Source organism: Macaca fascicularis, chromosome 16, assembly GCF_037993035.2.
Source record: "Macaca fascicularis isolate 582-1 chromosome 16, T2T-MFA8v1.1".
In the NCBI taxonomy this organism is placed as follows: Eukaryota; Metazoa; Chordata; class Mammalia; order Primates; family Cercopithecidae; genus Macaca; species Macaca fascicularis.
In genome coordinates, this window is record NC_088390.1 from 56152969 (window position 1) to 56420466 (window position 267498).

General features: G+C 49.7%; 11 protein-coding genes and 8 long non-coding RNA genes across 86 annotated transcripts; 9 read left to right on the plus strand and 10 right to left on the minus strand.

Annotated features, from left to right (window-relative positions):
• Nucleotides 1-3485: 3485 nt before the first annotated feature.
• SPATA20 (spermatogenesis associated 20) lies at nt 3486-12416 on the minus strand. 2 transcript variants are annotated; one of them, XM_005583688.4, is made up of 17 exons: nt 12305-12416; nt 11429-11547; nt 11137-11307; nt 10973-11037; nt 10627-10781; nt 10405-10548; nt 10104-10305; nt 9476-9606; nt 9273-9377; nt 8980-9054; nt 8673-8882; nt 8400-8592; nt 7911-8079; nt 7411-7622; nt 4914-5113; nt 4021-4101; nt 3486-3846 (listed from the first exon to the last, which is right to left on the minus strand). In XM_005583688.4, the coding sequence occupies exons 2-17, from the start codon at nt 11503-11505 to the stop codon at nt 3676-3678; spliced, it is 2361 nt and encodes a 786-aa protein (XP_005583745.1). In that variant the 5' UTR covers nt 11506-11547; nt 12305-12416; the 3' UTR covers nt 3486-3675. The 2 variants fall into 2 exon arrangements, with proteins under 2 accessions (XP_005583745.1, XP_005583746.1); XM_005583689.3 differs by lacking the exon at nt 11429-11547.
• Nucleotides 12417-16879: 4463 nt separating this feature from the next.
• EPN3 (epsin 3) lies at nt 16880-26871 on the minus strand. 9 transcript variants are annotated; one of them, XM_005583684.5, is made up of 10 exons: nt 26762-26871; nt 22582-23282; nt 21500-21618; nt 20737-20817; nt 20384-20512; nt 19380-19467; nt 18639-18908; nt 18363-18473; nt 18002-18232; nt 16880-17860 (listed from the first exon to the last, which is right to left on the minus strand). In XM_005583684.5, the coding sequence occupies exons 2-10, from the start codon at nt 23141-23143 to the stop codon at nt 17529-17531; spliced, it is 1923 nt and encodes a 640-aa protein (XP_005583741.2). In that variant the 5' UTR covers nt 23144-23282; nt 26762-26871; the 3' UTR covers nt 16880-17528. The 9 variants fall into 9 exon arrangements, 6 of the variants coding, with proteins under 6 accessions (XP_005583741.2, XP_073875430.1, XP_045231969.2 ...); XM_074019329.1 differs by having other exon boundaries at nt 26621-26871; XM_045376034.3 differs by lacking the exon at nt 26762-26871 and adding an exon at nt 25063-25550.
• On the plus strand, nt 18962-22417 carry LOC123569489 (uncharacterized). 2 transcript variants are annotated; one of them, XR_006693258.3, is made up of 3 exons: nt 18962-19252; nt 19577-19672; nt 19836-20293. It is a non-coding gene; the product is annotated as an uncharacterized lncRNA (long non-coding RNA). The 2 variants fall into 2 exon arrangements; XR_010581825.2 differs by lacking the exon at nt 19836-20293 and adding an exon at nt 20461-22417 and having other exon boundaries at nt 18964-19252.
• Nucleotides 26872-28087: 1216 nt separating the features above from the next.
• Nucleotides 28088-51738, minus strand: MYCBPAP (MYCBP associated protein). Of its 26 annotated transcripts, none has more exons than XR_012425669.1 (19): nt 51613-51738; nt 43416-43543; nt 42642-42801; nt 42396-42499; nt 41351-41534; nt 40981-41096; nt 40282-40429; nt 38882-38997; nt 38676-38791; nt 38029-38137; nt 36965-37154; nt 36329-36516; nt 35063-35209; nt 33536-33925; nt 32217-32361; nt 31368-31483; nt 30808-30938; nt 30445-30615; nt 28088-28257 (listed from the first exon to the last, which is right to left on the minus strand). XR_012425669.1 is itself a non-coding variant. In XM_074019339.1 (19 exons), the coding sequence occupies exons 1-19, from the start codon at nt 51653-51655 to the stop codon at nt 28156-28158; spliced, it is 2781 nt and encodes a 926-aa protein (XP_073875440.1). In that variant the 5' UTR covers nt 51656-51738; the 3' UTR covers nt 28088-28155. The 26 variants fall into 26 exon arrangements, 19 of the variants coding, with proteins under 19 accessions (XP_073875440.1, XP_073875439.1, XP_073875435.1 ...); XR_012425665.1 differs by having other exon boundaries at nt 30767-30938; nt 32217-32338; nt 51385-51738; XR_012425667.1 differs by having other exon boundaries at nt 51385-51738.
• LOC135967663 (uncharacterized) lies at nt 48350-52266 on the plus strand. The gene is made up of 3 exons (XR_010581828.2): nt 48350-48460; nt 50887-51094; nt 51332-52266. It is a non-coding gene; the product is annotated as an uncharacterized lncRNA (long non-coding RNA).
• A 15449-nt stretch (nt 52267-67715) lies between these two features.
• On the plus strand, nt 67716-68249 carry LOC102137032 (small ribosomal subunit protein uS17-like). Its single transcript, XM_005583681.5, has one exon. It carries the CDS (start codon nt 67725-67727, stop codon nt 68196-68198), a length of 474 nt encoding a protein of 157 aa, XP_005583738.3. The 5' UTR covers nt 67716-67724; the 3' UTR covers nt 68199-68249.
• A 5027-nt stretch (nt 68250-73276) lies between these two features.
• Nucleotides 73277-80366, minus strand: RSAD1 (radical S-adenosyl methionine domain containing 1). Of its 17 annotated transcripts, none has more exons than XR_012425674.1 (10): nt 80202-80366; nt 79463-79596; nt 79141-79345; nt 76763-77128; nt 76499-76562; nt 75755-75902; nt 75485-75539; nt 74603-74803; nt 74353-74502; nt 73277-74072 (listed from the first exon to the last, which is right to left on the minus strand). XR_012425674.1 is itself a non-coding variant. In XM_005583672.4 (10 exons), exons 1-9 carry the CDS (start codon nt 80334-80336, stop codon nt 74385-74387), a joined length of 1329 nt encoding a protein of 442 aa, XP_005583729.2. In that variant the 5' UTR covers nt 80337-80366; the 3' UTR covers nt 73277-74072; nt 74353-74384. The 17 variants fall into 17 exon arrangements, 6 of the variants coding, with proteins under 6 accessions (XP_005583729.2, XP_073875454.1, XP_073875451.1 ...); XR_012425684.1 differs by having other exon boundaries at nt 78581-79345; XM_005583672.4 differs by having other exon boundaries at nt 74700-74803.
• On the plus strand, nt 80238-86089 carry LOC141408799 (uncharacterized). Of its 2 annotated transcripts, XR_012425686.1 has the most exons (3): nt 80238-80687; nt 84107-84615; nt 85392-86089. It is a non-coding gene; the product is annotated as an uncharacterized lncRNA (long non-coding RNA). The 2 variants fall into 2 exon arrangements; XR_012425685.1 differs by lacking the exons at nt 84107-84615; nt 85392-86089 and adding an exon at nt 81243-81549.
• ACSF2 (acyl-CoA synthetase family member 2) lies at nt 84189-132171 on the minus strand. Its single transcript, XM_045376026.3, has 16 exons — nt 132032-132171; nt 97837-98032; nt 97338-97466; nt 97023-97076; nt 96417-96535; nt 96134-96299; nt 95469-95564; nt 95170-95327; nt 94813-94904; nt 94430-94506; nt 87668-87775; nt 86223-86374; nt 84986-85127; nt 84788-84898; nt 84526-84594; nt 84189-84291 (listed from the first exon to the last, which is right to left on the minus strand). Exons 1-16 carry the CDS (start codon nt 132166-132168, stop codon nt 84241-84243), a joined length of 1857 nt encoding a protein of 618 aa, XP_045231961.2. The 5' UTR covers nt 132169-132171; the 3' UTR covers nt 84189-84240.
• CHAD (chondroadherin) lies at nt 89886-94226 on the plus strand. Its single transcript, XM_015438249.4, has 4 exons — nt 89886-90726; nt 92855-93018; nt 93286-93431; nt 93676-94226. Exons 1-3 carry the CDS (start codon nt 89953-89955, stop codon nt 93425-93427), a joined length of 1080 nt encoding a protein of 359 aa, XP_015293735.1. The 5' UTR covers nt 89886-89952; the 3' UTR covers nt 93428-93431; nt 93676-94226.
• Nucleotides 92332-94199, minus strand: LOC141408800 (uncharacterized). Its single transcript, XR_012425687.1, has 3 exons — nt 94126-94199; nt 93333-93392; nt 92332-92647 (listed from the first exon to the last, which is right to left on the minus strand). It is a non-coding gene; the product is annotated as an uncharacterized lncRNA (long non-coding RNA).
• LOC123569488 (uncharacterized) lies at nt 132027-154086 on the plus strand. The gene is made up of 2 exons (XR_006693257.3): nt 132027-132201; nt 152877-154086. It is a non-coding gene; the product is annotated as an uncharacterized lncRNA (long non-coding RNA).
• Nucleotides 154087-155291: 1205 nt separating this feature from the next.
• LRRC59 (leucine rich repeat containing 59) lies at nt 155292-171941 on the plus strand. The gene is made up of 7 exons (XM_045376027.2): nt 155292-155623; nt 157867-157926; nt 159959-160117; nt 160353-160457; nt 165034-165106; nt 167911-168084; nt 169945-171941. The coding sequence occupies exons 1-7, from the start codon at nt 155519-155521 to the stop codon at nt 170190-170192; spliced, it is 924 nt and encodes a 307-aa protein (XP_045231962.1). The 5' UTR covers nt 155292-155518; the 3' UTR covers nt 170193-171941.
• On the minus strand, nt 157904-163694 carry LOC141408803 (uncharacterized). Its single transcript, XR_012425691.1, has 2 exons — nt 161762-163694; nt 157904-161428 (listed from the first exon to the last, which is right to left on the minus strand). It is a non-coding gene; the product is annotated as an uncharacterized lncRNA (long non-coding RNA).
• On the minus strand, nt 171719-179930 carry EME1 (essential meiotic structure-specific endonuclease 1). Of its 7 annotated transcripts, none has more exons than XM_074019348.1 (10): nt 179888-179930; nt 177659-177986; nt 177185-177371; nt 176975-177102; nt 174476-174562; nt 174262-174383; nt 173939-174056; nt 173595-173710; nt 172669-172858; nt 171719-172407 (listed from the first exon to the last, which is right to left on the minus strand). In XM_074019348.1, the coding sequence occupies exons 2-10, from the start codon at nt 177695-177697 to the stop codon at nt 172231-172233; spliced, it is 1164 nt and encodes a 387-aa protein (XP_073875449.1). In that variant the 5' UTR covers nt 177698-177986; nt 179888-179930; the 3' UTR covers nt 171719-172230. The 7 variants fall into 7 exon arrangements, 5 of the variants coding, with proteins under 5 accessions (XP_073875449.1, XP_073875447.1, XP_005583723.3 ...); XM_074019346.1 differs by having other exon boundaries at nt 173939-174125; XM_005583666.5 differs by having other exon boundaries at nt 177185-177986.
• A 50-nt stretch (nt 179931-179980) lies between these two features.
• MRPL27 (mitochondrial ribosomal protein L27) lies at nt 179981-185248 on the plus strand. Of its 4 annotated transcripts, none has more exons than XM_074019354.1 (5): nt 179981-182270; nt 182590-182721; nt 183077-183144; nt 183335-183395; nt 184816-185248. In XM_074019354.1, the coding sequence occupies exons 1-4, from the start codon at nt 182222-182224 to the stop codon at nt 183374-183376; spliced, it is 291 nt and encodes a 96-aa protein (XP_073875455.1). In that variant the 5' UTR covers nt 179981-182221; the 3' UTR covers nt 183377-183395; nt 184816-185248. The 4 variants fall into 4 exon arrangements, with proteins under 4 accessions (XP_073875455.1, XP_073875456.1, XP_005583724.1 ...); XM_074019355.1 differs by having other exon boundaries at nt 179981-180034; XM_005583667.5 differs by lacking the exon at nt 183335-183395.
• Nucleotides 185249-187199: 1951 nt separating this feature from the next.
• Nucleotides 187200-187807, plus strand: LOC141408801 (uncharacterized). Of its 2 annotated transcripts, none has more exons than XR_012425689.1 (2): nt 187200-187337; nt 187680-187807. It is a non-coding gene; the product is annotated as an uncharacterized lncRNA (long non-coding RNA). The 2 variants fall into 2 exon arrangements; XR_012425688.1 differs by having other exon boundaries at nt 187203-187349.
• Nucleotides 187808-191893: 4086 nt separating this feature from the next.
• Nucleotides 191894-207521, minus strand: XYLT2 (xylosyltransferase 2). Of its 6 annotated transcripts, none has more exons than XM_005583670.3 (11): nt 207351-207521; nt 199200-199692; nt 198741-198916; nt 198267-198469; nt 197740-197820; nt 197324-197540; nt 197060-197236; nt 196545-196807; nt 196090-196285; nt 194817-195150; nt 191894-193058 (listed from the first exon to the last, which is right to left on the minus strand). In XM_005583670.3, exons 1-11 carry the CDS (start codon nt 207483-207485, stop codon nt 192736-192738), a joined length of 2598 nt encoding a protein of 865 aa, XP_005583727.3. In that variant the 5' UTR covers nt 207486-207521; the 3' UTR covers nt 191894-192735. The 6 variants fall into 6 exon arrangements, 4 of the variants coding, with proteins under 4 accessions (XP_005583727.3, XP_015293733.3, XP_073875446.1 ...); XM_015438247.3 differs by having other exon boundaries at nt 197324-197573; XR_012425671.1 differs by lacking the exon at nt 196090-196285.
• Nucleotides 205525-207194, minus strand: LOC141408802 (uncharacterized). Its single transcript, XR_012425690.1, has 2 exons — nt 207056-207194; nt 205525-205752 (listed from the first exon to the last, which is right to left on the minus strand). It is a non-coding gene; the product is annotated as an uncharacterized lncRNA (long non-coding RNA).
• Nucleotides 207522-267498: the final 59977 nt, after the last annotated feature.

The window sequence follows — 267498 nt, forward strand, 5'->3', positions numbered from 1 at the left end:
TCCGGAGATTTTGGGGCGCTTACGCCACTGCGGAGAGGGGGAGGGATGGGCGGGATGACCTCCATCAACACCCCTCACGTTGTTGAGGCCATCACCCCTGGGCGTTGTTCACTCTCCTAAGGCTGCACCACCCACGCAGCCCCCGCGCATCTCCCGCTACCGCAGAGAGTTGGGGTCGTCTCAGTTCTCACCCCGGCCGATGGGCGGAGGGGATGGGGGAAGTGGCAGAGTAGCTGCTGCGCCGTCGTCTCCCTGGTTGCCCTTTCGCCGAATCCATGCACCGAGTTGTGCAAATGAGGCCGAGCGGGCTCATTTGCATTTCATGCTAATGAGCAGATCCCCTAAGTGCCTTTTTTTCCTGGCGGGAGTCTCTGCTCTCATTCTGAGTATGCGGCGCTGGAGTCTTGAACTCCATGCCGTCTTCTGGGAGAGGGGGGCTATTTATGGTTGCTCCGCGCGTCTGACACCTTCTTCCCTCCCGCGAGTCCGCAGTCTGCCGGGTCGGCCTGCCCTTCCCGCCAGGATAGAGGCCCTGGGGCTGGCGCGAGAAGTAGGGACACTCATCACCTCTTCTTTGCAGAGGGGAAAATGAGGGCAGAGAGGCTGGCCCAGCCCAATGATCAGGTCCCCTGGTGGTCAGCAGGCCTCACACCCTCATCCATCATCCTGGCCACCCCTGGACTCTGGGCTGAACTCTGTTCTAGAACATGCCCGAAAGGAGGGCAGGCACAAACGCACCATCTGGATAAACTGAGATCCACATGCACTTCCCTAGGTTCAGGACCTAGGGAAGACCGGCCAGGCAAGACAGGATCTGATCCCTGTACTCAGTATGTTGGGGCTGATGGCCAGTCGGAGATGCTTACCCTTATCCTGAGTGCCAGAGAGGAGGCAGAGGCAGGACCCACAGGCAAGGCAAAGAAGACCTGAAACCATCTTTATTTCACTCCAGCCCTCCAAGCCTCAGCTCTGACATCACCTCCTCAGAGTGGCCTTCTTTCCCGCAAGTATTTCAATGCCTCTTAAGTGCCAGGGTGCTTAGGATACAGCACCGAGCCAGACACAAGTCTGGAACTTCACAGCACCTAGCGCAGGCTGGGATTATATGTTTGTGTTTGCAGTAATGAAATGCTTGTCTCCCCATCTAGGCTCTGTGTTCCCAGAGGGGCTAGGTTCATTTTGCTCACCAGGGCCTTATCTAGTGTCAGGCACAAAGTTGTTAGGTGAATGAATGACCTCAGGCAGGGAAAAGTAAACAAAGGGACAAGAAATTCCTTTCTTTGGGCCTCAGTTTCCCAACAAAGACGCTAAGCCTAAGAGCTTTTCTGGGTTTGAGGAAGAACTCCCCATATATACCCTGCTCAGGCAGCCCCTCCAACCCCCTCCAGCCCTGCCTTTACCCCTCCCTCACAGCCCATCTGGCTCCCTGCAGAGCTAAGATAATCTTCCCATCTGTGATACCCTTTGCTCAGGGATGATACAACCATTATCCCATTTAGTCACCTTAACAGCCCTGAGAGCTGAGTGGGTGGCCCCCCACCTTTCAGATAAGGAAGGGGGGTGCTCAGAAAGATGGAGTTACTTAAGTGACTGCCCAAATGGTATGGCCCTGTCTCCAGTGACCCTGGCCCACAGGTGTTCCCCTGGTATAACTGGGTGCACACCCAAGAGGGACTAGGAAAGGGGAAGGGATACTACAGGAACTCTTACAATCCTGCTTCTGAGCGAGATTTATGTGGGACCCTGCCCTCTTTAGAAATTCAAGCACTGCCCTCTTTAGAAATTCAATTCAACTAACCCTTTAAGGAGGTAACTCCTTCTTCCCAACCCATTTACAAAATCCCATCACCGAGTGCACATCTCATCCCAGGAGGGAGAGAGGAGCTGCCGAGCAGAAAGCAGACTGGCTGCAGGGACAGAAGACACCAAGGGCACCCTCCCTCACAGCTGCGCCTGGACCTCCTGCGAGAAGAGGAAGCCTTAGGGGTCCTTATTGTACCCTGAAGACCCCAGAGAGAACCAGAAGTGCTGAGGGGTTGCAGGCCGGTCTCTTACCTTCTCTGGGCCTCGAATATTTATCCATATGAGGCTAAAGGTACCTGCCTCACCAACTCATTCATGAGGGTCAATGGGACGACAGTGGCAAGAGGGCTTGGCACACTGCCCAGACTGTTCCAAAGCCAGGGCTGGGGCTGCCAAAAAGGCCACCTGTGCTTCACCATGCTCCATCCTCCTTCCCTGCCACCTCCCCAGGCCAGGCTCCACTTGTCCAGCTCTCTGACTTCCTGGCAAGGTTGAGTGGGCTCCAGCTAGGAAGGGGCCAGCTGACCTTGTTGGCCGGAGCATTAATCCCCTCCAGATGGGCTGGTGGCTTGCAGTGAGGGCCTGGCTGCCCAGACAGAGCTGACTCTGGTCCCAGTGACTATGTGTGGCTGTGTGTGACCATGTGAAGGGAGCAACTCCATCCAGTCTCCCGGTTCCTTCCTGCTTCACTCCTCCCCACTGCTGACATCCCCCACAAGCAGTGGCCCCATGAAGGCCTTCTTGTCTCTAGTAGCCTCTTTTGGCTCTCTGTGTTGCTTAGCTTGGGGGCTGAGGATGCCTGGCTCAGCCGATTCCCAAAGGCCTCAGAGAGACAGCTCCTCCCCGTGCTTTCCCCACTCCCTGTCAGCCCCATCACTCTGCACCTGCCCTTCCCAAAGCAATTGTCCCAGTCCCCATCCCTCAACCCATGGAAGCTAGATGGGGTTTCTGGAGCCTGGGAAGATGTATGTGTCAAGGACGGGACTCAGGAGCATTTCCCAACATTTAGGGGAAAGAATGAGGTCACAGGAAGACTTTCTCTGCAGCAAGAAGGACTCAGATAGATTTGGGGAAGGACTTCCAACCCAACATGTTCCAAACAAAAGAGAACTCTTTCTTTGGACCAGCTTGTATGAAAGCAGATGGATGGACAACATGACCTCCTACAAGGAGGACTTGCTTCCATCTTTTCGAGGCTGGGGCTAGATGGATACCCCAAAAGAAATGTATTAGTCGTGACAATAGCAGCTCCCACAATGCACCAGGGCATATGCAACGTCACCATTCTGTGAAATATAAAAGCTCATATAAAGCATCTCTGCCCCTTCTCCGGCTCAACACAAGAAGACAATGGGGAGGGGAAGGCAGGTTCCCTTCTTAACCTCTTTCTGAGGGCAAGGATTGGGCTTTCCCCTTCCTGGGCCAGTCCACACCCCCATGCCCACCCGTGGGCATCTTTACTTGGTTTTAGTCCCCTGACCTCAGTTCAGGGACTAAATTCATTCAGGCTACAATGACCATGGAAGGGGCAGGGACAGTCTGCTGACCTCTGGAAGATGAAGGAGAAATGGGAGAAGGCAGAGGAGTCAGGTGGGGGCTCCCAGAGGAAGCAGCCCTGAGCTGCTGGTTCCCAGGCTGGAGCCTGAAGCCCCTCCCTCATAAGCAAAGCTGACGCCCTCAGGTTACCACGGGACACTGTTAAGTTTATTCTAGGGTGAGTGGGTGCCCAAGGGGGGCAGTGAGTATGGCCGAGGTCACCTGGTGGCAGGGTGCTCAGGGATGGCCACAGGTTCTATAGGGCCCTGCAGGGCCTGAGTCTCTAGTCAGTTGGGATGCTTCACCTTCTGCCCCAGACCAAGGGGGTTGGGGCAGTCATGGATGTAGCAGTTTTCGTAATTCACAGGGATCAGTGATGGGCATTGAGCAGGCTTGATTCTCACATACATATGCAGTGGCCTGGTCTTCCAGCCGTCGGAGGGTACTCAGGAAAGGCAGCTGGCGGGACAGGAAGCTCGAGGGGTCCCCATCAGCCAGAATCAGCACCTAGGGCAGCAGCAGAGCAGGGAGAGTCACCTGCTGGGTTGGGGGGCCCATTGGCAAGGCCCACTGGGAAGTTCCCCCTTCCCAACATTCCGAGGGGAAGGAGACGTTGAGGAGCTGAGGATGGGAGGAGGCAGCTCTAGGGAGGTGGGGGGTGGGGCTCACAGGTTCGGGTACCTTGTTAGGAATGTAGACAGAGTGGACACACTGCACCAGAGCCTTGGTATCCTTGGCCTGGCGGTCTCCACAGATCACGATCTGACCAGAATAGAGAGGTCACTCCGGTGTGTCAGGGGAGGGAGTGGCTGAGCTCTAGACCACCAGGGTTTCCCCATCCTCCCTCCGCCCCACCCTATATTCCTAAGGAACAGGGACTCATCTCAGCTGCCAGGATGAGTTAATGCTTGGCAAGTGGGAACACACACACACACACATACACACACACTCACACACGAGAATACCGAAGTGGAAATGTCACACATATACACAATGGTACAGATACAAACACGGGGAGACACACACCCGGAAGACCCAAAGCACACAGGGACCCATCCAGACAGACACAGAATAGTCACACACACACACACACACACACACACACACACACACACACACACAGTGGATGCCTACACAGAGGCAGATACCATACACACGAACAGCAGACACACACGCATGCAGGCAGACACAGAGGCAAACCTGCAGATGGGGCATCCACACGCAGACAGACAAACACACACGACGAACACTCACACCAACATCCCCCTCAAAGGTACGTGCACAGACACACACCTCAGGGTCACACACACCCGGAAGTACACACACACCAATAACACAGGACCGACAGAAGCAATTACGCTGATACCAAGACGTACAGAGAAACACTTCATCAGCCACCATGGACTCATATTAATTTCTGCCTCCCTGTCTGACAGGCACCTCCACAGGCCCGCACACACACAGACCTGAGCTCTGGGGACAGCCCAGGAACCCCACCTCCTGTTCCCATCTGCTATCGCAGCCCCAGCTTCCCTCCTACCCGAAGTCCCAGCCCAGGTGCCCTCACTCCCCACCTGCTTGAGGGTCTGCTGCTGGGCTGAGAGGGCGCGGACCATCTCGGGCAATGCTACTGGGACACGGCGCATGCGCTCGGAGAAGGCAGTCAATAGGCACACACACTTGTCCATCCAGTCCTTGTGACCCGTGAAGCCGTGCAGCCGGAGCAGGTTGTGGGCTGACACGGAATTGGCGCTGGGCTCTGCGCCATCCTGGTCTGCAGCACACGGGGAGGCAGGGGGTGGGGGTAAAGGAGGGTCATTGAGTCCCAGGACCCTGCCCCAGGACTGTATCCAGGGCCACTTGGGGGATGAGACAGAGAAAAGGCCCTGCCTATCCCGCCCCTTCCCCACTCTGGGTGTGGATGCCGCTCCAGCAGTTATCAGTACTTTGCTCTCTTTTATGGCACCCTCCACTCTACCTGTCCTAGCTTCAACTGTTGGTCTCCAGGCTCCCTCCTCGCTGCTGATACCTCTGTCCAGCCATTCAGCTGCTCAAGCTAGAGCAGCACCATCCTGACCCCTTCCTCTCCCTCTCCCTCTGCTTCTAATCCATCTGTGTCTTGCCAGGGCTGCGGCCAGAAGAGATCCAAATCCCACGTCTCCCTATCTCATACTTCCACATGCTCTGAACCTTCACCAATGCCTGCCTGGACTGAACACGACTAATGGCCTCCTAACTGGTCACCTGTTTCCCCTACCCCCACTTCTCTCCACCAGTGATCAGAGTGACCTCCTTAAACCCATACCAGAGCAGGTCACAATCCGCTTAAAACCTCCTTGCCAGCCGGGCATGGTGGCTCACACCTTAGTCCCAGCACCTGGGAAGCTGAGGCGGGAGGATCACCTGAGCCCAGGAGTTTGAGACCAGCCTGGGAAACACAGTAAGACCATATCTCTTTTCTTAGAAAAAAAAAAAAAAAGACGACTTCCGTGCCCTGCTGGCCTCAGCATTCTCCTCGGTGCCCTCCAGGAACACGCGGGCCCTGCCTGTCCTCCAGGATACAGGCTGCCTGCTCCAACCTGTCATGCGCTGCTCCCTGTGCCTGAACTCTCTCAGCTTCTCCGTGGCCACATGGCCTCTCTTTCCCTCCAGGCCTTGGTTAAATGACACCTATCACAGGTGTACTCTAATTGCTCCCTAGGCTGAGTTGGGCCTCCTCTGCGGTTCTCTCCCAAGGCCCTTTTGCTCACTCAGTTAACATTTCTTAAGCACCTACCATGTGCCAGAACCACACTAGATCCTGGGGATACAACAGTGGCAGAAAGTCCTGATCTTTGAGGGGCTAAAATTTGAGGGTCGGGAAAGAAACCTTTAACCACAGACAAGGCACATGGGTGATAGGGAGCAGGTACACATAAAGCATCCTACTTCACGGCACTCACCACAATTTTAACTACACATCTGTGCATGTGTTTTTGCATTATTACTGCATATTCGCTGTCTCCCCTACCACACTGTAAGCTTCATGAGAGCAGGGACCAAGTGAGCCTTGGTCAATATCTGAATCCATGGGTGCCAGTTACTGTGCTAAGCATGTTTACAGAATGGCTAAATTCATCTTTACATCAACCCTGTAAGGTAGTACCAATGTTAGCTCCATTTTACTTATTAAGAAACAGGCCAGGCATGGTGGCTTTCACATGTAATCCCAGCACTTCGGGAGGCCGAGGTGGGCAGATCACATCAGCCCAGTAGTTTGAGACCAGCCTGGGCAACATGGAGAAATCCCATCTCTACCAAAAATTAGCCAGGCATGGTGGTGCATGCCTATAGTCTTAGCTACTCAGGAGGCTGAGGTGGGAGAATTGATTCAGTCCCAGAGGCAGAGGTTGCTGTGAGCCAAGATCATGCCACTGCATTCCAGCCTGGGTGACAGTGAGACCCTGGAAAGAAAGAAAGAAAGAAAGAAAGAAAAGAAAGAAAGAAAGAAAGAAAGAAAGAAAGAAAGAAAGAAAGAAAGAAAGAAAGAAAGAAAGAAAGAAAGAAAGAAAGAAAGAAAGAAAGGAAGGAAGGAAGGAAGGAAGGAAGGAAGGAAGGAAGGAAGGAAGGAAGGAAAAGAAAGAAAGAAAGGAAGAAAGAGAGAGAGAAAGAAAGGGAAGGAAGGAAGGAAGGGGAAAAAAGGAGAGAGACAAAAAGGAAAGAAAGAGAGAAAGAGAGAAAGGAAAGAAAAAGAAAGGAGAGAAAGGAAAGAAAAAGAAAGGAAAGAAAGGAAGGAAACGAAACTGAGGCTGAGTTTAGTGATTCATGCCTGTAATCCCAGCACTTTGGGAGGCCAAGGTGGGAGGATCACTGAGCCCAGGAATTCAAGATCAGCCTGGGCAACATAGCAAGACTCTATCTCTATTTTAAAAAAAGAAAAGGAGACTCAGAAATATTACAGCAGCCAAAAATCACACCATTAATAAGTAGGAGAGACACAAAGCCAGGAGGGCTTCGGCCCACACCAGTTCTTCACGCACGCTGCACTTAACACCTCCCAGGACCCCAGACTAGCCCTGCACCCCTACTGACCGTCCTTCAGACGCAGGGGCAGGCCAGCCCCCAGCTCAGCCTCACTGCAGAAGTAGCCGCCACCCTGGGAGTCCCAAAAGAGCCTGTCCTGTGTGTCCTGCAGCCGCAGAGCCCACTCGAGCCACGCACTCTCCTGTGAGGCCTCATACAGGTCCAGCAGGCCCCGCACCACGAAGGCGTAGTCCTCCAGGAAGCCCCAGCAGGGTGGGTTGCTGGGGGACAGGCATTAGGGGAGGGGCTGGGGAGAGTCCCAGGAGAGAGGGCCTTTCCCAGAGGAGGCCCGTTCACACATTTGTTCACTTAACCCTCCAGATGAACCCTCTTGGGCAGGTGTCATCAACCCACTTCCCAGATGAGTAAATGGGCCCAGGGAGGCTACAAACTCACAGCAAGCACCTGGCAGAGCCAGGACTGGAGTCCACATGGAGTGGAGAAGTAGGGCAGAGGTAAGCTGGGGACGTGTGGGGAGACGAGCCCTCCCAGTCTACCCAGCCCCCAACCTGTGCTCCACAGTCCCCCCAGAGCCGGTGTAGCAGGTCCGCATCAGGCGGCCACTGGCCACATCAAACATGTGCCGCTTCAGGAACTTGGCACCATTGGTGGCATAGTTGATCAGCCTGTCTTGGCCCAGGACAGCCCCGGTCACAGCATAGCCTGACACCATCAAGCCTGGAGCCAGGAGAGACAAGTAGTGGTGAGAAGCTGGCCAGGACCCTCCGGGTAACTCCACCCCATCACCTTGGGCCCCAACACCTCCCTGGAGCCATGGGTGATCCCTGAGATCTTGGGCTCCAAAGCCAGACATGGCGGGGTTCCCAGCCCTTGTGTGTGACCTTGGGAGGGTTACTCAAGTTCCTTAAGCCTCTGTTTGTCAACTGAGAGTAATAACCCTAATAAAGGGAGAGTGAGCAGTTAGCAGGCGCCGAACAGACGGGGCTTTGTGAAGGGGGATCCTACAGACAGGCTGGGTCTCAGATGTGCAGCCCCACCATTCCAGGCAGCCAGCATCTTGCTGTCCAGGTGCGGCTTGGGCCGATGCTTCCGGGCCTGGAAGAGCTTCTCCAGCCCTGTATTGAGCAAGGTCCGCACGGCCTCCACATCCAAGCCAAAGCGGGCAGCGGTCAGCTCCAGCGAGTACCGGACGGTCAGCACATTCTGGCCCTGCAGCTCCCCCTTGGGGTCCTGAGGAGAATGGCCTTTGTCTGCGAGCTCACACGCCTGGCAGGCTCCAGGGCCCGTCAGGTGACCCCAGAAGTCCTCACCTGACTGGGGCTGATGTTACCAGCCTCTGTGAGGCCGTAGTGCTTCATGAGGAGCTGGCCTGAGGTCAGCGGCTCGGTGGCGCCCAGCACAGGCTCCGGGAGGAGCTGCTGAACTTCTTTGACCGTCCACACATAGTAGGCACCCTCTTTGGGCCGCATGCCCCGCTCTGGGGGCGAGTCTGCATCCTCCGCGCTATAGAAGCCTCCGGACTGTGGGGAGGGGAGAGTTGGCTGGCCCTGGTCCACAGGGCAGTGGAGGCGCCAACCCCTCCCATAGCCAGGCCCGCCTGCCACCATGGACACACACCCGGTGGCTCAGGCTCCGAGCCACGTACTGCAGGATGCCTTTGGCCACGTCAGAGTAGAATTCATCACCAGAGATCTAACAAAGGGAAGAAAGGAGACTGAACAGAGGCCACTGGGAGGCCCAGGTGGAAGGGGACAACATTCTCCGAGGCAGGTTGGGGATGGAAGCCTGGGTAGTGGGTACATGGGAGGGAACAGGGGATTCAGATTAAGAGGAGCCGCAGTCACCAGTAAAGCCTTGGGAGGGGCAGCCAGAGTGAGATGCCTGTTCTCTGGGCTGGGGTCAGGGATCACCTGGAAGGCCTGCGAATAGGCCACAGCAAGCTGTGCCTGGTCATACAGCATCTTCTCGAAGTGAGGGACGTGCCACTGGCAGTCTGTGGAGTAGCGGTGAAAACCCTGTACCAAGTGGAATACAAAGCTGGAGGCTAGTCCCAGCCTCTGCCCCACCCCACAGCCCTCTGCTGCGCCTCCAGGGAACACCCAGTGTCTGTTACCTGCCCCACATGGTCCCGGATGCCCCCATTGGCCATCATTTTCAGGGTATGCAAGGCCATCTGCTGGGCCCGAGAGCCATCCTGAGTCAGTCGATGGCTGAGCCAATAGGAGAACAGGAAGCTCAGGATCACTGTGGGGGCACCAAGAACATGGGGGTGAGAGAATGGGAAAGTGGGGACAGAGATCAGGGTGGTCAAGAGGCCTTGGGCCAGGCAGAGGCTGGGAGTTCACTCAACAGGCAGTCTCTAGACAGGCTGTGGGGTCAACAGTCAACCCACAGGACAGAAGGTAATAGCCCGAGCCAGAAGTCAGAATACCATTGACTCACAGAGGACCAGAAAGTTACTTGTCCCCCCAGAGCCCAGAATGTCATTAGCCAAGCCAGGGTCACTGGGTCACTGACCAAGTCAGGGGACAGAAGGTCATCACCTAGGTCAAGGTGAGAGAGTCACTGCTGATACCAGCAGTCGGGTCTTCACCGATAGCTACCGACAGGCTAGGGGCAAGGAAGTCACTGCCAGTCAGGAGGACAGGATGCTATGGGTGAGGCCAGGAGCCAGTAGGTCCCTGACCAGCATAGGAATCAGAAGGCCAAAGCCCGGGCTAAGGCGGGCATGGGGCACTGACCCGGCGTGGGAAACTTGGGGGCCTCAGCGAAGCCACCGTATTCCTCATCGTAGCCCTCGTCCAGCTGCTGGAAGCAGCGATTGTTCATGGTGGCGGCAGAGGGCGGCAGCTGGCGGTCACCCATGCTGATTTCTGATCGGGCCAGTAGGGCAGTGGTGACACGCTGGCTGTTTTCTAGCAGGGTGTTCTTGTTCTGTTTCCACTGCGGGAGGTGGAGGCACACCTGGAGGTCAGCTGGGGAGAGGGGCTCTTCTTTCCTAGTCCCCCACCCTGGTCCCCTAACGCCCCCAGGCACACCCACCTGTTCTCGTATTCTCAGCAACACTGTGCGGAAGCCGACTCGGGTCAAGCCATCCTCAGGAGGGAAATAGGTGCCCCCCACAAAGGGCTGGAGGTTGGGAGTCAGCCACACATTCATGGGCCAGCCCCCGCCACTGCTGGTGGCCTGGCGGAGAGAGGGCGAGGGTGAGGGGAGCTGCCCTGAGCCCATGTGGCGCGCACACTCCCGAGGAGGACTGCTCACCTGCACGAATGTCATGTACACCTTGTCCACGTCGGGCCGCTCCTCACGGTCTACCTTCACGCTCACAAAGTCCTCACTGAGCAGGCGGCCGATCTCCTCATTCTGGAAGGACTCCTCTTCCATCATGTGGCACCAGTGGCAGGTGGAGTACCCGACTGAACAGGGCCATGGGGAGAGGTCAGGGGGCCAGCCACGGGTCAGAGGGAGGCTGGCCAAGTGGCCCTGGCTGGATGGAAGACGTCTTGGCCTCTAGTCTCCTGGAAGACCCGCCAGGCCAAGAAGACCCTCCCCCATCCGCTGCCACTCCCTGCCCACAACCCCATATCAGGGAAGGTGGGAGCATTACCTGAGAGGAAAATCGGCTTGTTTTCTTTCCTGGCCTTGTCGAAGGCTTCCTGTCCCCAGGGGTACCTAGGCCCAGCAGGGTGGGGCATCACTCAGTAGCCCAGGGGGTCTGGGAGGGGTCTAGGACCCCAGTGATTCCAGGCAGGGCCCCGGGAGAGTGCTCACCAGTCCACGGGATTGTAGGCATGTTGTAGGAGGTATGGTGACTTCTCGTGGATCAGGCGGTTGGGGACCCTCTGGGGTGTAGACGAAGGATGGCTTCCCTTCCCTCCAGCAGGCATGGGCACTGAACTACTGACCGTCGCACTTCGGTCCTTGTCCCGGGAGGAGCTACCCCTGGTGAGGACTGGTGCATCAGGCAAGCTGGGGGCCTCCACCCACCTTATCCCAGGCCCCCCAGCACCTGCCCCACTCCACTCAGCACCCCGGTAGGACCGCTGCTCCCAGCCCAACCCACCTTTCTGAACCATGGGGGAGACTGTGGCCTTTGTGCTCCCCCTTATGTTTTTTGGGGGGTGAGGAGAGGTGGCTCATTGGGGGCTCCTTGCCAGGTTAGTCTCCCCCAACCTCCTGGACCTGGTGGTGGGAAGGATGGCTGTGAGGTCAGGGCGGGTCACAATGGGCAGAATGGTTCTTGGGGCTCCATTCTTACCCCTCCCGGGGCCCCTCCCCGGGCCCTTCCTGGAGCAGCTGCTTGGAGGCATCTCTCTGGCAGGCCTGGGTGTGGCCCCACTGGAAGGCAGCCCACTGTTGGTGGCTGCACAGGCCAAGAGCAGTAGGGTCTGGGACTGGACCAGGTGAGGGACAAACAGAGGAAACTAGACATGGGGACTCCCTCACTCAACGCCCACCTGCTGGGATTCCTGTGGGGCCAGGTCCTGGGCCAGACCCCAGGACACCTAAGGAATCAGAGACCTCAGGGAGTTCAGCCTGGAAGTGGGCAGTGCAAGCTGACCTAAATAACGAAAGGTCCATGCGGCAATAAAGGGCTGTGACAGGACACAGGGTACTATTGGAGAAAGGCCCTTGACCCAGCATCCAGCGCTGGGGTACAAGGAAGGCTTCCTGGAAGCGGTGTTAGAACAGTCCCTGGGGAGTTGGCACTGCACTGGAAGGAAGGGGAGGGGAGGGAAGGGAAAGAATGAGGACGGGAGGGGAGGGGAGGGGAGGGGAGGGGAGGAGGACCTTACTGCCAGGGCCAGGTCTCAGAAGCATACTGGAGGTGGGGTGGGGGAAGGGCCAGGCATGCAAGGGTGGTCCAGACAGGCACTGGGGACCGGTGCCCGGGAGACCCTCCACTGAGCCCGCAGGCAAGCGCAGGGAGTGCCCGTACCTGCGGCTCGCGGCGAGGCCTACACCGGCGCGGGGTAGCAGAAGTACGCTGCCCAACCAGGCCCGTGCGCCCAGCATGGCTGCTCCGGACCATGGGCCCGGCCGCTACGGACAGGAAGGGAGGGCAGGAGACTGTGAGGGGCGGGTCGGGCACCCACGGAGCTGCGGGCGGGTCTTCGCTGGGACTTGGGACAGTGTGGCTGGTCTCCGAGCATCACCCTGCGGCCGAGCACAGAATTGCAGATCAGGCACTCCGGCCTTGGGAGAACCCATTCTGTGCATAACATTGGGTTCTGCCCCTGCCTGGGGAGGACAGCCCTTCTCATGCGAACAGGGAGAGTTGTGGGATCCAGGGCTGGGGGATGCTAGGGCCATGGGATGCCAGAGCTTCAGCTCATTTTGTCCAACCCCTGCCCCTTTTACAAATGAGAAATGAGATGCAAGGCGAAGGCGTACCTTGGCCAGGTCCACCAGCTAACAAGCTTTGTTTGTGGCAACCTCCTCATCTCTCGGTCCTACTCAAATCCTACCCACTCCAGGAAGCCTTCCTTAAATAATACTGATGAGCCCATTTTATGTCTCATAGGTTACACATGGCCTCATTGGCTACATTCAGCCAATATCTATTAAGTGTCTGACGTCTGCTGCTCTGTAAGGCACTGGGTATACAATGGTGGGCAGAGAGAAATGAGGCTCCTGCCCTCACATGGCTCACAGTCTGTTGAGAGCGGCAGATGCTAATTCAACAGCCATACCAATGAATCTATAAACACCCATGTGACAAGTCCGTGAGGGTACAACGTAACAAGTGACCTGATCTGGTGGAAGGGGCAAAGGATGAAGGCTTCCCTGAGGAAATCACATTTGTGAAGACATGGAGGATGAGAGGAAGGAACTTAGAGGGCGCTCAGGGGGAGTACTGGGGAAGGAGGCAGAGGTACAGTTTGTGCAAAGGCCCTGTGGCTTGTCAGTGAGTGAGGGGTGAGCAACTGCAGAAGGAGGGAAGACAAGGAGTAGATGAGGGCAGAGGCAAGATCTTGGAGAGACTCGTGAACTGTGAGAAGGGGATTTTTATTTTTTGAGATGGAGTCTTGCTCTGTCACCCAGGCTGGAGTGGAGTGGTGTGATCTCGGCTCACTGCAACTTCTGCATCCTGGGTTCAAGGCTGGTCTTGAACTCCTGACCTCAGGTGATCCATCTGTCTCAGCCTCCCAAAGTGCTGGGATTACAGGCATGAGCCACTGTGCCCAACTCAATTTTTTTTTTTTTTTTTTTAGACGGGATCACGCTCTTGTCACCCAAGCTGGAGTGCAGTGGTTTGATCTTGGCTCTCTCTTGCAGAGAGAGGTCCTTTGCTGACCTCCAGCCCTAGGTTCAAGCGATTCTTGTGCCTCAGCCTCCCAAGTACCTGGGACTACAGGCGCGTGCCACCACGCCCAGCTAATTTTTGTATTTTTAGTAGAGACGGGGTTTTGCCATGTTGCCTAGGCTGGTCTCAAACTCCTGACCTCAAGTGATCCATCTGCCTCAGCCTCCCAAGTGCTGGGATTACAGGTGTGAGCCACTGTGTCTGGCCAGAGAAGGGGATTTTTGATGATAGTAGAAGCAAGCTGTTGAAAGGCTTTAGTCAGGAGGGTGACCTGGTTGGATCTGCATTTTGGAAAGATCCCACCAGCTTCCCAGTGGAGAATGAACTGGAAAGGCGCAAGAGTGAAAGCGGGGGCAGATAGGAGGCTATAGCAGCACCCAGGGGAGATGGGAGAGCAGAGATGCAGAGAAGGGGATGGGCTGGAGGTCGGTCAAGGAGGAAACGTCATCAGGATTGGCAGCGACAAAGAAGGCAGTATCCAGGGTGACTTGGAAGGTGGGACCACTCCCTTAAGAGAGGGCATGGGGTGGGGAGCGGGGACAACTCATGGGGTTCATTGTTGGACCTGCGGGTTTGAGATGTGCACATGGAGACAGTGATGACACTGCTCGGAGCACAGAGGAGAGGCTGTCAGGAGAGAGGATTGGGGGTCTTGACTGTTGAGATCATGCGGGTGTGGAGCTGATTCAGGGAGACCGTGCAGCAGAGCAGAGAAGAGGGCTCAGGTCCAGGCTTGAGTGAGCCTGTGAAAGACACAGATAGAGGTCGGGTGCGGTGGCTCACGCCTGTAATCCCAACACTTTGGGAGGCTGAGGAGGGTGGATCATCTGAGGTTGGGAGTTGGAGACCAACCTGACCAACATGGAGAAACCCCATCTCTCCTAAAAATACAAAATTAGCCGGACATGGTGGCGCATGCCTATAATCCCAGCTACTTGGGAGGCTGAGGCAGGAGAACTGCTTGAACCCGGAGGTGGAGGTTACAGTGAGCCAAGATTTCACTATTGAACTCCAGCCTGGGCAACAAGAGCGAAACTCCATCTCAAAAAAAAAAAAAAAAGAAAGAAAGAAAGAAAGAAAAAGAAAGACACAGACGGGGAGCAGCCAGGGTGCAAAGGAAACCCAGACAGGGCAGCACGCCAGAGACGAAGGACAGAGTGTCTACATGTCAGACTTCTGAGGGGCCAGCCTGGCTAGGACAGAAAAACGTCCACTGGCTTCAGCAACACGGAGGCCATTGGTGTGCTTAGTGGGCGTCGTTCTAGTGAAGTCAGGCTGACAGCAGAAGTCGACCAGTCAGCTGAGGAGGAAGAGGAAAGGGAGGGGAGACAGAGAGAGATGATGCGTGCTTGACATGAGGGGAAAGTTGGGAAGACACTGTCAAGATGGATGGAGCTAATTAAGACACATTTCGATGGGAAGGATTCATCTGAGAGAAAGTGGTGGACGCCATCGAGGATAGAAGAGGTGGTGGTCCTGGGTGGCCCTGAGAATGTGGGGTGTGGCAGGTTGTTGGACAGGTCGGCTAGCCGGAGGGTCCAGCGGGTGCTCGAAATAACATGTTCTGGCTAGAAGGAATGAGGTTAAGCTCAGAGAGCCGGAAGCCTGCCTTGAATGTAGAGTAATTTGGGGTGATGACAAACCTCCAAGTGTGACCACGGTAAGGGTCACTGAGAGGTCAAGGGGCCGTAAGGTCCTTGGATAATGGAGCGACTTGAACTTGAAATTGAGGTAAGAGCTGGATGAGAAGACCATGAGCCAAGACCGAAGCATCCCAAAAATGAGGTGGAGTGGCAGCCCCAGGCAGGGAGGAGACAGAATGACCCATGGCACCACCCTCCTAGCAGGAGGGGTCTTGTAGGGAGGGAGGCAAGAAGCAAGGCTATCAACCTCTTCTTTGTGGGAGACAAAACAGCTCCCCTTGGGAGATCTCAGGGGGATCCAGTTTAGAAGAAGAGAGACTGGGTGGCAGGGCCACAAAGGCTGGGTCAGGGGACAAGAAGGATGGAATCATCCCAGGTTTGGGTGTAGCAGAAGATATTAATAGATGGGTGCTGGACTCTGGGTATTGCCTGGCAAAACCAGGAGTGAAAGGCATGATGGGTTCGTGCCTCATGGTCAGTCTCTGAAGAGGGTGGGCCCTGAGCTGAATGGACATGGGCCTGGGGGCATCCACATAGCAACCTCATCAGGAAGAAACTTCTGATCCCATTTGACAAGTAAGGAAACACAGGCACAGAGACAGGGAGAGGGTAAGTAATTTACTCAAGGTCACAAAGCATAACCACTTATTACTAAGTGATTCTTGTCAGGGTCAAACCTTGGAGCAGAACTTTGAGCCCTGTCAGTTTGACTCCTGAGCAGGTGTTCTTGTCCATCTTGTCTGTAACTGCCATTGTGGGACTCCCTTCCTCTACCCCCACCTTAGGAAGGGGAGTGGCATTGTGTCCCTTCACTCACCGACTTTGGTGGAAGGTCATTTGTCCCTAAAGGGGATGGGGGCTGGCTGCAGGCTGCCTGCAGAGCCAGGCCCCAAGCACTGAGGACACATCAGTGTCCAGTGGTCCAGTGATCAGGGAGCATTGAGAAGAAAAAGAGGCAAGGCTGGTCATAGGGGCCCCTCCTGGATTGAGTACCAGGCCTCACCCCACCCTTGGTTTCCCAGACTCCACATAAACCCCTAGAAGGGGTCTGATTCCCCCTCTGTGGCTGAGACTGAGTTTCTCACCAGCCTTGGTGAAGCAAGGGAGAAGGCAGAGTTAGATTTAAGGTGACTCAGTAAAACAAAGGAGCCTGGGAGCTCCTGCACTTGGCTCCTGCACAGCCGCATCACGTGCCCCTGACTTGTCTACCCTGCTGCCCCCTGGCTTGTCTACCCTGCTGCGCTCAAGCTCCTGGAGGTTGGATCCTTCCCAGGTGAGCCCAGCACTTTGTCCACAGCAGTCAGTCAATATTTGCTGAATTAATTCTGGGGCCCTGCCTGGCAGCTCCTGGCCTTGGAGCCAGACTGTCTGACTCTGAGTTCCAGCCCCGCCCCATATCAGCTTTGTGACTTTGAGCATGCCATTTAACGTGAGCCTCGGTTTCCTTGCCTGAAAAATGGGAGTAGTACCGGCTGCAAGGTGAGAGATCTGTGCAATCGCCCTACAGTGGGCTTTGCGCTTGGTTTCATGCTCTGCTGTCCCTGTTTTGAAATTCTTCACACGATTTTGAACAAGGAGCCCTCACATTTTCATTTTGTATTGAGCCCCACAAATTATGTAGCCAGGGTCCCGAACGGAATTAACAGTATTGTCTACCTCAGAGCGTCGTTGCAAGGATTAAATAAGCTGATCTGCTTAGCACATAAGCAGTACCCAATAAATAGGAACAAAGGCCTATTGTCTCTTGCTGTTAGCTCAGCCCCAGTGCCCATGTGTGATAAATGAATGAAATGACCGAATTGAGTGACAGCCTGGGAGCGTCTGGAAGCGAAGGTGCCTGGGTGACGGGGGATGGAGGTGAGGGTTGAGAGGAGCTGTAAAGGAAGCGGGGGCAGTTTTGCACCCCGCGTTGTGCAGCTGCAGTTTCCTAGACAGCCGGTGATCCACGCTGTGGTCGAGACCCGGCCGCCACACCTCGCAAAAAGTCCACTTGGTGAGAGCTGAGAACTAGGGTTCCAGTCTTTATTATGCGGGCGTTCAGTCTCTAGCTCCCGGGCCGTGGTCCATGTCCAGCTTCCGGAGCCGCCGCGTGATTCCAGCCGCCACTGGTTCAGCGACCCACTAGCACCGGCGCCCCGCCCCAGCCCCGGGTCCGGAGGCGGGGCCGCGGGGCGCCTGGCGCATGCGCAGGCCGGCCCGCGGCGGGGTGTCGCTCAGAGGAAGGGGTTCGTGCCGGTCTGCGGGGGCGGGGGCAGCGGCCCGGCTGAGCTCGGCGTGGGCAGCAGCGGCTGAGGCAGGCGCGCTGGGGGCGGTGCGAAGGCTCCGGCCTGCGGGAAGACGCTAACCGAGGCAGGGAGGGTCAAGCCGGCTGGCACGCTACTGAGCGGGAGGGGCAGAGAGGCGCTGTAGGTCATGGAGCCCAGGGGCGCCCCCACGGGCCCGCCCGCCAGGCCCAGCGCCGGCGACCCCGTGCGCATCTGGTTTAGCGTTGGCCTGCCCGGCTCGCCCGCGCCGAACGGGTTGGTGGGGGACGGAGCGCTGAGACCTGCAGAACGAGAGTGGCTTGGAGCGACCCGGGATTCAGAGCCCTACACCGGGAGGTCTTGGAAGTTGGGAAGGAGAGTGAGCTCCTCCGGCCGAGGCTAGGCTCTGAAAGCAGGAGCCCCTGGATTGAGGGACGTCTTACCTGTCAGAAAGGGGTTCCGGGTCTTTGCAGCCTGGGGTGCCTTGACCAACGAGTCAAGGTTGACCAAGGAAGAGGCGGAGGGGCCCAGGAAGGACTCGGGAGTCCGGCAAGCTCGGGCCTCTTTGCTTGGCTGGGTTAGTGCTTCGCCTAGTATGCCCAGGTCCAGGGCATCTGGCTCCTTCGTGCCATTTTGCTTGGAACTGGGGCTGGGATCTCCAAACAGGTCCAGCTCTGGAATAGAAATGCTAGAGCTCGCTGGTGGGGAGAGGGATTGGCGCCCGATGTGGGAGGAAGAGAACAGAGGCTGCTTGGGGTGGGCCCCTTGTTCCCCAGAGCCTCACCATTCCCTTGCCCCACTCACCCACAGGGCTGCTGGGCTTCCCAGAGGGCAGGGCCTGCTCCATCCCCTCCTTGATCTCTGTGGATTCTGGAGGTTTGGCAAATGAGTCAAAGGCCGAGGCAGCACCTACAGCTGGGGGAAGAGAGGGAGAGGAGATGGATTGGCAAAAAGAGCAGGTGCTGGTCTAACCCCTTTCCAGAGAAGCTACCCTCGTAACACATACAGTATCTGCTGCCCCCTTGGCTCTGCCTGGAAGTCCTCCAGCCCCTCACTCACATGCTCTGGCCCTCTTCTTACCAGGTGTGTCGGAGGTCTCAATGGAGGCTCCCCAAGGGTCAGCCCCAGTGCTGGGGAGTTTGTGGTGGGGAGAATTCAGTGCCCACGGGTCTGTGGTGGGGGGCCCAGCAGGCAGCACTGGGGTCCTGCCCCAGGGCTCAGAGGAGGAGAGCATGGGAGTCAGATCCCAGGGCTGGCTTCGGGACAGGATGGTTCCTGAGGGGATCGGAGACCAGGGGTCTGCAGAAGGCCCCCAGGAGGAGCCGCTGGCCTCTGTGTTCGGCCTAAAACCTGAAATGGGAACAGCATAGACATGATCCCAGGCCCACCCTTATCCCTCGCCCAGGGCGCTTCCCAGTTACCCAGCCCAAATCGGGAGGCAGGGGATCCATGTCACAGATGGACTGTGGCCTCAGGACCACCCAGCAGGCTGGAGCCCGTATTTGGCAAGTGACCCCAGGAACTGGGACCTGCAGGTGTGGGTGACTCAGGCCACCTTCCCAGGCAGGGACATGCTGAGCAAGTGAGTGCAGCAAGAGAACATTTGCTGCGTTTCCTAGGAGCTGGGCCCTTCAGACATTCTCCATAGCCCTCACTATGAAAGCCCGTCCCACAGGCGGCGGAGGCTCAAGGTGGTGAGTGACTTGCCCGGTGACACTCAGATGTTGTGGGGAGGTGGGGAGGTGCTTGGCCCGGCAAGTGGTTGGGAAGGAGGGGGCATTCAGGCCAGCCTGGAAGTCTCTTGCAGCCCTGCATGCCCACCTGGGATGTCCCATGGGTCAGCAGAGCAGTGTGTGGAGGGCGGGGCCAGGGCAGGTACGAAGATGTCAGCCAAGTCCAGGATGGAGGACTGTGGAGGGGAGAGGCAGCCGGGGCTCAGAAGTGGGTGGGGCCTGGAGGGAGGGCAGGCCCTGACCTGTCAGGCTAATGCCAGCTCATTCTCTTTATTCATTCCACAGATACCTATTCATGATCCCTCACCTCGACATAGTGCTTTACAGTTTATAATGTTTCTTCATCCACAGAGTACCTGATTTTCATAACAACCCTGTGAGGTAGGTAGGGCAGGTGATGTGCCCATTTTATGGATGAGCCAGCCAGCGCACAGAGGGTGGAATGGGTTTGCCTGAAGTCACACAGCCGGGGAGAGACAGAGCGGGGATAGAATCCAGGCCAGCAGAAAGGGGCAGATGTTTTTCAACCAGCCTACCTCCCTAGGTCAGTGTCCAAGAGAAATTGGCCACAGTGAACATGGGCGGAAAGGAGACCGCAGCACCCGGGCATGACATGGACAGCTTTGGAGGGCAGCCTTGCACTCAGCAGCTGCTCACTCCCCATGTGGAGAAAATACGTCCATGAGCCCGCGGTGTTTTCAGCACCATGTGCCTGGGCCCACCTTAGTCTTGATCGACAGTATCACATAATCCTAACATGTCAGAGCTGGAACTATCCAATAAGCACACTGTGCAGAAGGGGAAACTGAGGCCATGACAGTGACATGCCCCAAGTCATAGAGTAAGTGGCAGCAAATTCAGAACCCAAATCCAGGGGTCTCTGATCAGGATCCCTGTGCATCCCACTTTGCTGTTAACTCAGTCATCAGCCCATGCAGGGTGGGACTAGGGCTGCTACACCCCCACACCTATTTCATCTAATAAACATGTTAGTGCTTACTATATGCCAAGCACTACTCTGCTCTCTCTTTACAAATACTCAGTCCATGTCTCAGGCCCTGTCCATCCCACGCACCCCAGCCCACTCCCTACCTGGCTGGTTTTTAGTTTCTCTTCCTCCTTTTTCTCTTCTCTCTCGGTCTCTCTGTCCCGCCGATGGTGGACGGCAGGCCCTGCACCATTGGCCATGGGGGAGCCATCACCCCGCCAGGATTTCACCTCCTGCAGAAGGCACAGAAAGGGTCAGGAGCATGAGCGGCGCAGGCTGGAATCCGGGGACCTGTGCACCCGAGGCTGGAGTCGAGAGAGTGCAGGTGGGAGACAGCTGAGAGGTTAGGAGCGGCAGGGCCACCGGGTACAGCAGGAGGAGCCTGTTAGTGCCCTGAAGCACCTCCATCACCAGCAGCAACAGCAGCACCGGCAGCCGGGAGGGCTCAGCCCACTACCTTCTCGTGCTCCTGCCGGCTCAGGCGCAGAGCCAGCTGCAGCTGCAGGTCCTCATCCCTGTGGGAGGCTGGGGGGATAGGCTGCGGAGGAAGAGAGGTGTGAACTTGGCCCTGTACTCCCACCTTGGGAGCAGAAGGGCAGTATAGCCCTGCCTGGGTCATGGGGATGGAGAGACAGATGCCCAGCCTCAGTATGCATGGGCCATTTGCCCCTCAGTCAGCAGGGTGGGCGTGGCCTTCTCCCTGCCTGCATCTGAAATGCAGTTTAAAGATCAGGAAGACTGATCTTTTGCTTCTGAATCCTCTGAGAGTTCTCTAGGCCCTCCTGTGTGAGGCCCAGCTGCTTCCTGCCTGGTCTTCCTGGATCCACAGAGGTAGTGGCAAAGTTGATGATATCGGGGGCCCATCCTTGTCTCCCCACGAGGATAGCTGGTGGGCGGGGGCGGGCAGCATATCCCAGTGTCTCCTAGCAATGTCTGAGCTCACTCACCCCTTCCACCATGAGGTGGTAGCAGGCCCCCCGAGACACATCAGGTGCCCCTAATTGCACACCCGCTACTCTTTCCAGGCCAGGTGGAGAGGACTGGAGGCGGGGAGGCAGTCCCTGCCTGCGACAGACCGACAGAGACTGTGGGTCTTGTGCTGTCCTTGGGCACAGGAGTGGGGCTTCGGGTGACAGAGCCTGAGTCAAGGCTGAGGGGCTCCCAGGCATTCTCCCTCTAGCCCATCCCCTCCCCACCACAGTGGGGTTGCGTGGCCTCACCTTCTCTGCCTCCTCACGGCTCATGGCTAGGGCCAGCTGCAGCTGCAGTTCCTCTTCCCCTGACGTCTGAGGCCGGGCCTGCTCCAGGTCGGAGGTATAGCGGGGTGACGAAGAGGAGGCTGCAACGACCATCATGTCTCTGTGACCACACGATTACCCATTAGCTTCCACACCCCTCTGCCTGCCAGGAAGCTGAGGCTCAAAGAAGAGAACTGAGAGGAGGGGAACAACAGGCCGTGGAGGCCCCCGTGGGCCAGGCAGTGTGCTGGGCACTCTCTGTAAGTTCCCCATCCCACCCTGTCCCGGTGGGACGGCTCCAATCCCTCCTTAGCAGATGCACAGGCAGCACTTAGGGCACCTGACCAGGGTCCTCAAGCAGGACTTGAACCCAGGTGCCCTGACTCCAGCTCTTGGACTTCCAGATGGACCCTGTCCTGCCTGGGGGCAAGGGAAGTGCAAGGATAGGAGGTTCTAGTCCAACGAGGTCACAGCCTCACAGCCCTCAGCAAACTGTCAAAGGCTTTATGGAAGGCGGGCCATTCTGAGTATTCCTCAGATCGGGGAAGCCCCCACAACTCAGGGCAGGACAGTCAGGGACTGTCCGGCAGCTGCCCTCAGGTAGGGGGATGAAGGGGAATGCCATATGTCTGGGCTCGGGGTAGGGGACATTGCTGAGCCTGGTCTCATTTCATTCTCAAATCAAACAGTGGAGGTAGGTGAGCTTATCTCCACTGTACAGATGAGGAAACTGAGGTTCAGAGAACTGGTTGCCCAGGTCACACAGCTTGGAGGAAGCAGAATAAAGAATGCTATCTGTCTCCAAACCCATGCTTCCACCATCATGCCATCCTATCAAGACAGCTAACGAATGATGATGAATCTGTAACAACATTATTATCTGAGCTAACTTGTTGAGCACCTCCTATGTGCCGGGTGTTGTGCCTTGCATGTTACATTCCTTATGTCTGAATCCTCGTAACACCCCTCGGAGGTAGGTATTATGAACCATGGCTTGGATTGCAGAGCCAGGATTGGAAGTCGGGCCACCTCCCCATCCCAGCCACACGCTGGGGCTCACTCACAGTTGTAGGAGGACGGGGAGCCCCGGGAGCGGCCGTAGTCCTCGCCGTAGCGGCGGCTGAAGCCCAGCTGCCCACTGCCAATGCCGATGCCCTCCAGTGCCATGCGCTCCTTGGTCTTGAGGGCATGGGTTCGCTCCTGCCGCAGCCGCTCCTCATCCTTGAGCAGGGCCATCACTTGCTTGACCTTCTCGCGCACGTTGACGCCCTGGTCCTTGCCATCGCGGTCAATGTACTGGAAGTCCTTGAGTGTCTGGATGGTGTAGAGGTTCTCACGGCACTGGTGGGCCACCCGCTCAGAGCCTGTCTTGAGCAGGTAGTCCAGCAATGTCAGAGCCTTGTACACGTGCCGCCAGTTCTTGCCGCTGTCATTGAGCCGCCGCCACAGCATGCCCATGACCTCGGTGAAAGCCACTGTGTTGAAGGTCAGGTCAGCGATCTCGGACATAAGCGAACTGGGGGGGCCCCAGGGGTCATTGCTGGTGGCCTCGCGCACCTTGATTTCCGCCTCGGAATAGTTGTGCACGATGTTCTTCACCTGGCGCCGGAGCGCGGAGGTCGTCATGGCTGGAGACTTGGAGGTGGGTGGCCCTCGCCCCCGCTGGAGATGGAGGGCTGAGGGCCACTGTGGTGAGGTCACGGTCTTGAAGGATGGGCTGCTGTGTTCTCAGCAAAGCAGCTGCGTCCTTGGGTTCCACATGGGGCTGAGGAAGAAAGGGCCAGGAATTCAGGGGCAAAGGCCTACCTTACAGGTCACTCAGCCACTGACCAACTAAATGAGGCCTGGCCAGAGTGTCCCTGCCTCCAGGGATAGCCTTCAGCGGCACATGTTCTTATTTCACTTATAATGCAGCAGGCACTTGGAGCTTTGCATGCTCATCTGTCTTCACAGTCACACCACAAAGATGCTGTTGTCATTGTTTCCATCCACAGATGGGAAAGGTAGGGCTTAGAGTATTAAATGGGCCTGGCACAGTGGGTCATGCCTGTAATTCCAGGACTTCAGGAGGCCAAGGCAAGAGGATCACTTGAGGCCAGGAGCTGGAGGCTGCAGTGAGCCATGATCGTGCCAGTGCACTCCCACCTGGGCAACAGAGTGAGACCCTGTAATATTAAGTGACTTGTCTGAGATCACAGAGCTGCTACATGGGGGACCAAGACGACCCTAGGAAGCCCCACCTAAGAGTGCATGGCCTCATAGGGGAATGCTAACGGGATTCCAGGAAGGCTCGCTTGCCTTGCTTCTGCTGCGCCACCACCTCTGTTTCTGCTGAGATCTAGCTTAAGACCTGTCCTTCCCAGCTCCTCAGCTCACTTTTCTCATATTGTTAATTTTTGTAGTTTGGTGCATTCAACACCTATTTCCTGGAGGCCTTTTCTGAGCCAGGCATCATGCCAGGCACAGAACACACGCCTTGGTCCACCCACGTTCAGTTGTGAGGGTACAGAAAATCACAGTCCAGTGTGGGAGTGCAGAGCCGCCCAGGAAGACCCAAGCCAGGAAAATCAGGGGAGACTTCCTAGAGGAGGTGGTGGCGGAGCTGAGATCCAAGATCCAAGGGAAGAGTAAGGAGGAGTGAACCAGCAAGTCAGGGGAGCTCAGAAGAAATGCTGTGAACTGGGCCAGAAGGCAAGAAAGCAAGGATCATTTGAGGAAGGCTGCCCCTCAGAGATCTGGCCAAAGCCAACACTCCTGCCTGCCACCACCACTGCCACCCCCCACTTACACATGAAAGTGTTGAGGCCAGAGAAGGGATGAGACCTGCGTGCGTCGTATGGCACGTAAGTGGCAGAGCCTGGACTAACATCTAGGTCTCCAGAAGACTAATCCAATCCTTATTGTCAGTGTTACCCAGCTTAGTCATTAATTCATCGGTTTGCTTTACTGTCTCAGTCCCACCTTCTAAGCTAGAATGGAAGCTCTCTGAAAGTAGGAACAGTCTGGGTTCTCCAAAGTCCCAAAGCCCTGGACACATGGTGGACCTCTGCTACCCCAGCAGGGAGAAAAGCCAGGCCAGCCCAATTCGCCCCTAATAGCCGCAGGTCCAAGCTGTCTGCTGAATACAACCCCAGGCCCCAGGTCCTCCCAAGGCCCTTTCAGAAACCAAAAGAGGAATTCCCTGACCACCGCCATTCCTCCCACACTAGCGCTGGTCTGTGCATGCACACACACACTGGCTGGGCCTGCAGAGCCTCCACTTCACCCGTGAACTCTCCCCCACCCACCAAACAACTCTCGGCTCCACCCTCCATCCCAGCCCTTGCCCCAGCTGGTCCCCAGGCTGCCAGAAGCAGGAATCTGAAGGAGACCTTCCCCCACCCGACACCATGTTCCTTCCACCCCAGCCCCGCCAGTGCTGGGCTCAGTTCAAAGCGGCCCCACGCTTTGAAAACACGCCTTGGCAGGTTTTGTTTGGGGCCCAGAGAATAGGATCCCGTGGGAGCAGACGAGGTGGAGAGTGCCTGGCCCACAGCGCAGCCTACCTTTTGTCTCCTGTCTGTCTTCCCTTCCAGCGGGTGGTGGGCCTTCTGTGGGGATGCCACGGCCACAACTTGTTTAACTACTGCCCTCCCCCTTGCTAGTGACTCAGACCTGCCTTCACCTCCCCATCCCGTGGCTGGGGGTGGCAGAGTCAAGATGGGAAATAATGTGCACCGAAGCCTGCCCAGCGCACACCCCTACCGGCTGGCCACTGGAAGTAGCAGAACCAGTCGAGCACTGACTCCACCAGAGCCCTACCTGGACCTGGCTGCCCTGGCCCTCCGGCCCGGCCCAGGTAGGGGCACCAGCCTCTGGAAGGGGACTCTCAGTGTGGGCCCAGCGGCCCTGCCTGGACCTTTCTCACAGGAGGTGGGCATTCTCTGCACACCCCTGCAGGGGCTAGGGGGAAGTGTGGGGTCAGAAACATGGGGAGGCACCTTGATATTCCTTCTCTGGAGTTTGAGGGAACACGGTGAGGCTGCCAGAGCACAGAGAGGGGAGGAGGAAAGGAAGGAACGCGGGAGGGAGCAGCTGGGAGCGCTGCCAGCAGTGTTACAAGCAAAGGGTTTTATCGAACACAATATGCCCAGAAATAAAAGGGAGTGAAACAGAAACCCAGCGGCCGATAAGGCAGTGGCGGTAGCAGCAGCAGCCCTGGGCAGCTGGAGATGGAATTACTGCAGTGACCTTGAGCCGGACCCTGTCAGGTGGAGGGAAGGGCACAGAGAGGGCAGGGCCTGAGAATTCAGAGATGAGGGAGAGGACAGAGGAAGGAGGAGGCTGAGGGGATGGGAGCATGGCCAGCAGGTGGTGGGATGGGCCACGAGGCATGGAGTATCAGCTCTCGCCTACATACAGGGTCCCAAGGAGAACTGTGCAGTAGGGAGGGGCTGCTCTTCTCAGGGCCTGCAGGATGGGGGGATCTGGAGAGCTTCCCAAAAGTCAGGACCGAAAAACGCAGCTCGCTTGTCCCCAGCAAGGGCTTCAGAGAAATGGAAAGAACCCAAATCTGTCCAGTCACACGTGCATGAGTTTGCGCAAAGTCTGTGCATCCACCAGCCCAGCCCACACCCCATTCCCGTCCTCTGCTAAGGTGGGCTCCAGCCCCTGCCTCCAAATCAGGTCCAGCCTGAGCAGTGGGGAATGACAGTGCCCTTCTTGATGCTGTAGGAATGGGGGTGAGCTTGAGCTCTAAGCTTCTGGCCACTGTAACAGCTGCCTCCTGGGAGCACAGGAGATGGGGGAGGGGGGCTACCCTGAGGCTAGAGGTGTGCATGAGGGGCTGAGGAAGAGGAAACAGCAGAGATGTGCAGAAGGAGTCTGTGGGGAATGCCACCAAAGATACTAAGTCCCAGGATGGATGGGGAGGGGGCCCTGAGTCCCTTTCTGGGGGCTGCAGGGAGGGAGGGGTGGCAGGAACGAAGCCTTTAGGTCCTCTACAGCTCAGCCTTCTCCCTCGCACCTGGAAAAGAGACTAAGCCCCAAGCCCACTCTTTGCTCCCCACCAACTCCCACCTTCCATGCCGCCACTGCCAGGGAGGGGGCCAGGGAGGAGCTTACCTCCAGTGCGGGCTCCCTCGGCCCCAGCCCCGGCCCGAGTAGCCTCTGCGGTGACCCTCCAACCTGTGCAGCAGGGGGATGGCACAGCCTCGGGAGCGTCTCCAGAGCCATCCACCATGGACCCTCGTCCCAGAGACCCACCTGCTCCCAGGAGGCGCAGACCCCTCAGAGGGGCAGCGGCAGGGTCCCTGGAATGGGTAGCAGCTCTTCCCGCGTGCGTTTGCCTCCTAGCCAGCGCCAGGCAGCACTCCGAGGAAAGTTGCTCAGCTGGCCCGGCAGGTCTGCCTCAGCAGTAACAGGACACAGGAGGAAGCGCAGGGCAGGTTAACCCCTTCCTGCTGGCCAAGCAGGTGGTGCATTGAGAGGTGGGGGGCCTGCCTGTTGGCTGCCTCCAGGAAGTGCAGATCTGGAGCCAGTGCTGGCAACCCGATCCCCTCTGCTTTGAGTTAACCCTTCCCCTGCCTCTTCAACGGGAAAGGAGGGGGGCTCCAACACCCCCACCACATCACTCCCCTTCCTCCTTTGGGCCAGGAGGACATTAAAGGAGAGGGTAGGGCCATTCCCTGGGGCTGGCTTTTTGGTGGAGCCCCTGACTTCTAGGGGAGGAGGGCATCAGGACTCTAGCACAGCCCCCTCCCTGCGTTTCCCACACGGAGTCAGATCCTGCTCTCCATCCTCCTCCTGCATCTCAACTGGAGGATCCCTGAGGCCTACTTAAGGACGCCCACCCACCCATAAACCAAAGTTGTTCTTCAAACTCTGGGAGCCTGGAGTGCTCTTCACATGGGGAACCCAGTCCCAAATGGTTATGACTGACAGAAGACAATGATGGGCATGAGTCTGAGCTGACAGTACGTTTCTGAGAGCCATTTCTAGCCTGTTTCAGGTTCCCTTGAGCAAGGGAGGTAGCATGAACATCAGCAGCTGTTTTTAAGGCAGAAAGATGGCTCAAGGCCAGATAGTTTGAGATGAGGAGGGGATAAGGAAGACTAGACCCCAAAATAACAAGGTGATGTGGCCTCTAGAGCTGAAGAGGTGTGGTGAGCATGATCTGCAGGGACTGAGTTGGGGCCCTGGGACCCAGCTGAAGGGAGATAACAGGGAGCCAGGTCCCATGGGTCTAGTTCTACTCCTCATCTCACACTTTGTCATACTTGGTGATGACACTTCAGGAAGACCTGGCTCCAGGAAGCATGACCCTAAAAGTTTGGGACAAGGAAGCCAGAGGCAGGGACTACCAGAGGTGACACACTGTGTCCTGTCACCTGACTCCTTGTCTTGCTACCAACCCGCTCTTCTGCTTGGCATCCCTCACATCACCTCCCCAGCTATGTCTGTCTCTCCTCCTGCTGGAGGGCTCTGGCAGCTGGCAGGAGGGGATCTGAGGGCAGACGGGACATGGGAGGACCTGGAACAGGAGATGACCTAGTCAAGATCCATCATGTAAGACACAGAGGCACACAGAAGTAGCAGAAACTTGAAGGTTCTTTATTATTTATTAACCCGTTTTCCAGAAGGTTGCTTGGGCCCGAGAGTCACGTGCAGAGACGCAAAGGCTCCTCGACATTCTTTATGGGGCTGAGCTCATCAGCCAGGACCATCAGGTCGGTCACCAGGGTGTCCAGCAGCCCATGGACCTGGAAGAACGGGACAACATCACAGGCAGGGTTTGCTCTGTGGGAAGCACCTATATATCAACTGTGCTGTGGGAGAATAGCTGGAGAGGGGAAAGAACCCAGTTGTTTGTGAAAGAATTTCACAAGTTCAAAGTTCTTCTGAAATAATTTTTGGTTTTGCCTTTTTTTTTTTTTTTAAGACAGGATCTCTCTGTCACCCGGGCTGAAGTCCAGTGGTGTGATCATGGCTCACTGCAAGCCTTGACTTCTCTGGCTCAGGTGATTCTCCCACCTCAGCCTCCCAAGTAACTGGGACTACAGGCGTGCACCACCACACCTGGCTATTTTTTTTCTATTTTTTTTTTAGAGATGGAGTTTCACCACATTGCCCAGGCTAGTCTTGAACTCCTGGGCTCAAGCAATCCACCTGCTTTTGCAGTTTTATTTTTGAAACCAATCTGGGGAGGTGGCCCTGCGCCGGTACCTTTGACATATGGAGGCACTGGAGCCAGGTTGTTAAAGGGGAACTCCAGGGATCCCATGGAGCAGTGCCCATTTAGCTGTTTGGGGTAGGCCTGGGCTCAGTCCCAGTTCTACTCTGGTCTTCTGGAGGCCAATTTTCCTTCCTGTATAACAGATCCACACACTGAAAGGTCTCTGGGACTGAGCCCTCCAATGGGGTTGGATCATACAAGCCCAGGCAAGTTGATTCTTTTTTTTATTTTTTTCTGAAGAGATGGGGTCTCCCTGTGTTGTCCAGGCTGATGTCGAACTCCTGGGCTCAAGCAATCCACCTGCCTCAGCCTCCCAAAGTGCTAGGATTATAGGTGTGAGCCACTGGTGCCTGGCCAGCAAATTGATTCTCTTTTTCTTTTCTTTTTTTTTTTTTTTTTTTGGAGATAAGAGTCTTGCTCTGTCACCCAGGCTGGAGTAAAATGGCATGATCTCAGCTCACTGCAACCTCCACTTCCCGGGTTCAAGCGATTCTTGTGCCTCAGTCACCCAAGTAGCTGGGACTATAGGTGAGTGTCATGCCTGGCTAATTTTTTGTATTTTTAGTAGAAACGGGATCTCACCATGTTGCCCAGGCTGGTCTCAAACGCCTGAGCTCAGGCAATCTGCCCACCTTGGCCTCCCAAAGTGCTAGGATTACAGGCATGAGCCACTGCACCTGGTCTGCTAGTTGATTCTTAATATCAAAGAGCCATGGAAGGGTTGACCCCCGTGGGTCCTCAGAGCCCTTTAATTACTTTCTAGACCCCATCAACCATCAGATATCTTAGTGATGTCACCAGTGGCAAAGGGAACTTTTGATCAAATGAGATCCAGAGTGTGAACACATACATGATGTAATCCCAGCTCCCCAGGTGTCCACCTTAGAAGAATACAAGGCGTGGCCATTAGACATACTGACATATTGAAAATGGCTTTGTGGACCTCCCTTCCAAAACAACAACAGTAACAAAAAAAACCAAACGGAAAACCTGGGTGAATCTCTAAGGACCTGCTACTTAAGAACGGATTAGGATGAAGTCTCTCTAGTCCTTCAAAAACCTTACAGTTGATGGGAATGCACCCTACATGGTGTTCTCCCAAGGAACACGTCTGCCAGGATGCACCTAACGGGGAGTAAGTGGAAGCAGCATAAAGAGAAGGGCTTCCTTCCTCTCTGTTCCCTAGAGTCTGTTCTCCAAAGGGCAGCCAGAGCCATCTTCTAAAGCCTATCAGACCCTATCGCGTTGCTCTTCAAAACCTTGCATGACTTCTCATTTCCACTCCGAAAAATCCCAAGTCTTCACAGTAGCCTACAAACCATCCCTCACCCCTACGACCTGTTCCCCATCTACCACCCTGTCCCTTCTGGCCCCTCCCTCCTGTGGCAGTTGCTCCCCCTGCCTAAAGCACTCTTCACTGGACGTCCATTTGGCCTCCCTTCCTCTCCCTTCAAGTCTTTGTGGGTTGTTACCTCCTCACTGAGGCCTCTGTGCCTCCATTCCCTGCCTGGTCTATCTTCTCTCACATCGTGCTCATCACCTAACACGCTAGGCACATTTCTTATTCATGAGGCCTGTCTCACACACGAGGATGCCCTTCCTGAAGCAGCTCTGCTTCCACCATGATGGAGTGGGCACTTATTGTTTGCAGACTGAACAGAATGAATGAGGCAGGTGGGAGGCGGGGGAATGGCTGCTGGGTGCTTCCCTTCACCTCGCTGTGCAGCCTCTGGGTGTATTTCTCCATGACCAGGGGGTCTATGGGTTCTTGAGAAGGGAGGTTGATGTCAGGCATAGGGTCTTCCAAGGAAAACCTGTCCCGACTTGTAGATTTTATGACTTTCTTGTCGTCCTTTGCCCTGTGCTTCTTGCTGTTGGGACGGTCCTGCTGGGAGAGGGAGACACACACAGCCTTCAGGAGCACCAGAGGTAGGCCCAGGATGTCCTCAAGAGTAGCTCACTGGGAGAGCCTGGGCACATGCCCACCTCCACAGCCCCCACGTCTGCAGCCCCTCCAATCCCCTCCCCAGCCCCACCTGGCCCAGACCACGCCCCAGCATGACTCCTTCCCGAGTACCCTGGCTCCTTTCTTGTCTTCTTTGTCTTTGATCCCCAGTTGCTTCTTTTCCTGGGCTGCTCCTTTCCGCTCCTCCTTCCCAACTTTCCCCACAGGTACCTTCACTTCCATGATGGCAGGTGATTTTTGATCTAAGGGAGGTGGGTGGAAGAAAATGTGACAGGCCCCCAGCAGCCTAGTGGATGCTGCAGGCATGTGAGGAGGCTTGAGGGGAGGTGGAAAAGCAAAGGACAATAGCCTTGAGCCCTGGTAGGCGCGTGACTTCATGAAACAGGACTGTGGTGTTTCTGTGTTCTGGTCCCGGCTCTGCCATGCTCCCATGAACGACCATGGATAAGTCATTTAACTTTGCTGGGATTACTAAACCAAGGTGGTCACTAAGGTAGCTTCTGGGTGCCACATCCTGGCAGCTGACAGAAGCGGGTAAGGGGCCTCCTCCATGGACTCAGCCTAGCAGAGCTTCCACCATAGGAGTATGACTGGCCCAGGCACTGCTGCCTGTCCATTCAGAGAGATGAGGAGGGCTATGCAGAGGTGTGGTTGGTTGCACAAGATCTGACCTTGCTCTTCAGGCACATTCAAATAGATGGTCTCCTTCTCAGGCAGGCCCAGCAGAGACCTCAGCCACAGGGAATGGCTCACCAGGCTGTCAATCACATCTCGCCATAGCTGCAAACTAGAGGGCAAGATATAGTGGAGAAATGCCATCACTCCTCATTTGTCCTTGAACCTGCAGAGGCTTGGGTCCCTCTCTTCAAAGACCCTGGTGCCAGGAACTGCTGTGGAAATGCCACACGCCTGAGCAGCCAGCATCCTCACTGTTCCCCACCAGGGCAAGTGCTTGGAGGGGGTTCTGGCTTGCCTTGGGTGGCAACCAAGAAAAAACATGGCCCAGGACTAGGGTTAGGAGGTCTGCATGAATTCAGTCCTACTTCAAAGGGCTTGAGGCCAGGGCCAGACTTGGGCCCAGTCCCACTGGAGGGGCTGAACCTTGCATGAGACTTCCAGCGTAAGGCTCTTGGGGCTTGTCCTGAGGGCCTTGAAAAGGACCCCACGCCTATACAAGCAAGTTCCAAACAGGCACCAGGGAGGGTGACAGCAGAGAAGTGAAGCTTTTAATGGAATCTGCCCCCACCCTTCTTTCTGCCCTCTGGCTTCTCCTTTTTTCATTCCTCTGCTCATTGAGAAGGAAAAAGGAAAAAACAGGAAGAAAAAAAAGTGAAGGTGTTTGATCTGCTGTGACTGCTCTCCAGTGAGCAGCAGGCACCGCAGGGTTCCAGAACATGGAATGTTTGCGGCATGCTCTAGCAACCTGAGCTCAAGGGAAACTCAGAGCCCTGGAGTCCCAAGACCCCTGCAGATGCCACAAAGGGAAGGAGATGGGGCGGCTCTCCTGGCAGGGCACCTACCCCATCTGGTGCAGGAGGTTGGACTGCAATGGCCTTGGCTTCTGGCACAGCTCCAGGGCTGCTTTGTTGAGCCTCATCAGCGCATCCTCTCTCTGGTTCTCATCAGGGAGCACCATCACTGCCTGGCAGGGTCATGGGCACCATTCTGCACCAGGACACCAAGGCTCTCTGTGTCCTCTAGTGAAGGGCATGGTGATGTGGGGATGGGTGGCAGGGGACCAGAAACCAGGAGGGGATGCAGCCATGGAGAGCTGTCTGGGTGCCTTTGGTGGGAGCCAGGGACTCCCCTCAGAAATCTGTACCTATGAACCCCTTCTCCAAGATTTGCCAGGGTCAGAGAGTGGGCCCCCCTCCTGGAACACAGAAGCGCGGGCACCCCAGACAAAAACAGGTAACCCGGCTGGGCACGGTGGCTCACACCTGTAATCCCAGCACTTTGGGGGGCTGAAGCGGGTGGATCACCTGAGGTCAGGAGTTCGAGACCAGCCTGACCAACATGGTGAAACCCCGTCTCTACTAAAAATACAAAATTGGCCTGGCATAGTGGCTCACGCCTGTAACACCAGCACTTTGGGGGGCCAAGGTGGGTGGATCATGAGGTCAGGAGTTTGAGACCAGCCTGGCCAACATAGTGAAACCCCGTCTCTACTAAAAATACAAAAATTAGCTGGATGTGGTGGTGCACGCCTGTAGTCCCAGCTGCTCTGGCAGGCTGAGGCAGGAGAGTCACTTGAACCCGGGAGGCAGAGGTTGCAGTGAGCCGAAATTGCACCACTACACTCCAGCCTGGGTAACACAGCAAGACTCCACCAAAAAAAATTTAGCCAGGTGTGGTGGCGCATGCCAGTAATCTCAGCTACTTGGAAGGCTGAGGCAGGAGAATCGCTTGAACCTGGGAGGCGGAGGTTGCAGTGAGTTGAGATCGTGCCACTGCACTCCAGCCTGGGCAACAAGAGCAAAACTTCATCTCAAAGATTAGATAGATAGATAGATAGATAGATAGATAGATTAGATAGATTAGATAGATTAGATAGATTAGATAGATTAGATAGATAGATTAGATAGATAGATAAGATAGATAGATTAGATAGATAGATAGATAGATAGATAGATAGATAGATAGATAGATAGATAAGATAGATTAGATAGATAGATAGATAGATAGATAGATAGATAGATAGATAACCCAAGAGATCACTTTCTCTGGGCTCTCAGATTTTGTTTCTTTGCCCATGGAGCAAGAGGGGCTGCTGGGGCCTCCTTTGTTGGTTCGAGGCAGGAATATTCTCTACCAACACCTTCCAGGGTCTTGGAAGCACCTTTCTGAAATCCTCCAAGCAGAGATTCCACTCCAGCAGGGGAAGGCCATCCGGCTCCCAGGGGCTCTTGGCGCTGTCCACATCTGGGCTTTCCTCCACCAGGATCTCCTCCATGATGCTCTTCTGCTGAGGACTCTTGGTTCCCACTCTGGCCTTCTGGGATCCGGATTCCCTGAGGGCCTCATTCTCAGGCTGGGGCACTTGAGGTTCAGAAATGGTGGGGCTCCTAAAGCGCGGTAAGAGCTCGGCATTCACAGAGGCCTTCTCTGTGGCTATGGGGCTGACGTGCTCCTTGTCCCCTGGCCTGGCCTCCTCAGCGTTGGGGGGCAGAGTCATGTACTGGCGCCACAGTTCATGCAGGCTTTGCACCACTTGGTGCTCGTAATGCAGCTGCAGCAGAAGATGGGAAGGCTTGTGAGGGAGAGGCTGGGGTGCAGGCACCGGAGCCCATGCCAGCTGGACCTGGCTTCTTCCCATTCCCCTGAGAGCACTGATGGAGGAGGCAGGGAGGAAGCCAGCAGGAGGGCTGCAGCCAGAGGGGCCCCCTACTTCCTTTTCAACCTGGGAACCTCCAAGTTGAAGCTATTTTTTTGCATTTGGGCTTCCAAGGAAGCCTGGGTTTGAATGAAGGAGTTGTGAAGCTCTGTTCTCATCAGGAATCCACTTATTAGCAAAATTACCCTGGGCAAATTACTTCATCTTTCTGGGCCTCAGTTTCCTCAATGTAAGTGAGGATGTAAATAGTACCAGGGCCAGGCACAATGGCTCAAGCCTGCAATCCCAGTGCTTTGGGAGGCCAGGGTAGGAGGATCACTTGAACCCAGGAGTTCAAGACTGGCCTGTGTGACAGAGAGAGATCCTATCTCTACCAAAAAAAAAAAAAGAGAGAGAAATTAGCTGAGCATGGTGATGCATGCCTGTAGTCCTAGCTACTCAGGAGGCTGAGGTGGGAGGATCACCTGAGCTGGGGAGTTTGAGGTCACAGTGAGCTATGAGTGGGGACACTGTACTCTGGCCTGGAGTGTGACAGAGTGACATGCTATTTCTAAAAACTAACTAAATAAAAATAAGTAGTACCCATCTCATAGGACTGCTGTGAGGAGAGGTGAGGCATTCATGGAAGATGTGCAGAGCAGAGTTTGACACATAAAAGAGTTTGCTATTACTCTCACCTACGGCAGCAGTCACAACCTTTTTGGCACCAGGGACTGGTTTCATGGAAGACAATTTTTCCACGGATGGCAGGGAGTAGGGGAATGGTTTCAGGATGAAACTGTTCCACCTCAGATCATCAGGCATTAGTTAGATTCTCATAAGGAGTGTGTAACCTTGATCCCTCGCATGTGCAGTTCACAATAAGATTTGCGCTCCTTTGAGAATCTAATGCCACTGCTGATCTGACAGGAGGCAGAGCTCAGGCGGTAATGCTGGCTCACCCACTGCTCACCTGCTGCTGTGCGACCTGGGGGTTGGGGACCCTTGACTCAGGGCACACATGATGGGACAGAGGCTGGTGCTGGGCCTCACCTGAGGATTCCTGTGCCAGAACAAGTCTTCCTTGGTGAGATAGGCATCCACAGGTGATGGTGTGCGCTCCGGGGTCAAGACCCCCATCAGCACCTCCTGCAGCACTTCGTGAACGATGGTGACTGCCTCATGGGCCATCAGTTTGCTCTGCAAATGGGAAGGCGGCAGAGGATGGCAGCCCAGGCTCTCAAAACCCATGCATCCTTCAGGAAGTTGGAGCCCCCAGGACTTTGTGCCTTCCTAGGGTCTGAGTTCCTGGCATTGGCGCTCTCTCTCTCTCTCTCTCTCTTTTCTCTCTCTCTCTCTCTCTCTCTCTCTCTCACACACACACACACGCCTGTTCTAAGACCCGAAAGCCTCTGAATCTCTCCAGACATCCTTGTTCCTTAAAATGGATGAAAAGGATCCAGAGGAGGGCCAGTTCCAGGGAAGGCTGCTGCTGCCTGGGGCCTGGTGGTCACACAGTTAGCATGTCACCAGATTAGGAAGAAGGGGTGGGGCACACAGTGGGGGTGCTTCTGAGGATGGTGGTGAACCTTCATCAGGCTTTAGTCAGTGTCACAGAAACACAGGGGAGGGGCACCTTGTGTGAGACATGAGTGCTACAGTCAGTGAGTAAAGCAAGCATGACATTGTCAAAATGACCTTTGATCACCACTGGCTGAGCTCCAGCTGAAGGAGCCGGCCTTGTGACTGGGGACCACAAAAAACAAAAAAGCGCAGCTTTCTACCAAATCCCAGGATGCATGGCTCAGATGGCCACACTGTGAAACTGATTCGGGGGAACAGATTCCCAGCTCCCACCTCACACTCACTCCAGAGTTGTCAGCTGATTGAGTGGGACGGTGGGCAGACTCACCCTGCTATTTATTAATTATTATCCCTGGTTTTGAAGTCTTGTCGGTTAAACACAACTCCACTGTATAGTACTAGACAGCGATGAACAAAACACAGACCAGTGCATAGGGCCACGCATTATTTGTACTTTACACAGTCTGCCTCTTAGGCTCAGTCTAATTTCTTTCTAACTCAGTGGGGCCATGCATGGCATTGCTGCAAGCTGCTCCTCACCTGCCTAGCCAGTGCACCCATCTTTTACATCACAAGCCCTGGGAAGTGTTCGTGGAGCAAAAGTAGTTACCTGTTTGCTAAAAATTCAGTTCTCCTCTTAGGCTGGGAGAAATACCATCCCTGCAGGCACCGCCAGGAAGAATAGCAGGATACCCTAGCCGATGCCCACAGCGGCCATGGTCCTGGGTCCCTTACCTCCAGTACTTTCCTCTCATCCTCAAAAACATCCTGGGTCAGGGAGACTGCATGGAGATTGACTTGCAGCACAGCACCTCCTAATAGAGTAGGATGGGTTCGAAACTCCCAAAATTCCCTGAAGATCCCAGCAGTCAAAGACTTGAAGAAGAAGGTAAAGGTTTTAGTTTCTCCAGGCAGAATCACACCTGAGAGGGACAGAGACTGAGGTTTTCAACATGCAGGAGCTGGCTGAGCCCCAGACCTGTATGCTGCTACATGCAGTTAACTGAGCCCCAGGCCAGGTGACTGGCCAACCATCCCAGTTTGCCCAGGGCTGAGAGGTTTCCTGGAAAGGGGGATTTTGAGTGCTAAAGTCCCAGGCAAACAGAGACAGCTGGCCACCCTAGCTCCAGGCCTGTGCATCTAGATAACTGAGCCCCTAGAACGTTTCTGCTCCCAGGTGGCTCACGTCCCCGGGTTCTCAAGTTCCGTCAGTCTCTCAACAGACATGAATAGTCAGGCCACACATTTTACGGAAGGAATGAGAGGGACTCAAACTTACAGGAGCTGGGTCATAACTAAATTTTGATGTCTCACGAGGATAAAACCAGCCCCAGACAGGAGCCAGCGTGTAGGGTGGCTTCTCCCAAGTACCTTCCCGGCTGTTAAAGTAAAATCGCTGCATCCTGTTTTTCTTCAGGTCTTGGAAAGTGTCCGGTTGGTGCTGCCGTCGCCAGTCATACCAAATGGCCACGGTGCCATTATTGACCACAGTCAGTTCTGAGGAGGTTTTCTCGCCTTCTAGGGTTTCAAAGGTCAAGTGAACAGCAATCCCGACCTGCCTCTGGAAGGAGAAGGGACAAATGTCTTTGCTGGAGACCCTGGCCTAGAGTGAGCAACTCATCTGGTCTGCCCAGGACTTTTCTGGCTTTAGCACTGCAAGTCTCGTGTCCCAGGCCTCCAGGGCTTGGCCACTGTCACACAGAGTGATATCCTACTCCAATGTGGTTGTCTCTGAGGTTACCCTCAATAGTAAGAAGAGAAGATAATATATATATAAATATAATTATATATATATTTATATATAATTTTTTTTTGAGACAGAGTTTCGCTCTTGTCACCCAGGTTGGAGTGCAATGGTGTGATCTCAGTTCACTACAACACTGCCTCCCAGGTTCAAACAATTCTCCTGCCTCAGCTTTCCAAGTAGCAGGGATTATAGGTGTCCGCCACCACGCCCTGCTATTTTGTATTTTTAGTATAGAGATAGGGTTTCACCATGTTGGCCAGGGCTGGTCTTGAACTCCTGATGTCAGGTGATCCAGCCACGTCAGCCTCCCAAAGTGCTGGGATTACAGGCGTGAACCTCCACGCCTGGTCAGATAAAATATATTTTATACCCAATGAACATTTCTATTCCTTAGCATCTGAAGAATATCTTAGAACCTTCATAGAGCCATACCTACTTGAGAGAGTTTGCTTGTTTACATGCTTGGGGGCTAGGTATAAGCCCCAAGTGGCTTATGACAGTCTGCAGCCTTGTGATTTTATTCTTGCTCAAGTTAGTATTGCTGTCACCATTTTCAGATAAGCTGAATGCACGACCAGATAAAAACGCAAACAGGAGACTGTGCAGGCTGCTGGTAACTGCCACAGACACCTCGGGGCTGCACCCCCGAGGGAGGCCCTCCCAGCAGGTGCGGTGGAGGCAGTTTTACCTTGTTCTGTGGATTACTGCCTCTGATCCAGCAAGCTGGCTTCCCACAGAACAGAAGAGAAGGGCCGAGAATAGGCATGGGGACATCAGAGGAACTTGCCAATGTGCCTCTGTAAGAAAAGCCAATGACTTATTTTCTCTTAGGCTGCCAGTCATGCCATGTGGAACCCACAGAAATGGTCACCAGGAAGCCTAGAAACACAACCAGCTCCACCCTGCAATGGAGTATGATCAACCCCACTCCTGTGCAGCTTCCTCCTGACCCATTGCTCTAGGTGGGAGGTTCTTAGAAACACACAGACTCTTCAAGCCCTCCTGCCAGAGCTATTCATGGTACACAGAAATACATAGACTCTCCATGCCAGAGGCGTTCAAGATGCACAGCAGTGGGAGGGTCTAGAGAGCCCTCACTTGACCAGCAAGGGAATGTCTGGGAAATCCCCATTAGGAGTTAGTTGTTGGAAAGGAGCAGGTGGCAACAGGAAAGCTAGCACAGCTGCTGGAATGGGTTCAAGGAGTGGGTGGCAACCACTGGAGAGAAGCTAGGCTGGAGGCACCCTGATCTCAGGGAGGGAAGCCTGCTCTTTCATACTGGTAGTTGCTGGAGAACTCTTCAGCCTCCCTCCCCCGGGTTCAGGCTGCACTCACAAGTATGCTGTCTCTTCAGAGGAGCTTCCCTGACTTCTTTCAAACACTGTGTAGTCTTCCACAGTAACAGCTGAGAAGGGCTGCCCTTTGCCCACCACCTCCAGGCCATCAATATCCTCCGAGAGACGGAGAAAGGTTAGAAGAGCTGACTGAAGACAGGCACTGCCCCAAGAGGTTTCTGACTGGGGCATGGAGGCCATACTAACCTGCTGGCTGAAATCCAGCTCTGCCATGATTTTCTGCAGCTCCTTGCGTCGGTAGATCAGAAATAGACTCCGATCCCAGGTGTAGCGGTATGAAGCGTCCCTCTGGGCTGGTAATCCTAGCATGAGGTCCAAGGACCCTCAACACAGGCTGCTGCCATGCCCCCTTGCTCACCCACTTCTCAAGGGCTCTGAGAGTGCCTATCCCAACACCATTTCTAGGAAGGATGAAAAATACAGCTTCCCTGCAGCAGCTGGACTCCGCTCTCCTGTCCCGTATCTCCTCAGCAGCCCTACACAAGACTCCTGCAAAATTAGCTTCCAAATAGCCAAATTTTTGGATTATAGTAAAAATGATAATAGCAGCTACCTTTTATTGAGTGCTTAACAATGAGTCAGAACTTAATACATTTCATATCTCATTTAGCCCTGTCACAACTCTGTGCATATTTTACAGATAAGGAAACTACAGGCCAGAGGGGTTCAACCACTCTGGGGTTCACTAACACGACATGGCTGGGACCTGAACCCAGGCAGCCTGGCAAGCTCTAAAGCAGATATGCTCAAGAGAAACAGGATGCAAACCACAAACACAAGCCACATGTGTCACTGAAAGTTTTTTAGATGCCACACTGAAAAAGGAAAAAAAAACAGGTGGGATTCATTTTAGTAATATAGTTTATTTATTTTATTTATTTATTTTTTGAGACAGAGTTTTGCTCTTGTTGCCCAGGCTGGAGTGCAGTGGCATGATCTTGGCTCACTGCAACCTCCACCTCCCAGATTCAAGCAATTCTCCTGCCTCAGCCTCCTAAGTAGCTGGGATTATAGGCACGCACCACCATGCCCAGCTAATTTTTGTATTTTTAGTAGAGATGGGGTTTCACCATGTTGGCCAGGCTGGTTTTGAACTTCTGACCTCAAGTGATCCATCTGCCTCAGCCTCCCAAAGTGCTGGGATTACAGGCGTGAGCCACTGTGCCCAGCCTCATTTTAGTAATATAGTTTATTTAACTCAGTATATAAAAAATATTGTCATTTTGACATGTAATCAATATAAAAATGATTAATAAAATATATTGTTTTCACACTAAAGCCAGTGTCCAGTTGATAGCACTTCTCAGTGCAGGGCAGCCATAGTCCAGGTGCTCACCGGCGGCATGCAGCTCAAGGCTCCACACTGGACGGCAGCTCTATGGCTGCACTCCAGTTTCCTAGCTCTCTCACTGTTTTACTGAAGAAAAGGAAGAGGGAGCCAGACTTCAGGAAGACTCTGGGACTTGCCTAAGGCCACAGAGAAACAGGCCCTGGGCCGCACTGTAGAGCCATGCTGGCCACTGCCACACTACCCTGCCTCTGGGCCAGGCACAAGATGCCAGCTGGCTTACAGCCCTGCGCCTCACCTGTCTCCACCCGGATGGAGTGGGGCTTCCCGATGTGAGTGATGGGCTCCATAAGGCCACGCTGAGTTTTTGTCTTGGTCATGACCAGACCTGTCATCTCATCTCCCAAGTATTCCAGTCGACTCCAGAACCCACTGTTCTCCCAGCTCTGGCAAGGAAGGAAAGGTGAGTCAGATTACCTGGACACCTCAGCCAGATGCTGGTGGAGATGTGAGAAGACAAGCACCACCACAGGCTACAGATGCTCCCTCTGGGGAATTCACTGCTGCCATGATTGCAGAACAGAAGCATCCACTGCCGCGTTTTCTGGACACCCTGTTGTCATCTTTTCCTGCCCCCAGCCAGATGGTGTGGGTTGGTACAGGTACTGCACTGGTCTACCAGAACAAAGAGGGGGGGACTCTTCAGCCTCTCTCCTTAGGGTGTAGGCTCCACTCAGTCTAAGCTCCTAGGAGACAAACACTAAGACTACTCTAATAACTCGCTACCTGTGTGGCCACCACAGGCTGAATAACTTTACTGACTAATCACAGAATTTAGTAAAGGCCTTGAGGGCTTAATGATGCTTTGCAATGGATAGGTTTTTTCTCCCCAGCTGTGCCACCTGAAACCAGCATCCCTGTGTCCAGACACCTGCCCCCCACCCCCCTCCTCCGTGCCACCCCCCGCCCCCCGGGCACTTAGGACAGGTGGCCTCACTTTCCTATCACGCCGCGTTGGAAGTGTGCAGTCAATGAGCTCCCGCTCCTCCTGGATCCGTCTGTAGGTCTCCCCAGTGTGCATGAGCAGCTCACTGATCGGCTTCTTTAGGTGTTCTAGAGAGAGAGGCAAGATTGCAGCCACTCTGCCAAACCAGAACAAACAGGGGCCTTGGCAGTCGGCAGTCTGCATCGGGCAGCCTCCCTCACGGGGCTGATTTCAGGACCCACTGAAGCTTCAGAGTGAGACACTCTTGGGAGTGAACAGCACAAATGTGGTCAGCCCAAGGCCAGGCTCTGGAGGAGTAAACAATCCAGCAGAGCCTTGCACCAGATGGAGGCTGGGCGGGAGCCCTGTCTGCTCTGCTCACCACTGAGGGCTTCCTGCTGCTTCTTCCGCAGGGCTATGTTACGCTGCCAGTTTTTCAGAAAGTTGTGCTGAGGAGGTGGGGCCCAGGGAGGTCTCTTCTCTTCTTTTGGGGCTTTTTGCTTTGACTCTCCTTTAGCAGAGATGAGGGTCATCAGACAGGGTGAGGTAGGTATCAGCTCAGCCAGCTGAAAAGTACAACATAGGCATGTGGAGGGCGGTGAGAAGGCTCTGGGCGGGGCTGAGCACACATTTCCTGAGGCCTAAACCCATGCTGTTATCCCACTGTGCTGAGAATCCCTCCTCTTCAGGACTCCAGGGTAGCCAGTGACAGAAAATAAATCCCAGAACCAGGGGGCCCTGAAAGCAGCTGTCAGTCCACTCTCCCACAGAAAGGGAACTTCTGTTTCAAGATTGGGGTCAACATCTTCTAGTGTTATTGGTCCTCCTCACAACTGACGTTGATTGACACCTTCACCCATGTGTAAATGGAAGCATTCTTACATGGCCCCAGGCCCCTTAGCGCCTGACCGGAGTCAGCCTGGATCCAGGGAAGCAAGGGGAAGAGACAGGAGAAGCACTGCATGATGGGAAGGTTGAAAAGATACAGAATCTTCCCATGGCCCAGGAAGCAGTGGGAAGCCACCTTCCTCCACCACGTGGAGTGAGGAGGGCAGGCCAGTCTCCAGAGAAGGGAAAATCAAGACAGTGCACAGAGCAGAAGGAAATGAGGCATGTGGGCCCTGAGTCCTGATGCCTTTCTGGGTTCAGTCTACTCAGACCCAGGTACTCCCACCTTTGGGTTCCATGAGGCAGTCTCTGGAATCCTTACAGTAAATCCCCAACTTCACTGAAGCCAGCTTCAGCTGCCTTTTGTGCCTTGCAACTGAAGTGTCTAACTATTCTGGGAGAGGGTCTCTTATCAACTCAGACTCGAAACCTAGAGACTAAACTGTCTCTTTAACCCCAGCCCTGCTTGACTCTGTCAGGTGGAAGACCGAAATGACTTCAGTGACTGCTGTCATCCGGGTAGTTCTGTGCAAACAAACCCGGGTGTTCCCTCGAGCAAGTGCAATTCTCTTAAAGTCCTGGAGACTCCCCAAGATGTGGTGGGGCAGGATCTGGTCACTGCCATCGAAGCTGTCACCGGGACCTGTGAGGATAAAAGAAGAAAGGGGAAAGAAGCTGTGGGTGGGCAACTCTCAAGAGGGCAACTTTCTGATGGAGACTGGGTTTCTCTTGAGGTTGACCCATGAGTTGAAAGACAGTAAAGCCAGGGCTGAGACTGGGTGTACCAGAGTAGTCCAGAGGCTTTGTGGCTGCATCGGGATTTGCAGGACGTGCTACAAGGTGGCAGACCTTCCTCCTAGGATCCGTGGGTTTGAGTTTACGGATGATAAATTTCTGGGTAATGACGCGTTTATCTTCCTTTTCAGTAAGGCGAGGAATATGTTGCTAAAAAGAAATAAAACAAAGGAGAATTCCACCTGTGGTGGAAGGAGGAAGAGCACCACCCATCTCCTCCGTTCTAGTTCTAGGTGGAGTTCCTGAAGGCTGACAGATCTGTGTCTTCAGCTCTGCCCATATGTTCTGTTGAGGAAATGCCTGTGTAACAGATATGTGACTTAGTAATATCCTGGAGGGAAAAAAAAGAACATCTTATGCCTCCAGATAGTTCAGGTGAGAGGTGGCTGACTCTCCCAGGTGAAGCATGGGGTTAGGGTTTAGCAGCTTTACCCAGAGCTGTACCTTTGCTCCTTAAACTCATCCTCCCTTCTGTGAAATGGGAATGATGGCACCCACCTCTATGGGAACAAGATACCTCATCATCTCATTTCCCCCGTGGTTCTATAGGAATCTCAGAAATGTTAAAACAGACAACACAGTGAATTCCTTAAGGTGGTAAAGTGAAAAGAATCTGTGTTCAGTGGATTTTTGCATGGAGTTAGACACTCCCCATGAGTAGGGAGATGGTGGGAAGACAGTGGACATGGCTGGTGTTCTAGACCACTCAGGCTGCTGGCAGGGAAACGTTTCTATGATAAGGGAAGCTTAGGCTTCATCCTCACCTCCTTCAAGTCTTCCTTCTTAATGGCCAAAGCAAGAATGTCATCTCCTTGTAGGACATTGCTAACAGGTTCAGGCTCTTCCTGAATTGGGGGTGTGGGTTGTTCAGGTCCCTTTGCCCGTTTCTTTTCTGAAGAGAAGCAGAAAGTTATTAAGTCCTTAAAGAGCTCCTTCTGTATATGTCAATATATACACACAAAAGTATAAATATATACTAGACTCCATGGGGGGGGCAGTGCAGAGCTGACCAGCTGAAGAGATAGCAGAGGCTGCCAAGGTGGCCTGGGCGGCACTTTGCTGGGGCAAGAGGAGTTCCCTTTGGAGGGTCCCCCTACCCACAGCCTCTGGCTCACCACAGTGACTAAGACTTCTGTAGCCAGAATTTAGATCAGAAGATGCTTCATTTGAGGCCAAGTATGATGGCTCATGCCCGTAATCCCAGCACTTTAGGAGGCTGACACAGGAGGATCACTTGAGGCCAGGAGTTCGAGACCAGCCAGCCAACATGGTGAAACCCCGTCCCCACTAAAAATACAAAAATTAGCCAGACCCATGCCTGTAGTCCCAGCTACTCGGGCAGCTGAGGCAGGAGAATCACTTGAGCCCAGGAAGTAGAGGTTGCAGTGAGTTGAGATCGCGCTACTGCACTCCAACCTGGGCAACAGAGCGAGACTCTGTCTCAAAAACAAAACAAAACAAAAAGATGTTCATTTCGGGTGCCATGGTGCAAGCCTGGAATCCCAACACTTTTGAGAAGCCAAGGCAGGCGGATTGCTTGGGCCCAGGAGTTCAAGACTAGCCTGGGCAACATAGTTGAGACTCCATCTGTACAAAAAAGATTATTTTTAATATGCAAAAAGATGTTCCATTTCAGGTTATGCTATTTATAAGCTGGACAGTCTTGGGCACACATCACTTAACCTCTCTAGGCCTCAGGCTTCCCATGTGTACAAAGAGTCAGTTGGACTAAATCAGTGGTTCCCAACTATTAGTCCAATGTCTGCCTCAGAATCTTGGGAAGAGTTTTATGAATACAGCTTCCTGGCTACTGCGTGGAGCCAGGGCCTAGGGAGCTGTAATTTTTTCAACTCCCTAGGTGATTCTGATGCACAGTGGTTTGGGACAACTGAACTAGATGTTTTGCCAGTGTCCTCCAGTGCTGGCACTGATCCATGCTTCTGGGTGAAGGCATTGGGTTTCATAAGACACTGGTTAAAATGCAGAATCTCTGTGGGGGAAGCAGAACATTCACCACTGGCCATTTATTGCACACTATTTCATTAAATAAAGATTGTTGAGCGGGCGCGGTGGCTCAAGCCTGTAATCCCAGCACTTTGGGAGGCCGAGACGGGCAGATCACGAGGTCAGGAGATTGAGACCATCCTGGCTAACACGGTGAAACCCCGTCTCTACTAAAAAATACAAAAAACTAGTCAGGCAAGGTGGCGGGCGCCTGTAGTCCCAGCTACTCGGGAGGCTGAGGCAGGAGAATGGCATAAACTTGGGAGGTGGAGCCTGCAGTGAGCTGAGATCCGGCCACTGCACTCCAGCCTGGACAACAGAGCGAGACTCTGTCTCAAAAAAAAAAAAAAAAAAAAAGATTGTTTAAGCAGCTTCTCCGTGCCAGGCACTGTGCTAGGTTCTGGGGATCTATGTCAGAGCTTGTCTTTAAAGAGCACATGCCCAGTGGGAAACAAGACCGTGAAACAGACTGAACCAGAGTAATTACAGGAACATGGTGGGGAGGAATACCCAGCCCAGAGTCGGCAGGTGTGGGAGGCGGGGGGGGGGTCAGGGAGGGCTTCCTAAGGAAGGGATGTTTAAACAGAGCTGAAGAAAGAAGTTGAGAAAGGAAAGGGCCCTGGGGAACAGGCATTCCAAAGAAAATAACATAAAGAGGCATAGAGGCAAGATAATGGAGCACATCCCTGGAACTCAAAGCATGTGTTTTTAAATAGCTGGAGTGTGGTGAGGTGGGAGGGAAGAGGCAGAGCCCAGAGAGAGCAGCAGCAGCCATATCGTGCAGAGCTCAGTGAGCCATGTGAAGGCTTACCCCATGGGTAATATAGCATGCCAAGGAATGGATTAAGAGTTGCAAGATCTTGGGAGGCCAAGGCAGGCAGATCGTTTGAGCCCAGCAGTTCAAGACCAGTCTGGACTCTATAAAGAAAATACAAAAATTACCCAGGCATGGTAGTACATGCCCGTAGTCCCAACCACTTGAGAGGCTGAGGGGAAGGACAGCCTGAGCCCAGGAGGTCAAGGCTGCAGTGAGCCAAGATTGTGCCACTGCATTCGAGCCTGGGTGACAGAACAAGACCCTGTCTCTAAGAAAACAAAACAAAAAGTCCTGCAAGACCGAGATGAGCGTATGAATGTATTTAAGAGTCTGTTGTGGCAGCCAGAGCATGACATTGACAACACCTGGGGCAGAAGGGGGTCACAGGTCATTTTCCAACGAGGACACACTCCCTGCCTTCCTTTCACAGAGGTGGCTTAACAGGTTCAAACACATCTCATTTCTCTGGCTGGTCAACCCTGTCATTTTCCCTCTGGTTCAGAATGGTTTGATATAAGGCCCTACATAAAACAATCAAAAGAAAATCTAAGTTCTGCCTTTAGGGAGTTTAAAACAAAATTTAGTTTTATCCACTGCTTCTCACAGCACCGTAATCTTTAAGAGGCAGTATCACTAAAACATCAAGGCAGGTGTTTTGGTTAATAAAATCAAACTTTTTTTAAGGAAATTTCCATAGAGTTGGTGGCCAAAAAAACTTACACCAAAATCATTCCAAACATAGTTCTAAATTCAGCCTGTTGGCCAGGTGCAGTGGCTCACGCTTGTAATCCCAACACTTTGGGAGGCCGAGATGGGAGGACTGCTTGAGGCCAGGAGTTCAAAACCAGCCTGGGCAACACAGGAGAACCTATCCTTAAAAATTTTTTTGTTTTCCTGTTAGAAAAAAATAATAAATTCGGCCTATCATCCACAGTCTGTTTCTGTAATGGGGTCAGCGAAGGTTCGGGAGTATCTGTCTGTTAAATGCATGCCTCTGTGCACACAAACACACATGCGGGGCTGACAGCTGAACCCCGAGTTCCAGTGTCATCTGCCGCCAAGTGTGGAGATGCAGCCTTGGGCTTTGATTTCTACCTCCCCTCTCCCTTCTACACAAACTCACCAAAGTGGGTGGCAGCCTATGAGAACTGAGATCAGTTGAAGGTCTGCTTTTGTAAATATTTTGGTATTACCTGTATTTTCTAGGACATTTGCTTTCTCCATCCATAACCTTGACTGGGTTGACACCTTTCCAAGTGATTAAACATCTCCAGATGTGTGTTTTTTACTGGTGGGTACACAATTACCATGTGTCAACAGAAACTTTCAACACTGCTAAAGATTTTTGGGGGCCAAAGCTCGCATCCCTTCAGTGATAGAGAAGCCAATCTTTCATGTTTGGTTTAGATTGAAATAGTAAAACTCTGGTCTAAGGTTATTCTGAGAAAGTTATCTTTAATGTAGTCCAATAAATGCTCTGTTACTGCATACAGTCAAGGAGTGGTATGTTCTAGTTAATAAAATATTCATTAAAATGATATATACATTTTTTTTTTCTTGAGATGGAGTCTCACTCTGTCCCCCAGGCTGGAGTGCAGTGGCGTGATCTTGGCTCACTGGTGCGATCTCGGCTCACTGCAACCTCCACCTCCCAGGCTCAAGTGATTCTCCTGCCTCAGCCTCCCAAGTAGCTGGGAATACAGGCATGCGCCACCACGCCCAGCTTTTTTTTTTTTTTTTTTTTTTTTTTGAGATGGAGTTTCGCTCTTGTTGCCCAGGCTAGAGTACAATGGCATGATCTCAGCTCACTGCAATTTCCGCCTCCCAGGTTCAAGTGATTCTCCTGCCTCAGCCTCCCAAGTAGCTGGCATTACAGGCATGCACCACCATGCCCGGCTAATTTTTTGTATTTTTAGTAAAGGCTGGGTTTCACCATGTTGACTAGGCTGGTCTTGAACTCCTGACCTCAGGTGATCCACCTGCCTCAACCTCCCAGAGTGCTGGGATTACAGGCATGAGCCACCACGCCCGGCCGCCCAACTATTTTCTGTATGTTTAGTAGAGACAGGGTTTCACCATGTTGGCCAGGCTGGTCTCAAACCCCTGGCCTCAGGTGATCCACCTGCCTCAACCTCCCAGAGTGCTGGGATTACAGGCATGAGCCACCGCGCCCGGCCACCCAACTATTTTCTGTATGTTTAGTAGAGACAGAGTTTCACCATGTTGGCCAGGTTGGTCTCAAACTCCTGACCTCAGGTGATGTGCTCGCCTCAGCCTCCCAAAGTGCTGGGATTACAGGCATGAGCCACTGTGCCCAGGGATATATATATCTTAAATTGCTCCTAGGGACCGTTTACCAAGCCTCTTCTATGTGCTATAAACTACAAAGATAGTATAAAAGGTTAAGATATGGCTCCTTCTCTTGAGGTACTGAGAAATGTAACAGACGTGAATATACACCAATCATAACATAGTAGAGGAGTTCCTACATTTGCAGTACAGGCAATAGGTTTGGTTAGACATCAAAAAAGGAACAGATCCATGTGGATTACACAGTTCAGGGCTCTGAAGAAGGGTTCAGAGGAACAGCTGCAGAGGTGGCTCCACAGGCTGAGGCAGGCCTCAAAGGAGAGACAGGTAGAGGTATAGCAGCAAACCGAGATGCTCCAGGTGAGGTCAAAGTCCAAGCAAACCAGGGAGCAGGGCTGAGCATGGCATGTGAGTGGCACGATAACACAGAAAACTTGCTGGGGAGGTGGTGATGTTGGGGATGAGAGGGAAACCAGAGCATGACAGCTTTGTAAAGCATGGCTCAGGCATCTGATCTTTGGTCCAGGGGAGTGAGTTGATGACAGGCGCATTTCAGAATGATTCATCAGATGCGGAGAGCCAGATGGACCGGAGAGGCAGAGGCAAGCTGGGAAGACCAGGGAAGGAAGAGCCCCAGGGATCATTTTAGGACCTGCAGGAAGACTCCACAGGGCTGAGGTATGTCTGACTACTGAGCCTGTAGAGGCCCAGCACTCTCTGGTTCTTTGGTCTGGAATCCCAAGCTATAGGGCTCCTGGTGAGCTACCCAGCTGACATTTCTCCCTTGATGCTGACAGTGAGGGGTAAAAGGGACCACCCCGCTTGCATGGGGTAATCAGTCAGTCTCTGTTGGAGCTGGACCAGAGGGCTGGAAGCAAGGTGCTCAGGTGGGGATAGGAAGGGAGATGCAGAGGGGGGAACTATAGAGGGAGACGAAACCTGGACTCTTTCTGCTTCTTGTTTTATCTGAGTATTATTCGGTTTTAGTGTTGATTAAAGTCTTTGGGAAATTCTGACCTTAGGGTTGGGCTGGGGGAACCATGGAGGGGCTGTCCCTACTAGGGCGGAGCTTTAATTCGTTGGGGAGGGGAATCTAATACTGCTGGGAGGGTTCTTGGCTTCTTAGCAACAAGACAGCAGGGGTAGGGGGGCACATGGCGGGAAGGCAGGGTACTGGGACTCAAAAAGGCTCTCAGGTCCCAAGAAACAGGTTTAAGTCACTGTTTTTGCTTTCCTTTTTGCTTAAGAATCAGAGACTTTGGAGAAACGTCGCACAAGGTTACAAGATTACATTTGGTCATTAGCTGCCTTATATGGGGGCTGGGGGAGAGTGCTGCACTACAACATTACAGGCTTCCCTGAGATATTTTTAAAAAGATATCTTGCATGCTAACCACTTCATTTTTTTTCCCCTCCTCACTCTGGTGCATGTTCTTAACTCAAGGGTTAATTAACAAACTAAATTTTCTGCTTATTAAAAATAAATATGGAGTAAAAAAATCTTTCCTTGATTTGTTTATAGCAGTTCAAATCTGATAAGATCTCCCAGAAACTATGTGAGCAGGAGGCAGTAGCTAGGAAAGCCCTTGACTGCCCTTGGGAAAGGGGACCAGATATTCCCTCTCTCTCAACTAGTAAAAAGTATGTCATGGGCCAGGCATGGTGGCTCCTGCCTGTAATCCCAGCACTTTGGGAGGCCAAGGTGGGAGGATCGCTTGAGCCCAGGAGTTCAAGACCAGCCTGGGCAACTTGTCTCTACAAAAAAAAAAAAAATTAGTCGGGCATGGTGGTGTGTACCTGTAATACCAGCTACTTGGGAGGCTGAGGCAGGAGGATCGCTTGAGCCCAGAAGTTCAAGGCTATAGTGAGCTATGATTGTACCACTGCACTCCATCCCGGGTGACAGAGTGAGGCCCTGTCTCAAAATACATATATATATATAATGTCATAAAACAGCATTGGACTTTTATTTTTTTAATAATGGGGGTCTCACTGTGTTGCCCAGTCTGGAATGCAGTCAGCTATTCACAGGTGTGATCATGAACTCCTGGCCTGGAACAATCCTCTTGCCACAGCCTCCTGAGCAGCTGAGACTGCAGATGTGCTCCACCATGCCCGGCTCAACGTTGGACTTTTATACATGAAGAAACATAGAGCCATACTGAAAAGCGACTAAGCTCCTGTTAGTTTTCTGAGCGTCCCCTCTCCTCACACTGAGCTTTCACAACTCTGAGGCTGGGTCTCCCCAGGGCCTGCAAGAGCACATCAGGCTTTCTGACCTAGTACATAAAGCCCTTTCATGGTCTGGCCCCTGCCCTACCCACTGTGCAGCCTCTTCTGGTTCCCACATTTACAGTTTCATAAACTCATGCTGCTTCCTAGACCTAGAGAAGCAAACCTCTCCTTTTTTTTTTCCTTGTCTGCCATAGATGTCACCTTCTTCAGAAGATGTCCCCCTACAACCATCCCTGGTCTAGCTCAGGTGCTCTGAGCCCCCTGAAGCCCGATAGGCACCTACATCGCAGCATTTGTATTTCTACCTTTGTCTGGTTACTCCTCCAGGCGTTCATTAGACTGAGTTTCTTGAGGACCAGGGTCACACAGTTAATACCGATATCCTTCTGGTGAGCCACAGTACCACACAAAACTAGCTCTCAGTAAACAAAACTAGGCTGGGCGCAGTGGTCCATGCCTAGAATCCCAGCAGTCTGTGAGGCTGAGACAGGAGGATCGCTTGAGGCCAAGAATTTGACACTAGCTGGGACAACACAGCAAGAGCCCTGTTTCCACACACACACACACACACACAAAGGGCTAAAAATGAAATTTAAAAATAAATAAATGGAAACAGCAAAAAAAGATCAAAAGGGGGTGGGTTGCAAATGAGAACATGTCCGTGGAAGTCGTCCGCTATCAGACGCCCTGTGGCTCTCCCAGGTGCAACCAGAAGGAAGCTGTAGAGGCCAGGAAGCAGTCATATCTAGCGACTCTTTTCAGGCTAAAGGAGCTGGATAAGTGTCATCCAGCTGGAAAGTGCACGTGGTAGGAAAAGGCAGTCAAAAACAGAACTAGCCAAGCAAGGCTTTTCTTCTGGGTTTTTCCAGCAGGAATCCTGAGTGACGCCTGCCCCCCATCAACCCTCCTCTACCGAAGAACCCCATCAAGGTGGCTGGTTTCAGCACTCCATTCTTTCCTCTTCCCAAGGACCCCAATTCCTGGCCCTTCTACCCTTAAACTCTTTCCTGGCTCTTCTGCACCTCATCCAGTCTGGGGATCCTGCCTCCTGCATGCCACCCGAAGATGTGGTTAGAGGTAAAGGTATCCCTGCCTGCGCAAGGCCATCTCCCCAGCCAGTGGTCGCTGAGGCCTCTCTGTCAGTCTCCCACTTCCTATGTCCCCATTCTCAAGGCCCAGTGCGCTGTGGGTTCTTTCTGCCTTGTCCCCCCATCCCTAAGGGTCCTATCCCCAGTACCCTACTTCCCCGTGATCTTTCCTCCATCCCTGGTGCCATCCCCATCCTCCAGGCCCCGTGTCCTGAACTCATTCCAGGGACCGCTTCCCCTGCCGGGTTCTCCTGAGCGCCCAAGGCAGTCAGCGCCAACCTTTGAAGCTCTCTGCGGCCTCTAATAATCTGGCTGGAGTTATTTTGAGGCGGGAATCCTTCTTTAGAGACTTCATGGTGCCGTCCCGGCGGTGAGCGTGACCCTGCACCGCCCGGCCCCGAGACACCGAGGCTGCGCCGCCCCCGCGGCGACCCCGCGCACGCCAGCCAGCCAGCGGCCGCCACTGCGTCCGTAGCAACCGGCGCCCCGCGCGGGGAGGGCACCTACCAATCAACTTGGGCGGAGACTGCTTGGAAACCACCTTCTTCATCGGGCCGCGCACGCGCCCGCCGCCTGCGGCTCCAAGAGCTAAGGACCCCTAGAACGCCCCGCTGGCCCGACCCGTGACGCCACAGGCGGCGCCGACGAGCGCCGTGACGTCACCAGCCGGGCGGGGCGGGGGGCCCGGGCGAGGACCCCCGCGAGTTGCGGGAGCCGAGGGCTGGGTGGGAGCGGGCTGGCTGGTAGGGGTGCGGGACCTGCCTCGCCCCGCCCTGCTGCTAGGCCACGGGAGGCGGGTGGGGCGTCGCAGGTGCCAGCCCGTGCTTCCCACCTTCCTCGACTAAGGCCACGTCCTGTCGAGGGACCTCCCTCTGCCCCCCTCACAGCGGTCCGGGGGTATCGGGCCTTTCAGGACATGCTGAAACCTCTTGCGTGGCGTACCGTGGGTTTTAGGTGTCCGTGGCTGCCCTCCCCCACTCGCACCAACGCGCCTGGTGACCTCCCGGGTCCACGCTCGCTGCAGCCACTTTGGCCTTTCATCACTTCCCCGAACAGCCAAAACTTTTGCCCCGACTTGGGGCATTCTCACAGTCCTTGAAGATGCTACCTCTGATTATTTTAAGTTTATAAACGCACCCGCTTTGTTCCCCTTCTAGAGCCCTGATGCATTCTGGAATTTTTTTTTTTTTTTTTTTTTTTTTTTTTTTTTTTTTGTATGTAGTTGCCTATTGTCAAACTCTCTCAGAATGTATGAGAGCAGGAGCTACCTCAGGCCCCGCCCCCAACCCAAAGTTTAGTGCCAGTAGTCACGCAGTAAATTGTGCCTCAAATAGTGAAGGGGTTCTAGAGCCAGACAGAATTGGGTTCTAATCCCACCTATGCCGGCTTGCTAGCTATGTGTTCTTGAGCCAATGCCTTGACCTAGAAGAGCCAGTTTTCTCTGCTAGGCGCAGTGATTCAGGCCTACAATCCTAGTGCTTTAGAAGGCTGAGGCAGGAGGATTGGTTGAGGCCAGGAGTTCAAAATTGGCCTGAGCAACGTAGGAAGACCCCATTCTAAAAACCTCCGCCTCCCAGGTTCAAGCGATTCTCCTGCCTCAGCCTCCTGAGTAGGTGGGATTACAGGCGTGTGCCACCACACCTGGCTAATTTTTGTATTTTTAGTAGAGGCAGGGGTTTCACCAGTTGGTCAGGCTGGTCTCGAATTCCTGACCTTGTGATCCGCCCTCCTCGGCCTCCCAAAGTCCTGGGATTACAGGCGTGAGCCACCGTGCCCTGCCTAAAAAATTTTTTTTAATTAGCCAACTTTGGTGGCCCACACCTGTAGTCTTAGCTATTCTGGAGGCTGAGGCAGGAAGATTGCTTGAGCCCAGGAGGTCCAGGCTGCAGTGAGCTCTGATTGCACCACTGCACTCCAGCCTGGGCAACAAAGTGAGACCCCCATCTCATCCATCCATCCATCCATATATATATATACATAAAATGGTGGTCATAATGCTGCCCTCACAAGGCCACTGCAAGGGTTAAATGAATATGTATGTATTTATTTTTCTTTGAGAGTATCTCACTCTGTTGCCCAGGTTGGAGTGCAGTGGCACAGTCATAGCTCACTGCAGCTTCAAACTCCTGAGCTCAAATGATCCTGCTGCTTCAGCCTTCCAAGTAGCTGGGACTACAGGCATGTGCCACTGCACCCAGCTAATTTTTGAATTTTTTGTAGAGGCATAGTCTTGCTATGTTGTCCAGGCTGGTCTTGAACTACTGTGCTCAAGCGATCCTCCCACCTTGGCTTCTCAAAGTGTTGGGATTACAAGCGTGAGCCTCCTCACCTGGCCTGAGTGTGCATTTAAACTATGCAACAGGGTGCCCTCCACAAACTGTAGTATCTTCTCAGTCAATTCTCAAAATCATGCTGGGGTTGAAGGGAGGGGGACACATTATAAGCCCATTTTACAGATGGAGAAACTGAGCTCCAGAGAGAAGAGTGTAATGTCACCTGACTAGCGGGAAGCACAAATTGAACCTGGTTTTCAAAAGTCCAAGGCCAGGGCTCTTTGGACCCTGTCTCCTGGGACATTGCTGAGTTTGCAACAGCTGCCCCAGACAGCGGAGGAGCTAGAGAGGAGGCCAGCAGGGCTGGTGAATCCCTGAGCTCCCTGTGTGTTCCCCATTGCTGGGTCCTGCCCCAGGGGCATGGCCCCTTCTTCACACTGCTCTGGACCTTGCTCTCGTTAGGACTGCAGCATCCTCCGTGGACAGCCCCTCTTCTCCTGATCTCCGAGGTCCAGGCTCCGGCTTCCCTCTACCCTCTAGAGAATCCCCAGTTCCGTTTACTTCACAACTGAGCACTTATGATCCAGCAGGCGGGGTGCTGTGCCATGTGGGTCCTCTAGGAAGCAAGCGCTGAGATGAATATAGAAGTGCAAGAGGTTTATTGTGGGGAGAGGGGGTAGTGGAAAGGCCAGTGAAGGAGAGGAAGCAGGAAAGGGCTGGGAGAGCCTCAGATTGTGCTGCAGATCTAACAAAGTCTTGGCCAACCCACCGTGTCCTCTAAGCAAAGTATGTTTGTTAGAAGCTGTAAGCTAACTGCCCTCCTTGTGGGTGAATAGCAAGTTCTTTCTTGAAGGGAGACAGGAATGGCTTACCTCCATGGCTGTCCCAGAAGCTCTGTAAGATATGGAAGAAAATAAGAAACATTTCCTTTTGCCCTTTGGAGCTCAGAGTCCAATCAAACCTAGGAATCTTTTAGACACAAAGTGGGGTCATTTGAAAGTAGATTTCCAACTCTAATGTGTGAGCTCATGGGGTAGTAATTAGCTGCAATTTAGGAACCACAGACTGGATATGAGGGGGGACTTCTTAGAGGAGGTGGGCCACTAAATAAAGAGTTCAATGGGTAGTTCAAGGGGCAGGTACTCCAGGTAAGGACACAGAAGGTACAAAGGCCTGGAGGGGGCTGGGCATGATGGCTTGTGCCTATAACCCAACACTTCTGGAGGCTGAGGCAGGAGGATCACTTGAGCCGAGGAGTTTGAGACCAGCCTGGGCAACATAGTGAGACCCTGTCTCTACAAAAAAAATTCTAAAAATTAGCCAGATGTCATGTCACGCACTTGTGGTCCTAGCTATACAAGAGAGTGAGGTGGATGGATTGCTTGAGCTTGGGAGGTCGAGGCTGCAGTGAGCTGTGATTGCACCACTGCACTCCAGCCTAGGGTGACAGAGCAAGACTCTGTCTTAAAAAAAAAAAAAAAAAAAAAAAGCGCAGTGTGTAAAGCACAAGCTCAGATGACAGCATCACTTCACCAGCATAGCTCCCGCAGTCTCCTCCCAGCTCCACAACTCTGAGCAACTTCCTGGAGCCCAGGGAGGAGGAGGTGGTGGCTAGGTTGACAGAGGACACAGCATAAATTATTGCTTCATGTCTCTGTTTATTTCCACCCATCCAGGTGCTGGGCATGTCGTCAGCTACTCCTAAACAGCCTCCCTAAATAGAAAGCGCATTTCCTCCACAGACTGCATCATCCATTTCCCAGGGACAGCCACCCTCCTAAAGACTGAGGCTGGGGGTCATCCATTCTCCAGCCCCTCACATCTGGACCCCCTCCCGCTTCATCCTACCACTGTGTCTCACTTCCGCATACCCACCTGGCCTGCTCCCCTATTGTTTCCATTGTGCCCCCCCCACCAGGTCTGGCCACCCCCACACATAGCTGGCTCATGCCCCTCACATCTGCCCTCACCCACTCACATCTGGCAGCTGCACCCCTTAAACGATTCATCACATCACTGCCCTCCTTACTACAACCTTGCTCAGCTCACACTCAGAATCTTAAATTCTTCTTAGCCCAAAACACAGGACGCAGCTGGACTCTGCTCCCAGAATGGACTGACTTCAGCTTCAGGGATGACACAGAGACTCTGGGACACTTCTTAGGAAGGACACAAGGGAGGATTTTCAGAGGCTTTGGAGTAAAGTGTGGGTTTGCTTCTCAACTTTGCCCCCACTTGGGCTGTCTGCTTTAGAGTGGGGACAGCCAACTAGGCATGGTGGCTCACACATGCAATCCCAGCACTTTGGAAGGTCAAAGCAGAAGGATCACTTGAGCCCAGAAGTTTGAGACCAGCCTGGGCCACGTAGTGAGACCCCATCTCTACTGAAAATAAAAATTTTTTAAATTAGCCAGGTGTAGTGGTGGTGCGTGTCTGGAGTCCTAGTTACTCAGGAGGCTGAAGCAGGAGGATTGCTTGGAACCCGGGAGATCAAGGCTGCAGTAAGCTATGATCACACCACTGTACTCCAGCCTGAGTGACAGAACGAGACCCTGTTTCAAAAAAACCCGAAGAAACAAAAATAGAGTGATAGAGTAGGGACAGTGCCTGTCTCACATGGTCACGGTCACCTTCTTGTGCCTCATCCTATTCGTCATCCTCAGAACCCCTACACATACACTTCTGTGGGATCTGTCTGCCCTGCTAAAGCACAAGTTCCAGAGGTGCAGGAGCCTTTCTGTCGGATTCATGGCTGTGTCCCCCCATTCCTGGCTGGCACATGTGTGCCATCCTAATGGATGGGTGTGGGGAGCCTGCAGGAGCGTCAGTGGCCCATGGTCACTGCCTTCCATGATCTGTGGGGCAGGGAAAGAGCTGGCTCCTCCCATGCAGCAGCACCCATGGACAGAACCACAAACCACAGCGACATGCTCCTAAGAGGACTGCTATAGGAAGACAGTTCTAAGAATCAGGGCTCCCTCCGAGCATGCAGGAGTTCCTGCGCTGGTCTAGTCAGCCTGGGCGGCTGGGGAGGACACGCCCAAGATGGATGGACAGTGAGTTCTGGGCTCTGTCCCGTGGACCTCCACCAAAAAAACAGTTCTCTGCCTGCACCCCTCCATCCTCGTTCTGGGCAGAAGGCTGCCTTCTGAGGGCAGATTCAGGGCTGAGGGAGCTGGTTCACCTAGGGGACTCCTTCCTAAATTGTGGGGGCAGCTGAGGAATTGTCCTGCTCCACTGGTGAGAATAGTGTTCTAGTGATGCATGGCTGGGAACTGCGGGGGCAGGTGCTGAATCAAAAGCCCTGGGCCTGAGTCTCTTTTTAACTGTGTCACACAGCACGAGGCCTCCGCTCTGAGTTTCATCTTCCTTCCTCACAGAATGGGCTCAGCACAGCCTTCATCTACTTTCCGGGATGGACGCAAGGTGGAAAAAAGAATGTGTGTGAAAACTATACAGATGAAAGGGATTATAGTTAAGGCCTGGGACACTCAAGTCAACTAGATCATTTCTCTTAGTGTGATAGGCAGAATAACGGCTCCACCACAGATGTCCACCTCCTAATCGCCGGAAACTGTAAATATGTTACCTTGCAAGGCAAAAAGGATTTTGCAGATGTGATTAAGGATCTTGAGATTCAGAGATGATCCAGGATTATCCAGTGGGCCCCATGTAATCACAAGGGTCGTTACAAGAGGGTGGCAGAAGGGTCAGCGTCAGAGAGGGAGATGTGCTAATGGAAGCGGAGGTCAGAGTGTGTGGCTCTGAGCCACGACATGCTGCAAGCCTGAAGAAGCTGGAAAAGGCAAGAGGCAGATTCTCTCCTAGAGCCTCCACAAGGAACACAGCTCTGCTGACACCTGGACCATTTCAGACTTCTGACCTCCAGAGGCAGCAAGATAAATTTGTGTTAAGCCACTAAATATGTGGTCATTTATTAGGGCAGAAACAGGAAACTAACATAGACAGGGTCATAGAAACACTTTCAAATCGAATTCTCTAGCTCCTGTTCAAAAGTCTGTCTCAGTCCATGAAAGCTTCTGTTCTTACCAAGTTAGCTCATGGCTCCCAGGCTATCATTAAGTAGGTCACTGCCAGGCTAGGTGCAGTGGCTCACGCCTGTAATCCCAGCACTTTGGGAGGCTGAGGTGGGTGGATCATGAGGTCAGGAGTTCAAGACTAGCCTGGCCAAGATGGTGAAACCCCGTCTCTACTAAAACTACAAAAATTAGCCAGGCACGGTGGCAGGCGCCTGTAACCCCAACTACTTGGGAGGTGAGGCAGGAGAATCACTTGAACCCGGGCGGCAGAGGTTGCAGTGAACCCAGATTGCGCCACTGTACTCACTCTAGCCTGGCCTCAGAGTGAGACTCTGTCTCAAAAAAAAAAAAAAAAAAAGTAGGTCGCTGCATATCTGTCTTGAGTTCCAATAGCAGAGCATGCTACAGTTGACGCACCCAAGTTCAAATCCCAGCTTAATAATTTTCTAGCTGGATGACCTTGGGCTAAGTCACTTCATGACAGAAATGGGAAAGGGCAGCAGGGGGCGTTGTGAGAATTAAATATGATTCCCTTGAAAACTCTCACAGATAAATTTTAATCTCAGATAAAATAAGTTTTTTTAGTATAAGTATGTCCCATATAATATTTGGGATATGTTTACACAAAAAAATATATTCATTGTTTATCTGGTCATTGTTTAATATCATTGTTTTTCATTAAACAATATATCATTAAACAATATATCATTAAACAGTATATAATTGTTTATCCGAAATTCAAATGTAACTGGGTGTCTGTATTTTTATTTGCTAAATCTGACAACTTTAGTCTTGTCCCAGGTCACATAGCTTGTAAGCAATGGAGCTAAGCCTCCATCTCAGGCTTTCAGCCCAAGGTCAATGAGCATCCTGCTGTTTCACAGGCCTGACCATAAGTGGATTATCTGAGCTACATGGCAGTCCTAGACTCAATCCAGTTGAGACTTCAAAAACAAATGCGATTTAAGCCCTGGACACACCTCAAAAATATCAAAGTGATCATGAAAATAAAATTTAAAAACAATACAAAATAAATGTTTATATATATTATATAAGTATATATATAAAGCATGTAAAGTCAAGACTGAGTATGAAATAAATAAGAGAAGAAACTACATGAAAATAAATGCTTTAACGTGTATTAAGTATGGGAATTCAATTTCTTTTCTATTTTTTTTTTTTTTTTTTTTTTGAGATGGAGTCTCGTTCTGTCACCTAGGCTGGAGTACAATGGGGTGATCTTGGCTCATTGTAAGCTCCGCCTCCTGGGTTCAAGCAATTCTCCTGCCTCAGCCTCCCTAGTAGCTGGGACTACAGGCGCGTGCTGCCATGCTCTGCTAATTTTTTTGTATTTTTAGTAGAGACGGGGTTTTACCATGTTAGCCTGGATGGTCTCGATCTCCTGACCTCATGATCCGCTCCCTCGGCCTCCCAAAGTGCTGGGACTACAGGCATGAGCCACCGCGCCAGGCCGTGAATTCAATTTCTAAAGATGATGTTCCTTTTATGTTTTCCTTCTGGTGATCTGGACCAACCCATAAATTCAGTGGAGTTTATAAACTAAATGGTATCTAACTGAAGGCTTATCATGGCCTGCATAGCCTTCTAAGCATTTTATGTGTAGTAGTTCCTTTTTTAATAAAATTGAAATAATTCACATAAAAAATTTTATATAACATAAAATTCACCATTAGAAGGATACAATTCAGTGGTTTTTTTTTTTCAGTATATTCACAAGGTTGTGCAACCATTACCACTGTTCAGTTCCAGAACATTTCCATCACCCCAAAAGAAACCCTGTAGCCATTAGTCACTCCCCATTGTCCCCTACCCACTAATCCCTAGAAGCCACTAATCTACTTTCCATCTCTATGAATTTGCCATTCTGGACATTTCGTATACATTAAATCATACAGTACAGACCTACTTTGTGTCTGGTTTTTTTTTTTAACTTAGCATAATGTTTTCATGTATTCATTTCATTGCTGAATAATATTTCATCGTATGAAGGTACCATATTTTATTTATCCATTCATCAATTGATGGGCATTGGGCTGTTTCCACTTTGTGGCTATTATGAATACTGCTGCTACGAACATTTGTGCATAAGTTTTTGTATGACTACATGTCTTTAATTATCTTGGGCATATACCTAGGAGTGGAGTTGCTGGGTCATATGGTGACGCTAGGTTTAATTTTTTAGGAACTGCAAGACTGTTTTCCACAGCAGCTGCACCATTTTGCATCCCCACCAGCAGTGTATAAGGGTTTTGATTTCTCCACATATTCACCAACACTTGTTATTATTATTATTTCTATTCTAACCATCCTAGTGGGTGTTGGGGGGTAATCTCAGTTTTGATGTCCATTTTGTTAATGGCTAATGATGTTGAGCATCTTTTCATGTGCTTATTAGTCACTTGTGTATTTTATTTAGAGAAACACCTATTCAAATCCTTTGCCTATTTTTATTTATTTTATTTATTTATTTTTTTGAGACAAAGTCTCACTCTGTTGCCCAGGCTGGAGTGCAGTGGCGTGATCTTGGCTCACTGCAACCTCCGCCTCCCAGATTCAAGCAATTCTTGTGCCTTAGCCTCTCGAGTAGCTAGGATTACAGGTGTGCACCACCACGCCTGGCCCATTTTTTTCTTTTTAGTACAGACAGGGTTTCACCATGTTGGCCAGGCTGGTCTCGAACTCCTGGCCTCAAGTGATCTGCCCACCTCGGCCTTCCAAAGTGTTAGGATTACAGGTGTGTGCCACTGGGTCTGACCCTTTGCCCATTTTTAAATTGGGTTGTCTTTTCATTGTTGAGTTGTAGGAGTTCTTTATAAATTGAGAGGATATTAAACTCTTATGAGATATATAATTTGTAAATATTTTCCCCCATTCTGTGGGTTTTCTTTTTACTTTCTTAATAGTGCCCTTTGATGTACAACATTTTAAAAGTTTTGATGAAATCCAATGTATCTATTTTTCTTTGGTGTTTTAGTTATGGGTGCTAACTCCCTGAACATTTACAACCATGTCAGGTAGAGAATATCATTAGCATTCCCATTTTACAGATGAGGAACCTGAAGCAGAGACGGGCTAAGTACTCCACCCAGGATTAAGCAGTGAATGGGCAGAGCTGGAATCTGAATACAGCACGCACACTCCGGGGACCCAGGTGGGAGCCGTTTCAGGGCTCCTGTGCTCAAACTAGGGTGTTTGAGCAGGATCCTTAAATTGTTCTGTGACCTTTGAACTTCACTCAAGCTGAGGATTGCCAGCCTGATGGTTTTCACGCTCATTTTATTATTGTTCGCACGTTAATCTGAAGGGCCCATGCTTGGCGGGGACTGGGAGGAGGGGCACATTTCTTCAGCAACTTCCCCAAAGATCTAAAGCAGCCTTCCTGAGCTGAGCCCCTGCCTGCAGGGAGGGCTCCAGGAGAGACCTAATCTAGAGTGAGGGCAGAGGAAAGGCAACCTCTGGGGTGTCCCGGGTGTCAGGGATCTGGGAGGCAGGTGGGGCGGTCCCTGCCCAGATTAGTCAGCCACTTGAGGAATGGGGCCGCTCCTGCCTGACCTGCTGAGAGAAGGCAGGGAGCACTGGTATAAGGAGCCACATAGTGTGGGTGTCCACTGCCTGGAGGCTGCCAGTGGGCCTCATGGTGCATGGCCTCCCAGCCACCCAGGAGGTGACAAATTCTATGCTGAGCCAGAGGGAAAAATTTCCAGGAGTCAAGTCTACTGAAGTTTGAGCAGCACAGGGAAGTGACAGGTCTCTCTCTGTCTTGTCAGGCACAGGACTTCCTGTTCAAGACCTGTGTTCTCTAGAGCCAGCATGCCCAGCACACTGTGGAGTTAAGAACATGCTACCCCCAAATCCGCTGCTCGGGCTTATTGACTATTTTAAGTTAAAGGCATTTGAAAAATAGCAGGTGCAAGAAGATCATGTGAACCTTCCTTTTTTTTTTTTTTTAAGACAGGGTCTCACTCTGTTACCCGGGCTAGAGTGCAGTGGCACGATCATAGCTCACTGCAATCTTGACCTTCCCAGGCTCAACTGATCCTCCCACTTCAGCCTCCTGAGTAGCTGGGACCACAGCTGCACCATCACACTCAGCTATTTTTAAAAGTTTTTATAGTGATAAATGTCTCACTATGTTGCCCAGGCTGGTCTTGAACCTCTGACTCAAGCAATCCTCCTGCCTCAGCCTCCCAAAGTGCTGGGATTACAGGTGTAAGCCATCATGCCTGGCCCCTTCTGCTTCCTTTTTTTTGAGACCAAGTCTCACTCTGTTCTCCAGGCTGGAGTGCAGTGGCACGATCTCGGCTCACTGTAACCTCTGCCTCCCAGGCTCAAGCGATTCTCCTGTCTCAGCCTCCTGAGTAGCTGGGACTACAGGTGCACACCACCATACCTGGATAATTTTTGTATTTTCTTTTTTTTTTTTTTTTTTTTTAGTTGAGACGGGAATTTCACATCACCATTTTGTTCAGGCTGGTCTTGAACTCATGACCTCAAGTGATCTGCCTGCCTTGGCCTCCCAAAGTGCTGAGATTACAGGTGTGAGCCACCGTGCCCGGCCAAGTGTTCAATTCTAACTGCATCTTTGGGTCTTCATTTCCTTATGAAGTCTCCTGTGCCACATACAAACTGTATTAAATAAATTTGGATGTTTTTCTCCTGTTAATCTGTCTTATGTCAGTTTAATTCTGAGACCCAGCCAAAAAACCCCAAGATGGTAGGGGATAAAATTTTGCCTCCCCTACAGCTGTAAATTACAATGAAAACACTAATAGTGGCCGGGTGTGGTGACTCACACTTGTAATTCTTGCACTTTAGGAGGCCGAGGCAGTCGAGACGGGTGGATCGCTTGAGGTCAAGAGTTCAAGACCAGCCTGGCCAACATGGTGAAACCTCACATCTACCAAAAATACAAAAATTAGCCAGGTGTGGTGGTGAGCACCTGTAGTCCCAGCTACTCGGGAGACAGAGGCAGGAGAATCGCTTGAACCCGGGAGGTGGAGCTAAGATTGTGTCACTGCACTCCAGCTTTGGCAACAGAGCGACTCTGTCTCAAAAAAAAAAAAAGAAAGAAAGAAAGAAAGAAAAAGAAAAAGAAAAAAAAAAGCGCTAATAGTAACATCTACCACATTTGTCAAATGCACATTTTGTGGCAGGAACTGCTCGAGGCTTTTTCCATCCACCCATCATCTCAGACCTTAGGACTGCCTTGCAAGGAAGGCAAGGTCTCAGTCCTGCTGTCAGAGGTGAAGAGGTGGAGATTCATAGGGTGAGAGGCTTAACTAAGGGTAGCCAGCCAGTAAGGAACACTGGCCCCCTCCTAGCCGCATTGCCGTGGCAGCCCCCGAACCCCACTCACACTGCAGGATCCTGATCACCCTTTCACCCCCAGCTCCAGCCCTGAGAAAGCAGGGAGAATGGGCTGCGGTTCAGGTTGGATGTGAAATGGGAGCTCTGACCCAAGAGGACAAGGCAGGGCCAACTGGCTTTGGAGGGGGACACAGTGGCCAAGGGCCACTACCCTCCTCTCACTCACCCACTACACAGAGAGCCCGGTGTAGGAGGCACTCTCAGACACTGGCTGGTGCGGAGATTCTGCAACATGTCTGAATGTCAGGCTCAGGGGAGCGTTTTAAAAAATACAGACTCCTGGATACAGCGATTCGGGTTGTGTAGATCTGAGCTGAGGTGCGAGGTGGAAGGGCAGGAATGTGTATTTTGGAGCCTCTGACGGTTCTGATGCATAGGCAAGTTTAAGAACCTGGGGTTGGTCCAACCTCCTCACCAACAGTCAAGAAAACTAGAACTCAGATGACAGACGAGTTCTTCCTAGTTGTATAGTAGGAAGCGACAGTCAAGATTCAAATTCAAACCCAGGTGGGCCTAGCCACAAACATTAGACTGCCCCTCTTGGAAGGAGAGGGCCAACTTCAACACCAACCATATCTCTGGAGGTGGGACTAACGTCTGAGCCTGGGACTAATAGAAAAAGCCCCAAGGCAAAAGATGGACTTAAATATATAAATGTAGTTGAAATTTCTGGAAAACTCACTTCCAAAAAAATAAAAATCCATGAAAAATAAAAAGGATAGCATATTAGAAGCAGTATTTGCAGTGAATAATACAAAGAGTTATAACACCTATCTGTCATCTATCCCTCTACCTGTTATCTTTTTTTTTTTTTTTTTTTTGAGATGGAGTCTTGCTCTGTCTCCCAGGCTGGAGTGCAACGGCGCTATCTTGGCTGACTGTAACCTCTGACTCCCTGGTTCATGCGATTCTCCTGCCTCAGCCTCCCAAGTAGTATTTTTTTAGTAGAGACGGGGTTTCACCATGTTGGCCAGGATGGTCTCGATCTCCTAACCTCATGATCTGCCTGCCTCAGCCTCCCAAAGTGAGGGGATTACAGGCGTGAGCCACTGCACCAGCCTCTATCTCTTTACCTTGACAGTCTGTTCAACTGGATCAAGATATCTTCAAGGCTTTAATTGGCTAAATAAGCAAAGAGCTTAACTGTGCACATAACACAATAATTAGTAAACAAATATTTAATGGAGAATGTTTAATCTGGTCAGTAAGGCTTTAAAATGTAAATTAAAACAATGTACCATTTAAAACTATATTATTATATATGTACATATTGTCAAAGTCAGAAATGTAGAGATTAATCTCTAAATTTAACATTTTATCTCAGAAGCAACAATTGCAATTTGGGGCATACACACAGACTGGGTGGTCTTTAGTATAGCCAAAGAACAAAGAGATGTTTGGGGGTTTTATGAAAAGGAGAATTGTTTTGAAAGATACTTCATTGGAGCTAGTAAAGTTTTGGGGATGGCAAGCGCTGACTGGTGAGCGAAGGTGGTGGGTAAAACTAGTCTTAGAGTTGCAGCAAGTTGTTTCAGTAGCCATTAGATACTAGTTTCAGGTTACAACAGGCGGTTTCAGCAGCCACGCTTGTGGAAAATTTACTTCTCGGAGCGATGTTATATGTCCCAAGTGCTTTTTCCCCCAACCTATTGACTCTGATTTAGTTGAGTATGGCAAGAATGACCCAATTTGTACAATCGACTTTCACAATATATACATATTTAAATTTGTAGGAAAGGATTGGGAAGGATATACATGGTGGCAGAACTGTCTAATTTTCTCTTAATATCGATTCTTTCCCCCTTAAAAAAAATCAACCAAGCACTTGTATTATGGGGGGAGCTGGGATTGGAGAAGCTGCAAAATGCTCAGTTTAAAAACTACACTGGGCTGGGCGTGGTGGCTCACGCCTGTAATCCCAGCACTTTGGGAGGCCGAGACGGGCAGATCACGAGGTCAGGAGATCGAGACCACCCTGGCTAACACGGTGAAACCCCATCTCTACTAAAAAAAATACAAAAAACTAGCCAGGCGTGGTGGCGGGCTCCTGTAGTCCCAGCTGCTCCGCACGGAGGCTGAGGCAGAAGAATGGCTAAACCCGGGAGGCGGAGCTTGCAGTGAGCTGAGATCCTGCCACTGCACTCCAGCCTGGGTGACACAGCGAGACTCCTTCTCAAAAAACAACAACAACAACAAAAAAAACCTACACTGCACAGCCTCCCTGTGGATAAGGGTGGTCAATTAGAAATAAACTGATATCAGGCTGGGCGCAGTGGCTCACGCCTATAATCCCAGCACTTTAGGAGGCCGAGGTGGGTGGATCACCTGAGGTCGGGAGTTTGAGACCAACCTGGCCAACATGGTGAAACCCCATCTCTACTAAAAACACAGAAATTAGCTGGGCGTGGTGGTGCACGTCTGTATTCCTAGCTACTCGGGAGGCTGAGGCAGGAGAATCACTAGAACTGGGAGGTGGAGGTTGTAGTGAACCAAGATCATGCCACTGCACTCCAGCCTGGGCAACAGAGTGAGACTCCATCTCAAAAAAATTAAAAAAAATTTTTAGAAAAGAAATAAAGCGATATCATATGGTAGGGGGACTTTAGGGAAAGCTCTTTAGAGAGAGGCTGATACATCTGGGAAAAACTATGGTACTGCCCCTCCAGCCTTCTCCTTGTTGCCTAGAAAGCAGGCATGATGGCTGGAGCTCCAGGGACAATATTAGTCCATGTGGAGACCTTAAGGATGAAGCCATAAACTGAAAATGGGTTCTTCATGACTAATGAGCATGGGCCCACCATGCTAGCCCTGAAATGCTATGTGCAGACTTCTTTTATGTGAAGAAAACAAATCCTATCTTGTTTAAGTCTAAGCTATTTTGGTTTTCTGTTATATGCAATTGAACCTAAACTTAACTGATACACACACCAAACCTCTTTGGAAGTGTAAATGGGACTTTCACACTTTAGTTTCTATGCTATGCTCTTGCTTGCATTTATTATTTTAATCTTTTACAATAGACATGTGTTTGTATATTACTTGTATAAACATCTGTTTTGGAGCGCCAGCCCCACCTCTCCCTAGCTCTGTGACCCTGTGCAGTCAATTTCTCTGAGCCTGTTCCCTCATTTGTAAAATGGGCACGATGATAATAGGACTTATCTCATTTGGTTACTGCAGAGCTTAAATTAGCTAATGTACATAAAATTCTTGGTACGGTGCGTGGCTTATAGCTATTGCTGTACTACATTTTGCTACCACCTAGGCACTGGTGGTGGCAGAACCAATTAGAAAAACCCAGGACATGTTGCTGAGTAAAAAAGCAGGTTGCAAAACTGGCATGGGGATGTGATCCCTTTTGTGAAAAATTATTTTTATGTCTACATCTATATGTATATCTATGCAGATTATACATATAGATGGATATGTATATCCAGAGATGCCTGGAGGGATGGTTGGCCAAATGTTAGTAGTGGTAATTTCTGGGTAGTAGAATTTTTGCTTTATTCTATATGGTTGAAAGATAGCATATATTAACTTTTGAGCAGGAAAATAAAAAAAAAAGAAAAAAACCCTTTGGAAAACAATGTTCCAGTTCTCATGCCAAGAATCATTAAAGCCTTCATGCCTTTTGACCTATCTCACTCTTGAGAATTGACCTGAGGAAATAATTCAAATGAAGGAAGAAGCCATATCCACAAAAGCATGCACTACGGCAGTATTTATTATAGGGAAATTGAGCAACCATGTAAGTGACTTACATTAGGGTAATGATGATTAAATTATTCACTCATTGGAACATTGTGCAACAATGAGAATAAGATGATGACCATGTAGCAATGTGGAAAACTGCTTATGACAACAGAATTGAAAGGCACAGAATGCAAAATTAGATCTGGGCCAGGGTCACATCTGGGTAAAAATATGGCATGCATTTGGACTGGGACTGGAAGGGAACAGAGGCAAATAAAAACAATGTAATTTGTTGGGACCACTGATTACGGGTGATCCTTTTTTCTTTTTCATTTAGAATTCTATCCAATATTTCTATTTTGTTATTTGTTTCATAATAATTATTTTAAAATTGGCTTTAAAAATCCCCTCAGGGAGAAGGGGCAACAGGGAGAGAAAGATAAAAGGGAGACCTGGGATTCTCCCAGGAGGCGGTCCTCTGAGTAACAGAAACTCAGAGGTAATGTACGAGACATGGAAATTAGACTGAGTTCCAACTCAGTCTTCTACCTAGGTGGTCCCAGAGGTTGTATCCTCTTTGCTTTCTGACTTGGCAGTGATTAATCAGATGGACCAAACAGTTGCCAAGGCAGTACTGATGATAAAGCTAGGATCAAGAATACTTTTCAGGCTAGGTGCGGTGGTTCACGCCTGTAATCCCAGCACGTTAGGAGGCCAAGGTGGGTGGATCACAAGGTCAAGAGATTGAGACCAGCCTGGTCAACATGGCAAAACCCCATCTCTACTAAAACTACAAAAAAATTAGCCGGGTATGGTGGCATGCACTTGTAGTCCCAGCTACTCAGGAGGCTGAGGCAAGATAATCACTTGAACCTGGGAGATGGAGGTTGCAGTGAGCCAAGATCAAGCTACTGCATTCCAGCCTAGGGGACAGAGCGAGACTCCATCTCAAAAAAAAAAAAAAAAAAAAAAAAAAAAAAGGAATGCTCTCCAAGTTGGAATCATCTGGAAAAACTGATCATGCTTGCTACTGATGAGGCTGTACAGAAAAGAGCGCTAGCAGGCTGGCAAGAGTGTGAACTGGGCAGGCTTCCTGGAGGGGTAGCCTGGCATTGTGTATCCAAACAAAGGATGTGCAAATCCTTAGAGTCAGCAATTCCACTTCTTGGGATTTATCCTAAACCTAAGAAAATGATCAAACCGCCTTTTTCAGGCAGCCGGGAAGATGGCGGACATTCAGACTGAGCGTGCCTACCAAAAGCAGCCTACCATCTTTCAAAACAAGAAGAGGGTCCTGCTGGGAGAAACTGGCAAGAAGCTCCCGTGGTACTACAAGAACATAGGTCTGGGCTTCAAGACACCCAAAGAGGCTATTGAGGGCACCTACATTGACAAGAAATGCCCCTTCACTGGTAATGTCTCCATTGAAGGGCGGATACTCTCTGGTGTGGTGACCAAGATGAAGATGCCGGGGACCATTGTCATCTGCCGAGACTACCTCCACTACATCCGCAAGTACAACCACTTCGAGAAGCGCCACAAGAACATGTCTGTGCACCTGTCCCCCAGCTTCAGGGACATCCAGATTGGTGACATCATAACAGTGGACACGTGCCGGCCGCTGAGCAAGACAGTGCACTTCAATGTGCTCAAGGTCACCAAGGCTGCCGGCACCAAGAAGCAGTTCCAGAAGTTCTGAGGTTGGACATCGGCCTGCTCCCCACAATAAAATAAAGTTATTTTCTCATTCCACCCCCTCAAAAAAAAAAAAAGAAAGAAAATGATCAAACCAGTGCATAAAAATATTTACATAACATGTTCATCACAGAGTTTATATTTATCAAAAATTAAGCAGGGCGCAGTGGCTCACGCCTGTGATCCCAACACTTTGGGAGACTGAGGTGGGAGGATCACTTGAAGCCAGGAGTTCAAGACCAGCCTGGGTGGCTGGGCGCGGTGGCTCACGCCTGTAATCCCAGCGCTTTGGGAAGTTGACACAGGTGGATCACAAGGTCAGGAGTTCAAGACCAGTCTGGCCAAGATAGTGAAAAGCCATATCTACTAAAAATACAAAAAGTATCCGGGCACAGTGGCAGGCACCTGTAATCCCAGCTACTCTGGGAGGCTGAGACAGGAGAATCAGTTGAACCTGGGCAGCAGAGGTTGCAGTGAGGTGAGATTGTGCCACTGCACTCCAGCCTGGGTGATAAGAGTACGACTCTGTCCCCCCCCCCAAAAAAAAGACTAGCCTGGACAACATAGTGAGACTGCACCTCTGTAAAAAATTTAAAAATTAGCTGGGCACGCTGGTGTGCATCTGTAGTACCAGCTACAAAGGGATGGAGAGGTAGGAGGATCACTTGAGCCTGGGAGTTTGATTTTGAATTGTTTGAACGGTGGGGGCAGAGGTTGCAGTGAGCCAAGATTGCGCCACTGCACTCCAGCCTGGGTGCGGGAGCAAGACTCTGTCTCAAAAAAAGAAAAAAAAAAAAAAAAAGGAACTAGAGGCTGAGTGCGGTGGCTCACACCTGTAACCCCAGTAATCCCAGCACTTTGGGAGGCCAAGTGGGGGAGGATTGCTTGAGCTCAGGAGTTCAAAAGCAACCTGGGTCTCATGGCAAAACCCTGTCTTTACAAAAAATTTAAAAATTAGCCGGGTGTGGTGGATCCAGCTACTCAGAAGGCTAAGGTGGGAAGATTGCTTGAGCCCAGGAGGTTGAGGCTGCAGTGAGCCGTGACTGTGCCACTGCACTCCACTCTAGCCTGGGTGACAGAGATGTCAAAAAGAAAGAAAGAGAAAAGAGAAAGAAAGGGAAGGAAGGGGCCGGGCAGGGTGGCTCACGCCTGTAATCCCAGCACTGCGGGAGGCCGAGGCGGGCGGATCACCTGAGGTCAGGAGTTCAAGACTAGCCTGGCCATGGTGAAACCCCATCTCTACTAAAAATACAAAAAATTAGCTGGGCGTGGTGGTGCGCGCCTGTAATCCCAGCCACTCAGGAAGCTGAGGCAGGAGAATCGCTTGAACCCGGGAGGCAGAGGTTGCAGTGAGTGGAGATTGTGCCATTGCACTGCAGCCTGGGCAACAAAAGTGAAACTCCGTCTCAAAAAAAAAAAAAAAAAAAAAAAGAAAGAAAGAAAGAAAGAAAAGGAAGGAAGGAAAGAAGGAAGGAGAAAAGAAATGAAACGAAACTGGGAAAACAACATCTTTTGGCATAACCGTGCATCAGTACACTATGGAGCCACACTGTAATCCCAACACTGAAAAATTGGATCTAGATATAAATTTACCATGGAAAGACACTCAGTACATATTAGATAAGACAAGATAGCTCCAAAGCAAGATGTGTATTGTCCCATTTTTGTAAGATTGTGTATCTAAATACATTCATTTGTGTATCAGAAATTCTGCTAAGATACACACCAGAATCTTAACAATAGCTAATCTTTAAATGGTGGGATTACAAACTGAATCAGGCAGTTTAGTCTCAACTATGGTGCGGCAACAACTGGAAAGTCTACTGGTCTACAATGGCAGGGGCTAATTTCTCCCTACCGTTCGTGTCTATTGTGGCTGGCTGCTCTGACCATCTTCTTCACCCTGGGACCTAGGCTGACTAAACAGTCTCCATGTGAACATTGCAGGTCACTGCAACAGCTGATGGACCACCCACCATTACAACCAGTGCCAGGCACGTTTCGTGGCCCTTCCAGGTTCAACAAGGTAGGGGTATATAATCCTCCCCAGGCCCTCAGGTGAGGCTCAAGCCAAGGAGGGGTAGCAAATATTTTGGACATAATACAATCTACCACACAGTGATTTCATTCTATTATTTAAAGTTCTTTTCTTTGCAGAAGGGGGTGAGAGGAGAGGTGAGTGGTCTCACGGGCATGATGCCAGCTACTAGGGGCTGGAGAGCTGATGTGGGAGGATCACTTAGCCTAGGAGTTTGAGGCTGCAGTGAGTTGCGATCCTAACATTGCACTCCAGCCTGGGGGACGCAGTGAGACCCTCACCCTCCCTATCCCCAAATTTGAGAGGTCTGGACTTTGCCTAATTTAAGAGGCAGACCACCTGACCTTGACCTACAGCAAGGAGAAAACAATGATGGGACAGAAAGTTCTGGATGCTCAGAAGTGTTATGCCAGGCCTTCTACTTACTGCTTATAGGACTTGAGTTGAGTTAGAGAGCCTCCATGAATGTCCCTATCTAAGATGGAAATGAAAAGGGCTGTCCTGTCGACCTCATACTACTCGGCAGCAGGGAGGGGTGGCTCAGGTGGAAGACTTTCAAATGATCAGTGCTCTACCTGCACGCAGAAGGTTTGGTGCTTCAAGCTGTAACCGCATACCCACATGTACTACACGTCCCCAACTTCATCACCAGAGGGGGTTGTTCACCCCTTTTACTCATGTCCATGTAGGGCAGGTGAAAAGATGACAACCCAGGTCCCACTATGGGGGAGGAGAAGCCCCCGATGGATGAGCCATGGAAGGGCTGGGATATGAAATGAAGGCCCCCCTTCCCACTTTGTCATGAGACACTGGAAATAGCCGTGTCTCCCTTTCCTCCTGCCCCCAGTCTCCTGGGATGGAAGGCAAAAAATGATTGTAATCAGGGTTCCCAAAAGGGAATGGTCACTAGGGTCATCTATGAGCATTGAAAAACTAGATTCCAGGGCTTCAACTCCAGGAGCTTCTGATTCATCTGGTGAAGGAAAGCCTAGACTGAGTCACAGAAGGTGATCTGTGCCACCCCCATTTGGCCCTGGCTCCTACCCAGCTCCTCTGCACAGGCCTCATGAGGTGTCCTGGCAGGGAGGGCCCGGACATCTCAGGTGGCACGAGCCCTGGCAGCTGGGAGAAACCTGAGTGGTCCCAGGTTATCTGATGGTGCACCTGCCTCAGCCCCGTGCTGGCTTCTTGAATGTCAAGATCAGGCGAAGTCTCAGGAAGCAGCTCCCTGAGCAGTACAGGTCACCCCACAGGCTGCCCCAGGGCCAGGCTTTCCAGGACAGCAGGGCCAATGGAGGTGGTAAGAAAAGGGTATTCTCCTGTCCTGCTCCTAGTCCCTCTGAACTAAACATGCTCCTGGCTCCCACGACCTGCCTGCACACCTTGACTGACAAGCCTGGAATTAATCTCTTTACACATCTGTCAACATGGCAATGAGTGCCTTGAGGGCCAGGACAGGTCTTGTTCCCCCCTGCATGCCCAGTGCAGTCCCTGGCACACCATTTGTGCTTGCTTAATATTTCATGAATAAAGGAGAGGTAGTAACACTTACCAAGTTACCACAGGGTCAAGGAAGGACTGATATTCACACCCACTGGGCACATGGGAAGCGCACGTGCTTACCTGAGAGGTGGGGAGGCCCCATTCTTAGTCACTCAGCTAGAGGCTGAGCTTAGCATGCCTCATTTGGCAGTGGTACTGGATTACTTCTGGCATCATGGTACCCTATGACATAAGGTATGAAACTTATGGAGCCTCTTCCCAGGAAAATGCCCCTCCCCACTCCCTCTGTCTCACACATATAAGATACAACTTCCAGGTTAAGAGTATCACCCCTTCACCAGGCACAATGACTCACATCTGTATCCCAGCACTTTGGGAGGCCAAGGTGGGAGGATCACTTGAGCTCAGGAGTTTGAGACCAGCCTGGGAAACATAGGGAGACCCTATCTCTACAAAAACTTAACAATTGGCCAGGCATAGTGGTGCACACCTGTAGTCTCAGCTACTTAGGAGGCTGAGGTGGGAGGATCGCTTGAACCCGAAAGGTCACAACTACAGTGAGCTGTGGTCATGGCATTCCAGCTTCAGCGACAGTGAGGCCCTGTCTCAAAAAAAAAAAAAAAAAAAAAAAAAAGTATCGCCCTTTAAAAACTGAAAAGCTCTTTTTTAATGGAGAAAGGCTAAAATTGTCTATGATTGTATGTTGTTAATGAATTTATTTATTTATTTTAAGACGGAGTCTCACTGTCACAGGCTGGAATGCAGTGGCACAATCTCAGCTCACTGCAACCTCCGCCTCCCAGGTTCAAGCGATTCTCCTGCCTCAGCCTCTCAAGTAGCTGGGACTACAGGTGCGTGCCACCATGCCCGGCTAATTTTTGTATTTTTGGGGGACGGGGGGGTAGACAAGGGGTTTTGCCATGTTGGCTAGGCAGGTCTTGAACTCTTGACCTCTTATGATCCACCTGCCTCGGCCTCACAAAGTGCTGGGATTACAGGCGTGAGTCACTGTGCCTGGCCTGATGTCTACAACTTTTAAATTATTCAGAAAAAAAAAATTATACACACATATTTATCTAAAGATGAAGTAAGTGTGGCCAAAAATTAACAATTGATGAATCTATAGGGTGACCACGAAGTCTGGAAACATTTTATTTTTTGGAGACAGTCTTGCTATGTTGCCTAGGCTGGTCTCAAACTCTTGGGCTCAAGTGATTCTCCCCGTCTTGGCCTCCCAAAGTGCTGGGATTATAGGCATGAGCCACCCCGTCTGGCCTACCATATTTTTCAATAGATTGAAGATGTTCTTGATGGCATTATGAATATTTGCCTATTTCCAGACTTTACGGATACATAATAGACAAAGGATATATAGCCTCCATTGAACTATTCTTTCATCTTTTCTGTAGGTCTGAAATCCTTCAAAATAAAATGTAGTGAGTGGGGAAAGGAATCTCAGCCCTAGGGTAAGCTTCTAGTCCCGAAATCAGTATTCCACACTCTAGGAAAGAGCTCAGACAAAGGAGAGGACCACAGTCAAGGCAGGCTCCAGATGTGTTTATTAGGCTATTGAATAGAACCATGTGACCATTTCTGTAGGTAAAAGGACAAAGGAGAATTACAAACACTTTGGGTCTTTCCCGAATTCTCTCCCCTTTCTCTGGGCAACTCCACCCACCTTCACTCTCAAAGGAAAGGCACAGGGGGAAGGAAGTGGGTTAGGGGACTCAGGAGAGTCTGTGTGGCTCCTACCACCCCAAACTTATTCTGGTTTCCCGAAGATAAGAGGCAAGGCTTGCTCTGATCTTTTCCAGTTCTCAGAGTCCAGCAGGCCACTGTGCTGGACACATCCATGGATCCACCAACATACATCAGTCCTTCTGTGTTCTCTCCTGCATAGTAGAGGCTGGAAGCCTAAGAACTATATTCCTCAGAATTTCCTGCCAGCCAGGATTTGCTTTAAAGTCCACTAATGAGAGGCACTTCTAGAAACCATGATTCCTTTTCCAGCAGTAGCAGACAGTAGGCATGAGTTTTGGAGCATCTTCTGAGCATTTTCCTGTACATCATCTGCTTTTGTGCAGCTGGAAGCTAAGACCATCAGCAGGAGTTTTCTGTGCCTCCTGCACGTTGCTGATTTCTGACAGTTGCTACTGGCTTTCTCCAATTTTCACTTCTCTATCCCTTTCAGTGGTTTTATAAATACTTCCTTCCTATAGTAGATCCCTTCCTGCTTATATTAATAATACCTAGAGGGGACATGGTTTTCCTGACTCATCCAGCTGTCGTAGGACCTTACTCCAAAGTAAGGAAGGCTTCTCTTGGGGAGGTAATTTCCTGTAGAAAGATTTCCAAACACTGTCATTATTTAATGCCAAAAAGGTAAACAGAAGCTGATGTGGGTGGTAAGCAATTCCTAGCCATGGAACACATGCTGGCCTGTGAGTCCTGAGATGCTGAATGGGATGCCAGTTCCCCGACCAGAAATATCCTCCCATCTACCTCACTGCTGCCATTCCCCTGGGGATGTCAGGGGGCAATGACCACATAGAGCAGAGACGGCACCTGACAATGGAGAAGAGATGTCTGAAGTACCGACCCAGCTCTCAAAACCCACCTGGAGTTACCCTGGAACACAGGAACATTTGGTCATCCTCCTGGCACAGGGGAGGGGGTTCTCTGCTGCCAGGCCTCTTGGAGCTGAGGCAGGAGGGTCAGCAAGAGAGAGTCCAGCACAGCCAGACCCTCCCAGGAACAGCGAAGACCCCTGGAAAACCAAGAGGCCTGAAGGTGACTACTTCATCTTACCAATTTCAAGCCATCCCCCAGCAGGGCCAAGCCCCCAGCACCCGCAGGCCCCTCCTTACCAGTCAGTCTTTCTCACTTCTCCTGGGTCTGTGGAGAGCTGTAGTCAGGGCTCCCTGAGATGCCTCAGCCCCCTCTGCCTGGCACCCCCCAACACACCTGTGATCCAGCTGCAGTAGGCCCTGCTCCAGCAGCTCCTGCACCTCCTTGTTCGCTCCAAACACATCACACAGGGTCAGCTGGGGCTCAAACTGCTGCCAGTGCTGGGGAAGCCAGAGGGTCAGAGGTGGGGGAGCTGGCCTGGCTACTCTGGGCCACGTAGTTGGGGTGTGGAGAGAGGTAGGGGAGGGTCCAGCCCAGCATGGAGATCTCAGCAGCTGACATGCATGAAACCAGAACCAGGCCAATGGGCCAGCAGGGAGGAGGGCACCTTCACTCCTATTCTACTGAGGCTGGAACCCAGCTTCCAGCCAGGCCAGGCCTTCCTCTATTCCTCCTCTCTTCCCTCCCCTCTCAGCCAGCTCCAGCCAGGGCTTTATGGCTCTGACTTTATCCAGAGAAGCTCTGGGTTTGCTTGATCATTATCTACTGTGCTTCCTATGAGAGGTTTCAGTGCTCCTTAAAAACAAGTGGAAACCTTTTATCTATCTATTGCTTCAAAGAGCTCAGAAAATTGAGGCTGAGAGAGGTGAAAGGATTTGTGTCCAAGGTTGCAGTAAAATGTGGGCTGGAACTTGGGTCTCTGCAGCCCTGGTCTCGGGTTCTTAGCTATGCGCCACTGCTCACTGCTTCTGCTCATCAGGCCTCAGCTGGACCCGGGCCCCACTTCTAGCTGCCAATCTCACAGAAATTGGAGGTGTATGTGTGTCGGGGGGTGGAAGGGAGGGGGCACTGATTCTGCAAGACTTAGGAGGGAGTTGTGTGCAAGAATCCCAACTCCTTACCTGGTGAGTGATCCCCACATCAGTGCGTAAACCCAGGGCCAAAACTTCCTCCAGCCTCAAAGAAAAATCATCAAGGAGTCTTAGAGAGGAGGCCTGTGGGCCTCCCATTCTCCAAATTCCTCACTGGGATGCATTTAGAGGTTAACAGGGACCATACAGTATGTGGCAGGGCAGGGGCCAGGGCAAGGCAGGAAATAAAAGATGTACAAATAGAGGTGGTCCTGGGGTGTGGGGACCCTGGGGGAGAGCCCTGTGCCCTTGGATGCTCACAGCTCCAGCCTGCCCAGGGGGACACGCTTCCGGGTGCCATGGCCGAACATCATCACCTCCTTCATCCAGTTGTCAGGCTCCAGTGTCTGGATGCGAGCCTCCCGGGTGTGGCTTCCAGCCCCCTGGGGCATAAATCGCCCATGGGCCCCTGACAACATCAACAACCATCCCCACATTAATGGCTGTTAATACTATGTGCCTACCAGATTTAAATCATGTGCTCCCTAGAGCAACTGCCTCTAACACACTGGAAATGTAAATTCTTTTTATTTTTTTTTTTGAGATGGTATCTCACTATGCTGCCCAGGCTGGTCTTGGACCCCTGGGGTCAAGTGATCTTCCCACCTCAGCTTCCCAAGTAGCTCGGATTAGAGGCACGAGACACCAGGCCCTTTTCTCTTTTTTCTTTTTAAATCATCTATCCCAAAATGCCAAGACATATAAATTCTTAGGCTCTCCTCCAGCCCTGTCCAGTTGGAAATTCTGGAGGTGGGGCCCAGCAGCCTGGGTTTTAACAAGCCCTCCAAGAGATTCTCACACACACTAAAGGCTGAGAACCGCAGTGCAAGGTGCGACATTAAGCCCCTTATAATTCATGCTCAACAGTTCTATAGGGAGGTATTATTTTTTTGCCACATTTTACATATGAGAAAATAGAGGCTTGGAGAGGTTAATGTGGCCCAAGATCACACAGCCACGACACTCCTCTCCTGAGTCATTCTTTCTGTAGTTCACAGGACTCACCAGGCCCAATGCCAAGGTACTGACCACACTGCCAGTAAGTCCAATTGTGGGTACTGAGCGCCCCCTGCGGGGAGGGAGGAAATAGTGCAGAGTGAAGAGGGTGGGTCTAGTTTCTGCTTAGGTAAGGGGCCCCAGGTTAGAATGTCCCACCATCTCAGGCCTGAGAGCACCCAGTCAGGATCCTTCTCTTTAGAAGGTCACAATGCCCCGGTCACACTGCAGTCTGCTCATCCTCCACCTCCAGCCACCAGCCCCAGAACTTACATTCCGGGCAAAGTTGGACACCTCATACTGGCGGAAGCCAGCCTCCCGAAGGACAGCCCGGCCCCTCTGGTACATCTCAGCTGCGAGCTCCGGGTCAGGGGCTGGAAGGACACCCTGCTGCACCTGGGCGAAGAGTGCGGTGCCCCGCTCCAGGGACAGCTGGTAGAGGGAGAGGTGGTCGTCACAGTGGTGCAGCAGTTCCTGTAGCTGCCCAAGCCACGGCCCCACCTGCTGGGCCGGCAGCCCCAGCATGAGGTCCACAGACACGCGCCCGGGAAAGAGGCGCCGGGCCTCTGCCAGCGTCCGCAGAGCATCGCAGGCCGAGTGCGTCCGTCCCAGCAGCCGGAGCTCAGTGTTATCTAGGGACTGGGAAAAGAGGGTGGGTGTAAGCTCAGAGAGAGAAAAGAACGCTCCACCCCATTGTAGACACAGAAACAGGGAGAACACAGCATGTGGCAGGCAGCTGGAAGGCAGGAGCTGGAAGGCTGGCACCAAGAGCTGCCCTTCACAGAAGGGTTGCTGTGTGCGAAGCACCTTTATGTAGTGTCTAATTTAATCTTTGTAACCTCCTTTGTAACCCTCCAATATTAGTTCTACTTTACAGATGAGAAAACTGTGGTTCAGAGGTGTTAAGCAACTTGCCCAAGGCCATGTAGTTGCAAAGTTCGACCTGGAATTTAGGACCGTCCGACTCCAAAATTAACAGTCTTTATTTACTTTACTTTTCATTTTTAAATAATTCTAGCCTATAGAAAAGTTGAAAGGACATCACAAAAAAAAAAAAAAAACCTTCATCTAGATTCACCATTTGTCCAGATTTCTTTCTAAACATACATACATGTGATTATGCTGAATCATAGTTAAGTTATAAACCAGCACTGTCCAAAAGAACTTTCTGCAATGGTGGAAATGTTCAGTATCTGTATTGTCCAATATGAAAGGTAGTAGCCACATGTGGTTATTTAAATTTAAGCGAATTAAACTTAACTTACCACATTTCAAATGCTCAGTAGTCTGTGGCTAGTGGCCACTATATTGAATAGCAGTTATAGATATTATACTCCCTAACCTCTAAATACTTAGGTGTGTATTTCCTAAAGAACAAGGACACTCTCTTACATAACCGCAATCCAATTACAGAGTTCAGGGAATGCAACATTGACACAACACCATTACATAATACACTGTCATATTCAAATTTGGCTAATGGTCCCAATAACATCTACTGTAGTAATTTCCTCCTTCCTCCCCAGTCAGGGGCCACACATTGTATTCAGCTGTCTCTTTTGTCTCCTTTAGATTCTCAGCCTTTGTCTCTCATGACATTGACATTTTTGAAGAATACAGGCCAGTTGTTTAAAATGCATAATTTAATGAATTTAAATACATCATGTATGATTATTATAATTATTATTTAAATGAATTATTTAAAATGAATAATTTCTAGAGATTGGCTGTATAACATTGCTTATAGTTAACAGTGCTGTACATTTAAAAATCTGTTAAGAGGGTAGATCTCATGCTGTCTGTTTTTACCACAATAATTTTGTAAAAGTCTCTTAATTCAGGGTTTCCTGATGTTTCCTCACAATTAGATTCAAGATATGCACTTTGGGGTAAGAATATCTTAGAAGTGATGTGTTTCTCTCAGTATATCCCATCAGAACAAAGCCCACAACCCAGAAGTCCTATGGAAATATCAGAGCTCAACCTGAGAGGACTAAGGTTTCTCCCTACTTAAAAACCTTCAATGGCTACCTATCATTACTAGGACAAAACCCAGACTCCTTAGTAGACATCAAAGGTTTTGGACTTTACCTTGCAGCCTTGTCTCCAGCCTCTCCAGTCACAAGGAATGACTCACAGCTCCCCCAAAACATGCCAGGCTCTTCCATGTCCTGTGTCGTTTCCCCCACACTCCCTCACCTGGTGAACTCCTCTTCATTCAAACATCATCTCCTCCAGAAAAGTTTCAGTAATTTCATCAGAGTGACCTCCCTTCAGGTTGTACTCCGGAAGCCTTTTATAGAGACTCCCTTTACAGGTGGCATTTACCATGCTGCAATAATCTGGCTACATGTCTGCATCCCCCATGTCTCCAGTCACGTAGCAAATCCTTTTTGACCACCTACAATGTGCCAGGCACTATGGTGGGTGCTTGAAATAGAAAAGCCACACCTGATCCTTTCTCATGAAGTTTGTGCTCTATGACAGCAGCAGACAATTAAGGAGTTACAAAAGTGTCACACTAGGCCCTATTGTGTCCCTGGCACCCAGAATGTGCTCAATCAATGTCTGTCCAATGAATGAATGTGACCAAAGAGGAGATAGCACTGAAGGGCAGGGTGCACTGGGATGGGCTGGGTGCCATGGGTTACCTGGAGGCCTATGGACAACCTGTTGACCCCTGCTGCCCCAAACTCTGCCAGTCTGGAGCCTGGAGTTGAAGTGGGATTAGCCTCCAATGTGACTTCCGAGTCTGCAGGCAGGTGGGCTGTCTGTGCCACAGCTTCCAGGACAGCAGCCACCGTGTGGGGACTGGCTAGACTGGGAGTCCCCCCACCAAAGAACACAGACTCCACCCTGGGGAAAGAGGATGGAGAAATGAGACCTGGGGGAGCCCTCGGGGATGCCTGCACCTATCCCCCACTACTCCTCCAAATAATTCCCAAAACGCTGCCTACAGCCCCCACTACCCACCGTTGCACCCCGCTGAGCCGCAGCAGCGTCTGCGCTTCGGTCACCAGACACTTCTGCATGGCAGCCTCCTCTACGCCGCGAGGGATGTACTTGTTGAAGTTACAGTAACTGCAGCGCTTCTCGCAGTAAGGCCACTGGGGGCAGTGGGTGCAGGTGCACGGTGAGAGCTGCCCTGGCCACTTCCAGGGTTTAGTCGCACACATCCCCAACCCCATCCCCACCCCCATCCCGAGGTCCTTCCACAGTAGCTAGGACATCTAGGCCACACAACTCCCCAAGGCAGTCGCACTGGGGTTATTATATCCACTTCAATGTGAGAAAACTGAGGCTCACTCCTTTGTTACGCTGCCTCTTCCAACCAGCAGACGTCAGGAAGGAACTCAATCCAAGCTCTTTCTGGGATCAAAGAATTTGCATACAATTTTCCTACGGGCCATTTTCCCAGCTACCGAATCAGAACACGGCTCTTAAAAAAATTTGTCTTGCTAAGAGGAAAACTGTTGTGAAATCTGAACCATTTGGTCAGTCACCGAGCTGGTGAGAAGCAGAGACTTCAGGTTTCTGTACCAAGTCATTTCCCTGCCAAGGCACCGGGTCCCATCCCAGACCTCGTACGGGGGCACGGAAACACGGCAGGCGGGTTCATAGAGTGACAAGCCGCCACCTGGGTTTTCGACCGCCACGGTCACGGCCACCAATGCGGCCACACACTGCGGGCTCCGCCCCCGCCCTTACTCACGTGTACGTAAAGCGCCGCGCGCCGGCCCGCAGGCTCAGGACTCGGGGACCCTCCTGCGCCCTCCACGCGGCGGCGCCTCTGGGCCGCTCTGGCTGCTGCCGCCCAGCCGCGGGCCCGGGCTCCGGGGAGCGCCATGGCGCCCAGCGTGGCGCGGGGCACAGACCCGAGTAAGAGACGCGCGCAGGGCTCACTGTGAGTCCGGAGCCGGCGGAAGGAAGAGGGGCTGCGTGACCGCGCGCCGAGAGGGCCCGGGCCCGGGGCTGCGGCGCCACCTGTCGGCGCCCGGGCGCTCACCGCGGCCGCCTGTCGGTTCTTTCCCCAGTCCGCCGAGCGGACTGCCTGCCTTTTGGCACCGTGTGCCCGGACGAGTTCCCGGACCCATCCAGGAGCTCTTAGTTCAGTCAATTCCTTGACATTTGACGTGCCTGGCTCAGAACTGGGCGCTGGGGACATCTAGGTGCGCAAAGCCAGGTTGCCTTCTGACAGGTAAGCCAACCGGCCAGGACAGGCAAGGCTTAATTAATTCCTTGCCTGCTGGACACCAGAGCCGTGCGCCCAGTGCTGTGAGGTCATCTGTTACAAGAGTGTGGGAGTCAGTAGGGGAGAAGAGGCACTTGGGCTGGATCTTGCTTTTAATTTCATTAAAAAATATTTGGGAGAGGGGAGGTCTTGAACTCCTTGGCCTCAAGCGATCCTGCTGCCTCAGTATCCGGAGTAACCAAGGATTGTACTGGCATGAGCCACCACCAGGGCTATGCGCTGGATCTTGGAGGAGCAGAAAATCCCAGGGGCAATTGGCTTGGCCGGGAGAGTAGACTGTTTTGGGTCAGGTCAACCCAAGCATCTGGAGGTGTACGTGCTGGGAGGACAGTCAGATGGTATGTGCAGGAGAGACAGCACAGGGGAACGCCTGGGGAAGCAGGCACCTGAAGAACTGTCCCACAAAGCAGAAACATCATGGGCTTCAGAGGCAGGCGGTGCAGGACAGTTCTCCCAGTGGCCTTGAACTGACCTGGTTCTCCCCTCCTTTCTTGCTTGTAGTTCTCGAGAATAACTGTAGATGCCTGTAATCTCAGCACTTTGGGAGGCCGAGGCGGGCAGATCACTTGAGATCACAAGTTCAAGACCAGCCTACCCAACATGCTGAAACCCCGTCTCTACCAAAAATACAAAAATTATCCAGGCGTGGTGGTGGCCACCTGTAATCCCAGCTACACAGGAGGCTGAGCAGGGAGAATCCCTCGAACCTGGGAGGCAGAGGTTGCAGTGAGCTGAGACAATGCCACTGCACTCCAGCCTGGGTGACGAAGCAAGACTCTGTCTCAATAAATAAATAAATAAAACTGTAGAGTGTGCAGAGAATGCAGCATCCTGAGGGAAGGAAGGTCTGGCCAGCACAGCCATGCCCTGTTCCAGTCCCCCTAGAAAAAGGATGTCCTTCAGCACTTCAGCCCAACATGTCACATGGCCTCAGGGTATAAAACCCAGGGCGGAAGCCGGGCGAGGTGGCTCACTCCTGTAATACCAGCACTTTGGGAGTCCAATGAGGGCAGATCACAATGTCAGGAGATTGAGACCACCCTGGCTAACACAGTGAAACCCCATGTCTACTAAAAATACAAAAAACTAGCCGGGCGTGGTGGTGTGCACCTGTAGTCCCAGCTGCCCGGGAGGCTGAGGCCAGAGAATTGCTTGAACCTGGGAGGCTGAAGTTGCAGTGAGCCCAGATCGTGCCACTGCACTCCAGCCTGGGAGACAGAGTGAGACTCTGTATCAAACAAACAAACAAAAAACAGGGCAGGCTGGTTTCTGGGGTCCCTCACTTCAGTACAAGTCTGGCTGGCTGGGCGTGTTGGCACACACCTGTTATTGCAACACTTTGGGAGGCCGAGGCGGGTGGATCACCTGAGGTCAGAAGTTCAAGACTAGCCTGGCCAACATGGCGAAACTCTTGTCTCTACTAAAAAAAAAATAAAATAAAAAAATAGCTGGACATGGTAGTGCACGCCTGTAATCCCAGCTATTAGGGAGGCTGAGGCAGGAAAATTGCTTGAATCCCGGTGTTCACACCACTGCACTCCAGCCTCGGTAAAAGAGCGAGACTCCATCTCAAAACAAACAAACAAACCAACAAAAAAAAAAGTCGGGCATGCGCAGATGACAGTCCATCCCCCATCTGCCTCAGCAGTTTTCCTGAGCCTTAGGGGTCCAGCTCCAAATAAATCCCAGCCTTCTGTTGTCCCTTACTGCCTACCTATAGGTAATAAACACACTGCATGTCCCTTGTGTTTACCTCACTGGACTCAGCGTTATGTAACTTGTGGGTGTTCACCTCACTGGACTTTGACAAGTTGGTAACCAGTGTGCAGTGAACCTGCTTAACAGACAGCTGGGTTCTGATCCAGCGGTGCGACCTTGAGCAAGATACTGAACCTCCCTGAGTTTCTGTTGGGTCATTTGTGAAGTGGGACCAATGGCTACTTGATAGGATTGTTGGGAAGATTTGGAGACAAAATAATGTGAAAATACCTAGCCTAGAGACTGGTACCGAAAGTACCTTAAACCTATGTTCATTTCTGAAAAAGTTAAGAGGAGGCTGCTGCTGCTTTGGGCAGGCATGCTGGGAGGTAAGGGGGCAGGCACGCTGGGAGGTACGGGGGCAGGCACGCTGGGAGGTAAGGGGGCAGGCACACTGGGAGGTAAGGGGGCAGGCATGCTGGGAGGTAAGGGGACAGGCAGGAGGCAAGTTTCCATTCCTGTGAGCTGGGAACCTATGTGCCTTTTGGAACTCAGCTGTTTTTATTTCTTAGGTCAAGGTACAACCTGCTTTATCTGGCCCTGCCTACTAGGGATGCCCCAGGTTCACCAATCAAAACAAATAAAAAATAAAAATGAGGCTGGTTGGTGAGGAAGGGGGCTGGGGATGGGAGATAATAGTTAAAGAGTATGGGGTTTCTTTCTTAGGTGATGACAATGTTTAAAATTGACTGTGGTGATAGTTATACACATTTGTGAATATACTAAAGACCACTGAATTCTATACTTTAAATGGTGGATTGTCCCAGCACTTTGAGAGACTGAGGTAGGAGGATTGCTTGAGCCCAGGAGTTCTAGACCAGCCTGGGCAAAATAACAAGATCCTGTCTCTACAAAAAGATGTTTAAAAATTAGTTAGACATGGTGGCACATTCCTACAGTCCCAGCTACTCAGGAGGCTGAGGTGGGAGGACTGCTTGAACCAAGGAGTTTGAGGCTGCAGTGAGCTATGATCATGTCACTGCACTCCAGCACGGGTGACAGAATGAGATCCTGTCTCTAAAAAACGGGGGAGGGGTGAGTGAACTGGATAGTATGTGAATTATATCTCAATCAAGCCGTTATATATATATAAAAGAATACTTCTTGCTAGACTAATCTGGCAACAATGTGAAAAAGAATTAAATTAGAGTATATTAAAAATAAAAAATTGGGGCCAGGCACAGTGGCTCATGCCTGTAATCCCAGCACTTTGGGAGGCTGAGGCAGGCAGATTGCTTGAGGTCAGGAGTTTGAGGACCAGCCTGGCCAACATGGTGAAACCTCGCCTCTACTGAAAATACAAAAATTAGTGGGGGTAGTGGTGGGTACCTGTAATCCGAGCTACGTGGGAGGGTGAGGCAGGAGAATCACTTGAATCTGGGAGGCAGAGGTTGCGTGAGCTGAGATTGCACCACTACACTCCTGCCTGGGTGACTCCGTCTCAAAAAACAACAACAAAAATGGGTTGGTATCTCAAAGGGATACCAAGGGTGAGGGTTAAATTAAGTAGATAATCCACATCAAGGTGCTCTGCACTCTCAATGACAAGGAATAGGAGGTCTGAAAGTGCTAGTTTCCCTCAGTGTCTTCCCTTCTCCATCCCATAGGAGCTGCCAAGAGAGCCCACCAGCAAGAGGCCAAAGAAAACAGAAGCTCTTTATGCCAAATCACAAGGACAGACAAGGGGAGTACGGAGGATGGACAGGAGGAGGGCCTGGGCAGACCCTTCCTCCCTCTTTATTCACAGATTTAGATGTCGTTCCATCTGCTCTCGAAGTTTGAATTTCTGGATCTAGAGGAAAGAAAAAGGAGTTAGGGTGACCAACTGTCTTGGTATGCCCAAGAATAAGGGGTTTCTCAGGCTTTTAGTGCCAAAACAGGGAAAGTCCCCAGGCAAACCAGGATTAGGTGACTTGGTCACCCTACTGCCAGCCTCTCCACACCCATTGCTGAAGCAAACAGAGGTGGGGCCCCATGGGACCCCAGAGCCCAGGCTGCCCTCCCCAGTCTCCTTCACCTTACACACCTTTCCTGAAGTGGTGAGGGGGTAGTTTGTGACGAACACGATGTACCTCGGAATCTTGAAGTGAGAGATCTGCAGACCAGAGGGAGGGAGGTAAGGCGTGAGGCTGGGCAAGCTCACAGGGGTATGGGAAGGGGACCGGGGCTGGCTTGGCCGGGAGTCAGCTTCGTCGAGGGCAGAGCAGCCCCCACCCCAGGCCGGTTGGCAGAGGAGTGGGCGAACAAAGAACCGAGCAGCATCAGCTTGGTTGGGCGGAGGCTCCCACCTTCCCTTTGCAGAAAGCTTTCATCTCCTCCGCCGTGGTCTCCTCCCCGTCCTTCAGCCGAATGCAGGCACAAATCTCTTCCCCCATCCGATCGTCCTTCACTCCCACGACCTTCCAGGGCCAGGGAAAAGTATCAGACATCACCTGTTTCATGTGTGTTTCCTGTTTCTGGGGGCTCACCTGAGCCGGGTGCCTCACCTGCACTTCCTGCACCTTCGGGTGCGTGTGAAAGAAGTCCTCGAGCTCTGCGGGGTAGATGTTCTCACCACCCCGGATGATCATATCCTTAGAGCGGCCCACGATCTTGCAGAAGCCCTGTTCGTTCATTGTGGCGATATCTCTGTAAGGAAAGCCCAGGGGCGACCTGTCACCTCTGCCTTGTTCACTCACTTGCTTGCTCACTCATGAAACATTTATTGACCACCTACTGTGTGTCTTCCACTGCTCTAGACTCTGGGAGACATAGCAGGAACAAGACACAGTCTCTGGAATTAATAGTCTAGTAAGGGGAAGGGAGGCAGACAAATACAAACCAATACCTATAACATATTCTCTCTCTTTCTCTTTCTCTCTCTCAACATATCTATACATATGCTTTTCACAGCTGGCTTCTTTCCGGGTCTCAACTCAAATGTCTCCTGACATCTTCTCTGTCCACTCAATCTAAGGGAAGCTCCCCTCCCCACCACAGCCACTCTTTCTCCTATAACCCTATTTTATTTTCTTGGTGTTTTTTGTTTGTTTGTTTGTTTTTGAGATGGAGTCTTGCTCTGTCGTGCAGGCTGGAGTGCAGTGGCACGTTCTCAGTTCACTGCAACCTCCACCTCCCAGGTTAAAGCGATTCTCCTGCATCAGCCTCCTGAGTAGCTGGGACTACAGGCACGCGCCACCATGCCTGGCTAATTTTTGTATTTTTAGTATAGGTGGGGTTTCGCTGTGTTGGCCAGGCTAGTCTCGAATTTCTGACCTGATGTGATCCACCCGCCTCAGCCTCCCAAAGTGCTGGGATTACAGGTGTGAGCCACTGTGCCTAGCCTATTTTCTTGGTGTTATTTATCAATGTCAGGCATCATCTGTCTTCCTCCAAAAAAAGGATCCTTCTCATCTTACTTTCCTCTGGACCTCCAGCGGTGAGAACAGTGCTAGCACATAAGGAATTCTAATAAGAATTTGCTGAGCTAACAAATGAGTATGAGTGACTGAATCTGGACTCAGCTTTTGCAGCTGCTGGTGTAGGATGATGACCCAGTTGATTTCTTCTGTGCTATGTATGATCATCCCCACCATATACATTTTGGAAATTAAGTCTCCAGCATGTGAGGGGTCATCTTGATACCCACATCCTCACGGTGCCAGGTTAATGTTCCCGGCTCAGCCTCAAGACCTCCAGCCTCCCCTCAGCAGCCAGAGCCTCCACCCCGCCCTGCCTTCTCACCCTGTCCGATACCACTTGTCCTGATCCACTGCTTCCCCCGTCTTCTGAGGCTCGCCCCAGTAGCCCAGCATGACGCAGTACCCTCGGATGCACAGCTCCCCGGGCGTGTTCAGCTCTGCCAGCATCCCCGCCTCCATGTTCATGATCCGGGCCTGGGACAGGACAGCCTCAGGTTGGGGCTTCCTGTCCTCTTGCTTCAGCATAGGTGGTCCTCGGAAATGGAGAGAGCTTTGCCTGCTCTCAACCCCCCAACTCAAGCACCTGGAATGAGGCCCCCTGGCTCTGCCTATCCCCATCCAGAGAAGGGAGACAAAGGCTAGAGTCGACCCAAAGCCAGTCAGAGACCTGAGCTGGGCATGAAAGAAGAGCTGAGGCCCAAGCTGGGAGTGCTGAGGAAACAGAGCAGGCAGGCAGCTGCTGCAAAGAAAGAGGTCTGTGGACTGCAGAGCCAGCTGAAGAATTATAAACTGTGGAGAGGAGAAGGGAGTCTCCTCTTACTTCCCATTAAACAGCAAATAAGCCAAAGAGGGTAAGGCATGGCAACACCATGTGAATAGGAGAGGCAGAGTCTGAAAGTCCGGTAGAGCAAAGAGCCATGGCCACTGTGCCAAGGAAAGCTGAACCTCCATGTGCCTCAGTGTCTGCATCTGTGAAACGGGGTAAGTGATGTCTGCCCCTGTTTCCCTTCCAGGTGAGCATCCTAGTGAGAATGGCAGTGCAGCTGTAGGACACACGGGAGGGAGCTCACATCCCTACTCAAACCCTGGGTACAGGGCTGCTCTGGCGGGAGGGCAGGGCATATTCACACCAGGATAGTGGTCAGCACCAGCAGAAGCAGCTACTTATGCACAGGGGCAGCAATCCCCCAGGGGTGGGAGCAGAAGGGTGCAGGGGAAATCAGGAGCCAGCTGACACAGCCCCAGTGTTAGAGCAGGAAAGGAGGCATGGCTGGGGTTTAAGATTGAGATGCACTCTGGGGCAACCTTTGAGGGGCAAAGGGACCCCCCTAAAGGGATAGGCTGCTTGAGAAATGAAGTGTTTATGCCAAGCAAGAAGAGAAACTCTGCTAAAGCGAGAGGCGGGGACCACTGGAGGAAAAGAAGCTATGTAGGAAAACTCTCTGTGCTCTGGCTTCTCTTTGAGGCTACCCTGGCTGCCCTGAAACAGACAGTGGGCTTGGCAAAAACACACCTCAGACAGGAAGGGAGGCTGCGGAGAAGTTCAGCTGGCAGCGGCTCACAGCCACCGTTCCAGCTTTCCCCCTTTCATGCTTAGCCCACAGAGAACGCTCCAGGCCAGGCCTAGCACACCGCTGCTGCTGGGGAGCTCTAGGCATCCTGAGTGAGCCATTTGGCTCTCTCACTAAAAGCAACAGATGTCCCAGCTGGGTGCACCCCAGTTGGGTGATGGGAGGTGGGGCTTCGGAGTCTTGGTCAGGGGCTCACCTCCGTGTGAGGCATAATTCTGCCCACGCTTTCTGCCTTCTGCTCCACAGTGTCCTCAGGGAAGTTCGCGAATGTGACGGGACTGTTCTCTGTGGTTCCATAAGCAACCTAGAGGGTCCAGAAAGGGTGCCTGAAGAGGGCTCAGCGCATGCAGAGGGATCGGGTGAGCTATCTGGGGAAATGGGAAGGAATTCATAAAAGAAAAGGGAAAGTGGAGGGCAGCTGAATGGTGGAAACAGAGACCTCATTGGTAGGGGCCTGGGGTCAGGAGGCAGAGATGCTGGGAGTGAGCAGGCTAGATCTCTGCAGGGCCCCAGATCTGAAGAAAACTTGAGAGCAGGGACACCATTCTCTTCCAGCTGGAGCTCTCTCAGTGCCCCGTTTCCTTGGAGCAGCCACCTGTCTGTGCCTGTGGCTCCGGTATTACCATCACTCCACCCTTCTCTCCCCAATCCCCTGGCTGCCTTAACCCCACCTTCCTGATTTCAGGCCACACCCCCTGCCCCTCGCTTCCAAGCCAAAGGCCCCATATACTTGATGAGAAAGCCAGCCTGCCTTGGCCCAGCTAGGAGTGGCACAAACACAACCCACCCCCCTCCCCATTCTGCAAACCCTGAACAAGTGCCTGGCCTTGGGGCAGGCGTCCCCCAAGCTCTGGAGAGTTTCCCGTGAATTTATTTCCATCAAAATAAAAAACAACGTAAGCAGTGATTTTAAAAACCAGTGGCACCCCCCCCCACCTCCCCCATTTCCAGTGGTTGGAAAGCCTGAGCAACAGAAAAACCAGAAGCCAGCCTTGGAGAAGCCTAAATACCATCAAGGAATAGTCTAGGCCAAGTATGACCCCCCTATCCTAGAGGCAAGGGGCAGAGAGGTTTGGGAAAAGAGCAGTCGCTGGAAATCAGGCCCCAACACGAGGGTACTGGGTAAGGGGAGAGAGGCTAGCTACCCCATGTCCTAGGTCCCTTTTAATTAATGGACACCAGATCTCATCCATCCTCCTCCCTGCACCAAGCTTCCCCCTATCAGCTGCTCTGGCTCTGACACGACTGGGGTTTGGTTCAATGTGGGGTTTGGTTTCTCCCTCCACCCTTCACAGACAATATCCTGTGCCAGGCAGCTTGGAGCTCACCCTAAGGCCGGAGCTGTGACCCTGCCTGTTCACCCTCCCCTTTCCACAGGAATCCGGACATCGTGGCTGGCAAGTGGGTACAGAGAAATCTGGCGGGCTGGGGCGGGACTGCCCACAGAACTTACGGTCTGGCAGCCAGAGCCGTCCAGGGCTGGTCCTTCGACCTGCCCCGCCCCTCCCACACCCGTCCTCACAGTCCTGGGGCCACTGCCCGAATGTGGCCTCTGCCAAGTACACCTCGGCGCCACTCAGCCGCCACCCTGAGACCCCTCGGGGCGGGTCCTGACCACTAGGGTTGGGGATGAGGGATGGGGATATTTCGGGGCGATGAAGGAGGGAGGATAGTGAGACTGTGCTTGTGGCCTGTGGTTTCCAGGTGTGTTTGCCATTCCCGTTGGCCACCCTCCCCGACTTCCCACTTTTTTGCTCAGCCTTCAGCTGTGGAAAAAGGGGATGGGGGCGCAAGCAGGGTTGGGAGAGAGGGGTGGGGGCGCGCCCCAGGGTGGGGAAAGAGCTCGGGTCTCCCCAGGGCCAACTTCGGCGCGTCCGAAGTGGGAGCCCCACGCCAGGGCGGCTCTCACTCTCGGCCGGCGCTGCACAAGCACCCCATTAAAGCGCCGCCAGCTGGCCCACCGCGGGGAGACGCGTCCGGCTGTCCGGTCCCGCTTCCTACCGCCTCGCATCCAGGGCACCCGGCCGAGCGTGTGTGGATGGTGCAGCGTGGAGGCTCAAACTTGAGCAAACAAATAAGTTCAGGGAACGCCTCCCTCTCTACGATGTAAACTCGGGGCTCCAGACATAACCATTCCCCCTTCCCAGAAAAGCCCCGGGAAAGGCGGTAGGCAGAGGAGCAGCACAGGAGAGCAGGGGGCTAGAGCCGGGGCTCGGGGGGCCACGGTCCCACTCCCCTATGCACGGTCGCCGGCTGGGGGAAGGGCCCCGCCCCCTTCCCCGTGGAGGGCGGGGGCGCATCTCTGGGCGCGAGCGAGTTAAGCCCAGTGGCCTCGATGCTCCACGTAGGAGCTGGCTCGGCTGCCGGCTGCGGTCAGGGCCACCGTATAAAGAGGGCGGCAGACCCGAGCGCCCAGGACTCGCCGCTGCCCGCGCCCCGCCGCCGCTGCTGCCCCCAGCCCCGGCCCCAGGAGTCCTGGCCATGGCCAGCCCAATGCTCTTGCTCAGCCTCGGCCTCCTGGCTGGTCTGCTGCCGGCGCTGGCCGCCTGCCCCCAGAACTGCCACTGCCACGGCGACCTGCAGCACGTCATTTGCGACAAGGTGGGGCTGCAGAAGATCCCCAAGGTATCAGAGAAGACAAAGCTGCTCAACCTACAGCGCAACAACTTCCCGGTGCTGGCTGCCAACTCGTTTCGGGCCATGCCGAACCTCGTGTCGCTGCACCTGCAGCACTGCCAGATTCGCGAGGTGGCCGCCGGTGCCTTCCGCGGCCTCAAGCAGCTTATCTACTTGTACCTGTCCCATAACGACATCCGCGTGCTGCGCGCAGGTGCCTTCGACGACCTGACCGAGCTGACCTACCTCTACCTGGACCACAACAAGGTCACCGAGCTGCCCCGGGGGTTGCTCTCCCCGCTGGTCAACCTCTTCATCTTGCAGCTCAACAACAACAAAATCCGTGAGCTGCGCGCAGGCGCCTTCCAGGGAGCCAAGGACCTGCGCTGGCTCTACCTGTCGGAAAACGCGCTGAGCTCCCTGCAGCCCGGGGCCCTGGACGACGTGGAGAACCTCGCCAAATTCCACGTGGACAGGAACCAGCTGTCCAGCTACCCCTCGGCTGCCCTGAGCAAGCTACGGGTGGTGGAGGAGCTGAAGCTGTCCCACAACCCCCTGAAAAGCATCCCGGACAATGCCTTCCAGTCCTTTGGCAGATACCTGGAAACCCTCTGGCTGGACAACACTAACCTGGAGAAGGTGAGCTCCTGGCTGCAGGCTCTGCCCTGGTTCCTTCTTCCCTTCCTGGAGGCCCCAGGAGCCAGAGCCACAGCTGGCACCAACCCCTGTCCCCAGGTTCCCTGTCCCTCTGGCTATCTCCAAGGTGAACAGCTCTGCCACCTCCCTTCCTCACCTTGTCACATCCCTACCCTAATCCCTGTCGGCTGCCAGTCTCGGCCACTGCCCTCCTAGGATTCTTACATATAAAAGGAGTGGGGCTGCCCTGGCCCCACAAATGGCCCCCTAGGGCCATCTCCAGTGCTCCCAAACCCCCCACTGCGGGCAGCAGCCACCTCTTCCTGTTGGGCCTTCCAGCCCCCCTCTGCTGTTTTCCCGTCTCCAGTAAACCTACCACCCCATAAAGGAAGGTTTGTTTATTGAGGAGCCTTCTAGAGGAGCTGGGCAGATCAGGCCCACAAAGAGACCCTGTTCCTGGTGGGGGCTGTGCATGCGTGCTAAGGGGCAGTGGGGGACTGGGGAGTGAGGGGAAGCAAATGCCTGAGGAAGACATTCTCCATGCCCCACAGAGGCCCCGGTGGATGGCCCTGCCCAATTCACACAGACACAATTCATTGCATTCTCAAGTCCATTGCAGCTCAGTAGGCATGGGACCAAGGGCTCCCCCAGGCTGCAAGCATCATGCCCATGGGCTCCGTGAAGGGGCAAAGGCAAGACCACTATTGTCAATCCTTGGCACAAGACCCCAAGTGTCTCTCCATAGGGAAGACTGGCATGCCTCACTGTCTCCAGACTGCTGACTGCCCTTTGCCCTCCCCCGTCACTAGACTCGTCTCCTGTCTGCTTCCTCACTCATTCCTTTCTCCCCTGGGGTGCCCAGAGTCTGGCCAGCTGGGGCTATATTGGATCCGAGCAGAATCCCTTCTCTGGGACTGGAAAAATCACCCTGGTACAGGGCCTTCAGCCAGGAGGTGTGGGTGGGGACCAACAAGGTAGAGGAGAGTCTGGTTACTGGAGACCTTCATACCTTAATGTGGGCCACAGGAGAGGGTGCGGGTGTGGAGATGTGGGCAGAATCTCACTTGGGCAGCAGCCAACCTTTGTTTGGGTGGATGGAGCCTGCTCAAGCCTGCCCTTCTTCAGCCCTGCCTCTCCCCAGCTGAAGTTGGAGTCCCCTGTGGCCCACCAGTGCCAGAGTGGTCTTTCAGTGGGCAGCAGAGCGGCGAATCGGGGTGGTTTGGGGCAGGGGAGGCCAGACAGGAATTGTGGCGCCTGGGCAAAGGTGTGGGCACCAATAGAACATTTCCTCTGGAGCCGTCCAACCTGGCCAAAGGCTCCACCAAGGTGGCTTCACAAATAGCGTCTGGCTGGCAGTGGGGGAGCAGTGAGGACAGAGCTGGGGGAAGTCCTGGGACCCTGGGACTGTGGGGAGCCTGGGCCCACTGCCCACTCCACTAAGCACAGACCAAGTTCACCATGTACCAGTTTGGGTTGCTGGGGCCAAACTCTGGCAGCTCCACAGTCCCAGTGTTTGTGCAGGGATTGTGGTGCCAGGGGAAGAGGAGCTGGGTGTGGTCCTGTGGCTACTGTTTACCCACTGCTGTGACCCAGGGCAAAGGACAGCACTTTTTCCGTTTCTCCATTTGCATATTGAAAATAACACAACCTGGCCGGGTGCGGTGGCTCGCGCCTGTAATCCCAGCACTTTGGGAGGCCGAGGCAGGCAGATCACGAGGTCAGGAGATCGAGACCATCCTGGCTAACACGGTGAAACCACGTCTCTATTGAAAATACAAAAAATTAGCCGGGTGTGGTGGTGGGAGCCTGTAGTCCCAGCTACTCGGGAGGCTGAGGCAGGAGAATGGTGTGAACCCGGGAGGTGGAGGTTGTAGTAAGCCGAGATCGTGCCAGTGCACTCCAGCCTGGGCAACACAGCAAGACTCTGTCTCAAAAAAAAAGAAAAGAAAAGAAAATAACACCACCTGTCTCAAAGAGGGTTGTGTAGATTGGATCATCTGAGACCACTTGGTCACACTGCTTTGAAAACCGGGAAACTCCTCAAAGCGCTATGGCTCAGGTTCAGGGAAGGACGCTGCCCCTCTGGCGCTCGGGTGCTCACTCATTCGCTCATGACCACCTTGCTCCCCAGTTCTCAGATGGTGCCTTCCTGGGTGTAACCACACTGAAACACGCCCATTTGGAGAACAACCGCCTGAACCACCTGCCTTCCAACTTCCCTTTCGACAGCCTGGAGACCCTCACCCTTACCAACAACCCCTGGAAGTGTACCTGCCAGCTCCGGGGTCTTCGGCGGTAAGAACACCCCCGTGTCACTCCCAGAGCCCACCCTCATGTGATAGAGACACATTAGCCCTGCACTAAGACATGTTGGACATGCATCCTAGATCTGCCACCTAATAGGCATGGGACCCTGGGAGCCTCAGTTTCCCTATCTGTAAAATGAAGATGACAGCTTCAGACTATCCTGTGGCCAAGTCAATCCTGGTCCCATAGTTCACTGCCCTTCCCCTCAGCACTCCCACCTTCTTCCCCAGACCCAGCAAGTTTCTGTCTCTCCAGGTGGCTAGAAGCCAAGGCCTCCCGCCCAGATGCCACCTGTGCCTCACCTGCCAAGTTCAAGGGCCAACACATCCGTGACACAGACGCCTTCCGCAGCTGCAAGTTCCCTACCAAGAGGTCCAAGAAAGCTGGCCGCCATTAAACAGGTGGGGGCTGGGTAAACACGTCCCCTATATCCCTCTTTGGTGATTCCAGCAAGTGAGTTGGTATCTTCCAGGGTACCCCCTCCCACTGGAGGGGCAGGCAGACCCTCCATTTTTACAGAGAGAGGAGGGGAGGACTGGGGCCCCTTTCAAAGGGAGGAAAAGCTCCTGCCCAGGACTTCCATCATTTTCTCCAAGCATTATCTGGGTTGCTGGAGTACTGACATCGATCCTTGCCTCCTTGCAGGTTCTGACTCAGCCAGTCCTGGTGACTGGCCACTGCCTTCCACCGGAGAGACTACTGACCTTCCCACTTCCACCCCTACCTTCTCCCCACAGCCTCTGCTGATGCACAGAGCTGCCCACACCTAGACACGTCCTGGCAGGGGGCCTCAGGCACTCCACTACCAACCCAGCTCCACCCAGCAGTGTCCTGGGGAGAAGGAAGGCTGAGCCCCTCCCCAGCCATCATGCCTTCCCCACCCTCCAGCTCCTCTCAGAGAAGCTGTTGCTGAGACCCCCCCCCCAAGTCAATCAGAGCCACAACGGGTTGGTCATCAGGATGGCCACCCTTCCAGGATCATCCTTCCTCTGTTCCTCTTTCCTTGCCACGTGGCAACAATCATCAGATCCTTGCCCCACCCCTTGCTTCCAGAAAGGGTTTTAAAGCCCATGCCCCAACTCTGCCAGCCCCCACCTGCCAGGACATTCTAGCAGGACATCGGTGCTTTGCTGCCATCTTCCCATGCTGCAATTTCTTCCTGAGATTTCTATAAATATAAATGTATGTATGTATGATATTTAGTCCCCTGCCACCTATTTCCTTCACCCACCAGGTGCTGATGAGGTCAGACTATCTTTTATCACATCTGCTTTCTGGAGGGAGGGCTGGCTGCAAGGGTCGCCTTTGAACATCTGGCCTGGGCTCCTCCCCATGTCTGTCAATCTGTTGTCATCCCAGGCCTGGCCTGCCCACAGCCCGGGCCCCGGTCACCACTCACCACCAGGTCCTTCATATTTATCTTGTTGATGATGGCTCGGATCAACTCTGGAGGTGCAGGGGACCCAGCAATGACACCTGAATCACAGAGAGAGGGGCTGACACAGCTCCCCACTTCTCCAGGCCCAGTGGAGTCCTTTCACCTACAGCTCATTCGAGGGAGGAACCTTCCCTTTTCTCCCCTGACCCCAAGCCTTTCCTACACCTGGCAGCTGGCCCTGGGCTGGTGTCCCGGGACACTGGGGATCTCCCTCCCTCCCACCCACATTTTTACAGTGTCCTTCCTGCCCCCTAAGTAAAAGACTGGGAGCTAACTCACCCAGGCCATTCCTGTAGGGGAAGCAGCCCCCTCCCCACGCCTGGCTGCCCTTGGCCCCACCCCACCTCCACGCATGGTCGAGATGTCATAACTGGAGAAGTCTGGCTGGTTCAGAATGTCCACGAACATCGTGGGGGTACCATACAGGAAGGAGCCTCTGTATAGGAGGAGGTCTCGAAATTAGGCTTGGAAGTGGAAGGGAACTCCCTCTTCTCACCCACCCCGCCATGAAACTGCAGCAAAGGGAACAGGCAGGAGACACTCCTGAGGCAGGAACTGGTCCTCTCCTGGGGGTCCTCCACTGTCCCCATCCCTAGTCTCCTGGCTGGCGGGAGGAGGCAGCTCGGAAAGGTGTCAGGGCCCAGGAGTGAGGAACAAGAGGGTTTTATCAGCCTACAAGTAGCCTGTTCACCAGTGCCCACCTCTCTCTGCTGATGGCCTCCAGTGCCTTTTTGCCATTGAAGACGGGAGAGGCCAGGATGAGGGTGGCACCGTACATCAGACACATCATTGTGCCTCCCACAGAACCCAGGCAATGGTACAGGGGGCTGGGCAGGATCATCCGCAACTGCTCTGGTGTCTGGTGATGGAGACAGGAGGCTGGGTCTGTCTTGGAACCAGAAGCCAGTTCCTCTAGCTGGCAAGGGGAGCCCAGCCAGCCCCCCACCCCTGCCTGAGCCACCCCTCCTGCAGCCTTGCCCTGGGCCTAGAGCCGCCTCACCTTCTCATGCAGTTTCAGGCGCTCTCCTAATATGCTGGAGTTGTTGACAATGTTGTAGTGGGAGAGGGTGGCCCCCTTGGGGCTGCCTGTTGTCCCCTGACAAGGCAAGCAGGGCATGGCTTGGCCTCCTTGTCATCTCCTTCCCACCCTGGGCCACTGCCTTGAAGAGCACTGGACCAGGAATCAGGAGACAGGGATTGTTGCCCCAGATCCATCTGTTCAGTATATTTGCAAAAGGTCTACCACAATGCCAGGTATCAGGGTCCAGCAATGCAGAAGATAAGGTCTCCGTTCTCATGCCACCTATATGGCCCAGAGAACTCTGCCACCCATAAGCTGGCTTGGGTAAATTCTCTCTCTGGGTCTCTGATTCCCCATCAGCTAAATGAGGGGCAGCCTCTAGCAGTTCTAACCTGTGTTGGTTCAGTGAATCTGCCACTGCACCGTGAACAAGAGGGCTGGAGTGGAGAGGGCAGGGGGCTGGGGGAGGAAATGTGACAAGGACACCAGGTGCTGATATTTTCCAGAGCAGAGAGGACAGCTGAAGGCCAGTCTCAGTAAAGAATGCCTGCTCTCCTCTGCTGTCTCCCCATCCCTACGGAAGTGTCACAGCGGCAGGGGGCATGTGTCCACCTGGGCTTGGGGCCTGGAGACCTCTGCCTTACCGAGGTGAACTGGATGTTGATGGGGTCATGGCAGGACAGGAACTGCTGGATGTGCTGGAGCTGTTCCAGATGCTGCTGTGTGCTGCCAGCCGCCAGCACTTCATCCAGGAGCAGGGTTCCCGGCAAAGGGGCATCCACTGAGATGACTGTGGTCAGATCTGGGAGCCTGGGGGTGGGGAGGATGGTGAGAGACAGGGGCTGAGGAAGGGGGCAGGGTGAGTAGTAAGTGAAGGGATCAGGGATGCTGAATGACGCACCACCCACTAACCCGGGACACACCCACCTCTGACTTTTCAAGGCCCCTGGCTGGGCATTCTCCACCTCTGGACAGATCTGCTTCAGGATGTTGTAGTATTGCTGGGTCTTGAATTGCTTGGGGAACACAAGGGCCTTGCAGCCCACCTGTGGAAGGGGAGTCCCCCACCTGCAGTCAGCAGGGAGCCTCAGACTAGAGCTCTGGGGGAGTCCTCACTAATCAGTTGCTCTCATACAGAGGCGCCCGTCTCTGACACACACACCTCCAGCACACTCCCAGGCACCACACTGCAAGACAAATGCACACGTGGACCAACCCCAAGACACACGCACCACACCCTGAGACACATATGCATCACATATGAGGATGGACACACACGCGTACATACACCTCTGCCCTGACACACACATGCCCCCGTCCCTGCCCACTCACGCCAGGTTTGTGTTTGACCAACCACCCTCTCCATGGAGTTGGGGCCACCTTCCAACCATCTATGACCTAAGGAAGGACACTCTGCATGTCACCCACCCACGCATGCCCTAGCTCACACCATCACACTCTGTGACAAGCAGAGTCTGTGCAGCCCCCTGTGCCAGGCCCCAGCCGGGCCTCTCCCTGACGAATGAGCTGTACCTTCTTGAGGACATACTCCAGTTCCGTAGCCTGGTAGGCTGGGTTCACAGACACCTGGTGGAAGCGGTGAGGGCATATCAGTATTCTGGGCAGACCCTGTCCCTCCTGCTGCCCTCTACCCCCAGGAGGCATAGAGGCAGCACTCTACACCCCCTGACTCCCGGAGGCCTCCTTGGTGGGCCTCAGGAGAAAGCACAACCTGGTTTGAAACCAATCAGGCACTGGTTTGGTCCTGGGGGCTGAGGGCCTGAGGGACTCCCCTTGAATGATGTTCCCCCACGCACACCCAGCTGTGCCAAGCAAGCCCCTCCTTACCAGAATGATGCCCGCCTGGGCAGTGGCCAACTGTATGAGCACCCACGCATAGGAGTTAGGTCCCCACATGCCCAGCCGGTCACCCTTGCAGAGACCAATGCTCAGGAGGCCAGAAGCAGCTTTGTCCACCTGGTGTAAAAGATGGGGCACAAGGGGTGAGATGGGGCAAGCAGGAAGGGGCCCAAGACGCCCACCCTCAGCCCTTAGCCCGGGAGTTCTCATCACAATCACTGGGGACAAAAGGACAGGCAGATTCCCAGCCTCAGTGGGTCTGCCCTGGAGCCTGCATAGTTAACAAGTGCTCCAGGAGCTGCTGATACAGGAGGTGTTGGACCCCCTGTGCCTCAGTCCTGTCTCCTTCTCCTGCCATCCCTTGGGGTTCTCTGGCAGCCCTAGCACACTGCCCCATAGCCAGGTGCCCACGCTCCTGGTTCTGCTCAGCCAGGGCAGCTTGGGAACTAGCACCTGCCCACTTTGAGGTTTCCAGGTCAGGACCCACCTCCTCCTTGAGTTGGGCAAAGGTCAACCTGATGTTTTCATGGAGGTCGACCAAGGCCTCTCGTTCTGGGACCCTCTGTGCTGTGGCCTCCAGGCACCGGCCCACAGTCTTGCTGAGAAGATGGTTTTTGGTGCACCCTTGAACGTAGCTGAGGCCTCCAACGGGCAGGGGAACCATGCGATCCACCTCTCTGGAACTGTAGGGAGAGGAGCTATGAGTTTCACTGTCCCAGATCAGCCTCCCTGGAACCAAGGGCATGGCACACCCAGTCAAGCCAGGGGGTAGGCTGCTGACAACATGTTAGAAACCACTAGGTTTTCTCCAGATCTTCCCGTAAGCCTAAAATCCCCCAGACCCTTTTCCCAGCCTCAAGCCTAATCCCAAGGCAGCAGGACAGGGACAAGGTTACACCAAGCTGGAGCAAAGGGCCCTCCTTCACCTTCTGGGGAAAGGTGAGATGCCCTAGCGAAGCCCGGGAGAGCCTGCCTGCGCAGACAGATCTTACAAAGCAGGACCATGCCTTCGCCCCCAGGCCCTGCCTCCTGGAGAATAAACAGGTCACTGGGGTCCTTCCTAAGGAACCAGGGAAGCTGTGCCTGGACCCAGGGCTGGAATCCAAGGCCTTAGGATTTTAGGCTCCTTAGTGGACCAGTTTTTCTCCTGAGGGCCTGAAAGCCAAAGACAGAATAGGAAAGGAATAAAGGAGAGGGCAGATGGAGGCCCTAAGAGAGGCAGCTGGGAGGCCCCTGTTATTCCACAGGCCTGTAGGTGTCCAGCGCCAGGTGCTACCAGATCCTGGGCACCTGCAGATGAAGAAGAAAGCCCCTATACGCCAAATGGCACCTAGGCTCCAGCTCCCACTCTCAGATGATGTCACAAGGCAGGCAGTTTCGGTCTCCAGGGAATTAAGAAGCTGGCTGAAAGCAGCCAGTTAAGGAAAAGGGGCCAGATGTCAGACAAGCAAGGGGCACCAAGAGCCTGAGAGTACTGAGAGGATGTCAAGTGGAGGAAGCAGCCAGCTCGGGACCTGGCTCGGGTTCTAGTCTGGGACCGGGACTCTTCACCTCTCACATGTGGCTGCCTATCCATCTCAGGGCACAGGTGGAAACAGGTCTAGGTAGAGGTCTGGGCAGTCACGGGAGTAGTAACCTACTCCCCACTTTTCTCCATCAGCCTTTCAGGAACTACCCATCTCCTCCCAGCCCTGCCAGGTAAGAAACGACCCCCAAGTAAGGGCACGCCAAGCTGGAGGAGAACCTGCACTTCCATTACGCTCCACTGAACTTTCCCCACCTTTTATTAACTGTGGCACCTGAGCCGGGCACGGTTGCTCACACCTGTAAAGTAATGCCAGCACTTTGGGAGGCTGCAGCAGGAGGATCGCCTGAGCCCAGGAGTTCGAGACCAGCCTGGGCAATATAGGGAAACCCTGTCTCTATGAAACATTTTTAACAATTAACCAGGTATGGTGGCGCATGCCTGTAGTCCCAGCTACTCTGGAGGTTGAGGGGGGAGGATCACCCGAGCCTGGGAGGCAGAGGTTGCAGTGAGTCATGGTTGCACCACTGCACTCGAGCCTGGGTGACAGGCAGAGTCCCTGTCTCAAACAACAAACCAACAAAACCCAGTGAGACCTGGCAAGTTATCTGTTTACTCTTTGGCTAGAAAGGGATGAACAGACTGCCTTGCCTATTCCATAGGGGGGCATGAGGTTCAAGTGTGAGCAGGCCTGCAAAAGTGCTCTGGGAATGCTGAAGTGCTCTGTAATCGACAGGCATTTTACCGTCCATTCATGGCATTTATCGACCACGCATTCAACACACATTCAGTGAGCACCCGTACGTGCCAAGTACTATGCTAGGACCAGAGATAGAATAAGCCACAGTCCTTCCTCTAAGAAGCTCCCTGTCTCTGGGGAAATTAGACATATTAGCTCTTTGTGGGTGGGAACAGCCTAGAAAATCAGGAAATGGGAGCCATGAGGCAGACTATGGGGGGAGACCCCCAGCCCATCTGAGGCCCATTCTCTGTCCCCTCAAAGCTGGGTTAAGGTAGCCTCTCTTAGACCTGGGCCCTGGGGCCACCCACACTATGGCCTCCTCAGCCCTACAGAGTAATTAGCCAACATTTATTCCTCCAACAAATATTTAGTAAACACCCACCACAGAGAAGGCCCAATGCTAAAAAATGAACATAACCAAAAACAGTCCCTGTCCTTGCAGAGCTAAGGGTCTGGTCGGAAAGAGAGGAGTGCAGTCAACCTTAGTAATGATGAATGTATGTTTAGAAAGCTGAGATAAGGAAGGGACCATGGTCCGAGGAGCACCTGTAAGAGGGAATCTGGGATCACCTGGAGCTTCAAGGAAAACTCCCTTAAGAAAGTTATGCCTAAGCTGAGAGCTGAAGGGTGAGGAAGTGTTCATCATCAGAGAAGGGAGAGGAGGGCATTTCCGGCAGAGGAGAGCTTGTCTCTGTGGCTGGAGCACAGAAAATGAGAGCGAGTGCTGTGAGAATGGGAGGAGTGACTGGAACTTGAACCCAGCTGAAACCAAAGGGCCCAGAGCAGAGGACATTCGGCCTGGAAGAATGAGGAGAGTCCCATACTCCAGGTTCCGGGGTTGGGGCTTTCTCCACCCATGGGCCCAAATGGACCCACATCATTTATGAAGTGAAGAGGGATGGATGGATGTTGGAACCAGGATCTGTGTTTATGGGCTGATCCCTCCCTTATCCCTCCAGAGACATCAGAAGGAACCTTCTCAACCAGTGTCACTCCCTCCTCCAAGGGACAGTTTTTCAGGATGTGGTCCATGGAGATCTGCTTCGGAATCATCTCAGGATCTCACAAAGAATGCAAATTCCTGGGTCCCTGCAATGCCTACTCATTGCAGAGCTTCTGGGGAGTGGACGGGGGAATCTGAATTTTTAACAGAATCCCATGTGATTCTGAAGTGGGCCTGGATGAGAAGGATTCTATGAACCACACTTTGACAACCACTCTCTTGGCAATCTAAGCCACCCCAACCGTCTTTGACTCATCTATTCAAGCAAGCTTTAGTGAGCACCTACTGTGTGCCAGCCCTGTGCCAGGTGCTAGGGATACAGGGATGGATAAGACACTGCTCCCAGCCCTCTAAATAGTCACAGTGTGGTAGGAAGAGAAAGGTATGTAAACAAATCATTTCAACTCTCGGATTAAGACTATTCAGTAAGGAAGAGAACAAAAGGAAGATAACCTACTCTCTCTCCAGGGATACATGGGACAAGAGTGGGCTTTCTTTCCCCACACTCCCCACATCTCAACTACCAACCTCAGCTCCTCCTGGTTCTCACCCTTGTAATTTCACTCAATTCCACATGTCTATGAAATCTGTGGGTCCTCAGGGTCTACTGAGATCTGCCAAGGCCTAGAGTGGAAAATTGGTCCTCTTCCCATCCCCCTACTGATGAAGGAAGATGCTGCATGTCCCTCCAAACCTCCACATCCTCCTGCAAGAGTGTGGTCCTCAGCATAGGGGGCCCCTGGAGCCTATACCTGGAGTCCACCAGGCCGAGCACATATCCAATGATGGCCTGGAAGGTCTGGAAACCAGAGCACACCTTCTATGGGAACAGAATTTGCTCTGTTCACATTCCCACCTAGGTCTGAGTAACAGCTCAGAAACCGGTACCTAGAGCAGGCCAGTGAGGACACGCAGTCCTGGGAATAGGGTGTGACACCTGGACTTCCCAGGGGTCTTTTTTTTTCTTTTGTTTTTTTTCATTGTTTGTTTGTCTGTTTGTTTTTGAGAAAGGATCTCACTTTGTCATCCTGGCTAGAGTGCAGCGGTGCAACCATGGCTCACTGAAGCCTCGACCTCCCAAACTCAAGCAGTCCTCCCACCTCAGCCTCCCAAGTAGCTGGGACTACAGATGTGTGCCACCACACCCAGCTAATTTTTATTTTTATTTTTATTTTTTGGTAGAGATGGAGTCTTACTATGTTGCCAGGATTGGTCTCGAACTCCTGGGCTCAAGTTTCTCCCACCTTGGCATCCCAAAGTCCTGGAATTACAGGTGTGAGCCACTGCACCCGGCCACCAGGCACTTTTTTTTTTTTTTTGAGACAGAGTTTTGCTCTCGTTGCCAGGCTGGAGTGCAATGGCATGACCTTGGCTCACTAAGACCTCTGCCTCCTGGGTTCAAACGATTCTCCTGCCTCAGCCTCCCGAGTACCTGGGATTACAGGCACACACCACCACGCCTGGCTAATTTTGTATTTTCAGTAGAGACAGGGTTTCTCCATGTTGGTCAGGCTGGTCTTGAACTCCCAACCTCAGGTGATCCACCCGCCTCGGCCTCCCAAAGTGCTGGGATTACTGGCATGAGCCACTGCGCCCGGCCACCAGGTACCTTTATATCACAGGGTGTAGTGTTCAGGATGAGGCTGTTCCCACCTCTCACAGGTCACCTGTCTGCTTGGCCAAAGCAGTGTGATTTACCTCAGCTTCTCTCTCCAGGCTTTCTGTGCCAAGGCTCCAGGTCACTGGCCCTGAGTAGAAACTGAGTAGTACACTGGGGACGAGAGCCTTCTCCTCCATGAAGGACAGGAAGTCAGACTAGGGGTTTGGATCTCCCAAGGGTGAGGCAACCCCTAAGTTAAATGCACAATGATTATTGGGGTTGGGGCGTGTCAGGCAGTTACTAGAGGGGAAACATTTGAAGCTGTTCAGGACTCCTGATGGGGCACTTCACAGCTCATTCTGCAGCTGTTGTGCTAGGAAGACCACGTATATCTTCTATTGATTGACTGCTCATGCCTTGTGAGGGACAATTTCCGGGAGGAACAAATTTCAGGGCAGCAGGGAGCAAAACTGGGTTGCCCTGTAAATGGGCGAGGCAGCCGCTGCCATCCCACTGGAGGGTCTATCACGACAGGGGCTGATGGAAAGGCTGTTTTCTTAGACTCCTCACCTGGGAGGTGAGGACAAGCATCACGGGGAAGGAGGAACACTGCTGATGCTCTGAAGCTCAGGGGACGGGAGGAGAACGCACCAGGCCAGGGAGTCGGGGATCCCAGGTCTCATTGCAGGTGTGCTGCTGGCTGGGTGGGTGACGGGTGTCTCATGTCACAGCTCCTCCGCCCACCCTTGATTTTAGCTACAGGAACTTCCTCAATGTGGGAGTCCCTGGTTCTGCAGGCCAGCCCAGACTGGAAGAGGAGCTCATGCCTCTAGGCACAGCAGTCAACCCCATGGGGCTGGAGCTCCAAGTCTCCCCTTTTCTGGGAGGTATCTGTACCTTCTCAGAGGTCCAGGTGAATGAAGCTCTTGTTGTCTAGGGTGATGATATTAACAACATCCCCTCATCGGCTTCCCCACTCCCTGTTTGCTCTCTCTACCTCCTATCTCCACTTCCTAGGATCACTCTCCAAAATAAACTACCTGCACCCAAGTCCTTGTTCTCAGGGGAATTCAAATTAAGACACAGAATTTCTCCTTTCTAGAGCTCACCTTCCCCACCTATAAAGTCTGGGAACTGGCCAGGCATGGTGGCTCACATCTATAATCCCAGCACTTCGGGAGGCCGAGGCGGATGGATCACCTCAGGTCAGGAGTTTGAGACCAGCCAGGCCAACAGGGTGAAACCCCATCTCTACTAAAAATACAAAAATAAACCAGGTGTGGTGGTGCACACCTGTAGTCCCAGCTACCTGGGAGGCTGAGGCAGGAAAATCTCTTGAATCCGGGAGGCAGGGGTTGCAGTGAGCCAAGATGGTGCCACTGCACTCCAGCCTGGACGGCAGGTGTTCAGCCTCCTAACAAGCATCCTCCTATTCTCACAATGACCAGGAGTCCCATTTGGTGGGGTTTTTTTTTTTGTTTGTTTTGTTTTGTTTTGTTTTGTTTTGAGACGGAGTCTCGCTGTGTCGCCCAGGCTGGAGTGCAGTGGCGCGATCTCGGCTCACTACAAGCTCCGCCTCCCGGGTTCACGCCATTCTCCTGCCTCAGCCTCCCGCGTAGCTGGGACTACAGGCGCCCGCCACCGCGCCCGGCTAGTTTTTTGTATTTTTTTTTTTTTTAGTAGAGACAGGGTTTCACCGTGTTAGCCAGGATGGTCTCCATCTCCTGACCTCGTGATCCGCCCGTCTCGGCCTCCCAAAATGCTGGGATTACAGGCTTGAGCCACCGCGCCCGGCCTCAGGAGTCCCATTTGGTTTGGAACTTGGTTCTCCATTATTCACCATGGTTTTCAGACCAAACAGTGGTCTCCTGGAAATTCTAGTTGGGAAATCAACAGGCTGATTTATGGGACAAAAAAAAGAAAAAAGAAAAAATTCCATTCAATTGGCTTTCTCCTGCGTCTTTCTTCTATGTGTTTTTTCCTGTGTCTTCACAGCAGCTCCGACAGGTGGTGTGACAGAAACCCCAACAGGTCCTTCTCTCACGACACAGACTCAGACATCTAGCTGGCCACACTGTGTGAAATAAAGACCAGGTTTCCAAGCTTCCCCAGCAGCCGGTCTGGCCAGATGGTGAGGTTTGGGCCAGTGGAGTTTAAAGAGGGGTAGTGTGTGCAACTTCGGAGAAGAAACTTTCAAAGGAAGGGACATCTTCTCTTTTTTTTCTTCCTCAGGCTGGAATGCTGCTTGTGACAGGAAAATAATGGTAGCATTTTAGACCACATAGTGATTTTGGGCACCACACAGCAATAAGAGAGGAGCCTGGCGCCTGGACAGCAGGAGTTACCACACCAGTCACAGACTGGCTGTCTCCCAGATAAAGAAAGTCCCATCTCCTTTCTTTTTTCTTTTTTCGCTTTTGAAAATTAAATTATTGATTTTGAGATATTTGTAGATTCATATGCAGATGTAAGAAATAATATCGAGGACAGGTACGGTGGCTCATGCCTGTAATCCCAGCACTTTGGAAGGTCAAAGCAGAGGAATTGCTCAAGCCCAGGAGTTTGAGACCAGCTTGGGCAACAGAGCAAGACCCTGTCTCTAAAAAAACAAAAACAAGAACAAAAAAAAAATTTGAGACAGTTCTTTCGCCCAGGCTCAAGGGCAGTGGTGTAGTCATGGTTCACTGACTGCAGCCTGGACCTCCTGGGCTCGTGTGATTCTCCCATCTCAGCCTCCTGTGTAGCTGGGACTACAAGTGCATGACCCCATGGCTGGCTATTTTTTTGTATGTTTTGTAGAGATGAGGTTTTGCCATGTTGCCCACACGGGCAATTTTTTTTTCTTTTAATTAGCTGGGAATAGTAGCGTGCACCTGTACTCCTAGCTACTTGGGACGCTGAGGCAGGAGGATCTCTTGAGCCTAGGAGTTCAAGGTTGATCACGCCCACTGCACTCCAGCCTGGGCAACAGAGCAAGAGCCTGTCTCAAAATAATAATAATAACCACAAAAAACTACAAAAAAGAAACAATACAGAAATATCTCATGCACTCTTCACCATCAATATTCAAATTTTCCCAATGTTAACATCTTGCAAAACTATAGTACAATATTGTAGCCAGGATATTGATATTGATAATAGTCAGGACACACAACCATTCCCTTGCCCCCATCTTCTTTCAGTCACTCTCAGTTTGGGTTTCTTCGAGATACACTAATATAATCCTGTAGGTGCGGTGGCTCATGCCTGTAATCCCAGCACTTTGGGAGGCCGAGGTGGGTGGATCACCTGAGGTCAGGAGTTTGAGACCATCCTGGCCAACATGGTGAAACCCCGTCTCTACTAAAAATACAAAAAATTAGCCGGGTGTAGTAGTGTGTGCCTGTAATCCCAGCTACTCAGGAGGCTGAGGTAGGAGAATCACTTGAACCCAGGAGGTGGAGGTTGCAGTGAGCCAAGATTGTGCCACTGCACTCCAGCCTGGGCCACAGAGCGAAACTCTGTCTCAAAATTAAAAAAAAAAAAATTTTTTTTAATGCAGGTGAGAATCATGAACTCCCTTTCTACAGGTAAAGAAGCTGAAGTGCAAAGAGATCAAGTGGCCCATGTGACTGATGAACACCTGAGCCAGGAGCAGAGGACACGGTGCAACCGCCTCAACGTTACAGCCATGCCTGCCTGTGCTCCACCCTCAGATCTGGGAGAAAGGAGTGGGCATAGGCAATTCCTGTTCCTTCTGGTTTGGAATTTATATCCTATCTGATCATCAGAGATAATATAACCTCCGCAATTTCTACTAACTGATCCCAAGAAACTGGGGCCAGGGTAGGGCAGGGTTGAGTTGGAAACAGGCGGCTCTTCCAAGGAATTAAGAGTTCTACAAACTCATATCAATGCAATGTGCTCATAAACACAGGAACCACCCATCATTTAGAAAGAGGGAGCATAAACAAACCAATTCTCCTTCCTTGCCCACACCCCAAATGCCTGGGGCATAAAGGGTGGCCACTTCTTTCTCTGTCTTTTTTTTTTTAATTTTATTTTAAGTTTTGGGATACCTGTGTAGAACATGCAGGTTTGTTACATAGGTAAACATTTGCCATGGTAGTTTGCTGCACCTATCAACCTGTCACCTAGGTATTAAGCCCTGCGTGCATTAGCTATTTACCCTGATGCTCTCCCTCCCCCAACTGCACCCCTCAACCCGACACTTCTTTTTCTATTGTTTCGTTTTGTTTTGAGACTCACTATGTCACCCAGGCTGTAGTGCAGTGGCACAATTACTGCTCACTGAAGCCTCAAACTCTCAGGCTTAAGAGACTTTCCCATCTTAGCCTCCCAAGTAGCTGGGACTACAGGTATGAGCCACGGTATCCCAACTTCTATTCTTAAAGGGATTTGGTCTTAGGATTATTTTTTCAATGCGACATGGGAAGCTTAAGGAGTTAGAGGAAAAACAGCGGTGCCAGTTGTTCTCAACTCAGAACTAAAGTAACTACTTGGAGAGGCATCAGCTACTTAGCATGGGTATTATAAAACCCAAGGCTCTCAGGGCCCAGGTGGGACTGAGGCCTGATAAGAGCCTTGAAGAAACAAAGCACAGCCCCACCTTAAAGGTGCCGGCAGTAGGCTGGCTCCTGAGAACTCAGGCCCAGATCTGAGTAGAGAAGTCAGGAACGAGAAATTTTATTTTTTATTTTTTAAGAATTCTCCTGACTTTTCAGTGTTGGCAACTAACGTGTTCACTGCTTTATCCCAAGTGCCTGAGTGCCAGGAACATAAGAGGTGCTCAAATGAATGACCAAATGAATGAATTAAAAATAATGCACATAATGACTCAATTAAAAAATAGTAGACATCTTGCTGAAGGTAATCTATGAATGGCTAACAAGCAGATGAAACGCAAATTAAAACCACAATGAGGCACCACATCATGCTCACCCGGAAGGCAAAAAACAAAATAAAATCAAGCGCTGGGCGCGGTGGCTCATGCCTATAATCCCAGCACTTTGGGAGGCCAAGGCGAGCAGATCACTGGAGGTCAGGAGTTCGAGGTCAGCCTGACCAATATGATGAAATCTTGTCTCTACTAAAAATACAAAAATTAGCCGGCTGTGGTCATGGGTGCCTGTAATCCCAGCTACTTGGGAGGCTGAGGCAGGAGAATCGCGTGAACCCGAAAGGCGGAGGTTGCAATGAGCCAAGATTGTGCCATTTGCACTCCATCCTGGTTGACAAGAGCAAAACTCTGTCTCAAAAAAAAAAAAAAAAATCAGAAAACAAAATATGTGTTGGCAAGCATGTGAAGACATTGTAATCCTTGTATATTGCTGGTGGGAATGTAAAATGATTCAGCTGCCTGGAAAACAGCGTGGTGGCTCTTCAAAAAGTTAAATACAGAATTAGCATATAACCCAGCAATTCCATTCCTAGTTATAATATATGCCCAAAAGAACTGAAAACATGTGTTCAAACAAAAACTTGGGCCAGGCACAGTGGCTCATGCCTGTAAGCCCAGTACTCTCTGCAGCCAAGGTGGGAGGATCGCTTGAGCCCGGGAGTTTGAGACTAGCCTGGGCAACATAGTGAGATTCCATCTCTACAAAAAAAAAAAATTAAAAATTAGCTGAGCATGGTGGTACACACCTGTAGTCCCAGCTACTCTGGAGGCCTAGGTGGAAGGATCACTTGAGCCTGAGAGGTCGAGGCTACAGCGAGCTACCATCACACCACTACACACCGGCCTGGGTGACAGAGTGCAACTCTGTCTCAAACAAAGCAAACAAAAACTCGTACATGAATGTTTACAGCAGCACTATTCACAATACCCAAAAGGTGGAAACAAACCAAATGTCCAGCAACAGATGAATGGATAAACAGAATGTGGCATATCCGTCCATACAATGGAATCTATTACTTGGATTACAGGGGTCATCTGGGTATGGAACATCAGGCTTGGCAGAGTGGAGACTTAGATCCAAGCTCATGGATTTAAAACCTGAAGTTCATTGCCAGGACTATGATGGCACAGGAAGGGAATGTGGAAGGCACATACAGGACCCTAAACAGAGTCCTCACCGTGGATGAACTCATTAAGAACATTAAGTGTTGGTAGTATTATGAGAAGCTATGCTGACAGTGACAGCAGGAAAGCTCTGAAATCTGCCAGCAAATCCACAACATGGAAATGGCTTGCAGGATCACCTTTTTTTTTTTTTTTTTTTTTGAGACAGGGTGTCACCCTATCTCCCAGGCTAGAGTACAGTGGCATGATCTTGGCTCACTGCAGCTTCTGCCTCCTGGGTTCAAGCAACTCTCCCACCTCAGCCTCCTAAGTAGCTGGGATTAGAAGTATGTGCCACTATACCTGGCCAATTTTTGTATTTTTTGGTAGAGATGGGGTTTCACCATGTTGGCCAGGCTGGTCTCAAACTCTTGACCTCAGGTGATCCACCTGCCTCGGCCCCCCAGTGTGCTGGGATTAGAGGCGTGAGCTGGATCAACGTCTTGATGCCAAAGAATCGGGCAGATCTGCAGTGGGGCTGCTATGGCCTATGGATAGGACACCCAATATGAAAACCCTCAGCCAGTTTGTGTCTCCACCTCTTGTCTTTCTACAACCACATTTTCTGTTACTCTTTTTTAGGATAAACTCAATTGCATATATGCAAGAAGGCCTCCACTTAGAGAAGCAATCCCATTTGTCAGCAATGGACCCTCTCATTTATTAAGTGAAAGAGGAAAGAAACTGAAGGGAAAAGCTGTCTAGGAGTAGAATGGTACTTGCTGGGGGCTGGGGAGGGGGCAATGGGAACTTATCGTTTAACGGGTACAGAATTTCAGTTGGGAAAGATGAACAAGTTCTGGAGGTGGGTGGTGCTGATGTTTGCACAAAAGTGTGAGTGTACTGTACTTAATGCCACTAAACTGCAAACTTCAATGGTTAAGATGGTAAATTGTATGTTATGTGTATTTTACTACAATAAAGCAATTTTTAAAAAGGAAATGAAGTACTGATACATGTTACAACATGGTGGAACCTTGAAAACATTTATAAGTGAAAGAAACCAGTAACAAAAGATGACATATTGGGCCAGGCGTGGTGGCTCATGCCTGTAATCCTAGCACTTTGGGAGGCTGAGGCAGGCAGAGTGCCTGAGCTCAGGAGTTGGAGAACACCCTGGGCAACATGATGAAACCCTGTCTCTACTAAAAATACAAAAATTAGCCAGCCTTTGTGGTGGGCGCCTGTAGTCCCAGCTACTCGGGAGACTGAGGCAGGAGAATGGCTTAAACCCAGGAGGCGGAAGTTGCAGTGAGCCCAGATCGCACCGCTGCACTCCAGCCTGGGCGACAGAGCGAGACTCCGTCTTCAAAACAACAACAACAACAACAAAACTACATATTGTATATGTTATACAACTTTGAAATAATTCCAAATACATACATAGTTTGTGAAAAAGTTGCTAGAATCAAAATGGAGTCACTTGTGTCAAACCTTGACAAAATGGAGCCAGGTAAGAACATGCAGGGAGGGTTCTGGTGCATGACTACCTGATAACAAAAGATATCACAAGAGACTTTGCCAAAACCACAACCTTGCACAAAGGCCACCTCAATCTTACACACACAAAAAATACTTCTGTGAAGACATTTGACCAGCGACTACCTGTCCAGCCCTGGACAGATGCCGTTGTTTTTGATCCTTCTGGCCGAGGATAATTGTTTCAAGACAACAAATGTAACCCTCATTTTATCTTTAAAAATCCTTGTCTTCCTTTACCCCCATGAATATGCCCATAGTTTACTGTGATGTGCATATTCCTCATTGCAATGCTTATTCCCAATTAAACTCATTATACTTGAAGAATTTTTTTCTGTTTGTTACTTATGTTGACATTTGCTATGGGAGTGACATGTTTTGCTGTGACAAGAACATAGAGTGTACTCCTCTCCCCTTGAGAATGTGACACCATCACACCTTATGAGACCCCATGTGTGAGCTATTGACCTCAACTACTGGACTCTAAAATACAGTCATGCACTGCAAAATGACATTTTGGCTTATGATGGATGGCATATATGACAGCAGTCCCATAAGATTATACTGTAATACCATATTTTGACTATATCTTTTCTATGTTTAGCTATGTTCAGATACATGAATACTTACCCCTGTGTTACAACTGCCTACAGTCTTTAGGACAGTGACAATTTGTACAGGTTTGCAGCCTGGGAGCAACAGGCTCTACCACATAGCCTAGGTGTGTAATAGGCTCTACCATCTAGGTTTGTGTAAGTGCACTTGATGTTTGCACAACGACAAAATCATCTGATGTATTTCTCAGAATGTGTTCCCATTGTTAAGCAACGCCGGACTGTACATATAAACCCAAGAGTTTGACAGACACTTTGAGACCTTGGGCTGTGGAATGGCTACACTCTGTCTGAGAGCTTCTCGGAAGAGTGAAAGCTCAGGCTGAGCTAAGGCCACACTCTATTAGCCTTTAAGCTAATTTCCAAAGCTTCACCCAACTCCGGTACACCCACTAGCATGGTCAAGCCATCTAGCTGAGAATCTCTCCCATAAACGTACGCCTCAAGCTTCAGTTAGACTACTTTCCACAGAGGCTTGCTTTCATCCTAAGCGGGCAGTTAGACTTTAATAACTGGACTCTAACAGACTGGAACTCACTCACTATATGGCTAAGGGAGCTCCTCTATTGAGTGTATTCCCTGTGAGATTTGTTTTCTTATTCTCCCCGCTTTAAGCACTGTGAACAAAAAAAGAAAAAAAAAATCTCTTTGTATGGCCATAAACTGTGTGACTCGTGAAATCATACTTTGATCATTTCATTATTGAGACAGAGTCTCACGCTGTGGCCCAGGCTGGAGTGCAGTGGCGTGATCTCAGCTCACTACAACCTCTGTCTCTGGGTCCCAAGAGATCCTCCTGTCCCAACTCTGCCGAGTAGCTGGGACTCTAAGCATGCACCATCATATCTGGCTAATTTTTGTACTTTTGGTAGAGACTGGGTTTCGCCATGTTGCCCAGGCTGTTCTTGAACTCCTGAGCTCAAGTGATCTACCTGTGTCAACCTCCCAAAGTGCTGGGATTGCAAGAGGGAGCCACCATGCCTGGCCATCCTTATTTTGATCATACAGGACAATGTGACTCCATATATATGAAATGTCCAGAATAGGTAATTCTATAGAGACAGAAAACAGATTAAGTGGTTGCTTAGGGCTGGGAGGGATGGGAAGACAGAGAGATAATAGCTACAAGGGCATAGGGTAACACTGTGAGGTGATGAAAATGTTCTAAAATTGACCATAGTGATGGTTACACGTATCTATGAATATACCATAAGCCATTGAATGTACACTTAAAAAATAATGTCTACTCCTAGGTATATATCCAATAGAAATCAAACATGTGCTCACCAAAAGACAGGTACTAGGTTATTTGTATCATTTCCAATATTCAAAATACCTAAATGTCCATCAGCAATGGAATAGATCAATAAGTGGTGACTTATTTGTAATTATACAGTAATGAGAGCAAAGAAACTATGATTATGCCCAGTGATCTGAATGAATCTCATAAAAATAATGTTCAATGAAAGAAGCCAGATTTTAAAAGGTGTACTGTCTAATTCCATTTATATGTACAAAATAGGCAAAACTAATCTATGCTGTTAGAAGTCAGGAGAGTGGTCAGTTGGTGAGGGTCAGTGACTTAAAGAGGTCACGAGGGAACTCCTGGTTTCTGGTCATGTTCTGTGTCTTGATTTGAGTGCTGGTTACATGGGTGTGTTCAGTTTATCAAAAGTGGATCAAGTGGGCCTTAAAATATGTGTACTTTTCTGGCTGGGTGTGGTGGCTTTGGGAGGCCGAGGTGGGTGGGTCACTTGAGGTCAGGAGTTCGAGATCAGCCTGACCAACATGGTGAAACCCCTCTCTACTAAAAATACAAAAAGTAACCAGGCATGGTGGCACGTGCCTGTAATCCCAGCTACTTGGGAGGCTGAGGCAGGAGAATCGCTTGAACCCGGGAGGCAGAGATTGCAGTGAGCCAAGATTGTCTCAAAAAAAAAAAAAAAAAGTGTACTTTTCTGAATCTGTCATATATTTCAACATGAAGTTTAAAAAAAAACCTTCTAGGGCTTAAACTACTGCCAATATAGTCATAATTAATAAACTAAATCTAGCAACATTACAGTACCCATTTAACATTCTGTCAGAAAAATAAAAGCAGCATATAGCACGTCTGTGCAAAATATATACATTAATAAAACTGGGCAAGCAAGAAAACACATCTGTTCATGATCTCTGTCTTAGAAATTACTCAAGAAAATAAACAGTCCTAATGTTGAATGTCGTGGGCTTTTCCTTCCTGAGGATGTGTTTTCTGGACAGTCATGGTAGAATGTGACTGTTAGCCCTGCCAACCTGTTTCAGATGTGGATGCATGTTCTACAGGTTCGGAGCACAGAGCAGCTGATGACACAGAGTTGCTCATTTAGAATATGGCTTACTGAATGCAAGGCTCCAGCAAGATCCAAAGGGCAGGTTTACAATTTTTTTTTTTTTTTTTTTAAGAGATGAGGTCTTGCTCTGAAGCATAGGCTGGAGTGCAGTGGCATGATCACAGCTCACTGCAGCCTTGACCTCCTAATTTCAAGCGATCCTCCTATCCCAGTCTCCTGAGTAGCTGGGACAACAGACATGTACCAGCAGACCTAGATGATCAAAAAAAAAATTTTTTTGTAGAGTCAGAATGTCTCCCTATGTTGCCCAGGCTCGTCTTGACCTGCTGAGCTCAAGCAATCTTCCTGCCTTGGCCTCCCAAAGTGTTGGGATTACAGACGCCAGCCACCATGCCCAGCCTGTAGACAGTTTTGATGACAAGTCGGGGATGTAATGATTCTGCTTTATGAAAAAGATAAGCACTCTCAGAGGGGAAGGCAGAGATGGGTAAATCTGCAGGGTATCTGAACAGAAGAGAAAAAGAACACTGAGTATCTCCTCTGTAATGCAATCATACAGGTTTTCGAGGCAAATTGTCCCAGCAATTTGTGGGAGATAAGGACTTTTATTCCTGTTTTAAAGATGGAGAACACTGAGATGAAAAAGTTAAGCAACTGGTCCAAGATGCTGCTAAAAAGGTTAATTGACAACCTCATGTAAGTCAGGCATGGTAGCTCATGCCTATAATCTCAACACTTTGGGAGGGCCAGGCAGGAGGATTCGCTGAGTCCAGGAGTTCAAGACCAGCCTGGGCAATGCAGTAAGATCCTGTCTCTATAAAAAAAAAAATTAAAAATTAGCCAGGGGTAGTGGCGTGCACCTGTGGTCTCAACTATTCAGGAGGCTGAGGCAGGAGGATAACTTGAGCCCAGGACTTAAAGGTTGCAGTGAGCTATGATCATGCCACAGTACTCCAGCCTGGGCAACAGAGTGAGCCCCAGTCTCTTAAAAAAAAAGCCACATTATCTAATTGCTAACATTTTTCCACTAAAACAGACCAAGTGACACACACAGAAGATAATAATGGCCAAATCTGCCACAAAGTCACAGAAGATGGAAGACAAATGGCCAGTAAGCATAGGAGGAGGTGCCCACATCACAGACCAAGGAAAGACAACCATGAGGCATTTGTTCCCCAGGAGATAAGCAAAGATGAAAAATATGGATTTTAGGATGCCTACAACTTATTTTCAAATGGTGGCAAAAGTGTGTGCGTGGGTGTGTGTGTGTGTGTAGATAGAGAGAGAGAGAAAGTCAGGGGCTGGGGAAGGTATCTAGTCTCTGATCATTTAGCGGCTGATATTTCCTATTCTTTTTTTTTTTTTTTTTTTTGAGCCGGAGTCTCGCACTGTCACCAGGCTGGAGTGCAGTGGTGGGATCTCAGCTCACTGCAACTTCCACCTCCCTGGTTCAAACAATTCTTCTGCCTCAGCCTCCAGAGTAGCTGGGACTACAAGCATGCACCACCACGCCCGGCTAATTTTTTTGTATTTTTAGTAGAGATAGGGTTTTGCCATGTTGGCCAGGCTAGTCTTAAACTCCTGACCTCAAGTGATCCGCCCATCTTGGCCTCCAAAAGTGCTGGGATTACAGGTGTGAGCCACCGTGCCCAGCCAGTGGCTGATATTTCAAACTTAATTCCTTTTGATCATTTATCTAAATTATTATACCACTGGGGCCAAAAAGCTGCTATTCCAAAAATTATATATAGATATAAAATAATTCAACCTGTCTGATACTGTAATAAATGAAACATTACAAGAAGAGAAAATAGAACAAATCAGTAATCCTCTACCCAAACCAAAGATTGCTGTCTTTCTAGAGGAGTCTATGTTTAATTTCAAATTTCCACAATAGGCACTTTGGTCAAAGAGTATTCACAGACAGTACTAGAAAGCAGTTGCAGCTAAATAAGAGTTCATCCTTGTAACCCAAGTAGGTTCATGTTCTTGCTGGCTTTATGCAATCAGTGGGAGAGGTTATTTTGGATAAGCTAGATCACTAAATTATCATGCTGCATTCAATAGGGCCTAAATAAAACTCCCCAAGTAGAGAAGATTAATAAAATGGCTATGAATTTCAACATAAAAACAAGTTATTGATTATATGGAATGTTGGCAAGGATGTGGAGAAATATACCAGAATGTAAATTGGTATAAGATTTTTAGAAGATGGTAAGTACAAAGGCAGGAAGCCTAAGAAACTTACACTTCAGCATGTCCCCCCTGCCTGGCCCCTACCTACCACCCCAGTGCTGGGCGTGCCTGGAAATTGGAGAGGGAAGGCTGGCTGCAAATCAAGAAGCATTTATCTGTCAGCATTTCTGACAAATTGCTTAAACAGAGCTCAAAACAGAATCTTCAAGCTTGCAGCAACTGGTGGCAAATTCTTTTCTTATTCTAAATCAGTCTTCAGTTTGCACAAAATCTGATACTTAAGAGTTTTTTTTCTTGTTGAGAAACAGGGCATCCCAAACTGTATTAGCTTCAAAATCTATAAATCTGGATTCCTTCTGATTTGGTAATATCTATTAACATTTGGAAAATGCATACCTTTTCAAACAGGTCTGCCAGGGAGAATCTAAGGGGAGAAGCTGTTTGGCCTCCTGGCAATTCTAATTTTAGGGCTCTATTCTAAAAAACAACAACGACAAACAAAACAAAAAAAACCTGACCAGACGCACTGCCTCACGCCTGTAATCCTAGCACTTTGGGAGGCTGAGGCGGACTGATCATGAGGTCATGAGATCGAGACCATCCTGGCCAACATGGTGAAACCCTGTCTGTACTAAAAATATAAAAATTAGCCGGGCACGGTGGCATGCACCTGTAGTCCCAGCTATGTGGGAGGCTGAGGCACGAGAATTGCTTGAACCCAGGAGGCGGAGGTTGCAGTGAGCCAAGATCGCGCCACTGCACCCCAGTCTGGGAACAGAGCGAGACTCCGTCTCAAAAAAAAAAAAAAAAACTAAACTAAAAAATGCCTAAAAGTATGAATAGAGACATTAATTGCTGCTTAGCAAAGAACTGGGGGGAAAAAAACTATTCCTATGAGTAAGAGATTAGATAACTAAGTCAGAGAGCATACACAATGCAACACTATGCCATTAAAAAATGAATACATGGTCAGGCAAAATGGCTCACCACCTATAATCCCAGCACTTTGGGATGCCAAGCCAGGAAAATCGATTGAATTCAGGAGCTCAGGCCAGCCTGAGCAACATATTGAGATCCCATCTCTACAAAAAAAATTAAAAATTAGCCAGGTGTGGTGGTGTGCACCTGTGGTCCCAGCTACTCAGGAGGCTGAGGCAGGAGGTTGGCTTGAGCCTAGTAGGTCTAGGCAGCAGAGAGCCATGAATGTGTCACTGCATGCCAGCCTGAGTGACAGAGAAAGATCTTGTCTCTAAAAACTAAACTAAAAGGCCAGGTGTAGTGGCTCATGGCTGTAATCCCAGCACTTTGGGACGCCAAGGCGGGAGGATCGTTTGATTCCAGGAGTTTGAGGTCAGCCTGGGCAATAGGGCAGACCCTGTCTCTATCAAAAAAAAAAAGTTTGGTTTGGTTTGGTTTTTTGGGATGGAGTTTCACTCTTGTTACCCAGGCTGGAGTGCAGTGGTACAATCTCAGCTCACTGCAACCTCCACCTCCAGGGTTCAAGCAATTCTTCTGCCTCAGCCTCCCAAACAGCTGGGACTTCAGGCGTGCACCACCATGCCTGGCTAATTTTTGTATTTTTAATAGAAATGGGCTTTCACCATGTTGGCCAGGCTGGTCTTGAACTCCTGACCTCAGGTGATCCACCCGTCTGGGCCTCCCAAAGTGCTGGGATTACAGGTGTGAGCCACCGCGCCCGGCCAAAAAAAAGTATTTTTAATTAGCCAGGCATGGTGGTGTGTGCCTGTGTCCCAGCTACTTGGGAGGCTAAGGCGGGACAATTGCTTGAGCCCACAAGTTCAAGGCTGCAGTAAGCCATGATTGTGCCATGCATTCTAGCCTGGGAGACAGAGTAAGATCCTGTCTCAAAATAAATAAATAAATAAATAAATAAATAAATTTTTTTTTTAAATGAAGACACCATATTTAATGACATGGAAAATGTCTAACATACTGTGGGTGATAAAGCAGATTTTGGAAAAATGTGAGCTGATGTTTATTGCTGTGTCCTCATGCCAGCTCTCTTCTAAAGACCCTGCATGCCTGATCTCCTGTGATCTTCCTAACCACTCCCTGACCAAGATACCATACCCATTTTACAGATGAGGGAATGAGGCTCTGAGAAATGCAGCGCCTCACCCAAAGTCACAGAGCATGTAAACAGCCAACCTGAGATTCAAACCCTGGACTGTCTGGCTTCCAAGACCCCAATGCAGTACAAAATGAATCTTTTTAGAGCCCTGTGACTTAAAAAGGACCGCCAGGCCAGGCGTGGCGGCTCACGCCTGTAATCTTACCACTTTGGGATGCCAAGGTGGGTGGATCCCTTGAGCCTAGGAGTTTGAGACCAGCCTGGGCAACATGGTGAAACCCCATCCCTACAAAAAGTACCAAAAAAAATTTAGCTGGGTGTGGTCGTGCACACCTGTGGTCCCAGCTACTGGGAAGGCTGAGGTGGGAGTATCACCTTAGCCTGGGGAGATTGAGGCTGCAGTGGGTCGACATCGTGCCACCACACAGCCTGGGTGTCTCATATGATTCTCACATTACTCTCAGACCATTTCTTTTTAAGAATGAAGAAGCAAGGAGTTCATTTTCTTTTTTTTTTTCTTTTTGAGACGGAGTCTCGCTCTGTCGCTCAGGCTGGAGTGCAGTGGCCGGATCTCAGCTCACTGCAAACTCTGCCTCCCGGGTTTACGCCATTCTCCTGCCTCAGCCTCCGGAGCAGCTGGGACTACAGGCGCCCGCCACCTTGCCCGGCTAGTTTTTTGTATTTTTTAGTAGAGACGGGGTTTCACCGGGTTAGCCAGGATGGTCTCGATCTCCTGACCTCATGATCCGCCTGTCTCGGCCTCCCAAAGTGCTGGGATTACAGGCTTGAGCCACCATGCCCGGCAAGGAGTTCATTTTCTTAAGGTTCTGACCCTCATGGGTGGCAAATCTGGACCCCTTTCCAAGAGTACTGCTCTTTACTCCTCAGCCCATCCATGTCCTGCCCTGGGGCCCTGCAGGCTGATGGGGAGCCCTCTGAGTGCCTCTGACCCATGGGGAGCCCCTCCCGGGATGGCGCCTTCAGCAGCTTCCCTCACTAGGCCTCTCACTTAGCAGTCCTTGAGCGCACACTGACTTTTCCATGATCTCCTTGTGGTGTCTGATTCTTTTTCTTTGCTGCCTCTTCTCTCATTGTTCTGCTCTTGTGAGCCAGCTCACCTCTCCTGGCAGCAACCCACAGTGGCTCTGCATCCTACCTGTGCAGCCACCTGGTCGGACCCACCTGGAAAGCCTTCTGCCCCAGCGTCAGCCCTGCCCAGCCCAGCCTTGCCTACCAGCAGGAACTGGACAGAAAACATGAGCCAGCTGGTTCAGGGCAATGCAGGTGAAATAGCTGTGGCATTCTGTGACACTCAGGGCCGGCAACTAAAGTCAGGGGCTAGAGGTCACTGTGGGCACAAAGGATTGCACAGTTCTGACACGGTCATTAGAGACCACAGGCAGAGCTGGGCTCTGAGGGAGCCACAGTTGACAGGGAGGATTGCAAATGCCTGGGCAAACAGGTCTGCCATGGAGAATATAAGAGGAGAAGCTGTTTGTTTTGCCTCCTGTTACATATTACCTTCCGGGTAGAGGTTCTTGGAACCCAGGCCAGAGGTTTACAGGTGGACCCTGCCCCTGCTGGGGGATGGAATCGCCTCAGGCCCTAGGAAAGGCCTCTTCAGAAGCCACTGGGGAGGGAGGATGAAGGACTCAGAACCTTGATTTCTGAGGGGCCCAGAGAACTGCAGGAATGGTCCCCACGCTGAGGCCACCCCCTGCTTCCTGGAGAGGGTGCCATACTAGCTAGCCACCAGTGAAGCTTTCAAAATGAAATTTAAAGCAATATCCTGTTTTGTTCCAAGCCATGGACTGGCCTCTGCTCCTTACCCCCAACAGGAGGCTGGTCCCTAGGTCCACAGAGAAACTTACATCATCAACAAGGCTAAAAGACAAGCAACGGCCTAGATTTATAAATTTCATTTTATATATAAGAGACAAAGGATTAATATTTAGCCTGTGTTTTAAAAAACACAAATCAATAAGGACAAATAATCTCACACAATAAATGGGCGATGAATAGGAACAGAATAGACACAGAAGTCATTACCAATACATATTTTAAAAGATGCCCAATCTCACTGGTAATTAGGGAAGTATAAATTAAAACCACAGTGAGATACTCTTTCACCCCCACCAGAGTGGCAAACTCTTTTCCTTAGCAACAGTGTCTATGCTGCCCAGGCTGGCCTCAAACTCCTGGCCTCAAGTAATCCTTCCACCTCAGCTTCCAAAGTAGTTAGGACTACAGGGTCGTGCCACTGAGCCCAGCAGCAGATACTTTACAGTCCAGCAATACTAAATATTTGCAAGGATGTGGGAAAATAGCAAAACTTGGTTGCTGTTGGTGGTCACAGTAGCACAATCTCGCCAGGGCAATACCTAAAAAAGCTGAAAATGTCAACTCTTCAGCACAGCAATTTCACTGCTAGAGATATAGTCATAGGATGGACTGCTATACAGCTGGTAAAACTAATAACTTAGATCTTGAACTTGCTACTCACTAAGTACTATAATGAATCCACACAAATGAAGTGATGTGTAGATACTGTATTAGGTATCGTAAGTAGTCTAGAGATTATCTAAAGTACATGGGAGGATGCACATAGGTTATATGAAAATACGACACCATTTTATACCACAGGCTTGAGCATCCAAGGATTTTGGTATACAAGGGAGGTCCTGCAACCAACCCCCCATAGATACTAGAGGGCAACTGTACTACTTATGGACTCAGAGACGTGCTAAAAGTATAAAATGTGCTTCAGCACAACATATATTAAATTTATGATGGTGGCTGTCTGTGGGGGTTGGCTAGAGGAGGGACAGAAAAGGGACTTCAACTTGATCTGTAGTGTTTTATTTCATTTATAATTTTCTGAAAACAAGAAAGGTTAAATTTTTATTCTGTGTCAGCCACACAGGTGTTTGTTATTTTTCCATGTAACTGTGTTTCAATTTTTTTCCCACAGGAAAGTTTTAAGAGGGAAAATACAAGGGACTTGATGATCTCCTAAGAGGGCTGTCTATAACATCCAAAAGATGAAGCAACTTCCTGGCATGGGTGGGAGACCCACGGCACCTGTCATGTAAAGGGTCAAGGTCAAGAACAACTTTTTTTTTTTTAAGACAGGGTCTCGCTCTATTGCCCAGGCTGGAGTGCAATGGCATGATTATGACCCATTGCAGCCTGAAACTTCTAGGCTCAAGTGATCATCCTGTCTCAGCCTCCTGTAGCTAGGACTACAGGCAGGAGTCACATGCTTAGCTGGGTTTTTTATTTATTTATGTATTTTGTAGAGACAGGGTCTTGCTGTGTTGCCCAGGCTGGTCTCAAACTCCTGGCCTCAAGCAACCCTCCCACTCCAGCCTCCTAAAGTGCAGCAATTACAGGCATAAGCCACTGTGCCCAGCCAAGACCAACATTTATGCAATAAGCAAGAGCCCTGATCTGTCCATGACATTCACATGCTGTACTCATAGCAAAGCCTCAGTCCTCATTCAACACATTCACTCTTGTGTTCTAGCTCATTTGTCCAATGTATCTCCTAGCTCATGGCAGTTGAAAGGCAGGCTCTCCCTTCCCATCTCCCTTGCACACCACCCAAAGTTTTAGGATCTCACTCTTCTAGTCCATGTGCCACTCGCCAAGCCACGTGCCATGGGGCTGCATCCTCCTGGGGGGCTCCTTTCCCTAATTTGCACAGACACTAGGCTAGTGGTTGACCTTCCAGTGGTCGTTGATATGGGAGTAGAGATGGCCAATGCTTGTGCAGGAGGGACAACCCTGAACTGCTGAATCTGAACCTGTAATAGTTGTTTTATCCTGAAATAAAATTATAATTTTTATGTACCTGAATAAATAGGTGATATATTTATACTAGTTACAATGTGCAACTATTGTTCAAGATGAAGGTGCTGTTGTGACAAACAAAATCCCCAAAAGAGCACTACTAAATGGTCATTTTCTTAATTGATGGCCATTTTAATGCATGCTGGCCATTAAAAGCACAAGAGCCTCAGGAAAAAAAAAAGAACTGGCTGGGCATGGTGGCTCACACCTGTAATCCCAGCACTTTGGGAGGCCGAGGCGGGTGGATCACCTCAGGTCAGGAGTTCGAGACCAGCCTCGCCAATACGGTGAAACCCCATCTCTACTAAAAATACAAAAAATAGCTGGGTGGGGTGGCACACGCCTGTAATCCCAGCTACTCAGGAGGCTGAGGCAGGAAAATTTACTTGAAATCGGGAGGTGGAGGTTGCAGTGATCCGAGATTGCACCATTGCACTCCAGCCTGGGCAACAAGAGTGAAACTCTGTCGCAGGAAAACAACAACAACAGCAACAAAAACTAACTTTGACTAAGTCTCACACTCTATATAAGTAAAAATAAAATGAATCACAGACTTAAGTGTAAAATGTAAAACTTAAAACATTTATAAAATCTTCTGGATCTAGAGCTAGGCAAAAAGTTATTAGACTTAACACCAAAAGCATGATCCATTAAAAACAAACAAAAAAACTCACTGAGAGCTGGGTGCAGTGGCATGCACCTGTAGTCCCAGCTACTTGGGAGGCTGAGGCAGGAGAATTGCTTGAACCCATGAGTTGGAGACCAGCCTGGGCAACATAATGAGACCCCACCTAAAAAAAAAAAAAACTCACTAAACTAGACTTTATAAACTAGACTTTATAAAAATTTTTTTAAAGTTGCTCTGTGTTCTGGGCGTAGTGGCTCACATCTGCAAAGTAATCTCAGCACTTTGGGAGACTGCGGTGGGAAAATCACTTGAGCACAGAAGTTGGAGACCAGTCTAGGCAACACAGTGCAATCCCATCTCTATGAAAAAATTTTAAAATTAGCTGGGCTTTGTGGCGTGTACCCATATTCCCAGCTACTTGGAAAGCTGAGGCAGGAGGATCACTTGAGCCTGGGAGGTTGAGGCTGCACTGAGCCGTGGTTGTACCACTGTGCTCCAGCTGGGGTGACAGAGTGAGGCCTTTCTCAAAAAATTAAAAAAAAAAAAAAATTGCTCTGCAAAAGATCCTTTTGAGGATGAAAAACAGCTACAAAGTGGGAAAAAATATTTGTAAGCCATATGTCTGACAAAGGAATAGTACTAGCTAGAATACATACAGAACTCTGAAACATTGAGCTATTTAGTATATAAAACTCACTTTTGTGAGTTTTTGTCAAGGTTAATGAGCTGTTCCTCCCAAAAGCACTTCTTGGCTTCTGAGCAAAAAAAGCCAGCCACAGGCCGGGTGCGGTGGCTCATGCCTGTAATCCCAGCACTTTGGGAGGCTGAGGCAGGCAAATCACCTGAGGTTGGGAGTTCAAGACCAGCCTGACCAACATGGAGAAACCCCATCTCTACAAAAATCCAGAATAAGCCAGGTGTGGTGGCACATGCCTGTAATTCCAGCTAATCGGGAGGCTGAGGCAGGAGAATCGCTTGAACCTGGGAGGCGGAGGTTGTGGTGAGCCAAGATTGAGCCATTGCACTCCAGCCTGGGCAACAAAAGCGAAACTCCGTCTTAAAAAAAAAAAAAAAAGCCAGACCCAAAAGTATGTAGAATACATACTCTAGAATTCAAGAACAGACAAAATTAATCCATGGAGACAAATCAGAGCAGCAGTTGTCTCTGGCTGGGGAAGGGAATTGATCGGAAAGGGGTACAAGAGAAATTTCTAGAACAGCATGGTCTATATGGTAGCCCTAGTCACATGTGGCTATGGGGCACTTTAAATGTGGTTAGTCTGAATTAAGCTGTGTTGTATGCATTAAATACACATTCGACTTGGAAGACTTTATGAAAAAAATGTAAAATATCTCATTAGTAATATTCAAAGGTTGATTACATGTTGAAATAATTTTGGCTGCACTAGGCTAAAAAGTGTATATCATTAAAATTAATGTATCTGGCCAGGCGTGGTGGCTCATACCTGTAATCCTAGCACTTTAGGAGACTGAGATGGGAAGATCGCTTGAATCTAGGAGCTCAAGACCAGCCTGGGCAACATAGTGAGACCTCATCTCTATAAAAAAATTTAAAAATAAATAAAATAAGTAAAATTAACATTTCCTATTTCTCTTCACTTTTTAAAGAAGGAAAACTGTAAAATTACATATGTGGCTCACATGATATTTCTACTGAACAGCCCTGTTTGGGAGTAATGAACAAATTCTGTATCTTGGGATATTGAGCAATAGGTAGATATATTTGTCCAAATTCATCAAACTACGCTTAAGATCTGTGCAGCTCCACTGCACTCCAGCCTGGGCAACAAGAGTGAAACTCCGTCTCAAGAAAAAAAAAAAAGAAAAGAAAAAAAAAAAAAAAAAAGATCTGTGCGGTTTACTGTATGTAATTATACCATAAAGCCCCACGACCTTTCTACCACTCAACATAACCTCCCTGAGGAGTATGTGACCTACGAAAAACACCGACTACAAAGAACAAACTACAAACGACTACAAAGAGTAGTAAGGGCTACAGTAAAAAAAAAATTTTTTTTTTTTTCTTTTTGAGATGGAGTTTGGCTCTTTCGCCCAGGCTGGCGTGAAGTGGTGCTATCTTGGCTTACTGCAACCTCCACCCGCTAGGTTCAAGAGATTCTCCTGCCTCAGCCTCCTGAGTAGCGAGGACTACAGGTGTACACCACCACGCCCAGCTAATTTTGTATTTTTAGTAGAGATGGGTTTTCATCATGCTGGTCAGGCTGGTCTTGAACTCCTGACCTGAGGTGATCCACCCGCCTCGGCCTCCCAAAGTGCTGGGATTATGGGCATGAGCTACCATACCCAGCCCAGTAATGATTTTGAACAAGATACTCTATATTGGTGGAAGCTTCCATTCTCAGCATCTTGTTTTGTTGTTGTTATTATTATTATTATTATTTGAGACATGCTGTCACTCTGTCACCCAGGCTAGAGTGTGGTGGCATGATCACGGCTCACTGCAGCCTTGACCTCCTGGGCTCAAGCGATCCTCCTGCCTCAGCCTCCCAGGAAGCTGGAACCACAGGCGCATGCCACCACACCCAACTAATTTGTAAAAAGTATTAGCTGTAGAGATGGGGTCTCCCTATGTTGCCCAGGCTGGTCTCAAACTTCTGGGCTCAAGTGATCCTCTCACCTCAGCCTCCCAAAGTGCTGAGTTATAGGTGTGAACCACTGTGCCTGGCCCATTTTCAGCATCTTGAATGGAACCACTGGTGTCTGTAAGTACGTACAGAAAATACATAAGAAGTGATAATCTGGGTTCAGAAAACTCTCTCAAGAAGACATAGAAGGGCCAGTGCGGTGGGTCACACCTGTAATCCCAGCACTTCGGGAGGCTGAGGCGGGAGGATCACTGGAGCCCAGAAGTTTGAGACCAACTGGGGCAACAAAGTGGAAATCCGTCTCTACCAAAACAAAATACAAAACATTTAGCCAGGCATGGTGGTGCACACCTGTAATCCCAGCTATTTGGGAGGCAGAGTGGGCACATCACCTGAGACTGGGAGGTCAAGGCTGCAGTAAGCCGTGATCACGCCACTGCACTCCAGCTCAGGCAACAGAGTAGCCTGAAATACTTGGAGTCAGGAGGCATCCACGCTGCAGGGTTTTTTTTGGAATAGTTGGACAAAGACCCCAGGAGAAGAGTGCCCAGGAGTCAGGGATGGGGGCTGAGTCAAGACACTTTTCCCTTGATAGGATTACTAAAATACATACAAGGCTAGATCTTAGTTTTCTAGGAAGAAAACCTTTGAGGTAGCCGGGTGCACATGGTGGTTTGTGTGTAATCCCAGCTACTCAGGAGGCTGAGGAAGGAGGATTGTTTGAGTCCAGCAATCCCAGGATTTTAGGAGGCCAAGGCAGGCGGATCATGAGGTCAGGAGTTTGAGGCCAGCCTGGCCAACATAGTGAAACCCTGTCTCTACTAAAAATGCAAAAAATTAGCAGGGCATGGTGGTGGGTGCCTGTAATCCCAACTACTTGGGAGGCTGAGGCAGAATTGCTGAATCCGGGAGGCGGAGGTTGCAGTGAGCCCAGATAGTGCCACTGTACTCCAGCCTGGTGATAGTGGGAGACTCCGTCTCAAAAAGAAAAATAAAAAGAAAAACATATTTAAATGTGTGTGTGTGTGCATGTGTATATATAAAACAAAACTTGATGCTTCTCTTTGAACAGGGACTACAGAATTACAGAATGTCAGAAGGTTAAGAAGGCTGCATACTCAGAGTTCATAAGAGACCAAGTGAAATTTCACACATGTATGAAGGCTGTATACTTCAAATCACAGCCTTATTGGTTTTAGGGATCAGGCTGAAACTCCAGACCATTTAGGAATCACAGAATGTTCTCCGAAAGGTAGAGCACATCTTGTCCAAACAGCCTATTTTACAAACAAACTAAGGTCTGCAGAGATTGAGTAACTTGCCTAAAGCCACACTAAGTTAGGAGAGGAAGGGTTGGGATTTGCTTTCCTGTCAACTAACTCCCACATGGAGGAATACATGCATGCCGCTGAGGTTTAGAAAGCATGATTTGTAAGCTAGAAATACAACATGTTAGTTCTAAAGGGAGAGGCACTGGCAGAATTGTTCCTACCCTTCATTATTAGGACACTCCCATGGCAAGGCCAACCTAGAAGATGAAATTACAGCCTGCATGTTGGCCTGTTGAATATATGACCAGTTTTATTTCCATCCTCAGCATAAGCTCAGGCCTGTCCACCCATCTCCAGCAGCCCCACCTTTGCTTAGGCAGCTTCCCCTGCGGGAACGTTCTCCCTCCTACTCCCCAGACATAGTTACTGTACTGTGGGCCTCGGGGTCACTGTAAGAATGGACTAAGCCATCGTTACACAAGCATTCCTGTAAAATAGCTCACCCCTAAGACAAGTTGCTCACTGACCCATGCAATGGGTTGAAAATGTCCTTGGCATCAAACTGTGCATTAAGCAGTTTCTTATGGGACCTCATTTAACCTTTACAACACACTATTTACACATAAGAAAAGTCAAGGCCAGGCATGGTGGCTCATGTCTGTCATCCCAGCACTTTGGGAGGCTGAGGCAGGCAGGTAACTTGAGCTCAGGAGTTCAAGATCAGCCTGCGCAACATGGCAAAACAACATCTCTACAAAAAAGTTCAAAAATTAGCTGGGCGTAGTGATGCAGGCCTGAAGTCCCAGCTACTGGGGAGGCGGAGATAGGAGGATCACTCAAGAGTTTGAGGCTGTAGTGAGCTGTAATCGTGCCACTGCACTCAGCCTAGGTGACAGAGCGAGATCTTGTCTCCACTAAAAAGAGAAAGAAAAAAAAAGTCAAGTTCAGCTTAAGTAAAAAAAACTACTCAGCTAGAAAGTGGTTCATTTGAATCAAGATCTGCCTGGATCCAAAGTTTCATCTGTAGATTGAAGTAAAATAGAGGCCGGGATCAGCAGCTCACCTCTATAATCCCAGCACTTGAGGCCAAGGCAGGAGGATGGCTTGAGGCAGGGGTTTGAGACCAACCTGGGCAATACTTCATAACCCCATCTCTACAAAAAGTTTAAAAATGATCTGGGTATGGTGGCACTCGCCTGCAGTCCTAGCTACTTGGGAGGCTGGGATGGGAGGATCGCTTGAGCGCAGAAGTTTGAGATTATAGTGCGCTATGATCGTTCATAACGATTGAAGCACAAGTGAGATTTCACGGAAGTACAAAGGCTTCAAGTTGCAGACCTATCCTTTCAGGAATCAGGCTCTAACCCCAGGCTCTTTGGGAAGTCTCCCCCCTCCTATTTCCACAAACCAGATTCCTCCTGCTTTGATTGACATCTTTAATGGTACTGCAAACTTTCTGCATTGAATCAGTGTGTCTATGGTCTTCCCCTGTAGACTCCTTCTAGAAAAATAACTCTGTCCGTGAAAACAAATTCATTCATCTTTTTATTACCTTTACATGCTTCACAGTAGACTGCAGCGAATGTACAGCATTCAAGGTAGAGGAGGGTAACTAAAACAGATGTGTACCATTCACTGATTCCAACAGCCAAGTTCATAGTTATTTTCTACTGTTACATTTAGACTGGAGGATCCCCAGTGGAATGCATAGGGATATCGTCACCAAATCATTCGTAAATCATGTTTTGGAAATTATGGGAAGAGTCTATTTCTTGTACCTATTTATGGTTACCACCCAAAACACTTCCAGGCTTAACACAAGGCACTCATATAGAAACAGCATTTTGTAGTTTTCCATGTGTGTGTAAATCGTTGGTCACAAGAACAGAAAAATAGCTCAGCAGCTGTCTGAGCTATGTGATATACGCAAAATGTATCAAGCCCAGAGAGACCTGAGTGTGGGACTTCAGTCATGCTCCCCCTTTCCCAGGGAAAATTGTTTAAAGGCATTTTGCTCCTAACTAACTGCTTCACCCATTACTTTCAGGTTTACAAAATTTGTGATACAAAGAACAAGGTATAACACATCAATAGCTTAAATCATTTTAATGTACATTCTTGGTATATCACTTAGCAACTGTCTCTTCTTTTCATTTATTTATGTATTTATTTAGAGACAGAGTCTCACTCTGTCGCCCAGGCTGGAGTGCAGTGGTGCGATCTCGGCTCACTGCAACCTTCTCCTCCTGGGTTCAAGTGATTCTCCTGCCTCAGCCTCCCGAGTAGCTGAAACTACAGGCACCCGCCACCACACCCAGCTAATTTTTGTATTTTTAGTAGAGACACGGTTTCACCATATTGGCCAGGCTGGTCTCGAACTCCTGACCTTGTGATCTGCCCGCCTCGGCTTCCCAAAGTGCCAGGATTACAGGCGTGAACCACTGCGCCCAGCCTTCTTTTCTTTTAAAAACCCACTTGTAACTGCTGCTCATCGGAGCATATATTCAGGGCAACTTGAGTCTATGCTCCTGGGTTGCAGTCTGAAAACTTGCCCCAAATAAACTCTCTACTTATATTACTTTTGCCTGGGTTTTTTGCCTTTGGTCTATGGTCTTATATGATCATAGCCATCCCCATGGAGAGTGGTCCACAAAGCCCACTTACTCCTCTGTCCCTACCATCAGCCCAAAGTCACTGGATCCCCAGCTCTGAGCACCACACCCAATTCTGAGAGGCTTTAGCCACTGATCTCTCTGTCTTCCCAGCTCTGAGTGTTCCCAACACCCTGAATGCAGCTGCCTCATAGACAGCCCCAGGCCAGCTTTAGGGGAGGTCTGGAGGAAGGCTGCTCAGTCCAGGTTTCTCTTTGAATTCCTTCCTTGGAGGTTCGCTGAAGCCCCAGACTAACCCATCCACCTTCCTTGGGAAAGGAGGCATGTGGACAGGGGGAAGGAGGTGGTCATGAGGAGTTCTGGAAAGCAAAGGACGGCTTTTTCTTTCCTTCTGGGGAGAAAGACTCTGGGCTGGGCGCGGGGGCTCACACCTGTAATCCCAGCACTTTGGGAGGCTGAGGCAGGTGGATTATTTGAGGTCAGGAGTTTGAGACCAGTCTGACCAACATGGTGAAACTCCTAAAAATACAATCTCTACTAAAAATACAAAAGTAGCTGGGCAGGTGGTGTACACCTGTAATCCCAGCTACCTGGGAGGATGAGGCAGGAGAATTGCTTGAACCCAGGAGGTGGAAGTTACAGTGACCCGAGATCACACCATTGCGCTCCAGCCTGGGGCAATAAGAGCGAGATTCCACCTCAAAAAAAAAAAAAAAAAAAAAAAAAAAAAAGAAAAGAAAGAAAGAAAGAAAAAGAAAAAGACTCTGAACAGCTCTGCCTCAAATGGAGAGGAGGACGTCCAGCAGACCCAAGGACTAGACATGTAGCTGGGCGGAAGTCACCATCTTGGTAATCAGATGAAATAATTGAAATAATTGGGTTCCAGAAAGGAGAAATAATTGGGTTCCAGAAAGAGGCCACCAAGGAGGGGATCCTCTCCTACTTTCAAATCAGTCAGAATTCCCACCCAGGCACCAGCAAGGGTTTCCAGGGATCAGCCCTGCCTCAAAGGAAAGGCTGAGAAGAAGAGCAAGCTTTTTCTGTTCATTGGCCCAACAACACATCAAGTAGGTAGTAAGAGTGATGAGCTAACCAGCTCAGAGGGTAGGTAACATGCCCGAGGTCATACAACCAACAGGGAGAGGAGCCAGGGCTGTCATCCAGGACAGTATAACTTCAAAGTCCTTGCTCTTTTCTATCAGGCAAAACGAGGATCTGATAAGTAGTAGGCTGGGTGTTGGGCATCAGGAAAGCAGGCTGTGTGTGAGCAGATTGGAGAAAACAGAGGACAAAAGTCCAAGTGCATTCCTCACCATGGCACTTGCAACACTAAATTGTGCTCAACTTGATTTATTTCTCCTCCCACGAGGCTGCAAGTTCCTGGCAGGGTGAGGACTGAGTTTTGTGGCCTCTATATCCATTGCACGTGCTAGGCACTTGACACAGAATCTGTTCTCAGGAATGTTTGCTGATGGTTTCAGCCCTGAGGCTTCTTTTTTTATTTTTATTTTATTTTTATTTTTTTGAGACGAAGTCTTTCTCTGTCACCCAGATTGGAGTGCAGTGGTGCAACCTCCACTTACCAGGTTCAAGCAATTCTCTTGCCTCAGCCTCCCAAGTAGCTGGGATTACAGGCATGCACCACCACGTCTGGCTTTTTTTTTTTTTTTTTTTGAGACGGAGTTTCGCTCTTGTTGCCCAGGCTGGAGTGCAATGGCATGATCTCAGCCCACTGCAACCTCCGCCTCCCAAGTTCAAGCGATTCTCCTGCCTCAGCCTCCCTAATAGCTGGGATTACAGGCATGTGCCACCGTGCCCAGCCAATTTTGTATTTTTAGTAGAGATGGGGTTTCTCCATGTTGGCCAGGCTGGTCTAACTCCTGACCTCAAGTGATCCACCCACCTTAGCCTCCCAAAGTGCTGAGATTACAGGACTAAGCCACCATGATTGGCCTTTATTTTATTTATTTTTTATTTTTTTGACATGGAGTCTCGCTCTGTCACCCAGGCTGGAGTGCAGTGGTGCAGTCTTGGCTCACTGCAATCGCCGCCTCCCAGGTTGGAGCAATTCTCTTGCCTCAGACACCCTAGTAGCTGGTATTACAGGCCACACCTGGCTGATTTTTGTATTTTTAGTAGAAACGGGGTTTTACCATGTTGGCCAAACCGGTCTCCTGACTTCAAGTGACCCGCCCGCCTGGGCCTCCCAAAGTGCTGGGATTACAGGCATGAGCCACCCACGCAGCCTTTATTTTTATTTTTGAGTCTAGGTTTTGCTCTGCCGCCCAGGCTAGAGTACAGTGGCATGATCATGGCTCAATGCAGCCTTGAACTCCTGGGCTCAAGTGATCCTACCACCTCTGCTTTTCAAAGTGCTGAGATTACAGGCATAAACCACCATGCCCGGCCTGAGCCCTGAGGCTTCTGAAGTGGAAAGTAGGAGAGAAATCAGGTAAAACCACCACAGTTAGCCAATAAGGGTACAAGCACAAGGGAGTGGAAGGGGCAGAAAGGAGGTAGGCCAAACACTCAGAAAATCATCTCTCTGGATAAACGAGTCTCCTCCTGACACAGCAATAAGAATTTCTCTGAAGCTTGGTGCTCTCAGAGGCCTCAGGGCTGTAGCAGGTAAGTGACCTATTTTGTTTATAGACAAAAAAGTCAAAGGTCAGGAATGTTGCCATGTGGCCTGATTTATTATTTATTTATTACTTTGTTTGTTTTGTATTAGGCAGCCTCCTGAGCCAGAGTAGGCTGAGAGACTCCCCTTTGGTCTGATTTAGTATGATAAAATATGCACACGGTGGGGAGTAACTTTCCTTAGAGTCCTCCCAGCCTGAGGGGGCACCCATGAGTCCAGAGGAGAGGCTTAAGAGACTAGGGGATCAGGGGAGGGCTGAACTTGTCTAGGGAGACCCTGGGAAGTAGTGAGTGACTTCCCAGGGTCACTGGGAAGAGGACCCCACTGTCCTCATCTCAGTCCCATCTACTGACCAGCCTTGATCCACTTAGTTTTCTCAGCAAATTAGGCAGAGTGATGTTAAGGCGTTGCATGCTTTCTAGCATTCAGGAATCAGCAAGTTCAAAAACTGTGATCTCGGAGTTCCAGCAAAAAAGGAGTCTGCATGTCCCTCCAACTCTTCCTGCTTAGCCTTTTTAAAAACAAAAACAAATCTAGTTCTCTGAGACACAGCTTTGTTCTGACTTCTCCTTTTTCCACGTCCAGACCCACACCCCATCTGATGTTGTTGAAAGTGGTGTCCTGACCACTGACTTAGTATCTGGCCTAGTTGAGTGGTAGGACAGGCTCAGTGGTGCACAGGGCTCCCCAGTGGTGCTGCTGAAGCTAACAGCACTGATAGCATTGGTGGCAGCCTGCTCTCTATGACTCAAGCACTTTCACATTTGCCATCTCAGGCGGTCCTCCCAGGGACTGGTCGCGCCGGAAGGCAGCTTTACTTACTGTGCTGCTGCAGAGGCAGTGAAACTACTGGGAACTGAAATCCTCTGCCAGTTTCCATCCCACCCCTTGCACTGAGGATAGAAGAAAATAGGCCCAGGAGCAGGCAGCAAAGAATAAAAGCCATGTTAGTGAGCAGCTGATGAGGAGAGAGGAGACTGCTAAGTTTAGTGGCCTGGGTCGGGGAGAATGGGGCTGATCCCCAAGTTTGCCCATGCAGGGGTTCCAACTCAGAGGCAGTGGCCTGGGCGTACAGCCCAGGCCTTGGCCCTGGCCCCTCCCCATCGGAATATTCTCCTTAAAGCCCACACTCCTTGCCCTCTGTGCCCATAAAGGAGAAAGAATCGAGAGTCTTGGACCAGAACTCGAAGTCCCTGCAGCCACCAACCAAAGCCCCCTGCCAAGTCCACCAGGCCAAGCCAGCTTTTCCTATTGCCTAGGTGCTCGTAGGGGGCGGGTGAGGGGCGGGTACCTTCCCCCCGGTGCACTCGTCCAGAGGTGGGGCTTCCGAAGCTCGGCAGGACCTCCAAGTTCCTCTCCCAGGGAACTGCCCCGCCCCCTCTCTTCCCGCGGGGGGTCAGTACCTGAGGAAGCGGACAGCCTGCAACCTCGCTTCCTGCCAACTCCGAGAGAGGGCTGCCCGGGCCCCCAGCACCCCCGGGCTCCCGGCGCACATTCTCCCCAGGCGCAGCATCCCGACGTAGGCTGCAGTGGCTCGCATCGCCCAGCGTCCCGGCCAGAGTAAACTTTTAAAGTGAGCCGGGGCGGGGCGGGCGCGGAGCAGGCGGGGAGGCGGGGAGGGTGGCCTCTGCCTATGGGGTGCGGCGGACTCGGTCTCGGCCGGCGGGGCGGGGCGAGGCGCGGCGGTGGCGACTTCGCGCGGGGCCACCTTCCCCGCGGACCCCGCGACCCTCCCCCTCCTACCCTCGAAGAATAGCCCTGGTTTCCTCTGGATCCGAAGGCCCCAGCTGCAGTCCGAGACAGATCTTCCTCGCGACCATTCTCAGGGGCCTGGATGTTAGAGGCGCAAACGTTTGTTGATTTTCCAGAGGGGCCAGATGGCAAGGTCAAGATCCGTCCATCCCCTGCCCCCTTTAGCGCTCGGGTCACGTGCTGGCCCCGCTGCTTGCAAGCCAGGGGCCAAAGGAGCAGGCGCGAAGCGCCCTTGAGGCATGCCAGCTGGAGCAGAGGGCCCGCAGGGGTGGGGAGGCAGCCGGGACAAAGGGTGTCACGGGTGAGCCCCCTGCGAGCCCGCTGGCGCCAGAGTCGTAGCTGAGGCCAGATGTCAGCTTCAGAAGGGACACCAGTTGTACCCCATCTCACACGAGGCATCCTCCCATCCCTCCTCTGCTGCCTCTGCCTTGACCTTCTTCACAGGGTTGGGGGCCGGGCACTGTAAGGTGGCCTCAGGGACTGGGACCTGTGTATTTCATCCTCCATCTGCCTGTCTTGGGGCCTGTGGCACAGTTCCCTGTGCTGCCCTAGGCGTGAATGGAAAGCAACCCTATGCCCCTCCTTAGGGTTCCTGAGTTCCAGGGGTGGGTGGGGTACTAAGACACGGCCGAGCTGCGGGACACAGAAGGTGATAATCCTGCTCTGCTCCTGGCTAGGAAAGGTGGCACTGGGCACCAAAGAGTAGCACAGTTTATGCCTGTTCCAGGTCCACACTGCCTCGGGCTAGCCATGACTCTTCCTCTAGAGAAGGAGCTGGAGAAGAATGAGGCAAAGGCCCTGGCAGTGTGACCTCCCCTCTCCTGACAGGAGGAGATGAAGTGAACTCTGCCAGGCAGAAGGGGTGGCTGAGAGTGGAGCCTGGCCTGAGGTGACGTTTGCCCTTATCTGGGAACTCTGGCTCCATTTTGGTCATGAGAAGGAGTCCACGCTGAGCCTCTTTATGATCTTGAGCGTGACCTCAAATCCTCCCTGGAACCCCGGTTCCTAGGGAGGGTCCACACACTTCAGTTTCTGTGGGGTTGGGGCAGGAAGAGACAGAGGAACAAAGAGATCACAGGAGGCTGGGCCTGCAAGGGTGTGCCTTCCTAATTAGACTAACTCTTTGATAGTGGACCAGGGAATGTGGAGGGCTGGGGCATTCACAAGTCTGGGGTCCCAGCCCAGACTGGCAGGCTCAGCCTCTAGCTTGCTTGGTGACCCTGGGTAAACCATTGTCCCTCTCTTGGCCTATGAAGTGAGGGGTAGGTACTGACCTTGTAGGTCCTTCCACTCTCCTGGCTAGTTTGAGGGTCAGTCCTCAGCAGGAGAGAAGTGAGTTCCTCCTTGAACTTTGCTCCAGCCTCGGCTTTTCAAGACACTGGGCTTTCCTGACTCTTCCTAGGTGCACAGGCCGTGGCATCATAGCCACCAGTTTCAGGGTATCTTGTACATGCCAGGCTCTTCAAGGACATTTTCTCTGACCCTCACAAACACCCTGCAAGGAACAGGCATGCCTTGGTATGTGTCTTTGTTTTTATGGATGAAGAAACTGAATCCTAAAGAGGTTCAGCCTCTTAAACATAGGTCAAAGCTCTGCCCGTAGTCTCTTTGTGGCTTTGGGCAAGTCACGGGGCCTCTCCAGCCTCAACTATCTGTCAAACTATCTGTCAAATGGGGATCATAATACCAACTTCATGCAGAGGGCTGGATAAGAATCGAGTAGGTGGCACAGAACTGGTAGTTGGCCAGTTTTCAGTGATTGTTTCTTCCTCCATCCTCTCCTTCCTCTCGTGTCTTCACTCTAAGACCTTCCTCTGTGTTAGGAATTGCAAACCTTTTTTAGGAGGGGGAATTGTTTTATTTCTGCAAAGCCCTGGTAGGCAGTAGTTCTGTGGATGGGGAGGAAGGCTGGAAGAAAGTCAGGATGGCTGGTGGGGAAGTCTGTGAGCCATGGTGGGGGAATCATGTTGACCCAGCATTCTTGGGTTAGTATAGGGAAGTGGCAAGCAGGGCAGTGGGCCATCCAGGTCTTCCAAGTTCCCTTCCTTCCCTTTAACCAATTCAATTCCCCATTGCTCCCTAAGGGGCCTTCTGCCTGAGCCATCACATCTCCTTTATGCTGCAAGTGACTTGCATGATTTATGATCCCTGTAGTTTGGCTCATGCCATTGGCTACCATGAGAAAGCCCTTGTTCCCGCCCCTTTGCCCATGTCCTGCTTCTGTGCTTCAAAAGCAGGCTCAAAATGAAAACACCATTTATTGATTTTTTTTCATTTGTAACATCAACCTATGAATAAAGTACAGAAGACCTAGTCACAGTTACAGAACAGAATGTAAATGTAAGTATCACTAACCTTGGAAGTTACATCTGTCAGTAGTTGAGAGGGAAAGGGCGGGGCAGACTATAAAATAAAAATAAAGGAGTATGTCATTATGTACAAAAATAATAATAAAACTATAGTAGCGGCCGGGCGCGGTGGCTCAAGCCTGTAGTCCCAGCACTTTGGGAGGCCGAGACGGGCGGATCATGAGGTCAGAAGATCGAGACCATCCTGGCTAACATGGTGAAACCCTGTCTCTACTAAAAAATACAAAAAACTAGCTGGGTGAGGTGGCGGGCGCCTGTAGTCCCAGCTACTCGGGATGCTGAGGCAGGAGAATGGGGTAAACCCGGGAGGCGGAGTTTGCAGTGAGCTGAGATCCGGCCACTGCACTCCAGCCTGGGCGACCCAGAGAGACTCCATCTCAAAAAAAAAAAAAAAAAAAAAAAAAAAAAAAATAGTAGCAAGACTTAAGAGAGGAGAGATAGGGTGCAAATCCCCACTTATCAAACAGAAAATCTAAAAATGGCAAAATAAGTATGTCATTTAGAGGCAAGTAACAGAAGAAGATAAAACAGAAATATATATTCCCCAAAGAAATATATCTCCAGGCCGGGCACGGTGGCTCATGCCTGTAATCCCAGCACTTTGGGAGGCCGAGGCAGGCGGATCACAAGGTCAGGAGATTGAGACCATCCTGGCTAACACGGTGAAACCCTGTCTCTACTAAAAAAAAGAAAAAGAAAAAGAAAAAATTAGCCGGGCGTGGTGGCAGGCGCCTGTAGTCCCAGCTTCTTGGGAGGCTGAGGCAGGAGAATGGCTTGAACCCGGGGGGCGGAGCTTGCAGTGAGTTGAGATCCCGCCACTGCACTCCAGCCTGGGCGACAGAGCAAGACTCTGTCTCAAAAAAAGAAAAAAAAGAAATATATCTCCAAAGAAGATATACAGATGGGCAATAAGCACTTGAGAAGGTACTCAAAAAATTCAGATCAAAACCATCCTCGCACTCACTAGGATGGCTGTTATTTAAAAACAGCAACAGGCCCGGTGTGGGTGCTTATGCTTGTAATCGCAGCACTGTTGGAGGCCAAGGTGGGTGGATCACTTGAGTCCAGAAATTTGAGACAGGCCTGGGCAACGAAGTGAGAAACTGCCTAAACAAAAAGTACAAAAATTATCTGAGTGTGGTGGTGCGTGACTGAGGCAGAAGGATCGCTTGACCCCGAGAGGCTGAGGCTGTGGTTAGCTGAGATCACACCACTGCACTCCTGCCTGGGTGACAGAGCAAGACCCTGTCTCAAAAAACAACAAAAAAAAGAACACCCACACAAAAAAACAGAAAATAACAAGTACTGATGGGGATGTGGAGAGATTGAACACGTGTGCATTGGTAGTGGGAATGTAAAATGGGGCCACCGCAATGGATGGTATCGTGGTTCCTCAAAAAATTAAAAATGAGTTATATGATCCAGCAATTCTACTTCTGGGTATATACCCAAAATAATTGAAAGTAGGGACTCCAACAAACATTTGTGTACCAACATTCACAACAGAATTATTCCCAATAGCCAAAAGACAGACACAACCCAAATATTCATCAGTGATTGAATGGATAAACAAATGCGGTATATCCATACAATGGAATGCTATTCAGCTTTCAAAACAGGAAGGACATTCCGATACATGCTACAAGCCACATGAACCTTGAACACATTGTGCTAAGTGAAATAAGCCAAACACAAAAGAATAAATACTGTATGATTCCATTCATATGCGACCCTTCAAGTAGTCAAATTCATAGAGACAAAGTGGAATGGTGGTTGCCAGGGGTGAGGTGTGTGGGGTGGAGAATGGGGAGTTATTATTTGTTTAATGGGTATAGAGTCTCAGTTTAGGAAGATGAAAGGGTTTTGGAGATGGATGGTGGTAATGGTTGTATAACAATGTGAATATACTTAATGCCACTGAACTGTACCCCTAAAAATGGCTAAAACGATATATTTTATTTATGTCTATTTTTCCACAACTTTTAAAAAAACTTTTCTTTGGGGCATGGCAGTGGGAGGAACAGTGAGGGCAGAGAACAGGCTTTTGTTGAAAAAGCTATTTTCGGTCGGTTGCAGTGGCTCACGCCTGTAATCCCAGCACTTTGGGAGGCTGGGTGGGCGGATCACAAGGTCAGGAGATCGAGACTGTCCTGGCTAACACAGTGAAATGCTGTCTCTACTAAAAATATAAAAAATTAGCCCGGTGTAGTGATGGGCACCTGTAGTCCCAGCTACTCAGGAGACTGAGACAGGAGAATGGTGTGAACCTGGGAGGCAGAGGTTGCAGTGAGCCGAGATCACACCACTGCACTCCAGCCTAGGTGACAGAGCAAGACTCAGTCTGAAACAAACAAACAAACAAACAAAACTGTTTCCTTATTTTATTTTCTAAGATGGTGTATATGATTTCTCTTAATAAAGTTTTTTATTAACATACCTGAGGGAGGCTTCAATCAGTTACAGGAACTAATGAGTTTGATGAGGTTTTCACTGTAAAAAAAGGAGTACAAAGAGTTTACTTAGACTTAGAATCAACTTCAATCAACTTCAGCGTCAGATCTGGAAAGAATCCAGCCTTAGTGCTTTTTCTGTCAATGACCTTCAGCAAATCCCTTTTCTCTAGTGTAATTTTTCATAGCTCTCTGTGGTAAATGTCTCCAAATAGTAAGTGAAAAATGGTCCTTTTAAAGAATTTCCTTCACTGTGTGTTTGAGAACTGAGCTGTCTAATAAGAAATGCAGTGATCATGAAGGAGAGGTGGAGAAAAAGGAGAGACCGCTGGCAGCCACAGAAAGAAAAGGGGAGAGGAAGATGAGGAAGTTTCAGTTTTCAAAGAGGTTGAAACGACTTGGAACAGAATGCATATATTCTGCTAATCAAGTCAATTAGATCCTGTAGTCAATATATATTTTTAAAAAAGCCTAATAAAAATTGTTTTAAACATGGATGTTTCTCATTCTTAAACTGAAAGTGAAAACAAGGAACTTGCTGTGAACTACTGTGTAGAATCAAGTTATCTTTTTTTTTTTTTTTTTGAGACTGTCTTACTCTCACCTGGGCTGGAGCTGGAGTGGTGCAGTAGGGCAGTCATAGCCCACTGCAGCCTTGAACTCCTGGGGTCAAGTGATCCTCCCACCTCAGCCTCCTGAGTAGCTGGGATTACAAGCGCATGCCACCACACTGGGCTAATTTTTCTTTTTTTGTAGAGATGAGGATCTCAATGTGTTGCCCAGACTGCTTTTGAACTCCTGGGCTCAAGTAATCCTCCTGATTCAGCCTCTCAGAGAGCTGGGATTCACAAGCAGGCACCACCACACCCAGCTGAGTAAAATTATCTTGATTGCGACTAACAATTGCTGCAGGCACAGGCAGACGTGTTTTTAAATGATCTGTATTTTCTTGCTTACATCCCCAAATTGAAAAACTAAGCCATAATCCCAGCAACTGCCAAAAACACTATGAAAGCCTTGCTTTTGTAAGAGGATAGGACAAAAATCTTTATTTGGATGGCATAATACTTTACTTCCCTTGGGTCAAAGTCAAGAACTAAAATCAACTGTGAAGTCTTGGATAAAGACCCAGTGTTAAACCAAATCTAATTTAACTTCCCTTTTTTATTCATTGGTTCAACTTTCATTCATTGAGTAACTACTTGCTGACAAGCATGATATGAATGAGACATGGCGTCTGCTCTCAATGAGCTCGCTGTCTAGGAGAAAACACCAGTCCTGAGACTGACAATGGCCTGCACTGCAGCCAGTGCTGTGTGAGGGAGGCTGGGGGAGAGGCATCTACCCAAGGTGTGTTGCAGAAGGTCTCCTGGAGGTTTGCATCTAGTCCTGAGAAAGAAGCAGTGTGTCAGTTTCCTATTGCTGCTGGAACAAATTGCACACATGTAGTGGCTTAAAACCCTAGAAATTTATTGTCTTACAATTCTGGAGGCCAGAAGTCTTAAGGGAGTCTCACGGGATTAAAATTAAAGTGTTGGGCCAGGTGCAGTGGCTCATGCCTGTAATCCCAGCACTTTGGGAAGCCGAGGTGGGTGGATCACCTGAGGTCATAAGTTCAAGACCAGCTTGGTCAACACGGCAATGTCCCATCTCTATTAAAAATATAATAATTAGCTGGGCGTGGTGGTGCACACCTGTAATCTCAGCTACTCAGGTACAAGAATCGCTCGAAGCCGGGAGGCGGAGGTTGCAGTGAGCGGAGATCCAATCACGCCGCTGCGCTCCAGCCCGGGCAGCGAAGTGAGACTGTCTCAAATAAATAAATAAATAAATAAACAAAATCAAGATGTTGGCAGGGCTGGTTCCTTTGAGGGAAACCAGAGAAGAATCCATTCCTTGTCTCTTAGAGCAGCTAGTGACTCCAGTTTTTCTTTGGCTTATGGCCACATCATTCTAATCTCTGCCTCTGTGCTCACATTTCCTCCTCTTTGTCGAATCTTCCTCTGCCTTCTTTGTTTTATTTTTTTGAATAAGGTAGTGCCTTCCCTCATGGTCTTGGTATGCCTTTGATGAGCAAGGAAAGCCTTTCTCTGGAAACCCCCAGCAGACTGCCCTCAGGCTCCTCTGCTATGACTGCTACGCATGCCAACAACTAATGCCAAGCGGGACATAGTACTATGGGCGTCAGCAGAATAGCTCACTTTTGGTCAGCGTGATCAGGTAAGACTTCTTAGAGGAGGTGGCATTTGGACTGGAATTTGAAGGATGAAAAGGATGGTGACCATGGAAAGGGAGGAAGGAAAGGGCATTCCAAGCCAAATGGAATGAACAGAGGGGAGAAGGCAGGAATAAGGAAGAGATGAACAGTTTTACAGGAACGATTTTTTAAGTGCCTTCTATGGACTAAGAACTCATTTAATCCTTATGAAAAAAATAGCTTCTAGCCGGGCGTGGTGGTGCACACCTGTAGTCCCAGCTACTCAGGAGGCTGAAGTGGGAGAATCCTTGAACACAGGCGTTTGAAGTTACAGTGAGCTGGCTGGGTGCCATGGCACAGGCCTATAATCCCAGCACTTTGGGAGGCTGAGGCAGGCAGATCACTTGAGCCCAAGAGTTCAAAACCGGCATGGGCACCACGGTGAAACTCCGTCTCTATTTAAAAAAAAAAAAAAAAAAAAAGTTACAGTGACGTGATCACGCCACTACTGCACTTTAGCCTGGGCAACAGACCAAGTGCCTGTCTCAAAACAAACAAACAAACAAGAACAGGCTGGGCTCAGTGGCTCACATCTATAAATCTGAGCACTTTGGAAGGCTGAGTGAGCAGATCACTTGAGGTCAGCAGTTTGAGACCAGCCTGGCCACATGGTGAAACCCCATCTCTACGAAAAATACAAAAATTAGCCAGGCATGGTGGCACACATCTGTAATCCCAGCTACTCAGGAGGCGGAGGCAGGAGAATCGCTTGAATCTGGGTGGCGGAGGTTGCAGTGAGCCGAGATCACGCCACTGCACTCCAGCCTGGGTAACAGACAGTGAGACTCTGTCTGGTAAAAAATAAGTAAATAAAATAAACAAACAAAGAAACAAAATAGTTTATTCTGCAGGTGGAGATTTATGATTGAGGAATCCAGGCTTGGAGAGATTAGATAATGTGTCCAAAGTTGGTAGAACAAGATTTGATCTCAATTCCATCTCAACATATGATGATTTTATTTATTCATTCATTCATTGCTTATTTATTTGTAATAAACATTTCTATATTATAATTTATTACAAAAGTAATAAGGCTGATTTTAGCAAATCTTTAAGGTGAACTAGGTTTAAAAAGTATGGATATTCAGCTATACATTTTCCTAGGATCATATAAACATGTTTATCTCCTTTATATATATTATTATATATTATATATTAATATATCATATCTCTGTTAATATTATATATATATTTTTTATTTTCTCTTTTAAGAGAGGAAGAGTTGCTATGCTGCCCAGGCTGATCTTAAACTCCTGGACTCAAACCATTCTCCGCCTCAGCCTCCCAAGTAACTGAGACTACAGGCATAAGCCATTAAATCTGGCTATTTTTACAAAAGAAAAAAAAAGGACCTTGGCCGGGCGCGGTGGCTCAAGCCTGTAATCCCAGCACTTTGGGAGGCCGAGACGGGCGGATCACGAGGTCAGGAGATCGAGACCATCCTGGCTAACACGGTGAAACCCCGTCTCTACTAAAAATACAAGAAAATTAGCCGGGCAAGGTGGCGGGCGCCTGTAGTCCCAGCTACTCGGGAGGCTGAGGCAGGAGAATGGCGTGAACCCGGGGAGGCGGAGCTTGCAGTGAGCTGAGATCCGGCCACTGCACTCCAGCCTGGGGCACAGAGCAAGACTCCGTCTCAAAAAAAAAAAAAAAAAAAAAAAAGGACCATGCTGGACAATTAATGGAATCAGAATAAAGTCTATAGATTAGAGAGTAGTATTGATCAGTGTGAATTTGTTGATTTTTACAATTGTCCTATGGTTATATCTTTCCTTGTACTTAGGAAAAACACATTGATACATTTAGTGATAAAAGGGCATCATATCTGCAACATATTCAGTTTAGAAATTGTGTGTGTGTGTGTGGAGACAGAGAGAGAAGGATAAAGCAACTGTAGTGAAATGGCAAATGGGAGATCTGGGTAAAGAGTGCACAGAAGGGCCGGCTGCGGTGGCTCATGTCTGTAATCCTGGTACTTTGGGAGGCCGACGTGGGTGGATCACCTGAGGTCAGGAGTTCGAGACCAGCCTGACCAACATGGAGAAACCCCGTCTCTACTAAAAATACAAAATTAGCTGGGTGTGGTGGTGCGCGCCTGTAATTCCAGCTGCTGGGGAGGCTGAGGCAGGAGAATTGCTTGAACCTGGAAGGCGGAGGTTACAGTGAGCTGAGATTGCACCATTGCACTCCAGCCTTGGTGACAGAGCAAGACTCTGTCACACACACACACAAAAAGTACACAAATTATTATTATTATTATTTTTTCTGAGACGGAGTCTCACTCTGTCGCCCAGGCTGGAGTGCAGTGGCTGGATCTCAGCTCACTGCAAGCTCCGCTTCCCGGGTTTACGCCATTCTCCTGCCTCAGCCTCCCGAGTAGCTGGGACTACAGGCACCCACCGCCACGCCTGGCTAGTTTTTTGTATTTTTTTAGTAGAGACGGGGTTTCACTATGTTAGCCAGGATGGTCTCGATCTTCTGACCTTGTGATCCGCCCGTCTCGGCCTCCCAAAGTGCTGGGATTACAGGCTTGAGCCACCGCACCCGGCCCACAAATTATTTTTATTTTATTTTTATAATAGAGATGGGGTCTTGCCATGTTGCCCAGGTTGATCTCAAACTCCTAGCCTCAAGTGATTCTTCTGCCTTGGCTTCCCAAAGTGCTGGGATTACAGGTGTGAGCTACCACACCCAGCTCCAGGAATTCTTCTTTCTATTCTTGCAACTTTTCTGTAAATCTGAAATAATGTCAAAATGAAATTCTGTTTTTAAAAAATGAGATCAGGCCATGTGCTTTACTCAATGACTTGAATTTTTTTTCTTGACCATATGCAATAAACTTTTTTTTCCAGGTCAATACATACAGTTCCTAGTCATTCTCTTTAATGGCTGTGTAATTTTCCACAGTAATGTTCCATTGTATAAATACATTCTCAGGTTTTCAACAACTCACTTGTTGATGGAGTTGACTTTTTTTTTTTTTTTTTTTTGGTTTTTTCCTGAGACAGAGCTTGCTCTGTCACCCAGGCTGGAGTGCAGTGACACGATCTTGGCTCACTGCAACCTCCGCCTCCTGGGTTCAAGCGATTCTCCTTCCTCAGCCTCCCGAATAACTGGGACTACAGGTACGTGCCACCACACCTGGCTAATTTTGTTTCGTTTTGTTTTGTTTTTAGTAGAGACGGGGTTTTGCCATGTTGGCCAGACTATTCTCCAACTCCTGACCTCAGACCTCAGGTGATCCGCCCACCTTGGCCTCCCAAAGTGCTGGGATTACAGGCATGAGCCACTGTGCCCGGCGTTTTTTGTTTGTTTGTTTGTTTGTTTTTTGGTTTTGTTTGGTTGTGGGAGGGTCTCACCCTGGAGTGCAATGGTGCAATCATGACTCACTGCAGCCTCACCCTCCTGGGCTCAAGCGATCCTTCTCCCTCAGCTTCCTGAGTAGCTGGGACCATAAGTGTGGGCCACTATGCCTGACTAATTTTAGTACTTTTTGTAGAGACAGAGTGTCCATCCCTATGTTGCCCAGTCTGGTCTTGAACTCATGGGCTCAAGCAACCCTCCAGCCTTGGCCTTCCATAGTGCTGGAATTACAGGCATGAGTCACTGTGCCCAGCTTCATGGCGATTCCTGCACATTTTTCTTGCCATGTAAACTTGACTTTTCCCGCTATGAGCATTTTTAAGAAATATATTTATTTAAAAAGTACAATTGTTGTCATATCCCTCTATATGCTTTTTTTTTTTTTTTTTTTTTTTGAGACAGAGTCTCTGTCGCCCATGCTGGAGTGCAGCGGCACAATCTCGGCTCACTACAAATTCCGCCTCCCTGGCTCAAGCAATTCTCTGCCTCAGCCTCCCGAGTAGCTGGGATTACAGGTACCTGCCACCAAGCCCAGGTAATTTTTGTATTTTTAGTAGAGACGGAGTTTCATCATCTTGGCCAGGCTGGTCTTGGACTCCTGACCTCGTGATCTACCGGCCTCGGACTCCCAAAGTGCTGGGATTACAGGCGTGAGCCACCCCTCTATATGCTTTTTTTTTTTTTTTTTGAGACGGAGTCTCGCTCTTTTGCCCAAGCTGGAGTACAGTGGCGCGATCTCTGCTCACTGCAGCCTCTGCCTCCTGGGTTCAAATGATTCTCCTGCCTCAGCCTCCTGAGTAGCTGGGACTACAGGCGCGTGCCACCATGCCCAACTAATTTTTGTATTTTTAGTAGAGACGGGGTTTCACCATGTTGGCCAGGATGGTCTCCATCTCTTGACCTTGTGATCTGCCCGCCTCAGCCTCCCAAAATACTGGGATTACAGGCATGAGCCACCGCACCCGGCCCCTCTATATGCATTTTAAGATAATATGAGGCCAGGCGCAGTGGCCTGCCTATAATCCCAGCACTTTTGCTAGGTGGCGATGAAAGGATCTCTTGAGCCCAGGAGTTCAAGACCAGCCTGGGCAACATAGGGAGACCACGTGTCCACAAAAAATTAAAAAATAGCCAAGTACAGTGGCCCATGCCTGTGGTCCCAGCTACTAGGGAGGCTAAGGTGGAGAGGATCACTTGAGCACTGGAAGGTAGAGACTCCAGTGGGCTGTGATCACACCACTGCATTCCAGCTAGGCAACAGAGCAAGACCCTGTCTCAAACGAACAAACAAAGAGAATATTTACTTAGGTCTAAAAACAAAAACAAAACAAAAATCTTGGGATTTCTATGTGCAATTGCCTTCAATTTGAGGGTTACCTTGGTAAGGGCTGACTTACAGGAACATGGTGTATGTTTCCACATGTGGAAGTATTTAAGGAGAATTTATAGCCGGGCGTGGTGGCTTATATCTGTAATCCCAGCACCTTGGAAGGCTGAGATGGGCAAATCACCTGAGGCCAGGAGTTCAAGACAAGCCTGGTCAACATGGCAAAACCCCATCTCTAGTAAAAATACAAAAGTTAGCTGGGTGTGGTGGCACACACCTGTAATCCCAGCTACTTGGGAGGCTGAAGCAGGAGAATTGCTGGAACCCAGGAGGTGGAGGCGCAATGAGCTGAGATCATGCCACTGTATTCTAGCCTGGGAGACAGAAACTCTGTCTTGAAGAAAGCAAATTTATGTAAGTAAGTAAACTGTATAAACAGAGATCAATATTAAAATATACTTTGGGGGGTCACGTCCTCAAGGCCTGAGACTGCTTTTTTTTGTTGTTTTTTTGTTTTTTTTCTTGAGATGGAGTCTTGCTCTGTTGCTCAGGCTGGATGGAGTGTGGTGGTGTGATCTTGGCTCACTGCAGCATCCACCTCCTGGGTTCAAGCGATTCTTCTGCCTCAGCCTCCCGAGTAGAGTAACTGGGACTACAGGTGCATGCCACCACACCTAGCTAATTTTTTTTCTTTTTCTTTTTTTTTTTTTTTTTTGAGATGGAGTCTTGCTCTGTCACCTAGGCTGGAGTGCAGTGGCGCACTCTCGGCTCACTGCAAGCTCTGCCTCCTGGGTTCACACCATTCTCCTGCCTCAGCCTCCCCAGCAGCTGGGACTACAGGCGCACACCGCCACGCCTGGCTAATTTTTCTGTATTTTTTGTAGAGACAGGGTTTTTACTATGTTAGCCAGGATGGTCTCGATCTCCTGATCTTGTGATCCACCTGCCTCGGCCTCCCAAAGTGCTGGGATTACAGGCGTGAGCCACCATGCCCAGCCTGATTTTTGTATTTTTTTTAAGTAGAGATGGGTTTTTGCCATGTTGGCCAGGCTGGTCTTGGACTCCTGGCCCCAGGTGATCCGCTTGCCTTGTCCTCTCAAAGTGCTGGGATTACAGACGTGAGCCACCATGCCCGGACTGCCTTTTTTTTTTCAACCCACCTCCCACTATGATGACAAAGCACAAAGGGACTCAGCTGCCCTTAGAAAAGTTGATTCCTGCTGTGTGGTGCTATTGGCTCTTTCTCACCTGTCTCTCTGTGGATCCTTGACGCACTACTTCATATTATTGTGCTCATTTTTTCAATGTTTAAAAATTTATTTATTTAGAGTCGGGGGGGTGGGCTCTCACTATGTTGCCTAGATTGGCCTCGAACTCCTAGGCTCAGGCAATCCTCCTACCTCAGCCTCCCAAGTAGCTGGAATTACAGGCAGGGGCTGCTGCTCCTGGCTATTATATCTGTTTTACGGAAGGAGGAACAGAAGCTGGTACTGTAACAAGTTGCCAAGATTGCCCCAGAGTTAGCAGTGGCTGCATTGGCCTGACACCCAAGGGTTTTCAGGCAGCTGATGACTCCTGTCCTGGTCTTGATCTTGGGCTTCTCAATTGCTACTGGTACTTGTGTTCCATTTGGCAGCTCCCTGAACAACCTCAGACATCCAAGCACAAGGTGGCATTTGGTTTTGGGGGGGGGTTCAGCCTAGGGCCAGCCTGTTGTTTCCAAGAAGAAGGCTGCCAACAGATGACAGGCTTCACTTTCTCACAAAGCTGCAGGGCTCTAGCCTAAGAGATTTAAACAAATCTTCCCCAAGTGAACTGACTTGTCGTCAGTTCCTTGCTCTGCCTCTCTGCTTCCCTGGGCTGCATCGCTGCCTGTCTGGACCTGACCCATCCTTCAAAGCCCAACCTAAATGCCACCTTCTCCATGGAGCCTTTTCTGATTTCTCTCTTCTCTATAGGCTCCTCCTCCCCACCATGCTGGGTTTGCACCCACCTTTCTTGGAATGCATTCACTTTTCTGCTGTGATTATCATTAAATAGTTGACCTTTTTGAACCTCAATCACTTCACCTGTAAAACTGACATATGTCTGTTTTTACCTGTAAAACTGACATATGTCTGTTTTTACCTGTAAAACTGACAGTGGTGGATGGCAAGCGAAAGCTCAGCCTTATAATATCTGCTTTATAAGTCTGTTGTGAAGGCCAAGTTAAAAGACCTGATATACGTAAAGCACAGTCCGAGGCACAAAGAATGTTTTAGCACCTGTCGACCTGATGTTATCACACACACACAGCCCTACATATTCATGCACAGATCTCATCTGTATGTATTCAGGCACTTATCCTTTTACCTTGTATAATAATTATTTGCATGGACTGTAGGCGCCTTCGTGGTAGGAAAAATAGGGTGTAGTGAAAAGAAACAGGATTTGGAATAAAAAAGTCTGCCCCTCAACCAATGGTGTGGCTGCGAACAAGTGGCTTTTCCTCTCTGAGCTTTGGTTTCTTCAGAACAATAAAATGTGCCTCACTGTCTCCTCATGTACATTATCAAAATAAGATAATGGATGCTCAAGGATTCAGAGATTGCCAAATGCTAATGTATGTATGATCCAATTGCCCTTGTCTGTTTCCCAGAAGCCCAGCACAGTGCCTTGCTGGGGACGGGTTGAGGTGTGCACAGCGGGGATTTGTTCAGTAAGGAGTAGACCATTGTGAGAGACAGGACTAGCTAGATTTCCTAGACCGACTAAGAATCCCGAAGCCTAACTGGGGAGGTGACCGCATCCACCTTTAAACATGGGGCTTGCAACTTAGCTCACACCTGACCAATCAGGTAGTAAAGAGAGCTCACTAAAATGCTAAGTAGGCAAAAATAGGAGGTAAAGAAATAGCCAATCATCTATCGCCTGAGAGCATAGGAGGAGGGACAATGATTGGGATATAAACCCAGGCATTCAAGCTGGCAACGGTAACCCCCTTTGGGTCCCCTCCCATTTTATGGGAGCTCTGTTTTCACTCTATTAAATCTTGCAACTGCACACTCTTCTGGTCCGTGTTTGTTATGGCTTAAGCTGAGCTTTCGCTTGCCGTCCACCACTGTTGTTTGCCACTGTTCCAACCCTCCGAATCCAGCAGGGTGTCCGCTGTGCTCCTGATCCAGCAAGGCACCCATTGCCGCTCCCAATTGGGCTAAAGGCTTGCTATTGTTCCTGCACAGCTAAGTGCCTGGGTTAATCCTAATCAAGCTGAATAGAGTTATAACACTCACCGCATGGCCCAAGATTCCATTCCTTGGAATGTGTGAGGCCAAGAACCCCAGGTCAGAGAACAAGAGGCTTGCCGCCATCTTGGAAGCGGCCTGCCACCATCTTAGGAGCTCTAAGGACAGGGACCCTCAGTAAGATATTGGCAACCATGAAGGGAACTCCAATGCAGTAATATTGGACCACTTTTGCTTGCTCTTCTGTCCTATCCTTCCTTAGAATTGGAGGAAAATACTGGGCATCTGTCGGCCAGTTAAAAATGATTAGCGTGGCCGCCTCACCTAAGACTCAGATATAAGGCTGTCTGGGAAAGGGCTTTCTAACAACCCCCAACCCTTCTGGGTTGGGAGCGTTGGTCTGCCTGGAACCAGCTTCTGCTTTCAATTTTCCTGGGGAAGCTGAGGGCTGACTAGAGGCAGAAAGCCGTCATCCCAAACTCCCGACGTTAGCCAGTTGAGATCATGGCTCAGTCAGAAGTCTCTACTCAACAGTCACCCATGCGTGCACCCCTAGCTTTCCTTCTGACCCATACCTCCTGGGTCCCAAGCATGACTTTCTTAAAAGTGTAGCCCCAAAATTCTCCTTACCTCTGAATCTACTTCCTCTGATCCCTGCCTCCTAGGTACTGATGCTTCAGACTTTCACTTCCTCTCCCAAGTATTAGAGCAGGTTGTATCTCCAAAGGGATCTAAGGCAGCTCTATGCTGTGTCCTTAGGCATCTAGGCTATGAACCCAGGGAGTCTTGTCCCTGGTGTCCCTCCCAATTGAGGCATACAGCTTTCTACATGGGCAGTTATGTGGGACCTGTTCCCCACCACCCTTGCCAGGGCCCCAAGTTTATAAATGGCTAGGAGGATTGCTCTTCCATTGTGTGAGATGCTCTCCTCCCCTGATTTCTACCCATCTTACCCCTCTGTGATACAATCTCCAAGCCTTGGCTCATTGGCCAGGGCCTTAGAACTGATGACCCAGTACTTTAACAACTGGAACTGGGTCATCAGTTCTAACAATAACATAATAGATCAAGATGGAAGTGAATTGAGCAAGTCAAGGAGAGAAGAGAGAGATAGAGAGAAAAAAGAGAGGGAGAGAGAGAAAAAGAGAGATAAATGTAGTAAAGAAAAAACAGTGTGCCCTATTCCTTTAAAAGCCAGGATGGGCCGGGCGCGGTGGCTCAAGCCTGTAATCCCAGCACTTTGGGAGGCCGAGGCGGGTGGATCACGAGGTCAGGAGATCGAGACTATCCTGGCTAACACGGTGAAACCCCGTCTCTACTAAAAATACAAAAAACTAGCCGGGCGTGGTGGCGGGCGCCTGTAGTCTCAGCTACTCGGGAGGCTGAGGCGGGAGAATGGCATGAACCCGGGAGGCGGAGCTTGCAGTGAGCCGAGATCCGGCCACTGCACTCCAGCCTGGGAGACACAGCGAGACTCCGTCTCAAAAAAAAAAAAAATAAATAAAAGCCAGGATGAATTTAAAACCTATAATTGATAATTGAAGGTCTTCTCTATGACCCTATAACACTCCAATATTGCCTTGTTGTCAGTGTAAACAAGGGCGTAGCCTGAAAACACTGAGACCACAGTAGCCTTCCTATCAAAAATCCTTAACCCAGCAACCCACAAATGGCCCAAATGCATTCAATCTGTAGCAGCAACTGCTTTGCTAACAGAAGAAAGTGAAAAGTAACTTTTTTTTTTTTTTTTGAGACGGAGTCTTGCTCTGTCACCCACGCTGGAGTCCAGTGGCGTGATCTCGGCTCACTGCAAGCTCTGCCTCCCGGGTTCACGCCATTCTCCTGCCTCAGCCCCCTGAGTAGCTGGGACTAACAGGCGCCTGCCACCAGGCCCGGCTAATTTTTTTTTGTATATTTAGTAGAGACCGAGTTTCACCTTGTTGGGCAGGATGGTCTCGATCTCCTGACCTCATGATCCACCCGTCTTGGCCTCCCAAAGTGCTGGGATTACAGGCGTGCGCCACTGCGCCCAGCCTAGAAAAGTAACTTTTAGAGGAAACCTCATTGTGAGCACACCTCACCAGTTCAGAATGATTCTAAGTCAAAAAAGCAAAAAGGTGGCTTACTAACTCAAAAATCTTATAAGTATGGGGCTATTCTGTTAGAAAAAGGTGATTTAACATTAACCACTGAAAATTCCCTTAACCCAGCAGATTTCCTAACAGGGGATTTAAATTTTAATTACCATACAAAGTTCTGACCAGACCTAGGAGGAACTCCCTTCAGAACAGAACTATAGATGATGGCTCCTCCCAGGATTGAGGAAAAACACAATGGGTATTCAGTAATTGACAAGGAGACTCTTGTGGAAGCAGAGTTAGAAGAATTGCCTAACTGGTCTGCTCAAATGTGGGAGCTGTTTGCCCTCAGCCAAGCCTTAAAGTATTTACAGAATCGAAAAGACTCTATCTCAATCCTGACTCAAAAGGTTACCGACACCCTCTCTGAAGCGAATTTGCGTAAGAACTGTTGTTTATGGGAATGCATCTTGATGGGGCAGCTGGGTTGTTACGAAATACTCAGGAACCCAGCCCAGCTCTAGAACTTGCCTCTGAGCACAAAGGCAATGTTGGGCACGCTGGTAAAGGACTAGAATCCAGCAGCCCAGACCCTTTTGTGGTCAAGAAAGGCGAGAAAAGGGGTGCAGGACTGCTACATCAGTGATCGTAACTAATCCGATAAGCAGAGGTCCATGGGTGGTGACGCACCTTGGAAAGGAATAAGCATTAGGACCATAGAGGACGCTCTAGGACTAATACTCATCAGAAAATGACTAGGGGTGCTGGCATCCCTATGTTTTCTTTTCAGATAGGAAACATTCCCCCCAAGGCAAAAATGCCCCTAAGATGTATTCTGGAGAATTCGGCCCAGAGTGTGTGTACCTTTTTCCCTGTCAGACTTGAAGCAAATTAAAATAGACCTAGGTAAGGCGGTGGCTCACTCCTGTGATCCTAGAACTTTGAGAGGCTGAGGCGGGCAGATCACGAGGTCAGGAGATCGAGACCATCCTGGCTAACAGGTTGAAACTCCGTCTCTACTAAAAACACACGCACACACAAAAATTAGCCAGGCATGGTGGCGGGCACCTGTAGTTCCAGCTACTCGGGAGGCTGAGGCAGGAGAATGGCGTGAACCCTGGAGGCGGAGCTTGCAGTGAGCCAAGAACGAACCGCTTCACTCCACCCTGGGCAACAGAGTGAGCGTCCGTCTCAAAAACAAAAACAAAAACAAAAAACAGACCTAGGTAAACTCTCACATAACCCTGATGGCTATATTGATGTTTTACAACGGTTAGGACAATCCTTTGATCTGACATGGAGAGATATAATGTTACTGCTAGATCAGACACTAATCCCAAATGAGAGAAATGTCGCCATAACTGCAGCCTGAGAGTTTGGTGATGTCTGGTATCTGAGTCAGGTCAATGATAGGATGACAAGAGGAAAGAGAACAATTCCCCACAGGCCAGCAGGCAGTTCCCAGTGTAGACCCTCACTGGGATGCAGAATCAGAACATAGAGATTGGTGCCGCAGACATTTACTAACTTGCGTGCTAGAAGGACTAAGGAAAACTAGGAAGAAGCCTATAAATTATTCAGTGATGTCCACTATAACACAGGGAAAGGAAGAAAATCCTACTGCCTTTCTGGAGAGATTAAGGGAGGCATTGAGGAAGCATACCTCCCTGTCACCTGACTCTACTGAAGGCCAACTAATCTTGATAAGTTTATCACTCAGTCAGCTGCAGACATTAAAAAAAAACTTCAAAAGTCCGCCTTAGTTCTGGAGCAAAACTTAGAAACCCTACTTGAATTTGGCAACCTCAGTTTTTTATAGTAGAGATCAGGAGGAACAGGCAGAACAGGACAAATGAGATAAGAAAAAGGCCACCGCTTTAGTCATGGCCCTCAGGCAAGCAGACCTTGAGGGCTCTGGAACATGGAAAGGCTGGGCAAATCGAATGCCTAATAGGGCTTGCTTCCAGTACGGCCTACAAGGACACCTTTTTTTTTTTTTTTTTTTTTTTGAGACAGAGTCTTGCTCTGTCGCCCAGGCTGGAGTGCTGGAGTGCAGTGGCACGATCTTGGCTCACTGCAAGCTCCGCCTCCCGGGTTCACGCCATTCTCCTGCCTCAGCCTCCTGAGTAGCTGGGACCACAGGCACCCACCACTACGCCTGGCTAATTTTTTGTGTTTTTTAGTAGAGACGTGGTTTTACTGTGTTAGCCAGGATGGTCTCGATCTCCTGATCTCATGATCCACCCGCCTCGGCCTCCCAAAGTGCTGGGATTACAGGCGTGAGCCACCACGCCTGGCCAAGGACATTTTTAAAAAGATCGTCCGAATAGAAATAAGCTGCCTCCTGTTGATGCCCCTTATGTCAAGGGAATCACTGGAAGGCCCACTGCTCCAGGGGATGAAGGTCCTCTGAGTCAGAAGCCACTAACCAGATGGATCCAGCAGCAGGACTGAGGGTGCCCAGGGCAAGTGCCAGCCCATGCCATCACCGTCACAGAGCCCCATGCTTGACCATTGAGGGCCAGGAGGTTAACTGTCTCCTGGACACTGGCACGACCTTCTCAGTCTCACTCTTCTGTCCCGGACAACTGTCCTCCAGATGTATCACTATCCAAGGGGTCCTAGGACAGCCAGTCACTAGATACTTCTCCCAGTCACTAAGCTGCGACTGGGGAACTTTACCCTTTTCACATGCTTTTCTAATTATGCCTGAAAGCCCCACTCCCTTGTTAGGGAGAGACATTCTAGCAAAAGCAGGGGCCACTATACACTAGAATTAGAAGGAAAAAGGATAAATGTATATACAGACTCAAAGTATGCTTACCTAGTCCTCCATGCCCATGCAACAATACAGAGAGAAAGGGAATTCCTAACTTCTGAGGGAACACCTATCAAACATCAGGAAGCCATCAGGAGATTATTATTGGCTATACAGAAACCTAAAGAGGTGGCAGTCTTACACTGCCGGGTCATCAGAAAAGAAAGGAAAGAAGAAATAGAAGGGAATCGCCAATCAGATATTGAAGCCAAAAGAGCCGCAAGGCAGGACCCTCCATTAGAAATGCTTATAGAAGAACCCCTAGTATGGGGTAATCCCCTCCGGGAAACAAGCCCCAGTACTCAGCAGGAGAAATAGAATGGGGAACCTCACGAGGACATAGTTTCCTCCCCTCAGAATGGCTAGCCACCAGAGAAGGAAAAATACTTTTGCCTGCAGCTAACCAATGGAAATTACTTAAAACCCTTCACCAAACCTTTCACTTAGGTATTGATAGCACCCATCAGATTGCCAAATTATTATTTACTGGACCAGAGTTTTTCAAAACTATCAAGCAGATTGTCAGGGCCTGTGAAGTGTGCCAAAGAAATAATCCCCTGCACTACAGGCCATACATTTCAATCCCTGTATCTTTAACCTCCTTGTTAAGTTTGTTTCTTCCAGAATCGAAGCTGTAAAACTACAAATGGTTCTTCAAATGGAGCCTCCGATGCAGTCCATGACTAAGATCTACTGCGGACCCCTGGACCAGCCTGCTAATCCATGCTCTGATGTTGGTGACATCGAAGGCACCCCTCCCGAGGAAATCTCAACTGCATGACCCCTACTACACCTCAGTTCAGCAGGAAGCAGTTAGAGCAGTCATCAGCCAACCTCCTCAACAGCACTTGGATTTTCCTGTTGTAAGGGGGGACTGAGAGACAGGACTAGCTGGATTTCCTAAGCCAACTAAGAATCCCTAAGCCTAGCTGGGAAGGTGACTGCATCCATCTTTAAACACAGGGCCTGCAATTTAGCTCACACCCGATCAATCAGGTAGTAAAGAGAGCTCACTAAAATGTTAATTAAGCAAAAACAGGAGGTAAAGAAATAGTCAATCACCTATCGCCTGAGAGCACAGGAGGAGGGACAATGATAGGGATATAAACCCCAGGCATTCAAGTCAGCAATGGCAACCCCCTTTTGGTCCCCTCCCATTTTATGGGAGCTCTGGTTTCACTCTATTAAATCTTGCAACTGCACACTCTTCTGGTCCGTGTTATGGCTTGAGCTGAGCTTTTGCTTACGGTCCACCACTGCTGTTTGCTGCTGTCACAGACCCACCACTGACTTCCACCCCTCTGGATCTGGCAGGGTGTCCGCTGTGCTCCTGATCCAGCTAGGCACCCATTGCTGCTCCCGATCAGGCTAAGGCTTGCCATTGTTTCTGCATGGCTAAGTGCCTGGGTTTGTCCTAATTGAGCTGAATAGAGCTATAACACTCACTGCATAGCCTAAGATTCCATTCCTTGGAATCTGGGAGGCCAAGAACCCCAGGTCAGAGAACAAGAGGCTTGCCACCATCTTGGAAGCAGCCTGCCACCATCTTGGGAGTTCTAAGAACAAGGACCCTCCCCATAACAATTGTGCTTACTTTATTTGGTCTTCCTGGTTCCCCTCTGAGACAAGCTTTTTTATTTTTTGTAGAGACAGAGTCTTGCTGTGTTGCTCAGACTGGTTTTGAACTCCTAGCCTCAAATAATCCTCTCACCTTGACCTCCCAAGTATTGGGATTACAGGTGTGAGCTACCCTGCTCGGCCCCTCTGAGATAAGCTTTAATATCCCCATTTCAAAATGAGTAAACTGAGGTTTGGAGTGGGTAAAGTGGTTCATTCATTCCTTCGTTCATTCATCTATCTATTCATTTATTCCACAGACATCTGATTTAGCAGCTATCCTACATCAGACAGGCTGACTCTGGGCATACGAAGATGATTAAGACAAAAATCCCTGTCCTCACAGTCCAGAATGAAGGACAGACACATAAAGATAAGTATAGTACAAGATGGATCATGAATTGTAGCTAATATTTACTGGGTACTTACTAAGTGCCAGTGACTGCTGTAAGCTCTTGGTGTGTTTTACCCCTTCAGTTCTCCCCAACCTCTGTTAGGTACATGTCTCATAGATTGATTCATAGATAAGACTGAAGCCTGGTGATTGCCTGCGGTTTTATAAGTAACAAATGGCAGAGCCAGGATGAATACCCAGTGGATGGGTATTAGTGCCAGAGGTCCCACTTGGCCATCAAGCTCTACCATCTCTTGATGATAAAGTAGCACACGGGGCCGTAAGTGGGTGAGGGAGGCTAACTCAGTCTGGCATTCACGGTGTTCAGGGGAGATTTCCTGAAAGACTAAGGAATTAGCTAGACAGAGGTGAGTGGGGGGAGGCAGGGCCATCGCAGGGGAGGGCCAGATGTGGGAGCCACCTCCCGGAAATCTACACAGCATCTAGGCCAGGCAGGGACCGGAGCGTGTTTGGAAGGTGCAGAAGCAGGCAGGACCCAGCCTCGAAAGGAAAGTGGTCCGTATCCTAGAGATAGCTGCAAGTTTGAAGGGTTTTACGCAGGGGAGAGACTTGGTCAGATTTTTAGAAAGATCAGCGGGGAGCGGGGTGAAAGTGGATGGAAGGACAGAGACAAGCACTGAGGCAGTGAGTGGGGAGGAGAGGAGAAATTCAGGAAGTCGAGTTTTCCCGATGATGGTTATTCGGGGGTTAAGTAGAGGACAGGGAGCAGTTCTAGAGGACACCCAGCTTCTGCTCCTAATCAGGGGGATTGGGGTGATCAGATGAGGTCAGTATTGGATGTCAACCCAATCTTCTGGCGTCCAGTCCGTGCCCTTTTGCCTCTTGGCACTGCCAGCAATAATGCCCGAGGGCCACCGGTGAACCGGGCTCGCAGCCTCCAACCCCACCCCTCCGACGGCTGCGACGTGCAGTGTATCACTCTGGGCACCAGGGGGCGTGCCCGCACACGCTCGGGCCGCTCTGGCCCAGCCCATCTCAGTGGTCGCGGAAGGTGACGTGGACACGGAAGTGGTCGTCGTCGCGGCACCGGTGGGAGCTAGGCACGGGGCTCGGAGTGCGGCCGGCAGGCGGACGGGCGGAGGCGGTCTCGCACCGGCGGCGACGGAGGGCTCAGGCGTCGTTGTTTGGGTGGGGGGCCGCTGAACTGACAAGCGGCATTTCAGCTCCTTTCACCCGCCAGTCGGAACCTCCGAGCCGGGGCCCGCTCAGCCGGCGTTACCATGACCAAGGCCGGTAGCAAGGGCGGGAACCTCCGCGACAAGCTGGACGGCAACGAACTGGACCTGAGCCTCAGCGACTTGAATGAAGTCCCGGTGAAGGAGCTGGTCAGTATCGTCCCGCGAGACCCAGGCGCCCACCTTCGCCTGGCGCTGGCGCCTGTGTGGGCCACCTACTTTCCGAAGCATCAGTTTCCTTTTCTTTAAAAAAAAAAAGCGGGGTGGTGGGACTAAGTCCTCTGGGAGGCCGCGTCCAGCCCAAGGTTCTTCCCGGGATGTACACGTGTCACTTTGGCGCAGTTCCAGAGCATAGGGAAGATCTGCTTCTCTGGCCCTAGACTTTTTACAGGCCAAGAAACGAATCTGCCACCTTTGGGGGACTTTCACAGCGCCCAGCTCCATGCCCGACCCAGAGTAGGAGCCCACGGAGCAGTTACTGGATGTATTCGAGAATGAATGAGTGACTCGTTCCGGGGGAGTAGGCCTCCTGGTAGACCTGGGTGTGGCCCAGAACCTGGCTCTTCTAGGAAGCTGGCAATTCCAGCTGGCTGCCCGAGCCCTGAGGCAGCCTACCTCGAAGAAACTAAAGTCTCCCCCCAGCTTGGCTGGTAAAGTCTCATCCCAATTCCGCTGAAACTGGCGGGAGTCTCCTTCGCCCCTCTCTCCCCCAACCTTTCTCCTGTAAACTGAGGCTTAGGGCTCCAGGAAGATTAGGCATCTAGTTTTGTCAACGTGGAACTAGTTCCCACATCCCTGCTTTTCTCACTCCGTTCCCCCTCCCATCCCCGCCAACGCCCTACTGGACTCACTTTGGGTGACCCGCACTTTGCTTTCTTACGTTGATAAATTACATTTGCCTTGGGCCCTGGGCCCAGTCTTTCTTCCACAGTGGACGGGTATGGCGATGCTTAGAACCGGGTTTCCAGCCCCTCCCAGCTCCATTGCTTAATAGCTGAGTGCCCTTGGCAAGCTAGTTAGCCTTTATGCTTAGATCTCCTCATTTATACAATGATGATAATAGTTTCCATCTCATAAGCTTAATGCGAGGTTAAATACCATTGTAATGGAAAATGCTTGGAAGGTGCAAATACTGATACTCGTAGCTGGTATTGTGGTTTTTCCCACTGTAGTATTTAAAACTGTTTTAGGTGGTCAAACGTCACTTTACGACTTTGTGACAGAAAGTGCAGTTTGCCAGAGGATCCTTAACTGAATATTTGCCTTCTTTTCTACCCCAGGAAGATAGATGGCCAGCCTTATTTCAACCTGCCCTAGGACTGCTCTCTGAAACCATGTACTCCAGGCATCTGAACAGCCCAGCATTAACCTTAGAGAGAAAGTTTTGCTGAGCTTGTCCCGCCTGGACATCATGGGAAAACAGAGTGGGATGTGAGGGCCCTTTTTTTTTTTTTTTTTTTTTTTTTTTTTCAGACGGAGTTTCGCTCTTGTTGCCCAGGCTGGAGTGCAATGGCGCGATCTCGGCTCACTGAAACCTCCGCCTCCTGGGTTCAAGCGATTCTCCTGCCTCAGCCTCCCGAGTAGCTGGGATTACAGGCATGTGCCACCATGCCTGGCTAATTTTCTTTTTTTAGTAGAGACGGGATTTCTCCGTGTTGGTCAGGCTGGTTTTGAATTCCTGACGTCAGGTAATTTGCCCACCTCGGCTTCCCAAAGTGCTGGGATTACAGGCGTGAGCCAATGTGTCGGGCAGGGCCTTGTTTTTTCACTCTGTCATTCACTCTGCTACTTACTCGATCAGTCATGATTCAGGGAACATGTATGAATATTGAGTACTTGTTCTGAGGAAGGGCCTGAACTGGGGAGTATGGAAATTGCAAAGCTTTATTAGACACTGTCCCTGCCCCAAAACCTAATAAGAGGGACACTGGGTAATATTTATTTTTAAAGTGCTAGGAATAATGTCTAAGAATCTAAATTTTGCTTTCCTTCCTTCCTTCCTTTTTTTTTTTTTTTTTTTTTTTTTTTTTTTGGAGATGGGGTCTCACTGTGTTGCCCAGCCGGCCTCAAACTCCTGGGCTCAAGCGATCCTCCTCTCTCAGCTTTCTGAGTAGCTGAGGCTATGAGACTACAGATGTGAGTCCCTGTGCCTCGCCTAAGGTTTCCCTTCTTGGATGTTGTACAGCCACGTCCCTTCTGTTTGCATTCTTCCTTAGATCGTGGTTGACTGGCTCATTTTTCCTCTTATTCCCAGGAATGTTACTCTTTACTGCCATTTTAAAAAGGCCTTTCCTAATCATGGGAACTTTCTCTGGAAAATGCTTCATTAACAGATGTCACTGAATTGTTCCAGGTGTTGGTCTGACAGGTTTTTCTCATCCTCTTTTACCTAGGCTGCTCTTCCAAAGGCCACCATCCTGGATCTGTCTTGTAATAAACTGACTACTCTACCGGTAAGACTGGCATGCAGCCATGACTCCTTCTGGTGCCTCGGATGCATCTCCTTCCTGTTTCGGGGGTGGATGGGGGGCGGGAGGGTGTCATAAGGCATAATTTCAGGATAGGCCTACAGGCAGGCTATAGCTAAATCTGAGTGTGTAGGGGAGGCATAGTGGAGTGGGGTGGTTAGTCTCAGTGGGAAAGGAATTGAGATGGAGGCCTTATTCTTCAGAACAGTGATAAAGTAAGGCCACAGAAAACTAGACTCAATAGGATGCTAAGTAACTTACTGGGCCCATCTTTTTTCTACATTATTTTATTCCTCTGAAAAATAGTTTACCTCCCTACTGCTTAGAGGATGCGGAGACCATTTTGTAAGTTGCTCTGCATTCCAGGGAGAAAGCTGTGAACAGCTTCCTTGTGCATCTTTTGGTGGGGAGCAAGAAAGAATGTGATTTTATGGGACTACCTTATCATTATTCTCCCAAAGGACTTGAATTACTTGAGATTTGCTCAATTTGGTCAGCACATTCAGTCTATAATCAAATCCTTTTGATTTTTCTTGCACAACATCTGCCAGTTCTCTTTCTGCTCCACTTGTGTAGACAGTGGATTCATTCAGCCCCTCAGCCTCTCCGACGTAGCAGTGCTCCTGCACGGTCAGGCCTAAGTGGGCTATTGTTGCCTCTTCCACCCATCACTCTAGCCGTGCCACTCCTTGCTGTACTCCAGAGTAACTTCCTATTTGGCCCTGGCTGTGGCTCAGGGATCAAGTTCAGAAGTTCACAATGTCCTCATTGGATCATTAGTCCACTCACCTCTCAGTATACTCCTAGGCCTTGCTCATTGTCCATGGTACCTTCCCACAGCTCATCAAAAACTGTTTCTAACATTCAAAAAGCATCTGAGATCCCACTTCTTCCAGAAAGTATTTTGTGTTGAATAAAAGAAGAATATGTTGGGAGCTGTGGTTCATGCCTATAATCCTGGTAACTCAGGAGGCTGAGGTAGGAGAATCACTTAGCCCAGGAGTTTGAGACCAGCCTGGACAACATAGCAAGACCCCACCTCTAAAAAAATAAAAATAAAAGCAGGGTAGCAATTCCTTGCAGCCACACTTCTATTGTACACTTTGCCAGATGGTCATTCAGCCAAGTGCACTTTTGAATCTGAGCTTGTTCTGTTGTCTGTACTGACAACTTCCATTTCACTCTGCACTGCAGATCCACTGGCATTTCCAAGTCCCTAGAGAGCACGAATAGTGCCTCATTAGCTGAAGTTGTACCATCGCTTTCAGATGAGTGCTTAGCAAAGGTTTAATGTCGGGGATGTTTTGACCTGTGTTGAGAAAGAGCCAGGACTTGGGTAAGCTGGGCCCCAGCCTGTTCAGTTAGTTATTCACAGAATGTCCGTTGAGCATCTGTGTTAAGTACTGTGCTAGGCGCTGCAAATAACAAGAATCAGACTGAGGACTCCAGGAGTGCCTGATCTTTTTAAAATGCATGAGCACACTGTTTTGACAGATCCTATCAATGGTGAGCATAGGGTGCTGTGGAAGGACAGAATGGGTCCCACACCACTCCAGGAGCAGTGTGGAGGGTGGGCTGGAGCAAGAACTGAGGATGAAGAAATAGTGTTTTGTGCCTACTTTGTGCTAAGCCCTTTTCCATACACATCTTGGTAATTATCACCAGGAATGGCACGTGTTCTCTGCATTTTCATTTGAGGAAGAACGGCTGCTAACAGTAGAACCAGGATATTTGCAGGGGGTACCTCTGACTTGAGGGCTTCCAGACTGTTACACCAAAGTGTGTGAGCCCAAGGCTTAGATGAGGAGTGTCCAGTCTTGTGGCTTCCCTGGGCCACATTGGAAGAAGAAGAGTTATCTTGGGCTACACATAAAATACACTGACGAGCTGAATAAAGAAGAAAAAAAAACCTCGTAATGTTTTAAGAAAGGTTACAAATTTGTGTTGGGCCACATTTAAAGCTGTCGTGGCTTGTGTGTTGGACAAGCCTAGCTTAGTTTCTCTCTTTGGATCCTAGTCGGATTTCTGTGGCCTCACACACCTGGTGAAGCTAGACCTGAGTAAGAACAAGCTGCAGCAGCTGCCAGCAGACTTCGGCCGTCTGGTCAACCTCCAGCACCTGGATCTCCTCAACAACAGGCTGGTCACCTTGCCTGTCAGCTTTGCTCAGCTCAAGGTAACAATTCATGAACCAGTGTTTCATGGCCAGGTGTGGCAGAGAACTCAGGGACTCTGGAGCACAGCCCTGAGAAAGACTGACAGAAATACCCCCTTGTTGTCCTGCCTCAGATGGCGCTTCCTACAGGTGGAACACAGAGGGGCATTCTTCCTGCTCGTTTTATTCCACCCTGAAGGTCTATGTATGTGAACTTGGGCTTAACAAGCCTCTTTGCCCATTGCCATCTCTTTAGAACCTGAAGTGGTTGGACCTGAAGGATAACCCCCTGGATCCTGTCCTGGCCAAGGTGGCAGGTGACTGCTTGGATGAGAAGCAGTGTAAGCAGTGTGCAAACAAGGTAAGCAGCAAGCTCCCGGTGGCGCCTTATATACTCCCCTGGGATTTCTCCTCCTCCTGTTTTTCCTTCCTAGGGCACCTGGAGCTTTGTGTGGAGTTAAGCATTCAGGTCCCAGTGAAATATGTCCACTATGAGCCTGTCAAGCAGAGACCTTTGTTTCTGCATTTACTTTATTTTTTTGTTTTTTATTTGTTTTGAGACGGAGTTGCTCTGTTGCCCAGGTTGAAGTGCAGTGGCACAATCTCAGCTCACTGCAGACTCCGCCTCCCAGGTTCAAGCGTTTCTCCTGCCTCAGCCTCCCGAGTAGCTGAGATTACAGACACCTGCTACCATGCCCAGTTAATTTTTGTATTTTTTAGTAGACATGGGGTTTTGCCATGTTGGCCAGGCTGGTCTCGAACTCCTGACCTCAAATGATCCGCCCACTTTGGCCTTCCAAAGTGCTGGGATTACAGGTGTGAGCCACCGTGCCCGGCCTGCATTTACTTCACAAGTCGCAGAACAAGACTTCTCTACTGCAGTACTTCCTCTCTTAAGAAGCCAGGAGCTTGCATGATGCAGCATGACACTGTGTGGACAGTTGTTTTAACAGTACCAGGGGGTTAGGGGCCATGGCCTTTCTGAGGCACAGTCGTAGGAATGTTGATAATAAAAGTGATGATAAAGATGTTACAGCTGTAAGTTTATAGCTGTAAGCAGACACGTCCTGGGCAGACCTGGTATTTGATTACAGTTGAGTCATCTGACATAGGAGTGAGGAACTGAAAGCAGCATGCAAGACAACCATTGTCTGTGGTCAGTAGCCTGGAAGGTGTCGTACCCTGCCTATTAAGAACAGCATTATACCTATCTTAATAACTCCAACTATAGTCACTTTTTCCCTCCAGCTTTGGAACAGATTGCTGCTGCTTCAGCTGAGCACCAAATGACTGACTTGGCTATGTTTAAGGTGCATGTTGAACAAAAAAGACCTAACTTTTTTTTTTTTTTTTTTTTTTTTTTTTTTTTTTTGAGACGGAGTCTCGCGCTGTGTCACCCAGGCTGGAGTGCAGTGGTGCGATCTCGGCTCACTGCAAGCTCCGCCTCCCAGGTTCACGCCATTCTCCTGCCTCAGCCTCCGAGTAGCTGGGACTATAGGCGCCCGCCACCGCGCCCGGCTAGTTTTTTTTTTGTATTTTTAGTAGAGACGGGGTTTCACCATGTTAGCCAGGATGGTCTCGATCTCCTGACCTCGTGATCCACCCGCCTCGGCCTCCCAAAGTGCTGGGATTACAGGCTTGAGCCACCGCGCCCGGCCAAAAGACCTAACTTTAATTACTAGATTTCATGGGTGAAGGATGAGTCTCTGCTGTCTCAAGTAGAGAGTAAGAGAGTAAGATACTTCTTATCATTAGCTCAGGGCTTCTTATATAATCTCATCATCTGTATCATCACTTATTATAATAAATCAAGTACAAAGTTAACACAACCAAGTAGCTAAGACAAGAGTTTTCCCTTAGATGAGAACAGTGTAAATGATCAGTGAAATCCTCTTTTGAAAACTGGGTGCTGTAGGAGGTCTGTTCTGAAAACTGACAGTAGCTACCATTGATTACTCTTTCCTTGTCATGGATGCTTTCCATGCACCATCTCACAATCCTCAGAGCCCTGAGGAGTCAGCATTACTTTCATTTCTCTGACACAAGAAACCCTTAGCATATACATACCTTTCATTCATCCATCCATCCATCCATTCAGTAGATGATATGTGGAACCATAGGAAATTGATGATATTCTACAGTTTTTGACATACAAAAATAATTTTTATTGAGTACAAAGGCCTTTTGTATTTGCATATGTCTTTCAGCCAAAGCTCCAGGCAACGTAGTGGATGTGGTAACTAAAGCCATGGTCTCTGGCACAGCTGTCCTGGAGCTGCAGCACACCTTTAGGCTTTGTAGGGAAATGGCCTGGGCTAGTCAGAATCAGGTCGCCTGTCTGCAGGAATTAGTTTAGGTCTTACTAGCTCTGTCCAGGTAAGACCTAAACCCTGGTGGGTATATGGGTTAGTCTTAATCAGCTTGGTACATATTAAAGCAACTTCTAAAAATGATTTGTTCAGTGTATTCATCAAGTGCTTACTGTATGCTGTGAACTAGGGTAGCTAGACAAAAATTTACCCTCCAGGAGTTCACAGACTCCAGACTATGAGAATCTGTCCCATTTCTGCATTGCCTGTGTTTTCAGATAATTAATTTTTTTTTTTTGAGACGGGGTCTTGCTCTGTCACCCAAGCTAGAGGGCAGTGGCACGCTCTCAGTTCACTGCAACCTACACCTCCCAGGTTCAAGCAGTTCTCCCACCTCACCTTCCTGAGTAGCTGGGATACCACCTCAGCTAATTTTTGCATTTTTAGTAGAGATAGGGTTTCACCATGTTGGTCAGACTGGTCTTGAACTCCTGATCTCAGGTGATCCACTCCCCTCACTCCTCTTCCTCAGCCAACACCCTGGACTCTCACTTTCCACACTCCCTGCATCATGGCAACGGGACCCATGACTTCTCCACTGCCTCATTGCCCTGAGCCCTAACTCTAGGTCCAGACCTGATTTCTTTTCTTTTTTTTTTTTTTCTTTTTTTTTTTGAGACAGAGTCTCGCTCTATCGCCCAGGCTGGAGTGCAGTGGCACAATCTCGGCTCACTGCAACCTCCACCTCCTAGGTTCAAGAGATTCTCCTGCCTCAGCCTCCTGAGTAGCTGGGATTACAGGCGCACACCACTACGCCCAGCTAATTTTTATATTTTTTAGTAGAGATGGAGTTTCACCATATCGGTCAGGCTGGTCTTGAACTCCTGAGCTCCAGCGATCTGCCCACCTTGGCCTCCCAAAGTGCTGGGATTACAGGCGTGAGCTACCGTGCCTGGCCCAAACCAGGCTCTTGAAAGGAGATCCTTTTGATGGTCTGCTCCTGAATACTTCTTATGATGGGTGTGTGCTTGTCTGGAGGTATGCCTGTCTGGAGTTTTCTAGAAATAAGAAATATGAATATACATGTCTGTCTCATGGGCATGCATATTCAAATGTAATTGTTAAGTGCAGTAGTAAAACAAGACCCTTTTGCTAGTAGTTTGGGTTTTCTTCTTTTTTTCTTACGTGGTAAAAATAATAAGCAACAGTACTTATTGAGCACATATAATGTCAGAGATTATACAAGGCAGCCAATACAAGTTATATTATTTATTCTTCACAACACTCCATAGAGGTGTATCTTATCTCTGTTTTCTAGATCAGAAAATTGGCTCAGAAAGGTTAAGTCACTTGCCAAGGTTATACAATAAGGGGTAGTCAGGATTGCGTTGGGCTCCAAGCTTACACTCTGTCCCCTACAGCCGAAGAATACCAGCTTAAAAAAAATACAAACAGAAAAGGTCTGTTTGTACCTACCCCACACACCATAGCGAGAATCATTGCGATTGTGTGGTTAGAGGTCATCCATGAGCGAGTTGATAGGGATCTGGGGAGCTCAGAGTGCCGAGTACAAGTGTGCTGTGTGTAGGCTTCTCTCGGAGCTTTCCTGTGCATGTGGTGAAAGTGTGTGGGACAAGCTCTGCCCTAGGAATGCAGGGGACTGTGCTCAGGTCTTAGCTGTGCTGCTTTCTGGCCATTAGCAGTGGACAAATCATCCTTTGAGTCTTGGTTTTCTTCCTTTTGAAATGGGAATCAGCCATTCCTCAAGTATGTATTGAATGCCTGCGATTAGCTAAACTCTGTGCTAAGCATGCCCTGTGGGATACCTACAGATCATACAGCGGTTCCTGCCATTAAGGAATCTGCCATCTTATGACCAAGCCAGATAGGTAGCAAGTGGTTACAGTGTCCTGTGTTGAATTCCACAGGAGTAGATGGAGTGGGACTTAAGGTAGCCAAAGCAGGGGCAGTCAGGAAGGCGTGTTGGAGGAAATGCTGCCCCCAAGTTGTTGTTGAGGGTCATATGGAATCATGCATGTGAGAGTGAGTGTAAATGGCAGAACTTTTTACAGATTCAAGTTGGCATTGTCTTTCACTTTTTTCTGGCAGTTTTAATGACCTGGGCTCATATCACTCTTCTCCAACTAAGGTTGGCACAGTAATTTTAGGATACAAAGATACAATTAACTCCATTAGTTTGGTGGTGGTGGTGGTGATTGTTTTGAGATAGGGTCTCACTCTTCACCCAGGCTGGAGTGCCATGGCGTGACCACAGCTCACTGCAGCCTTGACCTTTTGGGTTCAAGTGATCCTCTCTCCTCGGCCTCCTAAGTAGCTGAGACTACAGGCATGTGCCACTGCGCCTGGCAAATTTTTTACATTTTTCTGTAGAGACAGGGTCTCATTATGTTGCCGAGGCTTGTCTTGAACTCCTGGGCTCAAGCAATCCTTCCACCTTGGTTTCCCAAAGTGTTGGAGTTACAGGTGTGAGCCACCACATTCAGCCTAACTCTTTTAGTTCTACATTGCTATCATGATAATCTGGGAGCCTGAAAACAGTCTGTTTTGAGACTTCCCTGAGCAAACGTGACTGTGAAGAGCACTACTTTTCCTCCTTTCCCTTTGCAGGTGTTACAGCACATGAAGGCCGTGCAGGCGGATCAGGAGCGGGAGAGGCAGCGGCGGCTGGAAGTAGAACGTGGTAGGTGGCTGTCCCTCTTGTAGTTGTCTTTCAGGTCCTCATCCCAGCCAGTGAATTCTCATGCTTCAGGAGCTGGGATCCAGTAGAATAGTCATGAAGAGCAGTAATTGGGTGGTGGGGGGACAGTATTGTGGTGGATGGTATCATCTTCATCTGATGAATCTCTCTTCAGTCCTGGCTTCTCTGCTGAGCTCTAGAGGCAGTCAACTGCTTATATTTCATCTCTGCTTGGAGGGTTAATAGGCACTCATATGAAGTGTGGCTAAAAGAGATTCCTGATGGCCCTTCAGTCCCTCCTAGTGTTCCCTATAATAGGAAATCACTTTCCCTGTAGTTATTCAAGCCTGAAATAGGAAAGATGTTAATGACTCCTTTTTTTCTGTAATTCCCACATCCAGTCTGTCAGCAAGTCCTATGTGGGACTGTTTCTCCAGCTTCGGTGCCATCTCTGTAACCAGCCACCATTCTGGGACCACCACAATGCCTTCCAGCATATCTCCATGATGCTGCCATCTCCTTAAACTCAGTCTCTTCACAAGAGTCCGGGAGATCTTTTTAAAACATAAATAATTATGCTGCTGCTCGCTTAAAACCCTCTGAACTTAGAATGAAATCCAAACTCATTGACAAGGAAGGCCAGCAAAACCCACCTTGGCTCAAGCTTGCTTGCCTGCTCTCCACCGGCCTTGTTGCACACACAAATGAGACTGTGCCATTAATTTGAGCTTGAATACACCAACTGCAGTCTCACTCAGGGGCTTTCCTGGGTTTCCTTTTCCCTTAGTCTCTATGTGCTGGCTTCATAATCCCACATCTCTGCTCAAATGTTGCCTTAGGTTAACTGTAACCCTTTTAGAACCACCAGACTAGAGTAGCCATTCTACCTTCACTTTGTCATACCCTGTGCTAGTTTCTTCTCTTTTTTTTTTTAATTATTTTTTGAGATGGAGTCTCACTCTGTTGCCCAGGCTGGAGTGCGGTGGCACGATCTCGGCTCACTGCAACCTCTGCCTCCTGGCTTCAAGCCATTCTCCTGCCTCAGCCTCCTGAGTAGCTGGGACTACAGGTGCCCCTCTGCTAGTTTCTTTAGGGCACAGATGACTGTCCTCTTTATGTTCACCTGTTTATTGTCTCCTTTAGAAAGTAAATGATATAGGCACTGGAACGTGGCCTGTTTTCTTCATTGCTGCATCTCAAGCACTTAGAATAACCCCTGGCACATAGTAGGTGACTGGCTGGCTGATTTCTGAGCCCCTCGCTGGAGGACTCCTGTGGTTCAAGAAAGGATATGTACAGTAGTGATTACAGGCAGTCCCTGAGAACACCATGCCAAGTTACAGCCATCCCTTATTACGCATGGCCACTGTGGCAAGGCAGGCCCATGTTTACTCTGAGCCCTGCTGCCTTCACCTCTCAGTGGCCCGTGTTCCCTAGAGGCTGGGTGGAGTGTGTTCTTGGCATTCTGGTGCCCAGCTGGAACTTGGAGCTTGTTTCTACATGGAGAAGCAGTGGAAAGCTACAGTATTTACAGTAGTACTATTCAGCTACATTATGGCTAACATGGGCTTTTAAGCCCTAAAAGGACATTTAACCATCATTTGTGGCATTCTGGCTTTGGAAAAATGTATTTCAGCCTTCCAAATAACTAATTTGGAAATGCATTTTTAGAACCCAATAATTTGGAGGTTGTAATTTGGAAGTGTGTAAACATGCTTGAACTGTTGAGTAAATCTGAGTGTGTTCCTGTGTTCAGTTCTCAGATTCATGAGTTCAAGTCTAGAGGCTACTCTGACAAACTCTTAGGCTTATTTGTTTTTTAAGACTAGTCAAGTGCAGGCTGGTCCTAGTGCAGTGGTGTTTACAACTAACTGATCACAACCAGTTAGAGATTTCTTTCTTCCTTCTCCACTCCCACTTCTTCACTTGACTAGCCTTAAAAAAAAAAAAAAAACAGAAAGCAGTCAGTGCAATAGTAAGAAGGTAGGTTCACTTTTTAAGAACAACATTGCCATTGTTACTTTTTTTATTTTCTTTGAGGCATGGTCTCACTGTGTCACCCAGGCTGGAGTACAGTGGCACGATCATGGTTCACTGCAACCTCTACCTCCTGAGCTCAATCAATCCTCCCACCTCAGCCTCCCAGGTAGCTGGGACTACAGGCTTGCGCCAGCACACCCAGCTAATTTTTTCTTTTTTCTTTTGTAGAGACAGTCTTGCTATGTTGCCCAGGCTGGTCTCGAACTCCTGGCCTCAAGTGATACTCCCAGCTTCACCTCCCAAAGTGCTAGGGTTATAGGCATGAGCTACTGTTCCTGGCCTCATTGTTTCTAACCCCAAACTTGAGTGCTCATTTTCTGTTCTCACTTGTCCCCCCATGCCACATTCATTTCTGAAGCTTGGGAAGATGGGAGTCCCATAGAAAACTGCCATGGCTTTTTCTCTGCATGGCTGAGTGCTAGAAGGCTATCAGTTGCTATGCCTTCTGAGTTAGTACCTAATTCTAGAGGAGCACCACTTATCCCTCACACTTTGCTTAGGTCCTCCTTGTTATTTTACCCTAATTTCTCTGCTGCTTGAGGAGAGGAACCTTGTAATCAGAATCCATTCAGCAAACCCTGAGAGCAGCTGCTTTTGGGGAGGGCTACTTCCAGGAGCAGAAAGATAACTGTTTCCTTTGAATATTTCTTATGTGAACCATGGCACCAGGGTAAAGGTGGCAGAATCTGTACTTTTAATCACTTGGGAAAGCAAACTGCTGGAGTGTTTGAGAGAGAAAAGTGAAATTTTGGTATATTTTGTTGTAGAGGCGGAGAAGAAGCGTGAGGCCAAGCAGCGAGCTAAGGAAGCTCAGGAGCGGGAACTGCGGAAGCGGGAGAAGGCGGAAGAGAAGGAGCGCCGGAGAAAGGAGTATGATGCCCTTAAAGCAGCCAAGCGGGAGCAGGAGAAGAAACCTAAGAAGGAAGCAAATCAGGCCCCGAGTAAGTTTTCTGCCTGTTGTGAGGTTCCAGCAGGGGTACAGTGGAGACACTCATGTTTCTAGGCATAGATGACTGGGTGAGCAGGCCTGCACACCTTAGTCAGATACATTACTCTCTAAAGCTTGGGAGTGGATGAGAGGTTTGGTGCCAGGGAATGGGGGGCTCTCCTAGGGAGCTAGTGCCCAGCTTGCTTGTTTCTCCAGTGCCCACATACTTCTGTGCGGGTGTTTTGATCAGATATGTCTTGGAGCATTCCCGGAACAGAGTCTCACCTTTTTTTAGAGGTGAGGTTCTAAAATCATTAAGAAATGCAAAAATCACACACGGTCAAGTTTACTTTTTTTTTTTTTCGAGACAAGAGTTTCACTCTTGTTGCCCAGGCTGGAGTGCAATGGCATGATCTCGGCTCACTGCAACCTCCGCCTCCCAGGTTCAAGAGATTCTCCTGCCTCAGCCTCCCAAGTAGCTGGGATTACAGGCGTGCACCACCACACCTGGCTAATTTTGTATTTTTAGTAGCGATGGGGTTTCTCCATGTTGGTCAGGCTGGTCTCAAACTCCCAACCTCAGGCGGCCTCCCCAAGTGCTGGGATTACAGGTGTGAACCACTGTGCCCAGCAAGTTTACTCTTAAAAGTGCCTTACAGTCAGGTTCTGTGGCTCAGGCCTTTAATCCCAGTGCTTTGGGAGGCTAAGGTGAGATCACTTGAGCCCAGGAGTTTGAGACCAGCCTGGGCAACACAGAGAGACTCTGTCTCTACATAAATTTAAAAATTAGCCAAGTGTAGTGGCACACACCTGTGGTCCCAGCTACTTGGGAGGCTGAAGCAGGAGGATCTTTCAAAACCAGCCTGGGCGACAGTGAGACCCCTCTCTGCTTGAACACGAGAGGTGTCATTTTCCCTGCATTCAGGGAGGCATATTGTATAGAAAACACATCTTTGTGTTTTACCTGAATATGTCTGGTTGAATTTCGTTAGTGATGTGGCTCCATATGCTGCAGAGGATCAGATACCTTCTGGGTGAAAAGGGACCCCTGAGGGAGAGGCAGGTGAGGGAAGGAGCTCTGTACAGAGAGTGGAGGCCTGTGGCCCTACCCCTACTCACCCTTGTCTTGAACAGCACAGGACCACAGGCCTCCACCCTCCTGATCTCACTGGTTTTTAATTTCCTTGTTGAAATCGAAGATCATACAGGGTAGTAATAAGGATTAAATGAGGAAGCAGGGTCATGCAGTTCCTGGCATTGTGGATGCTCAGTCAAGTTTTTTAAAATTTTGTCTAAAAATCTCAAAACCAATTTTTTCTAATTAAAAATGTAATATATGTTCATTGCAAAGAATTGAGAAAAGATATCTATCTAGATACATATATCAGAAAATGGCAACCACCTGTACTCCCCCATTCCTAGCAATCATCACTGCTTACAATATGGTGTATTACCTTTTGGGCTTTCTTTTATATATACATTATATCATAATGACAATAATGATAAATCCTGACCCTGCTTCCCCAAGTGGACAGTACTCTGTCAGCGCTGGGTGCCTTCTGATAAGCCCCTCCCTCTGTGATCCCAAGAGGTGTGGATCACCATGTTACCAAGGAGAACTTAGGACCCTGAGGGCTGTGAGCTACACGAGACACACAGAATGAGTCCCAGTTTCAAATCCACCCCCTCAAGATCCAAGGGAAAAGGTGTTTCTGTTTCGGTCTCTGGAGACATTTTTTGTCTTCAAGTCCTGGAGAGTTTTTGCTTGAGGAAGGGATGTAGGTAGATCTGTACGGAGGAGACTAGCAGAGATTGGTATAGAGTGGGTCTCCTCTGACTGAACTTGTTTTGTCTACTGTTACTGTTCCTCCAGAATCTAAGTCCGGCTCCCGTCCCCGCAAGCCACCACCCCGGAAGCACACTCGTTCCTGGGCTGTGCTGAAGCTGCTGCTGCTGCTGCTGCTATTTGGTGTGGCGGGAGGGCTGGTTGCTTGTCGGGTGACAGAGCTACAGCAGCAGCCCCTCTGCACCAGCGTGAACACCATCTATGACAATGCAGTCCAGGGTCTACGCCGCCATGAGATCCTCCAGTGGGTCCTCCAGACCGACTCTCAGCAGTGAGCTTGTCCCCAGCACCTGCTGCCTCCCAGCCTTGGAGTTTGGATTCCTATGGAATTGGGTTCTGCTGGACACAACCTCTTTTTAGCATCAGACCTACCTGCCATCATCAAATGGCTGCAGATTGGGTACATGAGACCTCCTCTTTGTAGGACTTCTTCGTTCCTTAGTCAGGGTTCCCTGGTGGAATGAGGAGAAATGGGAGGTGGCGGCGGGGGGAGCAGTTACCTGCATGCCTAAAGGAGTAGGCTTGGGGGTGGGGAGAGAGAAAACATAGCCTTTTCTAGTTGTTATACAAAGCTATGTAAAGGCAAGGCTCGTTTCTACTAAATGGTCAGCTGTCACTACATTTATACTTTTGTATGCCACAAACCCTTTCTTTCATGCCTCCCTGGGGAATCAGGGCAGATCAGGAGGAAGTTTTTGGGGACTAAAACACCACACTCAGTAAATCCAGTCTAAATTAGGGGGTAGGGGTATTCCTGTTTTCTTCAGGACCTCAGAGATATAAGCATTTTAGCAGCCACACAAAATCTGTGGCTATGAAAGGGACTTCATGACCATCCAGTCCAATATAACACTTGCAGACAGAGAAACAGGGCTTCCATGACTTGCCTAGTCTCCCAGCTAGTTTGAGGCAAAACTGGATTCCCACTCTGGTATTCTTTTTTCCCTTTACATCATTTTCCCTCCTTTATAATGTCCTGAGAGACTAGAACTCACACCAGAATTGATTCCTCAGGCGAAGCATAGAATCTTTCATGGTAGACAGATTTCATGACTCAGAGATAGAAATCTCTTGCTATCATCAGGTCATGGCAGCTCCTGTGGAGTCCTGCCCAACTTATGTGGCTTCCATAAAATGGCAACAGTCCAGGCTCCTTGCCTCAATTTTAGAGCATTAATTCCCTAATTGCCAGTAAGCAAGGAGGTGGATCTCTGCAAACCTACACTGTCTATGACAGCTCTAGTTGTATTTGGTGTGACTAAATACCTCAAAGGCAACCTGCTTTTGCAGGTTTTGAAGTGTCAGCTTCATAAGACACTGAGGTTTAGAATTGTTTGATTCTAGACCATAACTGAAGGGAATAAATGGAAACAGGAAATGAAGGGAAACAAGTAGCATCATGGAGCTGAAAAGTGGTGCATCACCCAATGACTAGCACAAACAAGGATCGCGCTGTCCATTCTCTTGTCTGCTAGAGTAAGCATTTTCTTGCCTCCTTTGCTTCATCTTTTCACAACAGCTGGATAGAGGGATCAGAAATGACTGTGTCATGGTGCTCATTCACTGCAGCCTCCCAGTTGCAAGCTCCTTGGCTCCCCCCGGAGGGAGCAAGAATCTGTCATAATTCAGAGACAGAGGGCCTTTTAGCCCTAATGACCTTTTGCATGGGACTGCCACTCATGACTGTCCTGATATTGGAAGAAAGGACTTTGTTAATCTTCTCCCCCATAGCTCTGCTGCGTAGGTCTACACCTTACTCAGACTCACTACACATTCCTCTAGTCTTCCTCCAAGCTCCAGAGCCATTGGTACAAATGCTTTATTGAAACTAAATACATAATACATACAATGAGATGAAGACAATATAGAAGTCTGCATAGTCATCATAATCCCGTTCCTTGGCCGGTTGAGGCAGCTCAGTGGCTGAGCCCAGTCAAGCCAACCCACAGCTTCATTCACGACTTCCAAGATTTGATGCTAATTCTTTTGGATTTCTACAGTTATTAAATACGTGTCTGAGTGGACTGTCTTTGTTCCTTTGTGTTTTGAGGGTTGGCTGGGTAGGAGTGGGGGTGGTTTGTGACAGTGAATTTTTGCCAGGAGAGGAACATTAAATGCCAAAGGTAGGTGGCAGTATTTCAGTCTCTGCCCCAGCTGACAGGCAGACCTTCACAAATAACAAGACCCAGGAAAGACTCGGCCTCACCTAGGCTTGTATTTCAGGAGGTGCTGCCAGTCTCTTCATTGCAGTCAGGCTCTGAGGTTGGGAAGGTGGAAGTTTCCAGCTTTTCATCCCATCCCTGAGGGCTAGAATCAGTCAGCACTATCTAAAGAGAGATGTGGCTGTAAAGTGGTCATCTGAAGGTAGATACGCCTCGATAGCTCTGGTCCAACGCGGCGAGAAGTGGATGTCACACCTTCCCCACGGCGCACCTGTATGTCTGCGAGCAAATTCTGGCATTCTTGCTCCGAAAAACACTGCCGATAAGCCTGGAAGTGGTACATGACCTCTTAATATGGTACCATCCACAGTGATCCCTTCTCCATGAGCATAGAGGGTTCTATGCTTGGCTTGGGGCATGAGAACCTGTCCTCCCTCCCTGGGTCAGCATTAGCAACTCTGATCTTAGCAGACCTGCAATGCTGACCTGTGAGGCCTTTGTGGGCCCTCAACAGTTGTCCATGGAAATCCGGAGGCTCACTGAATGCGCAGGCAATGGGCAGTGACCCCTGAGCCCTGGAGTGGCATACCTGTACCAGGAGCTGTGGGGAGGGATAGGCATCCACAACTGCACTGGCCGTTTCCAGGCTGACTCGGTTCAGCTGCTGAATCTGTCTCCTCCAGACCAGTGCGAGACCCCTGCCAGCACGGTCCACCTTCACCCCTCCAGCCCAGTCACTCTCCACACAGAAGGAGAAGGTAGTTTCATCTCGGAGTTTCCTGCAACAGCATAGTTGGAGAGCTGCAAGTTGCTCATTACTCTCTTACATCTGTTCTCTCAAGTGGCAACTGAAAAACCCACCCACTGACGTTGGAAGAGGTGGGCACCATGTTACATCTGGCCTTTTTGTGCCTTTGACAATTTGCTCACTTTGTTCCCAGGTATAGTGCCAGTTGCTAATTAATTTAAAAACTACGTCTAGTCCATTTTGGTAGAAGAAAAGGTACCAGATTCTTCAATATTTGGAAATCTGGAGTCTATTTCTGGTTCTTCTCACTGCTAGGACCTTAGACAAGTCAATCTCTTCAGGCCTCCATCCCCTCAAGTATAAAATAAGGGACTTGGACTGGATTGTCTCTGAGGTCATTTACTTATTTTAAATTCTGACAATGAACACTCCTTGAACTAAGGCTAAAAATTTCCTTTCTGAGTGCTTATTACATTGTGATCTGACCTGTAATGAATCCTGGTAACTTGGCCTATGGTAACCTGGCCTATGATGTCAGCCTGTAGAACACATACTTACACATAAGCGAAAGCAGAATATTTGAAAAGGGGCTAGGCTTGAGGACTCTTCCCAAGAATCCCCAGCATGAGGTCAGCTCCTTCTGCCTCCAGCTTGAGAGACAATGGGCTGACTGCAGAGATGAGGGGAAAGGGACATTTGCTTTGACTGCAAGAGCATGGTAAAGGACAAGGCCCAGCGTGGAGGCTGGACTTGCTGGGGTTACTCACTTGAAGGGCGTCTCAGCCACAGCCTTTGTGAATGCACATGTGAAGTCAGCCAGTTCTTTCCAGCTCTGCACAATTTGAGCCTGGGCTTCTGTGTGTAGCTGCAGATCCACCAATGCCTAGAAACCCAAAAGCAACGATGGACGGGAGGGGTAGAGAGAGACTAGCTGCAAGTCACTGTCCACTAAAGCCACACCACAGCCCCTTGGCTCCCTGTTTGGCACCTTCTCTCTTTCTCAGTGCCAAGAGAGAAAGCAGTATGCAGCAGGCATTTTATTCTTTATCAATAGGAAGTCTCAGGTGACCAGTGAGTACCCAGCCCGATTCAGGCAACAGGACGTTCTTACCTCTTCAGCGTCTACCCTGGATACCATGGACCCTATGCTGGCCTCTGGTTGTTTCTGTTGCTTCTCCTTGGTCTGTTTATTTGTTCCCTGTTTCCCTCTGCTTGGAGGATTCCGAGTGCTGGTGCAGGGGAGGAAATCAAAGGACAGCAGCTCCAGGCTGAAGTCAGGCAGAAGATGCGGAAGAAGACTGGACCAGAGCATCCCCCCGGGCTTGTTAGAGACAGACTACCTTGCAGAGTGACCTACATCTGCGAAGAATAAACTCACCCCCTTGGCCCAAGAGCTGCCCCTTTTAACATGAAATCACCAGGGCAAATCCAAACCTGAAGCATTTCTCCTGATCCACAATCACCAGTGACAGAGCTTTCCCTGCTGTCCTTGCTGTGATGTCAGTTACAAAGCCCTGAAACGTTTCCTTCCCTTTCATAGTGCTGTCCAGGCTTCCCTGCATGAAGGGGCAGAAACTGCATTAATACTTGCTTCCTAGTAAGAGTCAGCCCTCTGTTCCATGTCCTCCCACCCTCTGGCTTGGCCCACCTGCTTTCCATTGTAGATCATGGACACAAATGTCTCTGCCCGGAGCAGCACCAGGACTGTTGGCTCCTCTACCCAGTCCTCTCCGTCCTGCCAAAGTACCCGGAACACAGCCCAGGGAAGGAGGTCAGCAGGTAATGAGCACCTGTGAGAGTGGCCCAGGTCTTCTGGGTGAATGAACTAACTCCCACCCCTTATGCATTATCCCTCTGGAATGAAGTCACTGTGGCAAGAAACAGTGTTGCTATCCCTCCCAGCCCTCAATTGTTCAGTCTTGGTGCCCTGCATCTCAGAGACAGTGAATAAGAATAGAACATAGCAGCCAGGCGTGGTGGCTCACGCCTGTAATCCCAGCACTTTGGGAGGCCGAGGTGGGCGGATCATGAGGTCAGGAGTTCGAGACCAGCCTGACCAACACGGTGAAATCCCATCTCTACTAAAAATACAAAGATTAGCTGGGTGTGGTGGCACATGCCTATAATCCCAGCTATTCGGGAGGCTGAGGCAGGATAATTGCTTGAAACTGGGAGGCGGAGGTTGCAGTGAGCCGAGATCACACTATTGCACTCCAACCTGGCAACAGAGCTAGACTCCGTCTTAAAAAAAAAAAAAAAAAAAAAAAACACAGCAGGCCAGGCACAGTGGTTCACACCTGTAATCCCAGCACTTCGGGAGGGCTAGGTGGGCGGATCACCTGAGGTCAGGAGTTTGAGACCAGCTTGGCCAACATGGTGAAACCCTGTCTCTACTAAAAATACAAAAAATTTAGCTAGGCGTGGTGGTGCATGCCTGTAATCTCAGGTACTCGGGAGGCTGAGGCAGGAGAATCACTTGAACCCAGATGGTGGAGGTTGCAGTGAGCCGAGACCACGCCATTACACCCTAGCCTGGGCAGCAGGGTGAAACTCTGTCTCAAAAAAAAAAAAAAAAAAAAAAAAAAGGAGAAAGGAACATAGCAAGTTGAAAGGGGCTGGGGCCAATTTGTTCTGTACATTTTGAATAGGGGAATGGAGGAAAGGGAAACTCTTCCAAAGGATTTAGTACAAGTAAATGACTCTGGCTTTGAAGGCAGATGCTGTGAGCTGAGTGGCCCTTACAAACATGTAAGTTCTTTTGTGACAAAGACAAGAATCACAAGGGAAACTTCAGTCTATGAGAGCACCTCCTGTTTGTCACAGGTAGGGCATAATCAAAGTCAAGAATGCCTCAAGGCCAACAATCCTCCAGCAGTACAGTATTATGGAGTAATTGGGGAGCAGGACTTTTATAGAAAGTTTTCTGATTGGGTCCCTATAAGCAAAGCAAGACCTATAGGTCGGGGGAGCTCTGGGTTCTCATTCCCGTTGTGATCCTCAATAAGGCTTTTAACTTTTCTGGGCCCCAGTTTCCCCACCTGTGATGTGGGGAGAAGTCCTACCCTATAGGATGACTGACAGAAACACAAGAGAGAATGTGGGAGTGCCTTGAGAGGGTAAGCTGCTCTATGAATATAAAGGCTTACTAATACCCCCAGAGTAAAACGTGTGGGGAACTGTCCTGTGTTACTGAGAAAGTTATCAGATCCAAAAAAGAAATCAAAGAGAGGAAAAAATACTTTTTTTTTTCTTTTTTCATACAAGATGCTTCTGGTGAGATAAAGAATCTTAGTGCCAGACAAGGTGGCTCACACTTGTAATCACAGCATTTTGAGAGGCCAAGGCAGGCAGATTGCTTGAGCTCAGGAGTTCAAGACCAGCCTGGGTAACATGGCAAAACCGCGTCTCTACCAAATATACAAGCTCCACACTACGATCTCTACAAAAAACACAGGGCCCATGTCTTCTGGCTCCCAGCTGGGTGTCACCAGCGGGGAACCCGAGGAGAGGACTAGTGGGAAGGAGGAAAGTGAAGTCGGTATTTTTCCCCTGGCTCCCTCCCAGCGGGGTCCCCTAGGGTTTGCCGTCCCCCTCTATGGCAGCTCATAGCTTCGCTCAAGGTGATCCTCTCTCCATGTCTCTCTCCTGGATTCTGTTAACCACTCCTTCCCCTCATCCCTTCAGGCATAGGGATGGTAACAGCTATGCCAATGGTTCTCAACCGGGGGTGATTTTTCCCCACAAATGACATCTGGCAATGTCTGCAGACATTTTTTATTGTCATGACTGAGAGGGGTACATTAGTAGAGAGCGGCCAGGAATGCTGCTAAACATTTTGCACATCACAGGACAGCTCCCAAAACAAAGAATTCTCCAATCTAAAATGTCAATAATTCTGAGGTTGAAAAACCGTAAGTTGTGCTGTTATTACTGTGAGGTACCATGCTGTCACTAGTAGTTTCCTCGTACGCTGCCCATGCCTTGGCAAACAGTCCCTTTATTCAATCTTCCTTCAATTACCCTGAGTTGAATGTGCCATCTCTCTTCCTGCTGGGGCCCTGACTGCTAAGTATCCTTTAAAATAAAAACATATTTATCCTGTAACTGCAAGGGAAGGAGGAGGAAATGTCAGCCAGAAAATCCCTACCTCAGACGGCCCAGCCCTTCTCCTCCAAGTGACACTGCAAGGCACGGCCTGCACCTCAATCACACAGCGGCACTGCATGGACTGCAGTGCTCCCAGGAGCTGGCCCCCACCTTCCATCTGTAAAAGCACTGCAACAGATAGAAAAGGGACTGTCAGTGGGTGGTCCAGAAAGCAGATAACTCAGCACAGGACAAAGATACATGTGAGGACCTGGATCCAGCACCACAATGACGTGTTTTAAGCATTCCTCTGGCCTCTGGGCTTTCATCCTGGTAACCAGTGCTGCATTCTTTCTTTCCTGTCGTCTCAGGGTGCTTTCCTTCTGCCTTGCTTGTCTCTGCTGCCGGCATCCCTGTGAGCCTCTTCCCTGGACCTTCTGACTCTGCTTGGTTTTCTTCTGTGGTGGGAGGATATCAGAATTTGCTTTGGTTACTACCAAGCTGCTGCTCTGGCCAGGGCAGGTAGAGGGGTAGGCTGGAAGCTGACGGCATGGATCTAAGATCAGGTCCTTGTTATCTGCTGCACTCCTCTCTGGGGTATCATGGAGAGGAACTTCAGGGATCTTTGGAAAGGGCTGCTTTTTCCAGTCACATGATACACCTTCATTATTTTGATGATCCAAAACACTTTTAATTGGGGAGCTAGAGTCCTCAGGGCTCGGTTGCTTGTAGGTCAGAAACTTACATGTAAGCCTTTGAGCCAGAGGAATAAATTCTTCTTCATCTTCACTTTCACTGCTTAGCAACCTGACTGGCGGCGTTTGTGTGACAGTTTCAGCTGTGTCTGACACAGGTGGTGAAAGTAACCCTGGTGTTGGAGGACAGGAGGCTTCAGAATCTGAGATGTCAACCACTACAATCTTCTCCTCCCTCTCAGGCTGTCTCCTCTTTGTTGAAGATGGTTCCTTCTTCAGAAAGGCAAATGTTGGCAACTCCTCAGAGTCACTATCACCAGAATCTCGTGAGGGTGATGACTTCCTTAGAGCCATCAGTATGTGCTATCAAATAATTCCCTAAAAGGAAAAGAGACATACAACACAGACTAGAGCATTCAATTCAGTCCACCAGCTGTGTTCCATAGCCAGGCTTTATGACGTAAATATAAGATACAGAGAATACAGAAACAGAGAAATATGACATGGTCCCAACACATTCAGTCTGGAACTCTAACTCTTGGTAATCTAACAGGAATCTTCCTCAAATTCTTTCCAGGTCAAGTTGAGGTATAAACAAAGTAGAGTTACCATTACAAAATTTTAATGGGGGGAGGTGGTAACAAGATTTAACACCTCCACCCCCTTGTTGATCTTCACATTTGAAATGGAGATGTCAAAAGTTATTCTTTTTTGAGATGGAGTCTCGCTCTGGCACTCAGGTTGGAGTGCAGTGGCACAATCTTGGCTCATTGCAACCTCACTCCCAGGTTCAAGCGATTCTCCTGCCTCAGCCTAGCTGGGATTACAGGCGCCCACCATCATGCCTGGCTAATTTTTGTATTTTTAGTAGAGACGGGTTTTCATTATGCTGGCCAGGCTAGTCTTGAACTCCTGAACTCAAGTAATCTGCCCGCCTTGGCCTCCCAAAGTGCTGAGATTACAGGCATGAACCACCACAGCTGGTCAAAAACTGTTCTTTTTAAAAATTGAGACATAGGCTGGGCATGGTAGCTCATGCCTATAATCCCAGCACTTTGGGAGGCCAAAGCAGAAGGATCACTTGAGTCCAGGAGTTCAAGAACAGCCTGGGCAACATAGTGAGAACTCGTCTCTACAAAAAAATACAAACATTAGCTGGGTATGGTAGCTCACACCTGTAGTCCCAGATACTGAGGAGGCTGAGGTGGGAGGATCGCTTGCGCCTGGGAGGTCAAGGCTGCAATGAGCTGTGATTGTACCACTGCACTCCAGCCTGGGTGACAGAGTGAGACCCTGCTTTAAATAAAAATAAAAATAAAAATAAAAATAGAGATATAATTTGCACAGCACAATATCCTTTTAAAAGTGTACATTCAGTAGTTTTTTAGTATATTCACAATGTTGTGCAACCATCATCACTATTTTCATCACCTCAAAAAGAATTCCTGCAGCCATTAAGCAGTCACTATCCATTCCCTCCCTCTCCCCAGCTCCTGGCAACCATACATCTGTCTCTATGCATTTGCCTATTCTGAATATTTCATATAAATAGAATCATACAATATGTGGCCTTTTGTGCCTTTTTTCACTCAGCATGTTTTCAAGGTTTATCTGTGATGTAGCCTGTATCAGTACTTAATTACTTTTCATGACTTAATAATATTCCATTGTACGGATATGCTACATTTTGTTTATCCATTCATCACTTGGACATTTAATTTGTTTCCATTTTTTTGGCTATTATGAATAATGCTGCTATGAACACTGATGTACTACTTTTTGTGGAGGTATGTTTTCAAATCCCTTTCGTGTATATACTTAGGAGTAAAACTGCTGGGTCATATGCAAAGCTAATCATTCCTGGAACATTTACTAACACTGTAGGTATGACCCAGGAGGAGACATGTAACCTGCCTAGGCCTCAGTTTCTTCCTTAGTAAAACAGGGATGATAACAGCACCCATTTTATAAGGTGGTGAAAATTAAATAAAATAATGCATCCACCGCGCTTAGTACAGCATCTAGCACACAGCTGGCTGAATAAAGTAAGTTGAATGACTAGGGAGGGGGCCTCATCTCTGACCCTTCGCTGGGCCTCCGTTGACATCTGCAAACGAGGGGAGTGAGACAAGCGGGCCCCTGTCCGACAAGCTCTGCGCCTCTCAGGCTGGCGGTCCGCTGCAGAGGCTCCTGGACGCCCTAGCCACCAAGACTCTGCAGATAGGTGCTCAGGAGGGAAGTCCCGCCTAATCCGCTGGCCTGCAGCGGGGTACACTCACCTGCAACTTCTCCCGCCACTCTTTCAACTGCCACGCAGGGCCCGGAAGTAGATCTCCTGATAGCGGAAGTAGAACCTTTTCGAGACCGGAAGTGAGTGAACGCAAACATGGCGTCTGTGGTGCTGGCGCTGAGGACCCGAACAGCTGGTAATGGGACGCAGTAGTCAGAGCGGGGCGAGGCGGGGAGGCAGAGTGGAGCTCCAGCAGGGAGGGAAGGAGGTGATACTGATCCCCGCGGAGGACCCTGGATGCGAGGGGAAGTGTGTGGGCCACTCCAGGTTTGAGGGACGCTGTCGCTGGTCACGTGACACATCCTGGGTAGAACCATGAGTGGGGGAGTTGGAGGAGCACTTGGCCTTCCCCTGCCTCAGGAGCACGGACGGCTTCCTTGGCGGTTGGGGGTTTGGGTGGATCCTTTCTCTGTATGAGTATTAGTGACAATGGCACATTGGTGATGAAAAAATTAATCTATTCATTCAACAAATTGAGGTCTTACTTTGTGGTAGACACGGCGGCAGGTGTTCAGAAAATCAGCAGAAAACGTGAAGACATGGCTTCTAGCCCCCGAACGGTGTTCTCTGGTGCATAAGCCAATAAATGAACACATAAAGTAGTTGCAAACTGGCAAGTGCCGTGAAGAAAGAAAATGAGTGTGTGTGTGTGTGTTTGTGTGTGTGTTTTCTTAGATTGAACGGTGAAGGAAGTCTTCTGAGGAGATAACATTTAAGAACTAAAGAATGACAGGAGGCGGGGTATGATGGCTCATGCCTGTAGTCCCAACACTGGGAGGCCGAGGCGGGCGGATCGCTTGAGCCCAGGAGTTCAAGACCAACTGGGCCACATGGCAAAACCCCATCTCTACAAAAAATACAAAAATTAGCCCAGTGTGGTGGCGCTTGCCTGTGGTCTCAGATACCCAGGAGGCTGAGGTGGGAGGATCACCTGAGCTCAGGAGGTCGAGCCTGCAGTGAGCCATGTACATACCACTGCACTCCAGCCTGGGTGACAGAATGGGGCCCTATCCTCACCCCCCCCCCCCCAAAAAAAAAGGAATGACAGGAGACCTAGCCCTGTGTAGAGTGAGGGACAGGAGAGTGACTTGAGCCAGTTCTACATTTTGAGAAGCAAACTATTCCTGTAATGTAAATTTAAAGGGGATAGGAGTGGAAATGAGGAAATCAGACGGAAAGCCATAATATCCCTGAGCTGAGATGATTTAGCCAAGACGTTTGTGGTGGCAGTGAACTTGGAGGAAAATGGATGAATTTGAGATCTGTTCTGGAGTTAGCATCCACAGAGCTTGCTGGTGAACTGAATATGTGAGGTCACCAAAGAGAAGGAATCCGCAGTGACTGTGGTTTCTGCCTAAGCAACTGGCTGAATGGTAGCACCATTTACTTTGAGGAGGAGGATGGGGAGTAGGGTGAAGAGCAAATATTTGTGAATGAGATAATGTAAGTAAAGTAAAAGCCCAGCTCCTGAGCTTAGTAAGTATGTAAATGAATGAATAGATGTTTAAAGGTAGGTAGATCCTGGTGCTGGGCATTTAACATGTTGTCTTTCTGAGTCCTTATCTCTGGTCCTTTGCCGCAGTTAGTCTATGTTGTCATGGAAATGTCAGAAACCCAGGCTTCAGACACTCTGAACTTACAGGCTCCAGAGACCCACAAAGCTTCTCTAAAGACACTGGCATGGGCCTTAAATCATGGCTGTGTCTGGAGACCTGCAGGCAAGGAGTTGCACCCCTAAGCTTGTCATACAGCAAGGGACTACCATCTTAGTATGAATTTTAGTTTGTTTTACTTTTTCAAATGTTGCTATTGAGCACTTTGGAATGAGTATGGAGGGGTCATATTAACAAGGGCAGTCTGTGGGTCATGGTTGGACCTCTGCTTGATGTGCTTTGAGAAGAAAGGGCCCAGCCTTCTGAAATGGCCAGGACCCTGTGGGAGCCACCTTCAGACCAGCTACCCTTTTAGTTTACTAGTATTTGGTGAGCAGTGGATGAGTGAATAGCTGAGAAGGTCATGGGTGAGGCCTGTAATCCCAACAATTTGGGATCACCTGAGGTCAGGAGTTCCAGACCAGCCTGGCTAACATGGTGAAACCCCGTTTCTACTAAAAATACAAAAAATTAGCCGGGCGTGGTGGCACACACCTGTAATCCCAGCTACTTGGGAGGCTGAGGCAGGAGAATCGCTTGAACCCGGGAGGCAGAGGTTGCAGTGAGCCAAGACTGCGCCCATTGCACTCCAGCTTGGGCAACAAGAGTGAAACTCCGTCTTAAAAAAAAAGAAAAAGTCGTGAGTGAGCCTGAAACAGAAGCCTCTCTGGATGTGCTGGGCTTCCCAAGTCTGTTCTGGCCCCTCCATGGTGCATGAGGGTGAGTGAGCCTCTGAAGCAGGCAGCTTTGTGGTGTCCATTTCTCCTCAGCACATTTAGACTAAATGTGTCAGGACCCAGAACACATGATGTTTATTTTTTTCCATTTATGTTTCACTGCTCCCCCGCCCCCTCCCCCAAAAGAAGAAAGCCAAGGACCTTCAGGTATTCCCTGAGAACTAATACACTCAGTGGCACTTCTGCTCCCCTGACACATCTTTCTCATCTCCCCACCACCTCTCACCTCTCAGCATGTGCCCCATTGAGGCAGAAATAGTTTGAGCCTGTCTGTCTGAACAATGTTTCTGTTTTCTTTGCAGTTACATCCTTGCTGAGCTCCACTCCTGCTACAGCTCTTGCTGTCAGATATGCATCCAAGAAGTCGGGTGGTAGCTCCAGAAACCTTGGTGGAAAGTCATCAGGCAAACGCCTAGGCATTAAGAAAATGGAAGGTGAGGATGTGCCTTGGCTTCCCCTTCCCAGCTGCACCCTGTCCTGGTGTTCCTTAGGAGAGCAGAAGAACGCTGCATGTTCCTGGCCCTATTCTTCCTCACCATCATAATTGGCTCCAGATTAAAGGAACAGATAAGACCTGAGGAAGGGTCATAGGGTGGGTGGGTGTGAGCCATAACCATGCAATTAGAGATAAGAGCTGCTGGGTGGCAGATCCTGCAGTGCTTGTGTTGGACTGTCTGGGAGTTGTTTTTGGCCAGGGGCAGGCTTGGAAGTTGGTATGCAGCATTTAGGCCATCGTGTTTTCTTGGTAGTTTGCTATGCTGCCCCAATCACTGTGGACTTCTCTTCTAGGTCACTATGTTCATGCTGGGAACATCATTGGAACACAGCGCCATTTCCGCTGGCACCCAGGTGCCCATGTGAGTTGCTCTGTTGCTGCCCCCTTTTTCCTTTCTAGGATGACCTCTCCTTGCCCCTAAGCATGGTAGTAACAGTTGCATGTATTGGGTGCTTACCAAATGGCAAGCATTTTGCTGATTCCCATGCCTACATGATCTCATTTCTTCCTTACTGCATCCCTGTGAGGTGGGTATTGTCTCTATTTTACAGGTGAAATGCCAGAGACTTAGAGGGGGTGGAAGGAGCAAGTGACTGCTGGGATTTGCACCAGGTCTGCCTAACTCCCAGATCACTATGTTTTGCTTTGGTGTTGCATTGGCCTGGTATTCTTGGTTCTTCTTTCTAACCCTCAGTTCTTGGAGGACAAGATATCTAAAATATTATTTTAGTCTTGGGAAACTAATTTCAATTTATTAGTTTTTCATTATGTCTAAGACCTCTCCCTTTGCATAGACTTACTTGTAGATGGTTGAAAGATAGCTTGAATTTAATGAAATAGAATTCAGTGTGCCAGAAATTAGGTTCATACCAGGTGGGGATTTCAGTTTCAGCAAGTTGGCATCATTTTTATAGGGTAGGACAGTTCTTTGTTACAGAGACAGAACGATACTCTACTCTTCACATTATTTTAAATATTAGTTTCCTTTGTAAACAGTTTCCCTTCCCTCACCCCTTTTTGGATAATTTCATATGTAGTAGCTTTACCTTTTAGAACTTAAGACATTAGATGTGTAGCTATGTCAACAACAATCAAAGCTAACATATTTTGAGCTGGACGGTATTCTAAGCCCTTTATGATTGTTGACTGTGAATCCTCAAATTGATCCTGTAAAGTAGCTAATATTATTCCCATTTGACAGATGAAAAAAAATGGAGGCACAGTGAAGTAAACTTGCCTAAGACCACACAGGAGTAAGTAGCAGTGCTGGTATTTGAACCAGACATCCTGGCTCCAGAGCCCATTCTTTTAATCAGAGAGACAGAATAGTGCTGGACTACCTGGGTAACATCTGCCACACACCCAGCCTGAAGTTCTAAAAGAAAAAGCTAAAAAATATGGTTAAAAACTGTACATCCAACATAGTTTAACCTCTCTGCTTCATATTTCTCATCTGAAAAATGGCATTGGAGATAATACCTCTTTTACAAGGTGAGGATTAAATGACTTAATGGGTATTAAAGGGCTTACATGGGTATTAGCTGATGCAATAGTATGATTGTTTTATTGGCATATGCATTATACATATAGCTTTGGTCTATATTTTCCATAGAGCCTAAACTTTATAAATCACTACCTAGATGAAAATTTACATCAAACTAGTGTTTTAATATGACATATGACGGTTCTAGTGTTGTTTAAGTCTTAAGTGAAGATTTAGGGCATCTTCCTGGGTTTTGGGATCTGTCCACTGTGGCTTCTGACCAGTTACATAGACATGGCTCCAGGTAACAGCCCCCTGGGACTGAACAGTGACCCACGTTGGCTGTTGGAGCTTTCTTTTCCCTCATTTGTTATGAGTCAGTAAAGAAGCAGAAGGTTTGGAAGTGCCAGCCAGTGGGAAAGGGAACCTGAGATGGCATTCTCTGATCCCCCTCTTCGGCCCCAGGGCGTGGCTCTGTGTGAGAAGTCTGTCCCAAAATTCTGGGACGGGCCACCTCGCTGACCAGCTGACCGGGTCTGTGTGTTGCAGGTGGGTCTTGGGAAGAATAAATGTCTGTATGCCCTGGAAGAGGGGATAGTCCGCTACACTAAGGAGGTCTACGTGCCTCATCCCAGAAACACGGAGGCTGTGGATCTGATCACCAGGCTGCCCAAGGGTGCTGTACTCTACAAGACTTTTGTCCACGTGGTTCCTGCCAAGCCGGAGGGCACCTTCAAACTGGTAGCTATGCTTTGATGTCCTGTTTGAGGCCATCAGACAGAGACTGGAGCCCAGGTGACAGGAGATGGTGATACCAGAAGTCAAGGGTTGGGGCGACGACACGGCCTCCCAAGGAAGAGGTCTGCTTGATGGTGACTCTGCAGGAGACTCTGAAGTGACTGCTGGGAAACCCTTTGGGAGACCTGACCTGGGGCCAAAAATAAAGTGAGCCAGAGTCATGAACGCATGCTATTTAGGGACACACCTGGATGGAACTGCCTAGTGATTTGTTGGTCCTTACCCAGGTTCTCTAGTGCACACCAAGGGGGAGCCTCAAAGCAAGAAAGAACGTATCTGAGTGAGGAAATGAGAAGGGGGACTTGCTTTGGCACTGTCCTCCAGAGGGGAAGGAGGGGAGCTCGTGCTTGAGGGTGTCATTGCTGCTTCCCCTCTTAGATCCCAGGAAAGGCCAGGGGCTGGGCCCTGGGAGGAGGGGTGGAGGCAGCCAGTAAAGGAAGCAACACAGTCATGTTCTTCTCCCGTAGCCACATGCAAAGGGAGCTGGGGCTGTAGCCCCAGAGATAGCCACAGGAAAGCCTCTTCCCTACCTCTCCAGGTCTAGGGCAGAGAGAGAGCTTGTGGGATGGCAGGATATGCTTCTGGGAGGCTCCGTCAGGCCTCATCTGCCCTGGACTGCCGAGGTCTTTCCAGTGGTAGGGCAGAGTAGGTAACAAATGGCTTCTTCCTGCTCACCTGAAGAGCTAGGCCTACCAGGCCCACATTCTCTTCTGGTTCTTGATTTATCTCAAACGATAAACAGTAGCAAAGAATCTGGCTTCAGGAATACTCAGTGAGGGCTTAGAGTGGGCAGGGGTCAGGCTACTCTATTGTCATCCCAGCCAGGACCTTTAGAGGCTTGCCTTTGAGTGGAGGAGCCAGGAAGAAAATCTCATTTTGGATGATCATTCCTGGCTGTTGGAGGTAGGTGGTGTTGGCTACGGTCCCAGAGAGGGGCCTGTTGGGTCCAGTGGCTTCCTTTCAGGGACTCTACTCTGCCTTGAAGGCAGGCACTCCAGGGATTGAGGTCAGAGAAGCCTCCCAGTTCTGGAGTTCTGCCTTGAACATGTCATCTTGCTTTCCCAGAACATTACCCTGGATTCCTCATCTCCTGCACATCCTTGGCAGAGGTGACCTGGGATTTACTTTGGCACCATGTGTGGGGGCATCAGGTACCAAGGCCCAGCTGGAGTAGTCTTTAGGCAGGGGAGATTGATGGGGGCTGTCTCCACAGGCTCAGTGTTCTCCCTTCCAGTCCCCTGGAGAAAGGGGAAGAGCCGGACAGAAGTGGTTGCTCCCTCCTACACTGTGGTGTTCCCCTGATCAGGGCAGGTGGTTGCTTCCCAGGATGGCTGAGTAGAGCCACAGCAGGCCTGCGGTGGAGGCAGTGACCTTATGGCGTCCTCATAGCTTGGTGGCAGCTGAAGAAATGGGAGAACAAAGGTGTTAGCCACTTTCTTGCTCTCCTCCCATATATGTAACACCCTTTCTTTGGATTGTTGCTTTCTGCATCTCCCCTGGAGATGTTGGCTCCATGGAAACCCCTCTGGTTAGCCCTCCCTGGGCTGGGGTCTGCACCATCTACACAAGAAGTGAACTGGGGCCTCTACTCATATCCTTGAGTTCTCCACTAGTGGCCCTTTTCCTGACCCCAGGGCCTCTAATTGGGTATTGTGTGTTAAAATGCAGTAAGTGAAAAGGTGGGTTAGCCAGGGCACCCAGGGCTGAGAAGGCTGGACATTCACCTCTCTGCAGGCCCGGAGCCCGAAGCGTTGTGCAATCAGCTGGTGAATCTGTTGCTGCCGGTCCTTCTTTTGAACACTCTCATAGCTGGGCAGACAAGCTGGCTGCCACAGGGGCAGCTGGTGGCTCCTGGGCAGCCCCACACAGAATACCTCAGCCACCTGGGAGTGGCCCTGTGACCAAGAAAAGCCAAGGGAGCCAGGGAGGCATGCACCAGCGTTATCCAGCTTCGGTCTGGGTCCTCTTCCCCAGAGCAAGCCTGAGTTCGGGGTATTGCACTCCTCCCTCTCCTCCAAGAAGCCCCTCCAGTCTTATCCCATCCTTGCCCTGCCCTGCATTCTTTTTAGTCCCCTTAACCACACTAGGTCCCTTGCCTGGCTTCACAACCCCAGCACGCACTTCTTCCTCCATCCCAGGTGGCAGGTCCAGGGGTCCTCACCTGTATCCCCTGGGACTCTCGGCTCCTTTCCACTGGCTGGACCTCGGTGTGGCATCCCATGGTGCTGAAGTAGGGAGGTGGGCAGTCCTGGGATCATGAAGCACAACTCAAGGTGAAGCTCAGGGTCAGTGTGCAAGACAGCAGATTCCAAACCCTTTATTTCCCTCCATGCCCCTTTCTCCATCCCTTTAATCCTCTCCACCTGGGCCAAGTCACAAAGCTCAGACCCTCAGCATTTCTGGAAAGGACTAGGGTGTAAAGATAATCCACTCCTTTCTGGCCACTAGCTCATTCTGCCACCGTCTGGTAGCCAGGTCTGATGACCTTTGGTGGGGAGTCAGAGAAAACCACCTCCTGTCCCTACCCCTCCATCCTGTCTGGTGCTCAGTGTTGGGATATGGTGTCAGAGCCTGGGGGGCTGCAGCTCAGAAGATTTTGTTTCCTTTCTGTACAGGATGCCATATGGCACGCTGTCCCTGGGGAGAGGACTGACAGTGCTGTTGTTGCCACTTACCCCCTCCCCCAGAAGTCGGGGTTCTGTACTTTCCCTTGGGAGCTGGAAAAAGACCTTGTCTTCACTGAGCAGCTCCTTGCACTGAGTTATGTTTAACAATGGTCAGGGAGGGGCCTAGCTGTTATTAACCCTTTCCACACTGCTCCCCTGACTCAGAGGGAACCCAGGCTGGATGCTGCAGAGAAAGATTCCAAAGGCCCTTTCCATACTGAACAATTGTTTCTCCTTGGTCAGAGGACAGGTGCCCTTTTGTCAGGATTTGGGTCAGGGTGGGGGCCATGAAGGCAAGGGGTTGGTGGGTCAGGGTGCTTACGTATTGGCTGGGACTCCGGAAGAAGTGGCAGGTGCAGAGGACCTGGCAGCACTGGGGGTCGCGCTGGTGCAGCAGCAGCAGCAGCAGCAGGATGGCCATGATGAACACCGCAGATGAGGCTGCCCTCCCCCCAGAGGCACCATCAAGGGGCAGCCTGGACCCAGCACATGCAGGCCCATTTCCTCACCAGATTGGAATTCACTCCACAAGCTGGTGTAGGAATGACCTGCCTGGGACTGATACCAGCTTAGCAAGGCAAACTGAGGTGCAGGCAGCTTCCTTTTTGCTACAGCATCAAGTCCTTGGGGCAGAGATTTGTGAGGGGGAGCAGAGTAGCCCTGTCCCTTCCCTGCCTGCAGCCCAGGGGGTGATGTGTGTAAGGGAGATTTTACAGAGACACAAAGGGAGGGGATGGAGCAGATACCCTGAGAAACAGTGGATCTGAGGAGGCAGGAGAGGACCCAAGAGCCCAGCTCAACAGCCCCTGGTGCCCAGCTCCTCTCGTTACCAAAGATTGTGGCATCATAGGACCTGGCACAGGGAAGGGACCAGAGGGATCAAAGGCCAGCCGTGCACAGCATACTTCTCAAGTCTTAGCTGGGGAGGGCTGTTGCTTGAGGTGACCCTATAGATGAAGAAGCTGGGCTTTGCCTACGGTGCCTCTGCCCCACCCCTGGGACACGGAATGGCAGTAGGTACTCACCGGTGGCCATGACTATGGCTAGGAGGCTGTTGTCCATGGTGATGTCTGCACACGGAGAAGCAGTGGCAGGGGATGCCAGGAAAGGGCATCAGCCTTGAGGGCAGCCAGCAGGGCCACAGGGCTGACCCTCCCCCCAGGTGCCACACCCCTCCCTGGGAACCCTGGCTTGGAAGAACAGCTTCATTCAGAGCAGGGGCATCTGTAAGCAGTTTTCCAGGCTCTCGGCCTCTCCTGCCTCTGTAGGCCTGGCATCTATGAGGGTCCCGCTACAACCTTCAGAGCAGGGGTTGGGAGGAACAGGCCCTGCTTCTGCTGAACCTGACAGCCAGTGGGACTCCAACTCGCTCAGATCTCCGCACTTCTCAGTTCCAGATCCCTCCCAGCTCCACTGCCCACCTCCACTTCCCATTGGCCCAGGTAACTGGGCTCTGAATGTCAATTGGCTGTCTTCTGGTCTTGGCTTCCACCTCTAACAGAACCGTGGTGTCCATGGTTGCCCTGGAAACTGGGTACGCCAGGCCATGAAATACAAAAGCCTCTGTCCAGGCTCTTCTCCTCCCTCCAAAGCAGTTATTGTGTAGCTCTGGGTGCCCAGCCTGCCTGCACCTGCTCCCTACCCCCACTCTGTGTCCTGCCTGGCCCAAATCCTGAATTTGAACCCAGGGGCCCAGCCTGGAGTGGATTTCAAAACCTCAAAAAACCCAAGCCTCCAGGCTGAGCTAACCCTACAGAAAGGTGGGGGGGTAGAGAACACTGTCTGCTAGGAACTTGGGCAGCAAAGCTGGGCTCCCACTCACCTCAGTGACCTGAACAGGGGAGAGAATGGGAGAGGAGTGCCTCCACCCCCAAGCCTGCCCTCTGAACCTCTCAGGAGGAGTCCTGGGGCCTGGTCCTGGGTCCTGCAGTGCTTCGAACTCAGTGGGGCCAAGACAGGCCTGCCAGAGCAGCAGGGGTGGGGCTACGCTTCCCTGGTTCTGCCTGCCTGCTTGTTAGAAAGGCCTGAGAAGCTTTAAAAGCATACCATTGTGGGTTGTCACCTCAGACCCATTAAATCAGAATCCTCTGTCAGGATCACGACTCACTTGAGTTGAAGAATGTAAACTCAAAATGTTTACAGCAGGTGACAATAATGGCTAACTACGACCTGATCTAATATGGTGAAGGACAGGGATGCAGCAAGTGCATGTCCTACCTAAGGTTTTTTTGTTTTTTGTTTTTTGTTTTTAATAGTACTTTGAGGCCAGGAGTAGTGGCTGATGCCTGTCATCCCAATGCTTTGGGAGGTTGGAGCAGGAGGATTGCTTGAGGCCAGGAGTTTGAGACTAGCCTGGGCAACATGAGAGAGACCCCTGTTCTACCAAAACAAAAAAAAAAAAAGGAAAAAAAAAGCCAGGCATGGTGGTGCACACCTGTGGCCCTAGCTACCTAGGAGGATCGCTTGAGCTCAGGAGGTCAAGGCTACAGTGAGCTATGATCATGATCGTGCCTGAACAACAGAGCCAGACCCTGTCTCTAAAAATACTACTACTACTTTGAAAACTGTTGTGCTAGCCTAACACAGCACAGCCATAGCCCAGGTTAAACCCACCGGCTAGTTTGTGAGCTCTTGGGCAGCAAAGTCTAAGTGTTCTAATATTTACTGCCCGTGCCTAAAATGCTGAACCTAGTTGTTAATTTTTCCTCTTTATTGACCTGAGAGTTGATACTGGGAAACAAAAACCCCAACATTCTAGAGAACCAGGGTATAGCTTCAGATGTTCACTAAAATAGGAGCCAGAAGAAAATGAATAATCTTAGCCTCCGAACCTAAGCACTCTTTCCTTTGAATTCTTGCCATTAGTTCCTTCCTACTTACCTGCCCGGCCAGGCTCTTATGTGAGCAGGAGAGTGTAGTGACTGAGTGGCTCTGGAGGCTTCCTGCCTCTTTCTGAAGGCTGCTGCCATCATCTAATAGTTAGCTGTGACTTTGGGCTCGTCATTTCACAGCCTCAGTTTTCTGATCTGCTAAATGACGATAATAAAAATGCCTCCCTTCTCCCTCCAAGAGCTGTAAGGATTGAGATACTGCAGGCATGATCAGCCGATAAAAACCCCAATGCTGTTATCAGTTGGTTGTCAGCACTGCCCCGTCCTGGCAACTAGGAGAACTTGACATGTGGCAGCCTGGGTGGGAATTTGTTCCCCAACCTGAGCTGAGATCAGTGTGGCTGGCTGATAGGGTGACTTTAGAGGTCTAGAAACCTTCACCCTTGCTCCCACATTAAGTAAGGTGTGAAGGACTGATACCAAGCCCTGGCTGACAACGGTAGGAGAGTGGGAGGGGGAGAGGAGGCTTGGGAAAGGGAGGGAGGATGGACAACCCTTTTCAACATGGGTCCTAGGACAGTGACCAGGGACCTAGGCTGCTGCTGTTCCTGCCCCTAAAAGAAAAGCGCCCCAATCATAACCACCAGGCCATGGCTGGGATTGCCTCTGTTGAAGGTACCCCGCATGGCAGGGCCAGGCTTCTAGGATGGGCCCTGCTAAGGCCAAGGATAGAGGAACCAGCATCTGCTGCAGCCTGGCCCGGTGGTGGGGGCGGAAGTGCTGGGTCAGGGCTCTCAAACTAAGCTCAGGTCCTGCTGGTCCCCTGGCCTGCTGGGTGGCAAAGAAGAAGTCTTCGAGCCTCTCTGGGCCTGTTTACCCCTCAGAAAAAAGGAGTTGGATTAGATGTTTGTTTTTTGAGACTCTATCACCCAGGCTGGAGTGCAGTGGTACAATTTTGGCTTACTGCAGCTTCAACCTCCTGCCTCAGCCTCCTGAGTAGCTGTGACTACAGATGTGCGCCACCAGGCCTGGCTAATTAAAAAAATTTTTTTCATAGAGACGAGGTCTCACTGTGTTGCCCAGGCTGGTCCCAAACTCCTGGGCTGAAGCAATCTTCCTGCCTCAGCCTCCCAGCGTTGGGATTACAGGCGTGAACCCCTGCACCCAGGCTAGATGAGTTCTTGAGTCCCTCTTGGGTGTATTCTAAAGTGTTCTCCATCTGAGGGAATGAGATCTTTACCTTATCAAGGCTACCAGCTAAGACTTCTGGAGAAGACCCAATGAATGGTGATGGCTTCCTGACACCCAGGAGGAAAAACACAGAGCCCAGAGTAGAGAGATAGAGATATATTTCTTCTGTTGCATATTTCAGACTTCACGCTGAGCTTCAGGCACAATTACTCCAGATTCTTCTGAGAGTCTTGACAGAGTCTTCTTCCCACGCTGCTCGTGTGACCTCACACTTCCAGTGCTCACCTGGGAAACTCTGCATGGCTCTCAGTGGGCCCTGACCCTGCCTTTCCCATCCAGGGGCAGGGTATGCTGGAAAGCCCTGGAGCCAGCCCCACCCCACTTCCAGGGTCCCCTGGCTACAATATAACTGTCCTGCTAGAGCCCAGCTCTGCAGTGCCCCCCATATCACCGATTCTTCAGGCCTTAGAGCCTGGCAGGGCACTTGCACCCTCGTGGAGCCTCAGCCACGAGCACCACAGGCCCACGCTGGGGGATGAGGCCCTGGAGAGTGAGGCAGGCCCAGCCTCATCCAGAACAATAGCAGGTGGGCTCGGCAGGCCCCTGCTCCCCATAGACACGGCCCACTTCCTGGGGCTGCTCTGAGCCCTATTGCACATCTTCTGTTCTAGTTTCTCCCCCCACCACCCATTTTCCTTTTTAAGTTAAAAAAAAAAAAAAAAAAAAACTAGAGAGGAAGGCAAGGAAGAGCTGGGTGTGGAATGCTGCTGGCACCCTTCTCACGTTCCCGCCAGCCCTCTGATCCCCAGCAGAGACATCAGCAGTAGTTCATACTGTGTCCACCCTGTCATCTGTGTGGGTTCTTGATGGCTGAATGGGTGTGCAGCCTGGGCCTCTGGTTCTTGCCTGTGGGAGGGGACACCCCTCCATTGTCTGTAAGGTGCAATTCCCCGGGTTCTCCACGGGTACTGGCTGGGGCCCTGCTACCTGAGTCGCCCGTCTGCTTTGACAGGTCCCAGCTCTGATTTGGGGTCGGGGGACAGAGAGCTCCAGCTGGTCAGTCTGCAGGGCTCCAGGGAGGGGCAAGCAGAGGGGCCTATGGCACACAGTCCGGCCACAGACCAGAAGCTGCTCAGTTCCCTGTCTGTCCAGGCCTCGAGTGCAGGGCCTGTGAGCTGTGTGTGCCGCTGGGCAGCCTCCTCTGTGAGCTCCGGCTGAGGCAGGTTCAGGATGCTACTCAGGCCCTGGAAACTCTGCTCCATGTACTCATTGTGGGGGGGTCCCGCATGCAGCCAGCTGGCATCATCTGTGGGTGCAGAGCAGGCAGTAAGCACCCCCACACACACACACAGACTCTGTGGAGGCCAGACCCAGGAGTTGGGTACCTCAGTTCCTGTCACAGCCCTACTTCTGAGTCACAGCTTGCTGAGTGACCTTGGGCTAATCCAAGGGACTTTCTGTGCCTATAAAACTGAGTTTTATAAAATCAAGGCAGTAAGCTCTAGACTCCCAACTTTAGGATGCAATAAAGCAGTGGGTTCAAGGCACTTTAGGAAAGAAGGGAACAGTCTGGTTTGTGTCCCACACCCTTTCCTGACCATCATCGGGGGCTCCCGGAGCCCTCAGAAGCCTGTATTCGGGCACTTCAGCCCTTCATGCACAGACACTGGCCAGCTCTGTCCCCTCAGCTTAGAGCACCTTCTCTGACTTTGTCCTTGAGGCACAGCCCCTGTCCCTACCTGCTGTGCATTGCTGCCATTCTTCCCTTGACTGGGAGGTCCAGGTGTGTGGGGGACACAGCTTGCCTGCCCTGGATCCTGGATCTGCTGCAGCCCCACCAGCACCCCCTCCTCCTCTAGGGTACCCCCCCTCTTACCCACCTTCTTGTGATAGGACGGGGTGGGGGAAAGAAACACCTACAATTATCACCTCCTGCATACTGGCCACTTTCCCTCCAGAGGCTCATCCCTCCTATCTTCCAGGGGAGTTACTTGTACTAGGCCCTTCCTTGCAGGAAATTTGCCCAGCCTTTGTCTCTGTTCAGAGCCTACTCCTTTAGCCTCAGCCAAGTGGGCAGAGAGCCACATGACCCTGCCTACCTGGCCAGAGAATGGACTGGGACAGCCAGTCAGATTTTCTGTCCCAAGAATGTGGAAGCTGGGAACTAAAAGTCCCTGGTCAGTGTCTGTTGCACTGAGATGCCATGGATGGGGAGCCAGAGTCTGAGGTCGATGCATAGAGACACGACAGGATGAGGAGCAAGATGGCCCCAGAGAGATGGAGAAAGCACCTCTGGTTCATAGTAAGGCCTGAGACATTTCCTAGCTTTGTGAAGGAGACCTCTGCATTCTTCCAGTCTTCTCCCCTTTTTTTTTTTTTTTTTTTTTTTTTTTTTGAGACGGAGTCTCGCTCTGTCACCCGGGCTGGAGTGCAGTGGCCGGATCTCAGCTCACTGCAAGCTCCGCCTCCCAGGTTCACGCCATTCTCCTGCCTCAGCCTCCCGAGTAGCTGGGACTACAGGCGCCCGCCACCTCGCCCAGCTAGCTTTTTTTTGTATTTTTTAGTAGAGACGGGGTTTCACCGTGTTAGCCAGGATGGTCTTGATCTCCTGACCTTGTGATCCGCCCGTCTCAGCCTCCCAAAGTGCTGGGATTACAGGCTTGAGCCACCGCGCCCGGCTTTCTTCTCCCCTTTTTAACTCAAGCTCGCTTGAGTGGATTTGTGTCGCATGTACCACAAGGTCCCTGATAGGTGTACTATTCCTGCTTCACGTGCTAAGACTGAGGCCCAGGAAGGCCAAGTAACTTCCAAGGACAAAAGGCCAATGAACCCGTCAGAGTTATGTTCCAAACCAAGTGTGCATGACTGTAAAGCTCCCCTTTCCACCACACTGCAGTGCAGGACCCTGCACGCTACAGGAAAGAAGATCAAGGCCTCAGCCTTTCCATGCTTCCCTTACTCTAGGGATGGAAATCAGCTCTGATGGTTGGCTTCTTGGGGTCACCTCTCTGGCAAGTCCTATTCTGTCTGGCTTCTGGGCCTCATTTGAGAACTGCAGTCTTACCTTTCCTGAGAGGTAGTTTGCGGTTGAAGGTCAAGGGCAGCACAAGGAAGCGGGTCTCACCCAGCGGTTCCCAGAACTGAAGGAGTCGAACAGTCCAGGGCCCTGGCCGCAGGGGCCGGCTCAGTGGGGGCTTGTATTGCGTGACCTCGGTCTCCGTATCTACTGTGATGTCATAAGATGTGGCCACCACATAGGTTGGGTCGATCCAGACCACTGTGGCTGTGAGGTTGGGGCCCCGGACCCAGCGCTGCACGGCCACAGGCTCGTCCAGCGGCCCCAATAACCCCCCAAAGTTCCGGAAAAGACGCTCTTTGGGGTCCCAGTCAGTGCCAACCTGTAAAGAGAGAGGCAGCTGGGCAGGAGTGTGGGGGAAAGGTCCTTCTCCCTCCTCTGAGGCTGCCTCTCACTGTGTAATCTCAGGCCAGTCACTGTCTCTTTCTGGGCCTCAGTTTCCCCATCTGCAAAATGAAGGGGTCAGACTAGGAGATCTTTAATATCTCTCCTAGCTCTGAGATTCGTTCTAGGCTTCCATTCTGACTGCTAGGCAGTGGAGGTCAGTCGCCGTTACTGGGGACCATACTGCAGGGATGAGGTTCAAAGTCCCACCCAGAGACCATTCCCACATGAAGGCAAAGTCTCTAAGAAAGAGACAATGAGGAGGGGCCAGGCATGGTGGCTCACGCCTGTAATCTCAGCATTTTGGGAGGTCGAGGCAGGTGGATAACGAGGTCAGGTGAAACCCTGTCTCTACTAAAAATACAAAAAAAAAAAAAATAGCTGGGCGTGATGGCGTGTGCCTATAGTCCCAGCTACTCGGGAGGCTGAGGTAGGAGAATCGCTTGAACCTGGGAGGCAGAGGTGCAGTGAGCCAAGATCGCACCACTGTGACAGAGCGAGACTGTCTCAAAAAAACAAAACAAAAAGGCGATGAGGAGCCACTTAGAAGCGTACTTTCATGGCCCAATTCGAATGTCCCTGCCCCTCTAGGAGAAATCGCTGTAGTCTGGAAGATTGGGCTTGTGTTGTAGTGGAAATGATAATTCCCTCCCTGCTCCCTGAATGTCCTCTGCATACCCAACCAGGAAGTGCTCCTCAGTGTGCACAGGCTGGGGGCTGACACAGGATGTCTGCATAGGGGCACCACCATGCCTGCCATGACTGGGAAAAAGAACTTTACCCCTCCCTTGGTGTCTGTCTCCCTTGGTCTCTTCCCACTACCCCAAGTCTGGCTAGGGGTTGGGAGAAAGCAAGGGGGTGGGGAGACCTGTCCCACCTCCAGACTCTGGAGCCGGCTGGCCTGGTCACTGCGCCCCAACAGCTTCAGCGACCCCTGGGGCATCAGCCACATCTCAAGCGTCTCTGCCGGCCCCTGGGCTGAGGGCTGCACCGCCTGCGTCACCAGGTAGCCCTGGAAATGGTCGTCATAGAAATACAGGTGCACGCTGGACGGCAAGCCCCTGGGCTCAAACCTAAGGTGCCAGCAGGGAGAAAGGGAGATGCCATCAGCACACCTGACTTGGCCTGGAGTCCCCTCCCCAGGTACTTCCTTCCCCCAGATCTCACCCCCACAGCACCTGCATGCCTGGCTCTAGCCTTGTTTTCGGTATTTGCATTTTTCCCTGCCTCAGACTGGGGCCTTGTTGTGGGCAGGGGACGTCACTCTCTGGTTGGCCTCTCCCTAGGGCACCACACCCCAAGTGCCTGCTGTATGTCAGAAGGGGGTCTCACCTGCAGAGTGGGGTGCCCAGTGGGGATGCAGCAGTGGCGGCATGGTGCAGGCTGAGGCGGGCGAAGGCCGTGTAAGCGGTGAGCATGACATCACTGAGCCCACTGGGGCCATCCGCCATGTCGTAGGTGCTCTCCCAGTAGGCCTTGAGGGCTGGCGTGCCGGGGGGATAGCTGCCGTACAGGTGGAAGTCCAGGATTTCCAGCACCTCCTGGTTCACAGTCGACTCGAACTTCCGGGCGAAGAAGGTGGGTCTGGAGACTTGCTAGAGCAGGAGAGGCAAGGAGGGTGAAGGGCTCTGGAAGCCCCAGAGGGCATGGCAGGGCCGGCCCCTCAGCACTGCCTAGAGCTCAGCCTCCTGCGGCTTTTCCTGCTGCTGTTGTAGTCCCAGACCCCTGAGGGCTGCTCCAGGCCAAGGCCTCCCAGATTTTCTGACTGGCCCACCCTGCTGTTCTCCTGGTGAAAAGCCAGGGGAGAAGAACTAGCCAGGGGCAGCCTTGGGGCCTCGGACAAGCACCTGCAGCCGGAGGAAGTCCTGTGGCTTGAAGTCGTTGGGGGAGCAGCCGCACCAGTCCACGATGTGCTTGTACTGGCACTTGCAGCCCAGCTTGCGGTTCCAGTTGGTGACCCGCAGATTGTTGTCCACGAGGGTCTCACAGGCCAGGCTGTTCTCCAGCACCGTGTGGAAGAAGGACTTCAAGCAGCAAGGGAGGGTGGAAGGTGAGCTGTAGGCAGCCCAACCCATGCCCTCCCCGGCCTTCATGCCTGCTGGGCCACCCACCTCTGCTGGGAGCAGTGTGTATGTGTAGAACTGGCGTAGCTGGGCCACAAGCAGGTCATCTGTGTACACCACATACTCCACAAAGCTGCGTGTCAGCACAAACCAGTCAGAACCGCCATCCACCACGATGCCTGCCGGGATCTGCCGCTCACCCAGGCGCCACATGTGCGAGTCACACTCATGGAAGAGCCGGTCCAGGCCCTGTTTCTTGATGAACCTGCCGGCGGCAGAGAGGCCATGGCTGGGGATCCTGCAGGGTGGGGTCTAAGCTCTTTCATCTGCCTGGCAACCAACATTCCTCAACCTGTGACTGGTGTGGAGACTTTGAAACCCAGGACTGGAGCCACTGAGCCCAACTGTGTTGGGGGTGTTGGGACAAGACTCTGGGGCCAGGGCCTCCTTTCCCACCCCCTCACCTGGAGTTGTCCCGGCCATGTGACTTGAGGAAATTCTTGTCCCGGTTCTTGGATAGGAATGCCACCAGTTCCTCATTGGTCCTGGTGAAGGAATGGGGTGACAGGCAGCCAAGTGAGATAGTTGTGCAGTCACTGGCACAGAGCAGACCTTCTGGCTTTTCTCTCTCCCTGACTGCTGTCTGGCCATGTGCCCTACCCCTGGCTGATGTCTGGGGTGGTGAGCACCAGAGGCCCCTGAGGAAGACCACCCCATCCTTCCTCTGCCCCTTGCTGTCTGATCCAGCACACCAGGTACAGACCTCTGGCTCCTCCTCCTCCTCCCCATCTCCTATCATGCTCAACTCTCAGTTCATCTTACACCAACCCCTCCCCTAAAACATGGCTGGGGCCCAGGGGCCCATGTCTGAGCAGGGCGGATCCCAGAGTTAGGCTTATGGGGCAGAGAAGGTCCACCAAGGCCCTGCAACCCCAGGTGCCCAGACAGGCATCCCCTCCCATCCAGAGGACTCAGAGCCCCATCCCCACACCTGGTTGGGTAGTCAGTGGCACTGAGGTTGATGAAGAAGTCCCAGGCCCAGCCAGGCACCTCTAGCAGGTCCCGCATGCTCCGCAGGTACATCCTTAGGAGGCTGGCCCCGCCCCAGATGGTGACCATGCGCCAGGGCGTCACCTGCACATTATCATAGCGCTGGGCCAGCTCCACCACCTCCCGGTGCAGGTAGTCGGAACGCTGGTGGGGAGGAGACACTCAGCTAGCCCCCAGTGTTATCGCCATCCCCACTCCCACCCCAGGACAGAGTGAAGGGACACAAGACAGGGAAAGCACAGGGCAGGGCTCCAGCCCCTAAGCAGCTGAGCTGGCTCGTGCTGCCACCTCCCTGTTCAGGGCCTCAGTTTCTCTCTCTAGGCTACCTGGACCAGGTCAGAGACCCTGTCTGTCGGCAACCTTCTGCTTCTGCTCTGCTCACCCCAGACCCCTTGGCCTCTCCCCACCACAATACCTTGTCCACATGGATGTAAAAGAAGTGCTGCTCGTGATAGACGGCCTTGAGGAGACGCTTCAGCTGGCGGATGGCGCGGCCGTGAACCACCAGCATATAGGCGATTCGCACCGGGGGGCCATCCACAGGCTGCTGGGCTCGGCTGTCATCCCACTGGATGCCGGGGCTCATCTTCCCTGAGAGCAGAGGACAGGCGTTGGCGAGGACCCCCAGGGTCATAGGGTCAGGGTGAGATGGGAAGAGGGAGTTGCCTGCCTTCCAAAGAAGCCTAGACTTGGAGCCCCATGCTCCTGGGTCCTCACTCTGCCCCTGCCACTTAGTAAGTAACTGGATGAAGACTTAGGCAGGGAGGTAGGCCCCCCTTGGCTCTTTCTTCCTCAGAGAGATGGGAGTGTGGATCCGGGCCATGCCACCTCCCTGCCCTAGCCTGGGAAGGGCTGGAGCACCCCTGTCCCTCACCAGTCAGCTGACAGTGCCGGGGCACAGCCTTGGGCATGAGGCTCCCAGCCTGGTGCAGGCACACCACATTGGCGATCTCCTGCTGGCACTGCTTGGTGCTGGCCCGGGCCAGTGCAGACAGCGCGTCCTTGCCCACGATCTCGCACTTGGGGGTGAAGCCGTTGTCCGTAGGCTGGGGGGCGCCCTCCACGCTCCCTGTATCTCCGTGTGGTGGGAAGCCGGCTGCCCCTACCAGCGCCTCCCCAGCTGCTGCCCCACTCAGGTTCTGGCGGCCTGGGGCCTCTGGGGGTGGGGCAGGTGGGACCCGCCGGCTGGCCCTCTGCCGGCTGGTTACTGCCCGTACCACCTTGGCCACGGGCACTCCTGGGCTCTCAGCACGGCCCCGCCAGCGCCCATGCCTTCTGCCTGCGCTGCCCCGTCGTCCTGCTGAACTGTCTGTGTCCTTGGAACCCTCGCCAGGGTCCAGTGGCCGTGGCTTCCTCTGTCTTCCTTTCTGTAAAAGATATGCAGACACATCACTGGGGCAGCCCCTCACCTCCTCCTGCTCCTTGAGTTCCATCTTGGTTGGGGGCACCCTCAGACCTAGACAATCCTGCTCACTTTTTACCCAGAGAAGTGCTTTTCACCTAAGGACTCCACACAATCAGCACCACCGCGGGAGCGCCTCCCTAGTCAGCCACTGAGGGAGCACTGGTCCTCCCTCCATCATACCAACACCCCTGTCCCCCACTGGCTCTCAGATTACATGGCACTGTGCTTGGTTTTCTGTTCTGGACTCAGATACCACTTTCTTTTTCAGCAGATGTTAAAATAAATATCCACGTGTCCCAAGGGAAGGGTGCAAAGACCCCACCAAGGGTACAAATGTCCACCTAAGACCCAGCACTCCCACCGAGGGCTGGGAGGAGACAGTGGTCTTCAGGGGACTCTAACTTCCAGATGAATCCAAAGCATTTCCATGTGGGAAGACTGAGGCCATTTCACAGTGAAGGAGGAGTGCCCATGGGGGATGACGGAGGTGAAGTCTGAGACCCCAATACTGCTTGGGTCCTTTAGGAAGCAGATCAAGAGAGAGTCAGAGTGCGTGAGATTCACTGCGGGTACCCCCGTGAGCGATGGGGCAGGGGCTGGCAGGGAAAGGCTTTGGACCACAAAGGAGATGACCATGCAAGGAGAGGGGCAAGAAGAGCTTCTCTCTCCAGCACAGCCTCGAGGAAGTCCTGGCTGGCTCCCGGGAAAACTCTAGCACATGTACTGCCTGGAGCTGGTGAGTCCTGAGCCACCTCCACACTCAGTCTGTGGCTGGAAAGCTGAGGCAGGGCCTGAAGGTGCCCGCAGCTGGAGGCTGTCACCTCGCTGCACGTGCAGCAGGGCACCGCTACCGCTGCCGCGCCCCTGCTTCCTGGCTCTAAGTGCTCTGGTACCTGCTGCCTCTCCTCAAATCCAGGCACTTCCCTAGATGGCCTGGTGGTGACTGAACAGCATGTCCAGCCACCTCCTCCTCCGTTCCCCCATCCTACCTGCCCTGCCTGATCAAATCCCATCCATCCTTTCAGATCCAGCTCCAAGGCCCCTGGCATGCAGCCATTCCATTTGCCCTGCAGTGGAATGGGCTGAGCTCCAAGGCCCTGGATGTTCCTCTAGTAGTGAACTCCTTGACAAGAGACATGTCAGCTCCATCTCCCCAGGGCCCAGCAGAGCAGCTGGCACACACAGACACCTAGCTGGTGTCTGGTGGATGAGATGCAGAATGGACGGAGGAACAGGGGCCACCGGGTGAACACTCTAGAGTCTCCAGGGCTCTGGGCCTAGCTCTGCCAACTCACCAGCAGTTCCCTAACTTCTCTGAGCATGCTCCCTTAGCTGTAAAGAAGAATAACAAATGAGCATGAGACACTGCAGCTAGGGAGAGCCGTCTCCAGCCTCATAAACCCTTTCCCACCGGCCTTCCCCTCCATGTTCACAAGCTCTCCAAGACTAAGTCCTCTTCTTTCTTGGCCTTTCAGCAGCCAAGAACTTAATGGACCACTCTGTCTTGCTTGAAGCACCCTCCGCATTTGCTTTCCAGGATACCCACCTGGCTTTTCTCCTCTTTCCACTGCCACTCCTTATGGTCTTCTTGGTGCTTCCTTGTCTCCCAGGGCACATCTGAGGGCCCTTCCTGTCCTAGCACCTTCACTTCCTAAGTGATCTTCAGTCTCTGGGTTTCTAAACTCCATCCCCACTCCCAAATTGATCTCTCTGGCCTGGATAGCTCCCTTGAACCTTCAGGCATTTAACTACCAGCTTCCTTGACATCTCACGTGGGAGCTTGATAGACCTCTCAAGGCCACAAGCCCAAAAGTACCTCCCGCTCTTCATCCCCAACCTGCTCCTACTTCATCTTCCCCATCTCAGTTAATGATATCTCCATCCTTCAAGATGCTCAGGCCAAAAACTTTTGGGAATCAATTTTTTGTTTTGAAACAGAGTCTTACTCTGTTGCCCAGGCTGCAGTGCAGTGGTACAATCTTGGCTCACTGCAACCTCTGCCTCCTGGGTTCAAGCGATTCTCCTGCCTCAGCCTCCTGAGTATCTGGGACTACAGGCACATGCCACCACGCCTGGCTAATTTTTGTATTTTTAATACAGACGGGGTTTCACCAAGTTGGCCAGGCTGGTCTCGAACTCCTGACCTCATGATCCACCTGCCTTGGCCTCCCAAAGTGCTAGGATTACAGATGTGAGCCACCGCGCCCAGTCAGGAGTCATCTTTGACTCTCTTTCCCTTACACCCCACATCCACTCCATCAGTACATCCCGTCGGGGCCACCTTCAGAATATATCTGGAATCCGATCTCTTCTCAACACCTCCCTTACTATCCCTGCCTGGATTCCCTGGTCTTCCAGCTCCTACTCTTGTTCCCCTAAATTCCATTCTCATCACAGCAGCCGGTGTTTCTGTTACAACTCTTAAAATCCCATTTCACCACTCCCCTGCTCCAAACCTCCAGTGGCCCCTCTTAGGATAAAAACCAAGGCCCTGGCCGGGCACGGTGGCTCAAGCCTGTAATCCCAGCACTTTGGGAGGCCGAGACGGGCGGATCACGAGGTCAGGAGATCGAGACCATCCTGGCTAACAGAGTGAAACCCCGTCTCTACTAAAAATACAAAAAAACTAGCCGGGCGAGGTGGCGGGCGCCTGTAGTCCCAGCTATTTGGGAGGCTGAGGCAGGAGAATGGCGTAAACCTGGGAGGCGGAGCTTGTAGTGAGCTGAGATCCGGCCACTGCATTCCAGCCTGGGTGACAGAGCGAGACTCTGTCTCAAAAACAAACAAACAAACAAACAAAAAAAACAAAAAAAACCCCAAGGCCCTTACAGGAGCCTACAGAGGCTCCGTGAGCTCTCTGGATGCCCCCTTCTCCACCCAGGCCTCTCTGACCTCATCTGGGAATTTGTCATGCTCACTCTCCTGCAGCCACAGTGGCTTTCTCTGCGTCCCCTCATCCCCCCTGGCACTCCTGGCTCCAGCCCTTGCACCCACTATCCCCTGTGCCTGGCACACCCTCACCCAGATAGCCCCACTGCTCACTCCTTGCCTCCTTCAATTCTTTGTTCAGATGCCATCTTCTCAGTAGGGCCATCCTGACTACTGGATTTACAGTGCCAGCCCTCCCTCCTCCTCCTCTGCTTTTTCCCATAGCACAATATTTCCTCTCACCCTACTATTTATTTATACTGTTTTGATTTTTTTTTTAATTTGTCTTCCTCCTCAGAAGATTGTAAGTTCCCCAAGGGCAGGGCTTTTTGCTGTATGTACTGACATAGTCCTAGCGCCTAGGAGAGTGTCTGGCTGTAGTACATACTCAGTAAGTGTTTGTTTTTTTGAGACAGTCTTGCTCTCATTGCCCAGGCTGGAGTGCAGTGGTGCAATCTCGGCTCACTCCAACCTCCGCCTCCTGGGTTCAAGCGATTCTCCTGCCTCAGCCTCCCATGTAGCTGGGATTACAGGTGCGCACCACCATGCCCAGCTAATTTTTTGCATTTTTAGTAGAGACAGGGTTTCACCATGTTGGCCAGGCTGGTCTTGAACTCCTGATCTCAAGTGATCCACCAACCTTGGCCTCCCAAAGTGCTGGGATTACAGGCCTGAGCCACTGTGCCTGGCCTTAGTATTTGTTGAATGAATGAATGAATGCAAAGCTTTGGCATAGGCACAGCATTCAGTAAGTACTGCTACTTTTTTTTTTTTTTTTTTTTGAGACAGAGTCTCACTCTGTTGCCCAGGCTGGAGTGCAGTGGCATGATCTCAGCTTACTGCAACCTTCACCTCCTGGGTTCAAGCAATTCTCGTGCCTCAGTCTCCCAAGTAGCTGGGATTACAGGCGTGTGCCACCATGCCCGGCAACTTTTTGTATTTTTAGTTAATACTGGGCTTCACCGTATTGGCCAGGCTAGTCTCGAACTCGTGACCTCAAGTGATCAGCTCGCCTCAGCCTCCCAAAGTACTGGGATTACAGGCGTGAGCCACCATACCCAGCCCAATGCTGCCATCTTTATCATTATGATTACTCAGATGGGAGAAGGAAATAGTCAAACGTGAAGTCAAGAGAGGCCCAAGATCCTCAACATCTTGGACTCGGCTGGGTTGGGTTCTCTGTGCTCCTCACCTCCCCAGGGCTTCCCCCAACCCCTGCATACCCTACCCACTACCATTCTCCTCAGGCCTTCTGAGCACATCAGGAACCTCATGCTGTCAGGATGACAGCCACCTTCAGGCCAGAGCCCCATCCCTACACCCATGCCCTCTGTGCCTAGCACCCAGCCAGCCTTCTGATCTTCTGATTTTATTTATTTTAATAGAGATGCAATCTCGTTATGTTATCCAAGCTGGTCTCGAACTCCTGGGCTCAAGCGCTTCTCCCACCTTGGCCTCCTAAAGTGCTGGGATCACAGGCATGAGCCACAGTGCTTGGTTGCCCTCTGATCTCTTAAAGATGGCCAGTGGGAGCTGGGGGCGGCCATTCCCATCCGAGAAGAGATACCTGCAAGAAGAGGCAGCAGACCCTATTCTGTACCCACACTGGGGAGGGCGCCACAGGCTGGGGAATCCCTAGGAAAGGTAAATGCAGCCCCACCGGGCTGAGTGTGTATCAGCCTGGTGACACGTGACCTGGCCACACAGCAAGCAGAGAAAGACATTCCCAAGCTTAGGTGGGTAGAGATGGCAGACAGCTGTAGGCTCTCCGAGTGGAAGCCAGTATCAGTGAGTCAGGAAGCTGGTCAGGAGGGTAGGGCATGAGGCACGGGGCCAGGTTGGCTGTGGTGGGGGCCAGGATGTGGGAGGAGATGGGCATGTTGGTCCCCGCACTGCAGTGGGAGCTGGCTGACCCTGAGAAGGACAATCCCAGAGAAGGCTGGGGGACAAGGAGGCAGCAGTGAGGAATCAGAGAGGCCCTGGTGGGCAGTTAGCCCCCACCTCCGTCCCTTCCAGGCATGTCCAAAGAGCATCATCACAGCCCCAGCCTTGTGCCCCTCACAGGCTGCCCCCAGCAGCCCTGAGGCCGGGAGCCCTTCTGATGACAGGGTGGGGAATGGTCCTCTGACCTCTGGCCTGGATGCATTCTGGCCTCAGAGGCTCCTTCCTCTCCTCCAAGGAGGCAATTAAAATCCTCTGCCACTTCCTGGCTCTGCAGCCCCACCTTAGAATCTTTCTCTGAGTCACAGAGAGGGTGAACACAGAAATGCTCCCCCCATCCCCACCTCCTTTGACTCCTCAGGCTGCATTGAAAACAAGTGGTGAGATGGTGTTTGTGAAAGCTTTGGAAACTATCGAGCGGCTCTCTGGAGGTTAGTGACCATCCCTGGGATTCACAGCCTCTCCATAGATGGGCAGAGCGCACGTCTTAAATGCACACTGAATCCTATGCTGCTTAAACCCCTTCGGTGCTCTCCCGCTGCACTCAGAATAAAACCCTTGCCCCTTGCTGTGGTCCTTTCAGCTGCACAGGATGGAACCTTCTTCCAGGGAAAGCACCACACCCTCCTGTCCATTCCTCAAGGGTGCCCAGCTAAGCCCATTCTCCTCAGGCCTTCTACCTGAACTCTCCTGCCCACCTCTTCCTCTGAGAAGCCTTTCCTGACCCCCTGATCTAACCCAACCCCTTTGTAATTCTATTGAGTTCCTTTTCACTGTCTGTTTCTTCCTGTAGATTACCTGTCCATGAGGGCAGAGACCTCATCTATTTTATTTTTGTATCTCCAGTGTTAGCACAGTGTCAGGTACAAAGTAGGACTTCATACCTATTTATGGAATGAATGAATGAATGAATGAATGAATGAATGAATCGTATTCCCAATGCACAGTGCTGGGATAATAAGAGTTATTTATTTGCTGACAGCTGAGCGTGTGCCAGGAACTCCTGCAAGTGCTTCACAGGCATCATTTTCACTTAATCTTTATAATCGCCCAACATAGGAGGTGCCAATATTATCCCCATCTTGAGGAGGGATACTGATGAGGATAAGGGAGGAGGCAAAGTGATTTGCTGGTGGTCTTCTCAGGGTCAGAGCTGGAAGAGAGTGGTGAAGTGGGCGGTCCAGCTTCAGCACTCACCTTCCCATGCACCCCGTTATGCTGCCTGGCAACCCCAGAGTCAGGTGAGGGAGCAGCTGAGGGGGTCCAAGCAGCAATGGGTGCCTGGACCGCACAAGCTTTTTCAAACATTCCAATCCAGGATTCCCCTATTCATTCAGCCAGTAAGCTGGAGGAGGAGGTGGTGGGGGATGGGGGCGGTAGCCCAGAGTGGTCCCATATTCCAGTGTCAGAGGGCTCCCTAACTGCCTTGGCAGCCCATTCCATCTTGGAATGTCCCATCTGCCCAAAGAGTCTTCTTACACTGGGCCCGAAACACTCTCCTACTTGCTTGTCCTACTTGTAGGTCCACATCCCCACGGATGTCACGGAGCCAGCTGCCCCTGCCCCCACCTCCTTTTGGAGTTATGGTCTCATGTGACTCTGTTCCAGCCCCCACCACCATCCCACCCTCTGGGTTCTCCAAAAAAAGGCAAGGGCAGCTCTTCTGTCTCCACACCAGGCCTTCCAGGCTGGTGAGATGCCGTAAGGGGTTGTGGGTATCGGGGCTTGCCCGAGGACAGCAGCACACAGAGTCTCTGACCCGGAGCCCTGGAGGCAGCAGAACAGGGGCGCTGGGGACAGGGAGGCCCTGACCTCTGGGCCTCAGCTTAGGACTGTGGTGTGGCCTGTCCTCTCCATCTCCGCAGCATGAACCCAGACCCAATGGACCCTTCCTCACCACACCGCTGAGGTGTCTGAGCCTCCAGCTGAAACCACATCAGGGAAGAGAGAGAAAGACCCTCGAGGCAGGGACCTGGGGGCTGAGACGGCTGTTGGTTGCCCCTGCTCTACGGCTGGGACTGTTACAGTCCCCATTCCCTTAGAGCCAGAGGGCCCCTCCCTAATTCCCTAAGGTCCTGAGGCCAACTCACCAGCTCAGTTCCTCCTCCCCCTGCCCTCCGGAGACCCATCCAGGTTCTTCAAACCTCTGGCTGAGGAAGCCACACCTCGGGAAGACTCCAGTTCTCTCCCTCGGGGTCACTCCTTGTTCCTTCAGTTCCCAGGTACACACTTTGTCCCAGGCCCGAATTCCACCCCCGAGCTCCACTTGCTCACCGGCCGCTGCCCCCTTGGGCTCAGCTGGGGAAGGACGCTCTGGGTCCCTTGGCCCCACTCCTCCGCCCACGGCGCGCACATCCCCGCCCCCTCCCAACTTCAGAAAGTTTGGCCTGGGGCTCCCCACCTCCGAGCAGGTTCGGGCCCAGCCCCGCCTCCCAGCCCCGCTCGCCGCGCCTGACCTTCATCGCTCCCTTGGCCGGAGACCACCCCAGCATGACCTGCTCCTCCCGCCCCGGCCCCCAATGCACCAGGGCCCGGGTCTCCAGGTCACGCACTGTCCCCGAGCGCGGCTCCCTAGGCCTGCGGGGTAAGGGAGTGCCGGGGGCCCGATGCTCCGCTCCAGGCGACCGCCGGCGCCCTGCACGCACGCACGCGGCCCGTGCCCCACTTCCCCAGCTGGGGCCGCCCGCAGCCCCGCCAGGACCCCGCGCGCCCCCGCGCCCGGCCTGCCCGCCCGCCTGGTTGTCGCAGCACCTCGCCCGCCTCGTCCTCCTCCAGGCCGCTGAAGCTCCACACCACCAGGCCCTGCAGCAGCAGGATGGCCAGCGCCGTGGCAATCGCCAGCTTGTAGCGCCGCACCAGCTTCTGCACTCGCGCGCTCGCCACCATCTTCCTGCCCGGGACGCGGGGCGCGCGCCCAGCCCTGCAACCCGGCCGCGGGCGCGCGCACGGGCGCGGGGCTGAGTCTCCCCCCCGCCCGCACGCCCAGGGAGGCGGGCCGGGCGCGCGCCGGGGCGGGGCCTGCGGGGCCAAAGCACCGCGCCCCGCAGGCTAGGGGTGGAGCCAGGGCTCGCAGCGCCTACCTCCCCGGCAGCCGCGGGCGTGGGCCTGAGCGCCTGCCTTCTGCGCTCTTGTCTCCGCTGGTGCCCCTGGCTCCCACGTGTGCTCCCCTCCACCTGGACGGCGAGCGCCTGGTGCTGGGGAGTGGAGGGTCTGTGGCACAACCTCTCTTGCCTGGTATCGGGGGTCGTGGGCGAGTTCAGTCCCACGCCGGTAAGCTCTCTGTCCCGGGGGCCCTGGGAAAGCCAGGGCTCCCAGAGACCCCGCCTTGGAAGAGGGCGTGTGAGAGCCACAGGCTTCTGCTTAAAAACCTGGAGGCCGCACCTGCGGGTCAAAGTCTAACCCTTTGACGGGCATCAGAGAGCCTTCACGAATCCTTTCTGCTCTGCGCTCATCCTAAGCATCCTCAGGCCGCTCCCAGAGTCGTGGTTCTCAAACTACTCGGAGTCTCTTGGAGGTCTTGATAAAACAGATTTTTGGTGTCCCTCCTCCCTCCCCCAGAGTGTCTGCTTTGGTAGGTCAGTAGTGGGGCCTAAACAGTAGAATTTTCAGCAAGTTCCCAGGTGATGCTGATGCCTTTGCTCTAGGACCAAACTTGGAGAACCAGTAGACCTGGACACGTGCTGCTCCCTCTGCCAAGTCTTAGCAACTTTCCCCCCACCCCCACCGCCACCCCCTACGCCATCAGTGGCATCCTCCCTGTGCGTCCCCAGCACTGTGCAGTGAGCACCAATCACACATCCTGTCGTGACTGCTCTGGAATCTCACCCTGCTTTGGACACCCAGCAATGCTCAAGAAATGTTGCAGAGAGCAAGCAGGCGAGGCCCAGCTTCCCGTCTAACCAGCTGGCCCTAACATTTGTTTGAGAACCCAGCGTGTTCAATGAGCACCACTTTGGACAAAGTCTAAGCACCTGTGGCCTCCCCTGAGCCTGGCAGGCCCATGGAGAGAGGGAAGGCGAGAAGAGCAAAAGAGTGACCACCAAAGCAAGGTGAATCCCCAGCTGGGGAAGCCAGGCACTGGGAGGAGGAAGTCATAAAAATAGCAAACACAAGTTAGAAGGTTTAAAGGGAAGACTTTAGGAACCACTACAGAGAGGTCTGGAAAGAGAAGTGGCTTACAAAAAAGAAAAAAAAAGTTTGAAAAGTTAGAAGGCAATGATGGAGGGGTTTGGAAGTTGCCAGAAGGTTGGGTTGATGAGAGAATTCTAAACTGATGTGTACAGGATACACAAGCATTTGATGGTACATAAATAAACCTCCTTTAATCGTCTTATGTGCTTTAGCATTTGTAATCATTCTGTTCCTCCGCATTTGTTAAATGGGAGAATTGTAAACAATGTTTCCAACGACAGTTTGGCTACTTAAGAGAGCCTGCACTTCAAAGATTTTGGAAAACATCAGTTGACGTGCCAGCAATTGATATGTTAATTAAATATTGATCTTGTGTGCTCATTAAATCAGATCCTCTAGGGACTTCTACCTGCCAATAATTCCCCCCACAACAATGAAAATAGCTTTATTTTTCACTGATTATATAAGTAACAAATACCCATTATATAACATGTAAACACTAAACAAATGAGAAAAAAAGTAAAAGTCACCTACAGTCCCACCCCTTAAGATAATCATCATTAACATTTTGGTGGCTATCCTTTCCCCCATTTCTCTTTTTGTTTTGTTTTGGTTTTTTTTTTTTTTTTTGAAATGGAGTCTCGCTCTGTCGCCCAGGATGGAGTGCAGTGGCACAATCTCAGCTTACTGCAACCTCTGTCTCTCAGGTTCAAGCGATTCTCCTGCCTCAGCCTCCAGAGTAGCTGGGATTACAGGCACGTGCCATGACATCCGGCTAATTTTTGTGTTTTTAGTAGAGATGTATTTCACCACATTGGCCAGGCTGGTCTCAAACTCCTGACCTCGTGACCCACCCGCTGTGGCCTCCCAAAGTACTGGGATTACAGGCGTAAGCCACCGCGCCTGGCGCTTTCACCTATTTCTTTATGTGTACATAATTTTGCATGGATGGGGTCACATCACACACATGGTTTTTAAATACAGAAACTTATTTTTAAGTATTTCTCTCTCTTCCTCCTCTATGTTAACAGCCTGGCATGGCTCACTTGGTTTCTTCCCAACTTCCTTCCTTCCACATTTCTCCCTAACAATTCACACACACACAGGTTTATTTTTTAAATTTTTGGAAGGAGTCATTATATTTAAATTTTGAGGGTGTTATATTTTAAAAGTTGAATCATATTCCATACATTTTTCTGCTGCTTGCTTTTCTCCCTTAACTGTAAATACATAACAGAAATTCCTCTAAATTGGATGGGATGGGTCTCACTCATTCTTTTTCATGGCTGCGTAATATTCCACTCCCTTCTTGAATAGACACTCACTTGGTTTCTGGGATTTTGCCACTGCCACATAGCTGTTAATAAACATGCTTCCATGCTTATCCCTATGCACTGATGCTGGGTGTTTTTTTTTTTTTTTTTTTTTTTTCTGAGACGGAGTTTTTTGCTCTGTTGCCCAGACTGGAGTGCAGTGGCGCGATCTTGGCTCACTGCAAACTCCACTTCCCAGGTTCACGCCATCTCCTGCCTCAGCCTCCCGAGTGGCTGGGACTACAGGCGCCTGCCACCACGCCCGGCTAATTTTTTGTATTTTTAGTAGAGATGGGGTTTCACTGTGTTAGCCAGGACGGTCTCGATCTCCTGACCTTGTGATCCACCCACCTCGGCCTCCCAAAGTACTGGGATTACAGGCGTGAGCCACCGCGCCTGGCCTGCACTGATGCTTTTATTTCTGTGGCAGAGTTTCCCGGGAATGAGGAAAAGGGAATCTTTAATTTTGATATTGTCAGATTGCTTCCCAAAGAGAATTCAAGTTTCCAGCAATAGTATTTAAGGGTTTTGTTTTCCTGCATCTCTTCCAGCAGCAGGTGTTATTCTGTTTTTGATGTTTGCTAATCTGATAGGTGAGGAGTGGCCTTATTATTTTTTAGTTTGTAGTTCTCTACTGGGCAGTGTCTGTTAATTGGTTTATTGACTGGATTTGCTCACCTGGAAGTGCCTCTTCATATTCTCCACAAATTAATCTATTGCTGTTATATTATTTGTCTTATCAATTTTTAGAGTTTTTATCTATTCAAAATTTCCCTCAACCCACTGCACTTTGAGTGTTTAAGACCATTCTAAAATTTTGAACTTTTTTGTAATCCAATATGTTCCTCCTCTCTTTCATGGCTTCTCATTTGGGTTTAGTAAATCTCTTCAGTTCTCTGTGATGTGTATAGTCTCAGGTATTCTCTCCTATAAATTTTATTTTCCATTCTTAACATTTAAGTTTTTAATCCAGCTGGAATTTGTTTTTGTATATGATATGCAATGGGGGTAGGGAGTCCTTATTTAACATTTATTACCAGTCATTCTATCAGTACCTACTCAGACTTTTTATTTATTATTATTATTTTTAAGGCAGGGTCCTTCTGTGTCACCAAGGCTGGAGTACAGTGGCACAATGGGGCTCATTGCAGCCTCGAACTCCTGGGCTCAGGTGATCCTCCTGTCTCAGCCTCCTGAGTAGCTGGTACTACAGGCGCATGCCACCACACTATTTTTGTTATTTTTGTAGAGACAGAGTCTCCCTGTGTTGCCCAGGCTGGTCTCAAACTCCTGACCTCAAGCAGTCCTCCCACCTAGGCCTCCCAAAGTGCTGAGATTACAAGTGTGAGCCACTGCACTTGGCCTTTATTATTTTTTTGTTTTGTTTTGTGTGGATCTCACTCTGTTGCCCAGGCTGGAGTGCAGTGACACAATTACGGCTCACTGCAACCTTGACCTCCCCGGCTCCAGCAATCTGCCCACCTCAACCTCTTGAGTAGCTGGGACTGCCTCGTGATTTTTTTTTTCATTTATTTTTTGTAGAGATGGGGTCTCCTTATGTTGCCCAGGCTGGTCTCAAGCTCCTGGGCTCGAGAGATCCTGCCATCTTGGCTTCCCAAAGTGCTGGGATTACAGGCATGAGCCACTGGGCCTGGCCCGCCTTCACTGATTTTTTTTTTTTTTTTTTTTTTTTTTTTTGAGTCTTACTCTGCCACCCAGACTGGAGTGCAGTGACACAATCTCGGCTCACTGCAACCTCTGCCTCCTGGATTTAAGCAATTCTCCTGCCTCGGCCTCCTGAGTAGCTGGGGTTGTAGGTGCCTGCTACCATGCCCGGCTTATTTTTGTTTTAGTAGAAACAGGGTTTCACCATGTTGGCCAGGCTGGTCTCAAACTCCTGACTTTGTGAACTACCCGTCTCAGCCTCCCAAAGTGCTGGGATTACAGGCGTGAGCCACCGCGCCCAGCCCACTGTTTTTTTGTTTTGTTTTTTAACAAATTTGTTATCTGGTTATTGTGGTGCCTGTAATTCTCAGCTACTCAGGAGGCTGAGATAGGAGGATCGCTTGAGCCCAGGAATTTGAGACCAACCTGGGCAACATGGCAAGATGTCTCTAAAAAATAAATAAAAATAAAACCCCAAATTTGTTATTGAGGTATAGCATGCATAGACTGGCTTTGATTTGACCATATAAAATGCAAGAATCATTGTTCCCCTCTGTCTCCTCTTCGGGTTCTCTGATAGGTTCCATTGTGCTTTTTTCTTTTACTGTAAAAAGTCTTGAAAAGACAAAATGGTTTTCCGAAAAGCAGAATAGGAAAGCAGTCTTTAGTTGTAATTGGGTTGCCTGCATGATATATTCTTTCTCATGTGAAGAAATGATTCTTATAGTCTTCACTTTTAGAGCTATTTTATAAGGCATGTATGCTGAATGTTTTCAAATGCACTTGCAGCAGCTAGAGTCTGAATTTGGTCCAACACCAGCAGGCATGGAGGTCCCTGCAGGAAAACCTCCAGGCTGTGCCTCTAAGCGTCTCCTCGGGCTCTGTCCCGTGGCCTTTATCTGCTTCCTGCTTATCCATTCACTTCCTTCTGATTGACACTTTACTAGGCTGTCTGCTAGCCCTGATCCTGGCTTTCCCTTTGGATGCTACCTTTGCAGGTAACCTCTGCCAGCCCACACCCACGCCAGCTCTGGATGCCTGGGTCCCTGCTTGTCAGAAAGTTCTAACACCTAGTGAAAGGATCATATGGGTTTTTCTAGCATGACGTATTGAGATTATGAAGTATTTAAAAAATAATTTCCACATATTAAAACATTTTTGCATCCCTAGAATGAACGTTACTTGGTTTTAGTAGCTGTTTTTTTTTCTTTAAGTTGTAGTATAAGTTCAATTGGATTTACTAATATTTTATTTATTTATTTATTTATTTAAGATGGAATCTCGCTCTGTTGCCAGGCTGGAGTGCAGTGGCACGATCTTGGCTCACTGCAACCTCTGCCTCCCGGGTTCAAGCGATTCTTCTGCCTCAGCCTCCTGAGTAGCTGGGACTACAGGTACGCGCCACCACACCCAGCTAATTTTTTTATTTTTAGTAGAGATGGGGATTCACCATGTTAGCCAGGATGGTCTCAATCTCTTGACCTCATGATCCACCCACCTCGGCCTCTCAAAGTGCTGGGATTACAGTTGTGAGCCACTGCACCTGGCTTTATTTATTTATTTATTTATTTATCTATTTATTTATTTTGAGACAGGGTCTCACTGTGTCACTTGGGCTGGAGTACAGCGGCATGATTATAGCTCACTGTGACCTTGAACTCCTGGACTCAAGTGATCCTCCTGCCTCAGCTTCCTGAGAAGCTGAGACCACAGGTGCGCCACCATGCCCAGCTAATTTTTAAGAAAATTTTTGTAGAGACAGGGTCTCACTATGTTGCACAGACTGGTCTTGAACTCCTGGGCTCAGGGGATCCACCTCAACCTCCCAAAGTGCTGCGATTACAGGCTTGAGTCACCATGCCCGGCCTAAGAATCGTTACATCTGTGTTTGTAATGGAGATATACCAGAGGCTGCAAAATCCGAGGTGACTTGTAGGACTCGTTTATTTGACCAGCACAGAATTTTGAAGCATTTGAGTTTGAATTCCTGAAGAAGGGGTGCACACTTACCAGTGCCTGCAGCTCCCACCTTTTCCGTTCATTTCATACCCAATCAGCTGCACCCATTTATGTTATTTTCTGGCTCTTGTAGACACCCCTAGTTTGTGGTTTTCTTTTCTCATTGTTAAAGCTTTGGTAGATTTGGGAATCAGTTATTCCAGTCTATAACATAAGTTGAGGAGCATTTTTAAAATTCTGTTTTTGAACTAATTTATGTAACAATAGACACTGCTATTCCTTAAGCATTTGAAAAGTCTTGCTAGCAAAAGCATCTAACAGCAGCCCTTTAGAGAGCTAATTCTTTGGTAACTTCTGTTAAATAAAAATTATAGGAGGGCCAGGCATGGTGACTCTCACCTGCAATCCCAGCACTTTGGGAAACTGAGGCAGGAGGCTCGCTTGAGCCTAGGAGTTTGAGACTAGCCTGGGCAACATAGTGAGACCCTGTCTCTATGAAAATAAAAAAAAATTAGCCGGGCATGGTGGTGCATGCCTATAGTCCTAGCTACTAGGGAGGCTGAGGCAGTAGGATCACTTGAGCCCAGAAGGTTGAGGCTGTAGTGAGCTATGATTGTGCCACTGCACTCCAGCCTGGGCAACAAAAGGAGACCCTGTCTAAAAAAAAAAAACAAAAAACAGTGGATATATATATATATGTGTGTGTGTGTGTGTGTGTGTGTGTGTGTATATATATATATATATATATATGGCTAATTTCCTGTGCTAGACCCCAACAGACCAGACTAAAAATCAAAATGGAGTCACTATCTGACCTTGTGAGAAATCAAGAGAGAGAAATAATGGCCAATTTCCCAAACAGGCCAGTTTAAAATTTTAATTGGCATAAGTTCCTTCTGCTTTAATCCTTACAGTACAAAGGTAGCCTGAAGTAACCTCATGTTCACTCATCAGTTATTTTCTATTGTTCTGTCTCTGTGTTCCTGCCTTACCACAAAAAAGTAACTTTGAAAATTAATGAAGATGCTCTTTGCTCATTGCATCTGCTTTTTTCAGCCCTTCTCCCTCTGTAAGCCCAACCTCCTCTGCTGGACTCCCTGGAACACTTTTCTATTTTATGGATGAAGTGTTGCCTGATTCTAGAATCACAAATAAAGCCAATTAAGATCTTTAAACTATGTTTGTTGTAATTTTGACTTTTGACCATCCCCCCGATCTCCTGCCCAAAAAAAAGCACAAAATTCTGAATGGACCAATAACCAATAGGGGAAAAAACAGAAGTATTAAAGGACAAAATATCAATTTGGAACCCCAGCATGAGTGAATCCATTTTGATTTTTAGTCTGGTCTGTTGGAGCCTAGTGCAAGAGCTCAGTCCAAAACAATGGCCTCCTATAATTTTTATTTAACAGAATCAACATTGTCATTATGAATGTTATTCTAGACAAAAATGTAAACACTCCACTGCATCTCTCTTATTTTTCTTTTGCAGTTACTTTATTTGTATTGTATGTCAACAGTATGAAGTGTTCCAAAAATGAAAGGTCCACATTTCTTTCATTTTTCTGTTTAGCCAGCTGAGAGCCCATATGCAATATTTGCTTCCTCTTTGGTCCTCTAATTGTCCAAAAAGCCTGTGGTGGGCACATGTAATTCACACGGGGATATGAACTGAGCTTCCACACCCAAGCTGAAGAGCACTGGTGATGGAACATTCTGCTCCTGTAAATCATCTTACTGCTACATGGGGTCACTATAGGAAGCTGGTCCATAATTAGAAGTTGCCCATATGGGATTTCACTCCTCCTCTGATCCACATCCTTGACCTGCTTGCTGAGTCTAGACAAAGTGCCCATTACTTGGACTCCCAGGGTTGCAGTCTCAGTGCTCAGCTCTTTCACCCCCAGATTCTATTGGCTAGTATATTTCCACTGTGAGAAGTAGAAACTCTGTCTCCACTCCATTCCAAGTGACTGAAACATTAATGAGGCCAGGCGTGGTGGCTCACACCTGTAATCCCAGCACTCTGGGAGGCCAAGTGGGGGTGGATCATTTGAGGTCAGGCGTTCGAGACCAGCCTGGCCAACATGGTGAAACCCCATCTCTACTAAAAATTCAAAAATTAGCCGGCCATGGTGGCACTTGCCTGTAATCCCAGCTACTCAGGAGGCTGAGGTAGGAGAATCGAACCTGAGCAGTGGAGGTTGCAGTGAGCCAAGATCATGCTGCTGCAGTCCAGCCTGGGCAACAGAGTGAGATTCTGTTTAAAAAAATATTAATAAATAAAATAATGAGAGGAAGGTTGGAAAGTTGATACTTTGACCCACTCTCTATTCTCCAAATTCATAACAATGAGAGATAAAGTTTTTAAAGGCATTGATAAGATATATACAGGCTTAAAAACAGGATAAACATTAAGTGTATCAGAAAGAGAACAAACTGGAAAGCAAAGTGGTGAGTGGGACCAAAGCCAAGGGCCTATGGGGTAATGGGAGCTAAAATGTTGCACAGGGAATGGGGGATGGAACCAGACTCTGGCAGCAGCCACAGACTGGAGTGAGGCTACTCTGCTTGTGGAAGGAGACTTTAAAAAAAATAAATAAATAAAAATAAAAAAGTGCAGCTGACCAGATTTCAGGAGCTATAGCCCAAACCGTGGACCTAGGAATGATGCAGAACAAAAACAGTCTCACAACAAAGACTTAGGTCAAGCCATCCTCTAATTCTGGGTCTGCACATCTCCCAATATCAGTGAAGAGCATGAGTTCCCAACCGCCATCACAAAACTATTACTGGACTAGGGCACAGTGGACACCATGACGAAACTAAACCCACCAGTCAAAAAAGGAGAGAGTAAAAAGCACAAAGCAAAACCAAAAATTCTCGGCTACAATGAGCCTGTAAACCCAAATTTCAAAGGACATGAAGAAATGGAATGCCAAAAAAGATAGCCAAGCAATTCAACAACTGGTATATGAATTTTCTCCACATGAAATTCATCTCTTGGACTCATATGACAGACTTGAAAATAAGGATGCTCAAAGAAATAAATGATGAAATCATCTGACAAACAAGAAATTAGGAAACAAATGTAGATGAAAATGAAATGAACATATACATATGAAATATAAATAATTATACATCTCAGAAATAAAAATGTAGTAAAGCAATAAAAATATCCCAAAAGATGGGGTGAACTTTAGACTGGATATAGTTGAAGATAAAATTAGTAAATTGGAAGATAGCTCTAAAGAACCGACAGTGAATGCAGCGCAAATAGGTACTTTGATTAAAAGTAAGAACAGTTTGAAGAGTAGGAGAATAGATTGAGAGACTCAAACTATGTATAACAGGATTTGCAGAGTAATTAAATAAGGAAAATGGGAAGGAAATAATATTGAAGCTATGATAGCTGAAATTATTTCAGAATTCAAGGAAAATATTAGTAACATAAAGGAGGATTTTGATTTTTTAAACTTAATCTGATACTCTATGTTTTACTGTTTCTTTAATCAGTTTACATTTAGTGCCATTAATGGATTATTTGGATTTTCTTTGATTATGATTATTCCACATTTTCTGCTCACTGCCTTCTTTCTCCACTTTCTTTCCCTTTACTATATTCTGCTGAATTGGTAAAATCTTCTATTCTCCTTTTTTTCTTCCAGCAGTACCAGGGTTAGTACTGCTTTTATCAACTTATTTAATGGCTTTGCTTAATATTTTCTGTGCTATTCATTCCATTGATGAGAGGGATTCCCATCCTAGGTTTACAGAGATGGCCAAACACACGACATTTGATTCTGGGCGGATGAGGTTGACAGCAGTGTATTAGTCACATACACTCATAGCCCAGGGCAGGATATCACACACCATGCAAGGCCACACAGGGGTTGCACTCAGAGACAGTGAGCAACTACGGGCTGTGGGAGGCAGGCTTTGTAGTATCAAGAGGATGAGATGTATCCTAGTTTCTGCAGGAGGATGTGACTGGCTTATGTGGATAATTATGCAGGCTGCAGGCTGGCAGGAAACTGAAACCCACTACTCAGGAATAAGCAGGAAATGCTCCTGGTCCCCTTGATAAGCGAGGTTGTTTGACTGGGGGACCTTATCCAAGGGAGCAGAGTGAGGAGGTGAACTTGTGGCTAGGTCAGTCAAAGCCTCCCAATTTCACTGCGTATAAAGTCAGCATTTAATATTGGGCCTGAGTTTTAGGCCTTAAATGCATTTTGCTGTTAATTTTCCTTTTAGGGCTATATATTCATCTGTTATAATCTTCTTCAATAATTTAGAAAGCAAGAATTAGAATTCTTTTTTAAAAATTTTTTTCTTTCTTTTTTTTTTTTTTTAGACAAGGGCCTTCTTACTATATTGCCCAGGCTGGCCTTGAACTCCTGGACTCAAGTGATTCTCCCTCTTCAGTCACCCAAGTAGCTGGGACTACAGGTGTACACCACTGTGCCTAGCTCTATAATTCTTTTTAAAATTCTACTTGTGTTTACCCACAACTTTTCAGATAATTTTAATGTGACATTGTTCCTCAGTGGGTAGGCCTGTGCAAACCTGTCCCCAAAGGCCAAGGAAACTGAAAGACTGAAGAAAAAGGCTGACAAATTCAGTTTCTTAGAAAGAAACAATAGGAAATTAGAAACAGAAGCCAGGTCTGTGTCTTCTGCAGTGGCTAACAGGGAGACAAGATGTTACCCCCTAAGACCCAGGGCTTATCTACCGCAGGGAAGGAGTATATGTGATCCAGAAGGCAGGTGAAGGACAATTGAAGTATGACAACATCAAAGTTGTTTTGACCTAAGGGAGATAAGTACCTATTCTTACACAGGTAACAATAGATAGACTGGAAAGCTTAGAGGAAGTCCCAGAACTGGGGCTTATCGGAAGTCATCATGGAGGTTTAGCATCCAGTGTGGAGTTGCTTTAGCCTTCACAGATATTCAATTATCACAGTCCATATAGAACTATAATTTTTATTTCCCTTGTAGAAAATTAGTTTCGCCGGGCACGGTGGCTCAAGCCTGTAATCCCAGCACTTTGGGAGGCCGAGACGGGCGGATCACGAGGTCAGGAGATCGAGACCATCCTGGCTAACACGGTGAAACCTCGTCTCTACTAAAAAAAATACAAAAAACTAGCCGGGCGAGATGGCGGGCGCCTGTAGTCCCAGCTACCCGGGAGGCTGAGGCAGGAGAATGGCGTAAACCCGGGAGGCAGAGCTTGCAGTGAGCTGAGATCCAGCCACTGCACTCCAGCCTGGGCCACAGAGCCAGACTCCATCTCAGAAAAAAAAAAAAAAAAAGGAAAATTAGTTTCTACAGTTAATTCAAAACTGTTTCAAAACAGCCAATGATCTCCCTTTCTTTCCCCTCTGCTCCCTACTTAGAATTAACCAGTCTGGCCCGATTGCTTTGTTGCTTCCACATTCTTCTCTCTGCTCATATAAATATATGCAGACGTCAACCCTTTGGTAGGTTTCCACTCCATGTTTTACAGAAGTAAGATCATACAGAAATCACCCGACACTGCATTTTAAAATAAATCACCATTTTATCATGGATACCCCTCCAGGTTAATACATAATAGCTACATGATGTTTATTACTTTAGTATAGATACACCATAATTTATTAAGCCATTCACCTGTATTGGGCATTGAGGTCATTGCTAGTTATTTTGCCCCTACACGTACGGCTTCAAGAAGCATCTTAGTTCATATCACCTGATATACTGGTGTCTTTATTTATTTATTTATTTTTATTTTATTATTTTTTTTTTGAGACGGAGTCTCGCTCTGTTGCCCGAGCTGGAGTGCAGTGGCTGGATCTCAGCTCACTGCAAGCTCCGCCTCCTGGGTTTACGCCATTCTCCTGCCTCAGCCTCCCGAGTAGCTGGGATTACAGGCGCCCGCCACCTCGCCCGGCTAGTTTTTTTTGTATTTTTTAGTAGAGATGGGGTTTCACCGTGTTAGCCAGGATGGTCTCGATCTCCTGACCTCGTGATCCGCCCATCTCGGCCTCCCAAAGTGCTGGGATTACAGGCTTGAGCCACCGCGCCCGGCCTGGTGTCTTTATTTTTGTATGATAGATTTCCAAGGGTAAGATGGGTATGTACATTACACTTTTAAAAGATATGGCCAGAACATTGCAAAAAGGTGCTAGCAATTTGTAGTCTTAAGAAGACATGAAAACTCTCCTTCCTCTAAACTTCTAAGCAGGTGCTTCAAGCTAGATTTTTTTTCTCATTCTTGAGTATTTACGTCTGATTTTTTTTCCCTACCGTCGTGGCATACATCTTCACGTGATTTATTCAAGAAGAGTATTCAGGAGGGATTCTTTTTAAAATAACTTCCACACCTGAGGTCTTTTTGTTGCCTTCATACATGAATGACCGCATGGCCTCTCCTTTAGGTTTTTCTAGATCAGTGTAGTTCAAACTATAGGTCACAATCCACTCAATTCAATGAATTATGGCTACAGTTTTAAAAACGTAGAATGGAGATGGGACACGGTGACTTACACCTATAATTCCAGCACTTCGGGAGGCCAAGGCAGATGGATCACTTTAGCTCAGGATTTTGAGGCCAGCTGGATGTCTCTACTAAAAAAAAGAAAAGAAAAGAAAAGAAAAGCTATTAAAAAAATTTGTACATGGAAAAAAAAAAAACCCAGCAGAACAAAAGATAGAAAAGTAAAATCTCTGGTCAGCCATGGTGGCTCATGCCTGTAATCCCAGCACTTTACAGGTAGGTCACTTGAGGCCAGGAGTCCGAGGCCAGCCTGGGCAACATGGCAAACTCTTTTCTCTACAAAAACATACGAAAATTAGCTGCATCTTGTGGCACATCACTGTAATCCCAGCTACTGGGGAGGCACGAGAATCACTTGAACCTGGGAGGCAGAGGTTGCAGTGAGCCGAGATCGCACCTTTGCATTCCAGCCTGGGCAACAGAGCAAGATCCTGTCTCAAAAAAAAAAAAAAAGAAGAAGAAGTAAAGTAAAATTTCTCTTCCCTTTCAGTTTCCTATTTCAATTTCAAGTGTGTGTCTGTGTGTCTGTGTGTATGTTCCGGCAATTTTCTTAACTTTTTTAACTTTGAGAATTCCATCATAGTGTGTCTAAGTGGGGCCCTCTTTTCATTAACTTTGCTGGGAAGTCAGAACATGCTCTCAGTTTCCAGCTGAGTTCTTTCTTTACAGCAGGAAAGTTTTCTCCACCCATTTCTTTGAATACTGCTTTCCCTATGTCCATTTTGTTCTCTCCAGAATTCCGATTATTCCCAGGTTATATCCACCGTGTCTGACCGCCTGCCTCTTTCTTTTCGTCTTTTTATCATTTTGCCCCTGATCATGTTAATTTTATTTTCTCCGTGTCTTGTCTGCTATTTACAGCCTCCATCATGGTTTCCTACCAGGCTATTGTGGTTTCTGTCTCCTTGCTACACTTCCTGCTCTCAGATGTCTCCTCTTTATTAGGATCTTTTCTAGTTTCTAGATCCTTTCCAGCACCCCATGGAATCTTATTGAGAATGCGAATTAAATATTCAGATTTTTTTTTAACTTGGGCTGTAATAAATCCGCTCCCCCACAGAGAGGCAGCTTCCTCCAAACCTTCAGGGATGTTTATCTTTCAAGCTGCAGAATCTTTCCCCAGATCCTGTGAGCTTTGCTTTGCCTCGTTCTCAAAGAGAAAAGTGCACCCACGGTGCACGTGGGGCGGACTGAAAACTGCAGGGATATGGAGTGGAAGGAAGCTTGGGGTGTGCCCTTGCCTCATCATCCCTCCAGCCACCGTGGCCTCTAGTCCTTGCCCTTGAGTGCGGGGGACTCCCTAGGGTAGCTGGCATCTCCTGGTTTTTGTACATTTGTTTGTTTCGAGACGAAATCTCACTCTATCGCCCAGGCTGGAGTGCGATGGTGCAATCTCAGCTCACTGCAACCTCCGCCTCCCAGGTTCAAGTGATTCTCCCACCTCAACCTCCTGAATAGCTGGGATTACAGGCACCTGCCATCATGCCTGGCTAATTTTTGTATTTTTGTAGAGATGGAGTTTCACCATATTGGCCAGGCTGGTCTCGAACTCCTGACCTCAGGTGATCTGCCCACCATGGCCTCCCAAAGTGCTGGGATTACAGGCATGAGCCCCTGTGCCCGGCCTTTCTGCTTTGACCTGAACACACAGGGTGACAGCTTGTTTTCTCTCAATGATGCCTTCCATTTGGCCTCATAGTCACAGCCCAGTCAAAGTTCCTCCAGTTTCCTTGGTGTGGATGGCTAGTTTTCAGTTCTGTTGCAAGTATTCCCCATTTCTGGATGGCCATTCAGGGATAGGAGTCAGGGGAGACCAAGAACAATATCCAGAGAGCCTGTCTGTGCCACCTGTCTGCCAGGCACTCCCAGCCAAGCGTTACATATTCACAATTATCATGTCTACTTGAAACTTTGAAAAGGAGAAAACTTAATTACTTCCTTTTTTGTTGTTGTTTTTTTTTTGTTTGTTTTTTGAGACAAGGTCTCGCTCCGTCGCTCAGGCTGGAGTGCAGTGGCACGATCTCAGTTCACTGCAACCTCCACCTCCCAGGCTGAGACGATCCTCCCACCTCAGCCTCCCAAGTAGCTGGAGTTACAGGTGTGTGCTACCCCGCTTGGCTAACGTTTGTATTTTTTGTAGAGATGGGGTTTTGCCACGTTGGCCACGTTGGAGCTTCCTATTCTTAATGTTCTACATTCCACGCTTTTTGGCTCCTTTTTTCCTGGTTACTGTGATACAATATTCTGAGATCAAAGGCTCTGAAGACAGAAACTTCTGCATGAAAATAGCATCACGTGGCAGAGCATAGACCTAGATAACCTCTGAACCACTCACCAGCTGTTACCTGGCATGCACAATCTCATTTGAGTGCAGCTCAAGGTTCCTTCGCTCCTCCAGGCAGGGCTGACCACACGTGCCCGATTCCCAGTATGTGTGCTCCCTCCTTCCCCACCAGCGCGCTTACCCATACGTGAGGCACGTGTTCCACTCTTGGTCTGTTCTGATTCTAAAAGGTTCCCCCCTACTTTGATTTCTGATTGTGAAACACTTCAAGAGTCATCTTTTGTGCTTTTAACATTTTAAAAATTATCAGAGAGAGGCTAAAACAACTAAAGCCATTCCCAGTTAATCAAGCCTCCCTGGTGTTTGTGCATTAGAGGAGATAATGCAGGAGAAAGCACTCTGAGAACAGAATGCCCAGGGCCTGGGGGGCTTTGGAAACCTCAAGGGCTAGATCTGGAAACATTGCCTTTTGAAAAGTGGAAGCAGGCCCAGCGCAGTTGCTTATGCCTATAATCTCAACACTTTGGGAGGCAAAGGTGGGAAGATTGCTTGAAGCCAAGAGTTCGAGACTAGTCTGGGCAACATAGCAAGACCTTGTATCTACCAAAAAAGAAAACAAAGTTAGCTGGGCGTGGTGTGGGTACCTATAGTTCCAGCTTCTCAGGCTGCCACAGGAGGATCGCTTCGACCTAGGAGTTTGAGGCTGCAGTGAGCTATGACCATGCCACTGCACTCCAGCCTGGGTGACAGAGCGACAGCCTGTCTCTGGGGAAAAAAAAAAAAAGTGTAAGCAACTGCAGTGGACTCTTGAATTCACCTTGTACCAAGGCTGATTCATATTCTGGGCAAAGCACCAGGAGGGGACGAGTTACATGGGTGAGAAGCAAGTTCCCCCCATCCTTCCTGGAGGGTACCCTTGAGTCATTGACCATCCAGTGTCATCCTGTGATGAAGTAAGTGGTCTGTTCCCCCATGGAAAGGGGTCATGCTGTGCAGAACTGGTCCTCCACACTAATTATTCGCTTCTCAGAATTGCTGGGGCTCTGAGGAAGCCCACATAGGCCTGACTCAGTTTACACTTTGACTCACTGAAAAGAAACTGGCCTGGATTGGCCAGGGATTGACTTTGATTGGACAGCTGATGTGCTCCACGGAGCGGTCTTCAACCCTGAATGACCATCGCCACGAAACGTCTTGATGTTGGGGAGTTCTGCCCAGGTTGACTGGGGCTCAGGGCCACATCCCTATTCACCCTTGAGGGCAGCAGTTCCACCACTAGGCATGCTGGGAAGAGCTAGGTCCCATCATGAACTATCAGAAACTGGGAGGTGAACCTAAAGCTAGGAGGAGGGAAGGCCTCTCCTCTCTCTGGACTGGGTTGTTGTTGGCCCAGGACTCCAAGTAGGGAGGATATTCAGCTTTCATCACCCAGTGGATTTGAACTGAGCACCTACTATGTACCAGTTACTATTCTTTTAAAACAATTAATTTTTTTGAGACAAGGTCTCTGTCACCCAGGCTGGAATGCAGTGCAACAATTATAGATCACTGCAGTCTTAAACTCCTGGGCTTAAGCAATCCTACCTCAGCTCCTGTGTAGCTAGGACTACGGGTACACGCCACTGGCCCAGCTCATTAAAACATTTGTTTGTGGAGACAGAGTTTCACTATTTTGACCAGGGTGGTCTTGAACTCCTGGCCTTAAGAGATCCTCCCATCTTAGTCTCCCAAAGTGCTGAGATTATACACCTGAGCCACTGCGCCTGGGCCAGGCACTATTCTAATATCTGGGATATAGGACAGAATAGTCTACCAAAGAGAGAAGGAGATAAGTAGAAATGAATGAGTCAGAGAGATGCAGATAGTGGCAGGCTCTGTGAGGATCATAAAGAGGCTGAAACGATGGAGAAGGGCTCGGTGGTCATTGTAGATGGTGTGCTCAGAGAAGCTCCCCTGTGGCAACAGGAGGACAGAAAGACACGACCAGGAGCCGGCCAGTCCCAGGTTCTGGGGGTGTGTATCCCAGAACAAGCCCAGGTCCTGCATCGGAGTGAGTTTGGTGCACTGTTGAAAGAGAAGGAAGGCTCAAGGGGCTGCAGATGGAGGGGCTGAGGGGAGCAGTAGGACTTGAGGGAAGAGTGATGGCAAAGGAGAAATCCTGTACTTGAGGGTGGCCGCCCTGCCCATAACAGCTGGCTGTGGTGGTTAAGGAGATGTTGGCAGCCCTGGAGGATGAGCCCAGGTTCATTGAGAGGCTGTCACATGCGTTTTTCTATCTTCTGTTTTCTTCCTCTAGCCTCAAATTTACAGTAGTCCTTAGTAGTTAGAACCTCGTCTCCTCCTACTGTGGAAGGGTCTGAGCCAGTGCCAGGGAGGAAGAGGGTGGGACTGTAGGAGGCTGGGATGGGTTGCGACAGAGGGGGCAGTAGGAGGAGAGAGCCGAGTGGGCAGTAGGGGCAGAGGCACAGGGCACAAGAGTGATGCAAGGGAACAGAGGAAACAGGTCAGTAGTGCCCAGTGGGTCCCAGGAGTACTGGGGAAGGCTGGGCTTCCTAGAGTTGAGCGGAATGGGAGTTGGAGCCCTCGGACTTGTGCCCAGCTGGTGAGGCTACGGCGTGCTGATAACAGCAGTATCCCATATAGCAGGTTTCCTAGCTGAGCCCAAACTGCAGAGCTGATGGACTGTGGACCCCATGGGTTCTGTTTATCTGAAATGATACATAGAGGGGCTTGGGCTCTTATGTGGAAGGAGGAGGCACGAGCATTTCCTCTATTCACTTTTTGTTCAATCGGTCTACAAAACTTACTGAGCATCTATTATGTGCTAGCACTGTCATGGGCACTAAGGATATAATAGTGAATTAAATGGGCAAAAAACCTCTGGCTTGGGAGGCCAAGGTGGGCAGATCATTTGAGCCCAGGAGTTCGAGACCAGCCTGGTCAACATGGTGAAACCCCGTCTCTACTAAAAATACAAAAATTAGCCGGGTGTGGTGGCGTGCCTGTAGTGTGTGTGCATGCATAAGTGTGTGTGTGTGTGTGTGTGCACACACACCCACACACCAGCAAAGAGGAAAATCCAGAAAGGAGAGAGAGGAAGTGGGAGAGGAGAAGGGAGGGAATGGAGGGGCTGTCTTGTGGCCCAGCCTGGGGAACAGGTTGAGGATCCTCATGAAGACAGGCGTCAGGCCAGAAGCTGAAGGATGTGGGGACACTCTGGACACCTCTCTGCCCCTCAAAGTCCAAGTGACAGTGGGTGGTATGGAGCTGCCCGGGGCCCCTGTCCCTCTGTTCCTCTACCTCCAGATCTCTACAGAAAGCTGTTTCAAGGCCCAAGGGCTCTGGGTGCCCCCAGCACGGACTAGCTGGTCCGTGGCATCAGCAGAGGCCTGGGTGCTGCATGGTTCCAGAATCCACAGCAGTGCTGGGCCCCTTATGAGGGAGCATGTGGGAAGCGGCTGACTGTGGAGGAGGCTTGGACAGGGAGGCTTGTTGGGCACAGGGAGGCCAGTGCAGACATGTTGGGGAGGGGGCGGCTGTGCGCCTGGGGCGCTGCAAAGCACTTTGTGGTTGAGCGTCAGTGATAACTTGGCCTCCTTTGCACTCACAGGCTATTAAGGCCAGGGCTGGAGGACTGGGAGATGCGGGTGCCCCTTCAAACCAACATTCTTTAAACACTTATTAAGTGGCGATGGAGAGAAACAGATGTTCTGTTAATAAAAACTAAATATATTCCTTTTCATTAAAAATGAGGGATTTATTGCATGCATTTGTTACATCTTCTTTTCTGAACTACAGTTTATCGTGAGGATTTTAAACTGTTTAAATATTAGGCAACAAAATAAATCTCTGCTTCTGGTGTGAGCAGCATCCCCTGGTGTGATTTGCTTTTGTAATTTCAGCTGACTGCAGCTGCTGACTTCAGGGAAGAACATCAGAGTTGCCGGCTGTGTTGAAGTTGCTGCCAGGCCCATGGCCGCACTTTGTGATGTACGTGTTTTCTGTGAAAACACTCCACAGAAACCCTCTGGGGCCAGCGAACAGTATTTTAAAATTTCTACTAGAGGGCATTGCCCACTCCGGTGGGATAGGGATCATTTACATCTCACCCCTCATGTGAGGAAGCCCAGGTGGAAACCTGAGGTCACTGGCAACACCTTTCTGATGAACCCCAAGGGCTCGCCCCAGGTGGCTGCCACACTGGCCTGCCTTTCTTTTTTTTAGAGATAAGAATCTTGCTCCGCCCAAGCCGGAGTGCAGTGGCGCGATCTCGGCTCACTGCAGAGTCTGTGGCTTGCCTCTTTTTTTTTTTTTTTTTTTTTTTTTTGAGACGGAGTCTCGCTCTGTCGCCCAGGCTGAAGTGCAGTGGCCGGATCTCAGCTCACTGCAAGCTCCGCCTCCCGGGTTCACGCCATTCTCCTGCCTCAGCCTCCCGAGTAGCTGGGACTACAGGCGCCCGCCACCTCGCCCGGCAAGTTTTTTTTTTTTTTGTATTTTTAGTAGAGACGGGGTTTCACCGTGTTAGCCAGGATGGTCTCGATCTCCTGACCTCGTGATCCACCCGTCTCGGCCTCCCAAAGTGCTGGGATTACAGGCTTGAGCCACCGCGCCCGGCCTGTGGCTTGCCTCTTAATGTGGCTCCACCAAGAGACATCTGGATCATACTCAGAAGTAATTAGAGCCCAGGAGTTTGAGGCAGAGTGAGCTGCGTTCCTGCCACTGCACTCTAGCCGGGGCAAAGAATAAAACTCCATCTCCAAAAAAATAAATAAAAATGAAGACATCCATGTCTGTTATCGTTTTCTCTAAATTCAAAATTCAGTACACTTTTGGAGACATTACCTCAGGACTAAATGGAATGTAAAGCCAGTCTAAATAGAGTTTTGGGCCTAACGTGGGAAGACAATTTGGGGGAGGCAGGTATTAGTAAATCTGCTAGAAGAAAGGTTGCTTCTTAACTGGCTCCACTCGTATTATTTAAAAATATATCTTCCTTCTATATGGTCATGGTGATAATAAAAGTGTCTATTATTCTATTTATTTCCCATTCAAATAAATCATCCCTTCTGTTTTAATCTAACAAGAAAAAAATAAAAATGAAAAAGAAGCAATTAGCACCGGTTTAAGCTACAAGTAAGTATAACCCTTACTATTTAAAAGGGCGGGCCCGGTGTGGTGGCTTACACCTGTAATCCCAGAACACTGGGAGGCCGAGGTGGGTGGATCGCTTGAGGTCAGGAGTTCCAGACCAGCCTGGACAACATGGTGAAACCCTTGTCTACTTAAAGGACAAAAATTACCCAGGTGTGGTGGCGAACGTCTGTAGTCCCAGCTGCTCCGAAAGCTGAGGCAGGAGAATCACTTGAATCCAGGAGGTAGAGGTTGCAGTGAGCCCAGATCGCACCACTGTCCTCCAGCCTGGGTGACAGCGCAAGACTCTGTCTTAAATAAATAAATAAATAAATAAATAAATAAAGGCAGGAAGAGGAAGCCTCATCATTAGACAATCAACTACAGTCAGAGCCTCAAGCATGGTATAGAGACCAGCTCAGCAAATCCCCCTCTCCTTCTCCTTGTTCTCTCCTCTCCCTGATAACACCCCGCGCCCAACTCCCACCCCAGTCCCCGAGGCCTTTTTTCCATTTGCATCCCTGTTCCAGGCTCTCACTAAATGATCCTTTCTGGTTTTTCTTTCAGTGAAAGTGGACATGGTTTGTGTGTTAGGGAGACGGTTTTAGTGCCCCCCATCCACTCAAGAGTGAAACATTTACCAAACCATTCATTCTCTTACTAAAATGTATCATTTCCTGCAGCATAACTTCACTAGATTGTTCTGCTAACAAAGCATCTGTCACTTTTCTTCATCTTATCAGAATACCTTCTTTCAGCCAGGTGCAGCGGCTCATGCCTGTAATCCCAGCACTTTGGGAGACCAAGGTGGGCGGATCACCTGAGCCCAGGAGTTGGAGACCATGGTCAACATAGTGAAACCTCGTTTCTAGTAAAAACACAAACCTTAGCCAGGTGTGGTGGCGTGCCTGTAGTCCCAGCTGCTCAGGAGGCTGAGGCGAGAGAATCGCTTGAACCCGGGAGGCAGAGGTTGTAGTGAGCCGAGATCGCGCCACTGCACTCCAGCCTGGGTGACAGACAGAGACTCTATCTCAAAAAAAAAAAAAAAAAATTTAAAGTTAAAAAAAAAAAAAGAAAGAATACCTTCTTCCATATCCTAGCTTGGTGTGAGCCTGAGATGGGGGAGGGTAAGAGCACCTCTCTGGAGGGTAGGAGAGAAAACCCCAGCCTGCCTCAAGGGCGAATGTCCTCAAGGGCGAATGTCCTCAAGGGATGCACATTGCCTCTACAGGTAATAAGGATCCTGTTTTGAAAGTGTTCACACAGAGGCTGGTTAATTACCTTTTTGGTGAGAGACTGGACCGATCGACTCTATCTAGAAGTAAGGATCTAGGGAAATTTTTCTTGGCTACTTGTTCCAAAAAAGAATTTGTCACTGTAATGGACATCTGCTGTTTCCACCTCCAAGAATACTTTATTCCTTCTGTCAAAACTGTTTCTTTATTTCTCTCTGGCCTGGGTGGGACTGGCTTCGTTCCAGCCCCTGGGTGGTCTTCATTGATCACATTAACATGTGATACGAACCTTCACGCTCTGTGCCCACCCCCGTGGGCCCATCCACGTGTCTTTCCCCAGACATCCTTTTCCCTAATCTGATGTGTCTCCTTCTAGGTCCCCGAGCAACTCGAGGGACAGCCAAGCTGCTTATCACTACCCCTGAGTCCACGGCCTTTCTCACCACTGGCCATTCTCTGTGCACACAAAGTGGACAACCACACATACCACCTGAAGCTCTGCCTGTGCTTCCAGGGCCAGCCCTGAGTACAGCCACAGAGCAGCAGAAACCCATTTGTGCCTTTCACCCCTACTTCCCATCCAACTCATCCAGGAAGCAAACCTGGTTGGTTTTTGTCCTCCATCAGCTGGTTCTAGGCCCCTGACCTTTTACCCCAAGGTGGCTATAGGTGTGATCGAAGGAGGAGGCAGGGATTCAACAGTGGTGGATGACAGAGGGGCGTGGTCATCTGCTCATGCAGTTTACTTGAGTCTGCTGGTCCTGTTTGTGTCCAGTCCTGGAGGGAGTACTGAAACTGTGTAATAATACATATTAAACAGTTATGCATAAAATTATATCTAATAATATATATAATTTTTTTGAGACAGGGTGTCACTCTGTCACCCAAATTGGAGTGCAGTGGCTTGATCTCAGCTCACTGCAACCTCCACATCCCAGGCTCAAGCAATTCTCCCACCTCAGTCTCTCAAGTAGCTGAGACCACAGGCTTGCACCACCATACCTGGCTAATTTTTTGGTATTTTTTGGTAGAGAGGAGGCTTCACCATGTTGCCCAGACTGGTCTTAAACTCCTGAGATCAGGCAATCCATTGGTCTCGGCCTCCCAAAGTGCTGGGATTACAGGTTTGCACCACCACACCTGGCCATGTTTTTTTTTTTGTTTTTTTTTTTTTTTTTAAAGGCATGTCTTACAATGTTGCTCACACTGGTCTCCAGCTTCTGGTCTCAAGCAGTCCTCCCACCTGGACGTGCTGGGATTACAGGCACAAGCCATCACACCCAACATCCCTTTTCTTGAGCTAGAACATCCATCTTCCTTTGCCCTTGGACACTGAAGATCCTGGTTCTTGCGCCTTTGCACTCCAGGACTGATACCAGCAGCCTCCCTGGTTTTCACTTCTTTGGCCTTGGACTGGAAGTTACACTATTGTAACTCTGACTGTGTTTGAAGGCCTGAGAAGCAGAGTAGCCAATGGTGTAACTTTCAGCCAGTTATAGCACTGGCTCTCCTAATTCTCCAGCTTGCAGACAGCATTGCGGACTTCTCAGCTTCCCTAATTGCATGAGCCAATTCCCATAGAAGTCTCCTCTTCTGTATCTCTATATAGCCTATCACTTCTGTTTCTCTGGAGAACCCTGACTAATACAGATGCTCTGTTTCCAAGACCCAGAAGCATCTTGGGACCTGGTTTTCAACTGACGTGGTGTTCTCCACTGTGGATGGTATAGCCTTGCTCCAGAACCCTAGGGATCTAAGCTGTGATTCTCCCACTGGTGCTTTCTGTAAACTTCACGCAGAATCTTTTCCTCCCACAGATATCCGTAGTACCATAGAGTACTTTGAGTCATAGGGTCCAAATGGCAGAGCTGCTTGTACTTATAGGGACAAAGGGAAAATTTCTCCCTCGCCCTCAAAGATTCACTGAAAACTTAACTCACAATAAGGCAGATTAATAAGAGAAAATAATGCATTACTACCGTGCCCTGTATCCTAATGGGGTACAGATGCTTGTATATCCTACTTCTTAGGGAAAGGGGGGATGGGGAAGTGTGGGTGATTTTAGGGGGATGGTAAATGATTTTTAGGGGAATTCAGTGGGGTTGAAGAATATACAATGGTGTGGGGCAAAGTCCATTGGGCCCACAGAGGGGACAATGGTTTTTGACAAAAGTCTGTCCTGGTTTGCTGACAGGCTTTAGTCTTACTTCCTGTGATATGGGTTCAGTTAATACCAACTCAGAGAAGGGAATGGAGGTAATTGTTTTCTTCTTTGGTAGATCCAGACTTTAGGCAGATAAGGGAACTTCAGCCTGTGTTTTGAAATAAATTGGGCAGGGTGTCCAATCTTTTGGCTTCCCTGGGCCACATTGGAAGAAGAATTGTCTTGGGTCACATATAAAATACACTAACACTAACAGTAGCTGATGAGCTAAAAAAAAATCAGCTGGGCGCGATGGCTCACACCTGTAATCCCAGCACTTTGGGAGGCCAAGGCAGGCCGAGGCTAACACGGTGAAACCCCATCTCTTCTAAAAATACAAAAAATAGCCGGGCGTGGTGGCGGGCGCCTGTAGTCCCAGCTACTCGGGAGGCTGAGGCTGGAGAATGGTGTGAACCCAGGAGGCGGAGCTTGCAGTGAGCCGAGATCATGCCACTGCACTCCAGCCTGGGTGACAGAGCGAGACTCCGTCTCAAAAAAAAAAAAAAAAAAAAAAAAAAAAAAAAAAAATTCACAGAAAGATCTCATAATTTTTTTGAGACAGAGTCTTGCTCTGTTGCCAGGCTGGAGTGCTACAGCATGATCTTGGCTCATTGCAACCTCCACCTCCCAAATTCAAGCAATTCTCCTGCCTCAGCCTCCCAAGTAGCTGGAATTACAGGCTCTTGCCACCACGCCAGTCTAATTTTTGTATTTTCAGTAAAGACACGGTTTCCTATGTTGGCCAGGCTGGTCTTGAACTCGTGACCTCAGGTGATCTGCCCGCCTGGGCCTCCCAAAGTGCTGGGATTACAGGTGTGAGCCAGCACGCCCGGCCAAGATCTCATAGTGTTTTAAGAAAGTTTATGAATTTGGCCGGGTGCGGTGGCTCAAGCCTGTAATCCCAGCACTTTGGGAGGCCGAGACGGGCGGATCACGAGGTCAGGAGATCGAGACCATCCTGGCTAACACGGTGAAACCCCATCTCTACTAAAAAATACAAAAAAAAACCAGCCGGGCGAATGGCGGGTGCCTGTAGTCCCAGCTACTCGGGAGGCTGAAGCAGGAGAATGGCGTAAACCCGGGAGGCGGAGCTTGCAGTGAGCTGAGATCCGGCCACTGCACCCCAGCCTGGGCGACAGAGCGAGACTCCCTCTCAAAAAAAAAAAAAAAAAAGAAAGTTTATGAATTTGTGTTGGGCCACATTCAAAGCTGTCCTAGGCTGCATGCTGCCTGGGGGCCATGGGTTGGACAAGCTTGAAATAGAGGATTAAGAAAAGAGACCAGCATCTTCTGGGCTTTGCACAATATTACAAGTCTGTATTGATTACATCATGTTAATCCAATCAATTGAGTAAAAAATGGCAAACACGTTAAAGCCCTGGTTAAAACGTGCTCTGGAGGGTGGGAGACAAACCCTACAAAGACTCAGGAAACCATGAAGTTCTCAGACGATTAAGAAATGTGGGAGGGGGGAGGAAAATAATTGTTCTCCTAGGTGGGTCTGTCTGGTCTTTATGTATGTATGGCAGAAGTGTCTTCTAGCATCTATTGATCCCTAATGGCCTTTAATTTAAATACTCATCATACCAGAGAGCCATATTTTGGGGTGAAGTTCCCTGTGCTCCTTCATATTACAGACTGGACTTGCTGTAAACCATTTTCCTCCTCAAGCTCTGCTTAAAGATGGTAGTCTTCCAGTTCACTCAGTAATTAGATCGGAACAGAATTCCAAGTGCCACCAGTACCTGAAGAGGCCTAACAGGCCTTGAGCTTCCTTCTTTTTTTTTTTTTTTTTTTTTTGAGAGGGAGTCTCGCTCTGTCACCCAGGCTGGAGTGCAGTGGCGCGATCTCGGCTCACTGCAAGCTCCGCCTCCCGGGTTCACGCCATTCTCCTGCCTCAGCCTCCGGAGTAGCTGGGACTACAGGCGCCCACAACCGCGCCCGGCTAATTTTTTGTATTTTTAGTAGAGACGGGGTTTCACCGTGGTCTCGATCTCCTGACCTTGTGATCCACCCGCCTCGGCCTCCCAAAGCGCTGGGATTACAGGCGTGAGCCACCGTGCCCGGCCGAGCTTCCTTCTTAATAATGGGAGCTATAAGATGAAATAATTTCTTTGGGAGGCTGAGGCGGGCAGATCACAAGGTCAGGAGATGGAGACCATCCTGGCTAACACGATGAAACCCTGTTTCTACTAAAAATACAAAACATTAGACGGGCGTGGTGGCGGGTGCCCGTAGTCCCAGCTACTCGGGAGGCTGAGGCAGGAGAATGGCGTGAACCCAGGAGGTGGAGGTTGCAGTGAGCCGAGATTGTGCCACTGCACTCCAGCCTGGGCGACAGAGAGAGACTCCGTCTCAAAAAAAAAAAAAGATGAAATAATTTTCCTTTGACTTCCTAGGGAATATCTCCACCGGACTCCTAAGAACTTCACGATGTGATGGTTTCCTGAACCTTTGTAGGGTTTATCTCCCACCATCCAGAGCATGTTTTAACCAGGGCTTTAACATGTTTGCCATTTTTTTTTTTTTTTTTTTTTGAGACGGAGTCTCGCTGTGCCGCCCAGGCTGGAGTGCAGTGGCCGGATCTCAGCTCACTGCAAGCTCCGCCTCCCGGGTTCACACCATTCTCCTGCCTCAGCCTCCCGAGTAGCTGGGACTACAGGCGTCCGCCACATCGCCCGGCTAGTTTTTTGTATTTTTTTTAGTAGAGACGGGGTTTCACCGTGTTAGCCAGGATAGTCTCGATCTCCTGACCTCGTGATCCACCCGTCTCGGCCTCCCAGAGTGCTGGGATTACAGGCTTGAGCCACCGCGCCCGGCGTTTGCCATTCTTTACTCATTTGATTGGATTAACATGATGTAATCAATACAGTTGTGCACTTGTAATGTAGTACAGAAAGCCCAGAAGATGCTGGTCCCTTTGGACTATGTTATAACAGACAGTGGGAGAGTTCGCATGCCTAAGGTCAGGACTGTAAATGTGTACAGTTGGCCTCCATATCCATGGGTTCCACAGTCATGGATTTAAAATATGAGAAAAAAAAACCAGTAAAAAATCACAACAAAAAAAAATAATATAAATAAAAAATACAGTATAAAAACTACTTACAGGCTGGGTATGGTGGCTTATACCTGTAACGCCAGCACTTTGGGAGGCCAAGCCAAGTGGGTCACCTGAGGTCAGGAATTTGAGACCAGCCTGGCCAAAATGGCAAAATACAAAATACAAAATACAAAATAAAAATACAAAAATCAGCTGGGTGCAGTGGCGCACACCTGTAGTCCCAGCTGCTCGGGAGGCTGAAGCAGGAGAATTGCTCAAACTCAGGAGGTGGATGTTGCAGTGAGCCGAGATCATGCCACTGCACTCTAGCCTGGGCAACAGGGTGACACTCCGTCTCAAATAAAGGAAAAAAACTACTTAAGTAGCATTTACATTGTATTAGGTATTATAAGTAATCTAGAGATGATCTAAAGTATATGGGAAGCTATATGTAGGCTACATACAAATACTATGCCATTATATATAAGGGACTTGAGCATCCTCAGATTTTGGTATGTGGAGGGGTGGGGGTCCTACACCAATCCCCTGTGAATATCAAGGGACAACTGTACTATTGATCATCCCAGGCAGTATGAAACAGTTCCTAATCCTCCTTTATAGAGATGGGAAAGAATGTGCTTGCCAGGTCAGTAGCTACACGCCATGCACTGAGTTAACGTGAATCTGCTTTGGCAAAATCACGGCCAGCACAGCAGCAGCCACTGAGGCCACCACCTGCCTGAGCTTGTGGTAGCCTACTGCCATCCTGCAGGATCTCTCTGGTTTTTGTAGGGGCCAGACTGAGGAATTAAATGGAGGAAATTATGGAGGCCACATTTTACATCTGTAAGAGTGGCATTAATCTCTGCCATCCCCCAAGATGTGATACAGTTTTCAGTTGGCTGGGGTAGGAGGCCGTTTGAAAGGCTTCCATTTCACCTGCCTCACTATGATGGCTCTTACCCCACAGGCCAAGAAACCACTGGAAGAGTTCTGGCAATACTGGTTATGTTGATTCTAGCTATATAGTAAGAGACCAGGATCGGGCACGGTGGGCTCACACCTATATCCCAGCAGTTTGGGAGCCCGAGGTGGGTGGATCACTTGAGGCCAGGAGTTTGAGACCAGCCTGGGCAACATGGTGAAACCGCATCTCTACTAAAAGTACAAAAATTAGCCGGGCGTGGTGGCGCCTGCCTGTAATCTGTTACTCTGGTAGCTGAGGCAGGAGAATCGCTTGAACCCGAAAGGCAGAGGTTGCAGTAAGCTGAGATCGCACCTCTGCACTCTAGCCTGGGCTACAGAGCAAAACTCTGTCTAAAAAAAAAGAGAGAGAGAAAGAGAGAAAGAGAGAGAAACCAGGAAAATGACTACCAGGAGGGTCTGTGGACCTAATGGACATACTGTGAAGCTGGTCATGGCTGGGACTAACTATACTTATTACTTGACCCCATATTCCACCACCCTAGCAAGGCACCATGATGATGCTTGAGTTTCCTTGGTATCAATGTCAATGTGGACTCTATGTTCAACTGTTCTCAAAATACCTGCATTCTTTCCCCAGTGTCTGATTACTCAAGTTCTCCCTGTAGAAGGGCTGGTGGAACCTTATCCTGTCCATGTGCCAGCTGATGCAGCGTCCTTCTTCATTCAGTAGGTTCTAGATCTTAACTTAGGCTGGAAACTGGACAAAGGATCATGACTTTTTATTGGGTGGTTGATGTTTTAAAATAAGCTCTTGGGCCAGGCACGGTGGCTCATGCCTGTAATCCCAATACTTTGGGAGGCTGAGGCAGGCGGATCACCTTAGGTCAGGAGTTCCAGACCAGCCTGACCAATGAGGAGAAGCCCCCATCTCTACTAAAAATACAAAATCAGCTGGGCGTGGTGGTGCATGCCTGTAATCTCAGCTGCTCAGGAGACTGAGGCAGGAGAATCGCTTGAACCCAGGAGGTGGAGGTTGTGGTGATCCAAGATCGCACCACTGCACTCCAGCCTGGGCAACAAGAGTGAAACTCTGTCTCAAAAAAATAAAATAAAATAAAATAAAATAAAATAAGCTCTCTTTGACTGCCCATCTATCTTACCACTAGGAATATTATGTTCTATTAACCATTTCCGGCTTGGCACGGTAGCTCATACTTGTAATCCCAACACTTTGGGAGGCCAAGGCGGGCAGATCACTTGAGTGCAGGAGTTCAAGACCAGCCTGGGCAACATGGTGAAACCCCATCTTTACTATTAAAAATATATCTTAGGCTGGGCGTGGTGGCTCACGCTTGTAATCCCAGCACTTTGGGAGGCTGAGGCAGGTGGATCATGAGGTCAGGAGTTCAAGACCAGCCTGGCCAACATAATGAAACCCCATCTCTACTGAAAATACAAAAATTAGCCAGGTGTTGCGGCATGCACCTGTAGTCCCAGCTACTTGGGAGGCTGAAGCAGGAGAATTGCTTGAACCCAGGAGGCAGAGGTTGCAGTGAGCCGAGTTCGTGCCACCGCACTCCAGCCTAAGTGACAGAGCAAGACTCGGTCTCCAAAAACAAAACGAAACAAAACAAAAAAATATATGTATACCATGCCCACCTTCTGACAGATAAGTGCTGCTATCAGAGGAGTTGAAACCAGAGCAACTCCATCTTGAATAGGGGCTGGGTAAAATGACGCTGAGACCCACTGGGCTGCATTCTCAGTTAGGCATTCTAAGTCACAGGATGAGATAGGAGGTCGGCACAAGATACAGGTCATAAAGACTTTGCTGATAAAACAGTTTGCAGTAAAGAAGCCGGCTAAATCCCACCAAAACCAAGATGGTGATGAAAGTGTCCTCTGGTTGTCCTCACTGCTACACTTCCATCAGTGCCATGATAGTTTACAAATGCCATGGTAATGTCAGGAAGTTACCCTATATGGTCTAAAAAGGGGAGGCATGAATAATCCACCCCCTGTTTAGCATATCATCAAGAAATAACCATACGAATGGGCAACCAGCAACCCTTGGGGCTGCTCTGTCTGTGGAGTAACCATTCTTTTATTCTTCTACTTTCATAATAAACTTGCTTTCACTTTACTCTATGGACTCGTCCTGAATTCTTTCTTGTGTGAGGTCCAAGTACCCTCTCTTGGGGTCTGGATCGGGACCCCTTTCCTGTAGCACTGCCACTTGGCCTTGATTATTTTGAGCTCCTCTTATCCCCATTACTATCAGCCCCCACCCCCTTCACCACCCCCTCCCCCATAACAGCATCTCCCACCTTCACGACCCCCCACCCCCCACCCCAGGGTGGTCAACGATAGACTTCTCAATGCTGCTGTTCCTCCTCCACCAGCACCTCCTTTATTGCTTTGATAAAAGAGTGTTTTATGGGCTCTCCCAGGGAACATAGTCAGCTGGGGAATTTGCAGGCCCCACACAGGCTGATCCGGTCAAGCAAGCCTTCTCCTTTGATCCATTTGATCCCTTCTGCCATCTGCCATGCTGTTTGGATTTTTCTCCTTAACTTAGTTTGGGCCAGTGCTGTTTCCAGGCTTCCAAGAGCCATTCTAGCACCTTCTTCTGGGGTCTTTGCCAGGGGGTAAAATCCTGCATCGCAGGAGCACACTCCTATTCAATAAATTCTTTCCCATCGAGTTTTATGTTTTGATCCTCATCCTCAGAATCCAGTCACATCTCTACTCTCCTGAATCCTGCCAGCACACGCTGGCAAGTTCCTGCAGCTCCTCCAGGGTACAGTCTCATTCCTCAGCAGCAGGCCCGGCGCATCCCTGGCCGGTTTTGTTGTGACTTGATAGCTATTTGTCTGGTGGCCAGGAGGGAGGTGCATATCATCTTGCAAAGCAGAGGCCCTGCACCCTCTTCAACCATGAGGGGAGCTTTAGCCCTTAACAGTGGGCAGGGGGCTGCTTCTGCAGGCCCAGTGGGTTCAGTGGAATCTGGAGATTCAAGATTTTTTTAATGCATTGACCCAGATGTGCCATCCCAAGTCTCTGAGTTCTGATCCTTCTCTACAGGAGTATGACCTGACAGAGCAGATGAGCTCTGATTGAGAATCCAACCCCTCTGACCTCTCTGAAGCTGCATTACCCTTATAATGAATTCTGGGGATGATCCTTAGCTTTTTCTGCCCTCCAGCTACAGAGTCCCATATGCTGCCAAGAGACTTTCACACTTTGTCTCAAACTGATGATTAAGTACTCTCAAACTTCCATTGTCTTCCTTTAAGCATTGCTAGCCCCAGAGCCATCTGATTTCACAGTCCTTATATTACCAGTTCACTCAAACCTCTCAAATGCCTGGGAATTTGCTTCCACCAGTGCCTCCCTTCCATCAGTTTCCCATCATTCCTGTACATCCCCAGTGAAAGTTTAAACAAGTGCAGCACACTAGAATGCCAGGGGCTATTAGTGCTCTACCTTCCAGCTCCAAAGACCTATTTTAGAATCTGCTTCCTAAAAATTACTCCTGGCCTCAGCTGCCTCATGTCTGGGTCCCTGCCTGCCAACAGATTTGTGATGGATATTTACATGCTGGAGGTTTACTGGCCCATGGTCTCAGAAACAATACTTGCAAGGGAGTAAATGAAGCAGGTTGAGCAGAGGGAGAAGTGGAACCGGGTTGTAGTTGCATCAGAGCCTCAACCGATGCTACAGGGAAGTTTGAACCTGAGGTGGCCCTTCGGAGTTGTCTCAGATCTAGGTAGGAGGACTATGCTTTTGTACTTCTGCCCTGACCAATCATTGGCAGACCACATAAAGCTTGGGCTAGGCAGAGGATAGTCTTTGGATGGGAATAAATAAAGCCTGGGCATTTATGAACATGAAACAATGCCTGGAGGCTCAGCTGCGAGAGCTGTGAGCCATCAGCAGCCAATCCTCCCTACAGCTGCGGAATAAGCGGTCTGGTTTTGAAGGGGAGAGAGAGAGGTAGTGCACTAGGAGCCACTGACCTGAAGAAGGGGTTGACCCAGCAGAAGGCAGAGAGGAAGGGCATAAAGACACCAGGTTCTTGGTGACATCCTTTGAGCTACAGGATGAAACCGTGCCTGAAGCCACATTTCAAGTATACGTTTCAGGTAAGCATGAAGGCAGGTTCTCTTTGTTTAAGCCACGTGAGTTGGGATTTCTGCTGCTGGATAAAATCTTGCCTGAAGCGGCATTTTATTTGCACTTTTCTCTAAAGCATGCAGTCAAATTCTCCTTGTTTAAACCATGTGAATTGGGCTTTCTATCACTTGTAACATAAAGACTCTCCATGGGCTGGGCATGGTGACTCAGGCCTGTTATCCCAACACTTTGGGAGGACGACAAGGGAGGATTGCTTGAGCTCAGGAGTTCAAGACCAATCTGGGCAACATAGCGAGACCTCATCTCTACTATAAATTTTAAAAAATCAGCTGGACATAATGGTGCATGCGTGTAGTCCCTGCTACTCAGGAGACTGACGTGGAAGGATCACTTGAGCCCAGGAGATCAAAGCTTCAGTGAACCATGATTGTACTCCTGTACTCCAGCCTGGGTAACAGAGTGAGATCCTGTCTCAGAAAAAAGAAAAAAAAAAAAGGCCAGACACAGTGGCTCATGCTTGTAATCTCAGCACTTTGGGAGGCCCACGTGGGAGGATTACTTGAACCCAGGAGTTCAAGACTAGCCTGGGCAGCATAATGAGACCCCATCTCCAAAAAAAAAAAAAAAAAAAAGAATATCCATGAATCCAAGTACAAACTAACAGTTTATTGCCTTTTTAAAAATCAGAAGCTAAAATTAAATTTGTGATTTGGAAAATTTATTAGTAAAAAAGATTTCTGCATAAATTAATGATGGTTCTTTTCTTGCTCCATAGTGCTACCTGAATACGGACTGAAAATTACTTATGGGAATATTTACAAGCTTATATTGCAGTATAATTGGTGCTTGTTTGAGTGCTTCATTAATATTTAATTTTGTATCATTTCTTGAACTAATTTATTGGCACATTTTCAGCATTCCACTGAGAGACTTAACATAAATCACATTAATAATAAATGGCATGAGAGCTTTTTGTATTTCTTTTCTTTTTTTTTTTTTTTTTTTGAGACGGAGTCTGGCTCTGTTGCCCAGGCTGGAGTGCAGTGGCTGGATCTCAGCTCACTGCAAGCTCCGCCTCCCGGGTTCACGCCATTCTCCTGCCTCAGCCTCCCGAGTAGCTGGGACTACAGGCGCCCGCCACTGTGCCCGGCTAGTTTTTTGTATTTTTTAGTAGAGACGGGGTTTCACCGTGTTAGCCAGGATGGTATCGATCTCCTGACCTTGTGATCCGCCCGTCTCGGCCTCCCAAAGTGCTGGGATTACAGGCTTGAGCCACCGTGCCCGGCCGTATTTCTTTTCTGAGCTATCATTTAAAGATAATTTTCTATGACAGGGAATTCTAAATGTACTATTAAAGATAAGACTTTCTTTTTTTTTTTTTTTTTTTTTTTTTTGAGACAGAGTCTCGCTCTGTCACCCAGGCTGGAGTGCAGTGGCCGGATCTCAGCTCACTGCAAGCTCCGCCTCCCGGGTTCACGCCATTCTCCTGCCTCAGCCTCCTGAGTAGCTGGGACTACAGGCGCCCGCCACCTCGCCCGGCTAAGTTTTTGTATTTTTAGTAGAGACGGGGTTTCACTGTGTTAGCCAGGATGGTCTCGATCTCCTGACCTCGTGATCCGCCCGTCTCGGCCTCCCAAAGTGCTGGGATTACAGGCTTGAGCCACCGCGCCCGGCCCAAAGATAAGACTTTCTTAATGTCTGCTTCAGCAACCAACAGGAAATACAATGTGATTTTAATTATATTTATGTCTTGGGTTTTGACACAGTGCTTTCTGTTATTAACTCTTGTGAAGTGTACATCTTCATAAAGCGTTTTCAGCCATCCATGAAAAGACAGACTTGCTCAGACAAGTCCTTGAAACTAAAATGAAACTATAAAGCAAGTCCATGACATGAAGCAAGACAGATGTTTCTTCGTGGGAACTGGGGCCGGTCATGCTTGTCCGAGTGGCAAGGACCTAAATTCTTCAGGTGACCAATATTTCTGTAGTCAGACTGTCCCCCCAAAGCCAGAAAGAGTGGAACCCACAAATGCCCTGGTCTCAGAAAAGAACATCAGCTTAACTTGGCAGGGCTGTCTTAGGAGCCTGTCTCTGCAGGCTCACCGTGCTCATTTCTAAATGTACACCTGCAAAAGCATGAAAATAACACTTTAAACAAGTTACATTTGCCAATAAATAATTCAAAAGTTGTACGTGGAGGCCGGGCGCGGTGGCTCAAGCCTGTAATCCCAGCACTTTGGGAGCCCGAGACGGGCGGATCACGAGGTCAGCAGATCGAGACCATCCTGGCTAACACGGTGAAACCCCGTCTCTACTAAAAAATACAAAATAAACTACCCAGGCGTGGTGGCGGGGCCTGTAGTCCCAGCTACTCGGGAGGCTGAGACAGGAGAATGGCCTAAACCCGGGAGGCGGAGCTTGCAGTGAGCTGAGATGCGGTCGCTGCACTCCAGCCTGGGCGGCAGAGCAAGACTCAGTCTCAAAAAAAAAAAAAAAAAAGTTGTACGTGGAAAAGAGAAAATATGATAAACCACTGAAAGCATATCTTTAAAATGCATGTCATAATTAAAAATTAACCACCAACATTTTGAAAAAAACAAAAACAAAAACCTTAAAATAGTTTAATTTTTTTTTTTTTTTTTGAGACAGAGTCTTGCTCTGTCACCCAGGCTGGAGTGCAGTGGCGTGATCTCGGCTCACTGCAAGCTCCGCCTCCTGGGTTTACACCATTCTCCTGCCTCAGCCTCCCCAGCAGCTGGGACTACAGGAGCACGCCGCCACGCCTGGCTAATTTTTTTGTATTTTTAGTAGAGACAGGGTTTCACCGTGTTAGCCAGGATGGTCTCAATCTCCTGACTTAATGATCCCCCTGCCTTGGCCTCCCAAAGTGCTGGGATTACAGGCGTGAGCCACCGCGCCCGGCTAAAATAGTTTAAAATTCTTAAAAACATTTATGGCAAAGCACATGGATACTGAAATTAAATGCAAAAATGATTTTCCCCCCATACTGCTTCTATAACAGTCAGGATTCTTTTGATTGCGAGTGACAGAAATCCAGTATAAAAGGCAATAGCTGATTAAAATAACCAAAAATGCTTGTTTTGTTACAAAGTAAGAATAGGGACCGGGCATTATGGCTCACTCCTGCAATCCCAGCACTTTGGGAGGCCAAGGTGGGCAGATCACTTGAGTCCAGGAGTTCAAGAACAACCCCATCTCTATGAAAATAAAAAAAATTAGCTGGGTGCGGTGGTGAGTGCCTGTAGTCCCAGCGATTTAGGAGGCTGAGGTGGGAGGGTCAGTTGAGCCTGGGAGGTCACACCACTGCACTCCAGCCTGGGAGACAGAGCAAGACCCTGTCTCAAAAAAAAAGAAAAGATGAAATTCTTCCTCCCCTTCCCCATATCTCATCCCCACTTCCAAGGGGATCCTAGAGGGCTGTCATAGTTATTGGTTTTGTGTGCTCATCAGGCTTCTTCCGGTATTAGCACCCCTTTTTTGGAGAAAGTGCACCCACCTCCCTGGAGTCCTGGTGAGGGTGCTGTCAATCACAGTGCCCACTTGGCTTCTGCTCCAGTGTGTGGACATGTGACTCAGGCTGAGCTAGCTCCTAGCACCTGCTTTCCTGTTCTGACAGTTGCCACCTCCCCATTTCCCATGACTTGAATTTACGGAGTCACAGCTAATCCCTGAAGCCAGAAAGAGCAGAACCCACAAATCCTCTGGTGTCAGAAGAGAACATCAGCTTAGCTTGGCAGGGCTGTCTCAGGAGCCTGTCTCTGAGGGCTCACCGGGCTGGTTTCTAAATGTGCACCCACCATCTGTTGGATGATTCATACCCGGCTGGATACAAAGTCGGGGCTCCATTCGGGTCTTTGGACTTGAATTCATTCCAAAATCAAAGGTGTCAAGATTGGTGGTTTAAAATTCTAGAATCATTTTGGGAAATGAGGACGGCATTTGCCCTTGTACAATCCCTTGATGTGTCTCCCATTTTTATAAAAATGAAAAGGAGGTTCTGAGAGGCCCCCTGAAGCAACTCCTTCCCCATCTGGGATTGCACCCCTCCAGACCAGAGACTGAGCGCCCCTGAGGGGCTCCCACCCCCACTCCTCTCCCCCGAGACATGCTGGACAGGGCTGGTGGGCTATCTTCCCTCTTCCTTCCTCCCTTCCTTTTCTTTCCCTGATGTTTTTAAACTTCACGTGCAGACATTTGAGTTAGTTAATCATATGCCTTAGTTCATGGCATTTTCTCATCACTAGCCCATGTAAGTCCCCTCTCTTGTTTGTAATTATTCTCTTTTATCCACATATCCTATCGAAGTCTCCAGCCCCTCCCCCATCATAGGCATATGTTCTTTTTTTGTTTTTGAGGCAGGGTCTTGCTCTGTTGCCCAGGCCGGAGTTCAGTGGCATGATCACAGCCCCTGCAATCTCTACCTCCCAGGCTCAAGTGATCCTCTGGCCTCAGCCTACCACGTAGCTGGGACTACAGGCATATGCCACCAATGCCAGCTAATTTTTGTATTTTTTGTACAGACAGGGTTTTGCCATGTTGGCCAGGATGGTCTCAAATTCCTGGGCTCAAGTGATCTGTCTGCCTCAGCCTCCCGAAGTGCTGGGATTACAGATGTGAGCCACCGCGCCTGGCTATCGGCTAGTATTCTGTAACTTTCATTTGCATGTATTCTTGTAAAGGGAGTATTGATGTTTTGTATTTTTTCTATGCATACATTTTAAATGTTCACAAATGTTATCGGCTTATATATCTCATTCTGTTGCTTGTTTGTTTCACCCATTCTTATATTTCTGGGATCTGTCCACGTGGCCCTGGGTGCATCTAACCCATTGCTTCTAACTTTGCAAAGTACTCCATGGTGTGTGTGCTTAGTAATCTTCATCTGCCTCCAGGGCCCATTTCCCACCTTCCAGTTGGGTTTGGTCTTTGAAAGGCACCCCCAAGAGATCAGAGGGTAGGTGGAAGTAGGGTGGGATATTGATTTGACTAGACAGGCTGGGCATAGCAGTGGTGGCATTCTTCTCCCAAGAGCTGCAGCTCCTGCCCGGAGGCTCTCTCCTACAGCCTGGGGACCACCTCCTGCCCTTACCCTCAGGCAGGGTGGAGGCAAGAGCCCCCCATGGATGCTGGTCTGAGGGTGCTTCCCTGCCTCTTGTTGGTATCCCTAAACGCCACCCACACCATATACGTTATTCCATCATGGAGCTCTTCTCAGTCGTCCTGCAGAGTCAGATTTATTCAGCATGGATTTGCCATGTGTGTTCCTCTTTGCCCACCCAGTGGTAGACTCCTGCATTGCCACTAACTCCCCGCCACCACACCTATCTCCGGGAGAAACAGCTCACTCTTCTTTCCACCTCTGGTCCTTTCCTTTCCAGGTGGGGTGCATTCCCCTAACTCCTGCAGCCGCGACATCTGGGAGAGGGGACCATCTCTGTCTTTCTAATCACCTGAGCCAGCAGTTCTCAGCCAGGTGTGATGTCAGCCCCATGGGACATGTGGCAATGTCTGGGGACATTTTTGCTGGTCATGACTGGGGGTGGGGGTGGTGAGATGCTATGGGTATCCAGTGGGTAGAGGCCAGGGATGCTGCTCAATCCATTCCTCCAAAGCACAGGACAGCCCCTCCATGGCAAAGAAGTATCTGGTCCTGAATGTCAGCAGCGCTGAAGTGGAGCGGCTCTGAGTTAACACAAAACCACTTGGACTTTAGATTTCATCCTTTCCTGGGCTTTTGATTGGTTCTTGGGGAGGTGGCAGAAGACCCCCTGAGATCTTGCTTCATGCTGCCTGTGAAAGCAGCTTTGTTAAACTAAGCTCCTGGCCTTGCTCCACCCTCTCCCTCATTCCTCCCCATGGCAGGAGGTGTGACATCTGATTCTCAAGTTTCTGAGTTTCCACGGAGGAGCCAGGCAGGCCCTTCCAGCTCCTTCCTTCTGTGTGGGAGCTGGGTGCCTACGGGAAACCCACATTTAGCGTAGCAGGCTACAGAGGACCATTTGCCCAGCACAGCCTGGTTCCGGGGTACAATGTTGGGAAATCCGTTGTTGTTGCTCAGCTAAGCCATGCTCTTTTCCAGCTATGACAGTAATAAAGCTGACTTTATTAAATTTTTTTTTTTTTTGAGAGAGACTCTTGCTCTGTCACCCAGGCTGGAGTGCAGTGGCGTGACTGTAGCTCACTGTAACCTCAAACTCCTGGGCTTAAGCAGATCTCCCACTTCAGCCTCCCAAGTAGCTGGGACTATAGGTGTGCACCACCATGCCTAGCTACCTTTAAAATTTTTTCATAGAGATGGGATCTTGCTATATTGCCCAGGCTGGTCTCAAACTCCTGACCTCAAGTGATCCTTCTGCCCTCAGCCTCCGAAAGCACTAGGAATATAGACGTTAGCTACCGCATCCAGCCAAAGCTGACATTTTGGTTGTCATCTACCTAGCTTATTTGCCAATCTCTCATCTGGTTCAGAGCTGCAGGAGAGAACATCATAAAGTGTAATTCACTGGGACTCTTCATGGGACTCTTCAATGCCAACAGTCACTTTAATATCACTGGAACCTCCCTCTCTGCCTCAGGCTAGTCCAGGCAAACACGCAGTAGGGCACTGGGATTAGGAGCACTGGCCCATTGTTAGTGCACGGGGACTCCCCATTTACACCTGCTAGGAGAAAATGGCCCTAGCCGCCTTAGGTGGAGGCAGCAGAGTGTTGGCTCAGGTGTCTGACCAGCATAGGTGGTGCTGAACGCAGGGGCTCAGATGATTCGCTCAGGACCAGTTCCTCTCTTCCCATTGCTTGGTTTCTTTCTTCTGTGTTGACCACACCCTCAGGCAGGCTCTCCCCTTAGAGTGGCTGCCAGCAGCAACCAGACTCTATATTACAAGTTGAAATCCTACTGAGAACAGCAGGGAGTCTTTTTTTCTAAGCATCCCAGCAGTGCTGTGATTCTATGGCCTGGGGTGTGTCTGTCTCCTGAACCAAAGATTAATCAGAACCAAAACCATCTTCCCCATACTTGTCCTGGGCACTGAGAATGGAAATGACACCTCACGGTCTAGAGTAACATGACCTGCTTATGTCACTGTCTTCATTTGCATTTCTCTACTCTGCTGGGACTGTCCTGCCCAAGCAAATGGTTCAACCGTTCATTGCCGCAACTTCCAGGAAGATCTATCAGCTCTTCAGTGGAAAGCATCAACAGTTTGAACCCTAAGATTCTTTGAATGTTGTGGTTCAAAATCCTAGCCTGCTTTTCCCACCAATCCAGGACTGTTGTACTGTGATCTCTGCCCTGTCTGAAGCAAACCAACTCTTCCTCCCACAGACTCGCTTTAAACCAAACTTCCAGTTCTCCATACATCCCGAGCTTATCTTTCACTTCTGCTGGAAGCAATAAGCTCAGCTTTGTCTTATCCACTGGTCGTGATGGTAATGTCTGGGGAGCCCACTTCTGACACGAAGATGGTAGAATCCCCCAATGGGAAGGGGGCTGAGCCCACGAAGAACTCTTGTAAGTGCCAACGACAGGGTCAGCTTCAAATATGTCCCAAGTCCAGAGGGCACAGAGGCTGGGGCTGCATGACAGCATCAGTGAAGTAAGAGCTTTCCTGCCTCTCCTTCTATCATCTCTGTCCTTAAACTTCAGCCCTGGATGAGTCAGAAACCTCTGTTAACAGAAAAGGAGAGGAGTGAAAGGCTGGGAGGGCTTCACAGGTGGACTTCTCTGGAAGCAGATGCAGAGGTGGAGTTTGGCCTGCAGGAGGCTTATTTCTTAGGAAACAATACCTGAGTAAGGGAAGAGGATGGAGCAGGTGTGGGCAGGGGCAAGGTGAGGTGTGGTGACTTGCAGGGAGCCTAATTAAAGGATAAACTCTGGCATATTAAAATGTTAATGAGGCCAGGCACGGTGGCTCACACCTGAAATCCCAGCACTTTGGGAGGCCAAGGTGGATGGATCACCTAAGGTCACCTGAGGTCAGGAGTTCGAGACGAGCCTGGCCAACATGGTGAAACCCCATTTCTATTAAAAATACAAAAAAATTAGCTGGGCGTGGTGGCACATACCTGTAATCCCAGCTACTCAAGAAGCTTAGACAGGAGAATCCCTTGAACCTGGGAGGCAGAGGTTTCAGTGAGCTGAGACCTCTGCACTCCAGGCACTCCAGCCTGGGCAACAGAGTGAGACTCCATCTCAAAAAAAATTTTTTTTAAGTGAGTTTATTTGACCATTCAACAATTTATGAATTAGGCAGCACCAGACCACAAGTGGTTCAGTGCTCCCCAGAGCAGGCAAGAATGGAGACTTTTATAATGTGGTTGCAGAACGATAAATAAGACAAATAACAAATAACAATGTTATTTGTTAAAAACAATTAACAAATAAGACAAATAACAAATAACAAATAATGTTTCATGCTTTCCATTGAAGAGCTGATAAGGTCTTTCTGGAAGTTCTGCAATGAACAGCAAACCATTTGCTTGAGCAGGACAGTCCCAGAAGAGTAGAGAAATGTTAATGAAAGCAAAGACAAATAACATTTTCTATTGGTTAAAGTAGGAAGTCCCTAGTTAGAAGTTAGTTAGTGCTTTTTAATTGGTAAAGACTCTCATTTGAGGTTAGTTGGCTGTTACTGATTGCTTAAGCTTGAGTTTATGTTGAGTTGCGTTTCAGTTTGCTTACGTAGAAAACCAAGGCACCGGAACTGTTCCAGCCTAACAGCCTCCCAGATAATTATTTTAATAACTTAAATGGCCAGCCCTTCAACCCCCACCTCCATCAGTCATTGTACATGGGCCCCCCACAAAACAAAAGGCATGCTCTTGGGTGAGGCAGCACTTTGCAGCTGAGGCAAACTCCTGGAGCTGGGATAAGTCCTTGCTTGGAGGAGTATGGGGTGGCACTTTTCTGTCCCACCACTGAGCAGAAAGCAAGCAAAACTGATGGCCCTGCTTCTGTCCAGACACCAGCTTCTCCCTGACACGGGTCCTAACTTGGACAGAAGAGTTTGTAGGGGAAGAAAAAAATAATTTTTCCTTCTACTCACCTTAGGTTTATTAGCTGGGGCTCCTATACCAAAAGACAGATCAATAAGAGGAAAAAAAAAAAAAAAACAGGAGGTTATTAACGTGCATATCTTAGATAAACATGGGAAACGCCCAGGGAATGAGTAAATCCCACAGAAGGGGCTTACAGCGTCTTCAACAAAGAACAGTGCATTTTAAATTTTATTTTATTTTTTATTTTTATTTAATATTATTATTGTTTTGAGATGGTGTCTCACTCTGTTGCTCAGGCTGGAGTGCTGTGGTGCGATCTCAGCTCACTGCAGCCTCTGCCTCCCAGGTTCAAGCAATTCTTGCACCTCAGCCTTCAGAGTAGCTGGGACTACAGGCATCCATCATCTCACCCGGCTAATTTTTGTATTTTTAGTAGAGACGAGGTTTTCCATGTTGGCCAGGCTGGTCTTGAACTCCTGACCTCAAGTGATCCACCCACCTCAGCCTCCCAAAGTACTGGGATTACAGGTGTGAGCCACCACGCCCAGCCACAATACATTTTTAGACAAATAACAAGACCAGGGGGGAAAGGACTTGGAATCTCTAGGGGTGGCAGATTGTGAGAAGGCAAATACATGGTATATAGAGGCTAGCTCGTAAGGTTTGTTATGGAGATTCTTCTGTTGCTGATAAGGGTCTACAGCTGTCTCTGGTGGCCAAGCTTTGTCCTTCCTGGTAGAGGCGGGGAGCGCGCCTTTGTAAGTTTATGTCCTACTTCTAGGCAAATAGTGGGAGAGCAGAGGCCTCCTTATATCTGCTTCATCTCATTTGTCTTAAACTCAAAACAATCCTTGTGCCAAAGGGGCATACTTTGGGGTGGCATATTCTGGTCTCCTACATCTCTCTGCAAGGGGAACTGATGTTTTCACTCTTTTGCAGAAAGAGACCTTTTAACGACGAACTTGATACTGTTCTTTTTTTTTTTTTTTTTTTTTTTGAGACGGAGTCTCACGCTGTTGCCCAGGCTGGAGTGCAGTGGCGCGATCTCGGCTCACTGCAAGCTCCGCCTCCCGGGTTCCCGCCATTCTCCTGCCTCAGCCTCCTGAGTAGCTGGGACTACAGGCGCCCACCACCGCGCCCGGCTAATTTTTTGTATTTTTAGTAGAGACGGGGTTTCACTGTGGTCTCGATCTCCTGACCTTGTGATCCGCCCGCCTCGGCCTCCCAAAGTGCTGGGATTACAGGCTTGAGCCACCGCGCCCGGCCACTTGATACTGTTCTGTGACCTGAAGGGACTGGAGAAAAGATGGCCAGAGTTGTCAGGGGGCCTGCCCGGGTTGCCAGCCATGGAGGGGAAGAACTAGCCTGGCAGGATTGAGAGGCAGTTACCGTCTCCCTGTGGCAAGTGTGGGGGATCAAACTCACCCTCCCTACAAGTCAACTCAACTGCCCGAGTTGGGCAGCTTCACAAAGGTGAGGTAAATGAACTGGATCTTTAACAAGGAAAGGCACAAAAGGCCAGAGGAGAAGGAAATAACCTGACTTTGTATTTGTGCACCTGGGGAGATATGCAGCCCTCCTAGATTAAGACCAAACCCCTCAAACAATGAAAGAGATTAAAGGCCCGGGCACAACAAAACAAATAAAAGGACTGGATGCGGTGGCTCACACCTGAAATCCTAGCACTCTCGGAGGCTGAGGCAGGTGGACTGCTTGAGCTCACGAGTTCAAGACCAACCTGGGCAACATTGTGAGACACCCCCCATCTCTACCAAAAATATAAAAATTCGCTGGGCATGGTGGCACATGCCTGTGGTCCCAGCTATTCCAGAGGCTGAGGTGGGAAGATGGCCTGAGCCTAGGAAGTTAAAGCTGCAGTGAGCTGTGATGGCACCACTGCACTCCATCCTGGGTGACAGAGCAAGAACCTGTCTCAAAACAAACAAGAAAGATAAAAGGCATTGTCATCTCTATCATCTCATCAAGATTAAAAAAAGACCCAATCCCAGCACTTTGGGGAACAGAAGCAGCATGATGGCCTGAGGCCAGGAGCCCAGGAGTTCGAGACCAGCCTGGGCAACAAAATGAGAGTGAGACCCAGACTTTATTTATATATTAAAAAAAAAAAAAAGCTGGGCACAGTGGCTCACGCCTGTAATCCCAGCACTTTGGGAGGCTGAGGCGGGTGGATCACCTGAGGTCAGGAGCTCGAGATCAGCCTGGCCAACGTGGTGAAACCCCGTTTCTACTAGAAATACAAAGTGGCGGGCGCCTGTAATCCCAGCTACTCAGGAGACTGAGGCAAGAGAATGGCTTGAACCCGGGAGGCGGAGGTTGCAGTGAGCCTAGATTGCGCCATTGCACTCCAGCCTGGGCAACCAGAGCGAAACTCTGTCTCAATAAAAAAAAAAAAAAAATCAAGGGGTCCTTTGGGGATTGATGCTAACCCAGCCCCATTAGACGCCGTGGAGAGTTTACCTTTTGCAGGGCCAGTTCTGAGTAGTGTCTTTGTTATGTTATTTAAATTTCTCCTGCTGACTAAGTTAGTTTGAGTTGGGTTTCTTTCTTTTTTTTTTTTTTTTTTTTTGGAGTCTCACTCTCTTGCAGTTCAAGCAGTTTTCCCACCTCAGCCTCCCGAGTAGCTGGGTTTACAGGCATGCACCACCACACTCAGCTAATTTTTTGTATTTTTAGTAGAGACAGGGTTTCACCATGTTGGCCAGGGTTCACCATGTTCACCATGTTGGTCTCGAACTCCTGACCTCGTGATCCACCTGCTTCAGCCTCCCAAAGTGCTGGCATTACAGGCGTGAGCCACCGTGCCCAGCCTGAGTTGGATTTCTGTTGCTTCTGACCGAGAGCGCTACCCGTATGTGGATGAGCTGAATGAAAACCACCCAGGACTCCTGAGTTGGGACCATGGGAAGCGACCTCCCATTACAATGTAAGGGGACAGTCATGTAAACATCTCAATTCCTAAAGGGCCTGTCATGTCAAATTGAGGTGCTGAGCATCTCCTGGCCATCCCTTTGGAGGTTGTCAGTGAGGAATCATTTTGACCAGCTTCTTAGAATGTGTGTGTGGGAGAGCAGTGCTGACCAAGGTAGAAATGTGGCTGGGAAGGTTGCAACAGAACTTCGACTTTCTAAAAGAAAGTGAAAGGGAAAAACACTGAAATCTAAATCTTCCCTTGAAAAAGCTATTAATAACAGGTGGGGCACAGGGAATGTTTAGGGCAGTGAAACTATTCTATATGATACTAGAATGGTGGATACGTGTCATTATATATTTGTCGAAAGCTATAGAATGTACAATGTGAAGAGTGAACCCTCATGTAAATGTTAGGCTTTGATTAATAATAATGCATCAATATTGGCTCAGTTGTAACAAATACACCATCCTAATGCAAGATATTAATATAGGAGAAACCGTGGGCATAGGGGGTAGAGAAGTACGAGGGACTATCTCTACTTCCCACTCAGTGTTTCCATCAGCCTAAAACTACTCTCAAGAGTCTACCAATGAATTAAAACAAAGCTAATAATATAAGGTCGTATTTCTAGTCTCATCCAATAAAAAATTATAGTGTGGGATTACAACTGTATTTTCTGCAAAGAAAACCATTCAGGCCAGGCGCAGTGTCTCACGCCTGTAATCCTAGCACTTTGGGAGGCTGAGGAGGGCAGATCACTTGGGGTCAAGAGTTTGAGACCAGCCTGGCCAACGTGGTGAAATCCTGTCTCTACCAGGCTGGCCAACATGGTGAAACCCTTTCTCTACTAAAAATACTAAAATTAGCCAGGTGTGGTGGCGGGCACCTATAATCCCAGCTATTCAGGAGGCTGAGGCAGGAGAATTGCTTGAACCCAGGAGGCAGAGGTTATAGTGAGCCAAGATCGGGCCACTGCACTCCAGCTTGGGAGACAGGAGCAAGACTCCATCTCAAAAACAAAACAAACAAACAAACAAGAAAACCGTTCAACGCACAGAAAAAATGATGGAAGCCCCAATTTTGTCACACTTCAAATCAGTTACATGTACACAAATTTTAACGGACACAGACTCTTCAGATTCATACGCTAAGAGTCTTCTAAAGTTTTCACTATGTTCATTTTCACAGTTTCAATAATTCAACTGGAAAAATACCAGAGCCTTGGACAGATAAGCCATATCTAGAACTCGGAGAAACAAATTTATCTACACGTTTTCCACCTCTGGGCAGTCTCCCTCCCCAAGGACAACATTCTTTGCCAAACAAGTCTTGATTTTAACTTGGAAGGGAGGAAGTTTATAAACACACAGGCACAGAGACACACAAAGGCTTCCTGGAGTCTCACAGTTCAGTGAATAAGTCTATGTTGCTCGCCTCTGTTCCCAGATTGCTACCTGAGTTGCTTCAACACATTCCTTTCCCACTCACTTGTCTCCAGCCCACATTTCGGGGTTCCCCTCCTCCAGGCAGGCAGCCCAGGGCCTGCTGCAAGGGGAGGTGGCCCCTCTCCGTTCTTTGTGAGGGCTGGATGCCTGTGCCTCTCGCAGCCTGGATGGGCACCCTGCCCTGTATACTCCTTGGGGACAGCCTCCCTCTGCCAGTTGTCACACAGCAGACAGCCCAACAGGCTTCCTCTCATGTAACAACATGTAATATCATGTAGCATCAGCATGTAGCCGTGCACATAATACTATGTAACATCAGCCTGTAACAGTGCATGTAAGATGATGTAACATTATGTAACATCAGCATGGAACATTGTATGTAATGTTGCATATAACTGCATGTAACATCACATATAACAGCATGTGACATTATATATAACAGCATGTAACATCAGCCTTCTCCCCATATTTCTTAACAGCCACCATTCCAGTGTTTCCCCAGTTCTGTCCGTACATGACTAGCCAGTTCCTGCCATTCATTTGCAGCCTACACAGTCCTAATGCTACTGAAATCATTCTCTTCCAGCCCTGCAACAGGACAGAGGAGATGTTCATAAGAAATGCTTGCATAGCAGCATCCCAGCATCCCCATGAAGCCCTTCCTTTTCTGAGCCAAAGTCTCAGAAGTCATGTTCCTCCTGGAGAGACACCCGCCATTGAGTTCCCAGTCTTGTCCACTTCTGGTCCTCACACATGTTCCTTCCTCCACCACGATCTGGGAGACCACAGGGCATCGCAGTTCCTCGCACGGCCATAGAGGCAGGCAATCTGGGTCTGAATCCTGGACTTTTGCAGTTAGAGCTAAGCGACTTGGGGCAAACCTCTCTAAGCATCCCATTCTTATCTGTAAAGTAGGGATAAGAGTCACGCCTTATGATTCAAAATACATGATTTTTTGGAGACTGGGTGCGGCGGCTCATGCCTGTAATCCCAACACTTTGGGAGACCGAGGCAGGCAGATCACCTGAGGTCAGGAGTTCAAGACGAGCCTGGCCAACATAGTGAAACCCTGTCTCTACTAAAAATACAAAAATTGGTTGGGCGCAGTGGCTCATGCCTGTAATCCCAGCACTTTGGGAGGCTGAGGCGGGCAGATTACAAGGTCAGGAGTTTGAGACCAGCCTGACCAATATGATGAAACCCCGTCTCTAATAAAAATACAAAAATTAGCCAGGTGTGGTAGTGGGCACCTGTAGTCTCAACTACTCAGGAGGCTGAGGCAGGAGAATTGCTGAACCCAGGAGGTGGAGGTTGCAGTGAGCCAAGATAGCTCCACTGCACTCCAGCCTGGGCTACAAAGCAAGGCTCTCACACACACACACACACACACAAAGATTTAAAAAAAGTTGTAAAAAATGAAAATAAACAGCCACACCCACCATCTAAGGTTATACACAAGGAAAATGCTTGTTTAGCACAAGGCTTGGCTCCTGCTTAAATGCCCACAATTGGGAGTCATAATGTCATTTATTCTCACTCGTCTCCAGCGGGCAGTCAGAGACCCTCTCCCAATGTACCTTGCTGGACTAAGGACTGGGGAGGCCTGAACGGCACTTCTGTTGATTTATCTACCCCATGAGGTGAAATGCTCACCCTACCCCTAAATGGCTGTGGGTTACAGGGCTTTTTTCTTGTTGTTTTCAGACAGGGTCTCACTCTGTCATCCAGGCTGGAGTGCAGTGGCGCGATCTCGGCTCACTGAAACCTTTGCCTCCCAAGTTCAAGCGATTTTCCTGCCTCTGCCTCCCGAGTAGCTGGGATTATAGTAGTGCACTACCATACCGGGCTAATTTTTACATTTTTGATAGAGACAGGATTTCGCCATGCTGGCCGGGCTGGTCTTAAACTCCTGGTCTCAAGTGATCCGCCAGCTTCAGCCTCCCAAAGTGCTGGGATTTCAGGCGGGAGCCACTAAGCTCAGCTGCTTACAGGTATTTTTGAACATCAAACGACTGCCCCTTCTCAGAGCCAAGGCTAGAACAATCAGCCACAAAGCCGCAGGACGCCTGTTGACAAGGGCTTCACCTGGGACAACTGCTGTGTCGTACTCATCATGGCTTTGCCTTAACTCTTGCAGCAGTGTGTGGAGAGTCACGGTGGCTGTAGTCTAAAAGCAGTCTGGTCCTGTCCTCTATGGCAACTGGGGCTGGGCTGAGATCCTCAAGAACATGGCTACACATCATGGTCAATAACGTCCTCTCCTTGCCTTGCCTCGAAACTTCGAGTTTTGAATGAGAGAGCTGGCAAGTGCAGCCTCCTTTGGGATTTAATGAGGACCATCTGACTATATCCCACCTTGGACTCCTCACAGATATTTTTCCGTCTGTCTGGAATCCCTGCCAGACACATTCATACACACACACACACACACACACACAGCCTGCACATAATAAACTACTGCTCTATTCTTCAATTCTTACTTTTAAAGTCAGTTCCCAGCATGGGCAACATAGCAAGATTCCATCTCTGCAAAAAATAAAAAAATTAGCCAGGTGTGGTGGCACACACCTGTAGTTCTAGCTACCTGGAAGGCTGAGGTGGGAGGATTGCTTGAGCCCAGGAGTCGGAGGCTACAGTGAGCTGTGATTGGGCCACTGCACTCCAGCCTGGGTGACAGAGCAAGACCCTGTCTCAAAAAAAAAAAAAAAAAAAAAAAAGTCAGTTCCCCAGTGCTTAACACAATGCCTAGCAAACAGTGGGCTCTGATCTGCTTTTCCTTAACATGTACCAGGGTGTTAATACTTTCCTGACCCATTAAGGAGGTAGTGAGCACCGTGAGGAAAATGCTAGACCAAGAACGCCCACTCAAGACATGCTAACCCCCTATCGCCGTTGCATCTGGTATTGCCACACAACTCCCTCCGTCAGCTTCCACCAAGGTTATCAGCTTCCTGTTCCTTCTGATTCAAATCCCTCAGACTTGGGCCTTTGCTCGGGTACGAGCCCTTATGAAACCTCTGAAACTTTCTGTGTGCAAAGCAACAGAGAAACTCCAAAAGAGAGATTGGATGATTTGACGACATCAAAATGTAAAACTTCTGAAGGTTAAAGAAAAAACAAATTTAAGGGCACGCCACAATCTAGGGAAACTGTTTGCCATGAATATGAGGAATAAAAGACAGTCTGCTCGGCAAATATTTATTCAAGGCCTACCCTTCACGGGGCACTGGGAACGGAACTGAAGGCTCGAGTAAAGCAGTTTGTTCAGTAGCCTCGTGTATGCACATGCCCAGTCACAAAAATGTGTTCATGGGAAGGGTTCCAACCAGAGGAACCAGTATCTGTGAGGACCTCCAGGTGGGACAGAGCTTGGCACATGGGAGGGGCTGAGAGAATGATGATGTGGCTGGACACAGAGAGCAAGAGGACAAGGCTGGGAGGTGAGGGTGCGGGTGTCCGGAGAGGCCAGACCATCCTCGACCTTGGATACCTTTTTAAATATTATTATTTTATGCCGTGTGCGGTGGCTCACGCCTGTAATCCCAGCACTTTGTGAAGTTGAGGCGGGCAGATCACCTGAGGTCAGTAGATCGATCAACACGGAGAAATCCCGTCTCTACTAAAAATAAAAAATAAAATAAAATAATAAAAATTATTTTATTTGAAGAGATATGAAAATGCATGGATGGATTTTAAGAGAGGACTGGCTGGGCGCAGTGGCTCACGCCTGTAATCCCAACACTTTGGGAGGCCAAGATGGGCAGATCACCCAAGGTCAGGAGTTCGAGACCAGCCTGGCCAACATGGTGAAACCCTGTTTCTGCTAAAAATATAAAAATTAGCTGAGCATGGTGGCACACACCTGTAATCCCAGCTACTCGAGAGGCTGAGGCAGGAGAATTGCTTGAACTCAGGAGGCGGAGGCTGCAGTGAGCGAAGATCGCACCACTGCATTCCAGCAGTCTGGGTAAGAGAGTGAGACTCTGTCTCAAAAAAACAAAACAACAACAAAAAAACATTGGAAGGGTGTGGCCTCTGCTCACTATAGAGACACTCACTGCCTCTGTGGTCCCCCCGCTCCCGGCATTGAACTCACCTCTACCATGGCAGGCATTCCACTGCATTGTAATGACTGGCCTCCTTGCTTCTAGACTGTGAGCGACTGTGACAGAGTTTCTGTCTTCACCATCTCTGTGGACCTAGGGTCAGAACAGTACCTGGCACATTAGTAGTTCTCAGTCCATGTTTAGTAAACCATGAAGTCACCCTACAGCACCATCTCCCTGCTTGTGTTTGGAATATGTGCTGTTATGTGCTGTTCAGTGTGGCCTGTCTGGAAAGAGGTAAAGAAACATGGAAACTTGAGGGTGTTACAAGCTGGAGCAAGCAGGGGCACACCCATGCCACCTCCTCACCACCACCAAGGAGCTGCCATTCCAGAGAGTGCGTTCTTGCTTTCTCTCTCTCTCCTCTTCTCTTCTCCTTTTTCTTTCTTTCTTTCTTTCTTTCTTTCTTTCTTTCTTTCTTTCTTTCTTTCTTTCTTTCTTTCTTTCTTTCTTTCTTTCTTTCTTCCTTCCTTCCTTCCTTCCTTCCTTCCTTCTTTTCTTTCTTTCTTTCTTTCTTTCCTTTCTTTCTTTTTCTTTCTTTCTCTCTCTCTCTTTCTTTCTTTCCTTCTCTTCTTCTTTTTTTTCTTTCTCTCTTTCTTTCTTCTTTTTTGTTTTTTGAGACAGTCTTGCTCTGTTGCCCAGGTTGAAGTGCAGTGGTGTGATCTCGGTTCACTGCAACTTCTGCCTCCCAGGTTGAAGCAATTCTCCTGCCTCAGCCTCCAAAGCAGGTAGGACTACAGGCGCATGCCACCACACCTGGCTAATTTTTTGTATTTAAGTAGAGAGGAGATTTCACCATGTTGGCCAGGCTGGTCTCCAACTCCTGACCTCAGGTGATCTGCCCACCTCAATCCCCCAAAGTGCTGGAATTACAAGCATGAGCCACCACGCCCAGCCTGCAGAGTGCTTTCTGTGTACCAGACCCTGGGGTGAGCTTTTTCTGGTGCTCTAATCAGAATATCCCTCTGTGCAACAGTGTTGCAGAGAGGCAGTGCCCGCAAAGAGACCTTCAGTTCCCCAGCAGCTCTGAATCTGAGCTTGATTGACACGATCAAATAGAAACCCTAGCCATGTGCACACTGATGACCCGCAACATCCACCCCTTCATTTCATCCTGTCACAAGCATGTTCTGAGCATCTGCTATGTGCCAGGCCCCGTGCAAAGTGCAAGGCACAGAGGGGTCCCTAAGCCCAGAGACACACACGCCCTGCTTTCATGGACAAGAATGACATAAACAAATTCTTATTCAAGTGGAAACTTCATGAATTTGTGATAAATGTCTCCAAAGGAGAAAAGAAAGGGCACTAGAGGAGCGAATACCAAGGGGATCCAGCCTCGGTGTTCCCAGTCCCCTCCAGGAGCTGACATTTCAGGCCAAGCCTAAACGCGGATTGGAATTACTGGGTGAGGGTGTAGGGATGGGTGGAGTGGGTGAGCAGAGGAGCATTCCAGGCAGGGAAAAGGGGTGGGTGATGGTCCCAAGGGCTCCTGAGTGACCCAAGCAGCTGCAGTTGCATGAGTCTCTACTAAAAATACAAAAAACAAAAACAAAACAAACAAACAGAACAAATTAGCCAGGGGTGTTGTCATGCACCTGTGATCCCAGCTACTCAGGAGGCTGAGGCAGGAGAATCACTTGACCCAGGAAGCACAGGTTGCAATGAGACAAGATTGCACCACTGCACTCCAGCCTGAGCGACAGAGCAAAGACTCCGTCTCAATAAAAAAAAAAAAAAAGAAAAAGAAATAACATTCAAGGCTGGCCAGGTGTGGTGGCTCATGCCAGAAATCCCATCACTTTGGGAGGTCAAGGTGGGAGGATCACTTGAGCCCAGGGGTTCAAGACTAACCTAGGCAACATAGTGAGACCCTCATCTCTACAAAATAAAAAAATATATACATATATATACAATGTATATACATATATATTCATGTGTGTGTATATATACACAGATATATACATATAATATATATGTACACACACACACATCTCCTGGTAGTCCCCACTACTTGGGAGCCTGAGATGGGAGGATAGCTTGAGACCAGGAAGCTGAATCTGCAGTGAGCTGTGATCATGCCACTGCACTCCAGCCTGGGCAACAGAGCAAGACCCTGTCTCAAAAAAAAAAAAAAAAGAAAGAAAGAAAGAGAAAAAGAAAAGAAAAGGCAACAAGACAGTATAGAGGATACACACATAATCTGATTTTTGTAAAAATGTTGTGGGCCAGGCACAGTGGCTCGCGCCTATAATCCTAGTACTTTGGGAGGCCAAGGTGGGCAGATCATCTGAAGTCAGGAGTTTGAGACCAGCCTGGCCAACATGGAGAAACCCCGTCTCTACTAAAAATACAAAAATTAGCTGGGTGTGGTGGTGCATGCCTGTAATCCCAGCTACTTGGGAGGGTGAGGCAGGAGACTTGCTTCAATCTAGAAGGCAGAAGTTGCAGTGAGCCAAGATCACGCCACTGCATCCCAGCCTGGGCAATAGAGTGAGATTCCATCTTTAAAAAAAAAAAAAAAGTGTGTGTGTATAGAAAATGTCCAGAAGGATATTTACACAACACAATATTTATTGCTTTCTTTTTGAAATTATCCTATGTTGTCTGAATTTTTTTTATAGTGAGCATGTAGAACTATTATAACCAAGGAAAAACAATGCTGGCCGAGGGCGGTGGCTCACGCCTGTAATCCCAGCACTTTGGGAGGCTGAGGTGGGCAGAGCACCTGAGGTCAGGAGTTTGAGACCAGCCTGGCCAAACATAGTGAAACCTCATCTCTAGTGAAAAAAAAAAAAAAGAAAATTTAGCCAGGTGTGGTGGCAGGTGCCTGTATTCCCAGCTACTTGGGAGGCTGAGGCAGGAGAATCCCTTGAACCTGGGAGGTGGAGGTCGCAGTGAGCAGAGATTGTACCACTGCACTCCAGCCTGGGCAACAGAGCTCCATCTCAAAAAAAAAAAAAAAAAAAAAGGAACAAACAATACTATAATTTCTATTTGGGGAAATAAAACCATCTTCATGTGCCCTCCTAAAAACGTTGAGGCAGCGTGTTCTAAACCAGTCCCTGGCACCGGCTTTGACTGGCGTCCGGATTTCCTGGGGGATCTGGTAAAGTGCAGAGTCTGGGCCCGTTGCCGGTGGAGTCTGCGATCCTGCATTTCTAACAAGCTCCCAGCTGACCTGAGGCTGCTGGTCCAAGGACAACACTGTTAGCGGGACTGTAAAGCAACCCTGGATCAGGCCTCAGGGCCACCTTCGAATGTGACTTTGTCCCTAAGTCACATCCTGCCTTAGGAAGCAGTGTAGCTCTGCCTTGGGAAAAGCACTCCACCGCAGTGCAGGGGTCTTAGTTTTCTCTTTTGTAGAAGGAGGTGAGACTAGAGCTGTAGTCATTAAAATTCCCCTCTTTGTCATTGAGGCTTCTTGGCCACTAATATGCCAGGAAACCAGCATTTCTTTTTTTTTTTTTTTTTTTTTTTTTGAGGCAGGGTCTCAATGTCACCCAGGCTAGAGTGCAGTGGCTTAAACACAGCTCTGCACCCTCAACCTCCTGGACACAAGCGATCCTCCTGCCTTAGCCTTTCACGTAGCTAAGACCAAAGGTGCACACCACTATGCCTGGCTAATTTTTAGTGGAGATGGGGATCTTGCTTTGCTGCCCAGGCTGGTCTCGAACTATGGGGCTTAAGCGATCCTCCCATCTCAGTCCCCCAAAGTGCTGGGATTACAGGCGTGATCCACCATGCTCAGCCAGGAAACCAGCTTTTCAAGTCACTCCACCTGCCTTTTCATGAGAGGTGAGCCACTGGCCTCCCTAGGGTGGCCTTAGCTGTCCCAGGGGTCTGAGCCCATGCTGCTCCTACCTTTGTGGGCCTCTGTCCCTCTGTGTCCATGCAGTCCCTCTTGCCTCCAGGCGATGGCAGCAGAAGACAAGGAGTCCCAGAGGGCGGCCACCCACGAACTTGGGGTGACAGGTGGGCCCTTGTAAACATTTCCAGTGTCCATTTAATCAGTTACAAGAGGAACTATGCCAATTCAGATTCACATTCTTATTTCTTTAGAATTTAAATTCCAGCTTTTTCCCCCCAAGAATTGAAGCCCTATGCTATATGGGAGAATTCAGGATAAAAAGTACATCAGAGGCCGGGCACGGTGGCTCCGGCCTGTAATCTCAACACTTTGGGAGGCTGAGGGAGGTGGATCACGAGGTCAAGAGATCGAGACCATCCTGGCCAACATGGTGAAATCCTGTCTCTACTAAAAATACAAGAATTAGCTGGGCTTGGTGGAGCATGCCTGTAGTCCCAGCTAGTCGGGAGGCTAAGGCAGGAGAATCACTCGAACCCAGGAGGTGGAAGTGTGGAAGTTGCAGTGAACTGAGATCGCGCCACTGCACTCCAGCCTGGTGACAGAGCGAGACTCTGTCTCAAAAAAAAAAAAAAAAAAAAAAAGCAAAAAAACAAAAAACAAAACAAAAAAAACCATCAGAAACTATGCAAAGATTTTACCTGCCACCTGAGCTGACCCTCAGGTGCTAAATGTATAGTTTCAAGACAATGAAGGTCAAAGGGGAAGCACATTGGGCATTTGGGCCCAAGAAGGGAGGCAGTGGCTGTGGACTGAGCTGGCCTGAGAGTCAGGCTTGGGCTGGGGGCTGAATGTTTATTTTACATTCTATGATCACATCCCTGTGGGGATCTCACCCCATTTTCCATACTTAGGAACAGATTCAGCCACGCTGGCACAGTGACCACTCTCACTCAGCTGGTTGAGTGGCAGAGCTGGGACTCAAAGCCTGAATTCTTTCCCCTACTCTTCTCCCTCCCCTGGGAGAAAATTTTCCTTTTCTGACCCAGCTGCCCTGCTCCTATTTACATTGAGATGGGTTTGTTTTTGTTTTTCTTGAGATTAAACTCAGAGTATTTGAAAATGGCCTGAGACCACAGTGGTCAATGGTTTCCAGGACAGTTGTCCACAGATGGGTTTATGCTAAACCATATTAAAGGTGGAGGAAAACTGGAAGCTTGAAATTCATTGAGGCCAAGATTAAACTGATTCAAATCCTGTTTGTCTTCTTTTATTTACTTATTTTTGGACAGGGTCTCACTCTGTTGCCCAGGCTGGAGTGCAGTGGCGTGATCTTGGCTCACTGCAACCTCTGCCTTTTAGGTTCAAGCAATCTTCCCACCTCACCCTCCTGGGTAGCTGGGACTACAGGTGCACGCCACTACACTGGCTAAGTTTTCTACTGTCTGTAGAGTTGAGGTTTCACTGTGTTGCCCAAGCTGCTCTTGAACTCCTGTGCTCAAGCAATCCACCCACCTCGGCCTTCCAAATTGCTGATATTACAGGTGTGAGCCACCGCACCAGGCCCTGTTTGACTTCTTACAATTTACTCCACTCCAGCCACACTGGCTTCCACGTTCTTCCAAAATACCAGACAAGCTGCTGCTTCAGGCTTCCACTCCTGCTGTTGCTCTGCCTAGATGCGTTTCCTCCATATCTTCAAGGCTCACTTCATCTACTGCCTTCAAGTCTACTCTCAGACAACTTTTCAAGGGGACTACCCTGGACTCCTGTTTACAACTGTATCCACTCTGCCTGCTGCTCTTTTTGTTTCTTTTACATTTTCACAAGGGCACTGTAATATATGTCCCGCACCTCTGATCTCCCTTGTTTTCCTCCGTTTTTTTCCGTAGCACTCATCACCTTCTAACATACTATATAATTTGTTTATTATGCTTGTTGATTTATTTCTACGTTTACTATATTGTTTTGTTTTGTTTTGAGACAGAAGTCTCACTCTGTTGCCCAGGCTGGAGTGCAGTGGCATGATCTTGGCTCACTGCAACCTCCATCTCCCAGGTTCAAGTGATCGTCCCAACTCAGCCCCCCAAGTAGCTGGGACCACAGACACACCCCACCACGCCCGGTTACTTTTTTTGTGTTTTTGGTAGAGACAGGGTTTTGCCACGTTGCCCAGGCTGGTCTCAAACTCCTGAACTCAAGCAATCTGCCTACCTCAGCCTCCCAAAGTGTGGGATTACTGGCCTCTACTATGTTGTTATTGTTATTACATTTATTGTCTTGAATACAGGCTCTGTAAAGACAGTATTTTTGTCTGTTTTATTCACTATTGTATCCACAGAGCCGAAAACAGTGATCACCACATACTAGGAACTCAATAATGAATGAATGAATGAACGGATACATGAGTTAACTTGACGGTTACATGTCAAAAACGTGCAGGACCTATGACAGCAATATTACCCCATGGATAAATGAAATACACGTGGAATTCATATGTGAACATACAGCTGACATGTGGGGGACATGTGGCAGGCACTAGACAGAAACATAGCAGAACTTTGAGGGGAACATGTGATGTCACATGTAGACACACATAGACTAAGTGACAGACATGCCATGGGAATGTGAAGGCATAAGGTGAGTCCACTGACAGACACGTGATGGACCCAGGCAGGACAGGTGGCAGGCAAATGGAAAGACAGGCTCCTCACAACTCCTTAGGAGTGCTTAGACTTCCAGGGCCGTCTGCATTACAATGCAGAGATCTAGTCGCATACACCAATGCCTCTCCCAGACAAATCACTTTTGCTTTCCTTAGTTAGTGTAGCTTAGAATATGTCCATTTTGTTTACTGTTTCAAACACGCAACTTGGCCAGGAGGGGTGGTTCACGCCTGTAATCCCAGCACTTTGGGAGGCAAAGGTGGGCAGATCACTTGAGGTCAGGAGTTTGAGACCAGCCTGGCCAACATGGCGACACCTTGTCTCTACTAAAATCTGTAATTCCAGCTACTTGGGAGGTGCCTGTAATCCCAGCTACTTGGGAGGTGCCTGTAATCCCAGCTACTTGGGAGGCTGAGGCAGGAGAATCCCTTGAACCCAGAAGGTGGAGGTTGCAGTGAGCCGTAATTATACCACTGCACTCTTATTTGAGATTCTGTCACAAAAAACAAAACCAACTCAGTTTCATTGATTTTTTTTCTTTTCTTTTCTTTTTTTTTTCTTTTTTTTTTTTCTTTTTTTTTTTTGAGACGGAGTCTTGCTCTTGTCGCCCAGGTTGGAGTGCAATGGCACGATCTTGGCTCACTGCAACTTCTGCTTCCTGGGTTCAAGCGATTCTCCTGCCTCAGCCTCCTGAGTAGCTGGGATTACAGGCACCCACCACACCACATCCGTCTAATTTTTGTATTTTCAGTAGAGATGGGGTTTCACCATGTTGGCCAGGTTGGTCTTGAACTCGTGACCTCGTTATCCACCCGCCTCGGCCTCCCAAAGTGCTGGGATTACAGGCGTGAGCCACTGTGCCAGGCCTTCCTTGATCTTTTCTAGTCTTTATTTCTGCTCTGATCTTTATCATTTACTTCCTTCTGCTTCTGTTTGTTTCTCTTTTTTCTTTTCTTTTTTTTTTGAGAGGGAATCTCGTGCTCTGTCACCCGGGCTGGACTAGAGTGGCATGATTACAGGCGTGAACCACTGTGCCTGGCCTGTTTTTCATTTTCTAGTTTTCTAGCTTCTTGAAGCGTGATGTTATGATGATTATTTGAGATCCTTCTTATTTTGTGATACAGGCATTTATAGCTATAAACTTCTCTCTTAGAACTGCTTTTGCCGCATCCCATAAGTTTTAGTATCTTGTGGGTCCATTTCATTTGTCTCAAGATATTTTTACATTTCTTCTTTAACCCATTGGTGGTTCAACATCACGTTGTATAATTTCCATATATTTTTGAATTTCCTGAAGTTTCTCTCGTTATTGATTTCCAGTTTCATACCGTTGTGGTTGAGAAGATACTTGATATGATATTAATCTTAAATTTGTTAAGACATGTCTTGTGCCTAACGTGTGATCTATCCTGGAGAATGTTCTATGTGCTCTTGAGAAGAATGTGCATTCTGCTGCTGTCGGATGGAATGTTCTGTATTTGTCTATTAGGTCTGTTTGGTCTAAAGTGTAATTTCAGTCTAATGTTTTCTTATTGATTATCTGCCTGGACCATCTGTCTGTTGCTGAAAGTGAGGTGTTAAATCCCTTGCTATTATTGTATTAGTCTATCCCTCCCTTAAGATCTATTAATATTTGCTTTATATACCTAGGTGATCTGATGTAGGGTGCATATAATTTACAATTTTATAGCCTCTTGATGAATTGAGTCTTTTATCATTATATAATGACCTTCTTGTCACTTTTTACCATTTTTGACTTAAAATCTATTTCGTCTGTTATAAATATAGCTATTCCTGCCCTCTTTTGGCTTTCATTTGCGTGGAATATCTTTTCTATCCCTTAACTTTCGGTCTACGTGTCTCCTTAAAGGTGGAGCGGGTCTCTTGTAGGCAGTATGTAATTGTGTCTTCTTTTTTACTCATTCAGCTTTGCTTTTCTTGAAAAAAAAAAAGTGGATTTCCTCCTCATAATATTCTTATGCCTGGAGCCTCTCCTCAGATTACAAGAATACTTAATTTTTAAAATTTTTATTTATTTATTTTGCCCTGGACTCCTTTGGCAAGCTGGTGAAACCCATGAACCCCTTCTCAGAATAATACCTAAATACATTTTATTTATTTATTTATTTATTTATTTATTTATTTATTTATTTATTTTGGAGACAGTCTCGCTCTATTCCCAGGCTGGAGTGCAGTGGCACAATCTTGGCTCACTGCAAACTCCACCTCCCCGGCTCGAGCAATTCTCATGCCTCAGCCTCGAGAGTAGCTGGGGTTACAGGTGCCCGCCACCATACCCAGCTAATTTTTGTATTTTTAGTAGAGACTGGGTTTCGCCATATTGGCCAGGCTGGTATCTAACTCCTGACCTCAACCAATTTGCCTGTCTTGGCCTCCCAAAGTGCTGCGATTACAGGTGTGAGACACCGCACCCAGCCGAGTTTGGAATGTGAATAATATTTTAAGATACTTGCAACAACTATAAGGTGACCAAAAAAAATCTGTGGTTTTGCTGGGTGTAGTGATTTGCACCTATAATCCCAGCTACTCAAGAGGCTGAAGTGGGAGGATCACTTGAACCCAGGAGTTTGAGGCGGCAGTGAGCTATGATCACACCGCCATACTCCAGCCTGAGTGACAGAGCAAAACCTCATCTCTAATAAATAATAATATAAACACTTGTTTAAAGTAGTTGTGGTTTCTATGTGATAAATCCACAGGCACTCCTAACATTGCTGTGGCTTGTTGCTTACCCTCATACTGAAGGAAATGATAAATTTCAGTTAGAGGTTTGTGAAAATCAAGATGTAATGTTTTTTCCACTTCAGTTCATAACTCCCTGAATTCTATCCAGGAAGCTATTGGGGCCCATGGACCTGACATTTAGACTGTGCCCTTGAGCCACACTCTAGAACTGCAGGCAGGTTTATGAAAATAGTGTGTTCTGGCTACAGGAATTCAACTTTTTTTTTTTTTTTCCCTCAAGAAATTAAGTCTCACTCTCTCAACCAGGCTGGAATGCAGTGGAACGCTCAAACGCTGCTCCTGACTCAGTCTCCCAAATAGCTAGGAATAGGGGGTCTCGCTATGTTCCCATGCCGGTCTCAAACTCCTGGCCTCAAGTGATTCTCTCGCCTCGGTCTCCCAAAGTGTTGGGATTATAGATATGAACCACCATGCCCAACCCAGCAATTAAGCTTTAAGACTCTTTTCCATCAAAGGCGTAAATTTTTGTTTTTTTGAGACGGGGTGTTGCTCTGTCCCCCAGGCTGGAGTGCACTGCCAAAATCTCGGCTCACTGCAACCTCCACCTCCCAGGTGCAAGCGATACTCCCACCTCAGCCTCCCTAGTAGCTGGGATTACAGGTGTGAACCACCGCTCCCAGCCAAAGGTGTAAAATGTTGAAATCTTAGTAAAGCTCCCAGTGAAGTTGAGCTGGAGTCCTCCACGAGCCCTGTGCATCCTTTGTAGAGGGCCTGGTGGAACAGAAACCAAATGGGAACTAAAAAGGAGGGACACTGTGAAAAGGAACGGTGGTGGGTCATTGGGTTTGTGTCTGGGAGTTCAACCTCCTGGGAGGAGGCACTGGCTCAGGCTGTCCCTGAGGAAGCTGTTTGGAGCAGCTAACTGTCAGAGGGGCTGCTAGGAATTCTTGCAATTAGCTGGGTGTGGTGGCTCGTGCCTGTAATTCCAGCACTTCAGGGGGCCGAGGAGGAAGGATAAATGGAGCCCAGGGGTTCAGGACCACCCTGGGCAACAGAGCAAGACACTGTCTCTACAAAAAACAAAAACCAAACAGAAAACTAGCCAGGAATGGTGGCATGTGCCTATAGTTCTAGCTAATTGGGAGGCTGAGGCGGGAGGATTTCTTGAGCCCAGGAGGTCAAGGCTACAGTAAGCCATGATTGCACCACTGCACTCCAGCCTGAGCAACAAAGCAAGACCTTGCCAAAAAAAAAAAAAAAAATTCTTGAAATTAAACCCGTCTAGTTCTCACGGCTTGTTCCTAGGATTTTATTTTGTTTTATTTTATTTCTTTATTTGTGACAGAGTTTAGCTCTTGTTGCCCAGGCCGGAGTGCAATGGCATGATCTCGGCTCACCACAACCTCTGCCTCCCAGGTTCAAGCGATTCTCCTGCCTCAGCCTCCCTAGTAGCTGGGATTACAGGCATGTGCCACCACACCCAGCTAATTTTGTATTTTTAGTAGAGACGGGGTTTCTTCACGTTGGTCAGGCTGCTCTCGAACTCCCAACCTCAGGGGATCCGCCCGCCTCAGCCTCCCAAAGTGCTGGGATTACAGGCATGAGCCACGGTGCCCGGCCTATTCCTAGGATTTTAAAGACTCCCCAGGGCTT

Coding starts and splice junctions, on each gene's coding strand:
- SPATA20 (XM_005583689.3), bottom strand. CDS start 12,381: ATGCTGGGCGCACGGGCCTGGTTGGGCAGCGTACTTCTGCTACCCCGC. Junction 9,607..10,103: donor CCCCAAGTTTCCCACGCCGG/GTCAGTGCCCCA, acceptor GTGCCCCCACAG/TGATCCTGAGCTTCCTGTTC. Junction 8,883..8,979: donor CTCGGAGCCTGAGCCACCGG/GTGTGTGTCCAT, acceptor CCCTCCCCACAG/TCCGGAGGCTTCTATAGCGC.
- EPN3 (XM_005583684.5), bottom strand. CDS start 23,143: ATGACGACCTCCGCGCTCCGGCGCCAGGTGAAGAACATCGTGCACAAC. Junction 21,619..22,581: donor CTCCCCGTCCTCCTACAACT/GTGAGTGAGCCC, acceptor TGGTCGTTGCAG/CCTCCTCTTCGTCACCCCGC. Junction 20,818..21,499: donor GCCGTGAGGAGGCAGAGAAG/GTGAGGCCACGC, acceptor CTTCCTCCGCAG/CCTATCCCCCCAGCCTCCCA.
- MYCBPAP (XM_045376029.3), bottom strand. CDS start 51,655: ATGAAGAAGGTGGTTTCCAAGCAGTCTCCGCCCAAGTTGATTGGTAGG. Junction 42,500..42,641: donor AAAGCCTCTGGACTACTCTG/GTACACCCAGTC, acceptor TTATCCTCACAG/GTCCCGGTGACAGCTTCGAT. Junction 35,210..36,328: donor ATGAGAGGAAAGTACTGGAG/GTAAGGGACCCA, acceptor TCCCATTTGCAG/AGCAAACTGATGGCCCATGA.
- LOC102137032 (XM_005583681.5), top strand. CDS start 67,725: ATGGCGGACATTCAGACTGAGCGTGCCTACCAAAAGCAGCCTACCATC.
- RSAD1 (XM_005583672.4), bottom strand. CDS start 80,336: ATGGCGCTCCCCGGAGCCCGGGCCCGCGGCTGGGCGGCAGCAGCCAGA. Junction 79,346..79,462: donor CGGCTCAGCGGGGTGCAACG/GTGGGTAGTGGG, acceptor CTCTTTCCCCAG/GGTGGAGTCTGTGTTCTTTG. Junction 76,563..76,762: donor TGTCCAACTTTGCCCGGAAT/GTAAGTTCTGGG, acceptor CCCTCCCCGCAG/GGGGCGCTCAGTACCCACAA.
- CHAD (XM_015438249.4), top strand. CDS start 89,953: ATGGCCAGCCCAATGCTCTTGCTCAGCCTCGGCCTCCTGGCTGGTCTG. Junction 90,727..92,854: donor ACAACACTAACCTGGAGAAG/GTGAGCTCCTGG, acceptor CTTGCTCCCCAG/TTCTCAGATGGTGCCTTCCT. Junction 93,019..93,285: donor CAGCTCCGGGGTCTTCGGCG/GTAAGAACACCC, acceptor CTGTCTCTCCAG/GTGGCTAGAAGCCAAGGCCT.
- ACSF2 (XM_045376026.3), bottom strand. CDS start 132,168: ATGCGAGCCACTGCAGCCTACGTCGGGATGCTGCGCCTGGGGAGAATG. Junction 97,467..97,836: donor TTGCCCAACTCAAGGAGGAG/GTGGGTCCTGAC, acceptor CTTTTACACCAG/GTGGACAAAGCTGCTTCTGG. Junction 96,300..96,416: donor GGGGCCTTGAAAAGTCAGAG/GTGGGTGTGTCC, acceptor CCCCACCCCCAG/GCTCCCAGATCTGACCACAG.
- LRRC59 (XM_045376027.2), top strand. CDS start 155,519: ATGACCAAGGCCGGTAGCAAGGGCGGGAACCTCCGCGACAAGCTGGAC. Junction 160,458..165,033: donor GTAAGCAGTGTGCAAACAAG/GTAAGCAGCAAG, acceptor TTCCCTTTGCAG/GTGTTACAGCACATGAAGGC. Junction 165,107..167,910: donor GCGGCTGGAAGTAGAACGTG/GTAGGTGGCTGT, acceptor ATTTTGTTGTAG/AGGCGGAGAAGAAGCGTGAG.
- EME1 (XM_005583664.5), bottom strand. CDS start 177,962: ATGGCTCTAAGGAAGTCATCACCCTCACGAGATTCTGGTGATAGTGAC. Junction 174,126..174,261: donor GATCAGGAGAAATGCTTCAG/GTTTGGATTTGC, acceptor GCTCTGGTCCAG/TCTTCTTCCGCATCTTCTGC. Junction 173,711..173,938: donor CCAGGGTAGACGCTGAAGAG/GTAAGAACGTCC, acceptor TTGGGTTTCTAG/GCATTGGTGGATCTGCAGCT.
- MRPL27 (XM_005583667.5), top strand. CDS start 182,222: ATGTGCTGGGCTTCCCAAGTCTGTTCTGGCCCCTCCATGGTGCATGAG. Junction 182,271..182,589: donor CCCCTCCATGGTGCATGAGG/GTGAGTGAGCCT, acceptor TTTTCTTTGCAG/TTACATCCTTGCTGAGCTCC. Junction 182,722..183,076: donor AGGCATTAAGAAAATGGAAG/GTGAGGATGTGC, acceptor CTTCTCTTCTAG/GTCACTATGTTCATGCTGGG.
- XYLT2 (XM_015438247.3), bottom strand. CDS start 207,485: ATGGTGGCGAGCGCGCGAGTGCAGAAGCTGGTGCGGCGCTACAAGCTG. Junction 198,470..198,740: donor TTTACATCCATGTGGACAAG/GTATTGTGGTGG, acceptor CCTCCCCACCAG/CGTTCCGACTACCTGCACCG. Junction 196,286..196,544: donor CTGGGCACCCCACTCTGCAG/GTGAGACCCCCT, acceptor CTGGCACCTTAG/GTTTGAGCCCAGGGGCTTGC.